Source organism: Myotis daubentonii, chromosome 12, assembly GCF_963259705.1.
Source record: "Myotis daubentonii chromosome 12, mMyoDau2.1, whole genome shotgun sequence".
Classification (NCBI taxonomy): Eukaryota; Metazoa; Chordata; class Mammalia; order Chiroptera; family Vespertilionidae; genus Myotis; species Myotis daubentonii.
Genome location: NC_081851.1, coordinates 20,053,133 through 20,333,081, shown reverse-complemented (window position 1 = coordinate 20,333,081; position 279,949 = coordinate 20,053,133). Strand labels below are relative to the sequence as shown.

The following is a 279,949-nucleotide window of genomic DNA, read 5'->3' as shown; positions in this document are numbered from 1 at the left end:
ATTCAGTGAGATGACACGGGGAGCACAGAGCAAAGAGCTCAGCTGCGAGGACAGAATGAAAACAGCACTTAGCTGCTTCCATGCTCGCCCCCCGGCCCTGCGAAAAGGAAAGGTCAGGCCCTAACCAGTTTAGCACAGTGGAGAGAGCATCGGACTGCAAACTAAAGGTCCCAGGTTCGAATCCGGTCAAGGACACATGCCCAAGTTGTGGGCTGGAACCCCGCGGGGGTGGTGCAGGAGGCAGCGGAACCACGATTCTTTGTCCTCATAGATGTTTCTATCTCTCTCTCCGTCTCCCTTGTTCTCTCAAATCAAGAAAAATAGATTTAAAAAATACAAAAGCAAAGGTTGTTGAGAGGTCTTTTCTAACACATCCCCACCAGCCAAGGTGCTTGTCCCCGTTAAATGCCTCTGGCTTCCTCTCGGCCTCTGGGTGACATTCCCACCTAGTCTTTGGGCACAGATGCCAATGAGGACCCACTGGGACCTGGCTGAGCCCCAGGCTGTCAGCCCCGGGCTCAGGCCCAGTGTCCTGAGGCCCACCAGCCCCCGGCCTCACCTCACACTGCATGCTCAGCTTAGTGAGCAAGATTTCCTTGGGCAGTTGCTCTGCCTTCAGGTCTCGGTACTCGGCCTGCAAGATCCGCCTCTTCCGCTGCACCTCCTCCAGGGAGGCCTGCAGCTCCTGGATGTGGGTGCGTAGCTCCTCCTGCTCCGCCTGAAGCAGCTCAGTCCAGGAAGTGAGCCTGCGGGTGGAGAGCCACACGGCCCAGGCTCAGGAGCACTCCCAGCCTCTGTCCCATGGACACCTCAATCACACCCCCGTCCTCTCTGGGCCTCAGGTTGTCCCCTGGGAAATGAGGGCTGAGCACATTCAGAGGTTCTTAAACTGTGTCCGTTGGGGTTCTATGTGGCCACCCCAGCTGCCACACTCTGGGCTGGGACACAGGACAGGCAGGCTCGGACACAATTCAACAGAGCAGCCTGTGAAAAATCCTTCCCATGGAAGGCTTTGCACGTCTGCCTCCTGGGAAAAAGGGTTCTTCGACTGAAACACTTTTGAAAAACATGGAATCAGAACATCTTTGCTCTGAAACTCTGCCTTTGCCCAGCTCTTCTCCCCAATTCCAAGTCCCTTTCTGATCCCAACTCCTGACACAAATAAGAGATTCTGGAGCATTATGTAAAGCCACTGACATCATCATCATCATTTTCATTGGCATAATTACCCTACTGGCTTTCCAGGGGTAAGGGTTCTACCTGAAATCTCAACGACCAGAGGCTCATGGACTCCATGTGAACACAGATGGGCCCTGTGAGGCCCACACAGTCTCCGTGATTTAATTTAAATTAATTAGTTATTCAATATTTCTAAAAATGTTCCGTTTCACATCAACATTCAGCTACCGAGATTCTGGGAGGGTGGGGAGAAAGCATCAAGCAAAGGCCCTGGCAGGGGCAGCTGAGCAGTGATAGCATCAGCCTATGTCCGGAACGGTCACGGGTTGAATTCCCAGTGGCATGTCCCTGGGCTGTGGGATTGCTCCCCAGCATAGAGGGGTGTGTGCTGTAGGCATCCAATAGATGTGTCTCTCCCATCGCTGTTTCACTCTCTCCCTCCCTCCCTCCCTCGCTCCCTCCCTCCCTCCCTCCCTCCCTCCGTCCCTCCGTCCCTCTCTCTCAGAAGGGCAATGGAAAAAGTATCCTGGGATGAGGATTAAATAATAAGAAGAATAAAAAAGTAGAAACAAAAGGATGGCCTGGCAGCCTGGGTCCGCCCCGCAGCTGACCGCCTTCAGAGGGTGTGTATTCTCCAGGAGGGCCTGCCCTGCCGCGGACACTCTCTCCCCACATCCTGGACCTGCCTGGCCCCGCAGGCACCTGACTTTTAGCTCCAAACATATTAAAACAAGGCTGTGCGAAGGAAGGCTTCACATGGTCAGGCCACTGGGCTGAGACAAGACCTGGATTTGAGTCCTGACTGGGCCACTACACGCAGGACTGGCCTGAACAAGTTATTGAATCTCTCTGAGCCTCTTTCCTCATCTGTTTGAAAAGAAGGATAAAAACGCAGTCAATTCTCAGGATTCGCGGTATACTGTCCTATGGAGCCCCCGCGAGCACTGAGCAGTGTAGACTGCAACTGTCCCCACCAGTTCCTGTGAGTCTCTGACCACATTTCTGTCAACCAATCAAGACATAAGGACGCTTTGTGCCATATGCTCACTGGGACAGCCAACAGCACCAGACCTCGGGCCTGAACGACCCTCATGTGCCACTCGGATATTTTCCCTGAGGCCCAGCGCAGCGTGCACTTGGGACACTAGACAGCACTGCAGCACTCCATCTGGGGGCCGTTCCAAACAGCGAAATCGCCACCAAAAAGCAAGAGAAGAGGACTCCATGGCACTCCATGGACCACAGAAGGGACGCTCGTGTGCAGTGTGAGAGCTGAAACAGGCAGGAGTCAGAGGCCTTGTTCAACCGCAGCTGCAAATGTGCACATCAGGCGATTCCAGGATCTCGCCCGATGGACAGGCCCCTGACAGGCCATGGGGACCAATGGGGGGTAACAAGTGCATCTCAGCGAGGAGGAGAGTTCGCCAACAGGGAACGCGGGAATGACGTGGAGCAAGCATATGTCCTTCTGGAATGGCTGGTGAGAGAGGATGAAGATGCCCGTGCCCAACACAGTCATCACCATCATCCATGTGGGAGGGGCGGTCCCCCACACCTGGACGATGCTCCATCCGAGCCACCAGCTGGAGGCCCTTCCCTCCTGACCATCAGCTGTGACCGTGACAGGGCGGGTGAAAGGGCACCATGACCAGGGGACTCACCTGAGCTGAGCTCAGCGGGAGCTGAGGGAGTTGGTGTGAATGAAAGGGGGCAGATGCCGCTGCAGGGGCGGGGCGGTTACCTTTCATTCTCTTGCCGCAGCCTCTCATTCTCTCTGGCGGCGGCGGCAAGGGCCTTGGCCTCCTGCTCCTGCTTCAGGGCCTCCTGGACTTCGGGCAGCTGCTTCTCCTGCTCCCCCCGCTCCGCCAGCTCCTTCTCCTCGGCCCCCTGTTGGTTCTGGGGGCCCAGACTGGAAGGTTCCTCCTGCCCAGAGGGAAAAGGTGAGGATGCCTCACTGGGTGCAGGCCCCGGGGAGCAACAGACCCCATATCCCTGCACCCCCACACGCAGTGAGGGGCCAAGAGCAGGGCAAGTGCACACCCCAAAAGAGCAGGGACCCTCGGGGCAGGCAGCACCAGCTGTGCTGAGTGGGGTTCTCCCAGCACTGAAGGAACTGCGCTGGCCGGTCCCACATGGTGCTACAAGAGCCCTGTGCCCTCTCCACAGTCGGGACCTTTAGGGGCACAGGATGCCCGCTCTCTGGATCAGCTCCTTGGCTGCCCTCTGTGACCACATGTAAAAGCCTATTTTTTTAAAAGTACATAGAGATCAACCAAAGGACTTCTATGCAAGCTTATAGGCCTAACCAATGGACACGGACAACACGAGGCTGAGAGCATGAGTTCCCTCCCCCCACCAATAGTGGGTAATGTGGGGATATGGACACATATGTAATAACTTAATCGACTGTGGTGGCTGGTAAGCAAGGAGGCATGGAGGAGTGTGCTTGCCTCTGCGGCTTGGGCTCTTCGCGGGGATGTGGGTGTCCTCAGGAGCGCCAGGGCCCGGCTGAGACAGCAAAGGCCGAGGGCAAGCGGTGTCCTCAGAAGCGCGAGCGCCACGCTGAGAAGGCAGCGGCCAAGGGCAAGCTGGCCCAGGCAGAAAAGCACCTTGAGGCGGACACCACAGCGGGGTGCTGGATGGGGAGTGGAAGAATCGCGAGCCCCAGGCCGCCTCCGCACTGCTAGCTGCAGGACCTGCAGGTGGAGATGCTGGTGGTTATCTTCGCCTCGCTCCCCGTCACCGACCTGGCCAGCCTGGCCCAGGTCTGCACCAAATTCTGCCGCATCCTGCACATCGACAATATCTGGAGAAGGCGCTGCCGGGAGGAGGTTGGCATTTGTGAAACTTTGCAGAATCTGGGCAGTAGGTACCTCTTACCGAGAAGTCTATGCGAAGCTGTTCCAGCCATACAGACACATTTTGGGTTTGTGGGGGCGAGATATTGAGCTCTATAAAACACTGCTGTATGTAGCAGTGGACGGCTTAGGCATTACTGGTTGGACGTACAGGCCTTGTCTTAACACCCATGTGGACGGCCCAATGCAATTCAAGCCCGCGTTCCGAATCTGCCTGAAGGAGCGGAAATCAGCCAAGGTGGAGTGCATGGAAGGCCGCCACCGCAGGCCCCACCGCCGCCACCTGCAGATTCGGAAGGATAGGCTCACCAGCCAGTGCAAGAAGAGAGACCACCCAAGGGATTCACCAACGCGGCTTAGGGAGGAATTCCGGACGGCACTCATATGGAATGTTACAGTGAGGCATCACTGCCGGACCTACCTCCGCCTCTACCTCCCGCCCAGCCATCCGGACGACCTCATCAGGCCAGGCCTCTTCTAAGGCAAATGCGATCGCTTGGGCCTCATGATTTTCATGCTCAGCTTCCACGGGAAGCGTGCCAGGCTCACGCACATCACGGGAATCACATTCCACATATTAGAGATCCACCTCACGCGCCGCATCCAGCTGCGAGATGGCGAGATCTTCCGCGACTTCCACGAGCTCTCCAGCGTGGTCCGGGAGATGGAGGAGCAGGTGCTCCTGGAGCAGCAGCAGCAACAGCAAGAAGACGGGACCGAGGAAAGCGAGGGCCATGGCTGGCAGAGCCTTGCCCAGCCCAGCGTCGGGGAGTCCGAGGCTGCAGCTGCAGAGGAGCAGCCTGTCCCGTTTGTTCTGCCTGTGGGCGTGAGCCCAAGGGACCAGAACTACCCCCGGACCTGCAGGATGTGTTTCTATGGCGTGGAAACTGTTCCCGTATGTCCCTCAAACTGGCGCTACCCTGGAGTCGTCATCCTGTTCGATGAGAACCACTTGGGGTTCATGATCTGGAGGAGAAATCCTTCATCCTGTTTGGCAGAGTCCAGAACACCTTCCAGAATGTGGAGGCAGCATCCCCGCAGGCCTTCCTGGAGATGCTCAAGAACATTCACCCCCGACCACGTTTACCACCCGAGAGGATATTTGATGTTTAGAGAGGGTGGGGAAGAGAGGGAAAGAAAGAAAGAATCGATGTGAGAGAACCACATCAGTTGGTTGCCTCCTGCCCAAGCCCGGAACAGGGCCAGGCTAGGTAGGGGCCAGCAATTGAGGTCGAAATAAACCTTAGACCAGTGGTTCTCAACCTTCCTAATGCTGTGACCCTTTAATACAGTGCCTCATGTTGTGGTGACCCCGAATTTCATTGTTACAAATTGAACATAATAAAAGCATAGTGATTAATCACATTAAAAAATAATAACTTAATCAATAAAAATATTTTTAAAATAAAAGAAAAAGAAAAATTACATAGAACATCAGTCAGGATACAGAATATCTGAACAACACTAGCAGCCAACTGACCCTGATATTTACGGAACAACCATCCACTGGGCACAGCCAGCAGCACCGACCTCCTCCTCCCCTCAGTCCTGTCAACCACCACCAAGATGGCCAGTGTCCCTGGGAGGCGACACCTGCCCCCGCGGCCGGCAGCGGCTGAGAATGGCTGGTATGAGCTGCAGCTGAGCGAGGGAACTGGTCACCCAGGAATCACTGATCAATGACCAGGACACGGCTGTGATCCCAGAGGCTCCCTCGGGCAGGCAGGGGCGCCAGGGGACATGCGCTCTGGAGGGCCTACCTGCGTGGCCCTGGAGGGCCTCACGGTGTTGGCGATGTTAGACTGGAGTTCTCCCTCCAGCTCTTCCTTTTGGCTGTTGGCCTCGTCCTGGGTGAGTTGGGTCCCCAACTCTTCCAGCTGCAGAGCCAAAGACCCAGCCCGTGCCACAGTCAGGTCACAGAGTGAACTTGGCTTCAGAGCAAGCCCCAAACCTGTCACCCCACGGGACACCTGGCCACCGGCTTGCCCGTCTATTCCGGACACCGCCCGCTGTTACCTCTTTCCGGAGCTGCTGTTTCTCCTCCTGCAGTGTCTTGACTGTGCCCTGGAGGGCATGGGTATTCTCCTCCAAATCGGTGATCCGCGTGCAGGCTGAAGAGCAAAGTGCAGTCAGAGCCCATCTTCCAGGGCCTCCACTTCCCCTCTCTGACTCTGGCCCCGAGAGGACCATCCCCCCAGGCGACCACCCCCCCCACACCGAGGCCTAGGTGTGAGGGCCGGGGATGGTCAGCTGGGTGTCGTTCACAAGGTGCTGTCGCTGTTGGTTGTGGCCCCTGTGCTGGCTCAGCTGGGGGCCGGTAGGGGAGCCATCCAGAGCTTAAGAAGAAGGCAGGTGACCGTGGAGAGGCCAAAGCAGAAGTTCAAGACGGTGGAACTGCTGGAACCACTTTTTACCGAGTTCTAACCTGACTGTCCAGTCAAGGATTTCCTACACTTACAGAGACGGCAAAGACCTGGCATGGTCCGGGCCAGCCGTCAGAGTGGGGGCGTCTGGGTGGCTCAGCTGGGGAGTGGGAGGCACGGCAATTGACCAGTATGTCTGCGGGGGGTAGTGGATCTGGGGCGCGTGTGTTGAGGACTTGCCACCCGTGGGTGAGGTCCTTCGGGAGGAGAGGTCACTGAGCAGCCCCTGCCCAGGGAGACAGAGAGCAGACTGCACCCATCTGCCCGAGGTGGACATGAACGGAGGAAATCAGCCCAGGCCTCTGTTATAATGCAGGTGAGTGAGCACTGGGGAAGCTCCTGCCATCCAGAGCTTTCAATCCCCCAAGGACAGATCTAAGACAGCCTCTGGGGTCAGCGTGCTCTCATCTGGAAGCTCCCGGGACTGTCCGCACGGGCGCTGAGAAATCTGTCAACACTTACTTGTAGTTCATGTCCTGACTTCGAGGCTGCCAGGCCCCTCATGTTCCCCTTGGGGAGAATGGCGATGAAACGGTCCCAAATGGCCCCTGAATTACACCCTACTGACTTGGGCTGAGGGTGGGCTGACCCAGGAGATTCATAGCCAAGGGCTCAGCTCCCTGGGTGAGGGAGAAGACACAGCCAGGCTGGCTCCCCGGCGCCAGGGGCTGCTGCCTACCTTCTATCAGCAGCTCCGGCTCCCAGCTCTGGTGGGCGGGCTGGTTCCTCCTCTGGACCTGTTCAGCCTCGAGGGCCATGATGTCCCCCAGCAGCTCCTCAAGGAACTGCTGGGGGATGTGTTCACGATCCTAGTGCAGGAAGAGGGGTTGGGTGAGGATGCGCACCATGGAACCCGCTGGCCTGCCCCGCCCCGCCCCAGTACAGCTACCCTCATTCCCCAGGATGAAGGGCCTCCATGCACCTGCTCACTTCCTAGAGCACAGCTGCTCAGAAGGGACTCCAACACAGGGTCCTGCTGGGAGACCTACAGCCACTAAAAACATGCTGACCCAGTGGTAGGTGATGAAGACCCATGAGGCCTCTGTGGTGTCTGAGCAAAGTGATGCACAGCACAGGGCTGTGACGCAGGTGACAGGAGGACGGGCGGCTCTCAGGCCCCTTCGCTGGTGTACCATGTCTTGGAAAGGGCGTAGGGACTCCGAAATCACAGCTCGGCCCACATCCTAGTTGCCAGCAGAGACCCTTATTACCAGTCACCCACCTACATCCATCCTTACAGAAAGCAACATGGCAGTCAGGCCCTATCCGTTTGTTTTTTGTTTTTGTTTTTTTTTTAACATCCTATAGAATAAAAACCTAATATGCTAAGTGTCCGGTCATCCATTCAACCAATGAAAGCATAATACACGAATGATATGCTAAGGCCACTCACCAGCTTGCCATGACGTGCACTGACGACCACTGGGGTCAGACGCTGCAACTGGCAGGTTGGCTTGCTGCTGGGGTCTGGCTGATTGGGGCTGAACTAGACAGGCCTGACATGCCCTGGGGCCCTCCCAGGTTCCCTCCCTACTAGCAAACCTCCTGTGTCCCTCCCCGCCCTCATCATACACCAATGGAGTCCCACTGCCTCGCCTATGCCCTCTCCCAATCCGGGACTCCTCAAGGGCTGTCAGAGAGCGAGTTTCAGCCAAATTCCCACAGGCCAGGCCAAGGGACCCCTATAGGGCACGAATTTGTGTACTGGGCCGCTAATATATATATATATATATATATATATATATATATATATATATATATATAAAATTTCTTTTAAATATACTTTTATTGATCTCAGAGAGGAAAGGAGAGGGAGAGATAGACACATCAATGATGAGAGAGAATCATTGATCGTCTGCTACCCAAAGCCACCCCTGGGCATGGAGCCCACGACCTGGGCATTGGCCCGGCCGGGCAGGCCCTGCCTCTTTTGAGGGCCTTCACTGCTGCCCACTTAAGCCACTGAGCTTAGCATATGACTCTTCGCTGGTAGCAGGTCACTGTGTCGGCAGCAGCCCCCGCCCATTAGCAGAAAATCAGAGAAGGGCATCACATAAACCTAAAGCGGCCCCCATCTGTTGTACACAGGATGCGAGAGTGTCTGACATGTACAGCCTCGTCTGGTTGGACGAGCGCACCTGCTGACAGGTGCGGGACTTCCCTGAGCCCGTTTCCCTAACAAGGAAGGGGTGGGGCTAAGATCTATCCCGGGTGTGAGGGCTGAGCCTCGGCCTCTCAATTCCACGGTCAGTCCGCTGATCGGGGAGCTGGAAATAAATGGCTGTTCTGGTGAGTTTTTGTTCAACACCCAGTTCCTATGTGAACAGGTCACACACAACCTCTTGGAAAACCAACAGCCCTGGGCAGTTTCCCGGAAACGAGGGCTAAGGCACAGCAAACGGTACTATGGGCCCTTGGGTGTCAGGCACATGCTGGGTGTGGGACGCCATGGCTGGTCCCTCGCAGGCCCCCTCAGGGGAGGAGTCCGCGGGGCCTATTCCGGTCCCAGGGCCCAGCACACACCGGGAGCCGGTCAGCTCTTTCCCCTCATCTCTGCTCCCACCCAGGAGCCCTCCCAGAACCACTGGGCTGTGTCTCCGCCAAGCGCCTTCACAGTTTGGGAACACGCATGCACCCGACGTGTCCCTTGCTCTCGGTGGCAGTTTCCCAAAGCTGGCCCCACACACGGTTCTAACAACTGGGAGTGGGCGGTAGCTCCTGCTTTTCCATCTCGTGTTCACTTTCCCGCACCAGCCAGAACCCAAGGTTCTTGGTAGAAGGGAAGCCGTGGACCTGCCGCCAGTGGACACGGTTCTGATCAAAGCCTGGCAGCGGGAAGGGTTTGCTCACAGACTTGGGAGTCACCCGGGCACTGTCTCTCTGCCCATCCCCGGCCCTGCGCCAGGTGCCCTCTGTCTTTGCACATTCACTCCTCACAAGAGCCCTGAGAAGGAGGCAGGGACAGTCCCTTCTCACACAGGAAGAGGCTCTGCACTCACCTACTCTACGACCACCGACTCTTCTTACTCCAACTCTTCACACCGACTCTTCACACACAGACAATTCACACCGACTCCGCACCACCAACTCCGCACCCACCAACTCAGCACCCTCCAACTCCACGCCCACCGACTCCACGCCCACCGACTCCACACCTAACATTCCACTGTCTCCTTGGCCCCCCAACCAAACTGCTCTAGGCCCAGCATTCTAAACGGCTCTGCCAGAGGCTCATGCCCCATGCTAACTGCTTTAGGAATACACAAAAATTAGGACACTCTCCCCATGAAGATTAAGATCTATCTGGCACATAAAATATAAAGAAACATAAAGGTTATGTTTATAGATCCTATATAATTATAAATGGAAATTAACCACTTCATTCTGATATGTCTGTCTATGTTTCAAAAAATTATTTTTTCCCATCTGCCACATTACAGAAATTTGATTTGTTCCTTTCAGGGAACAACACAATCATTTTATTTTGTGAAGTCTTACCTACAGAGCCCAGCTCGGAAATTCTCTCATCGACTGTCAATAGTTCATACATAAGACCCCTCAAGTCCACCAGTCAATTGCCTAAAAAACAATTTGACAGACCACTCACTAATGTGTAGTTTATAAGAAAAATGAACAAAGTAAAGCTATATATTTGAAAAATATTTTATATACATATATATTTTTAAAAATATATATTTTATTGATTTTTTACAGAGAGGAAGGGAGAGGGATAGAGAGTTAGAATCATTGATGAGAGAGAAGCATCGATCAGCTGCCTCCTGCACACTTCCCACTGGGGATGTGCACACAACCAAGGTACATGCTCTTGACCAGAATCAAACCTGGGTCGCTTCAATCCCCAGGTCAGCCCTCTATCCAGTGAGCCAAACTGGCTAGGGCTATACTTTATATATTTTTTTAAAAAAATATATCTTTATTGAGTTCCGAGGGGAAAGGAGAGATAGAGAGAAGGAAACATCAATGATGAGAGAGAAGCATTGATCAATTGCCTCCTGCACGCCCCATAATGGGGATCAAGCCCCCAACCAGGGCATATGCCCTGACTGGGTATCTAATGGTGACCTCCTGGTCATAGTGATACACTCAATCACTGAGCCATGCCGGCCAGACTGGAAAATATTTTAACAAAAGGACTTTGTATATAGCTTTCTGTGCAAGGAGTACTAAATTAGCACATGCAAGAAAGACATTTAGAGAACAAATATACAGGCACCCTCGGAACAGAATTTAAACATTTAGGCTGCCAATCAATTATTTCTAAACTAGTAATGGTTTACTTGGGTTAATTAAAATCTCATTCTTAATTTAAGATGAATTTAAATTGTTTAAAGTAGATGAAATCTTTGGACTTAGATTGGGGGTGAGGGGGAGAGTACTGATTAGCATTTCGATTCATTATCCAGCTCCAATGACTGTTATAAAATTACTGAAAGTGAATCTGGACAAGCAATGGGTCCGGGCTGCTGGTCACTCCTTGAGCCAATGAAGCAGAGACAGGGTTGAGATCATTTATTCCATGAATGCAGCAGAAGGAGAGAGCAGCAGGTCACCCACAAACGTCTGCTCTACCCCCTGTCCCCTACCCCTGATAAGCCAGCTGCTTATCTTGGGTAGAAGGACAAAGATCCCATGGGAAAGCAGACATTTCAGGCCTGGGAAAGTAGGAAGGTATAGTGGTTACAGGTTACAGGCAACTCGGGCTGGGGGTTGGCAGAGGCCGGGTGGCTCCGGGACCAGATTACAGGCAACGAGGTTGCTGATCTAGGCCTTTCTCAGAAAGGAGGGTGGCCTGCATTCCCTTGTTAGCTCCCATGTCCCAGGGCGGACAACTCTCCACCAGATCAGAATGTGATTTCCCTCATTAGAACAGAACAATCATGGTTAACAGAGCACTATTAATATTCCTTGTAATCATAGCGAGTCCCCAACAGTCTAGTCCTGCCCCGAACAAAAGAACAAAACTGAAAAAAATCCCACCTAAAGTGGTTACTTTTTCATAACTATCTCAATCAATTCCTCGTACAGAAGCTATTCCATAAATCTAACCGCCTTCATTTGTCGGCAGCATGATGAAATTTCAATTAATGTCCATTGAAATGTGATGTAACCTGGAAACAAAATTATAGATGCAGTGACCTGAAGTGAGAACACAGCAAATAACATATACTTTAAGGAATCTTGAGATAATGAAAACTATTTATCATTATGCAAATCAAGATTTCAAGAACAGTTGAATTGATGAGCTTATGCCAAAGGGATATAAACTGGATGATAAAATTTCAAACTCTCTGCTCCCATTTTTCAGGGCCAACATTTTAGAGAAACGATGCAAAATTTATGAACCTAGCGCTATTTTTAAGGAAAATACATAAGAATGAGACAGAAAACAGGATGAGGCCTAGTGAAACCACAAAAGAGTGAGCACAAGCCTGGCACAGTGAAGAGCACATTGCACACATTGCATCTCATTCAATCAACTCAAAGTCATCAAGGTGTTCCATGAACTCCCATGGACTGAGCTGTATTTTGGACCACGGATATGCACAAAGGTTAGGAGTCACAGAATGTTTTCTTTTCTAAAAATTGGTCCACGACATGGCTGGTGTGGATCAGTTTGCTGGAGCATCATTCTCTACACGGAAAGGCTGTGGGTTCAATTCCCGGTCAGGGCAAATACCTAGGTTGGGCATTCAGTCTCCAGTGGGAGTGTGTATGAGAGGCAACCGATTGATGCTTTTCTCTCACATCAATGATTCTCTCTCTCAAATCAATAAGCACATCCTTGCCATAGGATTTAAGAAAAAGTGGGTTCCATTAGGTCGAAGAAAGTCATTCTCAAATTTTCAGTTATCAATTCTTAGCAACTTCTCCAATAGTTTCAAAGAATACCTTGAAGCTAACTAAACCAGCAATACCATTCTTTTCTTTATACAAGCAGGTTTACCGGCACCCAAGCCTGGTCGGCCTGGTTCAGTGGTTGAGTGTCAACCTATGAACCAGAACCAGGAAGTTATGGTTGGCTTCCAGGTTGGGGCCCATGTCCCAGTTGTGGCCTCCATCCCCAATGCGGGGTGTCCAGGAGAGAGCCAATCAATGGTTCTCATCATTGGCATTTCTCTTTCACGCTCCGTCTCCAGTTTTCTGTGAAGTCAATAAAAGTATATATAAAATAAGAATTCTCCTCAAAACAATGAACAAAGAAGTAAGGGTAGAGGATGCCCTGACTGGAGAGGGCGGTGGGTCTCTGCTGTGGCCCCACGTAAAAATATCTGGGGTGGTTACATAGACAAGCCCCTCTCCTGCTGGGCTAACGCCTCCGGTCCTGGTGGGCCCTCTTCCAAAGTGATCAGAAGGTCTATGGTGATTCTGCTGCACAGCCGAGTCCAGCACCACTGGCTAAGTGTGGGGGATGCTGATCTCACAGGGACTCACTGCACACGGGCCCCTCACAGGGTCTCACCGCAGAAACACAGCTGCCATTCGATCCCTCGCAACTCTTGCTGACCAGGCCGGGCACCCGACTCGCGGCTCCAACTACCTCCCACCCTTCCACGGTGGGTCCACGTTCACAGGGAACTCACTTCCCCTCTTAGCAATTTCCACAGTTTCTCCACAGGCTCAGGCTCACAGCCCGGAATCCTCCGCATGTCAATGTTCTTCAGAACCAACATCGTGTCCAGCACACAGCGAACCTTAAAAACATAAAGAAAAGAAAGAGAGAGCCATCCATTTCAAATGGCCATCACTTCAACTTGGGAAGAAACAAACCAACTCTGCACGTGGCCACCACTCCTGTTAACCCGATGGTCACAGGCAGACCATCCCCACTCCAGCCTCTGCAGCGTTTTAACCTCACCCGGCACCAGACCCCCGCCAGACCTCCACCGGGGCCTGGACCACTACCCACAGAGCTCCCCTTCCCTCTCCTGCTCCCCTCCACCCTCGTCCTCCCACTGGTTCTCCCCCCTCCCTGCACTCCTCCCTCCTGGCCCTGGGCTCTGAGCCACCCCTCCTCTCCACAACATTGGCCAGTCCTTCTCCACCCCTTGCGTGTACACTCTTTAACTTTTCAAGTGGAAAGAATGTCACACTGAGAGAAAAGTTGCAAGCACAATTCAGAGACCTCCCAGACAAGCCTGTCTGAGATTTCCCCAAGTATTCACTTTTCAGGGAGAGCATTCTCACATCATCACACCCACCATTCACAGTGTCCACTGCGTATGTTAAGGGCTGTGCGTCCTCAGAGGGCTCAGACCACAGCACATCCCAGTGAGCATTTCGGGTTTCAGGATGGTCCCGTCCTCCCTTTTGAGCCTGTGTCTCCTGCATGCACTGCTGTCCACTAAAGGCTCAGCTGAGAACATGGGCTGACCCTACCTTCCCTCCCACCCATTCGCCGCCTGGTCAGTTCCAACTCCCACACCCTCTCCCACACCCACATCCACTACCACAGAGCTAATCCTCCCACCACCGTCTCTGACCCCTGAAGGGGGTCTTCCTGCCTGACCACCTCCGTCTTCTACGTTGTAGCCACGGTGACCGTTAGCACGAACCCTTCCCAGGCCATTTTCCCACTCAGAACCCTCCAGGTGTCTCCAGGATCAACGCCCAAGTCCTTGGAACGGCCTCTGCCCTGCTCCCCTGTGGGCCCCACACGCACCCTCTCCCTACTCCTCACACATCCCTTGGGGCTCCCCTGCCCTCCCCTATCTCTGATCTGCACAAAAGGAAAAGAGGCAGGAGCTCTGCTCAGCCCTGTGTTCTACAAGGGGAAACTGAGGCTTGGAAGACTCAGGTCACATTGCTGTGCACTGCTGAGCCAGAAGTCCAGGTCACTGACACCTGAGCCCCGAGCCACACGGCCTTCCTCAGTGAACATTTGTTGAACAGATGAGTGTGAATTAAAGCGATTCTTAACTCACAAAATATCCGAGTTTTAGTAAAGGAATAATGTTTGCTCACACACTCACGATAAAAACATCTTCATCCCCGGAGCAGACGATAAGAGATGGGCTAGGGCATGGCCCACAGCATTTCCCCACTTATTTCACCTGCTGTTCAGCATCTGCGCACTTAGGCACTTAGGAGGCAGCTCGAGGGACCCACCGTCCCTGGTCTGGTCCCGGAACGTGCTGCCTGCCCCGCTGGCTTTGCCCTGGTCTCTCTGATCATTGCCAGGGACATAGCATCGTGTTTTCTCAACGAAAATCCCCATTTCTCAGCCTGAACAGGATCAGTTCCTTATCTTTCTCTGTGAAAGTTCCAGTCAGTTTTTCCAACATGTAGGAGATGCGGAGAGACTGTACCAGGTGGAAGTCATACAACAGTGCAAGGATGGTGAGCCAGCTGCCACCCTCTGTGCCTGGCTTCCCTTTCTATAGACGTCATCAAACTTCCTCAGCGCGGCCTCCAGAGAGGGAGCTCAGACCTGCAAGAGTGAAACAGACCCAGCGTCATCGCACACACCTGACCATCGTGGCAGCGCGCTCCTCTCAGGGACCCTTCTTGTCATCCAGCTGAGGCGTTTATGCTGAAAGAGTCAGTCCTTTTAAAACCAGCGCATCAACTGGTAGGACACCTGGTAGGACACTCACGGCCACGGGACATACCCTGTAAGACCCGGTCTGAGTGTGCAGGGTTGCACAGGGCCACGTGGACTGCTGGCTGCAGCCCAGAGCAACCCGCCACAGCACTGGGACCTGCCTGTGAGCCACCCTCTCACCTTCTCAGTCCAGTTACCAATGATATCAAAGAAGAAATTAAAAACATCCTGGAAACTAATGACAATGAAAACATAACAATCCAAAACCTATGGGACACAATGAAAGCAGTCCTGAGAGGGAAGTTTATAGCTCTACAGGCCTATCTCAATAAACAAGAAAAAATGGTAGTAAATCATCTAACTCTACAACTCAAAGAATTAGAAAGAGAGCAACAAGAAAACCCCAGAGTGAGCAAAAGGAAGGAGATAATAAAGATTAGAGCAGAAATAAGGACACAGAGACCAAAAAAAACAATACAGAACATCAATGAAACCAAGAGCTGGTTCTTTGAAAGGATAAACAAGATTGACAAACTGCAGGCAAGACTCACCAAGAAGCAAAGGGAGAGGACCCAAATAAACAAAATCAGAAACGATAGAGGTGAAATAACAACAGACCCCACAGAAATACAAATGATTGTTAAAGAATACTATGGGCAGCTCTACTCCAACAAACTACACAACCTGGAGGAAATGGACAAATTCCTAGAAAAATACAACATTCCAAAACTCAATCAGGAAGAATCTAAAAATCTCAATAGGCCTATACTATGGAAGAAATTGCAGCAGTCATCAAAAAGCTTCCATCAAACAAAAGCCCAGGACCAGACGGCTTCACAGGGGAGTTTTACCAAACATTCAAGGAAGAACTAAAACCTATCCTCCTCAGACTACTACAAAAAATTCAAGAGGAAGGAACACTTCCAAGCTCATTCTATGAAGCCAGCATCACCCTAATACCAAAACCAGGTAAAGACAACACAATGAAAGAGAATTACAGGCCAATATACCTCATGAACATAGATGCCAAAATCCTCAACCCAAACTTAGCACATCGGATCCAGCAGTACATCAGAAAGATCATACACCATGACCAAGTAGGATTTATCCCAGGGATGCAAGGATGGTACAATATCCGCAAATCAATTAACGTGATACATCACATAAACAAATTGAAAGAAAAAAACCCATATGGCATATCAATTGATGCAGAAAAAGCATTTGACAAAATCCAACACGCATTTTTGATAAAAACTCTCAGCAAGATGGGAGTAGAAGGATCATACCGCAACATAATAAAAGCCATATATGACAGGCCCACAGCCAACATAATACTCAATGGACAAAAACTAACACCATTTCCCCTATGGACAGGAACAAGACAGGGATGCCAACTCTCACCACTCCTGTTCAACATAGTACTGGAAGTATTAGCCATTGCAATTAGACAAGAAGTAGAAATAAAAGGCATCGAAACTGGAAAAGAGGAAGTAAAACTGGCCTTATTTGCAGACGACATGATATTATACATACAAAACACTAGAGACTCCATCAAAAAACTACTAGACTTAATACACGAATTTGGCAATGTAGCAGGATACAAAATGAACCCCAAGATATCTGAGGCATTTCTATACACCAACAGTGAACTTTCAGAAAGAGAAACTAAAAAAACAATCCCATTTACCATCGCACCAAAAAAATTAAGCTACCTAGGAATAAACTTAACTGAAGAGGTAAAAGACCTCTACTCAGAAAACTACAGGACGTTGAAAAAAGATATAGAGGAAGATAAACAGATGGAAGAACATACCGTGTTCATGGATTGGTAGAATCAACATCATTAAAATGTCCATACTACCCAAAGCAATCTATAAATTCAACGCACTTCCCATTAAAATAACAACGACATACTTCACAGACCTAGAACGAACTCTCCAAAAATTCATCTGGAATAAAAAAAGACCCTGAATAGCAGCAACAATCCTGAGAAAGAACAAAGTAGGTGGGATCTCAATACCAGATATCAAGATGTATTAAAAAAGCCAATGTTCTCAAAACTGCCTGGTACTGGCACAAGAACAGACATATGGATCAATGGAATAGAACAGAGAGCCCAGAAATTGGCCCGTACCAATATGCTCAATTAATATTTGACAAAGGAGGCAAAAACATACAATGGAGTCAAGATAGTCTCTTCAATAAATGGTGTTGGGAAAATTGGACAGATATATGCAAGAAAATGAAACTAGACCACCAACTTACACCATACACAAAAATAAACTCAAAATGGATAAAGGACTTAAATGTACGACAGGAAACCATAAAAATTCTAGAAGAATCCAAAGGCAACAAAATCTCAGACATATGCCAAAGCAATTTCTTCACTGATACAGCTCCTAGGGCACTTGAAACTAAAGAGAAAATGAACAAATGGGACTACATCAAAATAAAAAGCTTCTGCACAGCAAAAGAAACCATCAATAAAACAACAAGAAAACCCACTGTGTGGGAAAACATATTTGCCAATGTCATATCTGATAAGGGCCTAATCTCCAAAATTTATAGGGAACTCATACAACTTAACAAAAGGAAGATAAACAATCCAATCAAAAAATGGGCAAAGGACCTAAATAGACACCTTTCAAAAGAGGACATTCAGAAAGCCAACAGACATATGAAAACATGCTCAAAGTCACTAATCATCGGGGAGATGCAAATCAAAACAACAATGAGGTACCATCTCACACCTGTCAGATTGGCTATCATCAACAATTCAACAAACGACAAGTGCTGGAGAGGATGTGGAGAAAAAGGAACACTTGTGCACTGCTAGTGGGAATGCAGACTGGTGCAGCCACTATAGAAGACAGTATGGAATTTACTCAAAAAACTAAAAATGGAACTTCCATTTGACCCTGTGATCCCACTTCTAGGAATATATCCCAAGAAACCAGAAACACCAATCAGAAAGGATATATGTACCCCTCCGTTCATAGCATCACAATTCACCATAGCTAAGATCTGGAAACAGCCTAAGTGCCCATCAGTAGATGATTGGATTAGAAAACTGTGGTACATCTACACGATGGAATACTATGCTGCTATAAAATAGAAGGAACTCTTACCATTTGCAACGGCATGGATGGAACTGGAGAGCATTATGCTAAGTGAAATAAGCCAGTCGATGAAGGAAAAGTATCACATGATCTCACTGATTCATGGATAATAGAGACCATTATAATCTTTTGAACAATAATAGATACAGAGGCAGAGCAGCCTCAAACAGATTGTCAACTGCAATGGGATGGCCGGGGAGGGTTGGGGGGCAGGAGGGAGTGGGGTAAGAGATCAACCGAAGGACTTGTATGCATGCATATAAGCATAACCAATGGACATAAGACACTGGGGAGTAGGGGAGGCCAGGGGAATATCATGGGCAGGGGGAAAAAAGGGACACATATGTAATACCCTTTGTAATATTGTAAGAAACAAAAAACAAAAACAAAATAAAACCTAAAAATGGAACTCCCATTTGACCCTGTGATCCCTCTTCTAGGAAGATATCCCTAGAATCCAGAAACACCAATCAGAAAGGATATATGCACCCCTCTGTTCATAGCAGCACAATTCACCATAGCTAAGATCTGGAAACAGCCTAAGTGCCCATCAGTAGATGATTGGATTAGAAAACTGTGGTACATCTACACGATGGAATACTATGCTGCTGGAAAAAAGAAGGAACTCTTACCATTTGCAACAGCATGGATGGAACTGGAGAGCATTATGCTAAGTGAAATAAGCCAGTCAATGAAGGAAAAATACCACATGATCGCACTCATTTGTGGATTATAAAGAACAACATAGACTGATGAAAAGGGACAAATCCAAAGACTGAGAAACAGCAATCAGGCTATCAATCCCCAGAAGGAAAGTTGGGGAGTGAGGGGGTAATGGGAAGAGATCAACCAAAGGACTTGTATACACGCATAGAAGCCAAACCAATGGACATGGACAACAGGGGGATGGGAGCATGAGTGTGCGGGGAGTGGGGCGGGGATTCGGAGGCGGAGGTTGGGGGTTAATGGGGGCGATGAGGACACATTTGTAATACCTTCACTAATAATTTTTTTAAAAAATGCAAGGACATTTAGGCAATGCCAAAAAAAAATCAAGTACATATATCACTTTAAAAATGATTAACAAAAACAAATTTTACAGGACTTATTTATAAAACAGAAAAGGAACTAATAAAATGAACCCAGACTCAGATCTTTGCACTAGTAATAAATTACATTAGGTGAGATACATCTGAACTGAACTGGATTCATCAGAAAAGTCAGTGAAATTTCGGGTACCAATGACCTTTTAGGACATGTGACCTTGTCAGAGCATTTCACACGTAGTCCCTCACCTGCCCCTCAGACAGACAACGCAACAACTCAGATACATGCTTCCATCTTCTTCAAGATCTCAAGGCCCATCCTACATAATAAAAGTCTAATATGCAAATTGACCAAACGGTGGAACGACTGGACACTATGATGCACACTGACCACTTGGGGGCAGGAACTTCCCCCTGGTGGTCAGTGTGCTCCCACAGGGGGAGCACCGCTCACCCAGAAACCAGCCTCACAGCTGGTGAGCACAGTGGTGGTGGTGGGAGCCTCTTTGCCTCCGTGGCAGCGCTAAGGATGTCCGACTGCTGACTTCTCCCAAGGGCTCCTGGACTGCAAGAGGGTGCAGGCTGAGCTGAGGGACCACCCCCCCATGCACGATTTTCGTGCACTGGGCCTCTAGTACATTATATTCTTCCTGCAACTTATTTCTTTAAAATGCCACTGTAGAACTTAGCCCCACAATATACATAAAACAATGAAACACAACGAAAATTTATGGTCAAAATTGGCATCTTTCAAAGGAATAATCAATTTTTATTTTCAACAAATGTATTTTAGTATAGCACTTCTAAAACTAAGCTTTAAAAGTAATTAGAAATTACCCCAAACATGTCAGCTTAGGTCAAATTCAATCCACTGCCCTCCAAGCCCCTACTGCTAGGCAGATAGCAGTATTCCACGGGCATCCCAGTGGTTTTCCACATACGAAAGTTCCCTTCTCCCTCAACACCTAATACACATGAATTTATTTAAACTCTCCCTAAAGTAATATGTATTATCAACCTGGACTCTTGGAGTACAAACTCGTTCTGACTATTATCTTGTGTTTAAGGGGAGACTGCATTTTATTTATTCTAAGGTCCCGAGGAGAGTTTGGAGCCAGATGTAATAGAGAAAATAATGGCTGAAAAATCCCAAAATCTGGCAAAAGACATAAGCTACAGATTTAATAAGCTACACAAACCCCAACTAGGATAAACCCAAGAAATCCATGCCAGGATACAACTATTTTACTCCCAGTTCAGATGAAAGAACACCACTTTTCTTGAATCATGAGTTAGATGTCTACCAGGATAAGCTAAGCAAAACCCACCAACCCCTTCAGAGCTTGTCTGCTTTCAGTGTCCTGACCAAAGTGTACATCAGCACCATGGACAGGGCCCATTCTCCTTGACCAGCCACATCTCAAAGGGAGACCTCATCTGCATCTCCTAGGGCTGAAAGGAAGCCTGCCCTTTGTTCCAGAGGCTGACACGCTCTTCCAAAACTGTTCCCTACACACCAAGGAACAAGGGCAGACAGTGCTCTGTGCAAGACAAGCAGAACCATGGGGGAGCCCCAGAGGACTGTCTCCCATCAGGCAACATGTAACTTTCACTTTCAGGAAATTGTGTTATGAATGAGCACCCTCTCCAATAGGAAGGTTCTTCTATACAAGTCAACTGAGGACGGAGAACATGATTTGATAAAGGACATGGCGTATATTCCTTGCTGTTATCACTAACCTAGTACACATTCCTGGCTATCTGACAGCTTCTGCAGTCAGGAGCAGGGCATGGCATAAGCCAGCCGTGGGCAAACTACGGCCTGCAGGGCGGATCTGGCCCGTTTGAAATGAATAAAACTAAAAAAAAAAAAAAAAAGACCGTACCCTTTTATGTAATGATGTTTACTTTGAATTTATATTAGTTCACACAAACACTCCATCCATGCTTTTGTTCCGGCCCTCTGGTCCAGTTTAAGAACCCATTGTGGCCCTCAAGACAAAAAGTTTGCCCACCCCTGGTTAAGCGGTCCCTCTGATTTGGGGCTCACAAGACCAGGGTTTTGGCTGAGACTGTGGTCTCCCCTGAGTGTCCAGGAGGAAAGGAGATGCTTCCAATCTCACCCCAGTTGTGGGCAGAATTCGGTTTCCTGCAGGTGTAGGACTGAGGGGTGGATCTCCTGTGGCTGCGGCTGCAGGCGTCCTCAGCTCTGAGAGGCCACAGGGAGCTTCTTGACCCGTGGGCCACTTGCTGCTGCAGAGCCCACAGAGCAAAGGGCCAGCAACTCCAGCTGAATGGGCGCTGCAGTCTGTGTGAGGAACCCGTCAATGTGTCCTTGCCTCACGGTGGACATGTGCTCTCCTGCTGTCTTCAGATGTGTTCCTGGATGGGGCTGGATGGGATCAGAATCAGTAGGGTGGATGCCAGGGTGTCCTACCAAAAGCCACCATTTGGGGTTGAGTGACAGTGTGCGTGTGAGGAGGGTGTGGGCACGAGGAGCCTTTGGATTTATAAACTTGAGAGAAGTGGCCGCTGAATTGTCATTGAGTGATCTGACTGGGTGTGTCTCTGTCCCACAGCCTGACCATTCACTGAGCCAAGGCCCTGACGGTCAGCAAGTGGAGCAGGGTCCCAGGACAGGAAGCATTAACTGGGCTTTTCCCCAAAGGCCTCGGCTGGAAGCCCAGCGTCACCGCCCATGGAACCACCAGGGAGGAGGCGTGTTCTCCTGAGAGCTGGGGCTGCATCTGTGATTCTTGGGGGCAGGAGTCCTGCAGCTGTGGGTGCCGGGTTTGCATTTCCTCCAGCTCCCACTCTAGCACCCAAACTAGCCGTCCCTGACCAGGCCCTTCAGGGACTTCCACCCTCTGCCCTGTGCACAGGTGCAGGCCCAGGTTCATGCAGCTCAGCCCGGGGCCCTGCGGGCCACCGCAGGGAAGTTCCCGTGCCCTTTGCGGGCAGTGGGTGAGAACCTGTGTGGCAGGTGTGCCCACTCAGTCACACAGGACAATCTCCTTGCACCCGAGAGAGAAGAAATGAGACTTCACTGGGTCCTTCCTGCCTTATTCCTACGGATCAAACTTTGCCCCCTGTATCCTCAGGCCAGGGAAATACGGGGATAGTTTGCTTTTAGGGAAATGACCGTAGAGAACGGCAGGCCACTCTAAATTCTAAGAGTGACTCTGTCTTAGTGTTTGGGCTGCTATGACAAAAATACCATAAACCGCATGGCTTATAAGCAACAATTTATTTCTCATGGTTCTGCAGGCTGGGAAGTCCAAGATCACGGTGCTGGTAGTTTCAGTGTCTGCTGAGGGCCTGCTTTCTGGCTCATTGCCAACCTTCTCTTCACTGGGTCCTCACTTTGTGGAAGGGGCACGAATGCCAGTCAGGAATGCTCCACTCTCATGACCTAAGCACCTCCTCCACACACCATCACATACAGCATATGGTTTCCACATGGGAATTTTGGGGCGGGGGGGGGGGGGGCAAGTATTCAGTCCTCTCAGCACATTCCTTCTTGTATTGAAGTCTTCTGAGAAGAGGCATTTGAGCTAAACCCTGAGGGCTGGCATTCCAAATAAAGAAATGAGGATGTACCCAGATCCCAAGACCACAAAGTGCAAGGTGTGTTTGGGGATGCTCAGGAGATGATCTTAGTGCAGACATAGGTTTCAGCCAATTTTATATTTCTGGATAAAGAATTTGAACTTGATTTCTTAGGCCATAAGTTGTCTATTGAAAAAAAAAATATATATATATATACAGTTTTCACCTGAGGATATATTTATTTATTTATTTATTTATTTATTTATTTATTTAGAGAGAGAGAGAGAGAGAGAGAGAGAGAGAGAGAAAGAGAGACATCTATGTGAGAGAGAAACTTCAATCAATTGCCTCCTGCATGCCCCTCACCCGGGATCAAACTGCAACCTAGGTATGTGCCCTGATTGGAAATCAAACGCTCAACCTTTTTTGGTTACAAGAGGACACTCAACCAATTGAACAACCGGGTCAGAGCTCCATTGATATTTTTTAAAAATATATATTTCTTTATTGATTTCAGAGAGGAAGGGAGGAGAGATAGAAACATCAATGATGTGAGAGAATCATAGATCACCTGCCTTCTGCACACCCCCTACTGGGGATGGAGCCTGCAACCCAGGCATATGCCCTTGGCCTGGATCGAACCTGGGACCCCTCAGTCCACAGGCTGACTCTGTATACACTGAGCCAAGCAGGCTAGGGCTCCATTGACATTTTTAACCTAGACATCCTATGCAGTGGGAGAGCAGAGCTCAGGAAAGTTTTCTAGTTTCCATCAGTGTGAGATTGTACAGCTAAGTCCATGGAGAGGGAGGGCCGGTAAAGCTGGGGTGCTTCATCCAGGTTTGGGGTCACCTGGGGGTGTGTCTGTGAAGCTCAGAAATTGCACGCCATGTTTCTGTGAGGACCTCTGTGTCTCCCCTGCACTTTTCACAGGGTCTGGCCCTACAGGGTGAAGGAGCACCGGCAGAGAGGAAATCAGCGCGCCCCTCACCGCCCCAGTCCCACGGGGGAGGGAGCAGAACTGGCCTGGAAGTGCGGCAGCTCCTGGTGGAGGCAGCTCAGGCTCATAGTGACAGGACCCGGCGCAGATGGAGAGGCCGGGATGGTCCGGTCACAGCTCAGACTCCAGCTGACCGGGTCCTGCTTCCGGGCTCCACGGGGCGCCAGGGATGGAGGCGGTACCGGTGGGCGGACCCAGCATCCTCCCTGAGGCTAGCTGAGCCCAACCGCGGACTGCAGCGCCTCCCACGAGACCCGGTGCTTCAAGGCCCCGCCCCCGGGCCCCGCGCGAAGCAGGACGGGAAATTCAGCTGGGTCCCATCCTTTGGTTTTGGATCGGGAGCTAACGCCCGCGGTCCTCGGCTGCCGCTCACCGGTTCTCGGGAGCGGGGGGCGGAGGGGGAGGAAACGCTGCAGCGGCGGCGGAGTCCCCGTGACCGACTCTGCTGTGGCCCCGGGGGCGCAGCCGGGCTCCCGCGCCTCACGCGTCCCGAGTGACTCAGGCGAGGCCCGGCCGGTGGCGCTGCTGGTCGCCGCGTGTCCCTGACCCCGCACCCGACCGCCCAGGGCGGCGTGGCCTGGGCTCCGCGCCGCCCCCGGCCTCCTTCCCAGCTGAGCGCGGTGTCCCTGCGGATTCAGCTCAGGGCGGGCCCGCCCAGCGGCCAGCACTGCTGAGGCCCCTCTCAGCCCACGGGTCTCGCAGACCCTGAGGCCCTGGACGCGGCCCTTCCTCCCAGACCCGGCGCCGGTGCCTCCTGTGCCTTGGGGTCCCCGCCAGCCGCCTCGCGTGCTCTTGGCAGGTCCGCAGGTCCGTGTTCCCAGGAAGCGAGGCCGCAGTCTCCCTGCCAGCGCATCAGTTCAATGCGGTGCTGTTATAGGGCTCTGGGAAGCGCGCACACAGCTGGGGCTGCAAAGAACTAAATATACTGAAAGGACAGAGCAGGACTGATGGCTATGTCCTTAACCCCTCTTCCAAGAAAAAGCCGCAGGGTGTATCAGTTACTGGGCCTGCCCTTATCTCGACCAATGGGAAAGCAGGGGAAACTAGCCCAAGGCCAAAAGTATGCTGGCCACCCCCCCTGTCTTTGTGTAACCAGACACTAGCTGCACCCTGCCCTTGCTTCACTGGCCCCCCCCCCCCTCACTCAACCAACCAGAATCGGCCAAATCAATGCCCACCCCCTGACCCCAAGCCCTATAAATTCTTTGTTCTCTTGGGATTCCGGGCTCTCTCTTGCACCCAGTAATGGAGGCAAGGGGGGGGACCAAGCGAGCTTGTATAGGAGACCCTCCGCTTTTGCATCGGACTGGCTCCCTGGCGTGGTTTTTTGGGGATCTTGAAATCTGGGCATAACAATACTAATCAGCACAAAGTGGTCATTGTTCTGTGCAGGTGATTCTTTAATTACCGATTCTGTGGCTTCCTCTCAGAGTTAATATGTTGGTTAACCCTTGACTAGAACATAGGAAGGCCAGCTGGATTTTGTGGGTGTTTGGTGTAAGTTTTATAAGGCACTGTGGGGTGCACAGTCCTTCTCTGCCAGGGGCTGTACCCCCCGTGGACGCCGGGTAGTAGACAAAGAAGACATGAGAAGACAGAGGCATATAGGAGAGTCTTTTTAAAAAAATATTTTCATTTTTTTACGTAGAGGAAGGGAGAGGGATAGTTAGAAACATCATGAGAGAGAAACATCGATCAGCTGCCTCCTGCACACCCCCTACTGGGGATGTGCTTGCAACCAAGGTACATGCCCTGGACTGGGACCCTTCAGTCCGCAGGCTGTTCTCTATCCATTGAGCCAAACCGGTTAGGGCAGGAGAGTCTCTTTTGCAGCCCATGTAGCCATTGCTAACAAGGAGCCATCAGACAAAACGGTGCTTCAAAGTAGCTTCACACAGTGGCTGCGCCAAGCAGCCCTTGCTAATACAGTAGCAAACAGGAGCCATACCAAGCAGCCACCCACCGGCTGGTTAGTAACATGTTTATACTAACTTAGACACAAAGGCTTCCTGGTCAATAGTGACATCAGTATTTGGGTTATAGTAAGGTACCCCTGCCCAGTGTGTACAGTACAATCTCTGTGTCCTTGCTTGGATTGGCCTTGAACATCCTGATTAGGATTCTTCTGCTCAGATTGGCCTTGAACATCCGGCGTACTCTGATTAGGCTCCCACAGGCACTATCTCAGTCATGGCCCAAGTTTAAGTGTTCTCAAAACTGACTTATCAGAAGGAGGAAAAAGTGTCATGAATGTGACATAACCGTTATCTCAGGAATAACACTTAATTCACAGAAAACATAACTGCAACCCTAGAGGAGCTGCATGGGAACCACAGGCTCAGATATTTCAGCCAAGAAAGCTGCTGGTGCCAAAAAGACCTCAGAGGAGAAACAAAGTCAAATTAAACTGTTTGTGATGTGAAAGCCATTTCAAACACTGTTTTTAAAGGTTGTCTAGTGCTGACATGAATGTTTGTTTTGATTCCTGAATTTGAGGATTGCAGCTTAACCGCTATGCCACAAAACCGTTTTTCATATAAGAGTTGTCTGAGACAGAACTGTCATCCACCTTATACAGTGGCCACATTTGACTGGCTGTCAGTTACTGTTCGTAGAAATGTTCTGGAAGTAAGGGGTGAGGGCTCTTTCCACCCACAGCTCATCCACTTCTTTGTAGTAATAAGCTGAACTGTAGTAGATTATGTTCTTTCAAAGCTAGAACTGTTAAGTTTGCAAACAAGCATGACTGTTCCATTGCCAGTAATTTTGTTCATGCCTTGGTCTTTTGGGTTTGCACCAGAAATTGGAATTGCTTGCAATTATATGTTTAGGTGGATTGAGGCTCAAAATTAATGATGACATTTAATAGTTTCTTAAAGCACCAAGTGGTTCAACTTTTGATGAATTAGAAATGATATGTTGTTTTTGTTTGTTTCATTTCAATATGCCAATGATCTGTTCGGTGTGCTATTTAAATGTTGTTCCAGCATTTGAACAGAAATGCCCTTAAATGTTGAGAGCCATTTACTATAAAGTAAAACTTGTCTAAATCCTTAAATGTGAAATGTGGAGAAATTAGTGAGTAGTCGTAGGAAATGTAGGATCAATATTTTCAGACATAAGTGCTTATCTCTCAGCCCAGTGATTTCCTACAGTTGATTTTGTCAGCAACTAACATGTAGCTGTAATGTTAATTATGTACTGATAGTGTAAGGTAACTATGACATGGTAACTAATTACCTGAAAGAATCAGATCTGGAATGCCCTTTGATGTTATGATTACTTGTACACCTACAGTGTGATAGGATTGTATGACACTCATCTAAGGATTAATGGCTCTTCTGTAAACTTCTGATAATTTTCTTCTCGTTTTGATTCCAACAGCTGGCCAGAATGTGATTGAATTCATACAGAAATAATATTGATATCTGAAAGCCATGTTGAACTTCTCTGAAGAAAGTGAAACAATGATTGCAGCTGGGAATTTGCAGGAATTTGTTCCTTTTGGTCGAGACGACTGCAGACACCACCCTAATGCTTTGAACCTTCAGCTTCGGCAGCTGCAGCCAGCCTCTGAGTTGTGGTCCTCTGATGGTGCTGCTGGCTTGGTGGGATCCCTGCAGGAGGTTACAATCCACGAAAAACAGAAGGTTTTATCAAGATTCTCAGTTTGATTTTGAAATGTAGAGAGATTCGATCTACTTGTAATTTAAAGCTACCCAGATGCAACTGAGAAATGAGTATGATGCTACTTCTAGGGTATAGGTTAAGATTTGGTAATTTTTATCAAGCTAAAAATAATGACCTTAATTGTATTATAGTGTCATGGCTGTTTAGACATATAACTCAGCATTTATAATGAGAGTCACTATGATTATGGTCCATTTAAATCTCTTTTTCTTCACTTAGTATTGGGACCAGATTTCATGTTATTTGATGGTTAGATAGTCAAGTTAGCAATGGTCCCTGCTGCCAAAAACTTACATGTTTCTAGAGGAGAAAATAAATGCCACATAAGTAGATACAGTACTAGTTTTTAAATAGGGGAATGAGAAGTAAGTGCATGTTAAACAGTCAATCTTTCTCATCTTAATCCCATTTCTGTATCCCTTTTGGGATACCAAAATTTCCAGGAGCGGAAGTCTGTAGTTAGGAATCCAAACCTTTCTCTGCCCTGTTCATTTTGATGGTTGGCACAAGGGCAGGAAGGTGAATGTATATGCAGTTGTGAAGCAGGGAAGTCTGCATGGTGGGTAAGCTCCCCCAGTGTCCCATGTGCACTTCACTGCCCCCTCTGCTTCACCCCCCATAGGCTTAATATGTCTTTAGTCTCCCAAGAATGTTGGTTTAATTTTTGGATATATACGTAAGGTATAGTTTTTGTTTCTTTATGTTTTTGGCAGCATAAAATGGTAATGTAATAATAAAATACTTAATATAGAGAATTCTTGAGGTAAATTCCCATTTTTGAAATCCTGTAAGATACAGTATGATACATGCACCCACACCCCCTCCTCTGTTAATCAGTGGCACCAAACCTAAGAGTTGGGCTTGGACTGAGTCTTACTCCACAGACAGAGCAGAAGACTTGTATCTGGATTGCTGTTCAATTTTAATTAATAAATCTTGCTCCATAATGTTGCAAAAGAAACAAAAACCGCTTAAACATGTCTTACGTATGTAAATTTTTAAGGAAAGCTGGCAGTTAAGTAGAGGCGGAAGTGAAATTGGAGAAGTGGATTATGACGAGGAACTATATGTGGCTGGAAATATGGTGATCTGGAACAAAGGAAGTAAAAGCCAGGCATTGGCTCTTTACAAGGCCTTTACAATTGATAGTCCTGTTCAACAGGTGAGTTGATTTGAATTTTAGCATTTGATTAATTATTGAGTAATTTTTTAAAAAACAAAGCTTTTATCCTAAAATTTAACAGAAATAATAAAAACAATATATAATGATTCCAGTAGCTAGATATATGTTTTAACATGTAGTGAAGATAATGGTAGGGAAATAAACATTTCATTTATTTTCTATATCATCATTTTTTGCACTGTTGTTTGTCAATTTCATGGTAATGTTTAAACACTTGAGTAATTCAATTAGTTATTGCCAAAAAAATTTATAAGACTTAAATTTAAGGGTATAAGAATATATTAGAACATGATTATATTTGGTTGCAAAGTGTTGAATAAATAAAAATCAAGTTCATAGTATAAATACTCAGAGAGTAAGGGAAAGGAAAAAAAAATCTAATTTGCTGTCATTGCACATGCTTGGGTTGCACTCAGGGGGCAGACTCAGTGAGCACCAAAGCCCCATTGAAGCAAGTCTTGCCCCAGAGGGGTGTGTCCAGCACAGAAGTTCTCCCTCTGCAGACACAGCTGATTCTCACAGCCAATTGGCCTGGAGGTCAATTCCTCCCAGTAATAACTACAACAATCAAGGCTTAACTACAACAAGACTGTGCACAAAGACCACAAGGGGGTGCACCAAGAGTGTCCTCAGGTAATTGGGGAGGCTCAACCACTGGGCCCTAGTGGACACTCAGCACAGAAAACCACTTTATCAACATAGGGAAGCATAAAAATGCGGAGACAAAGAAGAAGGACACAAATGATAGAAATGGAGGAATGCAAACTACTGCAATAGAGTTCAAAACCACACTTTTAAGGTTTTTCAAGAATTTTTTAGAAACTGCCGATAAACTTAATGAGATCTACAAGAAATCTAATAAGACCCTCGAGGTTGCGATAAAGGACCAACTAGAAATGAAGCATACACTGACTGAAATAAAGAATATTATACAGACTCCCAACAGCAGACTAGAGGATTGCAAGAATCAAGTCAACGATTTGAAACACGAAGAAGCAAAAAACACCCAACGAGAAAAGCAAAATGAAAAAAGAATCCAAAAATACGAAGATAGTGTAAGGAGCCTCTGGGATAGCTTCAAGCATACCAACATCCAAATTATAGGGGTGCCAGAAAAGAGAGAGAGAAAGATATTGAAAACCTATTTGAAGAAATAATGACAGAAAACTTCCCCTACCTGGTGAAAGAAATAGACTTACAAGTCCAGGAAGCGCAGAGAACCCCAAACAAAAGGAATCCAAAGAGGACCACACCAAGACACATCATAATTAAAATGCCAAGAGCAAAAGACAAAGAGAGAATCTTAAAAGCAGCAAGAGAAAGAAACTCAGTTACCTACAAGGGAGTGCCCATATGACTGTCAGCTGATTTCTCAACAGAAACTTTGCAGTCCAGAAGGGAGTGGCAAGAAATATTCAAAGTGATGAATGTCAAGAACCTACAACCAAGATTACTTTATCCAGCAAAGCTATCATTCAGAATTGAAGATCAGATAAAGAGCTTCACAGATAAGGAAAAGCTAACGGAGTTCATCACCACCAAACCAGTATTATATGAAATGCTGAAAGGTATCCTTCAAGAAGAGGAAGAAGAAGAAAAAGGTAAAGATACAAATTTTGAACACCAAATACACATCTATCAACAAGTGAATCTGAAAATCAAGTGAATAATCTGATGAACAGAATGAACTGGTGATTATAATAGAATCAGGGGCATAGAAAGCGAGCGGACTGGCTATTCTTGGGGGGCAAAGGGGTGAGGGGGATGTGGGAAGAGACTGGACAAAAATCGCGCACCTATGGATGAGGACAGTGGATGGGGAGTGAGGGAGGAGGCTGGGGTGGGAACTGGGTGGAGGGGAGTTCTGGGGGGAAAAAAGAGGAACAAATGTAATAATCTGAACAATAAAGATGTAATTAATAAATAAAAAAGAACAGTAGTAAAAAGCAAAAAAAAAAAAAAAGAGTCATGGAGGGGGAAAAAGGTGGGGCCTATTCTAGGTTAAAAGAGACTAAAGGACATCACCAAATGCAATATTTTTTGCACCATTTTGAATGAACTTTGAGTCCTGGTTCTAGAAAATTATCTTAAAAAAATATTTTGGGGGAAATTTGAAAAAGTTGCAAATGGACTGAATATTAGGTGATGTTAGAAAAATTTTTTCTTAGGCAAGATGATGGTTTTGTCGTGTATAGGAGAGAATATTTATTTTGGGGAAATGCATGATGAAGTCATGATGTGGGGGATTTTCAGGTAGTCAGCACCCCCCACTCAAATCCCTCACATGCACATAAGCAGATATGGCATAATGGTAACCACAGTTAGATTTATTTGTTTATTTTTAAAACATTTTTATTGATTTTAGGGAGGAAGGGAGAGGGAGAGAGAGAGAGAGGAACATCAGTAACATCAATGGTAAGAAGAGAATCATTTGATCGGCTGCCTCCTGCGTGCCCACTACTAGGGATTGAGCCCGCAACCTGGGTATGTGCCCTTGACTGGAATCAAACCCAGGACCAGTCCGCAGGCCGATGCCCTATCCACTGAGCCAAACAGGCTAGGCCTTAACAACTGTTAGATTTAGATGAAACAGGTGTTCACTGTATTATTTCACCTTTTCTTACTGAATATTTTTAGAATAAAACGTTTTGGGGCGGGGGAGAATATATTTATAGCAGTTGAATTAATTATTGGGCTATTGACAAGAGATTTCAAGACTTTTTGACTAATGTTAAATTCCTTAGTGGTAAGCACTGCAATCTTGGTACCTGGACATTGCTTTTTTGTGTTTTCCCCCATTAACTGTTTCCTGATGAATATTGTACCCTTCTAACAATATACTGGGAACGATAAACTGAATTATTCCTAAACTTGAGGGAATGTGTAAAAGTATTTCTGTCCAGGAGTGTTGAAGCCAGTGACCATGTTTTGAAAAATATATTTTTATTGATTTCAGAGAGGAAGGGAGAGGGATAGAAAGATAGAAACATCAATGATGAGAGAGAATCATTGATCGGCTGCCTCCTGCACGCCCCCTACTGGGGATTGAGCCCGCAACCCGGGCATGTGCCCTTGACTGGAATCGAACCTGGGACCCTTCAGTCTACAGGCTAACGCTCTATCCACTGAGCCAAACCAGCTATGGCGCCAGTGACCATTTTGATGATATTTCCGCCCCGCCCTCCCCCCCCCCCATGTAACCATATGGTTAGTGTAGTTGTGAAAGTGACATGACGATATCCAACAAGTGTTTGGTTGGTTTTTTTTAATATGTATTTTTATTTTTCAGAGAGGAAGGGAGAGGGAGAGAGAGATAGAAACATCAATGATGAGAGAGAATCATTGATTGGCTGCCTCCTGCACAACCCACACTGGGGATCGAGGCTGCAACTCAAACATATGCCCTGACATGGAACCAAACTGTGACCTCCTGGTTCATTGGTCAATGCTTAACCACAGAGCCATGCTGGCGGGGCTCAAACTAATTCTTTGCTTCTATGTTTTCATCTTAAATTCTCCAAAGGATGATTGCATGGTTACTAGATTCCATGGATGTGCAGTTAGATGAATTGTCTCTTTTGTCTCCTTTATCTTAAGATTGCTTGTAAATAGAACGATAAGATTTTTAATTTCAGTCCTTTTGGTCTGGAAAACATATTGTTCTTTAGTCTTCTTACTATATGGGGGAAGATATTTTGTATTTGGTTAGGAATCAATACCAGGTGCATGTGATTTAGTTGAACAAATAAACAGATAACTAAAATGCTGTATGCAGATAAATTAAAATGCCATATAATACCTGTGTGTCCACAGTGTGGTGAGAGTCATGGGACTGGCTCTGAAGGAAGGATTTCTCAAAGAAGTTGCTGATTGAACTGGAAGTTGGGAAAAGAAGGGCATTCTAGGCAGAGCGAATCAGCCAAACGATTTATGGAAAAACATGATGTTTTCTAAGTTCAGAATGGATGTGCACAGGGTTTGGGTGTGGAGAGATGCTTGCAGGTGCTGAGTGGATCCAAACTGAAGGGCTTTGTTTGTACCTGGGAACTTGAAATTTAAACTGTACCCAGAAGGAGCCTGTCAAGGCTGTTAAAATGGAAAGTACATCTTCAGTTCTGTATTTTGAGAAGATATGACTTCGGTGGCAGTGTGTAGGATGTGTAGTATTGGCTGGAGAGTAGAGGGACTGTTGTCAAGGATACTGTTCTATGATAGTTCAGGGGGAAAAGATTGGCTCTGAAGAGAGAAGACAGAGATGAGAGACAGAGCTGAGGGAATGTGCAAGTCCTGAGACATCAGGAGTAAGGGAGAGTATGACAATACTATTGGGGTGGGGATGGGAGTGGCCCGGAAGAGATTAATGCGGGGAAAGGAGGACCTATGTAATACTTTCAACAATATAGATTTAAAAAATAAAAATAAAATACTATCTGCTTTTAGAGACTTGGAGGATGGGATTTCATAAAAGGAAGCTGAGTCAATAATAGGTACAGCATAGATTTGGGACATTTCAGGTGGGAGTGCAGCTCTAATGCTGGGTTTTCCTAAATTCAACAACCACAGATCAGACAATTCAATTTAAAACTGGACAGAGGGCTTGAACGGACATTTCTCTAAATGGCCAATGAGCACATGAAACAGTGCTCAGCATGTTTAATCATTAGGCAAATGCAAATCAAAACCACAGTGAGATACCATGTCATACCTACTGAGATGACTGATATATTAAACAATGAAAAAAATAAGTGAGGATGTTGAAACTGGAACCCTGTGATTACTGGTGGAAAAGTAAAAAAATGCCACTACGGGAAACCATTTGCTGTTTCTCAAAATATTAAACCTAGGCAGGGTGGAGGGGATCAATGGGGGATAGAAAGGGACATCTATAATAATTTCAACAATAAATTTCAAGATAAATTAGTGGGGGGGGGTTAGTTAAACCTAGAATTACCATATGATCCAACAATTTCCCTTTTGAGTATATATACACAAAAGACAGAAGCATCAATCAGATGCTCAACCCTCAGAGGGAACATAGGGGAGGGTGCGGGTAAGGGATAGAGGTCAACCAAAGGACTTGTATACATGCATATAAGCATAACCAATGGACACAGACCCAGGGGAGTGAGTTCATGAACGGGAGTGGGGTGGGGGGCAATGGGGGGATAAGGACATATGTAATAGCTTAATAAAAAATGTTGAAATAAAAAGAAAAGATTTGAAAGCGGGGACTCAGTCGAACACCAGTGTTCATAGCAGCATTATTCACAATAGTTGAAATTGGAAACAACCCCAGTGTGTATGGAGAGATGACTGGATATACAATATGTGGTATACGAATACAATGAAATATTTAGCCTTTAAAATGAAGGAAATTCTGAGATGTGCTACAACATGGATGAACCTTGAGGATGTTATACCCAACATAACATAAATACTGTATAATTCCACCTTCATGGGGTACTTTGCTTCGAATAGGTAAATTCATAAGGACAGAAAATATAATAGAAGCTGAGGGAGGGAGAAAGAGGGAGTTGTTGAATTGGCAGTTTCTGTTTGGGATAATGGAAAAGTTCTGGAAATGGATAGCATTGAGGTTACACAACTTTATGAATGAATGTATTTAATGGTACTGAATTTGTACACCACAAAATGGTTAAAATGGTAAATTTTACATTATGTATATTTAACCACAATTAAAAAACCCATAAAATACCATTAAATAATTTCAAGTGATTGTTAGGCATGCTAGTGAAAGTTGAACTGCATTTCCTAGTTTATGTTTTGCAAGATGAAAGGGAAAGTTTAGTTTTTCTAAAGATTTTTTTCTGACTGTCTAAGAATGATAAGATCATTAAGAAACCTGTAGGTTATGAATAGCTCTTCTGGTAATCTCTAGTTTTATAAAGGACATAAGGTCAATACAGGTTGAGCCACGGTTTGAGGTCACTTTTGTGGCAAGGCTTCTATCTAGTAGATTTTTAAATTTTTGTCTACTCTTTTCTTAAAATTTATTTACACACATAGTTTATCTTTTCGTATAATATTTATCATTAATTTGTTTAATTTTATTTTACCTTTTTTAGTTCCCATGGTGCATGTGTTGAACTGGTGAGAAGATAGTATATAGCTATATGTCATAATTATTTATTTATTTTTAAAATCTTTCCTTTTGAAAGTATTATAGATGTCCCCCCTTTTATTATTGTCCCCTTCTAGCTCACCACAATTCTTATTTAGATATTATTTGTTAATAGGCTATTATTTAGATGCAATTCTTAGATAAGCATTTTGTTTTAATTTTAGGCATTTATCATATCACAGGGTAAGTCTGAAAAAGTCTACAATAAGTTTCTTTTTGGAATTTTATTGAACTTTTTGATTCCAAATGTATACCTCTTTTTTTCTTGTTCAAAACAAAATGAATAATTGTGGTTTTCTCTAAGCATTTTTATATTATTCATTAAAAGAAGAGTCCCACATCTCTTTCTGGAGAAGGTGCTGTGGAGACTGTGGAAATGACAACAAAGAGCCTCAAATCTCGTGGAGAAAGTGCTTTGGAGACTGGAAATGACAACAGAGGATTTAGAAGATCACTAAAGTCATTTAGGTGTTTTGATATTCCTTTCATTTTCCAGCATTGTGATTACTTAATTTTTAAAATGTTTTAATTGATTTTAGGGACAGGAAGGGGGAGGGAGAGAGATAGAAATATCCTTGATGAGAGAGAATCATCAGTTGGCTGCCTCCTGCACACTCCCTCCTGGGAATAAAACCAGAAACCTGGGCATGTGCCCTGGTCAGGAATTGAACCATGACCTCTTGGTTCATGGATTGATGCTCAACCACTGATCCACACCTGCTGGGCCAGCATTGGGATTTTTTTTTTCATATTCTTAGATCAACTTAATGTGAAAATGGAACTTGAATTGCTTTAAATGAATTTTTTTTATTGTTTAAAGCAGCGGTTCTCAACCTGTGGGTCGTGAGCCCTTTAGGGGTCGAATGACCCTTTCACAGGGGTCGCCTAATACCATGGGAAAACACATATATAATTACATATTGTTTTTGTGATTAATAACTATGCTTTAATTATGTTTAATTTGTAACAGTGAAATTGGGCGTCAACATAACATGAGGAACTATATTAAAGGGTCGCAGCATTAGGAAGGTTGAGTTTAACACTGGTTTAAAGTATTGCATATGTCTCCTTTTCCCCCCCATCGACCCCTCCTTGATCACTCCCACCCCCCTAATTACAAGGAGGCATGATTTAAAAAATCAATCTGTTTCTTCTCGGGATTGGGAATATTTACTGAATTCAGACCACCACCAGAAGGTTGAGTCTTACCTTTTGAACAGATCTTTATGTCTCAATCCTTTGGAAAGTTTCTCAGATCAAGGATGAAGACTTGTCACAGAATCTCAGTCTGGATTCTTCTACACTTCTCTCACATACCTGCAATCTTTTTCCTACTTCACTGGGTCTCTGAGGAGCCTAAATGGAATACTCTGATGGGAGAAGGAATTCATTCACTTGTTGACCCCCCCCCCTTGTTCAGTTGGCAAGGTAAATACTGAGTGTAGAGTGAAAACTTCCAGGAGTGCTCAGGTGACTCAGAAATTGGCCTTAAGAACCCAGAGCATTTTTTGCAAAACACAGAATTGTTTGAAGATACTGGCTATGTAAGGGCTTGTGAGTCATCTTTGTCCCAAGATCAGCAGGAAGTCAGGAAACATGGTAAACACTGGGGGTGACCCGAAGAGCATTTCATGTTGACAGGCTGACTGCCTGCACTGTGGTGGAAGTTCTATAACAATACTTGCTATGCTGTAACAATACCTACATTCTAGTAGTGCTTACAGTTCAGAGAATTGCAGTTTAGCTACATAAATTGTCAACAAGGCCAGGGAATCATGATCCCCATTAGTGATGAGAAAACCTGTCAGAGTGTGTTTCCAAGGCCATGAGGCTTGGTCAGCTGTGGGCTCTCTGCTGCACTTGTGCTGTCGCCTTCTGTGTCTGCATTTAAATGGTGCTAACACTGCACTTTCACAGCCTTGCCAGCACTCTGTTTAAACACCGAATTCTAAAGGTCACACACTTGGGTATTGTGACCCTTGATAATAAAATTGAATGGAATAAAAATATCAACGTCTGAGTTAATATTACAGAACATTTTCTAATCTTTGTGATCTTCCTTGAGATAAAGAGGTTGTATTCTGAGACATGGCACTTTTAATTTTTTTTATTTCTCTTAGGACAAATCATTACTATGATGAAAACTGTTTTATAATGAAATGATTTCCAACCCTAATAACGGGCTCTGGTATTTTTCACATATTTTATTTAGTTTTAAAACTTCACAGTGAATTAACTGGTATTTCCCCATTTTCTGGAAGAAAATATTGAGGCTCTAGAGATGGTTTGTTGAAGATCAACAACTAATAGGTAATAGAAGAGAACCGAGATCACAGTGTTTTTACAGTAGTTTCACCTACATAAAATTTGTCTAGCAAAAGTAGTTGAGGTTGCACTTACAATACTGGGCACAGGAAAGTCCAGAAATAGAATAAAGGGGCTTTGGATTTGATTATCTTTTTTCTCATGAGTATGTTTTTAAATGGGAAAATTCTACTGATGAATGCTAACTGTTGGGGGTGAATATTGTAATACCTTCCTAGTTATTTGTATTTTATATGTTCTTGTTGTTGTAGGGACTTAAAATTGGAGTTTTACTTAGATCATTACTGCAAGGATTACACAATGCTTTTCAGAACAACTAAAGAAGTATGCACACTTCATCAAGGTAAGCATCTGTGTCATTAAAAGTTTTGTGAACAGTATGGTGACATTTGCTTGTATTTCTGTTATGTTTGGACTCTATGTTATAAACTCGCTTCTAAACAACATAGAGTACAGCCCAGCTGATGGGGTGTCAGGTCCTGTCACTTCTCTGGTACTCTAGTTCTTGAGGTCCCTTCCTTCCTCTCAGCCTCTCTTTCCCTTTCTCTGTCTGTGCCACTGACCTGTTACTCTGTCTGGAAGCTGAATCCACACCCTTTTCCTTACCGCTTTAGCAAATCTTGGTTTTGGTATGTTCTTCACTTTGTTTTAAGAGTGTCTTGGTCTGAGAAAAGATACGGCATATCGTGCTACTTTATTGTAACATCTAGACATAAGCTGTCAAGTCCCATGAGTGGGATCGATTTCCACCTTGACATTCCTGGTACGACGATTCTAGTGTGAAGCCATCAAGGTGAGCAGCAAGAGTACTAAGCCACATTGACTTCAGGGCCTCCTGATCCCATGTGTTCTCTGTGACCTGTCAACCTCTAGTATCGCCAGGTCCCTAAGCATTCTCTACGGGCAGCCTGAAGGATCTTTTGAAAATGTCAATATGATCATGTCTCTTCTGAAAACTGACAGTGGTCTCCTATGGCCTTTAGAAATGAGTCCCAAATCCTTAGCATGTCCGTCCAGGCCCTCCATGGACCGACCTTAGCTTCTTTTGCAGTCTTGTCTCTCCCTCATCCCTTTTCTGTGGTCACACTTTGAGATCCTCATTGGCATCACACTCTGCCAGCCCAGCTTAGAGCTGTGCCATGCCCTGTATCCCGACGTCTCCCTCTGGAGTCCATGGAAGGCTGGTGTTCTTTCTGGCATCTCCCATCTTTCCCCTGTCCTGCTCTCTGCTCCCATCGTTTTTTCTTTGTGTTTTCGTGTTTGTTGTTGTTGTTTTTTTGCAATAACATGAAATGCTACACCCTTGTCCACCCTCAGGAGTTTTAAGGATCTCATTCAGTGTGGAAGCTGAGAATTATAAGCAGCAGAATAGTGATGAAGCTAACAGTAGGGACTCGTCTTTCTCACAAAAGAACAAGTCCACAGGTAGGTGGATCCAATATTGAATTCAGCTGCTCAGTGATGTCAGGATAAGCTCCCAGCATCAAAGAGGGGGGAAAAATCCTCTCCTCGCTATTGTGCTTTATATCAGGGAGGAACTTAGTGTCTCAGAAATCAACTATGAGACTCTTGTGTGAACCCTTGGGCAGAACGGGCCGAATTGCAAGAGACAAGGGGCAGTTTAGTGTCAAACTGCTCCTGAAGGAGGTGCCTCAGCCCAGGAGGAGGTGGTGAGGGGAAGGGCAGTGGGGACATGTGGGATGGTGAGCTTCCTGTTTCTACTGTGATCACTAAGGGCTCCGTACATTTCTTCTGTGTGGACTTGTGGAGGAAAGGTATCCCAAGATTCAGGGATGACTGTTTCACAACGGTTGCCTAGTGTTTTGAAGTACCCTGTCTCATAGGGTCCATATTATCCACATAGAACTGGTTAAACATATATGTTTATATTGATCTCAGAGAGAGGAAGGGAAAGGGAACAGAGAGAGCGGGGGGTGGGGGTAGGGGAGGTGAGGAGGCTGGGGAAGGGGAGAGAGAAACATCAATGATGAGAGAGCATCATAGGTCCCATAGCCCCTAGGGCGCAACCCCGGTACGGGCCCTGACTGGGAATGAAACGGGGATCTCTTGGTTCTGGGGTCCACGCTCAAGCACTGAGCCACGCCAGCCCAGCAGCCGCATATGACTTTAAAATGAAACTTTTTTTTTAATTCTAATTTAGTAAAACTTAAAATTCACTGAGACATTTAGGTTTCTTTTGTTGGATACCTGAGGAGTGTTGGCTTGGTGTATTGACCAGCTAGCTGGTTTGCCTTGAAAGCAAATATGAAATGAAAGAAAGGAAATGTGTCTCCCCTCAGAGCAAGAGTGCTGCTCACATGAGAACGATGAGCTTTGGATGATTGGGCCACAGCACTGAACGGATCCCTCTTGCACAGCGTGCCTCCTTTTGAAATACTCACCAGTGGCATTCCTTTGTCCTTTCTGCTTAGAATTTTCTGACATGGTGGTTTTTGTTTCAATTATAGATTGTTCCAGTGGTGGTGTCAGTGAACTATGGCCCCTCCGGTAGAACCAGGGCTGCGTACCTTGTTTCCCTACCGTCCTGTTCCAGTGGAAGCATTGCCTCTCCCTAAGCTGAGTTTGACTGGTGAGTTAAATTCTGGGCTCATGGAGGAAAGGAAATGATTCAGGAAGTGTTTAGTGGGGGGAGTTGTTTTGAGTTACTCCTGTTGCAACCAAAGCAATGCTCTTGCTATCCCTAGTGATTTTAAGTATGGTTGAGAGCTAGTCTACTGGCTGTTTCTGGCCAAATGGCAAATCCAGCTAAACGGCGAGGGAAGTAGAATGCCCCCCATTAAGTAATTTTTCCTTTCATGAGACCATTTCAAGAGACAAATTGGCACTTGGGAAAGTTTAGAAAGATATGATTGAGTCTGGCCAGTGTGGCACGGTGGTTGAGCGTCCGCCTGTGAAGCAGGCAGGAGTTCACAGTTGGTTTGATTCCGGGTCAGGGCACAGGCCCGGGATGCAGACTGGATCACCAATAGGGGTCATGAAGGAGGAAACCGATCAATGCTTCTCTCTCATGGTTTACGTTTCTGTCTCGCCCTTTCTCCCTCCCTGAAATCAATCAAAGTGTATTTTTTAAAATATATACTGAGTCTAGCCCCGGCTGATGGGGCTCATTGGATGGGCATCTCCCCTTGCACTGAAAGGTTTCCGGATCAGTTCCCAGGGAGGGCACGTGGCAGGGTTTTGCGGTCAATTCCATGGCGGGGGTGGGCAGGAGGGGGCTGGTGCACCTCTCATCTATGTTCTCTGTCTCTCCCTTCCGCTCTCCACTGTCTATCTAGATATTGGAGGTATGATCCTTGTGTCAACCAGAACCTATACATAAAGCAACATGAGAAGAAACTGTCACTTCTAGTAGTTTCACTTCTGACAGTTCACTAGTGTGAACATTTTGGTGTATATATTTCCAGACTTTATTTCCCCATTTTATCAGTGTATATGTAGTTATCAGAAGAAATTAAATGTTTCAAAACTTATTTTAAAACTGTATGATACAGTGAGCACCTTCCATGTCAGCATATATGTGTACATGTGTGTGTGTGTGTGTGTGTGTGTATGTATGGAATTATGTATATGTACATGAGAAGACATGGTCTACACGTGTTTTTAATAAACCTTATTTAATCAAAAGGAGTATTTAACTTAATGGGACATAGTCTACATAAATAGGTAGATACTTTTAGAAATTATCCTTATTTACTATTATAAATGTACAGTTGGGATGTATTCCTCTGAATTATTTAAGATAATCGCCTAGAACTCTTCTGACAGCACGAGAGAAGGCTTCCAGCGCAGCCAGTAGCTGGCTCCATAATGGCTTCAGGTACTGCCTCGGGCCAGGCCTGGCCAGGGCAGGGCCTCTCGTTGGACCAGGCTCTGGCCCGTGAGCAGACCCTTCCTCTGCCTCCGGAGAACTCTGGAGCTCTGAGCGTGGACCTGGAGCAGGAGAAAGAGACAGATTGATTCACACTCCTGGCTTTCCTGTGACTTAGTGCAGACAGGAATGATGCCACCGCCTTTAAGGGAACTCCAGCCCATGAGCCTGCCCTCCCCCGATGATCTGCCCAGATGATCATTCCGCCTCACCTTGTTGAGTATCCTCGGTGGGCTCAAGGTGCTGCAGCGCCAACCATAGATTTTGGGCGTGGCCCACCAGGTGTGAGGCGGGGGAGTTGACGGGCACCAAGGCCTGCTCTACCTCGAAGCAGGCAAAAGGAAGGGGCTGCCCCAAACCCTGGACGTGGTCCAGCCAGGTCCCCACCATCGCAGCAAAGGCCCTGGGGAGAGGCAGGTGGGCAGCAGAGTCTGAGTCCTGGTCTTTCCTTCCACTCTGCCCTCCCATGGCACACTTGTTTAGATCTGAGCCTCTGTGCAGGCCCCCCTTGCCCACCCAGGGGACAGCCCCATGCCACCCCCGGCCCCTGTGTGGCTGTCCTGGTTGTAGCAGTTGTGGGATCCAGCAGGTTCCACACGGAGTCTGTGTCAGACTCTTCTTCCCACTGGCAGCTCTCCTGAAGGTCCAGCGCACTTCCCACCCCCACCCTCCAGGCCCTGGGCATCTGGGCTGAGGACTGAGACAGACTTGTGAGCATCCTGCTCACCACAGTCCTGTTCTGAGCCTGGCCACCGTGGTCAGGGGAGATGGATATGGAGGGGGCAGGCAGAGCAGGGTGGGTCTGTGGGGGGTGGGAGGGGACTGTGAGGGACAACTCCGCACAGCGTCCCCTCTGGGTCTACAAGGCCCGTGACCCCACCCACTGTCATCTTTGACTCCTATCCTCCTGGAATAGAAGACTCCAGAGCCCAGGCCTGTCTTGGGAATCAGATGATGTATAAGATTAGGGTTCTGCCAGGCACTCTGCACCCTCCACCCACCACAGTCCCCACAATGCTGACTCTGGGGGCCCTCCCTCTGGACCCGGAGACCACTCACTTTATGACTTGGTCCTGCGGTGTGTCAGCCCGGGCATTGTAAGCAGGTGTGCCTCCAGATGGAAAAATCACTCTGATCGCATCAGCCCTGATGGATGGTGGACACGACCTGCAAATGATGGACAGCGTGACTGCTGGACCCATTGCCCAGAACTGAGGCCCAGGGATTGTGTCTGTTTCATTCCTGGAGTCAGGCTAAGTGTCTCCAAAAGTGCGTGCACATTTTTGAGTAAAGAAACTCCCACCAGAAGCATGCCATACATCTGAGTGGGCCTGGGCCCCTGTTCTCCCCAGAAATCCCCAGTGTGGTCCACCAAGGACCAGGACCGGCTAGGTGAAATCTCACACTGCTTAACAGGTTGCTTTGCATGTGCTTTTCCAACCTCCGATGCCACAGGCCGCTGATGGGTGTGTCAGAGTTCTTTCCATGGGACAGAGTGAAAGAATTGCCACCAACAACCGCCGCACATCCAGCTACCCTGTCTGCAGAGCCAGGGAGCAGGTGAGACCTGCCATGGCTTGTCCCCACAGCAGTGCTATGAGGTTTCCCCCCCCCCCAGCAGCCCACTTTTCAGAGGAGCACCCTGAGACTCGGGAAGATGTGGTGACGTTTTCATGCCTCACAGCTAGCAGTGGGCAGAGTCACAAGTGTGTGCTCACCTAGTTAGAAGCTCGTCCAGGAACTCTTGGGCTCTGTAGCAGGCCAGCGTGGAGACGTGGGGGACGATTCCCCCCGGGAAAGCTGGTACCATGGCCTTGGCCACCTTCTCCGAGGTGCCTTCCTGGAGGGCCTGCATCCTGCAGGACTCATGCAGGTTACCAGTTCCCTCAGCTGCACACTGGGTGGGAGAAGGAAGGATATCCATGTCAGTGGCATGACCGTGAATCCCACAAGGATGGAGATTTGGAGCTCAGTCGGGAGGTCCCAGCCCCACTGGGACGAGTGCAAGAGGAGGGACAGGAGTGTCCTGGCAGGACAAGGTTCTAGGTCTTCAAAGTGCCACTGAAGTTCCGTACATGTTCATACAATAGCCACCTTCTCGGCATCTTACCCCCCGCCCCCGCCGCCTTCCCTTTAGCTGAGGATCAACCAACCTCCTTTTAGTAATAGTGTATATGAAGAGCCCGGGCCCTGTGAGTCCCGAAGAAAGGTCCTTGTTATAGAGCTGAGAACACAGAGGCTTAGGAAATATCAGATGCCTGCTCAAGGGCATGCAGGTCAGAACTGGGTACTGTCCTGCATGACATTCCTTCTCAGGTACCAGAGACTTACCTGGTACGGACATGGGTGGAAAGGGTGTGGGAACGTTGTCCCTCCCCAACGTGGGAACAGTGTACACGGTAGATATGGCCTGTGAAAGCCTTTGACTTCAAAAGAGCAAGTTATGTTTTATCCTTTTACATTAAAGGGCATTTTAAGACCCTCATTATGGAGATGGCAGATTCCACAAGGTGGCAAATGCCTGGAGACTGCAGATGGGAGAAAGGCGATCACAGGGCAGGAATCTGACCCGAGGACTTGTCGAGGAGGTAATCCATGTGGTGGGTGTAAAGTGACAGGTGCCTCAGTGTCCCCATGAGGCAATTGCCAGGGACGGAACACTGTGTTTGAGTTGGACACCTTGATGTCGGCTAGGTGAAACTTTCAATGAGTGAGATTTCCCGGGCCAGGCTGGGAGCAAGGCAGCAGCCATCATCAGAAACTGCTGCTGGCAACGTCCCTGCCACAGCCCTTTGGGTTTGGAATCTGCCTGCAGCCATTCAAATTTTACACGTGCTCGTCCTTCCCCCAGCAGTGGGCGTCCATCTCCAGCTGGAGACATTACATGTCCTGTGGTCTGAATTGAGTACCCCTAATCCCATGACTTTGCAACCCCTCGAACTTAATTATGTGTCTGCATTTGAGTTTTAGTCTTCAAGCAAGTCATTCAGGTGACGTGAATTCAGTGGTGTGGGTCTTCATCAAATCTGACCAGTGTCCTTAGAAGAGGAGGGGAGGACACGTGGCAGTGCAGAGGGGAGTCCATGTGACACACAGAGAGAAGACAGCCATCTACAAGCTGAGGAGCGACCCCCTCAGGAGATACCAGCCCCGCTGACAGCACCATCTCTCACTTCTAGCCTCTGGCATGGTGAGGAAATGAATGTCTGCTGTTAACACCACCCAGTGTGGCCCTATGTTATGGCAGCGCAAGCAAGCAACCTAACACAGTCCGTTCCGACACACATCAGTGTTCCGGGCAGCACTGCTGACATGGCAGCTGAACTGCATTAGGCCCATGTCCATCAGCACTGAAAGGCCGCATCGCTGGGCAAACGACCTCCCCGACTGGACCAGGTCTGCAAGGACAGTGGAGCTGAGTGCTCCAGAGGATACCTGGCAAGTGTAGTTTAAGCAACACAAACAGCGAAATGCCCAAGTGCTCATGGTCCACTGTGAAGTCACAGGACATTTCTCTCTCTGATATTGCTACAAATATGTGAGGAGCGTCTCTCTACTGTCCCATGTAGCTGGAGGGGGGCGTGGGGGTCCGCATTTTTTTGTCTTGGGGCTGTGGGACACTAGGGAGAGTCCTGGGAGGGTGCCCGGGGAGTCCCCAGATTTGAGTGTGGGTTCTGGGCAGTGCCAGGTTCTGTTGAGGTTGTGGGTGTAGAGACCCTCGAGGCCAGCTCTCACCTCAGACAGGCACTGGTCTGTGTCGTCAGCCTGGTGCACCTGCACCCTGACCCCGTAGGTGGTGTAGTCGGGTCCATGGGCCAGCACCTCAATGATGTCCTCCTTGGAGCTCTGCAAAGACAGAGTGGGTACTGAGCCAGGAGGCATCAGGAACCTTCCACCCAATCTGTGGTCCTGTGTCATGGCAGACCTAGTCTGTGAGGACACAGTGAGGATGTTCCTGGCAGCCCTGCTGAGCTAGCAACAATTGATTTGTGTCAAGGTGGAGCCACAGTGAAAGCCTGAATCACTGAGGAAAACTCTGTCCTTGTTGGGATGATATGGAGTTGGGTCAGGCCACAGCTCCTGAGCTGGCCACGCTGCAATGGTTTGTCTTCCTCTGTGAGGTGATAGGTTGCAGAGAAAAGTATTCAAGAACTTAATCCCTTCCTATGCCCCTAACCCCCCTACCCCTTCTTCCCCCCTCTTTTTTTTTTCTTTTTTAAATACACAGCACTATCAAGTGGGATGATCTGTAAGGCTTGGAGAAGGCTTACAAGGACAGTCAGGCTGGGGCTGGTCCACAGGATACTTGGGGCAGGGAGTTCATCAGTTGAAAGGAGCATGAGGCAAAGACAGCAACAGATGCCTTTTCTCTGATCCCAAGAAGCACAGGAAGAATGACTGCTTTTCTCCCCTACCAGGGAGCTGGTCGGGAGGATTGAAGGTACAGATCACTTTGGGAGTGGACTTGTGAGAACTTTGAGGCCCCAGATTTGAGTCTGACTTCTGGTCCCACCCCAGTCACCTCAGGGTCCTGGGTGTGGGCCAGCTCTCATCTCAGTTTGGCACTGGACAGTTTTCCTGTCCTGACACACTTGTACTTTGTACCCGTTGAGGGCCTAGTGAACCTGTCAGCCAGCTCCTCGATGCTGCCCTTGTTGGAGCTCTGCATAGACAGAGCCTGCTACTGGGCCAGGAGGCATCAGGGGCCCCGGGCATTACCAGTGGGGAAGATGCCCACCACCCATTCTGCTCCCCAGATCAGGCAGAGAGGAGCATCTGCAAAGACCTCCAGGCAGGGAGTGAAGTTGATGACCCCTTGAGCACCCCTGCGATTTAACAAGTGGGTAGCAGAGCTCCGACCCCAGCACTCAGCTTCCCTTCCTGTGAGCCATGACCTGGGCAGTGAACATGACACACCCTCCAACACCCTCCAGACTTCTGACACTTACCAACCTGCTCCTGAGCCCAGGATGAGCATCCCTCATCCCCCGCTTTCTTCCCCTCACCATCCCGGACACACACACACACACACACACACACACACACACACACACATGCACACAGCAGGGATGAGGGGCAAGAGGTGTGGGCTCCCCAGGTGTGACCCCCAGTTGGCGCCCAAGTGTGAGCTGAAAGGGCCTGCCCTTGGTTACCTGTGTGTGCCTCGTGCCAGAGGGCGAGGGCTATTGGTGGTGGTGCTTGCACCTGTTTCCCCAGCAACAGAAACATCTCTTGCCCTGGGCGTTCTTCTGCCCAGAGCGTTGGAAGAACCGGAAGCAACAGAGAGACATCCTGGTCTCCTGACCTTCTCCACTCAAGTGAGCTGGAAAGGCAGTTGTCTCTAGAACAGGGGTGGGCAAACTTTTTGATTTGAGGGCCACAATGGGTTCTTGGCGGGCCGGAAGAAAAGCATGGATGGAGTGTTTGTGTGAACTAATATAAATTCAAAGTAAACATCATTACATGAAATGGTGCGGTCTTTTTTTTTTTGTAGTTTTATTATTTCACACTGGCCAAATCCAGCGTGCGGGCCATAGTTTGCCCATGGCTGTCCCAGGTGCTGGGACTTGGAGTGTCCCACGGGGTAGTGGCTGTTGTGGGCGGGAAGGGCTCATTCCAAGGGTGAACTTGGGCTTGTCAGGTATTTAAAACGCTTGGAGGATTGGGGTTCCCCTGGGCCTTGCTCTGTGGGGGCAGCCAAGGAGTCACTTTCCCGAAGGGTGGGACTTGGCCAGCCCCTGGTTCCTGGGAGAAAGCAGGAGAGTGGAGAGGTTCCATCAAGTTGCAACCTGGGACCAAGAGCCCCAGTGAGAGACCAATAGCCCCAGTGTGGTCTGGTCTCCTGTCATTGTGGGGCAGGTTACATGTGCTCCCTGAACCTGGAGGAGTTGTGGCTGCTGAGCTGACAGGTGGCAGCTGGGGACAGAGTTCCAGCCAGACCCCAGCAGGGCCCCCTGTCTATTAAGCCAGGCAGTGAGGTGTCCTGCTTCTCTGGGGCTTGTGTCTCAAGCCAGGGGACAAGACAGATCTGTAGTCCCTAGAAAGTTAACAACCTGGTCAAATAGGGTGTGTGTGGGGGGGGGCAGGGGTGAGCGGGGGAGGGTGGAGAGTCGAGCTGAGGGAAAAAAATGGGCAGGGGCAGAGCTTATTCCAGGCCTGGGAATATGTGTCTTGGAGGGTAGTCACCACGTGAGCCCATATACAACTTGGTGTTTATTCAGCAGTGGCTTCAGTGCAAGGATGATGATTAAATTGTGGTTGGTTGTGGGTGGTTGGTTGGTTGGGTGGGAGGTTGGTTGGTTGCATGGGAGGTTGGTTGGTTTGGTCTCAGAAGAAATAAGAGGTAGAGACAATCGTCAGTCTTTACTTAGAGCCCAGCAGTGGCCTGACTTGGTCTTGGCTGGTAGGGCCTGTCCTTCTCGGGCAGAGATTGGAAGTGTTCTGAGAGAGATGGCAGCACTTCTCCCACCTGCGAGCTGAGGCTGGCATCCTTGCTGCCTAGCAGCTGGCTGTCCGAGGGGCTTAGTGGTAGGAATGATTCACACACAGCTCCCTTCCTCACTGGAGAGAATAGGTGACATGTGGCTCTCAGTCCTTGCACTAAACTAATGTCAGGATGGGGCAGACCTTACGTGGAAGTATTTCAGCTTCACAAACCATTTGAGTGAGTTAAATAACAACTCTTATGTTTTTTAACTTTTAAGGCAGAAAATACAGCCACATTTTAATTTGATGTTTACAAGAGTTGATTTTTACACCCCAAAAATTGGCTTCAGCTGAAGTTTTCCATACCTGGAAAGTTACTTGTTGAATTTTAATACAAGTGACATATAGTGCTCAACACATCTGTATTTTCTGAGCCTTTTCACACCAATACAAAGAATATGCAATTGATGTTTTAAAAAGATAATGCTAAATTTACTAATTTGGGTTATAGTACAGTTACTAAGAAATGTTTAATAGTATCTACCAAAATGTTATAGGATAAGTTTTATAGAGATTGTATATTTTTGAAATGAGTAGTATTATAAAACTGTGTTTACATTTTTGTGAAGTTTTGTACCACAAAGTTTAAAACAAGGAAAAGTTTTATATTGCTGAGATATTTAGGAACATTGTAGAAATCTGAACCTACAATTATTTTTTGAAGCGTTTGTAGAAACCTTATTTAAGAGGTCTAATTTTACCCTCATCCTATAGATGCAGCTAGGAGACCCAGAAAGGGTAAGTGAAATCCCCAAGACCACAAGCTATTAATAGCAGAGATCAAATGAGAACCCAGGGCAAGTGCTCATTCTATTTTTCCTGTCAGCCTCTATAGACCCAGTTGAGGTTAGAACCATAGAGCTGTGACTTCGGAGATCTGAATCCTTTAAAAATCTTTTCTGTATATATATGTTTCTCTTAGGAGTCTTGATAGTATTATTTAATTACTAGATTCCCAGTGCATGAATTCGTGCACATTGAAAGGAAATTAATTAGAAGAAATACTGTAAGATCACTATTTGCCCTTTCTCAATAATAGAAGTGTATACCAAATTCACGATCAACAATGACAGATGGAAACACATGCAACTGGCGCCAGTGATTTTATATATATATATATATACTCACTTACTTAGACCTGCTTTCTGATTAGGTAAACTTTTTCCAGCCTAGTGAAGTGCCCCAATTTCTTTTTCAGGATATTGCCAGCAAAACAGCATAAATACCAATATGAAAGTAGATTATTATTGTGGATCATGCAGAGATAACAAAGAGAGAAATATTTAACTATAGCCCTGTTTGACTATATTCCGTGCAGTGAGAAAACCTGAAGTCATGTTCAGGTTCTACCATTTCTTGCTTCTTTTCAGTTGGGTCAATTTTTAAAACATTATAAACCTCCATTTTCTGGCTAATGAAATAAAAACAGGATTCTACCAAGTCTCCTCTCTACCTATTCCGGGACTTCAGTGAGGATCAAATGAGATGAGGCACATGAAAACACTTAAAAGACATTTGGTGAAAGTGTAAAATGTTTGCACCTGGCTAAAAAGCAAATGGGTGAAGAAACTCCAAGGAGGCTAGTCGCTAGGGAGAGGAAGCCTGGCATTACTATGTGACATCATTACCTGGTGCCCACAGCCACCATTTCTGTGCTGGGCTGGCCTGTGGGCTTTGTGCCATGGGTTCGTGGCGGGGCCTGTGTCCCACTTGGGAAAAGCGGAGTGTTGCTTGTGGACTCTGGGTGCGCAGTGCCCTTCCTCTGTAAATGGCCAGTTCAGGTCACAGCAGCTCCAGTATTGAACATCTGCCCCTGGTGGTCAGTGCTCTTCATAGCGAGTGGTCAGGTGGTGGAATCCTTAGCACATTAGCCTTTTATATATATAGATTTTGCAATAAGAACGGCAAAAACCATTTTAAAAAAAGTTACTGTGGCTCATGTCCTAAGTTTATCAAATCTGAAACTTTACTGTAGATATCAGCCTTCCAATGAGGAATTCTTCAAATACAGCCTGAGCTGTGGACCCTGAGGCATCCTGCCTAAGAGCCTCTCTTCAGCGTTGCTGACCCGCCCCATCCCCTACCGGGCCTCCAACCCCTGCTCATTATTTTTTCCAAGCAGACCCAGCATCTCCAAAGCCCAGTGTTCTCATTCAGGAGCTGTTGGAGTGCAAGAATGCATTTTAAAGGATATTTCACAACCCAAAGCACTTTTTAAGCTTCTCAAAGATAAGTGGATGGTCACTGAACATGGATGCAAACTGCATTTTACACCAAAAAAATTACTTAAATGTTTTTTAGAAGATTTTTTTCATTATCAAAATAATATAGGATCATTAGAATTTTAAAAAGAATAGTATAAAGGAAATCACTTCTTTCCACTATCCAAGGTTAACCACTGTCAACATTTCAAAGTATTTCCTTTTGTCTTTCGTACATTTATATATCTAGATACCATTTTGAGGTGATACTATTAATTCATTTATATTAATATATGTTGTATTGACTTCAGAGAGGAAAGGAGAGGGAGAGAGAGAGGTAGTAATATGAATGATGAGAACGAATCATTCATCACCTGCATCCTACATGCCCCCTACTAAGGATGGAGACCCATGCACTCTGACAGGGACTCCATGTATGACCTCCTGGTTCATAGATCAAGGCTCAACCAGTGAGCACGCCTCCAGGGCAAGATGATACTATTTCTAATGTGTGTATCCTGATTTGTTTTCTCTTAGTTATGGTGTTTTCATTCCACTGCATCTATAACCACTTTTTTCCTGTTTATTAAGGCACTGTTTATTTTTCCCAGCTTTATTGAGAAATAATCAATATACACCACTGTATAAGTTTAAGGCAGACAAAAGGATGGTTTGATTCACCTACATTGTGAAATGACTACCACAATGGGTTCAGCTAACATGTACTGAAGATGTGACAAACCAAAATTGAAATCTCTAATGTAATTTGGGTTATTTTTTCTTCAAAGTCAAATCTACAATTGTTACCATTGCAAAAAAGAGCTTGTACTTGGAACTAAAGTGCAGGGTGTGGTGGGTCTGCAGGCTGGGGCTCTACTGCCCTGGCCCCTTGCACTTGACCCCTGTGCCTGTTCACATGCAGATCCTTTCTCCTTCCAGACTTCACATGAGGCTGGTGATGGATGTGCTGCCCCTGCTGGACGGGGCTCCACAGTCTGTCTTCCCACCACGGAGTGTCAGAGGTGAGAGCCCCCTGTGTAAGGCTGTGGAGCATATGAAGTTCAGAGTCACTTGTGTCTCAGCAGCTCCGGGGGTGACCTCAGCATCAGCATGCGCAGAGCCTATGCTGGCCTCCAGGGTGTGCTCTGTGCGGGTCCAGCTCACCCACAGCTCCTCTCTCCCTGGATTTCAGCCACCTTACTGGTCCTTCTGCTAGAAGCTCTGGTTCTCTCAGAACCTTACACTCCTCTCCACCCATGAGCTGTGTGGAAGCTTCATATAACAGGATGGTTTTCAAGGAAAACTGGCAAGAGAAAAAGAAGAAAAATAATCAGGGGTCACCACAATACTTTGGAGTCCAGGGCCCGGCCAGGAGAGAAGGGGGAAGGGTCCAGGGCAGCCGCCACTCTGGCTCCAACAGGCCCCTGGTCCAGTCCTCTCTGAGTCATTCCCGTCCTGCGCACAGAGCAGTGCTAAGACTCACTGCCTTCAAGACAAATCAGCTCACCACCGTGCTGGTCACTGGTCAAGTTCTCAATTCTCTCCCCACTCAGCCCACTGCTGCTCTCTCTGGAGTCCACAGATACTATTCTCTCTGAGACCATGGTTGACATCACTGGGTGGACAGCTGGCCATTGATCTGCTCCATCTCGATGGCTCCAGAATGATGTGTTTTCTTCTTTTGAGAAGAAGAAAAAAGAGCAAGAATATGGGTCTGGACAGCAAGTAGCCTTTCTGTAGAAATGCATGGACAGTGAGTTTTTACTCTTAGTACTTGGAAGTGCTATGTGGATTGGCATGAGGTACTTTCATTTTATTATTCTTTCTGGATGTTCTTCCTGAAGGTGACTGAGTTGGCTGGCTGCACAGGTAAAGGAACAAGAGGGTGAGCGTGCTGCCCTGTGTGCCAAGTAGCAAGGAGTTTGTGCTGTTCTGCATTTCTGAGCCTCTCTCACCATGTGAATCAGCTCTGGCCAGAGGCAAGGATAGCCATGAGTGGCTGCTCCCAGGCCATCCTGACACCACTCGTCTGCCCGACCTCTACACCATTGAGCTGTGCTCATTGCCAGCTAAATCCACAAGCCAGGGGAGCCCTAGAGCCCTGAGTCACTGCGTGCAGAGGATGAGCTTTGGTGGCTCCCTGGCCCACATCATGGACCAAAAAGAGCAAGATTTTATGGGGTACAGACACTGAAAAGGCCTTCATGACAGCCCTACATTATTACCCTAATGGTACAGGTTTGGATGGACAATTACAAACTCCCTACTTGACCACAGAGTAAAGTACCAAAACTTTAATGAGTGACACTCTGTCTCTCATCTACGTTTCACCCCTTAAAATAGGGATGTGTTGATTTCATCCACCAGCATTACTTCTTCCATCTCGCATTCAAGTTGACAGGAAAATTGGAGCCATCTGTGGAAGGAGAGAGCATATGAAGACAGGGTATTATTTTTAGTTCATTTTGAGCACCACTCTGTCGAGTACAAAGAGAAAAACTATTTATCTTTCCTGACCTTTAACAGGGCATAGGTATCTTTTCTACAGTTGAGATCTGTAGATGATTAAAAGGCACCTGCTTCCAAGGACAATGCTGCCTTCCTTCATCCTTGTCCTTGGGTTGCGTCACTCCTGGGCCCTGTACCCAGGTCCCAACCAAGGCACGGAGAAGTGAATCTGCTCTGTCGACGAGACCCTGGCCCAGCGTTCCTGGAATGGCACAAAAGGCCCATCCTTGTCACTTGGTGGATGTGGTTTAATGAAGCAGAGGGTCACTGTGGGAGGATTGCACTACCTGTGTTGTGTTTTGTGAGATGGTTAAAAGGTTTGAAGCTCCCTTAAGAAACCAGGTGGCACAGTGAAGGAGCTGTTCCCCCGAGTGATCGCATTAGAGGTGGCTGAGACACAGCAGCTGTATTAAAAGCTGTGGAAGCTTCATGATGGGATGAGAACTTAGCTGTGTAGGTCACTGGTCTGGATGGTGGCCCTCAATCCCACTGACCACCAGTTCCTGTGGGCAATTCCTTATACTCAGCCCTGACCCCAAGTGGACCTGCTGGACCAGATTCCCTGGGGCAAGACAACCAAATCTGGTTGTCACCCCTTTTAGTTTTTAACCTTTTAAAAATATAATTGTAGATTCCATTATTTATAAGAGAGAACGCAGAGGTAGCCCATGGAATCTGACCTGGTTTCTCTCAGTAATATCTTACAAAAATCTCACAGCAGGATATTGACAGTGACCCAACTGCCCATGTAGGGCCGATAGAAAACAGCTCTACCTGATTCTCCCACACCCAGGACAGAGCCTTCTATTTTTTTTTTGGTATATTATTATCACAGTAATATATACACAATGAAATTTACCATTTTAACTATTTTTCAGAGCACAGTCCAGTGGTGTCAATTGGTCCTTAACACAACTTAACAATCATATTGTTGTGCTGCCGTTACCACCATCGGCTCCATCACTGTTCTCATCTTCTCCAACTGAAGCTCTGTCCCCACTAAACAACAACTCTGCATCCACTCCCCCATTACTGGTACCCTCCATCTTACCTCTATGACTCTGATGGCTCTAGGGACCTCATGAGAGTGGGATCACACACTATTTGTCCTTTTGTGACTGGCTTATTTCATTGAGCATCATGTCTTCAGGGTCCATCCAGGTTGTAGCATGTGCCACAATGGCCCATTTTTCTAAATTGAATATATTGGGGTGAGATTGGTAATGAAATCATGTAGCTTTCAGCTATACAGTTCTGTAATACATCACCTGTATGTTGAATTATGTATCTCACCTCCCTCCCCTCTTACCCCAGGTCAGGTCTCCTTCCATCACAATTTATCCTTTCTAAGCCCTCTTCTACACACACCCCTCTCTCTGTGATAATCACCAAACTGCTGTCTGTGTCTGTAAGTCTTTTCTTTGCTTAATCCCTTCACCTTTTCCCCTAGTCCCCCAACCTCCTCCCCTCTGACAGTATTCAGTCAGTTTTCTGCACCTATGAGTCTGTTTCTATTTTGATTGTAGTTTATTTTGTTCATTAGATTCCACATATAAGTGAATCCATAAGGAACTTGTATTTCTCTGACTGGCTTACTTCACTTCACTTAGCATAATACTCACCGGCTCCATCCATGCTGTTGTCAAAGGTAAGATTTCCTTCATTTCCTTTTTGTGTGCGTGGGTGAGTCGTATTCCGTTGTGTTAATGTACCACAGCCTTTTCTCCACTTATCTGCTGCTGGGCACTTGGGCTGCTGTGAAATCTTTGCTATTGTAAGTAATGCTGCAGTGAACATAGCATTGCATATATCCTTTCCGATCAGTGTTTCAGGTTTCTGCAGAGATATTCTCAGAAGTGGAAATGTTAGGTCATAAAGCAGTTCTATTTTTAATTTTTGAGGGAACTTCATACTGCTTACCACAGTGGTTGCACCAATCTGCATTCCCACCAAGAGTACACGAGAGTTCTCTTTTCTCCACATATTCACCAGCACTTGATGTTTATTGATTTATTGATGATAGCCATTCTGACAGATGGGAGGTGATACCTCACTGTGACTTTAATTTCCATTTCTGTAATGACTAGTGATGCTCAGCATCTTTTTGTGTAATAATCATCTGCAGGTCCTCGCTGGAGAGGTGTCTGTTTAGGTTCTTTGCTCATTTTTAAATTGGATTGTTTAATTTTGTTATGATGTTGAGTTTTTTAAGTTCTTCATAAATTTTGGATATTAAACCCTTATCAGATGTATCATTGGCAAATATGTTCTCCCCTTCAGTGGGTTGTCTTTTGATTTTGTTGGTGGTTTCCTTTGCTGTGCAACAACTTTTTAGATTGATGTAGTCCCATTTGTTTAGTTTTTCTTTTGCTTCTGTTGCCCAAATAGATATATCAGAATAAAAAATATTTCTATGAAAATTTATTGCCTTTATTTTCTTCTAGAAGTTTTACGGTTTCAAATGTCACTTTCAAGTTTTTAATCCATTCTGCGTTTATTCTTCAATATGGTGTAAGAAGGTAGTCTGCATTCATTTATTTTTCCACTTATGTGCCCAATTTTCCCAATAGCATTTTTTGAGTGGACTATCTTTACCACATTGTATATTCTTGTGTCTTTTGTCAAATATTAATTGACCATAAATGTATGGGTTTATTTCTGGACTTTTTGTTCTGTTCCACAGATCTTTATGTCTGTTTTATGCCAGTACCATACTATATTTATTACTATGGCCTCGTAGTATAGTTTGTTATCAGGTAGCATGATTCCTCCCACTTTGTTCTTCTTTCTCAAGATTACTCTATTGGTTTGGTTTTATTTTGTTTGTTTTGTTTGTGTGTGTGTGTGTGTGTGTGTGTGTTGGGTTTTTTGGTGTTTTTTGTGTGTTTTTTGTACTTCCATATAAATTTTTGTGATATTTGTTGTAGCTCTCTGAATTGTCATTGGACATTTGAACGTTGTTAATTCTTCCTATCTTTGAACACCGTATGTGCTTTTATTAATTTGTATCTTCTTCAACTTCTTCCTGTCTTTCCTTCCTTTCTTTCACTTTCTTCTTTCTTCCACTTCCTTCTTTCTTTCTTTCTTTCTTTCTTCCACTTCATTCTTTCTTTCTTTCTTTCTCTTTCTTTCTTTCTTTCTTTCTTTCTTTTTCTTTCTTTCTTCTTTCTTCTTTCTTCATGATCTTTATTATGTTCAGGTGAATTCCCTTTATTCACATTTTCACTGAGAGTTGTTATAATGAATAGGTGTTGTGTTTTGGTGAATGCTTTCTGCGTCTATTGTTGTAATCATGTGAATTTGATTCTTTATTTTGTTTACGATGTATCGTGTTTTTTATGTGTAGATACTGTACCAAGCTTGCATCCCTGGAATAAATCCCACTTCATCCTGATGTGTAATCTTTTAAATGTATTACTGGATCCAGTTTGCCAATATTTTGTTGAGGATTTTAGCATCTACATTCATCAGGGATATTAGCCTATAACTTTTTTTCTTTATAAAGTCTTATTCTGGTTTGGGATTAGGAGAATGCTGGACGCATAAAATGAGCTTGGGAGGCTTCCCCTGTCTTGAGTGTTTCGGATGAGTTTGAGGAGAACAGGTGCTAGTTCTTCTCTGACTGTTTGATGAAATGCACTGTGAAGCCATCCAGTCCAGCACCTGCGTTTGTTGAGAAGTTATTTTTTCTTTTAATTCTCACCTAGTATATATTGTCCAATGAATTTTTTTTTAGAGATGTGGGAGGGAGGGAGGGAGGTAAGAAGGGAGAAAGAGAGGGGGGAGAGAGAGAGAGAGAGAGAGAGAGACAGACAGACATCAGTGTGAGACACACACATCAAATGGTTGTCTCACACACATGTACACCTCAACAGGTGGCAGGGGTGAACCTGCAACCCAGGTACATGCCTTTGACTGGGAATCGAACGCATGATCCTTTGTTCCGTGGACCACATCTCTAACCACTGACACACAATGGCCTTAGCTTCATTGATCTCATGTTTGTTTTTTACTGCTTTGTTTATTTCTGCTCTGATCTTTATTATTTTCTTTATTCTTCTCACTTTATGGTGTCTTTGTTTTTCTTTTGCACTAGTTCCTCTAAGTGTCAAGTTAGATGATGTATTTCAGATTTTTCTTGTTTCTTGACGTAGGCCTGTAATGTTAGGAATTTTCCTCTTAGGACTGCTTATCCTGTGCTCCATAGCGTTAGGATTGTTGTGTTCTCATTTCCATGTGTTTCAAGGTATTATTTCATTCTTTCCTTGATCTCATTGTTATCTATTCATTGTTTAGTAACATGTTAATTAGCCTCCAAGACTTTCTGTGTTTTATAGTTTTTCTTTTTCTTTTTTCTTTTTAATCCTATAATTACTAATTTTTATTGTGGTCAAATAAATAGAAGATTTAGAGTTTTAACCACATTTAAGTATACATCAAGTATATTGACATGCAATTCTCACCACCATGTATCCCCAAATTTTTATTTATTTATTCATTTTTGCTTTTCATTGCTTTTATCTCTGTTAATAAATTTATTGGGGCATGGGTGGTTTTAGGTGTGTACAATTCAGTAATAGATCACTTGTAGGTCAGTTTTTTCTAATTGACTTCTAGTTTTATACAGTTATGATCAGAAAAGATTCTTGATATGATTTCAATCTTCTTAAATTTACTGAGACTGTTTTTGTGCCCTAACATGTGGTCTATCTAGATAATGTTGCACGTCCACTTAAAAAGAATGTATATTCTACTGCTTTAGGGTGAAAATGCTCTGAAGATACCAATTAAATCCATTTGATCTATTGTGTTATTTCAGTCCACTCTTTTTTTTTTTTTAAAGACTAGGTGTGAGGCCGCCCTGTGCAAGGGTGAGGCAGCGCCCAAGTCTTCCCCCCCACCTTCTCCCTCCCCCCCCAGCCCCCGCCCATCTCCCTCCCCCCCCCCCCCCAGCCCCTGCCCGTCTCCCTTTGCCCCCACCCACAGGGACCCCAGCCCAGGAAGAGGTCAGGGCCCAAATCTCCCCCCCCCCGCCTTCTCCCTCCCCCCCCAGCCCCCGCCCGTCTCCCTCCCCCCCCAGCCCCCGCCCATCTCCCTCCACCCCCACCCGCAGGGGCCCCAGCCCAGGGGAGCCAGGGGAGCATGTCACACGCTAGGGGGAAGGGAACGCTTCACTGATTTGAGTGTCACCCTTGCGCAGGGGCCACCCTAATCTCCTCTGCATCATTCCAGCTTTACTATATGTGCTGCTGCTGCTGCTGCTGCTGCTGCTGCTGCTGCTGCTGCAGAGTCCAGCACCAGGCCACTCTTTGCTTCTTGATTTTCTGTGCGGAAGATCCAGCCATTGATGCCAGTGGGATTGTTCAAATCCCCTACTACGTCTGTATTATTGTTGAACTCTCCATTTATGTACATCAGGATTTGATTTACACATTTACTTGCTCTTATGTTGAAGAAATACATGTTTGCAAGGATTATATCCTCTTGTTGGATTGCTCTCTTTATCATTCTGTGGTGTCCATTTTTATTGCTCAATATAGCCTTTGTTTTAAAGTCTATTTTGTCAGCTCTAGGTTTACCTCCCCGGCTTATTTTTCATTTGTATTTGCATGAAATACCTTTTGCCATCCCCTTGCTTTTTGTCTGTATATCTTTCATTCTGAGATAGGTCTCTTGTTGACTGCATATATATGGTTCTTGATTTCTTATCGATTCAGCTACCATGTCTTTTAATTGCAGCAGTCAAGCCACTTACATTTAAAGTGATTATTTGTAGATATGTTTTATTCTTTTAGCTCTGTTTCCCTTTTATTCCTTCTTGATAGTTCTTATACTAATGGTTTGGTGGTAACACACTTCTTTTGCTGTTTCTTGTCTGGGAAGCTCTTTATTTCTCCATCAATTTTAAATGACAGCCTTGCTGGGTAAAGTAGTCTTGGTTGAAGGTCCTAGCTTGTCATTATTTTGAATATTTTGTGCCAATCCCTACTGGCCTGGTATGTTTCTGTAGAGAAATAAGCTGACAGTCTTATGGGAGCTCCCTTGTAGGTAACTGACCGTCTTTCTTTTGTTGCTTTTAAGATGTCCTGTCTTTAATCTTTGTCATTGTCATGATGATGTGTCCTGGTGTCAAGCCTTTTTGGGTTCATCTTGTTTGGGACTCTGCTTCCTGGACGTGTGTCTCTTCCTTCACCAGGTTAGGGAAGTGTTCGGTCATTATTTCTTTTAATATGGTGTAGTCCCTTAACCTTTCTTTTGTCCTTGTACTCCTATAATGTGGTTGTTGTTAATGTGTCATGTTGTCCCAAAAGTCCCCTAAACATTCCTCATTTTTAAAAGTTCTTTTTTCTTTTTGCTGCTTTTGTCTTCTGTGACCTTGTCTTCCAAATCACTAATTTGATTCTCTCCTTAATCAAATTATTTATTTTCTCTAGTGTATTCTTCATTTCAAAGATTTTACTCTTTATTTCTGACTGGATCTTTTATATGGCTTAAATGTTCTTTTTCATGCCTACTATCAGTTTTCAAGTTCCCAATGATTTCATCCATTCTTCACCTAACTTAAATTAACTATCTGAAATATTGCTTGCCTCACTTTCTTTAGCATTTTTTCTGGATGTGTCCCCTGTTCTTAAATTTGGGGCATGTTTCTTTGCATTTTGGCTGCCTCTGTGTGTTTCTTTCTCTGTATTAAAATCCAGGTCTTGGTAGTGTGGCTTCGTGTAGTAGGAGTCCTGTGGAACCCAGTGGCAATTTCTTCTTGATCATCTGAGTTGAGTGCTCCAGGGATGTCCCGTGTGTGTTATGTGAACCTTCCTGTGGTAGTTGATTCTTGATGGCTGTTGGCCCATTCATGTAGTGATTCGATGCTCAGGCTAGTTGGCTGTGACCACAGTGTACCCTGCCTACAGTGTAGTGTATGAGCTGCTGACAGGTGTTGACCACGTGGAGCGCAATTCATCTCAGCGGGGTCTGGTGCCTGCCTAGATCTCTCTTTGGATCTGCCGCTTCTGAGGCTAATTGTATCCTTCTCTGATGTGCTCTGAAGCTGGCTATCGGCTTGTTGTTCCTGGGGCTTCCTGGGAGGGACTCTGGTGCTGAACAATGTCAGATGCTTGATGTGACTCTCCCAGGGCAAACTCTTTGCATCTACAAAGCAATTCACAATTTGTGACAGCCTCTGCTGAGGCCCAGTGAGCACAGGAAGGTCCAAGCAGGGCACCAAAGCTGGCTTTGACTAGCATTGAGCCTGGGGGCAGGTCAGCAAAAGCCCCAGAGCACACCATGTTCTGCCTCCCTGTCTGCCTCCATCTGCCGGGTGCCTGTTTGTCTCAGTTAATGAAAGAGTCTCTGGAAGCACTCAAGTTGCATGAGGGAGGTTCTCAGGGAGTGCCCAGGTAGAGGTGAGTGGTGCTCACCAGATGGATGCAGGTTCAAGCTCAGTGTCAGTGTTGGGTCTGAGGCCACTCAGCAAATGTCCCAGGGTATACCACATCCAGCTGCCACCCGCTGGGTCCTCACACATCCTTGAGCAGTGTACAGAAGACACAGACCTGGCATTGTTTGTAGGAGGAGAATGAAAAAGTCAAAAGAGGCTGCTTCCCAGGATTGAAGGTGTCTGGAATCTGTAGTCTGAGATCAGACGTGTGAGCTTAAGGGCTTTGCAGAAGGTCTGTGGATTCTCAAAGGCCAGAGAGCTGCTTCCTGTTGTAGATGACTCATGGATCCCCACAGGGGAGCGAGAGCATGGTGGGATCATGCAGGTGCAATCCAGCCATCACATAGTGAAAAGTAGAATCCCCTCATGGGTGGCTGATTTCAGCAGATTCATCCCTCCATTTCTGTCCTAAGAGAACTGGAGCTCTCTCCAGACTTCCGACCACATGCATGCTCACTGGCTTCCCGGGCAGCACTGTCCCTGCCTTCTTTCCTCAAGGCTGGGTGAGCCAGGCTGGCTGGAGTGTAGGGAAGGGAGGATAGAGGTCCGTTTGGAGGGTTGAAATGCTGTGAGAACTTTTAAGGCTTAAATTTATTTTCTGTGTGTCTGCTCCCACACTATAACTAAGCAGCCAACGTGATGCTTAGCTCACTCTCAAGGAAGCACAGTTCTGCCCTGCACCAGTGCCACACATCACCAGAGCAGTGAAGGGAGCTACTGGAGGAAGAAGACAGGGCATTCCTCTCCCAGCAGTGTAACACCCTCACAGGCATGATTCTGTCTGGAGAGCTGACCCCTTCTGGAGCACTTAAGGCTTTTAGGCACAGAGTGTAATGATCTGATTTATATTTTTTAAAGATCACTCTGATTTGCATTTTCATTTTTATTAAAAATTACTTCTTTAATTTTTTTTCAATTAGGGATAACATTCAATATTAGTTTCAAGTGTACAAAATAGTGGTTAGACATTTATATAACATATAAAAGCATCTCCTGATAAGTCTAGCATGGGATATCTTTGAAAAGGGTATTAATCCTATTCACGAGGGCTCCACCCTCATAACCTAATCAACCTCAAAAGACCCACCTTTTATTTATTTTTAATCAACCTTATTTGGGTGACATTCATTAATAAAATTGCATAGGTCAGGTGTGCAATTCTATAATGCATCATTTGTATATCGCATTGTGTGCTCACTGGCTTCAGGTCAAGTCTCCTTCTATCACCATTTATCCCCCCTATGCCCTCTTCTCCCTCCCCTACCTGTCACCACCAACCTTACCCCCTACTCCCCACACGCCACCCCACCTGCCACCCCACACCCCACACACCCAGCCCCCATCTGCCTCACCACATCCCCAAAGCACAGCCCCCATCTGCCACCCCCAACTACCCTCCCGCCAGCTCTCATCCCCCAACACTACCCCTCACCCCCACCTCCCACTCTTACCCCCAACCCTACCCCCCACCGCCCCCCCATCACGCACCCCACACCCCACACCTCCCATCCTCCACCCCCAACTTCCCAGCCCCCACCCTCCACCCCCCTTCCCCTGCTTGTGATTTGACATTTGAAATGATATTTGAGATGTGTCTTGAGAGCACGGGTAGGATTTAGACAGATGAAGAAGGTGAGAATATGCTTCAGGTACAGAGAGTGGACATTCGGCCTGGAGGCAGGAGAGATGAACACTGGACAGACCAGAGCATATGCCCCTCAGATGCCTGTGAGTGAGGGATCAGGGCAGGGAAACAGAAGACCCTGCATGGAGGGAAAGGGCAGAGGGATAAGGGGACCAACCACAGAGTGGTCAGAGCAGGAGAGACAGCAGCCCCTCCATGGGAAGGCAGGGCAGCAGGGTCAGGGGACCAGGGGAGGGGCCGATGGACAGGTATGAGAGGGAATGCTGCCAAGGGGCAGGGCTGGGTGCAAGGGCTCCACCATGGGGAACAGGGAACTCTCCATGGAGGGGTCTGTTTCTCCTGTTACCTATCTCTACTCCCATGTCCCCCCTTCCCTGGCCCCTTCATGGATGGTGCCCTAACCCCCCCTATCTTGCTCAGACTATGTGGGGTCCTTTGTCCTCCCTGCCCTGCTACCTCCCTGGATGATGCCCTCTCCCCCCTGCCCTGCCATCTATTTCAGGACCTGTGCTAAAATCCTTGCTGTCTCAAAGTAGGCTTCTCTATCCCCCCAGCCTCTCCTCTCCATGGAGGGTTCCCTGTTCCCTCTCATGCATGCCCTGTCCCTTCATGTAGGATTCTGTCTCCTCCCTGCCCTTCTCCCTCAAACTGGGGCTCCCTTTCTCCACTGCTTGCCCCCTCAAAGTGAGGTTCTCTGTCCCCCTGCCGTGCCCCCTCCATGAAGGAAACTTTCCTCCCTGACCCTCCCCCTCAAAGTGGGGTTCTCTACACCCCTGCCATGCCCCATCCATGGAGGGTACCTTCTCCTCCCTGCCCCTCCCCCTAAAGTTGGGATCCCTGTCCCCCTGCCCTGCTCCCTCAATGGATAGTTCTGTCTCCTCTGTGCCCTGCTTTCTCAAAGTGAGGTTCCCTTTCCTCCTGTCCTACCCTCTGCATGGGGATTACCTGTCCAACTGCCCTGCCCCCTCCCCATAGAGGGTTCCTGGTCTCCCCTCTCCTCCCTGCCCTGCCCCCTATAATTGGGGTTCCCTTCCTTCCTGTCCCCCCCACTGCATGGAGGGTTTTCTGTACCCACTATTCCATCCCTGCAAGTGCAGTTCCTGTCCCCCAGCTCTAACTCCTTTCTGAAGGTTTCCCTGTCCCCCTGCCCTGCCCCCTCCATGAAGGTTTCCCTGTCTCCTGCCCTCCACCCTCTATGGAGAGTCCCCTCTCCTACCTGCCCTGTCCCCTCCATGGAGTGTGCCCTCTCCCCCCTGCCCTGTCCCATCCATGGAGGGTTTCCTGTTCCTCTGCTCTGCCCCCTCCAACGAGGGTCCCCTCTACTCCCTGTCTGGCCCATCCCTGTTGGGTTCCCTGGCCAGCCCCCCCCCTCGAGCCCTGCCCCCTCCATGGAGGGTTCCCTGCCCCACCTGTTCTGTAGCCTCCATGGAGGTTTCCCTGTCACCACTGCCCTGCCCCCTCCCTGGAGGGTCCCCTCTCCTCCGTGCCCAGTCCACTCCAAGGAGTATGCCCTCTCCCCCCTGCCCTGTCCCATCCACGGAGGGTTCCCTTTTCCTCTGCTCTGCCCTCTCCATGGAGGGTGCCTTCTCCTCCCTGCCTTGTCCTCTCCAAGGAGAGTCCCCTCTCCTCTCTGCCCAGTCCACTCCATGAAGGTCCCCACTTTCCCTGCCCTCCCTCCTCCATGGAGAGTCCCCGCTCCTCTCTGACCGGCCAATCCTTGGAGGGTCCCATGTTGCCAGTCCCCACTGCCCTGCCCCATCAATGGAGAGTTCCCTGTTCCCCAAACCCCCTGCACTTCCCCCTCCATATAGAGCACCCATTCCCACTATCCTTCCCTTCCTTGGAGGGTCCCTTCTCCTCCCTGCCCTGTTACCTCCACAGAGGGTCCCATCTCCTCTTTAGCTATAACCTCCATGGAGGTTCTCCTCACTCTCTGTCCTCTTCCCTCCATGGAGGGTCCCCTGCTCCACTGCCCTGTCTCCTGCATGAAGGGTCCCCACTTCCCCTGCCCTCCCTTCTTCATGCAGTGTCCCCTCTCCACCCTGCCCAGCCCATCCTTAGAGGGTTCCCTGTATCCCTTCCCCATAGCCCTGCCCCCTCCATTGAGGGTCCCCTATTCTCCCTTCCCTGTCCCCTACCCTCCCCCCTCCATGGAGGGTACCTTCTCCTCCTTGACCCATCTCCTCCATGGAGGTTCCCATCTCCTCCCTGTCCTTCCTCTCCCTGGAAGGATCCTTCTCCTCCCTGATCTGTCCCCTTTATTGAGGGTCCCTTCTCCTCCATGGCATGTCCCCTCCATGGAATGTCCCCTCTCCTCCCTGCCCTGTCCCCTCCATGGAGGGGTCCCCTCTCCTCCCTGTCTGGCCCATCACTGTAGGTTTCCCTTTCCCCGTCTCTGCCGTCTCCTCCCTGCCCTGTACCCTCCATGGAGGGATCCTTCTCCTCCCTGACCCATGCCCTCCGTGGAGGGTCCCTACTCCTCCCTACCTGTCCCCTCCATGGAGGGTTCCCATAACCCTACTGTCCCCCTGCATGGAGAGTACCTTCTCCTCCGTGACCCGTCCCCTCCATGGAGGTTCCCATCTCCTCCCTGTCTTGTCCCCTCCATGGAGGGTCCTCTCTCCTCCCTGCCTGTCCCCTCCATGGAGAGTTCCCATCACCCTACAGTCCCCCCTGCATGGAGGGTCCTAACTCCTCCCTGCCCTTCTCCATCATGGAGGGTCCCCTCTCCTCCCTGCCCTTCCCCTCCATGGAGGTATCCTTCTCCTCCCTGACCCATCCCCTCTATTGAGGGTCCCCGCTCTTCCTTGCCTGTTCCCTCCATGGAGGGACCCCTCTACTGCCTACGTGTCCCGGAAAGGAGGGTCCCCTCTTCTCCTGGCCCATCACCTCCATGGAGTTTCCCCTCACACCCATGCCTGTCCCCTCCATGGAAGGTTCCCTGTCCCCACTGCCCTGCACCCTCCATGGAAGGTCCCTTCTTCTCCCTACCCTTGCCGCCTCCATGGAGGGTCCCATCTCCTCCATGCCCTCACCCCTCCATGGAGGGTCCACTCTCCTCCCTACCTGTCCCTTCCATGGAAGGTTCCCCACTGCCCTGCACCCTCCATGGAGGGTCCCTTCTTTTCCCTACCCTTGCCGCCTCCATGGAGGGTCCCATCTCCTCCCTGCCCTCTCCCCTCCATGGAGGGTCCGCTCTCCTCCCTACCTGTCCCTTCCATGGAAGGTTCCCCACTGCCCTGCACCCTCCATGGAGGGTCCCATTTCGTCCCTGCCCTTTACCCTCCATGGAGGATTCCCCACTCCTCCCTGCCTGACACCTCCATGGAGGGTGCCCTCTCCTCCCTGCCTGTCCCGTCCATGAAGGGTCCCCCTCCTTCATGCCTGTCCCCTCAATGTAGGGTTCCCTTTCCCCATGGCCCTGTACCCTCCATGGAGGGTCGCCTTTCGTCCCTGCCCTGTACCCTCCATGGAGGATTCCCTTTGTCCTGGCCCTGTCTCCTCCATGGAGGGTCCCCTCTCCTCCCTGCCTGTCCCTCCATGGAGGATTCCCTGTCCCCACTGCCCTGCATCCTCCATGGAAGGTCCCTTCTTCTCCCTACCCTGTCCCCTCCATGGAGGGTCCCCTCTCCTCCCTGCCCTCTCCCTTACATGGAGGGTCTTATCTCCTCGCTGCCTGTCCCCTCCATGGAGGATCCCCTCTCCTCCCTTCCTTTCCCCTCAATGGAGGGTTCTCTCTTCCCCCTTCCTGTCCCCTCCATGGAGGGTCCCCTCTCCTCCCTGCCCTCTCCCCTCCATTGAGGGTCTCCTCTCCTCCCTGCCTGTCCCCTCCATGGAGGGTCCCCTTTCCTCCATGCCCTCTTCCCTCCATGGAGGGTCCCTTCTCCTCCCTTCCTTTCCCCTCCATGGAGGGTCCTCTCTCTTCCCTGCCCTGCCCCCTCCATGGAGGTTTCACTGCCTCCGCTACCCTCCCCCCTCCATGGAAGGACCCCTTCCCCCTGCCCTGCCCCATCCATGCAGGGTCTTCTGTTTCCCTGCCTGGTCCCATCACTCACAGGCTCTGCGAGGCATGTGCTCTGGTCCCCAGTGTTCATCTGTCCTGCCTCCAGGCCGTGTCCACTGTCTGCACATGAAGCACATCTCACCGTCTTCATCTGCCCAAATCCTCCCGGGCTCTCAGGATACATGTCAAATATCATTTCAAATGTCAAATCACCGAGTGATCTTTAAAAAATATAAATCAGATCCCCCTATTCTCGTGCCTAAAAGCCTTCCTGCTGTGATAGCAATTTCAACCCACACTAGGGCCCTCTATGTCCCCCCCCCGACCCCCCGCTCTCTGCTGTTCCCATCCAGCCTGGCTGTCCTTGCCCTGGGGCACTGCCTCTCCTTTTGGGGTGGCTTCCCCAGGTCTCCATGGGGCCAGCTCTGTCTCAACAGCCATGTCTCAGTTTAAACATTTTGGGGAGCCCTTTCCTGAGCCTGCTAGGGAGTCACTCTGCTCTGAAGCCCCCATGTAGCCAGCCCTATGGTATATCACCTGGCAGTAGGTCACAATACTAACAGAGGTCAGAATGGTAAGACAGGTCATAGAGGTAACCTAGCCACCATGCCAGGCTAAGTGTCTCCAAAAGTGCGTGCACATTTTCGAGTAAAGAAACTCCAACCAGAAGCATGCCATACATCTGAGTGGGCCTGGGCCCCTGCTCTCCCCAGAAATCCCCAGTGTGGTCCACCAAGGACCAGGACCGGCTAGGTGAAATCTCACACTGCTTAACAGGTTGCTTTGCATGTGCTTTTCCAACCTCCGATGCCACAGGCCGCTGATGGGTGTGTCAGAGTTCTTTCCATGGGACAGAGTGAAAGAATTGCCACCAACAACCGCCGCACATCCAGCTACCCTGTCTGCAGAGCCAGGGAGCAGGTGAGACCTGCCATGGCTTGTCCCCACAGCAGTGCTATGAGGTTTCCCCCCGCCCCCCAGCAGCCCACTTTTCAGAGGAGCATCCTGAGACTCGGGAAGATGTGGTGACGTTTTCATGCCTCACAGCTAGCAGTGGGCAGAGTCACGAGTGTGTGCTCACCTAGTTAGAAGCTCGTCCAGGAACCGTTGGGCTCTGGAGCAGGCCAGCGTGGAGACGTGGGGGACGATTCCCCCCGGGAAAGCTGGTACCATGGCCATGGCCACCTTCTCCGAGGTGCCTTCCTGGAGGGCCTGCATCCTGCAGGACTCATGCAGGTTACCAGTTCCCTCAGCTGCACACTGGGTGGGAGAAGGAAGGATATCCATGTCAGCGGCATGACCGTGAATCCCACAAGGATGGAGGTTTGGAGCTCAGTCCGGAGGTCCCAGCCCCACTGAGACATGTGTGAGAGGAGGGAGAGGAGTGCCCTAGCTGGACAAGGTTCTAGGTCTTCAAAATGCCACTGAAGTTCCGTACATGTTCATACAATTGCCACCTTCTTGGCATCTTCCCCCTCCCCCTTCCCTTTAGCTGAGGATCAACCAACCGCCTTGTAGTAATAGTGTATATGAAGAGCCCAGGCCCTGTCATTCCTCAAGAAACATCCTCGTTATAGAGATGAGAACACAGAGGCTTAGGAAATATCAAATGTCTGCCCAAGGGCATGCAGGTCAGAACTGGGTACTGTCCTGCATGACATTCCTTCTCAGGTACCAGAGACTTCCCTGCTACTGACATTGCTGGAAAGGGTGTGGGAACCTTGTCCCTCTCCAGTGTGGGAAAAGTGTACATGGTAGATTTGGCCTGTGAAATCCTTTGACTTCAAAAGAGCAAGTTATGTTTTATCCTTTTACATTAAAGGGCATTTTAAGACCCTCATTATGGAGATGGCAGATTCTGCAAAGTGGCAAATGCCTGGAGACTGCAGATGGGAGAAAGGCGATCACAGGGCAGGAATCTGACCAGAGGACTCCGGGAGGAGCTAATCCATGTGGTGGGTGTAAAGTGACAGGTGCCTCAGTGTCCCCATGAGGCAATTGCCAGGGACGGAACACTGTGTTTGAGTTGGACACCTTGACATCGGCCAGGTGAAAATTTCAATGAGTGAGATTTCCCGGGCCAGGCTGGGAGCAAGGCAGCAACCATCATCAGAAACTGCTGTTGGCAACGTCCCTGCCACAGCCCTTTGGGTTTGGAATCTGCCTGCAGCCGTTCAAATTTTACACGTGCTCGTCCTTCCCCCAGCAGTGGGCGTCCATCTCCAGCTGGGGACATTACATGTACTGTGTTCTGAATTGTGTACCCCTAATCCCATGACTTTGGAACCCCTAGAACTTTATCTGCATTTGAGTTGTGCCATGCCCTGTCTCCCAGCCTTTCCCTCGTTAGTCGCTGGAAGTCTTGTGTCCTTTCAGGTATCCCTCATCTTTCCCCTGTCCTGCTCTCTGCGCCCATAGTTTTTTGTTTTCATTTTTGTTGTTGTTGTTGTTGTTTTTGCAATACCATGAAATGCTACAACCTTGTCCACCCTCAATTGTTTTAAGTTTCTCATTCAGTGTGGAAGCTAAGAATTATAAGCAGAAGAATAGTGATGAAACTAACAGTAACTTGTTAATTTGTTTTTCTCACAAAATATCAAGTCCACAGTTAGGTGGATCCAGTTTTGAATTCAGCTGCTCAATGATTTCATGCTAATCTCCCAGCATCAAGGAGAGGAAAAACCCTTCTCTTTGCTATTGTGGTTTATATCAGGGAGGAAAATAGTGTCTCAGAAATCAACTATGAGACTCTTGCCTGAACCCTTGTGTAGAACAGGCCGAATTGCAAGGAACATGGGGCAGTTTAGTGTCAAACTGCTCCTGAAGGAGGTGCCTCAGTCCAGGAGGAGGTGGTGAGGGGAAGGGCAGTGGGGACATGTGGGATGGTGAGCTTCCTCTTTCTACTGTGAACACTTATGGCCTGTCCATGTCTTCTTTGCGGACTTGTGGTGGAAAGGTGTCCTGAGATTCGGGGATGACTGTTTCACAGTTGTTTCCTAGTATCTTAATCTACTCTGTCCAATACAGTCAATATTAGCCACATACAAGTTTTTAAAAATATGTTTTTATTTATTTCAGAGAGAGGAATTGAGAGAGATAGAAACCTCAATGATGAGAATCATTGATTGGCTACCCCCTGCCCCGCCTCTATGGTTTATCAAGCCTGCAACCCAGGTATGTTCCCTGACCAGGAGTCCAACTGTGACCTCCTGGATCATGGGTGGATGCTCAACCACTGAGCCACACATAACTTTATAAGATTAAATGTATATTGATTAAAATGAAGTAAAACGTAAAATTCACTTAGACATTGGGTTTCCCTTTTTGGATACCTGGGGAGTGCTGTCTTGGTATATAGACCGGCTGGTTTCCATTCACAGCAAATAGAAATGAAAGGAATGTGTCTCCCCTCAGAGCAAGTGTGTTCACATGAGAATGAGCACCTTTGGGTGATTCGGCCACATGTGTGCATGGGTCCCTCTTACACAGCTTGCCTCCTCTGAGATACTCACCTATAGATGGCATTCTTTATCTTTTTTCTTAAAAAGTTTTGACAATGGTTTTAATTTTAATTATAGGTTGCTCCAGTGGTGTCAGTGAACTATGGCTCTTCCAGTAGAACCAAGGGTGTGTGCCTTGTTTCTGTACCGTCCTGTGCCAGTGGGACCATGGGCTAAGATGAGTTTGACTGGTGAGTTAAATTCTGGGATCATTGAGGAAGGGAAAAGATTAAGGAAGAGTTTAGTGGAGGGAGTTGTTTTGAATTATTCCAGTTGCTACCATGCAATGCTCTTTCTATCTCTAGTGATTTTGAATGTTAACAGCTACACTAGTGGTTGTTGCTGCTCCAATAGCATATCAAGCTACACACTGAGTGAAGCGAAATGTAACTCAATAAGTAATTTTTACTTGTAATGAAACCATTTCAAGATGGGAAACAGTGCTTGGAAATTTAACCGAGATCCAACAGTCCATGGGCTGGCGCTCTAACCACTGAGCCAAGCTAGCTAGGATTTGCCACTCGCTTTTGTATGGCCTGTGAGCTAATAAGTCTTTACATTTTTAAATGATTAAAAACAAATTTTTTTTAAAGAATGACATAAAAAAAAAAACTCTATAAAATTCAAAGGACAATGTCCACCAGTAAAGGGTCATTGGAGCACAGCCTTGACCGTTTATTGACAGATGGCCTAGGATCGCCTCCTGCTCAGCGGCAGCATAGAGTAACTGCACAGAGACTGCATGGGTCAAGCCCTCCATGTTGGCCGTTCTGCCTGCTCCCTGCATGGATGGAGAGAACAGCCTCCCAGGTCTGGGTGGGCTGCCAGCACAGTCACTTTCTGGCTAGTGGTTATGTCCCCCATCCAAGCCAGCTCTGCAGCCAGGTGGCGCCAGCCCCACCCCATCCCTCTCTGTGAAGTTGCTGTCCAGGTCTCTCCTCTGATCCAGGTCCATCTGAGGGGAGAGAGGAAAGAGCGCTCATTTCACTGAGAAATCTGGCAGCACTTCCTTTGCATTTCATGTCCTGACTTCAAGGCTGCCAGGCCCTTCATGTTCTTGGGGAGAATTGCAATGAAACAGTTCCAAATGGCCCTTGAGTAAAACCCTATTTTCTTGGGCTGACACATGAGTTTCAGAGCCAAGGGCTCAGCTTCCTCATGAGGGAGAAGCCAAATGGTCAGCTCCCCCTGGAGAAGGCCCTTAGTGTCCATTAAAGTATAATTGTCTTCAATCAGACTGCATCCACGGCACCAGCGGCTGCTGCCTACCCTCTGACAGCTGCTCCAGCTCCCAGCACAGGTGGGCAGACTCCTCCACATTCTGCCCCTGTGCAGTCTTGAGGGCCAAGTTCTTTTCCTGCAGCTCCTCAAGGTGTTTCTGGTCTATGTCCTGGCCCTGTATGTGCAGGAAGGGGGGGTGTGAGGATGCGGACTGGGGCACGCTCTGGACAGGCCCCAGCCCGCATGCATCTGTCCTCATTCCCCCAGGATGAAGGACCTCCATGCCCCTGCTCACTTCCCAAAACACAGCTGCACAGAAATGACTCCAACAAATAGCCCTGCTGTGAGACTTACAACCACTAGAAGGTATGCTGACCCAGTGACCTAGGGGATGAAGACACCCAAAATCTCTGAGTGGTGTCTGAACAAAGTGACGTACAGCGCAGGGCTCTAGAGCAAGTGCTATGGTGACGGCAGCTCTGTGGCCCCTTAGCAGGCCTAACGCCTTGGAAAGGCCGTAGGGACTCACATCACAGCTCAACCCACATCATAAACGCCAGGGAGACCCTTTTTGCAAAAGAGGCCCAATCCCTCCATCCTCACAGGAAAGCAACACAGCATCAGGCCTCTCTGTGATGGAGCCTTCAGTGGTGCCCACTCAAGCCACTGAGCTTAGCAAGCGACTCTCCGCCATCAGCGAGTCACTGTGCCGGCGGCAGCACCGACCCAGTAGCTGAACATCAGAGAAGGGCACAACATGAACCGAAAACTGCCCCCATCTCTGCTACACTTGGGAACAATAGCCTGCCCTACCAAATGTAGGCGGCGCAGCTTTGATTTCAGTTGCACGTTCTCCTCCTCAAGCTCGTACAGCTTATTGACCTGGGACCAAGCGACCGTCAGCTGCTCCTGGAGAAGGCTCTTGGTGTGAGGTTAAGGCCCCTGGTCATCACGATGGCTCTTCCAGGCACCTGGGACCAAACCAACAACCTAGGGATGACGCTGCTGCAGTGGGAAGTCCTATCTCCGCTTTTGAGCCCCTGCCCTTCTCCATTAGGCCAGGCAGATGGAAAAATCCCCGAAGCAAGACACTATTTAAATTCGGGAAGGCTGTCTGGCACGTACAGCTTCAGGTGGTTGGAAGAGTGCACCTGCTGACAGGTATGAGACTTGCCTGAGCCCCTTTCCTTAATAAGGAAGGGGTGGGGCTGAGAGTCTGTTCTGGGTTTGAGGGCTGAGGCTAGGCCTCTCACAGTCACTCCACTGATCTGGGTTCTGGAACAATATTCAGAGGAGCTCTTGTTCAATACGCAGTTCCTATTTGAACATTTCACACACCTACTCTCAGCAGTTTCCTGGAAATGAGGGGTCTGTAAGACACAACAAGTACTATGGCCTCTGTGTGTCAGGCACATGCTGAGTGTGGAACACAATGGCTGGGCCCTCAAAGCCCCCCACACACACACACACAGGAGGACTCCACTGCACTTATTCCTGTCCCAGTGCCCAGCACGCACAGGGAAGCCATTCAGCTCATTCCCCTCATCCCCTGGTCCTCCCCTCCAGATTCCTCCCAGCGCCACTCATGTCTTAGGGGGCTGAGTCTCCCCTGAATGCCCTCACAGTTTGCGAGCACCGATACACGCTGATGTGTCTGTTTCTCTTGGGGAGCAGTTTTCCAAGGCTTGCCCCACTCATGGGTTCTAACACCTGGGAGATGGGCCAGTAGCTCCTGCTTATGCACATGTTCATTTCCCCGCACGGGCCTGAACCCCAGATTCTCGGTATAGGGGAAACCATGCACCTACCACCAGTGGACACAGTTCTGGTCAAAGCCTGGCAGCGGGAAGGGTTTGGTCAGTGACTCTGGCTTCACCTGGCAGCCCCTTCGCTGCCTGTCCCCAGCCCTGCACTAGGTGCTCTCTGTCTCTGCCACATTCACTCTTCACAACAGCCCCCAGAGGGAGGCAGGGACAGTCCGTTCCTACACACAAAGGGGCTGACTTGGGTCAATTAAGGAATGAGCCCCAAGTCACAAAGCCAGCCAGTGGTGAAGCTGGGCTTGAACTCAGGATGGAGAGCTCCAGACCTGTGTCTCTCCACTGCCCTCAGCAGCCTGCACCCCATCCTTATGGAGCCTGCGTGGGTAAGGAGCCCCGACTAGTATCAACGATGTGAGCTGGAGCACATGGAGGGGCTTCACGCAGGAAGAAGGCCCAGCTCTCCCTCTTTGGCCACTGCCCCCAGCATTCTGAACTAGTGTTCCAGCCGGTCTACCCACCACTGGTGATACTCACCAGTATCACCATAATCCCAGGCCCTGAGCTCCCATTACACAGCCTGCCCCTTCGCCCTTACAACCAACTCCTAACCAGCCTTTAAAACCCAGCCGGAATTGCACCCTCTGAGTAGGACTTCAACTCCACTCTGTCCCACCCACTGAGTCAGATGCTGGGCACCCAGAGTGCGTACTATGAGGCAACACTAAGCTGGCCTGTCCCCCACCCCAAGGCTAGTCCTGCAGGACAGGCCTGTGCACTTCTGTTCTCACGGGGCCCCCAGAAGTGTTCAGAGACACTTGTCAGCTGAACCACACCATGAGGGGGAGTCAGAGGTGCCATGTGAGTTGGGTCCTGACAGGCCTGGGGAAAGGCAGGGATGGACAAGTGTCCAGAAGCAGAGTACAGCATGGAACGAAATGATTTATAGCTACTCTTCCAAGGTGCCTCAGTTTTCTGGGGGTGTCAACCTTCCCCATGTATTAGGCAGCAGAAACATCTAAACCTGCTTTGCACACCCCACCACCGCAGAAGTGAGAGACCAGACCCCGAGAAGCTGTGCCTGCGTCCTAAAGTGGCAAAGGCTCCTCTTGCTCCCCCTTCAGTCCCTCAGACAGGGTGTGCCAGTGGTTCACCTCCAGCTGTGTGTCCTTCAGAGAGGTTTCAACCTCCTTGGTATGGGTCTGCAGCTCCTCCTGCTCACCCTTCAGTCCCTAGTACAGGGCCGGCCAGTGGTTCACCTCTAGCTTAGTGTCATTCAGGGAGGTTAGCACCTCCTTGGTGTGGGTCTGCAGCTCTTCCTGCTCCCTCCTAAGTCCCTAGTACAGGGCCGGCCAGTGGTTCACCTCCATCCAGCTGTGTTTTGTACAGAGAGGTTTGCAGGTTACTGGTGTGGGTCTGCAATTCCTCCTGCTCCCCCTTCAGTCCCATGTACATGGCCTGCCAGCGGTTCACCTCTAGCTTCGTTTCGTTCAGGGAGGTTTGCACCTCCTTAGTATGGATCTGAAGTTCCTACAGCTCCCCCTTCAGTCCCTCGGACAGTGCCTGACAGTGGTTCACCTCCAGCTAGTGTCAGTCAGGGAGGTTACCACCTCCTTGGTATGGGTCTGCAGCTCCTGTTTTGCTGTCCCTCATGCCCTTTGAACTGGGTGTGCCCGCAGTTCACCTCCAGCTATGTTTCGTTCAGAGAGGTTTGCAGCCAATTGCTGTGGGTCTGAAGCTCTTCCTGCTCCCCCCTCTGTCCCTTGTACAGGGCCTGCCAGCGGGGTTCACCTCAAGCTGCCTGTCATATAGGGAGGGTTGCAGCTCCGTGGTGTAGATCTGCAGGTCCTCATGCTTCTCCCTCAGCCAGTTTCATTGGGCCTGCCCGCGGTTCACCTCCAGCTTTGTTTCATACAGGGAGGATAGCACCTCTTTTTCGTGGGTCTGCAGCTCCTGCTGCTGCCTCTTCAGCCCTTTAAACTGGGGCTGCCAGCAGTTCCCCTCCTGCTGCTGTCATTCAGGGAGGTTTGTAGCTCCGTGGTGTAGATCTGCAGCTACTCCTGTTCCTCCTTCGGCCAGTTGCACAGGGCTTGCTAGCAGTTCACCTCTGGCTGTGTGTCCTTCACAGAGGTAAGCATCTTCTTGTGGAGGGTCTGCAGCTCCTCCTGCTGCCCCCTCAGTCCCTTGTACGGGGCCTGCCAGTGGTTTATTTCTAGCTTCCTGCTGTTCAGGGATGGTTGCACCTCCTTGCAGTGGGTGTGCAGCTCCTCCTGCTCCCACTTCAGTCCCTCTTAGAAGGCTTCCAGCGGTTCACGTCTAGCTTCGTGCAGTTCAGGCAGGGTTGCAGCTTCTTGGTGTGGGTCTGCAGCTCCTGCTGTTGCCCCTTCAGCCCTTTAAACTGGGCCTCCCAGCGGTTCACCTCAAGCTGCCTTTCATAGAGGGAGGTTTGCAGCTCCTTGGTGTAGATCTGCAGCTCCTCCTGTTCCTCCCTATGGCAATTGCACTGGGCGTGCCAGCAGTTCACCTCCAGCTGTGTTTCCTTCAGAGAGGTTTGCAGCTTACTGGTGTGGGTCTGCAGCTTTTCCTTCTCCCCCTTCAGTCCCTTGTACAGGGCCTGCCAACAGTTCAGGTCTAGCTGTGTTTCCTTCAGGGAGGTTAGCACCTCCTTGGTGTGGGTCTGCAGCTCCCGTTTTGCTGTCCCTCATGCCCTTTGAACTGGGTGTGCCAGCAGTTCACCTCCAGCTGTGTTTCATTCAGAGAGGTGTGCAGCTTCTTGGTGTGGGTCAGCAGCTATTCCTACTCCGCCCTCAGTCCCTTGTATAGGGCCTGCCAGCGGTTCTCCTCTAGCCTTGTACTGTTCAGGAAGGTTTTCAGCTTCTTGGTGGGGTCTGTAGCTCCTCCTGCTCCCCCTTCTGTCCCTTGTACTGGGCCTGACAATGGTTCACCTCAAGCTTAGTGTCATTCAGGGATGCTAGCACCTCCTTGGTGTGGGTGTGCAGCTCCTGTTGGTGCCCCTTAAGCCCTTTGACCTGGGCCTGCCAGCAGTTCCCCTTCAGCCGCTGTCATTCAGGGAGGTTTGCAGCTCCTTGGTGTAGATCTGCAGCTCCTCCTACTCCCTCAGCCATGTGCTCTGGGCTGGCCAGCAGTTTAGCTCCAGCTGTGTGCCTTCAGGGAGGTCTGTTGCATCTTGGTGTAGGTTTCAGATCCTCCTGCTCCCCGTTCAGTCCCTCATACAGGGCCTGCCAGCGGTTCACCTCTAGCTTCCAGTTGTTCAGGGAGTTTTGCACCTCCTTGGTGTGGGTCTGCAGCTCTTCCTGCTCTCCCTACAGTCCCTCATAAAGGACTTGTCAGAGGTTCACCTTCAGGTGCCTGTCATTCAATGAGGTTTGCAGCTCCTTGGTGTAGATCTGCAGCTCCTCCTGCTCCTCCCTCAGCCAGTTGTACTCTGTGGGCCAGCAGTTCACCTCCAGCTGTGTGCCATTCAGGGAGGTTTGCAGCTTGTTGGTATGTGTCTGTAGCTCCTCCTGCTCCCTCTTCAGTCCCTTGTACAAGGTCTGCCAGCGGTTCTCCTCTAGCTTCCTGTCCTTCAGGGAGGTTTGCACCTCCTTGTTGTGGGTCTGAGACTCCTATTCCTGCCTCAGCCAGTTGCACTGGGCCCGCAAGCAGTTCACCTCTAGCTTCGTGTCGTTCAGGGAGGTTTGCACCTCCTTAGAGTGGGTCTGCAGCTCCTCCTGTTGCCCCTTCAGCCCCTTGAACTGGGCCTGTCAGCAGTTCACCTCCATTTGCCTGTCATTCAATGAGGTTTGCAGTTTCTTGTTATAGATCTGCATCTCCTGCTCTTCTCTCAGCCAATGGCACTGGGCGGGCCAGTGGTTCACCTCTAGTTTCGTGTCGTTCAGAGAGGTTTGCTCCTCCTTGGTGTGGGTCTGAAGCTTTTCCTGCTCTCCCGAAAGTCCCTCGTATAGGGCCTGTCAGAGGTTGACCGTCAGTTGCCTGTCATTCAATGAGGTTTGCAGTACCTCGGTATAGATCTGCAGCTCCTCCTGCTCCTCCCTCAGCCAATTGCACTGGGCAGGCCAGCAGATTACTTCTAGCTGTGTGCCTTTCAGGGAGGATTGCAGCTTTTTCCTGTAGGTCTGTAGCTCCTCCTGCTCCCCCTTCAGTCCCTAGTACAGGGCATGCCAGAGGTTCACCTCTAGATTCTTGGAGTTAAGGGAGGTTTGGACCTCCTTGCTGTGTTTCTGCAGCTCCTCCTGCTGCCCATTAGGCCCTTGAACTGGGCCTGACAGCGGATCGCCTCCATTTGCCTGTCATTCAATGAGGTTTGCAGTTCCTGGGTGTAGATCTGCAGCTACCCCTGCTGCGCATTCAGCCCCTTGAACTGGAACTTCCAGCGGATCACCTCCATTTGCCTGATATTCAGTGAGATTTGATGTCCCTGGGTGTAGATATGAAGGTACTCCTGCTGCACATTCAGCCCCTTGAACTGGGCTTGCCAGCGGATCACCTCCATTTGCCGGTCATTCAATGAGGTTTGCAGTTCCTGGGTGTAGATGTGCAGCTCCTCCTGCTGCCCATTCAGCCCCTTGAACTGGGCCTGACAGCAGATCACCTCCATTTGCCTGTCATTCAATGAGTTTTGCAGTTCCTAGGTTTAATATCTGCAGCTGCTCGTGCTGCCCATTCAGGCCCTTGAACTGGGCCTCCTAGCGGATCACCTCCATTTGCCTGTCATTCAGAGAGTTTTGAAGTTCCTGGGTGTAGATCTGCAGCTCCTTCTGCTGCCCATTCAGCCAATGGAACATGGACTCCCAGGAGATCAACTCCATTTAGCTGTCATTCAGTGAGGTTTGCAGTTCCTGGATGTAGATCTGAAGCTCCCCCTGTTGACCATTCAGCCCCTTGAACTGGGCTTGCCAGTGGATCACCTCCATTTGCCTGTCATTCAATGAGGTTTGCAGTTCCTGGGTGTAGATCTGCAACTCCTCCTGCTGCCCATTCAGACAGTTGCACTAGAATGGAAGCAGTTAACCTCCATTTGCCGGTCATTCAATGAGGTTTGCAGTTCCTGGGTGTAGATCTGCAGCTCCTCCTGCTGCCCATTCACCCCCTTCAACTGGGCCTGCCAGCGGATCACCTCCATTTGCCTGTCATTCCATGAGGTTTGCAGTTCCTGGGTGTAGATCTGCAGCTCCTCCTGCTCCTCGCTCAGCCAATTGCACTGGGCAGACAAACACTTTACCTCCAGCTGTGTACCTATCAGGGCAGTTTGCACCCCCTTGGTGTGGTTCTCCAGCTCCAACTCTTCCTCTCTTAGCCAGCTGCACTAAGAATGCAAGAAGTTTACCTCCTTTTGTCTGTCATTCAATGAGGTTTGCAGTTCCTGGGTGTAGATCTGCAGCTCCTCCTGCTTCTCCCTCAGCCAATTGCACTGGGCAGTCCAGCATTTTACCGCCTGAAGGGCAGTTTGCACCCCCTTGGTGTGGGTCTCCAGTTCCTTCTCTTCATCTCTTAGCCAGTTGCACTAAGAATGTTAGCAGTTAACCTCCTTTTGCCTGTCATTCAGTGAGGTTTGCAGTTCCTGGGTGTAGATCTGCAGCTCCCCCTGTTAACCATTCAGCCTCTTGAACTGGGCCTGCCAGTGGATCACCTCCATTTGCTGGTCATTCAATGAGTTTCGCAGTTCCTGGGTTTATATCTGCAGCTGCTCCTGCTGCCCATTCAGGCCCTTGAACTGGGCGTGCTAGCGGATCACCTCCATTTGCCTGTCATTCAGAGAGTTTTGAAGTTCCTGGGTGTAGATCTGCAGCTCCTTCTGCTGCCCATTCAGCCAATGGAACATGGACTCCCAGGAGATCACCTCCCTTTGCCTGTCATTCAGTGAGGTTTTCAGTTCCTGGGTGTAGATCTGCAGCTCCCCCTGTTGACCATTCAGCCCCTTGAACTGGGCTTGCCAGTGGATCACCTCCATTTGCCTGTCATTCAATGAGGTTTGCAGTTCCTGGGTGTAGATCTGCAGCTCCTCCTGCTGCCCATTCAGACAGTTGCACTAGAATGGAAGCAGTTAACCTCCATTTGCCGGTCATTCAATGAGGTTTGCAGTTCCTGGGTGTAGATCTGCAGCTCCTCCTGCTGCCCATTCACCCCCTTCAACTGGGCCTGCCAGCGGATCACCTCCATTTGCCTGTCATTCCATGAGGTTTGCAGTTCCTGGGTGTAGATCTGCAGCTCCTCCTGCTCCTCGCTCAGCCAATTGCACTGGGCAGACAAACACTTTACCTCCAGCTGTGTACCTATCAGGGCAGTTTGCACCCCCTTGGTGTGGTTCTCCAGCTCCAACTCTTCCTCTCTTAGCCAGCTGCACTAAGAATGCAAGAAGTTTACCTCCTTTTGTCTGTCATTCAATGAGGTTTGCAGTTCCTGGGTGTAGATCTGCAGCTCCTCCTGCTTCTCCCTCAGCCAATTGCACTGGGCAGTCCAGCATTTTACCGCCTGAAGGGCAGTTTGCACCCCCTTGGTGTGGGTCTCCAGTTCCTTCTCTTCATCTCTTAGCCAGTTGCACTAAGAATGTTAGCAGTTAACCTCCTTTTGCCTGTCATTCAGTGAGGTTTGCAGTTCCTGGGTGTAGATCTGCAGCTCCCCCTGTTAACCATTCAGCCTCTTGAACTGGGCCTGCCAGTGGATCACCTCCATTTGCTGGTCATTCAATGAGTTTCGCAGTTCCTGGGTTTATATCTGCAGCTGCTCCTGCTGCCCATTCAGGCCCTTGAACTGGGCGTGCTAGCGGATCACCTCCATTTGCCTGTCATTCAGAGAGTTTTGAAGTTCCTGGGTGTAGATCTGCAGCTCCTTCTGCTGCCCATTCAGCCAATGGAACATGGACTCCCAGGAGATCACCTCCCTTTGCCTGTCATTCAGTGAGGTTTTCAGTTCCTGGGTGTAGATCTGCAGCTCCCCCTGTTGACCATTCAGCCCCTTGAACTGGGCCTGCCAGGGGATCACCTCCATTTGCCTGTCATTCAATGAGTTTTGCAGTTCCTGGGTGTAGCTCTGAAGGTACACCTGCTGCCCATTCAGCCCCTTGAACTGGGCTTGACAGGGGATCACCTCCATTTGCCTGTCATTCAATTAGGTTTGCAGTTCCTGAGTGTAGATCTGCAGCTCATCCTGCTGCCCATTCAGCCAGTTCCACTAAGAATGCAAGCAGTTAACCTCCATTTGCCTGTCATTCAATGAGGTTTGCAGTTCCTGGGTGTAGATCTGCAGGTCCTCCTGCTTCTCCCTTAGCCAATTGCACTGGGCAGGCCAACACTTTACCGCCAGCTATGTGCCTTTTAGGGCAGTTTGCACCCCCTTGGTGTGGGTCTCCAACTCCTACTTTCCTCTCTTAGCCAGTTGCACTAAGAATGTAAGCAGTTAACCTCCATTTGCCTGTCATTCCATGAGGTTTGCAGTTCCTGGATGTAGATCTGCAGCTCCTCCTGCTCCTCGCTTAGCCAGTTGCACTGGGCAGACAAACACTTTACCTCCAGCTGTGTGCCTATCAGGGCAGTTTGCACCCCCTTGATGTGGTTCTCCAGCTCCAACTCTTCCTCTCTTAGCCAGCTGAACTAAGAATGCAAGCAGTTAACCTCCATTTGCCTGTCATTCAATGAGGTTTGCAGTTCCTGGATGTAGATCTGCAGCTCCTCCTGCTCCTCGCTTAGCCAGTTGCACTGGTCAGTCCAGCTCTTTACCGCCAGCTGTGTGCCCTTCAGGGCAGTTTGCACCACCTTGGTGTGGGTCTCGAGCTCCTTCTCTTCCTCTCTTAGCCAGTTGCACTAAGAATGTAAGCAGTTAACCTCCATTTGCCTGTCATTCAATGAGGTTTGCAGTTCCTGGGTGTAGAACTGTAGCTCCTCCTGCTGCTCATTCAGCCCCTTGAACTGGGCCTTCCAGCAGATCACCTCCATTTGCCTGTCATTCAGTGAGGTTTGCAGTTCCTGGGTGTAGATCTGCCGCGCCTCCTGCTTCTCCCTCAGCCAACTGCACTGGGCAGGCCAGCACTTTACTGCCAGGTGTGTGCCCTTCAGGGCAGTTTGCACCCCCTTGGTGTGGGTCTCGAGCTCCTACTCTTCCTCTCTTAGCCAGTTGCACTAAGAATGTAAGGAGTTAACCTCCATTTGCCTGTCATTCAATGAGGTTTGCAGTTCCTGGGTGTAGATCTGCAGCTCCCCCTGTTGACCATTCAGCCCCTTGAACTGGACCTGCCAGGGGATCACCTCCAGTTGCCTGATATTCAATGAGTTTGCAGTTCCTGGGTGTAGCTCTGAAGGTACTCCTGCTGCCCATTCAGCCCCTTGAACTGGGCTTGCCAGCGGATCACCTCCATTTGCTTGTCATTCAATGAGGTTTGCAGTTCCTGAGTGTAGATCTGTAGCTCATCCTGCTGCCCATTCAGCCAGTTCCACTAAGAATGCAAGCAGTTAACCTCCATTTGCCTGTCATTCAATGAAGTTTGCAGTTCCTGGGTGTAGATCTACAGCTCCTCTTGATGCCCATTCAGCCCCTTGAACTGGGCCTTCCAGTGGATCACCTCCATTTGCCTGTCATTCAATGAGGTTTGCAGTTTCTTGGTGTAGATCTGCAGCTCCTCCTGTTTCTCCCTCAGCCAATTGCACTGGGCAGGCCAGCACTCTACCACCAGGTGTGTGCCCTTCAGGGAAGTTTGCACCCCCTTGGTGTGGGTCTCCAGCTCCAACTCTTCCTCTCTTAGCCAGCTGCACTAAGAATGCAAGTAGTCAACCTCCTTTTGCCTGTCATTCCATGAGGTTTGCGGTTCCTGGGTGTAGACCTGCAGCTCCTCCTGCTCCTTGCTCAGCCAATTGCACTGGGCAGACAAACACTTTACCTCCAGCTGTGTGCCTTTCCGGCAATTTGCACCCCCTTGGTGTGGGTCTCCAGCTTAAACTCTTCCTCTATTAGCCAGTTGCACTAAGAATGGAAGCCATTAACCTCCCTTTGTCTGTCATTCAATGAGTTTTGCCGTTCCTGTGTGTAGTTCTGTAGCTCCTCAGGCTGCCCATTGAGCCCCTTTATACTGATAGCAGATACTCATTTGCAATGGCTCATGTACATAATGCTATTTACAAGGTACAGGACTCCACAGAAGCAAGAGGGAACAGGGCCACAGAGGAAGCAGCCTGGGAGGCTGCCCTAAAACCAGTGGGGCCTCTACAGATTCTAGTGACTCTTCCAGACCCTGACCTACCCAATCTAAAAAATGTGAAATCCATAACCAATCTTTATTCGAGTCCTTACAGGCTTTACGTTCCCCCCAGAAAGCAGTCCAGAAGCACGTACAAGATGCTCTGCCTGTATCAACTTCTGATCTGGTCCATTCTTTCAAACCCGGTGACTATGTTTAGATAAAGAAATTTGCCACCCAAGGTTGACTCCTACCTGAAAAGGACCACCCTCATGGCAATCAAGTTCGATGGGATCCCGAAGTGTCTTTACCACAGCCAGCTTAAGAGAACCAGGCAAAGTAGAGAGTCCAGGACTCTTCAGGCCCTCTAGAGCAGTGGATCTCAACCTCATGGCCCTTTAAATACAGTCCCTCATATTGTGACCCAACCATAAAATTATTTTCTTTTCTTTTTTTAAATATATTTTATTGATTTTTTACAGAGAGGAAGGTAGAGGGATAGAGAGTTAGACACATTGATGAGAGAGAAACATCGATCAGCTGCCTCTTGCACATCTCCTACTGGGGATGTGCCCGCAACCCAGGTACATGCCCTTGACCGGAATCGAATCTGGGACCCTTCAGTCCCCAGGCCGACGCTCTATCCACTGAGCCAAACCGGTTTTGGCCATAAAATTATTTTCGTTGCTACTTCATAACTGTAATGTTGCTACTGTTATGAATTGTAATGTAAATGTCTGATATGCAGGATGGTCTTAGGCGACCCCTGTGATAGGGTTGTTCGACCGCTAAAGGGGTCGCGACCCACAGGTTGAGAACCACTGCTGTAGAGATTATTCCTGGCCCTCATTCTGGGCCCTTATCTTATAAACAGGCCCACTGGCTTTATTTGGCAGAGAATTAATTCTATGAAGCTTATAGTTCTCAGGGGTCAATATAACTCCCTCCCCAACAATGACACAAAAGAGTCAATGATTTGACTCATGTACATAAAACCAGTGGGGAATGAAGTATCCATCTTATACAAAAACTGTTTGAAATTTTAACCCTACTATTTGGCTTCTGTAAATGCTTGCTTGGCTAAATAATAAGGAAAATTGCCGGGGTCCAACCCCAGCAGGTCCAGGGGTCCCCAAAGGTGTGGACGGAGTCGGCGAAGAAGGAATGACACAGAGACAGCGTTCAGTTGATCAGCAGCCTAGCCAGGATCTCTAGCCTGGATCTCCAGCCAAGTTCTGGTCTGGATCTCCAGAGAGGTTCTGGTGTTTATTGTCTTGTTACATCCGTATTTATCCCAGTTGATTTTAATCCTGTCAATTTCTATTACAAAGGTTAGGGCGTTTCTTATCTCCATTCCAGGGAGTAAAGATTATGTAGCTTAAGCATGATTGTTTGTAGTGATTAACTACCCGCCTGGCACTTAGTTAAGGAGTTTCATCCCCTCCCTGACTTCAGGGAAAAATTCCTACCTGGGGAAACAACCTTTCTCGGAGAGGTGACCTTGGTTAAAACACACAGCGCTAAGGGGAGCAAACATATTAAGAACAGTATGCTATATACGCCAGGTCCCTTGAAACATATGCTGTGCAGATGTTTCTTTCCTGCAGCGACTGTGTCAAGCAGCAAGGATGGACCGGCTTCCGGCAGAAAATAAGACTACTCCCATTCCAGAGAGGCCATTAAACCTTCCCCGACGAACTTATCAGTTCTGGCACCAGGCCAAGCCTTTGGTTGAGGTCTCAAAGCCCCAGAAAACAGGGGCTCTTTAAGAACTCGCAAAGGTGACCAGAAAACCCCATATTTGGGAGACAAAGAGGGTAAAAAGGTATAAATACAGGAAACTTCCTGTGTGACTTCGCCCAGAATTCTAGAGGCATTTTTCTCTGGGCCCGTGCGTAATAATAAATGTAACTCCATCTCTCTAAGCGTTGCTTGGTTCTTCTCCGGTCTTCTGCAACACCTGCTCCAGGCTGGGAGGTGCTGACAGAAGGTGGCAATCCCCAGAGCAGGGTCAGAACTGGGCCTCCGTGGGCTCTGCCCACCCCCTTGTGGTGGGAAAGGACTGGTTGTATCACCAAAGGGAAGCCCAGCTGGCACGCTGCTCAGTGGGGGGCAGCCTGAAGGGAAAAGTGGTGGGGTGGCCACCCCTGCATAGCCTCAGCCTTGAGTTCCCCTCACCTGCCTCACTCGTTCCTTCCCACCACCCCCTTTCCCAGATCAGGAGAAGGGTCTAGGTGGCTGCAAGGGCTTTGAGTGGGGCTGGTCTTCACTCATTTCTCTTCCTTGTGGCCTAAGATGAAACCCTCGCCAGGCGCCTGAGCTGGTGGACTGAGGACAGAGCACAGTCCCCCCAGTCAGCTCCGCCTCCCCCTCTGCTGGGCGGGAAATGAGGAACGGAAGGAAACAGTGGGCTGTGCTCAGGCTTCCAGGCGTGACCTGCCCTGAGTGGATGAGTTTGTGGAAATCCCTTCCCTCTCTGGGTCTGTTTTCTTGCTGGTGAAGTTAGGGGCTGCCTCGTGCCATCTGGCTTTTCTCCCTGACCCTGTGTTGCACCGGCCCCGCCATCCTCACCAAGGGCCCTGTGTGTGCTCTTGCCTCTCCCTTGCACAGCCCTGCACACTGGTCCCCAGGCCCCCGGGCAGAAGTCAGCCATGGCCCACCAGTCAGCATGGGTGTCAGGTACCCAGGGATCAAGGACAGGCCAGTGCCCCAGGCACCCCCTCCTCCTCCAAACCCCCAGACTAGGGGCATTGGCTGGGAGTCCCTTCCCCTCTGGTGCTTATCTCCAGGAGCTTAGGAGACTGTGGTCCAGGCAGGTGGGCAGTGACCAGAGCTCTCCACCCTGAAGCTCGTCCAGCCTCCAGGGCTCCCACCTCAGCCTGTGAAGTACTCACCCCCAGAAATCAAGGTGCGGGCAGGGTGGGCTCCTTCTGGGCCGCAAGAGAAAATCGGTCGAGGTCCACCCCAGCTGCTGGTGGCGGCCAGCTATCCTTGGTCCATGGCTTGGAGACCCATCCCCCCACCCACCCCTGAGTCCCAGTCACATGGCCTGTGAGTCCAAATTTCCTCTTAGAAGAACACCTGTCATTGCAGGTAAGGCCCACCCAATCCAAGCCCTCCTCTGAACTTGATTACATCTGCAAAGGCCCTATCCCAAATAAGGTCACGGCCACTATTCCCATAGGCATGGGTTGGGGACACTGTAGAACACACCCCAGGAGAGGTATCACAGGTCACAGGAAGGAGACAGAGGCCTGGGGTTGAGTGGAAACACAAGTCTCAGAGCAGCAAGCTGAGTATGAAATACCCCATAACTACTGGTAAACACAAGCAAGAATAACTCAACACATTTTCCTGTGGGTAGATGGGCATCCAGGTAAATGAGCCCAGGTGTGAAAAGGTTCATGCCCTGCTGACGAGCAGGGTTCCTTTGGTGGCAGTTTCTGAAGAGGCCTCTTGTCCATAATTGGTAGGGATCTCCTGTACGAAGTGAGAACATATCCCTGCACTCACCACCACGTCAGGGGACCAAGTGTTCTGAGAGGAGACTCACTGAGGCTGCTGAGCCTTTTCCGGCACTGCCACCCTCCCGCCAACAGGGGGCGCCACCCCACCCCTCGCAGAGCGCTGCTCTCTACCCGGAAGTCCTGCCCCGGCGAGAAGTCCACAGGCGAGGGAGCTTCTGCTGGTGGTTATGCACCACGTGGCCGCTGGAAGCCCAGAGGGGTCAGGGCCCTGAAGCGGCTAAGCCCGCGGTGAGGAGTCCGTGCTGGGGCCTCCGAGGCCAGCCCTGCAGTGGAGCAGCGCCCACTGCAGGTGGCCCATTCCCTTCCCCCAGAAGGTGGCCGGGCCAGGGCAAGGCAGGCCAGGCTCGGGTCCTCCTGTCGGGGCCCCCACTCTGCGGGCACCAGCTGCTTAGGGAGCTGCCTTCGGAGGTCAGGGTTTCCCTTCATCCTCACCACGGCCAGGCCCAATCCTCCCTGCAGAGTGTGACGGAGCCCAGCGCCTTCCTTGTGCCCTGTGCTGCCAGGACTCCGGGCTGTGCCAGGGTTTCCTAGTGCCCGCCCTCCCTCTCCCCCGCAGCCTACACCCTTTCCAATCTGGGACCCCTCGGGGGATATCTGACTGCTGGTTTAGGCCTGATCCTGTAGTCAATCGCTGTGGGATCAGGCCTAAACCAGCAGTTGGACATCCCTCTCGCAATCCAGGACCACTGGCTCCTAACCGCTCACCTGCCTGCCTGCCTGATCGCCCCTAACCACTCTGCATGCCTGCTCACCCCCAAATGCCCCCTCCACTGGCCTTCTTGCCCCCAACCTCCCCTACCCTTGCCAGCCTGCTCACCCCCATTTCTCCCCTGCAGGCCTGTTTTCCCCCAACTGCCCCCACACCAGCCTGCTCACACCCAACTGACCCCTGCCAGCTTGCTCACTCCCAACTGCCCTCCCCTTCTGGCCTGATCGCCACTAACCACCTCTGCCCCGGCTTCGCCACCATGGCTTTGTCTGGAAGGACGTCTGGAAGGTTTCCCGGAAGGTCCTGGTCTAATTAGCATATTACCCTTTAGGTCTGGTGCACAGGTGGGGGCCGGCTGGTCTGCCCTGTAGGGGGTCCCGGATCAGGGTGGGGGTCCCTTTGGGGGGGCGGGACCGGCCTGGGTGAGGGGCTGCCAAGGGTTTGCAGGCTGGTCACACCCTGATGGGGGCAGGGGGGTCCCTGCTGGGGGGCGTGGCCTGCCTGGTTGAGTGGCTGAGGGCTGTTTGCAGGCTGGCCATGCCCCCACTAGGGTGAGAGTACCCGCTCGGGGGCATGGCTGGCCTGGGCGAGGAGCTGAGGGCCATTTGGGGGTGGTTTGCAGGCTGGCCAGAAGGTCTCCGGAAGGTCGCCCAGTCTAATTAGCATATTAATCTTTTATTAGTATAGATGATTAAATACCAGTGAGCTAGATGTCAACTCAAGAGTTTAGAAAAAGAATATGAAAGAAACAAAGAAAGTAAAAGGAATGAAGTAGTAAAGGAACATCATGAAAGAAATAGAAAAAAATGAGAGGCTTGGCAAAGTTATTTATTGAATGAGAATAAGAAAATGGACAAATCTCTAGCAAATTGCTCAATTAGAAAAGAAAAGTTAAAAATCAATAATAGTAATTTAAAAGAAAATATTACTATAATTAAAAGGATAAAAAAATAAGGAAATTCTAACATGGTGCCAGAAAATGTAAAAAGAAAAAATATACCATTTTCTGTAAACATATAACTTACCTAAATCCACTCAAGAAGAAATTGAGCCCTAACCGGTTTGACTCAGTGGATAGAGCATCGGCCTGCGGACAGAAAGGTCCCGGGTTCAATTCCGGTCAAGGGCATGTACCTTGGTTGCGGTCACATCCCCAGTTGGGGGTGTGCAGGAGGCAGCTGATCGATGTTTCTCTCTCATCGATGTTTCTAACTCTCTATCCCTCTCCCTTCCTCTCTGTTAAAACTCAATAAAATATTTAAAAAAAACAAAAGAGGAAGAAATCGAAAACCTACATATAACTAAAAATGTGTGCATGAAAGGGGTCACATGCTAACCTGACAAGCTCAGGGGAGGCCTGCTTGTCGGTCTTGCAAACTCAGACCTAAAGTCACCACAAAGGATGGTCTGAAATTAAACTTTAACTAAAAGCAGTTATGGTGGGTAGTTACACCTAGGCCAGCCGTGGGCAAACTATGGTCCGTTTGAAATGAATAAAACTAAAAAAAAAAAAGACCGTACCCTTTTATGTAATGATGTTTACTTTGAATTTTTATTAGTTCACACGAACACTCCATCCATGCTTTTGTTCCGGCCCTCCGGTCCAGTTTAAGAACCCATTGTGGCCCTCGAGTCACAAAGTTTGCCCACCCCTGACTAGGCCCATATCTTCACTGACAAGGTCAACCTTTACCTTAAGTGAGCCTATGTGCCGTTGTGCATCTATAATAACTTACCCTTGAGATGTCTGGGTAACTTGTAACTTCTCTTTTCTGGACCCCTTCGGGCACAACCTAATGTGCTGGGCACCAGGACAGATACCAAAAATTCCTTCATTGTTATCATGTTAATTGTTCCTGCACCCACCTAAGTGTGTGTCTATCATTTTACTTTTTATTCAATCCCAGGGGTTCCCGCCACCCCACCCCTTTGCTTTCTCCCGCCTCTCTAGTCTAGCACCAATGGATTTCATGTAACCCACCTATGTCCCTTTCCTTTGATTACAATGTATAAATACAGATGTAACCCGCCATTCTCTGGAACATTATCTCAATTCGTTGAAGTTCTGCTTCCCGGCATATGTCGACAGTTTGGCTCAAATAAACTCACAAAAATTCTTTACAAGTTTGAATGCTTTTTTATGTTAACAAATGTTTTTAAAATATTAAATCAGTATTTTAAAAGCCAATCGAACTCACCTAAGAGAGAAAAAAGAAAAGGAAAAAATATATCCTGATAGCATGTAGAGGAATAGGAATAGGATCCCTGTCTTATATAAACTATTCCAAATTCATTTCATATAAAGCCATTACTTACCAACAGTGCTTCTGATTTTTTTCTTTTTCTATACGCATCAATGTAAAAATTCTAAGTGAATCTTTAAATTAGTGGAACTAATATGAAGTCAGCAATATTGCTATGTACAAGATAACATTCCTACGCTTTGTCAAGAAAAACTTAGATATTCTTTTATAAATAGGAACAAAAACTATAACATTAACAGAAATAAATCTAATAATATATGTATGCAGCATTACAAAGAAAATCATAAAAACATTATTGAAGAACATAAAGACAAAAAAATGGGAAGATATAAATGTTCACTTAAGCAAAATCATTGATTGGAGGATTCAATATCCAAAGATGGCAGTTCTCTCCAAATTTACTTATAAATTCCATTCCACACTTCCTGTAGGGAAGCAAATGACTGAGACTAGAGAAGATAGTGAAGGAGGAGGAAGTAGGTCAGGGGAAAGGAGAAGAGAATAGTAGGTGAAGAGTGAAGAGGAAAAAGATCTCACTTCCCAGCTGACATGGCTCAGTGGTTGAGTGTCAATCTATGAACCAGACGATCACAGTTTGATTCCTGGTAAGGTTATAGGTTCAGGTTGTGGGTTCCATCCCTAGTGTGGAGTGTGCAAAAGGCAGCCGATCAATGATTCTCTCTCATCATTGATGTTTCTATCTCTCTTCCTCTCTGAAATGTGTAAAAATATATATTTTTTAAAAAGATCTCAGCTTTCCAGATTTAAGACCTAGTGTAAAATCATGGCCTTTAAGACTTTTGGGTTTGACTTAAGGCGAGGCAAATAGACAAAAGGAATTGAATGAAGAGCCTAGGAATAGATTCACGAGCATGCATAGGAATCTGGCATATGACAGATTGAATTTTAAATCAGTAAGGAAAGGAATAACTGACTATTCAATGAAAGTTGGGTCAACTGGATTATCTATATAAAAAGAAATAAGATCCTCACCATGTTGTTTATAGAATTTCCTTATTTTTAAAATTTTTTACGTTCCTTGTTTAATTGTAGTAAAATTAAATTGTAGTAAAATCAACGTGCTAGAGATTTGTCTATTTTATTATTATCATCCAATAAATAACTTTGTCAAGCCTCTTATTTTTTCTATTTATTTCATGATGTTCCTTTACTACTTCATTTCTTGTTCTGAGATGGGTCTCTTGTACACAGCATATAGTTGGGTCACGTTTTTGTATCCATTCAGCTATCCCACAGAACAAAAGATACAGACAAGATGAGAGTAGTGGAATGATAGTAGAAGTCAATCAGAGTATAAATAGCCAAAAGCAAACACATGGAGATTAAATAGCGTGTTATTAAATAATGAATGGGTTACCAAGGAGATCAAGAAAGAAATCAAAAACATCCTGAAACAAATGAAAATGAACACACAACAACCCAAAAATCTCTGGGACACAGCAAAAGCAGTCCTGAGAGGGAAATTCATAGTACTACAGGCATACCTCAAGAAACAAGAAAAATCAACAATAAACTATTTAACCCTGCAACTTAAAGAACTAGAAAGAGAACAAAAAGAAAAGCCCTGAGTAAGTAGAAGGAATGAAATAATAAAGATTAGAGCAGAAATAAATGACATAGAGACAAAAAAAATCAATGAAACCTAGAGCTGGATTTTTGAAAGGATAAACAAAATTGATGAACCATTAGCCAGACTCATCAAGAAAAAAAAGAGAAAGGACTCAAATAAATAAAATCAGAAACGAAAGCAGAGAAGTAACCACTGACACCACAGAAATACAAAGGATTGTAATAAATACTATGAACAACTATATGCCAACAAGCTGGACAATATGGATGAAATGGACAAATTCATAGGAAAATACAATCTTCCAAAACTGAACCAGGAAGTATCAGAAAATCTGAATAGGCCAATAACAACTGATGAAATAGAAGCAGTAATCAAAAAACTCCCAGCAAACTAAAGCCCAGGTCCAGACGGCTTCACAGGGGAGTTTTACCAAACATTCAAAGAAGAACTAACACCTATACTCCTCAAATTATTCCAAAAAGTCCAAGAGGAAGGAATACTATCAAGCTCTTTTAATGAGGCCAGGATTATCCTAATTCCAAAACCAGATAAAGATACTACAAAGAAAGAGAATTATAGGCCAATATCCCTGATGAACATAGATGCTAAAATCCTCAACAAAATATTAGCAAATCAGATCTAGCAGTATATTAAAAAGATCATACACCATGTCCAAGTGGAGTTTATTCCAGGAATGAAGGCTGGTACAATATTTGCAAATCAATAAACATGACACATCACATAAACAAATTGAAACAAACAAAAATCACATGATATATCAATAGATGCAAAATAAGCATTTGACAAAATCCAACAGCCATGTTTTATAAAAACTCTCAGCAAAGTAGAAAGAGCATATCTCAACATGATAAAGGCTATATATGACAAACCTACAGTGAACATCATACTCAAAGGGCAAAAACTAAAATCATTTCTCCCAAGAACAGGAACAAAACAGGGTTGTCTGCTTTCACCACTCTTATTCAACATAGTACTGGAAGTCCTAGCCACAGTGATCAGACAAGAAGAAATAAAAGGCATCCAAATTGGAAAGGAGGAAGTAAAACTCTCATTATTTGCAGATGACATGATATTATACAAAGAAAACCCTAAAAATGCCACCAAAAAACTACTAGATTTAATAAATGAATTTGGCAATGTAGCAGGATACAAAATCAACACTCAAAAATCGACGGCCTTTTTTATACATCAATAATTAATTCTTAGAAAGAGAAACTAAACAAGCAATCCCATTTACCATTGCAGCCAAAAAATTAAAATATTTAGGGTTAAACTTAACCAAGAAGTAAAAAGACTTGTACTTTGAAAACTATAGGACGTTGAAAAAATGAGATATAAGATATAAACAAGTGGAATAATATGCCGTGTTTATGGATTGGTAGAATAACATCATTGAAATGTCCATACTTCCCAAGGCAATTTACACATTCAATGCAATCCCTATTGAAATACCAATAGCATATTTTCACAGATCTAGAGCAAATGCTCCAAAAATTTATATGGAATAAAAAAAGACGCCAGGAGAAAAAAACAAGATGGCGGCATAGGTAAACACCGGAGATTGCTGCTTAGCACAACCCCTTCAAGAATACAACTAAAAGACCGAACGGACATCATCCAGAACGACAGGAAGGCTGGCTGAGTGGAAATTCTACAACTAGAAGGAAAGAGAAAAGCATACCAAGACTCAGAGGAGATGCGGAAGTAAAGTGCACAAGTACGGAGGCACACACAGAGAGGGCTGGCGGCTGAGGACACGGTTGTCTTTTTCAATCGGTAGGGAGTCTCAAGCTCTGAGCTCCAGTTCCAGGCAAGTCTCTGGGGACCCAGACTCATACGGGAGAAACTGGACTGTCTGGCATCGGTCGGAACTTGAGGGCAGCTTTCTCTCGGAGGTGCTTGCAGTGATTGCCGGGACACTGAGAAGCGGGGCCTCTGAGGGCATCCATAGCTGCTTGCTCCGCCTGGTTGATCCCCTGGGACCCCGCCCTCCCCAAGCTGTGCACCCGCTCTTGCATATGAAAGGCCTGGCCCTTTGCAATCTGAAAATTACCTAACAAACTGCAGCTGGCCCAAGGCCCCAGGGAAACTTGCATTGCTCCACAGCTGGGCTCCTGCTGGGTAGCCTCAGGCAGAGGCTAGATTAGCACCTCCTTAGAGATCCAGGAGCCAGTGTGCTGGGTGGTCAGAGTGGGACCATCCAGATTGCAGCTCCTCGGATCCATAAAGGACACACTCAGGGAGCAGACGCAGTGAGCACCAAAGCCCCACTGAAGCAAGTCTTGCCCGAGAGGGGTGTCTCCAGCATAGAAGTTCTCCCACTGCAGACACAGCTGATTCTCACAGCCAATTGGCCTGGAGGTCAATTCCTCTTAGTGATGCCTACAACAATCAAAGCTTAACTACAACAAGACTGTGCACACAGCCCACAAAGGGGTGCACCAAGAGTGTCCACCTCAGGTAATCGGGGAGGCTGAGCCACTGGGCCCTATAGGACACCTAGCACAGAAAGCCACTCTATCAACACAGGGAAGCAGCAAAAATGTGGAGACAAAGAAACAGGACACACATGACAGAAATGGAGGAAAGCAAACTACTGGATATAGAGTTCAAACCCACACTTTTAAGGTTTTTCAAGAACTTTCTAGAAACTGCCAATAAATTTAGTAAGACCCTCAAAAAGTCTGGTGAGGCCGCCGATAAATGTAGTGAGATCCTCAAGAAATCTAGTGAGCCCCACAAGGTTATGAAAAAGGACCAACTAGAAATTAAGCACACACTGACTAAAATAAAGGATATTATGCAGAGTTCCAACAGCAGACTAGAGGATCACAAGAATCAAGTCAAAGATTTGAAATACAAAGAAGCAAAAAACACCCAACCGGAAAAGCAAAATGAAAAAAAGAATCCAAAAATACGAAGATAGTGTAAGGAGCCTCTGGGACACCTTCAAGCATACCAACATCCGAATTATAGGGGTGCCAGAAGATGAGAGAGAGCAAGATATTGAAAACCTATTTGAAGAAATAATGACAGAAAACTTCCCCTACCTGGTGAGAGAAATAGACTTACAAGTCCAGGAAGCGCAGAGAACCCCAAACAAAAGGAATCCAAAGAGGACCACACCAAGACACACCATAATTAAAATGCCAAGAGCAAAAGACAAAGAGAGATTCTTAAAAGCAGCAAGAGAAAGACAGTCAGTTACCTACAAGGGAGTCCCCATACGACTGTCACCTGATTTCTCAACAGAAACTTTGCAGGCCAGAAGGGAGTGGCAAGAAATATTCAAAGTTGATGAATGCCAAGAACCTACAACCAAGATTACTTTATCCAGCAAAGCTATCATTCAGAATTGAAGGTCAGATAAAGAGCTTTACAGATAAGGAAAAACTAAAGGAGTTCATGACCACCAAACCAGTATTATATGAAATGCTGAAAGGTATCCTTTAAGAAGAGGAAGAAGAAGAAAAAGGTAAAGATACAAATTATGAACAACAAATACACATCTATCAACAAGTGAATCTAAAAATCAAGTGAATAAATAATCTGATGAAAAGAATAAACTGGTGATTATAATAGAATCAGGGGCATAGAAAGGGAGTGAACTGACTATTCTTGGGGGGAAAGGGGTGTGGGGGATGCGGGAAGAGACTGGACAAAAATCGTGCACCTATGGATGAGGACAGTGGGGGCGGGGGGGCTGAGGGCAGAGGGTGGTGGGGGAACCGGGTGGAGGGGAGCTATGGGGGAGGAAAAAGAGGAACAACTGTAATAATCTGAACAATAAAGATTTAATAATAAAAAAAAAGACTCCGGCCAAAACCGGTTTGGCTCAGTGGATAGAGCGTCGGCCTGCGGACTGAAAGGTCCCAGGTTCGATTCCAGTCAAGGGCATGTACCTGGGTTGTGGGCACATCCCCAGTAGGAGATGTGCAGGAGGCAGCTGATCGATGTTTCTCTCTCATCGATGTTTCTAACTCTCTATCTCTCTCCCTTCCTCTCTGTAAAAAATCAATAAAATATATTTTAAAAAAAAAGACTCCGAATAGCTGCAGCAATCTTGAGAAAGAAGAATGAAGTTGGAGGAATCACAATATCAGAAAATCCACCGTAATCAAATCAGCCTGGTACTGGCACTAGAACAGGCAGATAGATCAATGAAATAGAACAGAGACTCCAGAAATCGACCCAAGCCATTATGCTCAATTAATATTTGACAAAGGAGGCAACTACATACAATGGAGTCAAGACAGTCTCTTCAATAAGTGGTGTTGGAAAAATTGGACGGATACATGCCAAAAAATTAAACTAGACCATCAACTGTCACCATACACAAGAATAAACTCAAAATGATAAAAGACTTAAATGTAAGTGGCAAAACCATAAAAATCCTAGAAGAAACCATGGGCAGAAAAATCTCAGACATCTATCGTAGCAATATGTTTATGGATACATCTCCTAGGGCAAATGAAACTAAGGAGAAAATAAACAAATGGGACTACATCAAAATTAAAAGCTTCTGCACAGCAAAAGACACCATCAACAAAATGAGCAAGTGTTTATGCAAGTACAAGGAGTCTCTTGGGCTTGTCATGGCAACCTGTTTTTGAGTGTTTTCTGTGTACTGGGCACTGTTCTGTGTGTTTTGTATATACTAACTTATTTAATTTCTAAGGCCAGCTTTATTGGGAAGATACTGATGCCTGTTTTACAAATGGGTACACAGAGCTACAAGGAGGTTACTTGTTGTGAGGCCCATAGCTAATAATGGTGGTGCTGGGATTTGCACTCTATTGACAAGCCCTTAATAGAAGAAAGGATGCAAAGGTGGTGTTTATTTTTGAGGATGGAGTTATGAGTGTTGGGATTGTGTTTTAGATAATTTTATCTAGGGATGAAGATAGAGAGACCAGTTAGATTCCAAGTGTGCTGTTTGTGTTAGTTTAAGAGGTGCAAAGGGAGACTGACCTAGGGCAGTACATTGGAAAGGAGGGGAGTGACACGAGAGGCCTGGAGAGGCGGGAAGACAGCGTTTGTCAGCTGGTTGGATTTGTGCTGTGCGGGGGACAGGTGCTGGGGAAGAGGCGCCGAGTTCCCTGAGCAACCTGGGTGGATCCCCAGGCGGGCCAGGTTAGGAAGCCTGAGGAAAGCAGGCTGTGAGAGACATCTGAGAATGCAAAAAGGAATAAAGTTTCTTTCTCCTTCACTTCTCAAGAAATACTTCGTATGTGTTGTATCTATGATTTGTTTATATGTTGCTCTGCTATCCCAGTTCCAGAATGAAGGGATTCTTCAAAGCTTCACGATTCTCACTACAATGAGGATTGTACTTTCCACAGCTGGAACTTACATTCATTCTCTGAGAGACCCTCTCCAAAACAGAGTGACTCTAGCAAGTATATGTAGATTAGGTGGCTTTCTGGGAGATATGGCTGCTATTTCAAATTTGTCAGAATGCAGAATTTGTCTAGAAAATGAAAGAAAATATTTCTCATGATGTTTAAAATCTCTTGTAATGTGGACCAACCAAGATAGCAGCATAGGTAAACACCTGAACTTGCTGCCATGCACAACCACATTAAAACTACGACTAAAAGACAAAACGAATATCACCCAGAACCACGGGAAGGCTGGCTGAGTGGAAATCCTACAATTAGAAGGAAAGAGAAAAGCGCATTGAGTCCGGTAGGAGGTGCAGAGGTGTGAAGGTACAGAGGCGCGTGCGAAAGGGGCTGGCAGCTGGGTACGCTGTTGTCTTTTTCGATTGGGAAGGAGATACTAGCTCCCAACTGTTCTGAACTCCAGTTCCGGGCGAGACTTTGGGGACCCAGACTCATAGAGAGAGAAACTGGACTATCTCGCATCAGGCCGGAACGTGAGGGTGACTTTCTCACAGAGGTGCTTGCAGTGGTCATTGTTCCTGCAAGGGGCCATGGGGCACAGACCCTGGGACCTCTCCAAGGCAGAGCAGACTGGCAGCCATTGCGGATTGCTCCACCGCGTGATTCCCTGAGACACCGCCCCACCCAATTTACAACCCCACCCAAGCTGTGTACAGAAGCTTTTGCATATAAATGGCCTGGCCTTTCTCCGCCTAAAAACCTGGGCAGACTCTGTGAGCGCCAAAGCCCCACTGAAGCCAGTCCTGACCCATAAGAGTGTTTCCAGCACAAAAGTTCTCCCACTGTAGACACAACTGATCCTCACAGCCAATTGGCCTGGAGATCAATTCCTCCCAGTGATACCAACAGCAATCAAGGCTTAACTACAACAAGACTGTGCACACAGCCCACAAAGGGATGCACCAAGAGTGTCCACCTCAGGTGATTGGGGAGGCTGAGCCACTGGGCCCTATAGGACACCTAGCACAGAAAGCCACTCTATCGACACAGGGAAGCAGCCAAAATGTGGAGACAAAGAAACAGGTCACAAATGAAAGAAATGGAGGAAAGCAAACTACTGCAATAGAGTTCAAAACCACGGTTATAAGGTTACTCAAGAATCTTCTAGAAACCTCTAAGAAATATAGCGAGATCCTCAAGGATATGAAAAAGGACCAATTAGAAATTAAGCATACACTGACTGAAATAAAGAATATTATACAGACTCCCAACAGCAGACTAGAGGATCCCAAGAATCAAGTCAAAGATTTGAAATACGAAGAAGCAAAAAACACCCAACCAGAAAAGCAAAAGGAAAAAAGAATCCAAAAATATCAAGATAGTGTAAGGAGCCTCTGGGACAACTTCAAGCGTACCAACATCTGAATTATAGGGGTGTCAGAAGAAGAGAGAGAGCAAGATATTGAAAACCTATTTGAAGAAATAATGACAGAAAACTTCCCCTACCTGGTGAAAGAAATAGACTTACAAGTCCAGGAAGTGCAGAGAACCCCAAACAAAAGGAATCCAAAGAGGACCACACCAAGACACACCATAATTAAAATGCCAAGAGCAAAAGACAAAGAGAGAATATTAAAAGCAGCAAGAGAAAAACAGTTAATTACCTACAAGGGAGTACCCATACGACTGTCAGCTGATTTCTCAACAGAAACTTTGCAGGCCAGAAGGGAGTGGCAAGAAATATTCAAAGTGATGAATAGCAAGAACCTACAACCAAGATTACTCTACCCAGCAAAGCTATCATTTTGAATTGAAGGTCAGATAAAGAGCTTCACAGATAAGAAAAAGCTAAAGGAATTCATCACCACCAAACCAGTATTATATGAAATGCTGAAGGGTATTCTCTAAGAAGAGGAAGAAGAAGAAAAAGGTAAAGATAAAAATTATGAACAACAAAGTGACAACAAATACATATCTATCAATAAGTAAATATGATACATATCTAAAAATCAAGTGAATAAAAAATCTGATGAACAGAATAAACTGGTGAATAGACTAGAGTCAGGGGCATAGAAAGGGAGTGGACTGACAATTCTCAGGGGGAAGGGGGTGTGGAGGGTGTGGGAAGAGACTGGGCAAAAATCGTACACCTATGGACGAGGACAGTGGCGGGGGTAAGGGCAGGGGGTGGGGTGGGAACTGGGTGGAGGGGAGCTATGGGTGGGGGAAAGAGGAACAACTGTAATAATCTGAACAATAAAGATTTATTTTTTTAAAAAAAAATCTCTTGTAATGTGTTATTTCTTTGGACTATTTGACTCTGAAGTAAGTCTCCCTCCTTATTAAAAGTTCCTATATTAAAAATTTACTGAGAACAAAGCTTGTTCAATCAGTTGAATTTTATATTGATAAGAATTTTGTCTTTTCCTTAAAAGTCATCGGAGAGAAGAGTCCCCCTCCCTCAGCGTTCTGGTCACCTGCCTGGCTGCCACTGCCGTTGCTATTACTACGGTCACTAGCCTGCTGGGGCCGGGCGGGAAAGATGGAAAGCACACAAATAAGCAGGGGTTTCTGAGCGCTGGCTGTCGGGCTCGTTCCCATTCCTCACACCAGCAAGCGAGGCTTCGCCTGGAGATGTTGGTCCGTCTCCTGTGCAGTTCCCAGGCCCAGGCTGGCCCTGAGCCCAGAGGGAGGAGACTGGGACCTCCACCAGTTTGGTGGTGTTTGAGTCCTGGTTTCCTTCCCAAGACTCCCTGCTCCCATTTATTGCTCCGGGTCCTCAGATGCTGCCCAGGCCTCTGGCTGCCCTCAGAGGGGGGAGGAGGAGGAGGAGGAGGCAGAGCCACCCTGTCTGACCAGAATCGGGCGGCGCCGGCCTGTTGTGATTCTCTGCACAGCACTGTCACCACCCAGTACCCCTGTCTATTGGTTCATCCGCTCTGTGTCCCCATCCCTGCCCCTCCCCAGGATGCTGGCTTCGGGAGAGCAGTCACTTGGTTCACAGTGAATACTGCCGGCACACAGTAGGCACTCAATTCATGCTTCGAATGATTGAATCTACTCTCTCAGGCATAGAGACTTTGGGACAACTGCCTTTATCTTTTATTACTCCTCCTCAAACTCTCTTCCCACCATCATTGCTTTACACACTTTTCAGAAAAGATTTCTCGGTCACCTGACCAGGGGCAGGAGGCCAGGGGGAATTCTGAGGTGCCTGGGGAAGGAAGGGGCAGGTGTAGCCAGTGGGCGGCTTTCATTGAAGGTTAGAAGGACGCGCTTTCTCCGGGGCAGGAGGTTCAGAGGAATGTGGGCTCAGACGAAGCGGACCCAGTGATCACAGCGCCGCCAAGGACGTCCATCCTGTGTCCTCAGCTCTGCTCCTCACTGTCCCTGCAGTTGGCTTCATTCTCACCTCGCCCAGGGCTCCCCCCCACACAGGGCTGCCCAGAGGGTGGACTCGGAGGTCACCCAGAGACGCCGACCTGGGAAGGGCTCACAGAGCTGGGCGCCTGTCCTGCTTCCCCAAGGCGGCCTCTTGGAAAGGACAAAGTTCTGCAAAGTAATCTTTGCTGGCAACGCCAGACACAGGAACAGGTTAAGGTCCAGCCGCCTCCAGAGCCGGAAAACGGCTACAAGACACACGGCCGGATCCTGAGGTTGAGCTGCGTCCGCAGTGACTCCGCCTGGCATTGCCCCCGCAGACCGGGCTCTGGTCCGCCTGAGCCGCCGGGGTCGCAGCTCTGAGCCCTTCCCTCCTGGAGGCACAGCTCTTCCTCAGCCCTCACTCCCGGCTGGAGGGAGTCGCGGGCGGGGAGGGGCCGCGGACGGGGAGGCACCGTGGACAGGAGGACCGTGGACGGGGAGGAATGCCCACTGTCGTGCGTGGCCGCCTACTCTGCGCAGGCCCAGGGCTAGGACATCCCAGGCCATAGCGCTGCTGGGTTTAATGTCACCGCAGCCACGAAAAGGCTGTGACGGGCCCTGCAGTCGGCACCTGCCCTCTGGCTCCTTTCTCCGCAGTTCATCTGTGGGATCCGTCCACCTGGGGCGCTGAGAGGACGGGAGCCTGTCCCCGCCACCCACCCCCTCCCCGCGCCCCTGCCTGGCGCTGTGCCAGGGCATCAGGTGCTCTGGGCACATGCCCAACAGGGGAGCGAGCAGCTCAGACTCCCGGGCGCAGGAAGCTGTGCTGCAGCGGACGCTGTTGTGAGGGAGCAACCCCACCCGCCAGGGCACAGCCGGCTGGACCTCCTCTGGACCCTCGGACATTCACCGCGGAGGAAGCTGAGCCGGCCACGCACAGGGCCTCCAGGGTGGCTGCGGACAGACAGACAGACAGCCTCAGCCGGGACTCCCAGCTCCGCCCCTTTCACGCAGGCCCCAGGGGCTGCAGGTTCAGGCTCAAACCTGCTCCGCTGCCCTCTGTGGTGCGTTCTACACCTCAGCTGGCTCCTGTGAGCTCTGCCCGCATCTCACCTGAGACCATGAAACCATGAGGACAGAGGCTGTACCTGCTCTTTGGCACATGCGTCCCCTCGTCCCGCACCCAGACCCGATGGACAGGGCATGGCCAGGAGGTTGGGGGGAGTGGGCCCCTCCTTACAGTTCAGAACCCCTGCCCGGACAGCTGGGCTGGCTCACTCCCCAATACCTGAACTTTGTTTTTTGAAGGAGCACCTATTAAATGGACATGAAAAGACACAACTAGCTCCTTTCTTACATCTAATTAGGATAAATCACATTCAAATATTAGGCTGAGTGAAGTGGTTAACAACACAACTTTCTCAAATAGGTTGTGCTGATTTCCCCTTCATTTCACAACATCAATTTTATTAGCAATAATCATACATTTCTATATTCTGACTCTTAGAAGACATATGACCTGGACATATCTCCTGCCATCCGCTGGGTTGTACAGTCACTTTCCTGAAATAATCGTAATTCAGCTTTTGTTAAAAATCTTGCTTTTATACACATCTATAAATACAGTCAACTTACATTGTTAGTTGGTTTTTGAAGAAATTTAAAATTAGGTATAACAGTACTCCTTATAAAAACTTATTTATTAAAAGATTCACATGACCAGATGGGTATTTCTTACAGAATGTGGTCCACACAAGGACGAGTAAAGCTAAGTTCGACGGGACGGTTACTTCTGGCTGCACTTTATGGTGGGCAGCACGGTGGGCCCGGAGGGCCGCGGGCCACCAGTCAGGCTGCTTTCTGTCTCATCTCACCCAGGAAGTCGTAGGTCTGCTCTGAAATGTCGAAAGGCTCATGGACACCCTCTGGTGACAGCAGAGCTGGGAGGGCGCCCTGGTTGTCTCGGTTTTGCTTCAGGAAGTCCGCGATGACTTTCCACCGCGCGGCCTCGGCCTCTTCTTCTGCCCACCTGGACGGGGGCAGGAGTGTGGAGTGGAGGAGGGGCACCGCGCAGTCGTGGTAAACTAGGAGAAACGCAGCCTTCAGGAACTCTGTGTCTCTCTGGGAAAACACCACAAGTCACTGTGAGTGGATCCGCATCACTAAGCGTTAGATTCTATGAGCTCTGCTGACTAAAAGCCATTGCAGGCGGGCGGAGGTGCACGGTGCCTGGTGGGTCGGCCAGCGGCTCTGCACCAGGGACGCAGCAGGAAGCAGCCCCTCAGTGGAAAGGAGTCACCGAATCACGTGGAGCAGAGGGGCTGCGGGCGACTCCTCGAGACCGGGGCTCTGCTAAGGCCACTGAGGTCTCACTTCCCACCAAGGAGAATGGGCGCTGAAGTCTAATTCTGGTGACAAGGGTGTGGGTCCAAGTAAATACAACGAAAGCACACCGTGAAGCCAGCTGTGCCCCTTAATCCCATCACAGCACATCCGACGATTACGTGTCCAAGGGAAGGGCCACAAGCATGAAACCCAGAGAAAGGGCCCCAGCAGTAAGGACCCGCTGTCGGACTCTCCCCACCACAAGAGGACTGCAATGTAGACACTGCCATTCGGCCCCACCGGACAGGCTGGGTGGGAATCACAGGGCAGGGCACTCGGAAGGTGGAGGCGTCCGCACACTGCGGAGTCTGCACAGAGATGTGCCCTCCAAGCACACCCTGTGCGCAGGGCAGTTTCACAGGCCAACACCTTGTCCATGGCTACACCAGAATAGCATTAAGCCTCCACTTCTAGCCCTGCCCATGACTCAGGGGTTGAGTGTCAACCCGTGAACCAGGAGGTCACAGTTCGATTCTCAGCCAGGCACATGCCTGGGTTTTGAGCTCATTCCCCAGTGTGGGACATGCAGGAGGCTGCCAATGGATAATTCTCTTATTGTTTCTCTCTCTCTCTCTCCCTTCCTCTCTGAAGTCAATAAAAAAATATATTTTTTAAACTGCCAATTCTGGCAAAGGTCAAATAAGGATACAATATGGATACTTTTTTTAATGTTTAGGGTTTTTAGTTTGTAGATAATTAAGGCTTTAGAAGTCCAAACACTATGGCCCATGGGTCCATGTAGCCCCTGCTACTTTTTATAAACCAAGTTTTATAGAAGCAGCCACACTCAGATGTTACAATGGCAAAGCTGAGTCACTGTGACAGAGAACATAGGGCCCGCAAAGCCAAAAGTACCGACCATGTGGCCCTGTCCAGGACCGTCTACTGGACCCTGGAGTGGAGCAGTCAGGGTGTTGCTCACTGACCGGGATGGTGCTGCTGGTGTGTGATGACCATGCTTCTGTGGCAACGGGCCACACCTGTGTTCTCCAATGTCTGACATGGCTCAGCCGATTTTCCTTTTCCTTCTCCTTACCTGTTATACACTTGGAGCAGGAGGAATTTTTTAAAAATAAGAGAAATTTGGGAGCTTTGATTTAAAATCTCCCCTCAACTAAACGACACTCAGTGACCTGAAATGACTCTCAATCCAGCGTCGGTTCACGTTAGGAATCGGCACCCAGACACTCCTGGAACGTGTCTTTACAAGCATAATGACACCATTTAAGAGAGTGAGAGGAGAATGACTATGGTTATTTTAGCTAAAAAAAGAGCCCATGTTAGAATGTGGGAGCAATGACACTGCAGATATTAAGTGCAAGTGGAAAAGCACATTACCTTCTCCGATCTTTTTAATGTACTTTCTTTCTCAGCCCATGAACTCTGAAAAGGAAACAAATGATATATTAATCTGAGGGTTCACAAGTCTTTGCCACACGCCTGCAAGTTCACTGTAATTAAGCTGGTGGACTGGGTTGGGAACCCTGTCAGGACCGCCACCGTAAGAACTTCTGAGGGCGCCTGCTTCTAACCACGGAGCCAGACCGGCCAGGCGGGGAGGGACGCCCCAGAAGCCCGTGCTTCTTACACGTTAAACTAATTTACGATCAGAATCAGTGAAGCGCGAACACACACATTCAAACTGCACAGACACTGCACCTGAACAATAAAACATGAGCAAGCTTTGCAGGTGAGCCGGTAGAGACATAGAAAACTGCCGATACCACACTTGTCTACAGTCTGCCTGGAAGATGACGATGGTCACGGGACACAAATGCAGGACAGCCTTGCAAGTCAATATTTCCACCTGCCCAGGAGGCTTCACCACGCTCTTTTACAGAAATAAAAACCCAGAGTTCAGGGAGCCCTACAGAGGTCGGGATCGAATCCTCTGGTGCCAGCTCAGCACACTGTACCCGAGGGGGTGCCCAGGCTCTAGCTGCTTGCTCCTGGGCCTCACGTGGTGCCTGTTGGCAGGTACCCTCCCGCTGGCGCCTGAGTTCATGGTTTCCGTGGATGCATTGACCTTCCCCAATGGGGAGGCCCTGGGGTGAACATGACATGTGGCACCAAGAGAAGAGTGTCCATGAAACAAAGAAGCTCCCCACCGAGACCACAGAGGTGCGCGCCCCCCCCCCCTTCCCTCTGCAGGACCCTCGCTGGCAGGAGCCACCCCCAGATGCTCACAGTTCCTCCCAGAACTGCCTTAGGGGCCGTGCTCCTCCACTGCTGGTGGCTGCGCCTGGGGCCAGAGAGTTTGAAGAGGACCCTTGGAGGCCAGAGCGCGTCACTAACCAGACCAGGAGCCACCATCATCATCAAAGCGCCAACAACAAACTGAACCTGGCTCAGTTAACAGTAAGGGGCTCACACGTCACAAACTCTGTAAGGAATCTGACTTAACGGGAACGGCACTCAGCAACTGTAGACTCACGGCCGGAGTATGACCTTTGTAATGTATTGCTGGACCTGGTTTGATAATATTTTGTTGAAGAATCTAGCATCTGTATTCATCAGGCATATTGGCCTATAATTTTATTTCTTTATAGTGTCTTTATCTGGCTTTGGAATTAGGATAATGCTGGCCTCATAAGATGAGCTTGTCTTTTCCCCTTGAATTTTTGGGAATAGTTTGAGAAGGATACGTATTAGTTCTTTGAATGTTTGGTAAAAGTCACCTATGAAGCCATCCTGTCCAGAACTTTTGTTTGCTGAGAGTTTTTTTGTTTGTTTGTTTTACTGCTTCAATTTCATTAGTTGGTATTGGTCTATTCAGGTTTTCTGATTCTTCCTAATTCAGTTTTGGAAGATTGTATGTCTCTAGGAATTTATCCATTTCGCCCAGGTTGACCAATTTGTTGGTATACAGTTGTTCATAGTATTTTCTTACAGTCCTTTGTATTTATGTAATGTCAGTTGTTACTTCTCTTTCATTTGGATTTGGGTCCTCTTTTTTTCTTGATGAATCTGGTTAAAGGTTTGTCAACCTTGTTTATCTTTTCAAAGAATCAGCTCCTGGTTTCATTAATCTTTTGTATTTTTTTTATAGTCTCTATGTGATTTATTTCCACTCTGATCATTATTATTTCCTTCCTTCTACTTACTCTGGGCTTTGTTTGTTGTTCTTTTTATAGCTCTTTTAAATATAGGGTTAAAGGGTTTTCTCGAGAACCAAGATGGCGGCGATATAGGCAGACACGTCCCAGGTCGTGTCCCGGAGCAAATGGAATGAACAGCTGAAACTAGTAACACCCACACCGAATTGGCGAAATTGCTCAGCTGGTGAGAGGGTTTGCAGCCGGGAAGAGCAGAACTCCCCTGGAAAGGTAAAAAAAACCAGGGATTTGGGCAGGAAAGTTTGCCAGACCTCTGAGCCCAGAGAGTCGGAGGGAGACCGCGTGGCAGACAGCCGCGTCCCCTGGGACAGGCACAGCCCCTGACGGAGGAAAGGAGAACCGCGGGATTCCTGGCGCCGCCAGGGAAATTGAGAGCTGGGTTCTGTGACCACGGAGGACTGAGCCTAAAGGGGGCAGCCTGAAGAGCTGACCTGACCATACAGTCCCGGTAAGAGAAGAAGCTTACAGAAACCAAGCCTTCCCCGTTTCCGCGGCCGGCGTTTGTTTGTCTGTTTTCACTGAATCCTGTTCATGGGACATTTCGGATACAGACACTCACCTGTGCTGAAGAGAGGGAGAGTGTGCGGAGGAGTGGAATCTGGGGAGAGACTGGGGAGAGAGGGGGAGCCGGGAGAGGTGGCAGCGAATTGAGTGCTGAGACACCCCTGAGCCCAAGACTGGGGCAGCCACTCTCTCCAGAGAGTGAGGCTCCTCCCCCCGGCCCCCAGGCAAGGAGCACAGCCACACCCAGATTCCACCCTGTAGGAGATCAAGGATTAAAATAACCTTATCAGTCCCTGGGAGTTAACAGGGTCTGGCCTATAGAGGGATTTTCAATCCCAGCAACAACATAGCGCCGGTAACTAACTATTACGCAGTCAGCTCTGGGCAGTGAACTTCCACTGGAAAGAGAGGCCCTATAGCCCCTGAGGCCAACCCCAGAACACTGCCACCCAGAGGCTGACCCACAAACGGACTCTTTGCTAAACACAAAATAAGGCAGTCTGGGAAATAAATGCGACCTGCTTTAAAATAAGGACTGTGGTTCACAACACAGAGGAACAGTATATCGCAGGGAAACTCAACACTCTCCTGAATACCTGGAAGGTCTAAGGCGAGCCACACTGAAGAATAGAAGAACCGAAGGACCTTCACTACTGCATTTTTTTTTTCTTTTTTCACTTTTTAACTAAGAAATCAATTTTTTTTAATTTTTTTTTTCTGTTCTTTTTTTTTTTTCTTTTTCCATCACCTGATTTTACCCTTTTAATTACTACCTTCTTATTTTTTAACCAGTATTATTACTGCTACCATTTTACCATTTTTTAAAGTGCCATTTTATTTTCTCTTTATTTTATTTTGGGATTAGTGTTCTCCATTCTATTTTCATTGTTATATTATTGGTTGTTTCTAGTTTGCATTCATATCCAGGGAGCTGTTGTTGGAATTTGTTGGGATTAATGGCTGTTCTATAGGAGTATTCTCCTCATATAAAAAGTCTCTTCCCCTCTTCCACTTCATTCTCTCTTTTCGCTCTTTTTTTTTTCTTCTTTTCTTTTCTCGCTTTTATTTTCCCCCCTCCTTTTTCCCGATTTCATTTTTGCACTCCTTTTTTTGGTCCCTACTTTTCTTTTCTTTTTTTTCTTTTATCTTTTTCTCTTCCTTCTTCCTTATCCCCTAATTCTCTTAATTCAGGTGGTCACCTTTATTTGGAGTTATTAATATCGTGAATATATTTGTGTATAGTGCCTGGTACGTGGTGCCTTGTTGTGTTGTATTTTGTGCCTTTAAATCAATGCAGCAGATCCAAGCAACAGCAACCTCCTGAGCACCACATCCTCTGCTGAGGAACAGCAGCTGTACGTGAAACCTCGCCCCACCAGCCAGAAGAGCCACCACAGCTGTGAACAGCACCCACCAGAGGAGCTGCTGCCAACCGAAGAGCAGCAGCTACCGCAACCGCCCGAAGAGCAACCACAGACCAAGGAGTCACTGCCACCCAGGGAGCAACCACTGAACGACTCAACATCTAGATATGTCAGTGAGATCAAACATGGGTAGACAAAGAAACCCCCAAAGGAAAGAGAAGGAGGACTCTCCAGAAAAGCAGCTAAGTAATACAGAGGCATGCAACATGACAGATAAAGAATTCAGAATAAGGGTCCTAGAGTGCATAAACCGGATGGAGGAAAAAATCGACAACCTCTGCAAGAAGCAAGAAGAAACAGATGAAAAAATCGATAACATATGGGAGAAGCTAGAAGAAACAGATGAAAAAATCAATAACATATGGAAGAAGCTAGAAGAAACAGATGAAAAAATCAACAACTTAAGTAAGACCCAAGAAGAAATAAAGAGTGATATAGCTGCAATGAAAAACTCCATTGAAAGTATCAACAGTAGACTAGGAGAAGCGGAGGACCGAATTAGTGAATTAGAAGACAAGGAAGCAAAACACACCCAAAATGTACTGCAATTGGAGAAAGAAATTAAAAGACAGGAGGAGAGCCTAAGGGAGCTTTGGGACAACATGAAACGAAACAACATACGAATAATAGGAGTACCAGAACAACAGAAGGATGAACAAGGATTAGAAAACCTACTTGAAGAAATAATATCAGAAAACTTTCCTGAGGTGGGGAAGAAAAAAGTCACACAAGCCCAGAGAGTCCCAAACAAGGTGAACCCGAAAAGACCCACACCAAGACACATCATAATCACCATGGCAAATGTTCAGGACAAAGAGAGAATCTTACAGGCTGCAAGAGAGAGACGGAAAGTTACATACAAGGGATTCCCCATTAGACTGTCAAATGACTTCTCAACAGAAACACATCAGGCCAGAAAAGAATGGACTGAAATTTACAAAGTGATGCAAAGCAAAGGACTGAATCCAAGAATACTCTATCCAGCAAGGCTATCATTCAAACTTGAAGGGGAAATAAGAAGCTTCACAGACAAAAAAAGACTAAGGGAGTTTGTCACCACCAAGCCAGCAATGCAAGGAATGCTAAAGAGACTGGTATAAAAAGAAGAAATAAAAAGCTCAGAAAGAAAACAGCCACACACACACACAAAAAGAAACGGCTACAAACAAGTACCTCTCAATAATAACTTTAAACGTAAACGGACTAAATGCTCCAACCAAAAGACATCGAGTGGCTGAATGGATAAAAAAACATGACCCATACATCTGCTGTCTACAAGAAACCCACCTCATTAGAAGGGACTCACACAGACTGGAAGTGAAAGGATGGAAAAATATCTTTCAGGCAAATGGAAAGGAAAAGAAAGCTGGGGTAGCAATACTTATATCGGACAAAATAGACCTCAAAGTGAAGGCCTTAACAAGAGATAAGGAAGGCCACTTCATAATACTAAAGGGATCAATACAACAAGAAGATATAACCCTGGTAAACATATATGCACCCAATGTAGGAGCACCCAAATTCATAAAAAAACTCCTGGAAGATATCAAAGGAGAGATCGACAACAATACAATCATAGTAGGGGACTTTAATACACCATTGACAGCACTGGATAAATCCTATAGACAAACAATCAGCAAAGATACAGCAATCCTAAATGACTCACTAGATCAGATGGACTTAATAGACATCTTCAGAACACTTCACCCCAAAGCCAGGGAATATACGTTCTTCTCAGGTGCTCATGGTGCATCTTCAAAAATAGACCACATATTGGGTCACAAGCAAAGTATCCCCAAATTCAAGAAGATTGAAATCATAAAAAGCATCTTCGCAGACCACGATGGCATAATACTAGAAATAAACTACAATAAAAACAACCCAAAATTCTCAAACACCTGGAAGCTGAATAGCATGTTATTAAATATTGATTGGGTTACCAATGAGATCAAAGAAGAAATTAAAAACATCCTGGAAACTAATGACAATGAAAACACAACAATCCAAAACCTATGGGACACAATGAAAGCAGTCCTGAGAGGGAAGTTTATAGCTCTACAGGCCTATCTCAAAAAACAAGAAAAAATGGTAGTAAATCATCTAACTCTACAACTCAAAGAATTAGAAAGAGAGCAACAAGAAAACCCCAGAGTGAGCAGAAGGAAGGAGATAATAAAGATTAGAGCAGAAATAAATGACATAGAGACCAAAAAAACAATACAGAAAATCAATGAAACCAAGAGCTGGTTCTTTGAAAGGATCAACAAGATTGACAAACCTCTAGCCAGACTCACCAAGAAGCAAAGAGAGAGGACCCAAATAAACAAAATCAGAAACGATAGAGGCGAAATAACAACAGACCCCACAGAAATTCAAATGATTGTTAAAAAATACTATGGACAGCTCTACTCCAACAAACTAGACAACCTGGAGGAAATGGACAAATTCCCAGAAAAATACAACATTCCAAAACTCAATCAGGAGAATCTAAAAATCTCAATAGGCCAATAACTATGGAAGAAATTGAAGCAGTCATCAAAAACCTTCCATCAAACAAAAGCCCAGGACCAGACGGCTTCACAGGGGAGTTTTACCAAACATTCAAGGAAGAACTAAAACCTATCCTCCTCAGACTACTACAGAAAAATCAAGAGGAAGGAACACTTCCAAGCTCATTATATGAAGCCAGTATCACCCTAATACCAAAACCAGGTAAAGACAACACGATGAAAGAGAATTACAGGCCAATATCCCTCATGAACATAGATGCCAAAATCTTAGCGCATCGGATCCAGCAGTACATCAGAAAGATCATACACCAGGACCAAGTAGGATTTATCCCAGGAAAGCAAGGATGGTACAATAGCCTCAAATTAATAAACACATAAACAAATTGAAAGAAAAAAAACCACATGGTCATATCAATTGATGCAGAAAAAACATTTGACAAAATTCAACACCCATTTTTGATAAAAACTCTCAGTAAAGGCAGGAGTAGAAGGATCATACCTCAACATAATAAAAGCCATATATGACAGGCCCACAGCCAACATCATACTCAATGGACAAAAACTAACACCATTTCCCCTAAGAACAGGAACAAGACAGGGATGCCCCCTCTCTCCACTCCTGCTCAACATAGTACTGGAAGTGTTAGCCATTGTAATTAGGCAAGAAGAAATAAAAGGCAACAAAATTGGTAAAGAGGAAGTAAAACTGTCCTTATTTGCTGACGACATGATATTATACATACAAAACCCTAGAGACTCCATCAAAAAGCTACTAGACTTAATACACGAATTTGGCAATGTAGCAGGATACAAAATTAACCCCAAGAAATCTGAGGCATTTCTATACACCAATAGTGAACTTTCAGAAAGAGAGATTATAAAAACAATCCCGTTTACAATCGCACCAAAAAAATTAAGCTACCTAGGAATAAACTTAACTAAAGAGGTAAAAGACCTCTACTCAGAAAACTACAGGACGTTGAAAAAAGATATAGAGGAAGCCATAAACAGATGGAAGAACATACCGTGTTCATGGATTGGTAGAATCAACATCATTAAAATGTCCATACTACCCAAAGCAATCTATAAATTCAACGCACTTCCCATTAAAATACCAAGGGCATACTTCATAGATCTAGATCGAACTCTCCAAAAATTCACCTGGAACAAAGAAAGACCCTGAATAGCTGCAGCAATCCTGAAAAAGAACAAAGTAGGTGGGATCTCAATACCAGACATCAAGATGTATTACAAAGCCACTGTTCTCAAAACTGCCTGGTACTGGCACAAGAATAGGCATATAGATCAATGGAATAGAATAGAGAGCCCAGAAATTGGCCCGTACCAATATGCTCAATTAATATTTGACAAAGGAGGCAAGAACATACAATGGAGCCAAGATAGTCTCTTCAATAAATGGTGTTGGGAAAATTGGACAGATATATGCAAGAAAATGAAACTAGACCACCAACTTACACCATACACAAAAATAAACTCAAAATGGATAAAGGACTTAAATGTACGACAGGAAACCATACAAATTCTAGAAGAATCCAAAGGCAACAAAATCTCAGACATATGCCGAAGCAATTTCTTCTCTGATACAGCTCCTAAGGCGCTTGAAACTAAAGAGAAAATGAACAAATGTGACTACATCAAAATAAAAAGCTTCTGCACAGAAAAAGAAACCATCAACAAAACAATGAGAAAACCCACTGTGTGGGAAAACATATTTGCCAATGTCATATCTGATAAGGGCCTAATCTCCAAAATTTATAGGGAACTCATACAACTTAACAAAAGGAAGATAAACAATCCAATCAAAAAATAGGCAAAGGACCTAAATAGACACCTTTCAAAAGAGGACATTCAGAAAGCCAAGAGACATATGAAAACATGCTCAAGGTCACTAATCATCCGAGAGATGCAAATCAAAACAACAATGAGGTACCATCTCATACCTGTCAGACTGGCTATCATCAACAAATCAACAAACGACAAGTGCTGGAGAAAATGTGGAGAAAAAGGAACACTTGTGCACTGCTGGTGGGAATGCAGACTGGTGCAGCCACTATGGAAGACAGTATGGAGTTTCCTCAAAACACTGAAAATGGAACTCCCATTTGACCCTGTGATCCCACTTCTAGGAATATATCCCAAGAAACCAGAAACACCAATCAGAAAGGATATATGCACCGCTCTGTTCATAGCAGCACAATTCACCATAGCTAAGATCTGGAAACAGCCTAAGTGCCCATCAGTAGATGAATAGATTAGAAAACTGTGGTACATCTACACGATGGAATACTATGCTGCTGTAAAAAGGAAGGAACTCTTACCATTTGCAACAGCATGGATGGAACTGGAGAGCATTATGCTAAGTGAAATAAGCCAGTCAATAAAGGAAAAATACCACATGATCTCACTCATTCATGGACAATAGAGACCATTATAAACTTTTGAACAATAATAGATACAGAGGCAGAGCTGCCTCAAACAGATTGTCAAACTGCAGCGGGAAGGCCGGGGAGGGTTGGGGGGCAGGAGGTAGGGGGGTAAGAGATCAACTAAAGGACTTGTCTGCATGCATATAAGCATAACCAATGGACATAAGACACTGGGTGATAGGGGAGGCTAGGGGACTGTCTAGGGCGGGGGGATAAAATGGATACATATGTAATACCCTTTGTAATACTTTAAGCAATAAATAAATAAATAAATAAATAAATAAAGTAGGTTTTCTCAACCGTGAAAAAAAAAAAATATATAGGGTTAAATTGTTTGAGATTTTTCTTGTTTCTTGGGGTAGGCCTTAATCCTGAGCTTTCCTCTCAGGACTGCTTTCACTGTGTCCCATTGGTTTTGGGTTGTTGTGTGCTCATTTCCATTTGATTCCACGTAATTTTTTATTTCTTCCCTGATCTCACTGTTAACCCAGTCATTGTTTAATAACATACTATTCAGCCTACATGTGTTTGAATGTTTTTCAGGTTTTTTATTGTAATTAATTTCTAGTTTCATACCATTGTGATCTGAAAAGATGCTTGATATGATTTCAATCTTCTTGAACTTGTAGAGACTTATTTTGTGTCCTAACATGTGATCTTTGAGAATGTTGCATGGGTACTTGAGAAGAAAGTATATTCTGCTTTTGGAATAAAATGTTCAGTAAATATCCATTAAATCAACCTGACCCAGTGTGCTGTTTCCTTGTTGTTATATTTTTGTCTGGAAGATCCATCCATTGATGATAATGGGGGTGTTTAAAATCCCCTACTTTGACTGTATTGCTGTCAATCTTTCCCTTAATGTTCACCAAGATTTTCTTTACATATTTAGGTGCTCCTATTTTAGGTGTACATGTTTACAAGGATTATATCCTCTTGTTGGATCAATCCCTTTAGTATTATGTAGTAATATTCTTTGTCTCTTGTTGTTACCTTGTTTGGAAATATATTTTGTCAAATATAAATATTGCTACACAAGCTTTCTTTTTCCCTTTCCATTTGCATGGAATAATTTTTTCCCATCCTTTCACTTTCAGTTATGTGACTATTTTGTTCTGAGGTGGGTTTCCTATAGACTGCATATACATGGGTCATGTTTTCTTATCCATTTTCAGCTACCCGTGTCTTTTGGAGCATTTAATCTGTTTACATTGAAGGTTATTATTGATAAGCATTTATTTATTACATTTTATACTTTATACATATGTTCCTCTCTATATATATTTTTTCTTCTTACAGTAGGCCCTTTAACATTTCTTGCAATACTGGTTTAATGGTAATGAATTCCTTTAGCATTTTTTTTCTGGGAAGCTCCTTATTTCACCTTCAATTTTAAATGATAGACTTGCTGGATATAATAGTCTTGGTTGCAGGTCCCTGCTTTTCATCACTTTGAATATTTCATGCCAATCTCTCATGGCCTGATGTGTTTCTGTTGAGAAATCAGCTGACAGCCTTATGGGAGCTCACTTGTAGGTAACTGTCTCTTGATGCCTTTTTTTTTTTGTCTTTTCTGTCTCTTGATGCCTTTAAGATTCTCTCTTTGCCTTTAACCTTTGCCACTTTAATTATAATATGTCTTGGTTTGGGTCTCTTAGGGTTTCCTGAATTTGATGGGGACTCTCTTTGTTTCCTGAACTTGTACAATTTTTTCCTCCACCAGGTTAAGAAAGTTTTCAGTCATTATTTCTTCAAACATTATTTCATGTCTATCCCTTGCTCTCTCTCTTCTCCTTCTGGTACCCCTATAATGTGGATGTTGTTATGCTTGATGATATTCCTGAGGTCCCTTAGACTATCCTCATTTTTTTTAATTCTCTCGTTGTTTTTTTTTTCGTTTTTTTTCTTCTTATGCTCTGCTTGGGTGCTTACTGTTATCTTGTCCTCTAAATTGGTGATTTAATCCTCTGCTTTATCTAATATGCTATGGATTCCTTCTAGTGTATTCTTCATTTGAGATATTCTATTCTTCATTTCCAAATGGTTCTTTTTTTATGGTTTCTATGTCCTTTTTATTGCTTATTATCTCTTTAAGTTCTCACTGAGATCATCCATTCTCCCCCTAAAGTCCTTGAGCATCCTTATAACCATTGTTTTAAACTCTGCTTCTGGTATTTTGGTTGCTTCCATTTCATTTAATTATTTTTCTGGGGATTTATCTTATTTTTTCATTTGGGGCCTATTTATTTATCTCTCCATTTTGTCTCTCTGCATTAGGTAGATCTGCTATGATTGCCAAACTTGTTATGATGGCTTTATGATGATGGTGTCTCATTGTGCTTAATGGCACAATCTTCTAGATCATCTGAGCTCCTTGCTCCAAAAATGTTTTGGGGGTTTTTTTGTGGGCTATGTACACCCTCCTGTTGTAGTTGAGTCTTGAGTGCTGTTGACCCTTTTGTAGATAGGGTTAATCTTTCAGCCTGGCTGACTATACAAGATGTTGTGTATGAGACACTGTTCAGAGGCTGCCCCTTGAGGCAGAGTTGTTTCTAGGAGGGTCTGGTGCTTGCTATAATTCCCCTTTGGGTGTGCAGCTTGTGTGGCTACTAGGGTTGAGCTCTGGTCTGATCTGCAGCCCACCACTGGCTGAGTTGGTTCTGGGTCCACTTGGGTGGGGTTTAGGTACAGGTCACTGTCAGATGTTGTGTGTAACTGACTGTAGGCAACCTGTCTGGAGCTACCACTCTGTTCACTATTTGTGGCTGCATCTACTGGATCTGGGTGTGTGGAGAAGGGGTCAATTTCTATATAATGATCGGCTTCCTCCGGGTTTGAGCTGGTGGCAGATCTGTAAAAGGACCAAGGCTCTCTGAGGTCCACCTCCACCTGTCAGCTACTCTGGCTCATCCTAAAGTTGCCTGGTCTTCCTCCAGCACCTGCCAAAAAATGACTGTTGAGTGGGCCCAACAGGGTGGCCACAAACCACATCCCCTTCCACAGGTTGCAAGCTCAGTAGGGTGGGATAACTGGGGTTGGGAGGACAGGGCTAATGGGTCCCTACTTGGATCATGCAGTCAGGCACTCAATGAGGAAAAAGTGGCCCCTACTCCAGAGCCAAACCACTCAGTCTCTGTATGAGTCTCCAACTCTAATTCCCCCTGGAGGAGCTCACTGCAGGTTCAGGTTCAGTGCAGCCAGCCGTCCTCTCTGCAGGAGCAAGCTAAGCTGCCTCAGGTTCAGGCAGACATATCAAAGGAGTCTCCCATGGGGATGATGCCAGCACAACCCACAGGAGGGAGCTAAGCACTTTGCCCCAGCCCCGGACAATAGCCTCCAAGGGGCTTACACTTTTAATGTCCCAGCTCTGAGCTACTCTCCCTTCCCCTTACAGAACTGAGCCCAATGGGATGGGGTATCCAGAACTTGGCAGGGCTGATCCCAACAGTCTCCCAGTGGCGGGTGGGAGGGTGCCCTGAAGTCCATAGGAGAGGGGACAGGCACATCTTCCCCTTCCTGGGTAGCAGAGACTGAAATCACTAGAAAGATAGGAGTAGCCACACAGCCCAGCATCTACCTGTCTGGTTCCTGGACAAAAGTTTCCCCAAGAGACTGGTCTGAAAGTCCCAGCTCTGCATAGCACTCTGGTCCCCCTACACCACTGAACTCAGCAGGCCTGCTCAGTGATTCAACAAGTGGGGAAGGGGCGCTGGCTATGTGCTCAAGGTAGTGAGACCAGCATTCTTCCAAAAGTCACACAGTTTAGTCACTGTCTGAATCTTCACCAAAAGCCTTCCTAGGAAAAGAGGGCCCCAAAAGTTATTGCTGGGTACAGCCAGCAGATCCCTCCATAAGACCCAAGCATGGCAGAGTGGTCTCACTAGCAGTGAGAGACCAGGTGGTGCACTCCCCAGGCTGCTGCTGTTAACAATAGGATTGCTCATCCCTGTGAAGGTGGCATCTGGGTCTTTCAGGTGGACTGAAGACCCACTGATTTTCACCATCAGATGCTATGTGGGTTCCTGTTCCCATCTCTGATGCTCTGTGTTCTCTGTACATGGGGTTGAGACGCCATGATACTGGGGGGAGGAAGTTTTGTAGCCATAATATCCCTCCAGCTTCTCAGCCACTGCCGCACCTGGGTGTGGGGGCCAGCCCTTTCCACGTCTCCATTCTTCTTGCCAGTCTCTAAGTGGCTTCTTCTATAAATCCTTGGTATAATATTTCAGATTAGCTAGCCTTCAGTTGGTTATTCAGGTTGACTGCTCTATAATTTAGCTGTAAACCCAGTTTGGGGTGGGGAGCAGATGAGTGTAGTTTCCATCTATTCTGTAGCCATCTTGGGATCTATTCTGTAATGTCTTTCACTCCCATCTCAGCATGTCAAAACCGGACTTGGCCCCAGCGTGTACTAGGTCCATCTCACCCAGGAGCTCTTTAATGGAACAGTCCTTGGTCCTCCTTTGCTGCCTTATTAAGTCTCCAAGGACCTGGTCATGCTTCCCCTGTGGCACATGCCATGGTATCTGAACATCTGCCTTGTGGGCATACAGGTCTTCTAATGTTTTTGACCCTGTTATGATAAGTTGAACTTTATAAAATTGACATTTTGAAGGTCAAAAATGGCTGAAAATTGAAGAATTCATGTGGTTCAACCAGCTGCTATTTCGTGCAGCAGAAAGTATATGTTGAATTAAATAAAAAATGATATGTGTGCCCTGACTCTCCCCTGAGAACTCAGTTCATATATATAACAAACCATTTTGGATTTTTGCTCTTAGGCCACAATTAGTGGCCATCTTAAGTTAAGGAACAAAAAACAAGAGATTGCAACAGTGTACATAGCATGCCCTTCACCTGCTTATTGGGTGCTGGGAAGCCTGGATAAGTAACACTCATGCTAAGAAAGGAAGGATGAGCCCAAGTCAGCTAAAAAGTGGACACAGATCAGGAGATGTCATCCAAATAGGGGGCAAAAAAAAAAAAAAAGGAATAGGTGTCAGAATGCACTAATGTTGTATTATTTAACTAGGGGCCCAGTGCACGAAATTCGTGCACTGGGTGTGTGGGGGGGGGAGTGTCCCTCAGCCCAGCCTGCCCCCTCTCACATACTGGGAGCCCTCAGGCGTTGACCCCCATCACCCTCCAATCGCAGGATCGGCCCCTTGCCCAGGCCTGACGCCTCTGGCTGAGGCGTCTGGCCTGGGCAGCGGGGACCCGCAGCTGCAGCAGCCCCACGATCGTGGGCTCCGCTTTAGGCCCAGGCAAGGGACCCCTAGCTCCTGGGACTGCCAGCTTCGACCGTGCCCAGCTCCCATCGCTGGCTCCACCCCTACTTCCTGCTATCACTGGCCAGGGTGGAAAAGGCACCTGATTCTCCGATCATGGCTGGGGGGCAGGGCAAAGGCGGCACCAGGGCCGCCTTTGCCCTGCCCCCCAGCTCTTAGCTCCCCCCTGGGTTTCCAATCACTGTCAGTGGCAGGGGCTTCTTCCTGCTTTCCCTTTCGCCTCCCTGCATTGTGCCTACATATGCAAATTAGCCGCCATCTTGTTGGCAGTTAACTGCCAATCTTAGTTGGCAGTTAATTTGCATATAGCCCTGATTAGCCAATGAAAAGGGTAGCTCGTACGCCAATTACCATTTTTCTCTTTTATTAGTGTTGATTGCTTTCAGAACCCACCAGATTCCCATCATGATACTACCCACCCTGAGCGCATCCATCACGTCAGGCTGCTCCAAGAGCTTGGGGAAGGTGGCCAATACAGGATTACTGATTAAATCTGAAATACAAAGACCAAAAAGGATTTACACAAACTTTATCCAATATGTTTTACTGCAACAGACATAACATATATTCAAATTAGAATCACTGTGTCACAAGATTTGTTGACAACACATTCTAACACTTTAACCTCTAGGAGCTCAAAGCTGTCCCCTCAACCTCCATCCCCCCCCTATATCCACAACATAGAGGGTTCTGGAATGAGTCTTGTACCACGTAAACAGAGCTTTTAGGAGGGGAGTGAAGTGGCTCTGAACAGAATAAGACTAGAAACTTGTGTTCACCTTTCTGTGTTTTTTTCCAACCCTACTTTTCTCATGACCGTGGTCTCACCTTTGGACGCAGAAGATACAGGCTGACATAGGTTACATTTACTCAAAGCATGCTGCATTGCTGTACAAAAGGAAATTGCAAAGACCCCCTTACCAGCACTTTGCATGCTCAACCTGTCTTTTAGGAGTACATCTCCAAGAATTTGGCGATAAAATATCAACAAATGAATGTAGGACATGCTTCCAATTAATGTTTCCGGCAGTAAACTATTAAAGAAGAAAAGAAATGTATTCATTAAACAGTATCTTACATTCCAACCTACAATGTTTTTTAAATGTGTGTATTACTTTAATGAACTATTCCAAGTTTTGTTTCATCATTGGGAAAAAAGCAACAATTATATGGGAAATTCCCACCCCAAAGTTGGTCACGTTAAACTTCAGATAATTTACATTTTTATGTGTACACTTTCAAGTCTCCACCCTGTGCTGCCACAGCTATGCTTCTATTTTAGCTATACACCCATGTTAAATGTCAAATTTTTAAAAAGCCATGAGCCCTAGCCAGTTTTGCTCAGTGGATAGAGCGTCGGCCTGCGGACTGAAGGGTCCCAGATTCAATTCCGGTCAAGGGCACATGCCCAGATTTCGGGCTTGATCCCCAGTGGGGGGTGTGCAGGAGACAACCAATCAATGATTCTCTCTCATCATTACTGTTTCTATCTCTCTCTCCTTCTCCCTTCTTCTCTGAAATCAATTTTTTTTAAAAAAAAAGGCATGATTATGTGTTTTGGAAATAAAGAGACTAGTCAGCTACATGTTTTAACAAAGCCATGTGGCCATCCCACCTGATGTGATGAATGCAGAAGAAATGTGAGCTGATTGTTCACAGTACTGGGTGGAACATGGGAGGGTGTAGCAGACCTGGACTGAATTCTGACTTTGCTACTTCCTAGCTATGTAACTTCAGGCTAATTAATTATTCTCCTTGTGTTTTGGTTTTCTCGTTTGTAGAATACAGATAGCAATACCTGAATTTCAGAAGGCTAATAAAAAGATTAAAATGAGGTTAAGTGTAGAGTGTTCAATGCAATGCATTGTACACATTAAGGGTTTAAAAACAAAATAAATTTCAACATTAGCCGAAACAGGTTTGGCTCAGTGGATAGAGCGTCAGCTTGCGGACTGAAAGGTCCCAGGTTCGATTCCGGTCAAGGGCATGTACCTGGGTTGCGGGCACATCCCCAGTAGCAGATGTGCAGGAGGCAGCTGATCGATGTTTCTCTCTCATCGATGTTTCTAACTATCTCTCTCCCTTCCTCTCTGTAAAAAATCAATAAAATATATTTACAAAAAATGTCAACATTAAAGTTAAATTATTATCAGTTTAAAATAGATTCTTATAACTATGTAATCCCCATAGTATCCAAAAAGAAAAAAATCTATAGAATGCACACAAAAAGAAATGAAAAGGAGTTAAGTGTATCACTACCAAAAAAATCAATTAAACACAAGAGAAGGACCCCCTAGCTGGTTTAACTCAGTGGATAGAACACTGGCCTGCGGACTGAAGTGTCCCAGGTTCGATTCCAGTCAAGGGCATATGCCCTGGTTGCGAGCTCAATCCCCAGTAAGGGGCATGTAGGAGGCAGCTAATCAATGATTTTCTCTCATCATTGATATTTCTATCTCTCTCCCTCTCCCTACCTCTCTTTAATCAATAAAAATGTATTAATAAACAAACACAACAGAAGGTAAGAAGGGAGGAAATGAGGGACAAAATAAATCTGAGACATACAGAAAATCAGTAACCAAATGGAAATAGTAAGTCCTCTCCTATCAGTAATTATTATAAATTAGAGGCCTGGTGCACAAAAATTTTTGCACTCTTGGGGGGGAGGGGGGGCCCCTCAGCCCAGCCTACACCTATTTGCAGTCCAGGACCCCTTGGGGGATGTCCACCTGTCAATTTAGGCCCACTCCCCGGGGGATCAAGCCTAAGCTTGCAGTCAGACATCCTTCTGGCAGCCAGGGAGCCCTCGGGGGATGTCTGACTAAAGGCTTAGGCCCCCAAGGGAGCTGTGATGAGGAAGCTGGGTCGGGTCACACACAGGATGCCCGGGCAGGCAGTTAAACTCAGAGCATGATTTAAAATGACAAAAGCGAACCCAACAAACTGCAGATTTCAACTCCTCGCATCCATAAGGGACACACTCAAGAAGCAGAATCAGGTTCGGAGGAAGCCGGAGCCGGACCCGGCTGGGCCAGCAACGTGGAACCGCTGTACCAGCAAACACACAAGCAGGTCCACCAGATCCAGTCTCACATGGGACGCCGGGAGACAGCAGACAAGCAGTCTGTGCACTTAGTAGAAAACAAAATCCAAGCAAGCATACCAGATACTCAGCCAGCTAGAACGCCTGGAGATTCTGTCCAGCAAGGAACCGCCCAACAAAAGACAGAATGCCAAACTTCGTGTTGACCAGTTAAAGTATGATGTCCAGCCAGAACCGGTTTGGCTCAGTGGATAGAGCGTCGGCCTGTGGACTCAGGGTCCCAGGTTTGATTCCAGTCAAGGGCATGTACCTTGACTGCAGGCACATCCCCAGTGTGGGGCGTGCAGGAGGCGGCTGATCAGTGTCTCTCTCTCATCGATGTTTCTAACTCTCTATCCCTCTCCCTTCCTCTCTGTAGAAAATCAATAAAACATATTTTTAAAAAAATAAAAAATAAAGTATGATGTCCAGCACCTGCAGACTGCTCTCAGAAACTTCCAGCATTGGTGATACGCAAGGGAGCAGCAGGGGAGACAGCAAGAGGAGCTTCTGTCTTGCACCTTCACCCCCAACGTGGGATGTGGCACCCCCTGCGAGGCTGAGACGGCCCCTGCGAGGCTGCGCCGGCCCCTGCGAGGCTGTGACGGCCCCTGCGAGGCTGTGACGGCCCCTGCGAGGCTGAGACGGCCCCTGCGAGGCTGTGACGGCCCCTGCGAGGCTGCGCCGGCTCCTGCGAGGCTGTGACGGCCCTGAGAAGCTCCAACGACCCCTGAGAGGCTGCGATGGCCCCTGGGAAGCCAGCGGAACCGCGCGAGCCACCCAGACAGCTTCGTCGACAGCCCGCAAGCCAGCACGCAGCCCCATGCACAACTATCACCCGAAGGGCGAGAGGGGCGAGAGCAGCTGTAATGTTGCTTTCTCCTCACTTTTGATAGCGAAATCTTCATTTTAAACATAAGAGGACACATTATTTTAAAAAGCCGTTATGTGGCTCCGTACTCTTTCTGAGTAGAGCGTGAACAAGTCGTGAGAGACTTTTCCGAACACAGGGACACGTTGCGGGTGGAAACAGCTACATTTTCCATGGGTATGACCTTTGACCCGGCAACAAAAAGCATACACCTATGGATGAGGACAGTGGTGGGGGGGGGTAAGGGCAGAGGGTGGGGTGGGAACTGGGTGGAGGGGAGCTATTGGGGGGGAAAGGGGAACAACTGTAATAATCTGAATAAAGATTTATTTTAAAAAATAAAATAAAATAAAATGACAAAAGCAACCACTCAGAGAGGTAGGCCACATTCATTACACTGCTCCTTGACAATCTGCAACAGCAAAAAGGTCATGCAGGGATAGTCAGGGGGATGCCCTAGTCATGTCCCCATGCCATGCTCCCCCTCCACCCATCCAGCATGCACCTCTGTGGAAAGGCCCTTTCCTGACGTCTTCACAGGGCACATCTCCAATCCTTCAAACCCCATTTCAAATGCCCCCTGGTCTTACCAGCTATCTTACATAGCTTCACTTAGATGAATGTTATGACACACTGTATCAGCTACCTGGCATTACATTTGCATTTATCTATACACTAGAGGTCCGGTGCACAGATTCTTGCACTGGTGGGGTCCCCTGGCCTGGTCTGCGGGGATTGGGCCAAAAACTGGCTCTCAAACATCCCCTGATGGGTCCCGGATTGCAAGAGGGCGGTTCTCAGGTGACGCATCCGGGAATCAGAATTGGGATCCCTCCTCTCTGGTTCCAGGTGTGTCACCCAAGAGCCACAGCTGCCAAGTCACTGCAGCTCAGCAGCTCCTGCGTTAAGCATCTGCCCCCTGGTGGTCAGGGCACATCAAAGCTACTGATCGGACAGTTGGACGATCACTTAGACTTTTATATATATAGATATAATCATAAGATTAGCCAATTATTAGAGCTCACACTGCTTAATTGCATGTACTATAAATACTTGCTAAGTGTTTTATATGTTTTTTCATTAAACTTCATTACAACTTATGGGATTGATATTTCTACTGTGTCCTTTATAAAGATGTAGACATTGAGACCCCAAGAAAGATGATTCTATGACTTTCTAAGAGGTTCCTGAGTTTGAAATTGATAGACCTGGATTCTACTAGTATAAAAGCTCCCTGCAGAAAATGCAAAACAAAAATCATGAGATACCACTGCTTACTTATTAAAATAGCTAAAACAAACAAAAAGGCTGAGAATACCAAGTGTTGTCAAGAATATGGGGCAACTGAGCCCTAGCCGGTTTGGCTCAGTGCATAGAGCCTCAGCCTGTGGACTGAAGGGTCCTGGGGTCAATTCTGGTCGAGGGCACATGCCCGGATTGTGAGCTCAATCCCCAGTAGGAGGCAGGCAAGATGCAGCTGATCAGTGATTCTCTCTCATTAATGATGTTTCTATCTGTCTCTCTCTCTCCCTTCCTCTCTGAAATCAATAAAAATGTATTTTTGCGACAGCATGGATGGAACTGGAGAGCATTATGCTAAGTGAAATAAGCCAGTCAATGAAGGAAAAATACCACATGATCTCACTCATTTCTGGATAATAAAGACCATTATAAACTTATGAACAAAAATAGATACAGAGGCAGAGCTGCCTCGAACAGACTGTCAAACTACAGCAGGAAAGCCAGGGAGGGTGGGAGGGCAGAAGGGGGGTGGGTAAGAGATCAACCGAAGGACTTATATGCATGCATATAAGCATAACCAATGGACATAAGACACTGGGGGGTAGGGGAGGATAAGGGATTGTCAAGGGCGGGGGAAAAAAAGAAGACTTATGTAATACTCTTTGTAATACTTTAAGAAATAAATAAATAAATAAATAAATAAACAAATAAATAAATAAATAAAAATAAGGAATATGGGGCAACTGAAATGCTGATACACTGCTGATGAGAATGTAAAATAGTGTAGTCATTTGGAAAATAGCTTGGCAGCTTCTTATAAAATAAACAAACACCAGATGCCCCAGCAACCCCATTCCTAAGTGTCTGTACCCATCAGAAATAACAGTACATTTACACATAAAAAAAATTCATATACAAATATTTAGAGGAAGTTTTATCCATAATAGGCCAAAATTAGAAACAACCCAGATGTCCAACAACTAACTCATGGGTAAACACACTATGATACATCCAGCCAATGGAATACCGGAACACCTAGCTTTATTGTGCTTTGAAGATATTGTGTTATGTGTATTTTTAATTTTACTGACTTCTTTTAAGAGAGGAGGGGAGAGAAAGAGAGAGATGGACAGATATATCAATGTGAGAGAGAAACATCAATTGATGGCCTCCCATAAGCATCCTAACTGGAGATCAAATCCACAACCTGAATATGTGCCCTGAACTGGAATCACATGCAGCACCTACTGGCGCATGGGATAATGCTCCAACCAAGTCACTCTAGCCAAAGCGATACTGCATTTTTTACAAATTGAAAATGTGGCCCTGGCTGGTGGGGTTCAGTTGGTTAGGTTTCATCCCATGCACTGAAGGGTTGCTAATTTGATTCCAAGTTGGGGTACATGCCCAGGTTGCAGGGTCAATCCCCAGGGGTAGGGAGTATTCAGGAGGCAACCAATCAATGTTCCATTCTCACATCAATGTTTTTCTCTGTCCCTCTCTCTCTCTAAAAATCAGTTAAAAATCTTATATTTAAAAAAAAAAAAAAAAAGCCCTGGCTGGTATAGCTGGTTTGGCTCAGTGGATAGAGCAGCATGTGGACTGAAAGGTCCTGGGTTCAATTCCGGTCAAGGGCACATGCCAGGTTGTGGGCTCGATCCCCAGTGTGGGGGGTACAGGAGGCAGCCAATCAATGATTCTCTCTCATCATTGATGTTTCTATCTTTCCCTTTCCTTTCCTCTTTAAAATCAATTATATATATATATATATATATATATATATATACACACTCATATATATTTAAATCTTTTTTTTAAATATATTTTATTGATTTTTCACAGAGAGGAAGGGAGAGAGATAGAAAGCTAGAAACATCGATGAGAGAGAAACATCAATCAGCTGCCTCCTGCACATCTCCCACCGGGGATGGGCCCGCAACCCAGGCACATGCCCTCGACCGGAATCGAACCCGGGACCCTTCAGTCCGCAGGCCGACGCTCTATCCACTGAGCCAAACCGGTTTCGGCTATATTTAAATCTTATAAAAAGAAAAAAAAAATTGAAAATTTGTGGCACCCCTCAGTTGAGCAAGTCTACTGGCCTTTTTTCCAACAGGCTCAGATAATGGTTAGCATTTTTAAATTGAGGTATATACATTGTTTGTTTGTTTGTTTACACATAATGCTATTGAACACTTGATAACTAAAGTATGGTGTAAACATAACTTTTATATACACTGGGAAGCCAACAATTCATGTAACCTGCTTTGTTGCAATATGTACCTTATTGCAGTGATCTGGAGCTGATCCCACAATATCTCCTGTACTGTTTAAAACAAAAAGAACAAACTACTAACACAGGCATCAGCATGAATGAATCTCAGAAGCACCGTGCTGAGTGAAAACCAGACTCACAAGCCTGCATACTATAGGATCCGATGTACAGTACAGGGAAAGGCAAAGCTGCTGGGAAGGAAAACAGAGGGGTGGCTGCCTGGGGCTGGGGCTGGGGCTGGGCACTGAGGACAAAGACAAAGCCGCAGAGGAGACTCTTTAGAGTGATGGACACATTCTCTACCGTGACTGTACTGATAGTTACATGACTGTATATATTTGTTAAAACTCAAAGAACTGTAAACTAAAAGGAGTAAACTAAATTATACCTCAACAAACTTAACATTTTAAAAAGTTCTCTTTAGATAGACTCATGGGTCAGTAAGTCCACTTAATAGAAGTTCTCTACTCTATTTTTGACCAAATCTGGCCTTTGTGCTAACTAGTAAGTAGAAGAGTCATCTAATCTGAACTTGTTATTCCATTTCCCTGATCTTTGGCAAACAAGTTACTCTATATATATAAAACCCTAATATGAAAATAGACCAAACGGCAGAACAACCAAACAACCGGTCGCTATGATGTGCGCTGACCACTAGGGGGCGCATGCAGAACATGGCGGGCATTGGCAGCAGGCAGCAGAGCATGGAACATGGCGGGCATTGGCCGCAGCAGATGGTGAAGCAGGTGAGCGGGGGCGGCAGACCAAGGCAGGGTGCTGGTTGCTGTCATCGGGGCGAGCCTCTGGTGGTTATTGAAAATTCTTTGCTCCCGCACACTGCAGTTCCAGTGGGCACTTGCACCTGCTACTGGCACCTGAGCCACTACTCACATCCGCTGCAGGAGCCTGGCGCCAGCCCCAATCACTCAGCACTGTCAGCAGGTACGAGCAGTGGCTGCTGGCCCCAATCATCCCTCAGGGCTTCTCCACCTCCCCCTGCTCCTGAGGGGCAATGAGGGCCAGCAGCCACTGCTCGCGCCTGCTGCTGACAACGGCCCACTTGCACTCGCAGCTGGCACCAGAGCCACTGCTCACACCCACTGCTGGTGCCCAGCGCCGGCCCCTATCGCTCTGCGCCATCAGCGAGTGCAAGCCAGGCCGGCGCTGTCAGTGTGTGGGAGCAGCAGCGGCAGGAGCGGAGCTGCTGGCAGACAGGGGACCAGGGGCCACGGAGGGAGGAGCCAGGCAGGGGCGTGGAGGATGGGCCGAGACCCGCCCCTGTGCCCACCACAGCCTCACGGCCCACAGTTCCTTTCAAAGTGCACAAATTCGTGCACTGGGCCCTAGTGAGCTGACATTAACCAACAAAAGATGACCAAGCAGGAGGGAAGCTGAGAGCAGAGAAGGTCTACACATGTTGAGTGACCCAAGCTCCCAAACAGAAACTGCAGAAGGCATACCAACCTTAGTAGGTCTCTTGATCTTCTGTTCAAAGACCTCAGTTTTACTAGAAGCTGTGGCTGCCTCCTCATCATCATCATCTGATGGAAAACACTCCCTTGTGCTTAAAAAATTAATAAATGTTACAACTTTAAGTGCTTGGGACAGTGCGTATAACACAACAAAGTATTTTCATTTTCATTTTCATTTAAAAGCATGGTATTTTGCTATAATACAACAAAGTCTTTTCACCACCAGTGCCTGCCCCTGACAGCGGCATTGTTGTGGCTGAATTACAACGAAAAAAAGAGGAGTTTAAAAAGCATGCCTGGGGAGTGACATTAGAGGAATGGCAGCATGAGGATCCCCTTGGCCTCTCCCCCTGAAACGTGTTAACAAGTTTATCAACTATATAACTCAACAAAGGATTCCATGCTCAATATAGAAGCATGCCTGAGAGACCCATGCATTGAATCATTTAAAGGTGGGCAACCAGGAGCAAACGGGGAGGCAAGAAAGGAGGAGAGCTCACACGGCCACAGATGCAGCCCTGCAGCTGGGAGCTGGCTGCTAGCTCAGCCCCAGAGAGAGGAGGAAGCAGGTATTTCCATGGGCCAGGAACAACAGAGTCTCGGTGGCTCTCCAGCAGGGCAAGTGGCGCGAACAGCAGCTGAGCCAGCTGAGAGGCTGGAGTTAGGACACAGTGCCTGGGTTCTGTCGTAACTATCTGCTGTTGGACAGTTAGTGTTCCAGGCAAAGATGGAGCCACAGAGGCCCATCACCCCCTTGGACTCCCAAAACTCACTTCCCATTGCCCTTGGTGTCAGGTCAAGGAGCACATTATCTGTAAACTGAGAGATATTGCAGCAGAGTCCCTGTTTCCTCCAGTGATTGATCCCTATTTGGAGGGGGGGGCACCATGGAGGTCCGGGGTCACCATTATGGTGAGGGCAAAACAAAGCCCACCCCCAAGCAGCACAGCTGTAATGTCTCATCGGAGCTATGGAGGGCAGCTCTGGGACGTCACAGAGCTAAAAATCTTGTGATTCAGCATCACCTACTAGAAAACAGTAGAAAGACCTGTTCAAAGAAAGATGCTAGAGAAGGGCCCATATAATACATAGATGCCTAGACAAAGGGGACCAGCAAATACCATGAATAACCATGGAAACAAGGAAGCCCAGAAAAAAATGAAAAATCTCCATAAAGCAAGCTGGAACACATGGAAATATATAAATGACAGAGAATTCAAGATTGCAGTTCTGAAATACTCAACAAGATGTGAGAAAATATAGACAGGCAATCTAATACACTCAAAAAACAAATTAATGAACAAAATGAGTACTGTACCAAAGAATCTAAAGCGTTAAAAAAAGAACCAATCAGAAATCCTGGAAATGAAGCATGCAATTAAGGAGATTAGGAGTAAACTACTGAATATAGGAAACAGAACTGACCAGATGGAGAAAAGAATTAGTGATATCAATACAGTGGGGCCTTGATTTACGAGTTTAATTCGTTCCGAGACCGAGCTCATTAAGGAGCTCGTTAAGGAGCTCGTTAACTCAAATTACTCTGTCAACTCAATGCAAAAAATCAGCCGAGAGACAGTTGGTATCTCAAAAAACTCGTTAGTCGGGACACTTGTAAGTCAAGGCCCCACTATATAGGAATCTAGAAATGATGTATAGGGAAGAAGAGAGAGACCCGAGCATTAAAAAAAATGAAAGAGCTCTATAAGAACTGACTCCATCAGAAAAAGCAATCCTACATAATAAAAGCCAAATATGCTAAGTGTCCGGTCGGCCGTTCAACCAATCAAAGCGTACTATGCTAATGATATGCTAAGGCTGCTCAACTGCTCACTATGACATGCACTGACCACCAGAGGGAAAATGCTCCAACCAGTAGGTGAGCTTGCTGCTGGGGTCCAGCCAATCCGGACTGAGCGAGATGGGCCGGACACTCCCTGGAGCCCTCCCTCGGTCCCTCCCTGGCTGTCCAACCTCCCACGTCCCTCCCCAGCCCCAATTGTGCACCAGTGGGGTCCCTCAGCCTGGCCTGCACCCTCTCAAAATCCAGGACCCCTTGGAGGATGTCAGAGAGCCAGTTTCAGCCCAATCCCACAGGCCAGGCTGAGGGACCCCAGTGGTGCACGAATTCATTCACCGGGCCTCTAGTATAAGAATAATAGGCATACCAGAAGAAGAGAGGGATAAGGAAACAGAGAGCCTATTTAAACAAACAATGGATAAGAACTTCCCACACCTATGGAAAGAACTAGATCCTCAAATCTAATAAGCAAACAGAACACCTAGTTACCTCAGTCCAAAGAGGCCCTCTCCAAGTCACATTATATTAAAATTGTAAAAAGTGAATGACAAAAAATAAAAAATTTCTCAAAGCAGCCAGGGAAAAGAAGAAAGTTATCTGCAAAAGAAAACCCTTCAGAATATCATTGGACTTCTCACAAAAACTCTACAGGCAAGAAGAAAGTGGAACCAAATATTCAAATGACTGAAAGAGAGAAATTCTCAGCAAAAGAATAATATATCCAGCAAAGTTATCCTTTAAATATGAAGGAGAAACAAAGATGTCCCCAGATATACAGAAGCTGAGGGAATTTATCACCAGAAAATCACCACTGCAAGAAATACTCAAGGGAATTATTCTACTTAAAACAAAGAGCATAAGGTCACAACACTATGAGTATGATCACCAAACAACTTACAGCATAAATAGGAATAATTTGTTATAACAAAAACATAAAAGAGGAGAGGAGTGAAGGTCTGAACTGGCAAAGGAGGATGGAGATTAGATGCACTCAAAAGAGAAAAAAACTACAGTACATATGCAACTTTATTTTTCATAAACCTGATGGTAACCACACACAAAACCCCCAAAATTAAGACACATAGCTTAAAAAAGAGAAAGCAGAAGAAAGAAGTGTAGAATACCACCAAACAAAACAAGAGACAGAAACACACAAAGGAAAAGAACTACTGAAGGAACAGAGCTACAAGAAAACAAAAGATAAAATGACTATAGGAAATCCTCTTACATCAATAATTATACTAAACTAGAGGCCCAGTACACGAAATTCCTGCACTGGTAGGGTCCCTAGTGGCTGCCGGCTGCCAGCCAGGTACTCCCTCCCTTCCCCCAGCCGCCTGCCACTGCCACCAGCCAGGGCCTCTCTCCCTTCCCCCGGTCGGCCCTGCCCCCCAGTCGAACTCCCGGACAACCTCCTGGTCAAGGGGACAATTTGCATACTATGCTTTTATTATATAGGATGTAAATTATCTGAATTCACCAATAAAGAGGTACAGAGTAGTAGAGTGGATCAAAAAACAAAAACCAACCATATGCTGCCTACAAAAGACACATCTAAGCTGCAAAGACAAAGGTAGATTCAAAGTAAAAGGGTGCAAAATGATTCTCCAAGCAAAAAACACCCACAGAAAAGCAGGTATAGCCATACTTTATCTGACAAAATAGAATTCAAGATAACAAGAGACAAAGATGGACACTTTATAATGATAAAGGGGACACTACATCAAGAGAACATAATACTTCTTAATATATATGCACCTGATCAGGGAGCAATGAAATATATAAAGCAACTATAATTAGAACTAAAGGGAGAAAGAAATCAAAACACAATCATAAGTTGAGGACCTTAATACTCCATTCGCAGCTCTGGATATATCATTCAAATAGAAAATCAATAAAGAAACATGAATCTTTAATGACACACTAGACCAAATAGACATAATTGACATTTATAGAGCTTTTCATCCCAGAACATCAGACTTTACATTCTTCTCCAGTGCACATGGAGCATTCTCAAGGATAGACAGTATGTTGGGTCACAAAACTAGCCTCAACAAATTCAAGATTGAAATTATATTCTCTGACCACAATGCCTTAAAATTAGAAATCAGCTGGAAAAAGTAAGTAAAGAAACTCACAACTATGTGGAGATTAAACAACATACTACTAAAAAATGACCGGGCTAAAGAAGAAATAAATAAAAACATACAAAGAACTCATGAAATTCAACACCAAACAAACAATCCAATTAAAAAATGGGCAGAGGACCTGAACAGACGCCTCTCCCAAGAAGACATACAAATGGCCAACAGCTATATGAAGAGATGTTCAACCTCACTAGCAATTAAGGAAATGCAAATCAAAACCACAATGAGATACCACCTCTCACCTGTCAGAATGGTCATTATCAACAAGACAAGTAATAAGTGTTGGGGAGGTTGAGGAGAAAAGGGAACCCTCATTCACTGTTGATGAGAATGTAGACTGGTAGAACCACTATGAAAAACAGTCTGGCAATTCCTCAAAAACTTAAGAATAGAGCTACCATATGACCCAGCAATACCTCTCCTGGGTCTATATACCTGAAAAACTCAAAAACATATATTCACAAAGATATATGCACTCCTAAGTTCATTGCAGCTGTATTCCCAGTGGCTGAGACATGGAGACAACCCAAGTGTACTGCATAAAGGACTGGATAAAGAAATTGTACACACCCAGTCAGCATGGCTCAGTGGTTGAGCATCGACCTATGAACCTGGAGGTCACGATTCAATTCCCTGTCACAGCACATGCCCAGGTTATGGGCTTGATCCCCAGTTGAGGGCATGCAAGAGACAGCCGATCAATGATTCTCTCTCATCGTTGATGTTTCTATCTCTATCTCTCTCCCTTCCTCTCTGAAATCAATAAAAAAATATATTGGGGAAAAAAAGATGTGGTACAACCCAGCCAGTGTTGCTCAGTGGTTGAGTATCAACCTATGAACCAGGAGGTCACAGTTTGATTCCCGGTCAGGGCAGAAGCCCGGGTTGGGGGCTCCATCCCCATGGGGGGGGCATGCAGGAGGCAGCTGATCAATGATTCTCTCTCATCATTGACGTTTTTATCTCTCCCTCTCCCTTCCTCTCTGAAATCAATAAATATATACAGTGGGGCCTTGACTTATGAGTGTCCCGACTAACGAGTTTTTTGAGATACCAGCTGTCTCTCGGCCGATTTTTTGCATTGAGTTGATAGAGTAATTTGAGTTAACGAGCTCCTTAACAAGCTCAGTCTCAGAACGAATTAAACTCGTAAGTCAAGGCCCCACTGTATTTAAAAAAAAAAAGATATGGTACATATACACAATGGAATACTTACTACTCAGTCATAAGAAAATACAAAATACAGTGGGGCCTTGACTTATGAGTGTCCCGACTAACGAGTTTTTCAAGATACGAGCCGTCTCTCAGCCAATTTTTTGCTTTGAGTTGCGAGCTAAAATTCGGGTTACGAGCCAGCTTCAGATACCCCACTGCTAGTTGGCACAGTGAATGTCACAGTGAACGCCACAACATCAGCCCAGCATCACGTGTCTCACTCGTTCACAACTGATTTGACATACGAGTAATTTGAGTTACGAGCTCCGTCACAGAACGAATTAAACTCGTAAGTCAAGGCCCCACTGTACTGCCATTTGTGATAACATGGATGGACCTTGAGAATACTGTATTATGCTATGTGAAGTAAGTCAGGCAGAAAAAGCTAAGAACTATATGATTTTACTCATATGCAGGATATAAAACTGAAACTCGTGGACACAAATAGCAGTGTGGTGGTTGCCAGAGGGAAGGTGTGGGGGTGAAGGAGGCCTAATACATGGTGATGGAAGATGATTTGACTTTGGGTGGTGAGTACACAGTGCAATGTACAGATCTTGTGCCATAGAAATCTACACGTGAAATCTATGTGATTTATTAACCAATGTCATCCCAATAAATTTAATTTTTAAAATAAAAAGCATGTTGCCCTAGCCAGTTTGGCTCAGTGGAAAGAGCATTGGCCTGCGGACCAAAGGGTCCCAGGTTCGATTCCGGTCAAGGGCATGTACCTTGTTGCAGCCTCCTCCCCAGTCTGGGCCCTAGTCGGGGCTCATGCAGAAGGCAACCAATTGATGTGGCTCTCTCACATCAATGTTTCTTTCTGTCTTTCCCTCTCTCTGCCGCTCTCCCTAAAAATCAATGGAAAAATGTCCTCAGGTGAGAATTAACAACAACAAAAAAGCATATCTAGCCCGGCCAGCATGGCTCAGTGATTGAATTTAGACCTATGAACCAGGAGGTCACGGTTTGATTCCCAGTCAGGGCACATGTCTGGGTTACGGGCTCGACCCCCAGTAGGGGATGTGCAGGAAGCAGCTGATCAATGAATTTCTCTCATCATTGATGTTTCTATCTCTCTCTCCCTCTCTCAAATCAATAAATATATATATATTTTTTTTAAAAAAGCATGTCAACCCACGTGCATCCCAGACCTCAAACACCTTCCCCTTCTAAGAAGAGAGACTGGTACTGCTGGGGCAACAGCAGTGTCCTGAGCTGTGAAACAAGGAGGGGGAGGTCTCAGGAGCCAAGGTGAAGTTCCAACACTGTCAGGCTCAGAGCTGCACGAGGCAAGGATCACCCCTGTCTGACTCTCCATGCCCATTGCCTACTGCATGGCCTGGCCAGGGAACATACTGGAAGGTGCTCAATATTTCTGGAGGGCAATCTGACATATACAACACAACTGCACATGTCTACACCCTTGGACTAGCAATAGACAATCTCTGGATTAGCCTGTTTATGAATTTAGCCGAGTGTTCAATGAGAAGGAGCAAATGCAGGCTCCTCACACTTCCTCATTTCCCAAAGTGGAGTCTCAGGTGTGCTAGCAAGAAAATAAGCACTCAGGAAAGAACCAAGATGGTGGCATAGGTAAACACCTGTACTTGCTGCCTCCCACAACCACATCAAAATTACAGCTAAAATACAGGACAACTATCACCCAGAACCACAGGAAAGCTGGCTGAGTGGAAGTACTACAACTAGCGAGGTAAAGAGACTGGTAGGAGGTGCGGAGGCACAAATCAGGCTGGTCCAGCACCTGGGTGTGCTGCTTTTTTAATCAGGAGGGAGAGCGCCTCTGCAGAGGCCGCCTGGAATAGTGAGGGATTCCAGCCCCACACCAGACCCCCAGCCCAGGGTCCCAGAGCTGGGGAAAGAAGTCCCTACAGGCCGTAAGCACTATGGACTGTAAAAACCAGTGTGGACTGGAGCGGAGTGACACACAGGCTGCTGGAAACCCAGCTGCTCCTCTTAAAAGGCCGGCACCATGAGCCGAATTTACAAGCTCCCACTTCCTCTGAGCTCCAGTGCCAGGTGAGGCTCTGGGGGACCTAGACACAAACAGGGAGAAACTGGACTGTCTGTCATCGGAGCAGGACCTCAGGGCAGCTTTCTTCCAGATGGAGGTGCTCGCAGCAGTCATTGTTCCTATGCTGGGACCTCCTCGGTGCAGGGCTGACTGACAGCCATTTCTGTTTGCTCCACCCTGGTGATTCCCTGAGACCCGACTCCACCCAAGCTGTGATAGCTACTTTTGCATATGAATGGACTGTCCTTTCTTGGGCAAAAACTCTGTTTAACAAGTTACAGCTGGGTCAGGGAGCTGCAAACTTATCAATAAAAGGCCCAAAAAACCAGCACCAGCAGCAGCCTGCCTTGCTTCACAGCTGGGCCTCATCTAGGCACTTCCAAACCTGATAGAAAGAGGAGGAATCTGCCCTAGCCCGTTTGGCTCAGTGGATAAAGCGTCAGCCTGCGGACTGAAGGGTTCTGGGTTTGATTCCCGTCAGGGGCATGTACCTTGGTTGTGGGCACATCCCCAGTAGGGGGTGTGCAGGAGGCAGCTGATCAATGTTTCTCTCTCATTGATGTTTCTCACTCTCTATCCCTCTCCCTTCCTCTCTGCAAAAAGTCAATAAAATATATATATCTTTTTTAAAAAAGGAAAGAAGGCGGAGGAATCTGCAGGTCTCTCTGTAGCTCCTGCTGGTGGCCCCAGGCAGTGGTTGACTTTGCACCTCCCTGGAGACCCAAGAGCCAGTGTACCAGTGGTCAGTGTGAGACCATACCAGATTACAACTCTTCACATTCATAAGCAACACACTCAAGGGGCAGACTCAGTGAGCACCAAAGCCCCACTGAAGTCCTGCTCCATAGGTGTCTCCTGCACAGCAGCTCTCCCACTGTAGTCGCAGCTGGTTCCACAGCCAATTGGCCTGGAGGTCAATTCCTCCCAGTGATACCAACAGCAATCAAGGCTCAACTACAACGAAACTGTGCACACAGCCCACAAAGGGGTGCACCAAGAGTGTCCACCTCAGGTGAATGGGCAGGCTGAGCCACTGGGCTTTATAGGACAACTACCACTCAAGGCCACTCTATCAACTCAAGGAGACTTAGCAGCTACCCAATACATAGAAACAAACATAGGGAAGCAGCCATAATGTGGAGACAAAGAAACATGTCACAAATGAAAGAAATGGAGGAAAGCAAACTACTGGATATCGAGTTCAAAAACCACATTATAAGGTTACTCAAGAATCTTCTAGAAACCTCCGAGGAACTTAGTAAGACTTTAAAAGGTCTTAGAATGCCAAAAAAAAATGGAAAAGGACAAGTCAGAAATTAAGCATACACTGACTGAAATAAAGAATAATATACAGGGATTCAACAGTAGACTAGAGCAGTGGTTGGCAAACTGCGGCTCAGCAAACCACGGCTCACGAGCCACATGCGGCTCTTTGGCCCCTTGAGTGTGGCTCTTCCACAAAATACCAGCTCTTCCACAAAATACCGACTTCTGCGCATGGGCCACGAAGTTTCAATCGCATTGTACGCGTGCCCCTGCACATGGTATTTTGTGGAAGAGCCACACTCAAGGGGCCAAAGAGCCGCATGTAGCTCGCAAGCTGCGGTTTGCCGACCACGAGACTAGAGGATCCCAAGAATCAAATCAATGTTTTGATATATGAGGAAGCAAAAAACACCAATCAGAAGAGCAAAAAGAGAAAAGAATCCAAAAATATGAAGATAGTGTAAGGAGCCTCTGGGACAACTTCAAGTGTACCAACATCCGAATTATGCGGGTGCCAGAAGAAGAGAGAGAGCAAGATATTGAAAACCTATTTGAAAAAGTAATGACAGAAAACTTCCCCTACCTGGTGAAAGAAATAGACTTACAAGTCCAGGAAGTGCAGAGAACCCCAAACAAAAGGAATCCAAAGAGGACCACACCAAGACACATCATAATTAAAATGCCAGGAGCAAAAGACAAAGAGAGAATATTAAAAGCAGCAAGAGAAAAACAGTTAATTACCTACAAGGGAGTACCCATACGACTGTCAGCTGATTTCTCAACAGAAACTTTGCAGGCCAGAAGGGAGTGGCAAGAAATATTCAAAGTGATGAATAGCAAGAACCTACAACCAAGATTACTCTACCCAGCAAAGCTCTCATTTAGAATTGAAGGTCAGATAAAGAGCTTCACAGACAAGAAAAAGCTAAAGGAGTTCATCACCACCAAACCAGTATTAAATGAAATACTGAAGGCTGAAGGGTATTCTCTAAGAAAAGGAAGAAGAAAAAGGTAAAGATAAAAAATTATGAACAACAAAGTGACAACAAATATATCTATCAACAAGTGAACCTAAAAATCAAATGAATAAAAAACCTGATGAACACAACAGACTGGTGAATGTAACAGAATCAGGGGCATGGAAAGGGAGCAGACTGACAATTCTCGGGGGGAAGAGGTTGTGGGGGGTGCAGGAAGAGATTGGACTAAGCTCTTTGACGAGGTCAGTGGGGGGCGGTGGGGGGGGGGGACGGAAGGCCTGGAGTAGGGTGGGAACTGGGTAGAGGGGAGCTATGGGGAACATCTGTAATAATCTGAAGAATAAAGATTTTTTTAAAAAAAACACGTGAATTTCCTGTTTGTGTTAGAACATAGCTATCTTCTCAGATGCCTCCTGTTTGCTTGATCTCTAAGGCAGGAAAGGGAGGTGCCCCGTGAGAGCTGTACCTCTTCTGGAGACGGAAGGGTCCACTTCCACACCTTTTTCATAAGGGGTGCCACCGTTCAGGAGGAGCTCATAAGTCCTACAAAAAGAAGGGTGTGCTGTGACCGAGACCTGCGGTGGACACCTGAGTCAATCCCTTTTCAGTACAGATACCTTTGCAGACATTTCTGTGTCACTGATGACTGATGACTGAGAATGGAAGCTGATCCTTCTGTGGGGCATCAGCTCAGTAAATAAGTTTCTTTCTTACCTATGAACCGTAGAAATACCATTTTCCACATTAACATGAAAAAGATTATTAATGTCGTTAAAATGTTTTGGATCATCATTTAAAATAAAGCCACTATGGCCTGGGGGAGGGGATGCAAGGGAATGGGTGTGGTGGAGGGGTCAATGGGGGGAAGGAACATCTGTAATACTTTCAACAATGAAGATAAATTTTTTAAATAGCCAATATGAGTTTATATGGTTTTTAAAATATAAAAGTAATAAATAAATAAAATATAAAAGTAACATGCAGATTGTAGTAAAAAGTTTCAATGGCCTAGAAATAATAAGGAAAAAATGACAGCCACCTCCCTCCCCTCTAGTTTGGTAGTCCCTCGCCCTATCTTGTTCTATGCAAATGTGAACAAATACATTCCACAGTGAATCTCAAACTGAAGACCTTTCTTTGAAAGTTGCAAACTGCCGAGGTGTAGAAGCAGGAGGTAGAAGGCCTCTCTAATCCTGCTGCCAGTCCCCACTCCCGCTCCTCGGGGCAGCCTTGGGAACAGTTCACATAAAGCCACTCATGAAGGTGCACAAACGCAGCTCTTCATGGGCCAAAGTGGAGTCACAGTACGCATCCTATCCTGCCACTTGCTTTTTCATGTAAAAATATACATTGGAAATGTTTCTGTATTAATTCAGAGGCCTCTGGCCTCCACCTCATTTAAAAAAATAAATAGCTGGGACTTTAGGAAAGATTGAATAGACACACCATTCCTTCCTACCAAGTACAACTAAAACCCTGAACATTAATACAAACAAAACCCCCAAAATCATAAGAAGCCTGGGCTTCTGCATCTACCGGGGGTAGGAGGGCCAGGGTAATAAAGTGCCCCGTCTCCTTCTGCCTGGTGACATCAGAGGACTAGCAGAGTCAGGACTTCCACCTCTGTCCTGCAGTAAGGAGGTTCCATCCACCCTGAGGTGTTAGCAGAGGTGGAGGGGGGAGCATTACCTGAATTAAACATTTGAGGTTAGAAACTATGATAATTCCCCATTCTAAAATTGGGGGAAACTGTGGCTTGGAGACTTACAGTTACAAGGCACAGCAGGACTAGAGCCCTGAATTTTATGGGATCTTCATCATCCTCTTCCTGACTGCCCACCTGTATCTCTCTGTGAATTTCCTGTCTATATCCTAGACTTAGATTTACGGTATGTGTGTGTGTGCCCATTTTAAGGTTAGATTTCTATGTGTGTGCCCATTTTAAAATGTAATTGTCTTTGCCCTGTCAGTGTGTTCAGAGGTTAGAGCGTCAGCCCCACACCAAAGGGTCACAGTTTCCCACTCAAGGGCATGTACCTGGGTTGCAGGTTCATCCCCCAGCCCCAACTGGGGCACGTGCAGAAGTCAACCAACCGATGTATCTCTCTCACATCAATGCTTCTCTCTCTCTCTCTCTCTCTCTCTCTCTCTCTCTCTCTCTCTCTCTCTCTCTCTCTCTCTCTCTCTCTCCTCTCTCCCCTCCCTCCCTTCCACTTTCTCTAAAAATCAATGGGGAAAAAAATATTCTCAGGTGAGGATTAAGAAAAGAAAAAGAAAAAGAAAATAATACAATAATGAATAAATAATGCAAGAATAAATTGTTTTGCATATGCAACACTATAAACCTACTTTTCCCCATCCTGTATTATAAATATTTGCTACCAGTTTGCCATTTGGTCTCTTTTTTTTTGCCATTTAATCACTTTTATTATTCAATTACAGCTGACATACAATATTATATTAGTTTCAGATGCACACACACCCCCACCCCAGTGATTAGACATTATACAACTTCCTAATTGATCATCCCAATATATCTCATACCCATCTGACTACATACATAGTTATTAGAATTTTATTGACTACATTTCCTATGCTGTACTTTACATCCCCATGACTATTCTGTAACAACCAATTTGTACTCCTTAATCCCTTCATCTTTTTCACCCATCCCTTGATCTCTCCTCCCATCTGGCAACCATGAGTGTTCCCTGCAACTATGAGTTTCTTTCTGTTCCACTTGTTCATTGATTTTGTTTTTTAGATTCAATTGTTGATAAGTATGTATTTATTGCCATTTTATTATTCATATTTTTTATTTTTTTTCTTCTTCTTTTCTTAAAGAAAACCCTTTAATATTTCATACAATACTGGTTTGGTGGTGTTAACTCCAACCTTTAGCTTTCTCTTGTCTGTGACGCTTTTTATATGACTTTCGATTCTAAATAATAGCTTTGCTGGGTAATCTTGTTGTAGGAACTTGATTTTCATCACTTTGAATATTTCTTGCCACTCCCTTCTGGCCTGCAAAGTTTCTGTTGGGAAATCAGCCGACAGTGGTATGGGTTCTCCTTTGTAGGTAACAAACTATTTTTCTCTTGCTGCTTTTAAGATTCTCTCTTTGTCTGTAACCTTTGGCATTTTAATTATGATGTATCTTGGTGTGGGGCTCTCTGGGTTAATCTTGTTTGGGACACTGTGCTTCTTGGGCTTGTATGTCTATTTCTTTCACCAGGTAAGGGAAGTTTTCTGTCATTATTTTTCCAAATAGGTTTTCAACTTCTCTTCTCCTTACAGCACCCCATGATGCAAATGTTGGTACACTTGAAATTGTCCCAGGGGCTCCTTACACTCTTCATATTTTTTTATTCTTTTTTCTTTTTGCTGTTCTGATTGGCTATGTTTTGCTTCCTTATACTATTCCAAATCACTGACTTGATTCTCGGCTTCCTCTACTCTATTGTTGAGTCCCTGTAAATTATTCTTCATTTCAGTTAGTATATACTTCATTACTGACTGGTCCTATTTTATGGCTTCTAAGTCCTTTTTCATGCTGTTTAAGTTCCCACTAAGTTTTTGGAGCATCCTTGTAACCATTATTTTCTGTTAGTTTGTTTGCTTGCCTCCATTTCATTTCATTCTTTTTCTGGAGATACCATCTGTTCTTTCATATGGGGCCTATTTCTTTGTCTCCACATCTTGGCTGCTTCCCTGTGTTTGTTTCTGTGTATTAGGTAGAGCTGCTATGTCTCATGGCATTGGTAAAGTGGCTTTGTGTAGTAGGTGTCCTGTAGGGCCCAGGTGCACAGCCTCCCCGGTCACCCGAGCTGGAAGCTCCAGGTGCACCTCTGTGTATACTGTATGCACTGTCCTGCTGTAGTTAAGCCTCGATTGCTGTTGGCATCACTAGGAGGGATTGATCCTCAGGCCAACGGACTGCAAAGACTGGTGGCGACTACAATAGAGGAGTTGCTATGCAGGAGCTAACACAATAAAGCAGGAGTTGCTTAAGTGAGGTTTGGTGCTCACTGAGTCCACCCCTTGAGTGTGTCACTCATGGAGGTGGTAGGGTTATAATTGACATGGTCTGAAGCTGTCTGCTGGGTGCACTGGCTCTGGGGCCTCCCAGGAGGTGCAAGGTCAGCCACCACTTGTGCTCTGCCTGGCACCACCCAGCACAAGCTATGGATCTGCAGATGGCTGCTACTTGTGTTGGGCTTAAAAGTCCCCAGGAGAGCCCTGACTGGTCTGTCTCAGTGAATAGAGCATTGGCCTGCAGACTGAAGGGTCCCAGGTTCAATTCCAGTCAAGGACATGTACCTTGGTTGCGGGCACATTCCCAGTGGAAGCAGCTGATTGATGTTTCTCTCTCATTGATGTTTCTAACTCTATCCCTCGCCCTTCCTCTCTGTATAAAATCAATAAAATATATATATTTTTTAAAAGTCCCCAGGAGAGGCCAAGCTGCAAACCAAGACCAGCTGCCACTAGTGCCAGGCTTGGGGCCACTTAGCAAGAGGTATGGGACACACCAAGGCCAGATGCTGCCTGTCTGCAATTTGTGAACCATTGAGAGACTTTAGGAAAATCTACAGCAGGAGCCAAGAAGGCAGTTTGTGTAAAAAAAAAAAAAAAAAAACACTGGAAATGGCTTGGGTGGGCCCACAAGTTGGGTGTGGGGTAGTCTCAGGGAATCACCAGGGTGATGTGAACAGTGTTAACCAGGTTGATGGAGACTCAGGTATGGCACCTGCCTGACAGCTCCTTGGGGGTCGGGGGTTTTGGAAAAGGAACAATGGCCTCTGCCAGCACTTTTGTCTGGCAGAAAGCTGCCCCTCTATTTCTTGCCCTGATGATAAACAATTCAGTTCCATCCCATACATCTATGATGGTTTTCTAGCTGCTGCCCCAGTGTTAGAACTCACAGAGAGCAAATCTAAGTAAGTCCATGCACAGACTCTTTAAGAGGAACTGCCTGGACCCTAACTGGTTTGGCTCAGTAGATAGAGTGATAGCCTGTGGACTGAAGGGTCCAGGGTTCAATTCTAGTCAGGGGCATATGCCCAGGTTGCGGGCTCGATCCCCAGTAGGGGGCATGCAGGAGGCAGCCGATCAATGATTCTCTCTCATCATTGATGTTTCCATCTCTCTCTCCCTCTCCCTTCCTCTCTGAAATCAATAAAAATATTATATATAATATATATATATATATATATATATATATATATATATATATATATTATATATAATACATATGTGTGTGTATATATATGTAAAAGAGGAACTGCCTGGGACTCCAGCAGCCTATGTCTCACTCAGCCACACTCTCCACTAGTTTTTACAGCCAGAAGTAATGGGGACTTCTCTTCTGGCACTGGAATCTGGGCTTTGGGGCCTGGTGTGGAGCTGGGACCTCCTCTCCTCAGGGGGGACCTCAGCAACCAACATAACCCTCCCAAATTATATCCAGCACACATAGGGTGTGGGACCAGCCTATTCTGCATCTCCATCCCTCCTACAAGTCTCAATACGGTTTCTTCCTTAAGTCCCTGGTTGTAGGACTTCCATTAAGCCAGATGTTAAGTGGTTCTGAATGATGGTTGTTCTGTAGTTTAGTTATAATTTTGATGTGGTTGTGGGAAGAGGAGCGTGCCATGTTTACCTACACCACCATCTTGACCAGAAACCCACCTTTTGGTCTTAAGTATTAAATTTGCTTACTGTGGCTGCCATAACAAGTTCAATGTCCCACCTACAGAAGAAATGCAGAATCACAGAGGCCCTGGGGACCCTGGACTTATCTCTCCCTCGTTTTGGGGGGAACTGAGCTGTTTCAGCACTGTGAAAAGTACTAATCCCACACAAAATTACTGAAGAACATTCTCAGCAGACAGTTTGTACATCTTTTAAAATCCCTTCTCTATATGTCACTTCCCCTCCCTAGCATGAGACTTACATGCTGTTTTCATACCCTACCTGAAGGAACATAAAAGCAATATTCAAAGCCTTCTCCCCATAAGCTATTGAAATGCTAACAGAGCATACATTTGGCAAATCTGAGGTATCTAGATTCTAAAAACTGATCTACAAAGTTACCTGTTTAGAAGGAACTTACTTTGCTGGAATAGGAATTCCATTGGCATCAAAAAGTTTAAGAAACACCCAGCCACAGCTTAGTTCTCCTCTTTCACCAGTTGACTAGGAAATAAAAACATAGATGAAACAATGTCTGAAACAGTCAAATCTATTCATTTATTTATTTATTATTTTTTAAAATATATTTTTATTGATTTCAGAGAGGAAGAGAGAGTGAGAATGAGAGATAGAAACATCAATGATAAGACAGAATCACTGACTAGCTGCCTTGAGCCCGAAACCCAGGCATGTGCCCTTCACAGGAATCAAACCCTGGACCCTCCAGTCCGCAGACCAATGCTCTATCCACTGAACCAAACCAGCTAGGGCTGAAGCACAAAACAGGTCCTTTTAAAGGTACAAAATTAGTATTCACTTTAGAGTAAAAACTCTTCACAAGAAAATAAAGTGAAGCACAGAAGAGTCCCTTTGTACTTGCAGAGCTCATGGTGATATGCAAACCCCTCTGAAAATCTCTACACCTGAGAGGCCCTAGCCAAGTAGCTCCATTGGTTTGAGCATTGTCCCAATACACCAATATTGTAGGTTTGATCCCCAGTCAAGGCACATACAAGAATCAACCAATGAATGGATAAATAAGTAGAAGAAATCAATGTTTCTTTCTCTCTCTCGTTCTCTCTCGTTCTCTCTCTCTCTCTCCCCACTCACACACACACCTGACTGATGAGGTGGCAGCTAGTCCTCGAGTCCCCTGAGTGACAGGTGATGGGATGAGCTCAAATCACATTGACAGCACCTGAGGTCAGGAAGCCTTGTCTCCCTTGCAGATAAATGAACAAGTTAAATCGTTCAAGGGTCTTTCCTGCTCAGAACATTGCCCAACTGTTAACTGTCAGAGGCCACTGGGGGACACTGGGGCCCACTCGGGGACCTGCTCCACTCCTGTCCTATCAACACTACACAGATGGGTGGATTTGCCTTAAGAAATTAAAGGACGGTGTAAGACCCCCGGTGTAAGAACAGTGGGCTCTCTGGGTTATCATGATGCCCAGAATATATACTACACCTTTCAAGCTATTAGACTATGGAGACATAAAACTACTATCACAGACCCACACCCACTGGTTCAATAGTTTAAATGATGTTAAACTAATCCAAGTTCCTGGTATTCCCTTTAAAAAGGTCCCTTAATTTGAACCCACATTCACGAGGCTAAGTGCCCTCTGCCTCTAGGACAGAGGGAAACTGCTGGGCTGGAGCGCCACCAACATCTACCACTTTCTGCCAAGTCCCATCCTTTCCACATCTGCATTCTTCAAAAGCACTGGAGTTCACTCAAGCTATAACTGTAAACAAATACACTCTTATCTATTTGTTTATTTTTAATTTTTTTTCCTGCCCAATATTTTTCCCTTTTCTTCGCTACTATGATAACCTCACTTTTTTTTTCAAGGAGGGAAGGGCAATATGCCCAGCTAAAATATACTTTCTTTTCAGCGAGGCGTGGCCATATGTCCCTCCTAGCTATTGAGATACAGATGAAAATTTTGAGCAGAGCCTCAGGAAATTATTTTATGGGAATAGATTGCTTTGTTGTTGCTGTTTTTCACCTTCTAACCTCATAGTAATATTTAGGACTATAGGTAATAGCTGTGGAATTGTGGCATTCTTCATTTATATTATCTGCCAGATAACCCTTAGAACTTGAGATATGACTGTTCCCACTGTTTAGTTTCAACATATATGCAGCATATACCCTATTTGAGGTTGTTTTGCTTCTTTGAAAGAGGGTTGTTTTTTTCTTTCTGTCACAAATCACTACACAGTAGTAAGGTTTTCTGGTGTTGCACAGAATACACCACATTTTTTTTTTCTTTTCATCTTCCCACCTGCCACCCCTGGCAACCACCAATCTGTTCTCTGTATCTATGAGCCTCTTTGTATATTTTTAGATTCCATGTATAAGCGAAATCATATGGTATCTGCCTTTCTCTGGCTTATTTCACTTAGCACAATGCCCTCAAGGATCATCTATGTTGTTGCAAATGTCAAGGTTTCATTCTTTTTTATGGCTGAGTAATATTCTGTTGTATATATGTATCAAATCTTCTTTATCCAATAGTCTATTTATGAGCACTTAGGTTGCTTCCATATCTTGGCTATTGTAAATAATGTTGGAATAAATACAGGGATACATACATCTTTTCGAAATAGTGTTTTGGATTTCTTTAGATTAAATACCCAGAAGTGAAACTGCTGGGTTATATGGTAATTCTATTTTTAATTTTTTGAGGACCCTTCATAATGTTTTACATAGTGGCTACACTAATTTACATTACCACAAACAGTGCATGAGAGTTCCCTTTTCTCCACATCCTCACCAACATTTTTTGATAGTACCATTATCAATTATCTTTTTGATAATACCATTCTAAAAGTGGGAGATGATATCTCACTATGGTTCTGATTTGCATTTCCCCAGTGATTTGTGATGTTGAGCATCTTTTACACTTTAATTTTAAGTGCTACTGAATAAGCAGCTCTATATATAAAATTAAAATCACTGCCATTCCCATTCCTCAAGGATTAAAATTCTATAACAAATATCTCAATTATTTTACTTGTAAATACAAGCTTTTAAAAATCTTCCCTTTCAACTGATACATGAGAAAGCCTTATTTGTTAACTGACATACATTACGAATATAAGAAATTCCAAGTTCAAATAATATTCCAAGATCGGGAGATGCAGAATTGGACCTGATAAAACAATCACCATCAAGCAAGCACGGCAAGGTCCCAGTAACCTAAAACAATAAGAAAACTAAAGTCACCAATAGAAATTCAAACTGGGGGGAGTGTTCAGCTCCATTCACCTGTAAATGCTTCATGGCCTTGTAGCACAGTAAAGGTCTCTTACAGGAAACAAAAAGCAGATGGACTGGACTCATCTGAACCAATGATTTGAAATGTAAAACTTTAACTTTGTGTTAAAGGGAAATAACTTTATGTTCACTTACCCTTTCCTTAGAGAGGCTAAGTAAAACAAGTACTACACCTACACGCCCAGAGGTGTGATGGATGTCATTTGCACATATAAGATCTTTATACTGGCCACAGTTCCTTGTGAACAGAGCTAAAATTAAAGACTTCATACTCACATTGGTATGTGAGCCCTGTGAATTTTCCTTTGCTCATTCTCCTCCCTCTCCTGGGACAACAACATACCTCTTTCCTGCCAATAAAACCCCACCATCCTTCAAGGTCTAGTTCTCCCTCCTCTGTGCTTCCACAGCACAGGAGGCCCATAACTGCTACATTCTGCCATTGAGACAGTTCTAACAGTACCCACCCCGTAGTGTGCTCTAAGGATTCCATGAGATAATGCACATGGTTAGAGCTCCATAAACACAGGTGTTTAGTTATGTGTGCATAGGTTTTTTCCCTAACACCATGTAAGTTCCCTCAATACCTAGGAAGAGTGCCTTGTACCTCACAGATGCTTAATTTCATTCAACATACTTATCCTTCCAAACAGTTCACCTCTATGTCTGAGAAAATATTAGAAAACTCTACTCCAAACTCTTCACATACACAGACATGCCACAGCAGGACTATGAAGTGCTGTGCCAAAATACCAGCAGGAGGGAGCTTAGGAGATCGCAGGGCCTTTCAGGAGTTGTACTCCAGACATGTGTGCACACACAGCACACAGCGTGCGGGTGCCTCTGTCCTGCTTTAAGGTCTTTTGATGCCATAAGAGGAAGTTAATGAAGGTTCTTAGGGTGCAGGGATACACGGGAACTAGTGTGGCAGGGAAGTAAATACTAAAGCAATGAAAACGTGAGGGAAGAAAAAAAATTAAGTGAAATAAACTACATGATCCTAAATATGGTTACATATTCATGTACATATATTTAAAGAGAGAGAACGAAGAAAGGAGCCCTGACAGCTGTCAGCTGGGAGCTGGGTTGGCCCCACAGCTAGGCCATGGCTTCTCCTACTGAATGTAAGCCATTCCACAGAACACCAGCTTTAGAACAGACTTCTCTGTGACTAGGATGGAGCAAGACAGAGACAGGACCACTTTATAATCATGTCTCAACACAGACTAAAAAAAAACATTAAAAAAAATGATCAAACATGGCACTCTCCCAGCTAACGTCAGTGACCGCGTTCCCTACCAAATAGTTTTATTTTTTTTCCTTTATTGAATAAGATATTACAAATGTGTCCTTATCCCCCCCAATGTCCCCTCATCCCCCCAATCCTGCCCTCACCTTCACCCCCTGTTGTCCACATCCATCACTTATGCTTATATGCATGCATACAAGTCCTTTGGTTGATCTTTCTCCCTCACCCCTCCCCTCCCCTGCTTTCCCTCCGAGTTTTGAGCATCTGATCAATGCTTCTCTGTCTCTACATCTGGTTTTGTTCATCGGTTTACATTGTTCATTATAATCCACAAATGAGTGAGAGCATGTGGTAGTTATCTTTCTCTGCCTGACTTATTTCACTTAGCATAATGCTCTCCAGGTCCATCCATGCTGTTGCAAATGGTAGGAATTCCTTCCTTTTTACAGCAGCATAGTATTCCATCGTGTAGATGTACCACAGTTTTCTAATCCATTCATCTGCTGATGGGCACTTAGGCTGATTCCAAATCTTAGCTATTGTAAATTGTGCTGCTATGAACATAGGGATGCATATATCCTTTCTGATTGGTGTTTCTGGTTTCTTGGGATATATTCCTAGAAGTGGGATCACTGGGTCAAAAAGTTCCATTTTTAGTTTTTTGAGGAAACTCCATACTGTTCTCCACAGTGGCTGCACCAGTTTGCATTCCCACCAGCAGTGAATGAGGGTTCCTCTTTCTCCACATCCTCGCCAGCATTTGTCATTTGTTCATTTGTTGATGATAGCCATTCTGACAGGTGTGAGATGGTACCTCATTGTCGTTTTGATTTGCATCTCTCGGATGATTAGTGATTTTGAGCATGTTCTCATATGTTTCTCAGCCTTATGTATGTCCTCTTTCAAAAAGTGTCTATTTAGGTCGGTTGCCCATTTTTTGATTGGGTTGTTTATCTTCCTTTTGTTAAGTTGTATGAGTTCCCTATAAACGTTGGAGATTAAACCTTTATCGGATATATCATTGGCAAATATGTTCTCCCATGCAGTGGGTTTTCTTGTTGTCTTGTTGATGGTTTCTTTTGCTGTGCAGAAGCTTTTTATTTTGATATAGTCCCATTTGTTTATTTTCCCTTTAGTTTCCATTGCCCTAGGAGCTGTGTCAGTGAAGAAATTCCTTCGGCATATATCTGAGATTTTGCTACCTGTGGATTCCTCTAATAATCTTATGGTTTCCTGTCTTACGTTTAAGTCCTTTATCCATTTTGAGTTTATTTTTGTGTATGGTGTAAGTTGGTGGTCTACTTTCATTTTTTTGCATGTGTCTGACCACATTTCCCAGCACCATTTATTTTTTTATTTTTTTTTCATTTTTTTTTTATTGCTTAAAGTATTACAAAGGGTATTACATATGTATCCATTTTATCCCCCCGCCCTAGACAGTCCCCTAGCCTCCCCTATCACCCAGTGTCTTATGTCCATTGGTTATGCTTATATGCATGCATACAAGTCCTTTAGTTGATCTCTTACCCCCCTACCTCCTGCCCCCCAACCCTCCCCAGCCTTCCCGCTGCAGTTTGACAATCTGTTTGAGGCAGCTCTGCCTCTGTATCTATTATTGTTCAAAAGTTTATAATGGTCTCTATTGTCCATGAATGAGTGAGATCATGTGGTATTTTTCCTTCATTGACTGGCTTATTTCACTTAGCATAATGCTCTCCAGTTCCATCCATGACGTTGCAAATGGTAAGAGTTCCTTCCTTTTTACAGCAGCATAGTATTCCATCGTGTAGATGTACCACAGTTTTCTAATCCATTCATCTACTGATGGGCACTTAGGCTGTTTCCAGATCTTAGCTATGGTGAATTGCCCAGCACCATTTATTGAAGAGACTGTCTTGACTCCATTGTATGTTCTTGCCTCCTTTATCAAATATTAATTGAGCATAGTGGATTGGGTCGATTTCCGGGTTCTCTATTCTGTTCCATTGGTCTATATGTCTGTTCTTGTGCCAGTACCAGGAAGTTTTGAGAACAGTGGCTTTGTAATACAGCTTGATATCTGGTATTGAGATCCCTCCTACTTTGTTCTTCTTTCTCAGGATCGCAGCACCTATTCGGGGTTTTTGTTTTTTTTTTTAATTCCAGATGAATTTTTGGAGAGTTCGTTCTAGGTCTGTGAAATATGCTGTTGGTATTTTAATGGGGAGTGCATTGAATCTATAGATTGCTTTGGGTAGTATGGACATTTTGATGATGTTGATTCTACCAATCCATGAACACGGTATGTACTTCCATCTGTTTATGTCTTCCTCTATCTCTTTTTTCAATGTCCTGTAGTTTTCTGGGTAGAGGTCTTTTATTCCTTGGTTAAGTTTAACCCTAAATATTTTAATTTTTTGGTGCAATGGTAAATGGGATAGTTTTTTTAATTTCTCTTTCTATAAGTTCACTGTTGGCATATAAAAATGCCATAGATTTCTTGGCATTAATTTTGTATCCTGCTACATTGCCAAATTCATTTATTACGTCTAATAATTTTTTGATGGAGTCTTTAGGGTTTTCTAAGTACAGTATCATGTCATCTGCAAATAATGCCAATTTTACTTCTTCTTTTCCAATCTTGATGCCTTTTATTTCTTCTTCTTATCACTTTGGCTAGCACTTCCAGTACTATGTTGAACAGGAGTGGTGAAAGTGGGCATCCCTGTCTTGTTCCTGTTCTTAAGGGAAATGGTTTTAGTTTTTGCCCATTGAGTATGATGTTGGCTGTAGGTTTTTCATATAAGGCTTTTATTATGTTGAGGTATGATCCCTCTATTCCCACTTTGCTGAGCGTTTTTATCAGAAAAGGGTGTTGGACTTTGTCAAATGCCTTTTCTGCATCAATCGATATGATTATGTGATTTTTGTCTCTCAACTTGTTTATGTGATGTTATCACGTTTATTGATTTGCAGATATTGTACCAGCCTTGCATTCATTCCTGGAATAAATCCCACCTGGTCATGGTGTATGATCTTTCTAATGTAATGCTGAATCCAGTTTGCTAGAATTTTGTTGAGGATTTTAGCATCTATGTTCATCAGGGATATTGGCCTGTAATTCTCTTTCTTTGTGGTGTCTTTATCTGGTTTTGGGGTTAGGGTAATGCTGGCTTCGCTTCATAGAAAGAGCTTGGAAGTGTGCCTCCCTCTTGAATTTTTTGGAATAGTCTGAGAAGGGTTGGCTTTAGTTCTTCTTTGAATGTTGGGTAAAACTCCCCTGTGAAGCCATCTGGTCCAGGGCTTTTGTTTGCTGGAAGCTTTTTGATTACTGTTTCAATTTCATCAGTAGTTACTGGCCTATTCAGGTTTTTTTATTCTTCCTAGTTGAGTTTTGGAAGCTTGTATTTTTCTAGGAATGTGTCCATTTCATTGGGGTTGTCCAGTTTGTTGGAGTAGAGTTGTTCGTAGGATTTTTTGACAATCCTTTGTATATCAGTAGGGTCAGTTGTTACTTCACCTCTTTCATTTCTGATTTTGTTTATTTGGGTCCTCTCTCTTTTTGTTTCTTGGTGAGCCTGGCTACAGGTTCATCAATCTTGTTAATCCTTTCAAAGAACCAGCTTTTGGTTTCATTGATCTTTTGTATTGTTTTTTGTGGGTTTTTTTGGTCTCTATGTTGTTTATTTCTGCTCTGATCTTTATTATTTCCTTCCTTCTGGATACTGTGGGCTTTTCTTGTTGTTTTGTTTCTAACTCTTTGAGTTGTAGGGTTAGATTATTTTTTTCCAGTTTTTCTTGTTTTTTGAGGTAGGCCTGTAGAGCTATGAACTTCCCTCTCAGGGCTGCTTTCATTGTGTCCCATAGATTTTGGATTGTTGTGTTTTCATTGTCAATTTTTTCCAGGATGCTTTTTATTTCTTCTTTGATCTCTCTGGTAACCCAGTCATTGCTTAATAGCATGCTATTTAGCCTCCAAGTGTTTTATTTCTTTTCAATGCTTTTATTGTAGTTGATTTCTGATTTTATGCCATTGTGATCTGAGAAGATGCTTGTTACGATTTCTATTCTCTTGAATTTGAAGAGACTTTGCCTGTGTCCTAATATATAGTCTACCTTTGAAAATGTCCCATGTGCACTGGAGAAGAATGTATATTCTGTATCTTTGGGGTGAAATATTCTGAAGATGTCAATTAAGTCCATCTGATCAAGTGAGTCATTTAGGATTGCTGCTTCTTTGGTGATTTTTTGTTTAGAGGATTTATCCAGTGGTGTCAGTGGGGTATTAAAGTCTCCTACTATGACTGTATTGCTATCGATCTCTCCCTTGAAATCTCCCAGAAGCTGTTTTATGTATTTGGGTGCTCTTGTATTGGGTGCATGTATGTTTACCAGAGTTATATCCTCCTGTTGAATTGCTCCCTTTAGTATTATGTAGTGGCCTTCCTTATCTCTTGTTATGGCCTTTACTTGGAGGTCTATTTGGTCAGATATAAGTATCGCAACCCCAGCTTTTTTCTCATTTCCATTTGCCTCAAAAATTTTTTTCCATCCCTTCATTCTCAGTCTGTGTGAATCCTTTGTTCTGAGGTGGGTCTCTTGCAGACAGCAAATATATGGATCATGTTTTCTTATCCATTCAGCTACCCTGTGTCTTTTGATTGGAGCATTTAATCCATTTACATTTAATGTTATTATTTAAAAGTATTTGTTTGTGGTCATTTTTATTCTTAATGTTTGTGTTTCTTCTTGTCTTTCTGTTTCTTCTTTTTACAGCAGTCCCTTTAGCATTTCTTGCATTGCTGGTTTGGTGGTAATAAACTCTCTTAGCCCTTTTTTGTCTGTGAAGCTCCTAATTTCCACCTTCAATTTTGGATGACAGCCTTGCTGGGTATAGTATTCTTGGATAGTGATGCTTTGCATCACTTTGTATATTTCATTCCATTCCCTTCTTGCCTGGTATGTTTCTGTTGAGAAGTCAGCTGATATTCTAATAGGAGATCCCTTGTAGATAACTTTCTGTCTCTCTCTGGCAGCCTTTAAGATTCTTACTTTGTCGTTGGTGTTTGCCAATTTAATTATGATGTATCTTGGTGTTGGTCTTTTGGGGTTCATCTTGTTTGGCACTCTATGTGCTTCTTGGACTTGTGTAGTTTTTTTCTTGCCAGTATCAGGGAAGTTTTCTGTCATTTTCTTCAAACAGGTTTTCTAATCCTTGTTTCTCCTCCTCTCCTTCTGGTATCCCTATTAAGGGAATGTTGTTTCATTCTGCATTGTCCCAAAGCTCCCTTAGGCTCTCCTCTTGCTTTTTAAGTTTTTTTTCCAGTTGCTCCTGTGTTTGTGTGTTTTTTCCTACCTTGTCTTCTAATTCACTGATGCGGTCCTCAGCCTCTTCTAGTCTGCTGTTTAAGCCTTCCATTGTGTTTTTTATTGCAGCTATGTCGTTCTTCATTTCCTCTTGGTTCCTTTTCATGTTGGTGACATTCTCATTCAGCTCCTTATAATTCTCATTGAGTTGTGTGCATTTGTCATCAGCCATTTGAGCATCCTTATAACCATTACTCTGAATTCTTTCTCTGATAAGTTAGTAGCCTCAATTTCATTTAACTCCCTTTCTGATGACTCCTCTTTTTCTTTCCTTTGTGGGTTGCTTTTTTGTCTTCCCATGTTTTGCTGTAATGTTTTAATTGTAGTTCCGATTGCTTTGCTACAAAGTTTCTTTAGGGTGTGGTGCTACTGGTGTGACCTCTCAGGTCTCCTGGGTTTGGTAGTCTAGTGTAGCTCCCTACTTGGGCTATTTGAGTTCTCTTGATGTAGGCCTGTGAGCTAGAAAGGCGCAACTGAGGTGTCTAGAAGTCAGCAGCTGTGGAGGGGGTGTTCCAATTTTTGCTGTCTTATGCCCTTGATTAAAATCACGTGTGCCCCGCAGGGACTCACAGTGGCACCCAGGAACCATCTACTGGGGTGGTGGGGCTCAGAAAGCCTGTGTTCTAGCAAAGTGTGACTGCGGTGTCCAGAGTTCTGTCGTTGTGGGGTGGGGAGACTCAGCTTTTGCTGCTGCCTCCGTGGTTGGATACACGCGATTCCAGCAGCAGCTCACAGAGGCACCTGTGGTGTGTTTGCCAGCAGGGTGTACTGACACACTCTGAAGGGCCCTGGCACTGAAGCCACTGGATTGCAGTGTCTGTGGGCAGGTATCCCAGAAGAGGGAATTCAGCGTTTCTACAGCCCAGCAGTGCACCCCTGTTTGTTTAAGTGCACAACCAGCAGGGCTCACAGCGGGGGCCCCAGGGCTGCCTGTGGAGCGGTGGTCTTGGGAGACCTACATGCTGGAAAAGCATGCACCTGTAGTGTTCAGAGTTCTGTAGCTGTGGGGTGGGGAAACTCAGATTTTGCTGGTGCACTTGTGGTGGATAGGCTTGCGTTCCCCATAGCAGCACACAGGAGCACCCACAGTGAGTTTGCTAGGGCAGGCGCACTGAAGCACTCTGAAGGGCCCTGGCACACTTTGGGCAGGTATCCAGGATGGGTGAATTCCGAATTTCTACTGACCAGGGGAGTGCGTCCCTATTAATCCAAGATCGGACCCAGCATAGGATTACCACGGCTTCCCCAACGTGCCCTGTGGATAGATGGGCTGAGGGGGAGTGAGCAACTGTGGCGGTGCAGTTCGCAGGCGCAGTTCCCCGGCGCTGAGCTCTGACGCACGCTGTGCCCTGGCGCTTAAGTTGCGCAGCTGGGTGTGTGTGAGCAGTTATTCAGGCAGAGGGAATTCAGAATTTCTACTGGGTGGCAGTGTGCCTGTGTCTGTACAAAATCACACCCAGTTTAGTCTCCCAGTGACTCCTAAGAGGAGTCTATGGAGTGGTGTGCCTCAGAGACCTGCGCGCAGGCAATGTCAGAGGTCTGCCGCTGGGGAGGGGGAGACTGCACTTACTGCTGTCGGGGTGCATTGCTCCTTTGGCGCAGAGTCCCAGAGTCTGCAGGTGTGGCTGCAGGATTTTTGCCGGAGTGGCTGCCGGGTCACGGGCAGTGTCCAAGGCCTGTCTGGGTGGTGGTGCTGCTGAGTTCCTAGAAGAGGCCGCTCTCCCCTTTAAGATGGTGTGGGTTCCGTGCCCGGGTCCCGCAGTCCGGGGAGTGCCACAGCAGTGATAGTCTCTCCGTGTCCCAGAGAGCCTGGTCTGTCAGTCTCTGCTGCTCCTGCTGGATTTAACTGTCCCTCACTCACTCACACACCACACACCATACACATCCACACACTCTCCATTCATCCCCTCACTCACTCACTTCCTATCCCTCACCTCCATCCTGCCAGCCACCATCTTACGCTGGAATCTAATCCCAAATAGAGTTGTAGCCTCTTTGTTTCTCCTGCTTCCCAGATTAAATTTATGAAGATACCAAATTATTGCTCCAGTTTCTGAGAGCACCCAATTCAAAATTTCTCTAGATGCTCAAAATCATAACACAAGGTCTAATCCCATAACAAGCCCTTCCTAACATCCCTTTACTGGTTCTCCATATTGGATGGTCTCTCCTCTTGCAAGTAGCACCAATAAATACAACTTTAAAGAAAAGAGAACATAGACATCTTTGTCTTCACTGCCCCCTATGCAGTACTGACTCAGTGGTGTGAAATCACTGGGCTAAATGGCCAGTCCTTTTTGTTCCAGTCTTGACGGTCCTCGATTTTATCTGAAGAAAGTACAGCCCTCACTAACACATTTCATTTTTGAAAAACATTTCCTAAATGTTACCTTTATGTTTTCATTTTACATCAGAGGGCATTTTTTTTTAAACCTCACCTGAGGATATTTTTTCCCATTGCTTTTCAGAGAAAGTGTAAGGGGAGAGAGAGAGAGAGGGAGAGAGGGAGGGAGGGAGAGGGAGAGGGAAGAAAAGAGGGAGGGAGGGAGGGAAAGCAAGAGAGAGAGAGAGAGATGTAAGAGAGACATATCGACTGAATGCCTCCTACATGCACCCTGACCAGGGACGGGAGCACACCCCGCAACCCACGACCCTCTGATGTACAGGCCAATGCTCTAACCACTGAGAAACACTAGCCAGGGTCATCTCTTCACTTTCATCTTGTATGAATCTTTTGTTCTGAAGTGTGTGGGAAACTGTTTATTGCCTTCACTATCTGATAAGCATAGACAGAGAACTCCCCGAAACCCCCCTCGAAGGCTGGGTGCCTTTGAAGCCCTAGCAAAGCTCAGAGCTAGGCGCCACCTCTGTTTGTCCAGACAGTGGTAGCTGAAACTACTCCCCCATTTATTATTATGTAAATCCTTGCTGATGGGCTAGTCTGCTTGTTACTAGGGAGTCACCTCCCTAAGGGCTATGCTATGGGTGCATCCGAGATCAATAAAAGCTTGGTGAGGCCTGAGCACAGAGGAAGTCCTTCGGGACTTGCCGCCTGGTCCCCCAATATTGCAAAATTATCTCGTGTCTTTTTCTCTCATTTGCTGTGCGGCTCCTCTTTCAGATACCGAACCCTACTCCACGCAGAACGTGGAGGGAGTCTTACACGACAGAAGTGTGTCTCTTGTAGACAGCATATATATGGGCCATGTTTTCTTATCCATTCAGCTAACCTATGTTTTCTTATTAGAGCATTTAAGCCATTTACATTTATAGTTATATTGATAGGTACTTATTTAAAGCCATTTTTATTCTTTATGGCAGTGCTCCTCTCTCTATTTCTTCTTTTTCTTGCAGCAGCCCCTTTAACGTTTCTTGCAATGCTGGTTTGGGGTTAATATGCTCCCTTAGACTTCTTTTGTCTGGGAATCCGCTTCACCTTCAATTTTGAAGGATGGCCTTGCTGGAGAGAGTAATCTTGGTTTCAGAGCCTTGCTTTACATTACTTTGAATACTTCATGCCATTCCCTTCTGGCCTGTAGTGTTTCTGTTGAGAAATCAGTTGACAGCCTTATGCAAACTCCCTTGTAAGTAACTTACTGTCACTCTTGCTGCCCTTAAGATTATCTGTTTTTTTTTTGCTGAACCGGTTTGGCTCAGTGGATAGAGCGTCAGCCTGCGGACTCAGGGGTCCCGGGTTCGATTCCGGTCAAGGGCATGTACGTTGGTCTGGGGATGTGCAGGAGGCAGCTGATCGATCTCTCTCATCGATGTTTCTGACTTTCTATCCCTCTCCCTTCTTCTCTGTAAAAAATCAATAAAATATATTTTTAAAAAAAAGATTATCTGTTTTTAACATTTGCCATTTTAATTATGATGTGGATCTTTGTGTTCTTCTTTACTGGGACTCTGTACTTCCTGAACTTGAGTGACTCTTTCCTTTACCAGGTTAGGAAAGTTTTCTGTCATTATTTCTTCAAACAGGTTCTAGCCCTTGCTCACTTTCTTCTCCCTCTCATACCAGTATAATATGGATGTTGTTCTGTTTCATGTTGTCCCCAAAATCCCATAAACCATCCCAATGTTTCTTAACTATTTTTCTTTTTACTTCTCTGATTGTTTTTTTCTACCTTGTTTTCTAATTTGCTGATTCAATCCTCTGCTTCCTCTAACCACTCTTTTTTTTTTTTATTAAATCTTTATTGTTCAGATTATTACATTTGTTCCTCTTTTTTCCCCCCCATAACTCCCCTCCTCCCAGTTCCCGCCCCACCCTTCGCCCTCACTCCCCACCCACTGTCCTCATCCATAGGTGCACGATTTTTGTCCAGTCTCTTCCCACATCTCCCACACCCCTTTCCCCCCCAAGAATAGTCAGTCCATTCCCTTTCTATGTCCCTGATTCTATTATAATCAACAGTTCATTCTGTTCATCAGATTATTTATTCACTTGATTCTTAGATTCACTTGTTGATAGATGCATATTTGTTGTTCATAATTTGTATCTTTACCTTTTTCTTCCTCTTCCTCTTCTTAAAGGATACCTTTCAGCATTTCATATAATACTGGTTTGGTGGTGATGAACTCCTTTAGCTTTTCCTTATCTGTGAAGCTCTTTATCTGACCTTCAATTCTGAATGATAGCTTTGCTGGATAAAGTAATCTTGGTTGTAGGTTCTTAGTATTCATCACTTTGAATATTTCTTGCCACTCCCTTCTGGCCTGCAAAGTTTCTGTTGAGAAATCAGCTGACAGTCGTATGGGTATTCCCTTGTAGGTGACTGAGTTTCTTTCTCTTGCTGTTTTTAAGATTCTCTCTTTATCTTTTGCTCTTGGCATTTTAATTATGATGTGTCTTGGTGTGGTCCTCTTTGGATTCCTTTTGTTTGGGGTTCTCCGCGCTTCTTGGACCTGTAAGTCCATTTCTTTCACCAGGTGGGGAAAGTTTTCTCATTATTTCTTCAAATAGGTTTTCAATATATTGCTCTCTCTCATCTTCTGGCACCCCTATAATTCGGATGTTGGTACGCTTGAAGCTGTCCCAGAGGCTCCTTACACTATCCTCGCATTTTTGGATTCTTTTTTCATTTTGCTTTTCCGGTTGGATGTTTTTTGCTTCCTCGCATTTCAAATCATTGACTTGATTCTTGCGCTCCTCTGGTCTGCTGTCGGGCGTCTGTATAATATTCGTTATTTCAGTCCGTGTGTGCTTAATTTCTCGTTGGTTCCCCAATATAAGATCGAGGGTCTTATTAGTTTTCGTGTAGATCTCATTAAGTTTATCGGCAGCTTCTAAACAGTTCTTGAGAGACCTTAAAAGTGTGGTTCTGAACTCTATTTCTTCCATTGACAATTTTGTCCTGTTTCTTTGTCTCCGCATTTTGTTATGCTTCCTTGGTGCACCCCCTAGTGGTCTTTGTTTGCAGTCTTATAGATAAAATCTTGATTGTTGTAGCTAATTCCAGGGAGGGTTTGACCTCCAGGCCAAGTGGCTATGAGAATCAGCTGTGTCAGCGGTGAGAGAACTTCTGTCCTCTAGGGAGGTGCTAATCTAGCCTTTGCCTGAGGCTATCTGGCAAATGCCTCTGTGCAGGGCTTGGGCAGGGCGGGTCCCACAGGATCAACAGGGTGGGCCAGAGAGAGCAGTTATGGCGGCTCTCAGTCCTGTCCCCAGGGGCTCTGCCTCTCTGAGTCCCAGCACCCGCTGCAAAGCTCGGAGAGAAAGCTGCACTCGCTCTGACCAAAGCCAGACAGTCCGCTTCTCCCGTTTGAGCCTGGGTCCCTAAAGACTCGCCTGTATCTGGAGCTCAGAGTCTGCGACTCCCTCCCGATTGAAAACAACAACCGCGCCCTCCGCCGCCAGCCCGCTCCGCGCACTCCGCACCTCAGAACTGGACCCCAGCACCGCGCCTCCTCCGAGTGTCCGAATGCGCTTCTCCTTCCTCCCAGTTGTAGGACTTCCACTCAGCCAGCGTTCCTGTGGTTCTGGGTGATGTCCGCTCCGTGTTCTAGTTTCACTTTTGAAGTAGTTGTTCAAAGCAGCAAACTCCGGCACTAAGCTATGCCGCCATCTTGGTTCTCCCTCTAACCACTCTTAATGGGTATTCTTTATTTCAGCTACTAGAGGCCCGGTGCATGGATTCATGCACCAGTGGGGTCCCTCGGCCTGGCCTGCACCCTCTTGCAATCCAGGGTCCCTCGGGGGATATTGGATAGCCAGTTTTGGCCTGATCGCTGCAGACCTGATCCAGACAGGAGGGAACCTGATCCCCACAGGCCCGATCCAGACAGGAGAGAGCCCAATCCTGTGCATTAAGCATCTGTCCCCTGGTGGTCAGTGTGCATCATAGCGACTGGTTGTTCGGTCATTCAGTCACTTTGGCTTTTATATATATAGATGTTAGTCTTCATTTCCGATTTGTTGTTTTTCATTATTTCTATATCTTTTTCATGCTGTTGAGCATTCTAAAAACTATTACTTGATACTCTGTTTCCAATAAATTGCTTTTCCTCCATTTCATTTAGCTCTTTTTCTGAAGATTCCTCCTGTTCTTTCATTTGGGCCTATTTCTTTGTTTTCCCATTTGTGCTGTTTCTTTGTGTTTATTTCTGTGTATTGGATAAGGCTGCTATCCTCCCAGTCTTGGGGCAGTGGCCTTCTTGTGGGATCCAGTAGTGCAATCTCCTTGATCTTCTGAGCTGGGTGCTCTAGGAATGTCCCTTGTGTGGGTTATGTGGGCCCTACTGTTGTATTTGGGTCTTCATTGCTATTTTCCCATTCATGGGAGGGTTCAGCACTCAGGCTTGCTGACTGGGAGGCTCAACCCCAACCATGTCATGCCACCCAGGACTGACACATCATAGGGGCAGATTCAACAGCATTGGAGCAAAATCCAACAAGCTCCACAAGTAACAGATCCAAAGATTTTTTTTCCTTTTGTTCTTAACTTTTTTCTTTCATATCTTTTATTTATTTATTTCCTTTCATTCTGTTTTTTTCTATTTCTTTCCTTTTTTTAGTTTTTATTTTTTATTTATTTTTTCTTTTCTCTTTTCTTTTCCTGTTTTTCTTTTCCTATTCTAGATTTATTTTATTCATTATTATTACTGCTTAAAAATTATATTATTTCATTAATTTTTTTCTTTTTTTATTCTTATTCTATTTCTTTTCCATCTTTCATATTCTCTTTTTTCAGTTCTTTTTTTGTTTGTTTGTTTCTTCTAATTCTTTTGGTCTTGTGTCTTTTAGTATGGTTTTTTTAGTCTTTTGTTGTTGAGTTTCATGTTGTTTCAGGTTTGGTCTTATTTTGTTCTGTCAAAACCATTGTGACGCCCTGGCCAGTTTGGCTCACTGGATGGAGCGTCGGCCTGTGGACTCAAGGGTCCCGGGTTTGATTCCAGTTGGGGGCGTGTGCCTTGGTTGCGGGCACATGCCCACTGGGGAGTGTGCAGGAGGCAGCTGATTGATGTTTCTCTCTCATCGATGTTTCTGGCTCTCTGTCCTTCTCCCTTCCTCTCTGTAGAAAATCAATAAAATATATTTTTAAAAAACACCATTGTGAGTCACTGTTCCTGCCTGGCCCTGAGCAACCTGACTGAACCATGCCAGGGCAGAGCCACAAGTAGTCCACGGGGTAGGGCCTCCATAGGACAGAGGCTGGGTCTGACTCAGGTCTTGTACCTTGAATATGTCTATTGTGAGCTGCTCTCACTTCCCCCACAGAACTGGGCTCTGTAGGGGTATCTAGGTTCTGGTCAGGACGGTTTAAACAGATTTGTGTTGGGGGTGGTACCTATACCTTGTAAGAGGCGGTGGCAGGCACTTCCTCTCCTTCAAATGCTTCAGCTCTGCCTGGTTCACTGGCATCCCCTTTCTGCCACCCCAAGCAAAAGGCATTTAAAAAAAAATAAAAATCATCCACACTACACACGCCAATCTTTCAGCAGGGCCTCCGCCCAGGCTCAGACCTGGCCAAATATCCAAGTCCCTTATGCTGCCAGACCCAGTCACATGGACACAGATATCCAGCCCAGAGCCATTCCCTCTGGTCTCAGGTTATAGCAGGGTGGGGCAGAACCAGCCGTTGCCCTGGTGGGAGAAGGGGCACCTGTCCTACACTCGAGGTAGACAGGACTGATCCTCTTCCATGGGATCACAGAAAAGGAAAAATAAAATAAATAAAAACTAAAAAAAAAGGAAAGAAAAATATAGAATGAAAGAGAAGAAAGAAACAAACGTTATGATAGAAAAAAATAAGAAAGAAAGAAAAGAAACTTTGGATCTGCTACTTGTGGAGCTCGTTGGATTTTGTTCCAATGCTGTCCAGCTCCCCACCTGAACTCCACAAAAAGTTCTTCCGCAGAATGCAGGGTCCCTCAGATTCACTTCTGGGTGTACCAGTCAGACCCTTCTGCCAGCCCCAAATTCCAATGCACGGCTCCTCCCATAGACACAGACAGAGGTGAACTTCCCAGGCTGGTGTTGTGACAAAGCAATCACTCTTTGCATGTGGTGGTGTGGTCTGAGACTCTCAAGTGGACCGATACACCACTGCCCAATGATACCAGAGGACGGGGGCTGGACTGCCACACCTTCCCTCTGGCTTCCCAGCCACGCAGCTCACCCTCTCCTCATCTCTTCCTGTCCCCTCTCCACACTCCCCACTCACAATAATTCAGATCAGCTACATTTCAACTGGCTTTTCAAGTTGAATGCTCTGCAATTTAGCCACAAGCCCAATCTGGTGCTGGAAGCAAGTGGACAGAACTTCCTGCTAGTCTGCAGCCATCTTGGAATCTTCCTCCAGCGAGCATTTTTCAGAATTGAACCCTAAAATCCACTGAATGAGATGATTCAAGGAATTATAACTTTGCTGAGTCAGAAACATGAGTAATTTTTGTCGAAGTCCTCAAAGAACATTAAATAATCTAAAGATTTAAATATTATCCCATATAGTCTGTGCTAAACATTATAGTATATCATTTCAGAAATACACTTTGACAGCCTCACCTTAGAAATTAATTGCATGACACTTAACAGGTAAAAGAAATTCATCTTTCATTCCGTTCACTCAGCAGATGACTCACCTGGGGAGAAAAGGTCCATGTTTTGGGCTTTTTAGGCTGCCATGTGGCTCTGACTGTATGAATGTTGCTCAGAACCTGAAATAAGATTTTCCCATTAGAAATAATGTAGAAAGCTCTCTGAAACACCACTACTTCCACACCCTAAACAGTTAACAGTATCTAAATTGCGTGGAGCAGAGGGAGAAGGGACCTTTCACTTTTTACGTTGTGCAATTCTGTCATTTCTGATTTTTCAACATCAAGTACATATATAATTTTTTAAATGATTAACAAAAAACAAGTGTTAAAGTGCTTTATAAAACAGAGAAGGACTAGTAAAATGAATTCAGACTCATATCTTTCCATTGGTGATAAATTATATTAAGTGAAATACTTAATATCTGAGATAGAAAAGTAAGTTTCAGGTACAAAATGACCTTTTAAGAAACGTGACCCATAAGAGCATTTCATGTGTAGTCTTGTCATCCTGCCCCTGAGACAGACAAGGCTAACAGCTCAGATATATGGTTCCATCTTCTTCAAGATCTCAAGGCCCATAAATTATATTCTTTCTGCAATTTAATCTCATAAAATGCTACTGAAGAAGTCAGTCACACAATATACATAAAACAACGAAACATAAAAGGAGCCAAAACTATAAAGAAAAGTTCAAATTCTGTAAAGTTACAGTCAAAATTGACATCTTCCAAAGAACAGGTAACAATTTTTATCTTCAATAAAAAATAATTAGGGGACTGTCTAGGGCGGGGGGATAAAATGGATACATATGTAATACCCTTTGTAATACTTTAAGCAATAAAATAAAAAATTAAAAAAATATATATTTTAGTATAGCACTTCTAAAACTAATCTTTAAAAGTAATTATAAATTATCCCAAACATGTCATCTGAGGTCAAATTCAATTCACTGCCCTCTAAGTCCCCACTGTAGGCAGTTAGCAGTATTTTACAGACGTGCAGGAGGCAGCCAATCAATGATTTTCTCTCATCACTGATGTTTCTATCTCTCTCTCCCTTTTCCTCTCCCTCTCTAAAATCAATAAAAATATTTTTTTTTAATTCCTGGAAACAGATGAAAATAAACACATGACAACCCAAAATCTATGGGACACAGCAAAAACAATCTTGAAAGTTTATAGCACCTCAGGCCTATCTCAAAAAAACAAGAAAAATTAATAATAAACTATTTAACCCTACAACTTAAAGAATTACAAAGAGAACAATGAGAAAAGCCCAGAGTAAGCAGAAGGAAGGAAATAATAAAGATTAGAGCATAAATAAATGGCATAGAGACTAAAAAAGAAAATACAAAATACCAATGAAACCAAGAGGTGGTTCTTTGAAAAGATAAACAAGATTGATGAACCTTTAGCCAGATGCATCAAGAAATAAAGAGAGAGAGAAAAGGAGAAAGAAAGAAAGAAAGAAAGAAAGAAAGAAAGAAAGAAAGAAAGAAAGAAAGAAAGAAAGCCCAAAGAAATAAAATCAGAACCAAATTAGGTGAAGGAACAACTTACACCACAGAAAGACAAAGGACTGTAAAAAAAAAACAACAACAAAAAAAACCTATGAACACCTATATGCCAACAAGCTGGACAATGTGGATGAAATGGACACATTACTAGAAATATACAATCTTCCAAAACTGAATCAGGAAGAATCAGAAAACCTAAATGGGCCAATAACAACTGATAAAACTGAAGTAGTAATCAAAACACTCCCAGCAAACAAAAGCCCTGGTCTGGATGGCTTCACAAGGGAGTTTAACCAAACATTCAAAGAATAAGTAATACCTAGCCTCCTCAAACTACCCCAAAAAATCCAAGAGGAAGGAACACTTCCAAAATCTTTTTAAGAGGCTAGCATTATCCTATTCCAAACCAGATAAAGACACTACAAAGAGAAATAACAATGTTGGGGAACCAAGATGGGGACATAGGTTAACGCCGGAGTGTGCTGCCTCATACAACCACTTCAAAAATACAACTAAAAGACAGAACGGGCGTCATCCAGAACCACAGGAAGGCTGGCTGAGTGGAAGTTCTACAACTAGGAGGAAAGAGAATAACATACCGAGACTCAGAGGAGGCGCAGTGCTGAAGTCAAATACTAAGATGCGGAGGTGCGCAGAGCGGGCTGGTGGCTGAGGACGTGGTTGTCTTTTCCAATCGGGAGGGAGTCTCAGATTCTGTGCTCCAGATCCGGGCGAGTCTCTAGGGACCCAGACTCAAACGGGAGAAACGGGACTGCCTGGCTTCGGTCGGAACTCAAAGGCAGCTTTCTCTCCAAGGTTTGCAGCGGTTGCTGGGACTCGGAGAGGCAGAGCCCCCAGGACAGGACTGAGAGCAGCCATAACTGCTCGCTCAGCCAGCCCTGTTGATGCCCTGGGACCCGCCCCGCTCAAGCCCTGCACAGAGCCATTTGCCGGATAGCCTCAGGCAAAGGCTAGATTAGCACCTCCCGAGAGGACAGAAGTTCTCTCACTGCAGACACAGCTAATTCTCACAGCCACTTGGCCTACAGCTCAAATCCCCTCTAGTATTACCTACAACAATCAAGGCTTAACTACAACAAGACTGCGCACAAAGACCACTAGGGGGTGCACCAAGAAAACATAAAAAAAATGCGGAGACTAAGAAACAGGACGCAAATGTCAGAAATGGAAGATATAGACCTCAAAACCACACTTTTAAGGTCTTTCAATAATTTTCTAAAAACTGCCGATAAATGTAGTGAGATCCTTAAGAAATCTAATGAGACCCTGGATGTTGTGCTAAAGAACCAACTAGAAATTAAGCATACACTGACTGAAATAAAGAATATTATACAGACTCCCAACAGCAGACCAGAGGAGCGCAAGAATCAAGTCAAAGATTTGAAATGCGAAGAAGCAAAAAACATCCAACCAGAAAAGCAAAATGAAAAAAGAATACGAAAATACGAAGATAGTGTAAGGAGCCTCTGGGACAGCTTCAAGCATACCAACATCAGAATTATAGGGGTGCCAGAAGATGAGAGAGAGCAAGTCATTGAAAACCTATTTGAAGAAATAATGAGAAAACTTCCCCCACCTGGTGAAAGAAATAGACTTACAGGTCCAAGAAGCGCAGAGAACCCCAAACAAAAGGAATCCAAAGAGGACCACACCAAGACACATCATAATTAAAATGCCAAGAGCAAAAGACAAAGAGAGAATCTTAAAAGCAGCAAGAGAAAGAAACTCAGTTACCTACAAGGGAATACCCATATGACTGTCAGCTGATTTCTCAACAGAAACTTTGCAGGCCAGAAGGGAGTGGCAAGAAATATTCAAAGTGATGAATGTCAAGAACCTACCACCAAGATTACTTTTTCCAGCAAAGCTATCATTCAGAATTGAAGGTCAGATAAAGAGCTTCACAGATAAGGAAAAGCTAAAGGAGTTCATCACCACCAAACCAGTATTATATGAAATGCTGAAAGGTATCCTTTAAGAAGAGGAAGAAGAAGAGAAAGGTAAAGATACAAATTATGAACAACAAATATGCTCTATCAACAAGTGAATAAATAATCTGATGAACAGAATAAACTGGTGATTATAGTAGAATCAGGGACATAGAAAGGGAATGGACTGACTATTCTTGCGGGGGAAAGGGGTGTGGGAGACGCGGGAAGAGACTGGACAAAACTCGTGCACCTATGGATGAGGACAGTGGGTGGGGAGTGAGGGCGGAGGGTGGGGCGGGAACTGGAAGGAGGGGAGTTATGGGGGGGAAAAAAGAGGAACAAATGTAATAATCTGAACAATAAAGATTTAATTTAAAAAAATAAAATAAAATAAATTTTAAAAACAAAGACACTACAGAGAGAAATACGGGCCAATATCCCTGATGGACATGGATGCTAAAATCCTCAAAAAAGTATTAGCAAATCAGCCCTAGCTGGTTTGGCTCAGTCAGCCTTCGGACTGAAGGGTCCCAGGTTGATTCCAGTCAAGGGCATATGCCTAGGTTGCAGGCTCAATCCCGAGTAGGCAGCAGTGCAGGAGGCAGCCAATCAACGATTCTCCCTCATTATTGATGTTTCTATCCCTCTCTCCCTCTCATTCCTCTCTGAAAATCAATAAATGTATATTATTTTAAAAATTATTAGCAAGTCAGATCCAGTAATACATTAAAAAGATCATACTCGAGAGAAAACCAAGATGGCGGCATAGGTAAACACCAGAAATTGCTGCCTCCCACAACAACTTCAAAAATACAACTAAAAGACGGAACGGACATCATCCAGAATGACAGGAAGGCTGGCTGAGTGGAAATTCTACAACTAGAAGAAAAGAGAAAAGCATACCAAGACTCAGAGGAGATGTGGTGCAGAAGTAAAGTACAGAGGTATGGAGGCGCACGCGGAGAGCGCTGGTGGCTGAGGACACGGTTGTCTTTTTCAATCGGTAGGGAGTCTCAAGCTCTGAGCTCCAGTTCCGGGAGAGTCTCTGGGGACCCAGTCTCATATGGGAGAAACTGGACTGTCGGGCATCGGTCGGAACTCGAGGGCAGCTTTCTCTCGGAGGTGCTTGCAGCGATTGCAGGGACACTGAGAAGCGGGGCTTCTGAGTGCAGCCATAGCTGCTTGCTCTGCCCTGTTGATCCCCTGGGACCCCCGCCCCACCCAAGCTGTGCGCCGGCTTTTGCATATGAAAGGCCTGGCCCTTTGCAATCTGAAAATTACCTAACAAACTGCAGCTGGCCTAAGGCCCCACGGCAACTTGCATTGCTTTACAGCTGAGCTCCTGCTGGGTAGCCTCAGGAAGAGGCTAGATTAGCACCTCCTTAGAGATCCAGGAGCCAGTGTGCCTGGTGGTCAGAGTGGGACCATCCAGATTGCAGCTCCTCCGATCCATAAAGGACACACTCAGGGAGCAGACGCAGTGAGCACCAAAGCCCCACTGAAGCAAGTCTTGCCCGAGAGGGGTGTCTCCGGCATAGAAGTTCTCCCGCTGCAGACACAGCTGATTCTCACAGCCAATTGGCCTGGAGGTCAATTCCTCTTAGTGATGCCTACGACAATCAAAGCTTAACTACAACAAGACTGTGCACACAGCCCACAACGGGGTGCACCAAGAGTGTCCACCTCAGGTAATTGGGGAGGCTGAACCACTGGGCCCTATAGGACACCTAGTACACAAAGCCACTCTATCAACACAGGGAAGCATAAAAAATGCGGAGACAAAGAAACCGGTCACAAATGACAGAAATGGAGGAAAGCAAACTACTGGATATAGAGTTCAAAACCACACTTTTAAGGTTTTTCAAAAACTTTCTAGAAACTGCCAATAAATTTAGTAAGACTCCTCAAAAAGTCTGGTGAGACCGCCGATAAATGTAGTGAAACCCTCGAGGATATGAAAAAGGACCAACTAGAAATTAAGCATACACTGACTGAAATAAAGCATATTATGCAGAGTTCCAACAGCAGACTAGAGGATCGCAAGAATCAAGTCAAAGATTTGAAATATGAAGAAGCAAAAATCACCCAACCGGAAAAGCAAAATGAAAAAAAGAATCCGAAAATATGAAGATAGTGTAAAGAGCCTCTGGGACAGCTTTAAGCGTACCAACATCTGAAATATAGGGGTGCCAGAACGAGAGAGAGCAAGATATTGAAAACCTATTTGAAGAAATAATGACAGAAAACTTCCCCTACCTGGTGAAAGAAAGAGACTTACAAGTCCAGGAAGCGCAGAGAACCCCAAATAAAAGGACTCCAAAGAGGACCACACCAAGACACATCATAATTAAAATGCCAAGAGCAAAAGACAAAGAGAGAATCTTAAAAGTAGCAAGAGAAAGACAGTCAGTTACCTACAAGGGAGTACCCATATGACTGTCAGCTGATTTCTCAACAGAAACTTTGCAGGCCAGAAGGGAGTGGCAAGAAATATTCAAAGTGATGAATAGCAAGAACCTATAACCAAGATTACTTTATCCAGCAAAGCTATCATTCAGAATTGAAGGTCAGATAAAGAGCTTCACAGATAAGGAAAAGCTAAAGGAGTTCATCACCACCAAACCAGTATTATATGAAATGCTGAAAGGTATCCTTTAAGAAGAGGAAGAAGAAGAAAAAGGTAAAGATACAAATTTTGAACAACAAATACACATCTATCAACAAGTGAATCTAAAAATCAAGTGAATAAACAATCTGATGAACAGAATAAACTGGTGATTATAATAGAATCAGGGGCATAAAAAGGGTGTGGACTGACTATTCTTGGGGGAACGGGGTGTGGGAGATGCGGGAAGAGACTGGACAAAATTTGTGCACCTATGGATGAGGACAGTGCGGGGGGGAGGTGAGGTTGGAGGGTGGGGGGAGAACCGGGTGGAGGGGAGCTATGGGGGGGAAAAAGAGGAACAACTGTAATAATCTGAACAATAAAGATTTAATTTTAAAAAAAATTTTCAAAAAATAATAAACTCAAAATGTATAAAAGACATAAATGTAAGTTGTGAAACATAAAAATCCTAGAAGAAACCATAGGCAGCAAAGTCTCAGACATCTCTTGAAGCAATTATGTTTACGGATACATCTTCTAGGACAAAGAAAACTAAGGAGAAAATAAACAAATGGGACTACATCAAAATAAAAAGCTTCTGCACAGCAAAAGAAACCACTAACAAAATGAAAAGGGAGCCCACTGAGACACTGCTTGAGAACATATTTGGCAATGACACATCTGATGAAGGTTAATATCCAACATATATAAGGAACTCATACAACTTAACAGAAGGAAAACAAAAAATCCAATTAAAAAATGGACAAAGGACCTAAATAGACACTTCTCCAAAGTAGACATACAGATGGGCAAGAGACATATGAAAAAATGTTCAAAGTCACTGATCATCAGAGATGCAAATTAAAACAACAATGAGGTATCACCTCACACCTGTCAAAATGGCTATCATCAACAAATCAACAAATGACAATTGCTGGCAAGAATGTAGAGAAAAGGGAACCCTCATGCACTGCTGGTAGGAATGCAGACTGGTGCAGTCATTATAGAAAACAGTATGGAGTTTCCTCCAAAAATTAAATATGGAACTGCCATTTGACCCAGTGATCCCACTTCTAGGGATATATGCTAAGAATCTTGAAACACCAGTCAGAAAGAATACATGCACTCCTATGTTCATAACAGTGTTATTTACAATAGCTATGATCTAGAACAGGGGTGGGCAAACTTTTTGACTCGAGGGCCACAATGGGTTCTTAAACTGGACTGGAGGGCCGGAACAAAAGCATGGATGGAGTGTTTGTGTGAACTAATATAAATTCAAAGTAAACATCATTATATAAATGGGTACGGTCTTTTTTTTTTTTTTAGTTTTATTCATTTCAAACGGGCCGGGTCCAGCCCGCGGGCCGTAGTTTGCCCACAGCTGATCTAGAAACAGCCCAAGTGGCCATCAGTAAATGAGTGGATAAAAAAGTTGTGGTACATTTATACCATGGAATACCATGCAGCAGTAAAAAAGAAGGATCTGCCGAAACCGGTTTGGCTCAGTGGATAGAGCGTCAGCCTGCGGACTGAAAGGTCCCAGGTTCAATTCCGGTCAAGGGCATGTACCTGGGTTGCGGGCACGTCCCCAGTAGGGGATGTGCAGGAGGCAGCTGATCGATGTTTCTAACTCTCAATCTCTCTCCCTTCCTCTCTGTGGAAAATCAATAAAATATAAAAAAAAAAAAAAAAAAGGATCTATTACCCTTTGAGACATCATGGAGGGACCTGGAGATGATTATGTTAAGCAAAATAAGCCAGTCAGAGAAAGACAAATATCACGTGATCTCACTTAAGTGTGGAATCTAATGAACACAATAAACTCATTAGTAAAATAGAACAGAGGCATGGAAACTGATTCTCAGATGAATCTCAGAGGAAGGGGCCTGGGGAGGAAAAGCTTAACCAAAGAACATATATGTGTATATACATTGCCCATGAACACAGACAATCAGGTGGTGAAGGCCTGGGGCGGGGCGGGAACTGGGTGATGGTGGGCAAGGAGGTTAAAAACGGGGAGGGACATTTGTAATACTCTCAAGAATAAAGATTTTTTTAAAGAAAAAAATAGATATCACAGAGGCCAGAAGAAAGGACACAATATTTGTCAAATGCCAAGGAAAAGAATCACCAACTCAGAATTCCATCTCCACTGAAAATATCCTTCAGGAATGAGGGGGAAATGGAGACATTCTCAGATAAAGAAAAACTAAGAGTCATCGTCCTATCTGAAAAGATGGGTTTAAAGGAATTTCTCTAAACAGGGAGGATTGAATAAAAGAAGGAAATTTATGAACATCAGGAAGGAAGGAAGAACAATGGGAAGAGTAAAAAGGTGAGTACAACAGATATTCTCTTGAGGTTTCTAAATTATGCTTGATCTTTGAAGCAAAAATTATAATACTGTGCAATGTGGTTCTCAGTGTATGTATGGAAGGGGAATATTTAAGATGATTATATTATAAAGGAAAGAGGGTAATAACAATCAAAGGGAGGTGAGGTTTCTACCCATGACTCAAACTGGAGTGATGACATTAGCAGACTATGATGAGTTATGTGCCTATAACGAACACCCAAAGCAAGAAGTAAAACACTGTACAGAGATCTTCTCCATAGCACTGCAGGTGATTCAGAGGGTCTGTGAGAGTAGTATGTTCAAATAACACACTAAGGTCATAAAGAAACACAGATGAACGAAAAAGAGAGGAAATAAAGAGAAAACCCCCAGCAGACTACGATTTCCGACTCCTCTCCAGTATCTGCCTGCTTTCAGATGCTTTTCAGTACCTTCAGACAGTTGCTTTTTGTACATTGCCCAGAATTTACAGTTGTCACCACTGGGCAAGCTGTTCCGAGAGGAGCTTACTCAACCAGTATTAGAAGCAAGCAGTGTCTCAATCAGTTTCATTAGCTGAAGTAGTACTACAAAATAGAAGAGGGTTAGATTTGCTCACAGCAGAACAGGGAGGAATATGCTTAGTCCTACAGGAACGCTGCTGCTTTTATCCAACAAATCCGGGATCGCCCGAGACAAGATAAAGAAGTTACAAGAAGATCTAGTGAAGAGATGGAGAGAATTATTCGAAAACCCCCTTTGGATCGGCTTAAATGGACTCCTGCCCTACCTGCTTCCTGTTCTCGGCCCCCTTATAAGCCTTCTCCTAATCCTAGCTTTCGGCCCCTGGGCTTTTAGAAAATTAACAGACTTTGTAAAACAACAGGTTGATAGCGTCCTGGCCAAACCCATTCAGGTACACTACCATCGTCTAGCCATGTTAGACCGTGAATGTGATTATAATGACTGCTAAAACTCCCTCCCTGAGGGGACAGCATGATGCCAGAGGGATGCTTGCCTACTCCCCATAGAAGGAGAAAGGCATGGGCACCGACCTGGGTGCACGGCAAAGCACTGCAAGGGAAGGTCACAAAAATTTTCGACCGCCTCTGGATTTCCCTGTGAGCACACTTGGTTTGCATAGAGGTTGGTATCCATACATAACTATCGGCTCTGCCTCGCCTCCCCAAAAGATACCAAGAGCCACTGACGGTGGGATCCCACCATCCCACGGGAGGAACCAGGTCCCTACTCCCCCAGTCGGTTAAAGCCCACCCTTAATAAAGAAAAAGGGAGGAATTGTTGGGAGCCATTAGAGATATTGGCTTAGACAAAGCCATCTTAAGAACTATAAGTTTCTGGAAACTCCTAATTACCAGAAACCACCTGTGTCTTGCAAATTGGCCAGCAGTTAAAGATAAACTACCCTCACACAGCCGCTAAATCACACATCTCCACTGATAAACACACAGCCATCCCGGAGCCTGCTAAAGCACGCATCTCCGCTGATAAGCACAGCCATCAGGAGCCTAATAAATCTCTAGTAATAGGTTACTGCCCATAGACCCCTTTACCCAGCCCCCTTCCCTAAAACAGTATATATTCTGCCACGGTGAGAATAAAGTTTGAGGCTTGATCAGGACTTGTCTTGCCTCCATTCTTTCATGTCCCTTGTTTGTTTCATTCTCCTAGGGTGTCTCTTCGTTCCCCCGTTGTTGTCCCGCGGGTCGGGGAAGTCCCATGTGTTTATGCTAACTCATTAAATAACCCTCACACTGACCCTAATAGGTATGAACCAGATGAGAGGGAGAACAAGGTCAAGTTCTCTGGTCAGAGTTCCATACTCAGCAGCTGGTGGAGCCAGGGTTGATCCTGGCAGGCTGCCTCCAGTTTTGTTTTCCTGAAAGCCATACTTGCTGCCCACTCACCACCACTGTCTCACAATCCCCAAACAGTCTACTCATGTCCCTTCTGTTCCCTCTAATCCATCTTCAGAGAGGCGCCAGACATCTGCCCAAAACATATATCAAAATCGTGTCACTTCCCCCAGTAATTCCCCTGCTTTTAGCATAAAGACAAAAATCTTACACCATAGCCTACAATGTCCTGACATCTCCCATTTTAAACCAATCTGTACTTCCCCTCGCTCTCTTCACTCAGCCACACAGACCCACTTCCCAAGTCCTTTCCCACATAACCTTTGCTTGCACTGCTCACCTGCACTGCTCCTTCAAACAGATAGACAGTTCTCTTTTTGCACCTTGTTATGGCCTGTTCACCAGACAGATCTCAACTCAAGCATCATGTCCTCAGGAGAGTCAGACTACCCATCTCTAACGTAAGCATGCAGTGCTATCAACTTCCCTGAAAGCACAGCTTTAGCCAGCATCCCACTCTTTATATGAGGCATTTTCATGTTTTGTTCAGTTCAAAATATTTTCTAATTTCCCTTGAAATTTCCTTTTAACCCTTTGATTATTTAGAAATCCATTTCCAAATATGTAGGATTTTCCATTTATCTTTCTGTTACTGATTTCTAATTCAATTACATGGGATCAAAAACCACACCATCGGCCCAGCAGGTATGGTTCAATGGTTGAACATCAACCCATGAATACCAGGAGGTCATGGTTTGATTCCCAGGCTGCAGACTCAATCCCCAATAGGAGGCATGCAGGAGGCAGCCAATCAATAATTCTCTCTCATCATTGATGTCTCTATCCCTTTCTCTCCCTTCCTCTCTCTGAAATAAGAACATATTAAAAAATACACTGTATTATTTCAATCCTTTTATTTTGTTCAGAAGCATCACCTTGCTGAACGTTCCATATGCACCTAAGAGAATGTCTATTTTGGAGTGAAGTGTGCAAATGTCAGTTAGATCCAGTTTGTCGGCGGTGTTATTGGGTTCTTTTCTATCCCTACTAATTTTCTATCTGCCTGTTGCATAGATTTCATATATATATGTTTATTGATTTCAGAGAGGAAGGGAGCGAGAGATAGAAACATCAATGACCTCCCTCCTGTACACCCCACACTGGGGATCGAGCCCACAAACGGAGCATGTGCCCTTGACCAGAATCAAACCTGGGGCCCTTCAGTCCACAGGCTGACCACAGGGCCAAACCAGCTTGGGCTGTATAGATTTCTGAGAGAAGAAGTGGTAGAGTTTCCAACTGTAAGTGTGGCTTTGCCTGTTTCTCCTTTAGCTCTATCAGTTTTCACTTTGTGCATTGTGACGCTCTGATGCTAGATGAACACTTTGGGGACTGTTACATCTTCTTGGTGAACTGTCCCTATCATGCAGTGTGCCTCTCTATTCCTGGTAACTGTCTTGTTCTAAAGTCCACTTTATCTGATATTAATATATTTTAAGTGCTACATGTTTTTCCACCCTTATTACATTTAAGGTAGGTTTCTTATACGTAGGCTATGGCTAGATCGCTCTCATTGTGGTTTTAACTTGCATTTCCCCAATGATTTATTATATGTTGACTCTATCTTTATATGCCTCTTAGTTTTTCATATATTTTCTTTTTTTAAGTGGTTTTTTTCCATTTAGAAAACTGAGTTATATTTTTGTTTCTTGGACATCCTTGACTTGTTCATGATCTTAGGGGACAAGTGTTCAACATTCCATCATTAAGGATGATGATGCTAGCTTTAGTTTTCTAGTTGCCCTTTACCAATTTGAAGGCATTCTCTTTTGTTCCTAGTGTGTTGGGATTTTTTTTAAAATCATGAATGGGTTTTGAAATTGGTCAAATACTTTTTCTAATCTATAGTTCTTCTTTAGTTCTTTAGTTCTGTTAATATGGAAAATTACAATGATCTGAATTTAAATGTCAAATGTTGGTTACACAGGTGCATAATTTGAATTCCTGAAATTCAAGTTCAATATTCCCCAATGTGCTAATATTTTGTTTAGGATTTTAGATTTTATATTCATGAGGGACACTGCTCTTATCATTTTTTTCTTGTAATGTCCTATAGTATTTTGGCATCACATTTTTCCTGGCCCTACAAAATGAGTGGGGAGATTTCCTTTTCATCTTTGGAAGAATTTGTCTACTATTGGAATTATTTCTTCCTCAAACGTTTGGAGGAATTCACCAGTGAAGCCATCTAAGACTAGGGTTTTCTTTGTTGGAAGATTTTTAATTACAGTTTCAATTTTTTTAACAAAGGTTATTTAAATGTTCTATTTTTTTCTTATGTCAGTTTCAGTATATTGTGGTTTTTCAGGGAATTGATGTATATAAATTATCAAATTTATTGGCATAAAAATGTTTATAATATCCCCTTACTATCCTTTTAATGTCTGGGGGATCTGTGATGAGGTGCCATTTTCATGTCAAATATTGATCATTTGTTTTCTTTCTCCCTTTTTAAACTTTCTTAATCAGTCTTACTAGTTAGGCATCTCTCAATTTTACTAATCTTTTCAAAGAATAAACTTTTGCCTTTTCTGATTTTCTCTTTTATTCATCTGTTTTCGGTTTCATTAATTACTATTCCTACCTTTATTATTTCCTCCATTCTGCTTTCTTCTGGTTTAACTCACTCTTCCTTTTCTAGCCTCTTGAGTTAGTTTAGAGCACCAATTTTAAATCTTTCTTCTTGTCTAGTAGTATATCAATCAAAGCTATACATTTCCAGCCCAGCCGGTGTGGCTCAGTGGTTGAGCGTCAACCTCTGAACCAATTCACGGTTGGATTCCTGGTCAGGGCACATGCCCAGTTGCAGGCTCAATCCCCAGTAGGGGGCATGCAGGAAGCAGCTGATCAATGATTCTCTCATCATTGATGTTTCTATCTCTTTCTACTTCTTTGCTTCCTCTCTAAAACCAATAAAAAATATATATATATTTTTAAAAGCTATACACATCCACCTGAGCATCATTTAAAGATATTGTCTCACAAACAAATCAATTGTTTTAATCCTCACCCGAGAATATGTTTTTATTAATTTTAGAGAGAGGAAGGGAGAGATAGAGAAACTTCGATGTGGGAGAGAAACATCAACCAGTTACCTCCCATACACAGCCCAACCAGGGATCGAACCCACAACCTAGGTATGTGTCTTGACCAGGAATCAAACCTGCAACCTTTTGGCGTATGGGACAGCGCTCCAACCAACTGAGCCACCTAGCCAGGGCCAAATCAATTACTTTTTTAGGAGTCATTCAAATTCTTTGTTTGGTACTGGATAAAAAATATTCTCCTAGGAATCAGGGAGGAGTCAAGTGGAAAAGAACACAAGGAAGCTCCATGAGGGGAGGTAATGCTCCACTTCCTGATGGGGGTGAGGGTTACACAGGAATGTGCGTTTGACAGAAATGCAACTCTGTGCGCCTAAGTATTGAGTTATACAATACTAGAAGGCAAGCATCAGTACCTTTTTGTAGGTGAAAAATCTATGGCTGAAAGGCTTTAACTATGATGATTAGCCAACATCACACATCTGGCCACTGAAAGAGCCAGAGTGAAGCCCATGCCATCAAAACCCATGTAGTTGCACTCTACCACATATTACTTTATATGTATGTACACATGCCTATACATACACATACGCATGCACATATAAAGAAACAGAGACACAGGGACAGACAGACCCCCGCCAGGACGTGTTTAACGTGTTGACTAACAGAATGTTTCCCATCCTGACGTGAAGCCCTGTGCTCTGCAGTAAGCTCACCTTACTGCCGTCAAACAGACAGAGGCACACGTGTCTGCTGAGGAGCTGGATGCTCACTCCCGGCACAGGAATCATTTTACAGCTCCAGAGCGTCAGGATCAAGGAAACACGACTTGCCCTTGACCTAATCTAAAAGAAAAATTAGTTATGAAAAAGGTTTACTTTTGTGACTAATAAGACAAAGTAATTTTCAAAGCATCTTTTATAAATATGTAAGAATATATACATAAGAATAATGTACAAATAACAAAAGGAAGACTTTTACAAACAAATATGCACCCACAAGAAAACTGTCAATAGTATGATTAATTTAAGTCAAAATTTCAGGTACATTTCTTATGACGATTTATATTTTAAATACTTGCACTCTGGTGGAAATGTACAAAGCTGTGATGGGAGGAGCTGCCATACAATCAGGTAAGATGTATGAGCTTATTCACACAGCCGCTCCTCCACAATGGGGTGAGGGCAGACGGTCACGGCATGTGCGGCTTCCAGCCAGCTCCTCTCGGTTTAATTCTAAGCACTTAGCTACATTGTTCCTTGGCTTCTTAAACAGACGTTTTGACAGAGAGAAGTCACTGACCATGGGATATGACTGCTTGGTTCACCTTCACAGGTACAGTTCAGAATGTCCATAAACAAATTTCATCTGGTTTCTAATTTAAGAACATCTTCCATTCTTAACTTTCTGCCTTATGATCATGGTCCTTCCATTTAAAATACTTATATCATTGATAAAAATAAGGCAACATCTAAAAGCCTCACCTTTTCATTTTAAGAAATGAGAGCGGGGTGTAAAATTCATAAAATGAAATGCCATTTATCCCAGTATTCCAGTACTAGTACACTAAACACACCAAATACGACATCTTTGTTGACTTGCAATAAGAGATATTTAATACAAAGAAGATTCCAGGCAATACTCTGGTTGAGAGGAAAAGCAGCACTAAAATTCTGCACTACTCCTCTCCACAACATCTGACCACAGTAGGTCTGTTCACTCCTTGAGGCCCTGGGGCAGGAAGTGGAAAAGGTGGAAGTTAAACAGGAAGGGGAGTGATGCACTCCAACATGGTGTAGATCTGCTAAAGAGTTGGAGAGTACAATGAAATGAAGAGTGTTTCCTACTTCAACTGGGGATACAGGAATCCTTCACTCTAAGGAATCCCAAAAAAAAGTATAATCAGAAAGTACTCATTCTTACTTAATTAACATAATATTAATAATAATAATTGCTGAGGCTGACCAGCAGACCCTGAGCAACGGATGAATGATTACTCTGACACACGTTTCTGTGAAAGAGAGGGCTAAGGGATTGCTTGGCTATAGGAACCCAACAGCCCCATTCACCTGCCTCCTTAGGCTTTTATTGTAGCAACAGCTTGACCTAAAATTAACTTCTAGATACTATTAGTAGGGTAAGTAGCCTTGAGAAGATACATGCATCTGCAGTGTCCTTTAAGCAAGGACATCTGAAGACTAAACATAAAGATTTCAGTAAACACTGGGGTCTCAGACTTGTTTGCAAAAGTCAAGGCAGGGGCTGCCACCTTCAGCAAGGTCCCTTAGAGGCCCCCGACCTTTCAGAGAGTCCTCCTTACAGACTTTCCAACCAAGTCCAGTGCTTCCCCACAAATGATGATGATGATGATGATGGTGATACTGCCTAACATGTCCTGAGTTATCATCATGAGCCAGGCACTATCCTCTGCCCTTCACACACATAATTCTCGCAATAACCCTATGTGGCAAGTATTGCTATTATTCCCTTTTTATAAATGAGAAATTGAGGCAGAGAATATGACTGAGATAGGTACTGTTTCCTTTGTAACAATGGGAGAAGAGAGCTGTGGAGAAGAGAAACAAAATAAATCACAAACCCAAGTTTTGTCTTAGTTATGAAACTCATTGAGTATTTCAAAATCACAGAACAGAAACAATTTCTTTGTTTTCCATAATGCATTAATCAATTTACATGTTGTTGGTATACTTGCAACCAGGACACAATCTGGAAAGGTTGTAACTTAGTAGCTACACTTACAGTGCCTGTCTTAGCATCCCACAGGAGATCCCTGAAGGCCAGCTGTGAAGGAGTGAGCTCTGGCTGTAAGAAGTAACTTGCTCGAAATTGATTCCCTGAAAAAATAATGTTTTATTTATTGCCTTACAAATAAAGGAACTAAATTCAAAGCCAAAAGTCCATTACTCTTATGCTATAAACTTAAGAAACAGACATCCAAAAGGCCAGCTGCTTCCTGGGAATGGCTTCCTAAGAGAGAGGCACCAACCGGGATTTACAGACAAACAATAGAGGAAACATAAAAATAGAAACACATAAGAGCTGATCACCAAGCAGCTTCAAGAAATATCTGAAAGCCTCTTAGGCCAATAACATGGCCCGTGATGAAAATGATCCATTCAAATATTTTTGTAAGATTCAAGAAATCTGTAAATATTTTTTTGGAAATTTAGAAAAATATATAATCATTACTGTTACTTCTTAACACAAAACCATTTTGATACTATTCTCCCAAATTTTAGTCATGAAGAACACTTATTACAAAATCATGTATTCATTGGAGAAATCATCTTTGACTTCCTACTCTGTGCCAGGTGCTATGCTAGGACCTGGAAATCCAAATGAGAACAGAGAAATGTGGCCCTGCCCTCATGCATTTACAGTTGAGTGGGGAAAACCATTTAAAAATTAAGTAGATTCCCAGCCAGTGTGACTCAGTGGTTGAGTGTTGACCTATGAACCCGAAGGTCGTGTTTTGATTCCTGGTCAGGGCACATGCCCAGGTTGTGGGCTCAATCCCCAGTAGAGGGTGTGCAGGAGGCAGCCGATCAATGATTCTCTCTCATCATTGATGTTCCTATCTTTCTCTCCCTTTCCTTCCCCTCTGAAACCAATAAAAATATTTTTTAAAAAATAAAATAAAATGTTCTTATGGACAAATGTTGCCAAGTACAGGGAAATCCAAGCATAAGTAAGACAACAGAAAAGACGAATGAAGGAAACCCTTTGGAAAAGTTTTGCTGTGAAGAAAAGCAGAGAAAGGGAGGCTTGGCCTGGAAAGGGACAAGACTGGAGAGGCTGGTTCTCAGAGGCGGGAGGCACTAGGCTCGCCAGTGTTACTGATGAGGGAAGGAGTGGTGGGCCCAGCTGAAGATACAGGGAGGGGCTGACAATTAGGAGCCATGTTTCTGGAGCCCAGAGTATAGGAAGACAGGCTGGCCTCTGATTGCATAAGGGATCCTTCCTCCACTGTCACGGGAAAGATGAGGAAAAGATGAGCGAGCACCAATGAGATGTGAGGTTCACCATCTTTTTAAGCAACTTGTTTGGGCTAAAACAAGAAGTCAGACATAAAGCTTAACTAAGGTCTGTGGCACTGAGAGACCCCGGACTGTTACCTTCCTCCAGCAGCTGGAAGAGCGTGGATGGCCTGAACCCAGCAGGAATGGCTCCCATCGTGGTCAGCACATCAACAGTGTTTATCTGCTGAAGATGCTAAAAACAATTGGTTCACTGTTTTCATTCACGTTTCCCTCACCTCTACAGTATTGTCGTTATCATTATAGCAACTGCAGCCCAGAAAGGAAAGCTCAGGGTACAGATGTTAGAGAACAAACACAGCAATTTACCCCAAATTCCTGTGAGGAGCCTTTACTGAATCCTGGCATCTCTCAAGGACCTAAGCCTCAGGTTGTGCCCAGTGGGCTGAGCCCTGTGCTCCTGCACATACATCCCTCATCAAAACATCCCCCTCCTATCCCGCCCCACAGTGTACTGCCATGTAACAGATGAGCTAATATCATTAACTCATATACACTGACAATGGCTTTATATATATACACACACACACACTCACAAGCAGGTCCATGTAAGACCCAGGGTAAAAAGTCAGAAAGAATAATTCCTAAACTGTTAATGGTGGTTATTTATGGGGGAGTGAATTTTCATTTTGCTATGTAATTTTTTTTTAATATATTTTATTGCTTTTTTACAGAGAGGAAGGGAGAGAGATAGAGAGTTAGAAACATCAACGACAGAGAAACATTGATCAGCTGCCTCCTGCACATCTCCTACTGGGGATGTGCCTGCAACCCAGGTACATGCCCTTGACCGGAATCGAACCCGGGACCTTTCAGTCCGCAGGCCGACGCTCTATCCACTGAGCCAAACCGGTTTCGGCTGCTATGTAATTTTTTAAGTGATAAGATTATGAATAATTTCTTACTTTTGGAGGTTTCTGGAATTTTTCCTATTAACTAAAATTTAACAGCAGTCTTTACCTAAATGATAGAAAATGCAGGCAGAAACCCTAACCGGTTTGGCTCAGCGGATAGAGCATCAGCCTGCGGACTCAAGGGTCCCAGGTTTGATTCCAGTCAAGGGCATGTACCTTGGTTGCGGGCACATCCCCAGTAGGGGGCGTGCAAGAGGCAGCTGATCAATGTTTCTCTCTCATCGAAGTTTCTAACTCTCTATCCCTCTCCCCTCCTCTCTGTAAAAAATCAATAAAATGTATTTTTTTAAAAAAAGAAAAGAAAATGCAGGCAGAAGCAGTGAGAGAGGTTACTCTTCCTACAGAAGAGACCTGATGGGAAATGCTGCTTGGCGCGCAGGCTCGTTAACCAGAAGCGCATGTTTCTGCTCCGCCCAGGCCTGCACCCTGACTCACATCCAGCGCTCTCTTCCAAAGCCCCATTCTGTTATGCATCTGAACTCTAGCAGGACTGGTAGGTAACAGAGTGAGACATCATTGACAAGACAGTCGGTACCAACCTCTGAGAGAGCTTTTTGGACAGCACTCCAGTGAGAGTCAGTTCTGGAAGACAAATAGCACCATGAACGCACAGACAGGTCACGCTTATTCACTTGGTTAGGAAACTTCATTAATCAAAGAACAAAGTACATAACTATCAGTAAGTCCTTTTTTTCCTTTTCCAAAACTGTGAGAGAAAAGGTTTGGGGGTGTGTTTGTTTGTTTTTTAGGGAGAGGAAAGAGAGAGGGAGAAAGGGAGAGAGAAATATCAATTTGTTGTTCCACTTATTTATGCATTCATTGGTTGCTTCTTGTATGTGCCCCTACCAGGGACTGAACCCACAACCTTGGCCTATCAGACGACGCTGTAACCAACTGAGCTACCCAGCCAGGGCTGTCAGTAAGTTCTGAAAACCTAACAGTATCCAGATGAAACCAAGAAAGAATAATCACAAAATTAAAATAGCAATGATCTTTAAGCAAACAGTAATATGAAAAGCACTGTTCACAAACTGCAAGTTGTCTCTCACCAAAAAAATCCTGAATTATTTACAATGATAAAAATAAACAAAGCTTCCCAAACCTTTCATGGATTTTACTTTGCTATCCCCTCGGGCCTTGGTACCTATGCTCAACCTGCGCTCCCTCCGCTCGCTCTTCCGCCACCTCCACATCGCCTTCACTGCCTTCTTCACATGACTCGTGGCCCTCTTCTGGATGATGGGGCTGAAAAACGAGGGAAGCATAAGGCACTTTTCTTACCTAGTGCAAAATCAACCAATAAGATGACTTTCAAAGAGACTTGAGTGTAGATGCGAATTTACATGAGGGGCATATAAAAAAGTCAGTGGTAAGAAGATTTCAATATGTAGTTGATCATTTTACTATTTGGAAAATTACAAGGATAGAGGTAGAGAGAACGTTTAATCAAAATACATTCCAGATAGAATTTATTCAAATTAAAAAAAAAGGAATTAAAGGTACAAACAAAAGAACTCGAACAGCATGAGAAGAAAATAATCCTGAGATGGGAAGCCATTTCCAATTATGACGCCCAAACCAGAAATCATACATGAAAAGAAACACTGACAGACTTAGCTACATAAAAAATAAACGTAGGTGAAAGTCAACAAAGAAAACATCTGTCACAAATTTTCAAGAGTTAATATCCTTATTATTAAAATATTACAAAAATGCCAATAAATCAATAAGAGTTTTAAAAACCCCTTATGCCGAAACTGGTTTGGCTCAGTGGATAGAGCGTCGGCCTGCGGACTGAAGGGTCCCGGGTTCGATTCCGGTCAAGGGCATGTACCTGGGTTGCGGGCACATCCCCAGTAGGAGATGTGCAGAAGGCAGCTGATCAATGTTTCTCTCTCATCGATGTTTCTAACTCTCTATCTCTCTCCCTTCCTCTCTGTAAAAAATCAGTAAAATATATTTAAAAAAATAATAATAATAAAAAAATAAAAACCCCTTATAAAAATGGTCAAAAGAACTGAAAAGGCAATTTACAAAGAAGAAACAGAAATGGTCATAAAGCATGTGACATGAAGCTCAGGCCCATGAATGCAAATGAAAACAACCACAAGCCCTGCTGGTGTGGCTCAGTGGTTGAGCATCTACCTATGAACCAGGAAGTCACAATTCGATTACCAGTCAGGGCACATGCCCAGGTTGCAGGCAATACCCAGTAGGGGGCATGCAGGAGGCAGCTGATCAGTGATTCTCTCTTATCACTGATGTTTCTGTCTCTCCCTCCCTCTTCTTTCCTCTCTGAAATCAATAAAAATATATTTTAAAAAACAATCACAAGCCTTTTTTGCCATCACATTGGCAGGAAGACTGATGATGGCTATGACTGAAAATGTGTGGGGAAGCGTGTTTTCTTGACACTGGGGTGGGGAACAAGTAGGCCTAACTTTCTGAAAGACAAAACGGCAAATTCAGTCCGAATGTAAAGGTGCAAGCCCTCTGACCCCGCACTGAGCATCGGGCTCCACCAGGGGGCAAGGAGGGAGTCTACAAACTCGCCTGACAGACGGAGCGTCACAGGCTGTGGGGGTCTGCCGCTGAGCCTCTACCTCCTCCTTTCTGACAGGATCCCTCCCTTCAGCAAGAGCCGGCAAAGAGACTACGTTTCCAAGCCCTTCTTGCCATTCGATGTTGAAAAGAACTAATATAATTGGAAGTTTTTTTGAGTAACATCCAGGAAACCGTCTTAAAAAGATGGAAGTTTGGGTGTTTTGACATCTTGTTCCCTTTCCTTCTCTTTTGCTGTTAGGAACTGTTAAAAGATCTAGCAGCCAACTTAAGCTACAGAGATACCCCTGAGAGAGCTGCCCCCACCTGCCCAGAGGGAAACATTCGATGGGCCTCAGCACCCTTTGATTGCTACCTCCACCTTCTGCCAAGCACGAGAGAAATCTGCTGCTACCTAATTTAAGCCACTATTTGGGGATCTCTTGTAACTCATAATGGAAGCTAACCATAGGTTCTTCACCACAAAACTGATGGCTGTGATAGGCAGAAACAACCTGAATGTCCACCTGTGGAGCTGGAAGACTGTGCTGCCACCGAAAAGATGAGCCAGACCCATTGTGGGATAGGACAGCCACTCGCCCCCTGTGGCTGCTGCGACTCCTCCAACATGAGATGCGCTATTTAAGTGTAAAATACACACAGGAATTCGAACTTAGCATAAAAAATAATTGTTTACTATTGATCAGATGTTGAAATGGTAATATTTTTGATATGTTGAATAATATAAAATATATTATTAAAAATCAGGTCACCTGTTTCTTTTTTACTTTTTAAAATATGTGGTATAATGAAAAACATATATTTGGTCTTTATTCCCAGTTCTTGGCAAGAGTTCCTAAAACCCTTGGAATGTCTTGACTGACAGAAGTGTCCTGTTCTTCATAATTGTACTTGAGTCTGTGCTAATGCGGTGATGGGAGGGGGTGCTGTTTGCCAGAGAAACCAACCCTGTGATTAAAGGACTGGAACTTTCACCGCACCCTCCCCCATTCAGGAAGGGGAAAGGAGCTGGAGAGGGAATTCGGTCCCCAACGGCCAAGGCTTTAATCTCATGTCCACATAATGAAACCTCTATAAACCCCGAAAGGACAGGGCTTAGGGAGCTTCCAGGCTGGTGACCACGTCCAAGTGCTGGGGGGAGTGGCACACAGAGCGGGCATGGAAGTCTAAGGTCCTACTGCCTCTGCCTCCCACACCCTGGGCACCTCTTCCTGAGTCAGGTCCTTCATAATAGCCTGCTGAACACAAGTAAGGTGTTTTCCTGAGGTCTGCGAGTCCCTCTAGCAAATTCTCAAACCTGAGAAGGGCTGTGGGAACCCCTGAGTTTATAGCTGTCACTCAAATACAGGAGGCTCCCAGGACTTGAGACTGGCATCTGAAATCGGGCAATTTGCGGGCCGAACCCTTAACTTGTGGGGTCTGCTAACTCCAGGAGTTAGTGTCAGAACTGAATTGAACTGCTGGACACCTGGTTGGTTTCAGATAATTGGTGTGGAAAACAACACATATTTGGTGTCAGAGAAAACCACACAGTTGGTTAGAAGTGGTGTCAGGGGGGAAAAAGACATCTCAGTGTGGTTACTAGAAAAATTTTAATTATATTTATAGTTTATATTAGGTTTCTATTAAACAGCACTGATCCCAACAGATTATCTATATGTATTGTCACAGAAAATGACCATGCTATTTCATGAAATATGGAAAACAATAGGTCACAAACATGAATGTAGAGTATGTTCATATCCTAGTTGGGATCATATATGCGTGGAAGTAAACACAAAGTTAACTGTGGTTTTGCTTTACAACAAATAATAAACACCTATTAATTTTTATGATCAGCACGAACCCATACAGCATCTTTATTATGAGGTGACATTGTAGGGCTCACCTGCATGAGAACACTCACAGATCCCAGGACTGTTAACACACAGTATTTCTCCATGCTTTGTCCCTCAGAATTAAAGCAAATTCTATACCTCAAGTCATTTAATAGTCAGGTGATCCAAGAATACAGCTTAACTTTTATGAAAAGTGAAAAGGTGTTGAAGGAGGAAAAGGAAAGAAGAAGCAACAAATACTAACCTCCAGGTAGGTTCTGGGAACGAGACCTTTGTTTCCGTTGGCATTTTTAGCCATCCACCAACCATCAGGGTGTTTTTCAATTATAAGGAGAATTTCCCCTTTCTTAAAGAAAAACGAAGTAAAATTTTTAAATTAAATTTTGCTCTTAAAATAAGAATTACTAACATTAAAACAATTTTTTTAAATATAATGAAGGATAAAAATCATATGGTCATATCAATAGATGCAGGAAAAGCATGTGACAAAATCCAGCTCCCATTTATGATAAAAACTCTCAGCAAAGTGGGACTAGAGGGAGCATATCTCAACATAAGATCAGACACGGCAAACTCACAGCCAACATCATACTCAATGGGAAAAACTAAAAGCATTTCCCTTAAGATCAGGAACAAGACAGGGATGTGCACTTTTACCACTCTTATTCAACATAGTACTGGAAGTCCTAGCCACAGCAATCGGACCAGAAGAAATAAAAGGCAACCAAATTGTAAAGGAAAAAGGAAAACTGGCATTATTTGCAGATGACATGATATTGTATACAGAGAACCCTAAGATTCTATAATAAAACTACTAGAACTGATAAATTAATTCAGTAAAGTAGCAGGACACAAAATATTCAGAAATCAGTTGTATTTTTATACACCAACTAGAGGCCCAGTGTACAAAAATCATGCACTGCGGGGGTCCCTCAGCCTGGCCTGTGCCCTCTTGCAGTCTGGGACCCCTCCCAGATGTCTGCCTGCTGGCTTAAGCCTGCTTCCTGCGGGAATCGGGCCTAAGCCAGCAGTCGGACATCCCTCTCGCAGTCCGGGATCCCTCGCTCCTTATCACCCGCCTGCTCGCTGCTCCTTACTGCTCGCTCGCTGCTCCTTCCTTAGTGCTACCATGGAGGTGGGAGAGGCTCCTGCCACCACTGCTGCACTCGCCTGCCTGAGCCCGGCTTCTGGCTAAGCAGCGCTGTGGGAGTGCACTGACCACCAGGGGGCAGCTCCTGCACTGAGCATCTGCCCCCTGGTGGTCAGTGTGCATCATAGTGACTGGTCATTGCACCGTTCAGTCGATTTGCATATTACCCTTTTATTATATAGGACTAGAGATCCCGCTGGGCTTTTATATATATATAGATAAGATAATGAACTATCAGAAAGGGCAACTAAGAAAATAATCCCATTTACAATTGCATCCAAAAAAAATAACTAGAAATAGCCCTAGCTGGTTTGGCTCAGTGGGTAAAGGGTCGACCTGCAGACTGAAGGGTGCCAGGTTTGATTCCGATCAAGGGCACATGCCTGGGTTGTAGGCTTGATCCCCAGTGTGGGGCGTGCAGAAGGCAGCCAATTAATGATTCTCTCTCATCATTGATGTTTCTATCTCTCTCTCGCCCTCTTCCTTCCTCTCTGAAATCAATAAGAATATGTAAAAAAAAAATTAAAATAACTAGAAATAAACTTAACAAAGGAGGTAAAAGACCTGTACTCAGGAAATTATTAGAAACTGAAGAAGATACAAATAAATGGAAGCATATATTGTGCTCATGGATAGGAAGAATTAATATTGTTAAAATGTCCATACTACCCAAAGCAATCTGTAGATTCAATGCAATCCCCATCAAAATACCAATGGTGCCGAAACCGGTTTGGTTCAGTGGATGGAGTGTCGGCCTGCGGACTGAAAGGTCCCGGGTTTGATTCCGGTCAAGGGCATGTACCTGGGTTGCGGGCACATCCCCAGTGGGAGATGTGCAGGAGGCAGCTGATCAATGTTTCTCTCTCATCGATGTTTCTAACTCTCTATCTCTCTCCCTACCTCTCTGTAAAAAATCAATAAAATATATTTTAAAAAAAATACCAATGGTGTTTTCCATAGAACCAGAACAAATAATCCCAAAATTTATTTGGAACCACAAAAGACCCCAAATACCCACAGCAATCTCAAGGAAGGGGGCGGAAACAAAGTCAGAGATACCTGATATCAAACTATAATACAAGAAAGAACAAATTTTTTAAAAAAGAAAACACATTAAAAGAAACTATCCTACAAGGCTATATTAATAAAAATAACATGGGCCCAGCTGGCATGGCTCAGTGGTTGAGCATCAACCTAGGAACCAGGAGGTCACGGTTCAATTCCAGTCAGGGCACATGCCTGGGTTCCAGCTTGATCCCCAGTGTAGGGCCTGCAGGAGGCAGTCAATCAATGATTCTCTCTCATCATTGATGCATCTATCTCTCTCGTCCTCTCCCTTCCTCTCTGAAATCAATAAAAATATATTTTTTAAATAATAATAATAAATACAAGAGAATATTTTCTTTTTAAAAGACTTAAATGTTAGACTCAAAACCATAAAAATTCTAGAAGAAAACATAGGCAGTAAAATCTTGGACATTTCTCAGAGCGGTACTTTTTCTGATATATTGCCTCAAGCAATGAAAAAATAAATCAATAAACAAACAAACAAACAAATGGGACTACATCAAATTAAGAAGGTTTTATACAGAAAACCATGAATAAAATGAAAAGACAACCCACTGGCCCTAACCCGTTTGGCTCAGTGCATAGAGCGTCGGCCTGCAGACTGAAGGGTCCCAGGTTTGATTCCGGTTAAGGGCATGTACCTTGGTTGTGGACACATCCCCAGTAGGGGGTGTGCAAGAGGCAGCTGATAGATGTTTCTCTCTCATCGATGTTTCTAACTCTCTAACCCTCTCCCTTCCTCTCTGTAAAAGATTAATAAAATATTTTTTTTTTTAAAAAAGACAACCCACTGAAGGAGAACATATTTGCCCATACATCTGATAAGGGATTAATATCCAAAATTTATAAAGAACTTATGAAAATCAATACCAAAAAACAATCCAATTAAGAAATGGGCCCTAGCCGACTTGGCTCAGTGGATAGAGCGTCAGCCTGCGGACTGGGGGGTCCCGGGTTCGATTCCGGCCAAGGGCACATGCCTGGGTTGCGGGCTTGGTCCCCAGTAAAGGGCGTGCAGGAGGCAGCCGATCAATGATTCTCTCTCATCATTGATGTTTCCATCTCTCCTTCTCCCTTTCTCTCTGAAATCAATAAAGAAATATATATAAAAAATAAAAAAATAAAAAGAAATGGGCAAAGGTCCTGAATAGACAATTCTCCAAAAAGGACATACAGATGGCCAATAGACATATGCAAAGATGCTCAATGTCACTAATCATCAAAGAGATGCAAATTAAAACCACAATGCAAATTAAAACCTCACACTTAACTGAATGGCTAACATCAATAAATCAACAAACAAGAGTTGGTGAGGATGTGGAGAAAAGGGAACCCTTGTGTACTGTTGGTGGGAATGCAGAATGGAAAACAGTATGGAGTTTCCTCAAAAAATTAAAAATGGAACTACCTTATGACCCAGCAATTCCCCTTCTGGGTATATAGCCCAAGAAACCCAGAGCACTAATTTAAAAGAATACATGAACACCTATTTCACTGTAGCATTATTTACAATAGCCAAAACATGGAAGCACCCCAAGTACCCATCAATAGATGAGTGGATAAAAAAGCTATAGTACATATATACAATGGAATATTACTCAGCCATAAAAAAGAACAAAATCTTACCATTTGCAACAGCATGGATAGACATAGAGGGCACTGTACTAAGTAAAATAAATCAGTCAGAGAAAGAGAAATACTTTATAGATTCCACATAGATTCCATATAGATTCCACATATATACTTCCATATATATGGAATCTAAAGAACAAAATAAATAAACAAAACTGAAACAGACTCATAGACACAGAGAACAGACTGATGGTTGCCAGAGGGGAGAGGATTCAGGGTACTGGGTGAAAAGAGTGAAACAGGATTAAGAAGTGCAAAGTCATCATTACAAATAGTCATGGGATGTAAAGCACAGCATAGGGAACACAGGCAACAATATTTTAATAACTACGTACGGTGCCAGGTAGGTACCTGAAATATCAGGTTGGCCACTTTGTAAAGGCTACGACTGTCTGACCACTATGCTGTACATCTGAAACTAATATAAAAGAACACTGCATGTAAACTGCAATCGAAAAATTAAATTAACAAAAAGTCTTAAAAGGATAATAAATAAATAAAATAAAAAGTAGAAGAGTAATATTGCTCTTTTACCATTTTACTACCATGTAACTTTGATAACAATTTCACATGACTACTTATTAAATCATAACTATTACTTATTTTATTTAAAAGGGCTGAGCAGTCAAAAACTTAGTATCAGGAATATGTAACACAGGTACCCAGGTAGAATCTCCTTATCCTGTTAGGTATGCAAATTGGTCCTGAGCTTAGGTTCCAGTCTTGTTTCTACCTGCCTTAAATGTAAGGTCCCCAGCCTGCTGAGCAATAAAATCTCCAACAGCAATGCATTCTTCATCTGTTGCCTGCCGCTGAGATTCATTTTCCTGTTCCTCTTCCTCTTCCTCTTCCTCTTCTGTTTCTTCTTCCTCCCCACTACTTTCTTCACTTTCTTCTTTGTCATCATCGTTGTCGTCTTCATCTTCTTCAGCAAAATCATTATCTTCCTCTCTTTCGGTAAGTGCCTCAATTCTGCAAAAAAATAATTCTATGACAAGGATCACTTGAAATAGTACTTAAGAGCAGATGAAGTATGAGTGTAACTTCTCTACATAGAAGAACTGGCCATATTTGAAAATAGCAAATAAAGAAAATAAGGAAAAAGCACGGCTGATGGTTTCTACCATCCAGCTAAGAATATGGGACTTGAGGGACTGCGTGGTGAAGGAGTTATATAGCAGGAAGGTAATGACAGGGAGAGCATGCACGGGACTAGAGGCCAAGAGACGTGCACTCAGGTCCTGGACTCATCTACCCAGCAAACTGCTTGAGCATTAATCAGCGCACAGTGCTTAGAGCACGGGCTGAGTTTAAATTCTGGCTCTATTCCTGCTTGTTGAGGAATAACTGTGATTTACAGGCAGTAAATCATAAGCTCCTCATTCTTCATTGATAAAGTGGAGATAATAACAGCACTTGCTTCATGAGGAGTATATGAGTTACCGACTCGCAGTGTTTGGAACAGCGTCTGCCCCACAGCACGCTTGTAATAAAGGTCAGCGCTGACGACGCTGGTCCGTGTCAGACACAGTGGCTACACAGGTGAGCCAGACTCAATTCCCCGTTCCCAAGGAGAATCTAAAAAATGGATAATTACTCCAGAGCTCCATAGGTACTAGCCTGGAGACACACAGGATGCTAAGGAAACACAAGGGGGACACCTAACCTAGGCCGCATGGCTGCGGATCAGGAAAGACTCAGAAATAGGTCTTGAGAGATGAGTTGGAGTTAATCAAGTAAAAGGAAGTAGCAAGGAGGAGGAGGAAGGGAGAAAGGAGGCTCAAGATCAGGGAACCTCAAGTAGGTCACTAATGGCAGGACAGGCTTGGAGACACGGGAGAGGTGAGGCTGCGAAGAGGTGAGCAGAATGCAGCCAGGTGAGCATCATGCAAAGATGTAAAGTCCCTAAGATGAAGTAGGAGAAGGGCAGGATCTGCTCCGCACTTTAGAAAGATGGCTACACATGGGGAACAGACTGGAGGAAGGGCTGAAGGAAAGATGGCTGTTCTGAGTGACACAGGGCCACAGTATGGACTAAGAAAACAGGATTAAGGAGGAAGAGAAAGACTTTGGAAAGATATGAAGGAGATAAAATGGAAGGTGAGGGAAGGGAGAGAAGTTCAAATAATACTGGCTGGGATAAGTCACTAAAACTCTGAGTGTTACTTATTCATTCAACATTCAGCAAAGTCACCAAATGTTTACAGGACACCTACTGCGTGACAGACACTGTGTGCTTGGAAGACTCCTACAGCTTACGTTATAGAAGCTTACCTTTAAAGTGGTCGTGTTTAGGATTTCATTTTATTGTTTACGTTGGTTTTCTTAGCTACTTCTTTCCCTTATTTAGTAGTGATTGCTCTAGGTTTTACAATATGCATCCCTAACTTATCATAGTCTAACCTGAATCTTACATTTCACCCAAAATGAAAGACCTTTAAGATGATATCATCCCATGTACCCTGCCGGCCCTTTAAGCTACTCCTGTGCCTCTGTTGTCACATATTGATTTCTGCATAGAGTTGATCCTTACTACTTGCAGATTCCATATTTGTAAATTCACCTACTTGCTAAAATGTATCTGGTAACCCCAATCAACACTTGCAGTGCTTCTGTGTTCTTGCACAGATGAGTGCAAAGCAGCAAAAAATTCAAGTTGCCCGATGCACACGCTCACAGCAGAGGCTGAACAAGGCGACACTCTGCCTTCTCTTTTCGGCTCTTGGACTGAAAACAAGTGTCCTTTTTACAATCTATTTAGTACCAGGAATTTCACATTTTTGTGCTTTTTGTTGGCAATTCTGTCATTTAAAGTGGCCCCAAACATACTGCTGAAGTGCTGTATAGTATTCATACGAAGACTGCAGCAGAAAGTGTCAGGTCCCATGGGAGGGGGAAAGAAGGGAAGTCACAATTTTGCCCTCAGGTAATGTATCATCTAGTTGGAGAACAAAGTCGAGATCTGAAAAGCTAAATAAACAGATGTATGAAAATAAAGATGCTGCCTTTAATGTCAATGTTCGCATGTAAAAAAAAAATTTATTTGGATCATCTGCTTGCATACACTCTCCTTTCATAACTATTCTTTGAAAGCTGGAGGCAGGAACATGCCCTGCTTCCTGCTGGAGGGCGGGTAACAGCCTTTGCAAAGTGGAAGGAACCTGATGATCTAAACAAGCCCAATTTGTGGGAAGCAGAAAGGAACACATTAACTATTCCGAGTCCTCAAATGCTGTTCCCTTATCTTTATGCTGTATCCTGGGAAAATGCTAAGGATGGAGGTGCAAAACTCTAGAACTCCCACTGAATTCCAGTACTGAGAAGGATAAAGTAGCTGGAATTGAACTTAACCCTCAAACCAGAAACAGCTCTAAAATCTGGACAAATACACAGCACGGCTGTTTGACGTCCCTGAACATCAACCAAGCAGGACTGCGGTCTTCTGCATGACTCCTGGGCTCTCACACTGTCTACTGTGCCCTGTGACCAGTGTCCACTGACTATCCTGCTACGGCCACTCGTTTATAGCTGTACTGTTGTGTCTGTATCCTGAGTGAAACATTAAAACTGGTGGCCTCACATCTGAAAGAAGGAAGGGAAGCGGCATACTCAGTTCTACTTTCTCTACTTATGGACACGGCAAGTTCCTGCAGTTGGTGGGTCAGGTTGTCCAAGAGACTGAGCTCCTCCTCCTTTTTCTGATGATAGTTTCCAACAGGTGCGGGTTCATCAGCCTGGAGAGAACATGAGTCCATTTCACTGAAAAATGTATTTGTTTTCTATTGTATTTACTTTAAAAGAAAAGACAACTCCTCTATGTGCTAGAAGACAAAGTAAACAGCAGTATGAGACTAGGCCTCCGTTAGGCAAATAAGATGAAAAGAAATGTAGATGGTTAGAATGTAAACCAAACGAAAAATTAAATGACTTGCTTCTTGTTGTGTTCCCTTCTAGGTCCTGCAGACGCTCTGCAGTGGGAAGGGCTACCTCCCAGGCAGATGGCTCTGTCATAAAGGCGGGCCCCTCCCAAGCGCCCCCTCCCGGGCAGTGAGCCAGGAAAGCTGCTCCACCTCTGGAACCTGTTTCCACATCTGGGAAACGCGTCCGTCCGCAGGTTCCCAAATGGAGAGTCAGTCTGCATGGAAACATCTGTGAGACAGATGTTCTGGGATATGAGTGTCTGTAATACTTACTTTGCTTAATTTTTGAAGAGCATTTTTATTTTCGTCGATTGCCTGTTTTAATTGGATACACCTAAATTTTTAAAAAGAGAGAAAAATATGTTGATTTTTCTATTGTCAAAACCAAAAAGTTAGTCTATAAAGTCATGCATAAGACTTTAAGCAGGCAAGGCAGTTAGTGATTATATGGCTTATGTTTAAAAATACACATGTAGCCCGCTGTTGTGGCTCAGTGGTTGAATGTTGATCCATCAACCAGGAGATCCCGTTTCAGGCTCAATCCCCGGGGGGAGCGGAGAGGGAGGCAAGCAGGAGGCAGCCAATTGATGATCCTCTCTCATCATTGATGTTTCTATCTCTCCCTCTCTCTGAAATCATTAATAACATTTTTTAAACTGTAGAAAACCTTATGTGAATAAGCAAACATATCATAAATATTTTAAATAAATAAAAATACACATGTAAATAAAATGCACATGCAAATGCTTTTCCACCCATTAGCCTGGCATCCTCACAGCCCAGCTCTGCGGCACGCAGATGTGAAAACCAAAGCTCAGAAAGCTAAGCGGCCCCGGGCTTCAGGGTCCTGCCTCTAAAATAAGGACAGCACCGACCGGACTTGAAAATGCTCCTCCACCCACACTAAAGTCCACAGGCCTAGGACCCGGCCAAGAGGACACCAAGAATGAGGATACGGCTAACAGGTGGTGTGCACCAAGCGGGAAGCTAACAGTTCACAGGCATCGCCTCATGCGACCCTTAGGGCCACCCTCCCTCCAGATGGAGAACGTGAGGTTCTGAAAGGTGAGCACAGCCTGTCAATGGGAGAGTAACCACGTGGAGGCAGAGCTGAGGACCCCACAGCGGTCTCTTCCCATCACAGTGCTCGTCCCCTTGACCTCGGCCTGTCCATTCACCCAGGGTTTAGTTATTCCACAGACAGCTCATAGCATTTAGCTTAAGTCTGAGACATCCAAGTGAGAACTATAAATACAACCAAAAGTGGCTACAGCTGGGCTTGCTATATATATTGGGGTGTTATTTGCATTATCGCGTATTATATAAATTAAATCATGTCCATATCATCTAAGCTATGAAGAGGAAAATCAGTCTTAGGGCAAGCCAAGGTCTTTCTATTATGCAGGGAGAGAGTAAAGATGCTGATTAAGTTCAGATTTAGTTAAGGCCCTTGTATAAGTCTTTGACTATTAAATAAGCCTGTTTATGTACAGAAAGCCTGACAGTTAGCTCCCCTTTCTCTTACCTCCCCACTCCCTGCTCTCCCTCCTTACCAGGGCACTCTTCTCTAAAAAAAAAAAATAATGAATGACCTGGGGAGACTTCTAGGTGCTAAAGAACTTCCCTGTACACCAGGGTACAGCCCACCTACTCTACCACTGCGGGCTCCTCAGGCTAAAGGCTCACTCCCAGCCCCTGCAAATCCCTGCCCACACACAGAGAACTTCATTCTCATAAGGGAGTACCAGTAGGAAGGAAACTGGATACACAACAGTAGAAAATCCTATAAGGCTCTCTAGACTAATCAGCCTAGTCCCTCATCTATAACAATAAAAGCATAATATACTAATTAGCCCGGATGTCCTTCTGGACAACCTTCTGGATGAAGCCAAGGCTGCAAGAAAAGCCCGGGTCCTGGGTGCCTGCCAGCAGCCGGAGGGAAGCCCAGGTCCCAGGTGCCAGAGGGAAGCCAGTGCCGGCAGCCGGGGGAAGGAAGGCCTATCTATTCTTGCACGAATTTCATGCATCAGGCCTCTAGTTCTTAAATAAAAATGGATAACCCAAGGACCACCAGATGTAATAAAGAAAACCAGCAACATGGAAGATAAAATTTAAGACTCACCAACATTAAATAAAGACAACTCAGAGAACAGAAGAAAACTTTTAAAAAATCTCCTAATCATGAAAGTAGTAAGGAGATCATCTGAAAACAGGAGAATGATGTTATGAAAAAGAGCAAGAAAAAACACTTCCAAGTTGCCAATGTGTCTGTTAAAATCAAACATTCCATAGGAAGTTGAAGAAAAATCAAGAGCATCTCCCAGGCAAAAACAAAAAGACACAGAAACAAAAACTATATATTAATGGGGAGATAAGAGACCAAGAAAATAGTCCAGGAGGCTCCCTGACTCAAAGCTGTTTCAGGAAGAAAAAGACACACAAAAGTAAAAAAACTTATCTACACTAATAAAAGAGAAAGATGCAAATTAACCATCACTCTGTCACTCCGCTACACCCACAAGCCATGCCCACCAGCCAATCAGGAGCGAGTATGCAAATTAACCCAACTAAGATGGCAGCGGCCATGGAGCTGGAGAGAGCAGAAGGCTTGGGTTGCCCCCAGCAATGGTGGAAGCCAAGCTTCCCTCCTGCCCTGGCCGGCCCTCAGCTCTGCTCAAGGCTACAAAGTTTCAATTATAGAAGATAAATAAATCCCAGATACCTGCTTCCAGCCCGCCCACTGAAAAAAAAGAAAAAGAAAAAAAGGAGAGAGAGGCTGGGAGCTTGAGTCACCGGGGGGCATGGCCAGCCTGAAAATGGCCATCAGCCCCTCACCCAGGCTGGCCAGGCACCCCAGCGGGACCCCCCCGCCCTGAAGGGGGTGTGGCCAGCCTGAAAACAGCCCTCAGCCCCTCACCCAGGCTGACCAGGCACCTCAGCGGGACCTGATCTGGGACACCCTTCAGAGAAAGCCAGCTGGCCCCAACCCGTGCACCAGGCCTCTATCCTATATAATAAAATGGTAATATGCAAATTGACTCTAACAGCAGAACGACTGGGAATGACTGGTCACTATGACACACACTGACCACCAGGGGGCAGATGCTCAATGCAGGAGCTGCCCCCTGGTGGTCAGTGTGCTCCCACAGGGGGAGCTCTGCTCAGGCACAAGCCAGGCTGATGGCTGCCAGTACACTGGTGGTGGCAGGAGCCTCTCCCGCCTCCTCAGCAGCACTAAGGATGTCCGACTGTAGCTTAGGTCTGCTCCCCGCTGGCAAGTGGACATCCCCCAAGGGCTCCCAGGCTGCCAGAGGGATGTCTGACTCCCCCCCAGGGAGCAGGCCTAAGCCAGCAGGTGGACATCCCCCAAGGGGTCCCAGACTGCGAGAGGGCACAGGCGGGGCTGAGGGACCCCCCCCGCCCCGAGTGCACAAATTTTTGTACACCGGGCTTCTAGTCTTCTAATAACAGAAAATCCCCTAGAGCTCATGAGAGACATGAGTTGTCAAACTGAAAAGATGCACTGGGCCCTGGCCAGGTGGCTCAGTAGGCTGAAGCACTGTCCCATGCACCAAAAGGCTGCCGGTTCAATTCCTGGTCAGGGCACATAACTAGGTTGGGGGTTCGATCCCTGGTCAGGGCACATATGGGAGGCAACCAATCAATGTTTCTCTCTCTTTCTCTCAAATCAGTTTTTAAAAAACATATTGTCATGTGAGGATTTAAAAAAAAGTAAGACACAATGAATGTTGAGCAAGATAAAAACCACAAAGATATCATGATAACATTTCAAAACACCCAAGCTGAAGAGAGAAGCCCAACAGGTCAGTTAGAAAGGAATGGTCATCAAACTTAGCATCACTGGGTGTGAAGAAACCTGACAATGTCTTCAAATGTTTAAGTAGAAATTATTTTTACTTTATCTCCCTCCAGCCAATAATTAATCAAACATACAGGCTAAAACACACTTTCAGACATGCAAATCTCAATGTGAATCTTTAAAATGACTGTGAGGAGGTCTTTTTATACACAGAGAAGACTAGTTTATGGTTATTTGGGTTTAAAAATAATTAGTTTATTAAAATAAAAATTTTTAAAAAATATATTTTATTGACTTTTTACAGAGAGGAAGGGAGAGGGATAGAGAGTTAGAAACATCGATGAGAGAGAAACATCGATCAGCTGCCTCCTGCACGCCCCCCACTGGGGATGTGCTCGCAACCAAGGTACATGCCCTTGACCGGAATCGAACCTGGGACCTTTCAGTTCGCAGGCTGATGCTCTATCCACTGAGCCAAACAGGCTAGGGCTATTAAAATAAAATTTTAAAACCCAGTTTTTCCTGGAGCTTCAAATTCAGCCTATAAATCTTATTCTATTTTTAAGCCTAGTAAAGCAAGTACAATCACCTTCACTTTTTCTTTCACTATTGTTTAAAACTTGACCTAAATTCCTTAATCAATCAATCCTACTAATAAATGTAGTTAATTAAATCCCCTTAGACACTTTAAAATTCATATAAACTTAATTTTGCTTTTAAGCACTTTGAATGCCTGACTTCAGTAAGTTTTTCCAATGATTCTAATAAATCATTTAAACTAGTAGAATGAATCTCTAATGTTCTTCTGAATGTTATAAACTCTTTAAAAACCCCAAACACACAGATTATCTTAATGATGTCCTAAACAATACAAAAGTATTAATAATCTAATTCAATTTAGTTCATTATGACTATATAATTTTAAACTCTATTTTATTTTAAACTTTTCCAGGGATTAAAAAAAAAAAAAATGTCAAAACAAAACAGAAACACTTATCCACCAAGAGAACCGTTTTCCCACCTTAAGGAAGCTGGAACTGTTAATAGAGATGTCTGACCACGTCACAGGACCTGGGCCTACACAGGCCAAGGACCTCCCACAATCCTGCTTCAGCCACCACGTTCACTCCGCAGTTTCTATAGTTGCTGTCACAACAGCAAATCCACCACCTTCAGGTTTAGGGTGGTTTCTCCTAGATCCAAGTGAGGCCACCATGTAATTCCTCCACTGGATTCAAATGGGCCAAAGCAGGCACCTCCATGGCAACTTCAGCAATGCTCTTCCTCTTGCTTTACTGAACCCTGCGTTTCTCAGCAAACGTAAGGTATTTTTATTGCCCCTTCACTCTAATGTCTCAGTGCAAAGTAATGCTAGAGAAGTTAACGAACCACTGTGAACCTCAATTTTCTTCTGGTGTATTGTGAGAATTAATCAGGAATAGTTTTCAGAGTGTAGACCACACTGCTTGGTACATGCAGAATATAAAATAAATTAAGTTACCTCTTTTTAAGATTTGTAATTCTCAATTTAATCTTATCATTCCAATATTTAGACCTGATAGAACTAGATAATTGCAAGAAATCTTTTTAAATACATTTTGAAAAATTTCATTGTTACCTCAATATTTCTCATTATCAGTTCTTTTAATTGTACTAATAAAAACAGAAAGAAATAATGCCGTAAACAGTTTCAATTCTATAAACACAGCTCATTGCAATGCAAGTACAGTTCTTGGAAAGCTTATAACATTGAGTATGCTTTACCTTTGGTAAATATCTCGCCTTTTACTGGTTTCTAGAGTTCCTTTCAATTGACTCTCAGAAAGCAAACTATCAACCTATAACAAAAAGAAATTTTAAAATATCATATTCTTAAATACCATGTAGCCTTAGGAAATAAAAGTTTAATCTTTTCACCAATATTTTAGGATGAACACACACAACAAAGTGGAAAGCACTGTACAGTGAACCCCCACCAGCTGGATTCCACCACTGACATTTCACTGTACTTATTCTTATTTGACCCATCTATTCACCAGTCTCATTTATGAATTTTGAAGTAAACTGCAATCACCAATACATTTCCCCTTAAATAATGCACCATGGTATCACTAACTAGAGTTCAATAATTGGTGTAAAATGTACATACAATGAAATGCACGAATCTTACACATTTGTATATACCTGTGTAACCCAAACCCCATCAACGTACAGAAAAGCACCCTCACCCCAGGACGTGCCCAGGAAGTATGTGCTCTTTTGTGTAATCCTTTTACACAGCGTGTTTCTGGGATGCTGCCATGTTGTTTGTGGTGTGTATCATTAGTTTGTTCCTTCTTATTGCTGAGTAGTATGCACTGTCTGGATATATCACATGTTTGTTTATCCTCATTCTTTTTTTTTTTTTTAAATATATTTTATTGATTTTTCACAGAGAGGAAGGGAGAGGGATAGAGAGCCAGCAACATCGATGAGAGAGAAACATCGATCAGCCGCCTCCTGCACACTCCCCACTGGGGATGTGCCTGCAACCAAGGTACATGCCCTTGACCGAAATCGAACCTGGGACTCTTGGGTCCACAGGCTGACGCTCTAGCCACTGAGCCAAAACGGTTAGGGCTATCCTCATTCTTATAGCTTACACCATGACTTAGTATTTTCCAAACACATGTAACTTTGCCAAAGTACCCACAAAAGAGCCACCTACTTCTGTTGGGTTCTTTTCTCTAAATGATGCGAAGACAAAGTGGGTGGAGAAAGAGAGAAGTTCACTAGCTTCTTCTCTACTCGTGCTATTTTGCATCTTGTCTGAGGCATGAATGAGCTGCGCTCTTATTCCCTAGACACCACGTGGGAAATCTGTTCCATTTTTTGCTTTAGGCGTCCTCTATAGAGACAGGGAAGAGGAGCTCACACTATCCAAGAACCTTTCCCATTCAGGATACCAAAGGCTCCTGAGCTAATTCTTCTCCAGGTTGGACAATCCTTGTTAATAGTTTGTTTTGTTTTAATAACAATTTTTGTTATTCTCCCAAAATTGCACTAAATTGTAATTAGAAACAGAATCATATTACATATCTAGACAAAGCTTAGCTTAAGTTCATGCCTCAAGTTTTATTTTAATTTCTACCAGAAGAGTATTTTGTTTGTTGTACCACTACAATTCCAATAGGGTCACTTAAGAAATATTTATCCACCCCAGCTGGTTTGGCTCACTGGAAAGAGCATCAGCCTGAGGACTGAAAGGTCCCAGTCCGATTCCAATCAAGGGCACTTGCCCAGGTAGCGGCTCAATCCCCAGTAGGGGGCCTGCAGGAGGCAGCTGATCAATGATTCTCTCTCATCATTGATGTTTCTATCTCTACCTCTCCCTTCCTCTCTGAAATCAATAAAATATATATATATTTTTTTTTAAATGTTCAAGAGGCCCCGCTGGTGTGGCTCAGTGACTGAGTGTGGAGCTATGAACCAGGTTGTCATGATTGGATTCCAGGTCAGGATTACCAGCTTGATCCTCAGTGCAAGAGGCAGCCAATCAATGACTCTTTCTCATTATTGATGTTTCTATCTCTCTCTCCTTCTCCATTCCTCTATGAAATAAATAAACAAATATTTTTTAAAAATAATGTTCAAGAGCCCTGACCAGTGTGGCTGTTATTTGAACTTCCTGTGGACCAAAAGGTCGCAGGTTCAATTCTTGGTCAGGGCACATACTTAGGTTGTAGATGTGATCCTCGGTCAGGGTGTGCACTGGAGGCAACCAATCAATGATGGTTTTTTTCTTTCTTTTTTCCTTCTCTCTCTCTCCCTTTCTGTCTAAAATCAATAAAAACACTTAAAAAATAAATAAGTGTTCGAGATATCTTTCCCTTGCAACTACTTATCTCTGAAGTTAACTTTTCTCATGTATATTAGTTACTTGTATTTCTTCTTTATTTTAAGTCTTTGCTCACTGACTAGTCCTATTTTGCTTAAGTTCACGGGAAGCAATAGCGGCTTCCATGGAGGAAGGGGGGGGGGGGTGGAGGCCGGAGGGGGAGGCCGGGGGGGGGAGGCCGGGGGGGGGCAGGGGGAGTAGTGGCTGGAGGGGGGAGAATGGTGCTGGGCCCAGATGCGGTTGGTTGGCCATGGTCCCTGTTAAAAGGTTAGATCGGAGGTGAGGGGGTTAAGGGAGGTGTTAGGTTCGGGGACTGAAATGTTAGGGTGAGACCGCGCAGTGAAAGGTCAACATTTCGGGAGCCCCCGGGGTCTGGTGGGGAGGATGAGGGTCAGACCCGGCTCCCAGGATTCGCCCGCTAGAGCCCGGGCCGCCCCACGACGCGGCCCCGTGACAGCCAGATGTACCTGCAGCTTCAGCTCGCGGCCCCGACGCCGCAGGGACTGCAGAGGGTCTCGCGGCCGCCGTGGCAGCATCTCTTCAGCTCCGCGCCGGGCGCGCACCGGTCGCCAGGGAAACCGCCTGAGCGGCCCCGGCAGGTGACGTCACCGGATGACGCCATCACCGCGCGTCCACCTCGCAGCCCGCAGCTGCAGGGGCTGGCGAAGACTGTAAAGGCAAAGGTCATCTATCGCATACCCCCCGCAGCTGCCCCGCAGGCCGGAGCCCCCAGCCCCCAAGCACGTGATCGTCTGCAACCGGCACCCAGAGGCGGGCGGGGGGGGGGGGGGGGGCCGGGGCTCCCCACGGCGTCGGAAACTGCCTGTCGCATGACCGCGGTGTTGCCACGTGGCTGCGACACCTCGGTGTTATGCCCCTAGTTTTCTGATGCCAGTTTTGCTGAGCCATTCCTTTTTTTTCCTTTATTGATTAAGGTATTACATATGTGTCCTTAAGCCATCCTTAAGATACCATTCAAGTATCTTAAACCGCAAGGACAGCGTCCCTCTACGCCCTCATGGGATACACAGTTCTGTTGCATACTCTTCTTTCAAAAGGCAGCTTTTAGTTCTTTGCTATCTGGTGTATTGCTGAAGTTTCATTTCATTCCAGTTTCAGTTTGTGAGGATGGTGATTCTGTCTGTTCTACAGCAAGCCTGTAAGCAAATAATTATCATCCCCATTTTGTAACCATGAACATATACCTCATTTTTTAATGTACTTTAACTCATACAGGACTAATACTAAACTTGGTCAGAATATAGAGTTAAAAAGAATACTAATATGAATTAAGTGATAGCAAAAAAAAAAATATTTTAACCCACATAAAACTATATTAACTTTAGGGAAAACTGTAACATTAACTTGAGCTAATGTAGGTTCCTACAATAAAAATATGAAAACTTAATATCAAACCAACTGACTATAAAATAAAAATGAAAATCAAATACACTAACAACAAAACTCATAAAAATGAAGTTATATACTAACAGTTTCTTTATGAGTACCGAGTACCCAGCAGGACTCAGCTGTCCCTGTCCCATGTGAACAAGAAATGCCCTGACCCCAAATCACCCAACCACAGGAATTTGGCTGATACTGACCAATTCCAGAAGGCTGACAGTAAAGATCTATATTGGGACCCTCAAGAAGGCAGCCTGCCTATCGGCAGTTTCTCTGCACGTCCACTCGCCCCCTTCCTTCCACCCTGTAAGAATTGCTGGCTTCACCAAGATGAGAAGATGGCTTTTAGGACCAAAGTCCACCATCTTCTCAGGTCGCCCACACTTGAATAAACCACTTTCCTTCTCACAAATACCTGTCTCAGGAGTTTGGCTTTTGTTGAGGCAGGCAGTTGAACCTGTGTTCAGTTTTAATTTTATATCTGTCCTCTGAGATTGTAATAACATTTCCCCAAGTGGGACTGGATCCTATAAATCCAGTTCCCAAACTCCACTACAGTGCATAAGAAAAATGATGTGAGCTTACTTTTCAAATGATGAATCACACTAATATAAATGTTCTTCAGTACGACACACAATTTGATTCCACAGGCCCAATTGCCATGCTATATATGTATGGTTTTTATCTTCAAGTATAATATAAAGAAAAGTGACAAGTGTCCACCTCACTGAATTTTCACACTGAAACACCCCCACGTAACATCACCTAGATTAGGATACAGAAATTACTAGTACCCTAGTAGTCTTCTCCTCCTAGGCCCCACCCACTTCCACTCCTTCAATATCAAAAGTAAATACTAGTTACAAAGAGCAAAAACTTGTTTTGCCTTTTTGAACTCTGTGTCCTGGCAGCTTGGTCTGGCTTTTATTCAACATGTTTGTGAACACTTGTATGACTGTGTTGTTGTAGTTTGTTCATCCTGATATTTCGTGTGTGATGTACTCAAGTCATTTCTTCTGCTATTGTAGACATGTGAAAAGTTTCCAGTTTATGGCTATTATAACTGGCTACTATTTACACATGTACACAGTGGGAACATAGGTGTACAATGCTGGGCCACAGGCCATATTTTATGTTCAGATTTAGTAGATAATGCCTATTTTCTCAAAGTTGTACTGATAAATCAGTACTTCTAAGTGATCTTGTAAGTGTTAAGGGGAAAGAATGCACTAAAGACAATCTATCATTTATGAAATCCTTATTTATATTAAATATGTCTATAAATAAACTAGGCACCCTAGCTGGTTTGACTCAGTGGATAAAGTGTCGGCCTGAAGGGTCCCGGGTTCAATTCCAGTCAAGGGCACATGCCTGGGTTTCGGGCTCAATCCCCAGAAGGGGGCGTGCAGGAGGCAGTCAATCAATGATTCTCTCTCATCATTGATGTTTCTATCTCTCTCTCTCCCTCTCCCGTCCTCTCTGAAATCAATAAAAATAAAAATATTTTTTTAAATTTTCGGAAAAAAATCCTATATCTGATTTAAAGAAATTTCCATATTTTAAATGAAAAAGTCATGGATATAGTTTAGTTTAACTCTATGTTGGGAAAAAATAAACAAACTCCCAACATATGTGTATACATATGAGCAATGAGAAGAATGAAAACAGTTTCATTCTTGTTCACCTCAGGTGACTTTGCTTTTATACATTTTTGTACCATATTCAGAGTTACAAGCATTTATTCCTTGTGAGTCCTGGAACATCATCACCACCAAAATGGTGGGGTTGGGGGCAGGGGAGAGAAGCTATATTTTGATGAGTGAACAATGTCATTTCCAGGGCACATGACTGGCATCAGAACCCATCTCCCAAGGATACTTCAACAAACTGCCGCCCAGATGGGATGTGTAAGGACAAAAAAAAAGGCCTTTCTTTTTGTTTGCTGTAGCCTTCCACAATTTATGAGAAGCACCTGGTAATTAAACCCCAAGATTGTTAGCTCCTCTGATTCAAACAGGCTCTCTGTTCAAACTACAGGGCAAGATAAGTTACTTTCAAGGCTACATTCTTTTTTTTTTTAATATATTTTATTGATTTTTTACAGAGAGGAAGGGAGAGAGATAGTCAGAAACATCGATGAGAGAGAAACATCGGTCAGCCGCCTCCTGCACATCCCCCACCAGGGATGTGCCCGCAACCCAGGTACATGCCCTTGACTGGAATTGAACCTGGGACCTTTCAGTCCGCAGGCCGACGCTCTAGCCACTGAGCCAAACCGGTTTCGGCAAGGCTACATTCTTGCATTCCCCTCCTCCCTGCTATGTTTTCAACTCAGGGATAATTTGCACCAGAAAGTCTCTAGTTAATAGGAAAGTTCCCATCCCCCTCTTCCAACAAGCCTCCTTTAAACTCTTCATAACTTTTACTCTAAGCATGTTGTGCAGGCTTGGGAAAAATACTAAGACACTTCCCTAGGACATCTGCAGCCCTTACCCTTTAAAAGAGCAGGCTGCTGTTTATCACCTGCCCTTGTATTGATTAGGAATGCACCGGCCTTTTCCCTTCGGGGAAAGTAAAAATAAACTTTCTCTCTGCATCTATCTCTTCTTTTAGTTGTGAATTCTTTCACAGCCCGAGTCACCAGCCAAAAAACCCTAACAGGATGGAACTCTTAGAACCAGCATTTCAGTCCTCAAATACTGCATTCACAGAATGAACACAAGGTTGGCAGTAAGGCATAATGACCCCAGTAAAATGAGGAGGAGAAAGCTTTCTGTGGAAACAATTTTCTTAATTTTTTTGTTAACATGGAGATGTCATTAAATTTGTTAAGACAAAAAAAAAATTAATCTTTACAGGAACTGAGCTAAATGTTCTAAAAAACACCTCTTGCAAATCCACAATAACCAGGGACTTGGTCTCTCGCTCTTGATTTTTAGATATAGTGGAGATTCATCACTAAGCTCTATTCAAGAGGGTTTCTCCTTTGCATGCATATTCCATAATACTCCCGGGAGCACAAACATCTAATTGTTTTTCAGGCCTGAACTGTTGTCCCTGCTAATAAGGAGATACTTGAGGTAAATTCTTCAAGCAGCATTGAGATTACTGGCTCCAGGAGCTGCTAGAGATTAAACAGCTGCATCAGGATGTGTCCACATAGAAGAGGAGGCAAGGGGAACCTGTGAAAGGGCGAGGGCTACACCCTCCATCTTACCCCGGATCCTCCATTTTTGGGCAGCAGCCTTAGCCATGTGCCCGGCAAGGAGCTTCTTCCTGGAAGCCCAGGCCTCTGCTAGCCACACCCAGGATCTCTTTAAACTAACCAATGACAATCAAGGGAAGTGCGCGCCATAGATATGACCACATCCTGTGTAACAAGACCCCGACTTGCGCCTGGCCAATCGGCAGGGCCCACAGTCCTCTCTCCTCCCCTTACTCCAACCCCCCTATAAAACCCCTCTCCCCACAGAGCTGTCTCTCTCTCTGCTGCTTGCCGCTGCGTCAGTGAGTGTGGTCGGGGAGCCGAGCTAGCTCGAATAAAGACTTTTTGCTTTTGCATTGGGCTTGGCTGGCTCCCTGGTGGTCTTTTGGGGATCCTGAAATCTGGGCATAACACCTGGTAGTTTCAAGTTGGCCCTTCTGCCTTACTCCCTCCTGTATTCAAGCCCCTGAGAGTCTGGTTTCCAGGGGGTCATTGATCATTTATTGAGTCATTTTCAGTTCACTTCTCACAGTGATATGAAGTTATCTGTTGCCATTTAGACTGATTAGGCAGTCCCTGAGCAACAAACCTACCGGTAATTAGAGCCTTAGGCCTTGGATCTCTTAGCTGTTTGTCACCTATAAACTACTGCTCTGGGATTTCCAAGGAGCCCTCAGTGTAAGAAGTTTTCAATAGTGCCACACCCCTCCTGAGCAGGGATTTTCATGTCAATATGCCCATGGAAACCCCTTAGTGAGTGTTGAAAATAAGACCCAGCCCAGCCATTGAGGCTCAGTGGTTGAGCATCCTCTTGACCTATGAACCAGGAGGTCATGGTTCAATTCCCGGTCAGGGCTCATGCCCAGATTGCAGCTCAGTCCTCAGTATGGGGTGTATAGAAAGCAGTTAATCAATGATTCTCATCACTGATATTTCTATCGCTCTCTCTCCCTTTCCCTTTCTCTTTGAAATCAATAAAAGTATATATTAACATTTAAAAAAAAGAGTCCTAACTGGTTTGGCTCAGGGGATAGAGCATCAGCCTGTGGACTGACAGGTCCCGGGCTCAATTCTGATCAAGGACACATGCCTGGGTTGCAGGCTTGATCCCCAGTGGGGGGTGTGCAGGAGGTAGCTGATCAATGATTCGCTCTCATTAATGTTTCTATTTCTCCCCTTCTCTTCCTCTCTGAAATCAATAAAAAAAAATTTTTAAAAAGAAAAAGAAAAGAAGATCCATCTTCTCTTCATGGAAATGAGCTAGAGTCAGGGTAAGAGATGCTAATTAAGATCATTCCCAAATATGGTAAAACATAGACCTCATTCTCCTCTTCTTTAGTGTCAACTTGATAGGTATCATTGCCCTATTCCTCAAAAGATTTATTTTTGAAGGTATTCCTTGAGCTTCTAGAAAATCAGATACACTTTATCAGAGAATTTGTAATATGCCCTCACTTACCCCTCACTTCAGCTTTCTTGGTCTTCCTTACCCTATTCTGCTCTATTTCATCCCATAATGCCAGGGTCCAGCCCCAGCGGTCCAGGGGTTCCCAAAGGTGTGGACGGAGTCGGCGAAGAATGTTTTACACAGAGACAGCGTTCAGAACTCTCTAGCTCTCTTTAGTCTCCGTGGATCTTCCTGTGCCTGGCTGAGGCCACAGAGAAAGATCCCTAGGCAAGCTGAGCCTTTATTTTTATAGTCAGAGGTAAACAAGGTAGTGGTTACCAAAGTTACACTGTTCTTGTTTCACTTGTTTTTGTTCTTGTTGCACTTCCCTCAGCCCATCAGGTAAGATCTAGGGAGCGTCACAAGGTCAAGCCTAATTATGCTAAGAGGACTGTGCCCTCTAAGCTGGGACTTGTTTGTGACTTTGCCAACAGGTCAGTCCGAGGCTTAACCCTATAGCCGCTCCCCACACCATAACACTGATCACCTTCTGAACTATAATTTACTTATCTTTATTATCAAACTCCCTCCACTGGAATGTAAACTGCATGAGGATAGGGATTTTAGTCTTTTGTGTCAACTGCTGTAGTAGATACTCAGTAAATATTATTTGGATAAATTTAAGATCCTAAAAGGCAATCTATAATAATAAAAGGGTAATATGCTAATTAGACCAGATGTCATTCCAGACGTCCTTCCTGACGAAACTGGGGCCAGGGTGGGGAAAGCCAGCTTGGGTCCTGGGTGCCTGTGGGCGGCCCAGGGGAAGCCAGCCCGGTTCCCGGGTACCAGAGGGAAGCTGGTGCCGGCAGACAGGGGAAGGAAGGCCTACTCTTGCATGAATTTTCATGCATCGGGCCTCTAGTAATAATAATAACCTCAGTTATTTTTTAAAATACATTTTTAATGATTTCAGAGAGGAACGAAGAGGGAGATATATAAACATCAATGATGAGAGAGAATCATTGATCAGCTGCTTCCTGTACACCCCACACTGGGGATCAAGCCCACAACTGGGCATGTGCCCTGAATAGAAATTAAACCATGACCTCCTGGTTCATAGGTGGACACTAACTACTGAACCACACTGGCTGGGCTAACCTCAGTTATTTTTATACAGCCTCTTCTTTCCTGATCAGGTCTAGTAGACAACTGACCAAAAGGACTCACAACGGTGCCCAGGCCAATTCTGCTTTGCAGTTGTACCAAGGAACTAGCATAGATTCCTTAAGAAACAAGGTAGCCGCTCTAAGACACTCACATATCGTTTGAAAACCCAGGTCTCTTGATGCAGTGAACCGCATGGCCAATAAGATACTTCTACTTTTCATAAAAAGTTCAAAGGTGTTTGACATTTTATTTTAAAAATAAAATTGGTGCATAAGTGCAAGGAGAAGTAATTTCTGTCCAGTGCTCTATATCCATCTTCAACAAGCTATTGGAAACAGAAAAGAGGGGAAAAATTGAGAAATACATAATCATTAACTTCAACTTATCCTATTGTAGAGCTAAACCATGAACTACAAAATCTGGTGTTACAGGTAAGAAAACAGACCCTGGGCGCCTGCACAGCTCGGGTGAAAAAGCCAGGACTAGATGCAAGGCTCCGGACTTGAGGCAAAGCCTTTCCCTTTCCATGTTGCCAGGCTGCCAATAACCAGGGACTCAGACTGGAGAGTACAAAACACGAATGCAAGGACTACGGTGCTACGTGGCCAGTAATTCCCAGTAAACACAGGCAATGAACTGGGACACCAGGGCAAGTTACTGGGGAAAACAGAACTACCTCCTCTCGTTGGTGTCTGTGGGAGCAAGCCACCTGCTGTGAGCTGCGGCTCCCCTTAGACCTAGACCTACAGCCACTGCAAGCACTGCTCACCGACACTGCAGAGGAGCCTGCCTGGCTCAGGCGGGCCTCCCACCCCTCACCCCACGGGCCTGGGCAAGGCGAGGGGGCGCGCGGGGGCGGCGGGGCCCAGGTCCGCGCTCAGGCCAGGTCCAGTTTCTTCTGCGCCGCCGCCAGCTGGTCCTGCAGCCTCCGCTTCCTCCAGTCCAGGTAGCGCCTCCGCAGCCGGTTCGCCTGCCAGCCCACGAGCACCCCGGAGGCGAAGGCCAGCAGCACCGCCAGCTGCAGCTTCCTCTCGGACACGTCCGCCATCCGGCCGCCGGCGCGCGTTCAAGGAGCGGAGGAGGCGAGCCCGGCGCCGCCTGCTGTGCGGTGGCCGACCTGCAGCGCCTGCACCGGGAGCGGGAGCGGGGGACGGCTCTGACTTGCTGGGATGTCATTCCTAGGGTCACTTTTACATAAAACTCCTTACCCGACTGCAGACTCTCCTGTGGGCGGGATGAACTAAGCAGGCATGTTGGAGAAGCTCCAATAGCAAAGCACTGATGTGGCCTCCAGGAACAGTGGCCACCCCAGCCAGCAGCCAGCCAAAAGCTAGAGCCTCCATCCTGCAACTGTCATGAGAACGGAGCCCGCCTGAGCCATCCGCCTCCCATGGCCTGGAGTGAGGTGTAGGTTCTTGACTTTGCTGGGAAGATTGTACAATACGCGTCCAGGTGATTTTGAGAGAACGTTTTCTAAAGCTGGGACAGTGAAATAAAGGAAGGGCTTAGCATAGAAGCAGCAGCAGGAGAGCCGAGGAGGGGCTGCTTTGGCCCGGTAGAAATTTTATAGGAAAGAAGTGAGCCACGCTGGGTTGCCAGGACTCACTGCGAAGTAAAAGTCACATTGACAGAAGGGAGCCAAGGTGAGGCTGCTGTTAGCTCACTGAAAAGTGAGAGAAAGGGCGGCCTTGGAGGCAGGTTCCGGTGCTAGCCCCGGAGGAGCTACTGCTGCCCACTGCTCCCCTGGTTGCAAGTCTAGTGGGGACCTTCAGAGTTTAGGAGAAAGAGAGCAAAAGTACATGCCCCAGAAAAGGAGGGGTGTGGGCGTGATCCAAGGAGAGCACACGCTGGGTCCTTTGCTTTGAGGGTTCTTATCTGTTTCCTAAAGGTGGGAATCCTAGGGGAGGGCCTCAGCAACATAGTCATCAGCTTCCTAGGTGTGTTCTTTAATACGGTGATGTGTCAAACTGAGCAAATAGAGCAGTGGTTCTCAACCTTCCTAACGCCGCGACCCTTTAATACAGCTCCTCATGTGGTGGTGACCCCCAACCATAAAATTATTTTCGTTGCTACTTCATAACTGTGATTTTGCTACTGTTATGAATCGTAATGTAAATATCTGATATGCAGGGTATATTTTCATTGTTACAAATTGAACATAATTAAAGCATAGTGATTCATCACAAAAACAATATGTAATTATATATGTGTTTTCCGATGGTCTTAGGCGACCCCTGTGAAAGGATCGTTCGACCCACAAAGGGTCGCGACCCACAGGTTGAGAACCGCTGAAATAGAGGGACCAGCGTCATTTTCTGGTGAGCTTTACCTCTATCTTGGGTTTGCTTGATTCTAATTTGGGTTTTTTTGTTATTTGTTCCCCTGACTTGATTTGTGCTGGGGTTTGGCTGGCATTAATGACACTAGCTGGGTCTCTGTTATCTCCCTGACCAGGGTGATTTAAGCTATTTACTTTTAGGAAGGAGAATTGACCATTTGCTCTCAAGTGTCCTTGGTTAGGAAAGATAGATCTTGCAATTTATTAGCAGGCTGTAAATTGTTCTAATTGACCCCATTTGTCTAACCATCTGTCTCAGTTTCCCTTTTCCCACTTGTCAAAAAATTCTCCTAACATCTAACTCTCCTAATTCACAACCACAGATCACCCAAACCACAATTCAGCGGCCACTTCTCTCAAGTTTCTAAGTCCACAGGCACCTGGTGCCCACACCCTCCTCACACACACACTGTCACTCAACCCCAAATGGTGGCTTCTGGTAAGACACCCTGGCACCCACCTCGCTTATCCTGACCCCATCAAACCCCCACCCCCTAACCCCCTTCCAGGAACACATCTGAACACAGCAGGAGAGCACATGTCCACCATGGTGGCACCGACACATTGACGGGTTCCTCACACAGACTGCAGTGGCCATTCAGCTGGAGTTGCTGGCCCTCTGCTCTGTGGGCTGTGCAGCAGCAAGTGGCCCACGGGTCAAGAAGCTCCCTGTGGCCCCTCGGAGCTGAGGACGCCTGCAGCCACAGCCACAGGAGATCCACCCTCAGTTCTAAACCTGCAGGAAACTGAGTTCTGCCCACAACCAGGGTGAGATTGGAAGCATCTCCTTTCCTTGTAGACCCTCAGAAGAGACCACAGTCTCAGCCAAAACCCTGGTCTCATGAGCCCTGAATCAAAGGCACCACTTAAGCCATGCTCTGCAGAGCTGTCAGACAGTCACGAATGTGTAGTGTCACTAAGCTAGTGGGGATCTTGCTCCACAGGAAGGAATGACTACACCATGTCCTTTATCAAATCAGGTTCTCTGTCCTTAGTTGACTTGTATAGAAGAACCTTCCTATTGGAGAGAGTGTCGTTCATAACACAATTTCCTGAAAGTGAGTTACATGTTGCCTTGATGGGAGACAGTTCTCTGGGGTACCTCATGGTTCTGCTTGTCTTGCACGGGGCACTGTCTGCCCTTGTTCCTTGGTGTGTAGAGAACAGTTTTGGAAGAGTGTGTCAGCCTCTGGAACGAAGGGCAGGCTTGCTTTCAGCCCCAGGAGATGCAGATGAGGTCTCCCTTTGAGCCAACTGCAGATGTTCTTACTGCCCATTATTAAAAGATGTGGGTTTTTTGCCCAGCCAGAGTGGCTCAGTGGTTGAGTGTTGAACCATGAACCAGTAGGTCACCAGTTCGATTCCAGGTCAGGGCACATTCCCAAGTTGCAGGCTCAGTCCCCAATAGGGCTGTGCAGGAGGCAGTCAATCAATAATTTGCTCTCATCATTGATGTCTCTCTCTCTCTCTCTCTCTGAAATCAATGAAATATGTTTTTAAAAGACATGTGTTCCTAAGCTGTTTCTTTTCTGTGATGCCACCCACTGTGCATGCAGACGTCACCTGGCCATCTTCACATCACCCTGTGGGAACGGGGACTCAGATCTGGCACAGAAATGGTGATACTTCATTGCTATGTCATAAGTAATAGAGTCTCCTTTCTCTCTGACTGGAATGGGGCAGGAAGAAAGGGGCAAGCGAAGGAGGGAAGGAAAAGGCATGATCTGGAGCCCAGGGCAGGTGTAATCAAGGCCCAGGTTGCCTGCTGACAGTGGGCAAACCTGACTTCAAGGCCCAGCCCTGGTCAAAGATAGGACACACAGAACTTCTACAAGAGCAGAGCTGGCCAGTGCCCACAAGCCCTGTCATCACAGGAAGGAGGGAGGGACTAGAGGTGGCTCACCTGTTTCATAGGCTCATGCCAGCGAAGATCTCTAACTGGGGTAGCTTCACCCTTGGGCTCAGGCATCCCAACCGCCATTAGTGGCGCCATCTCTGAATCCAGTACGGCGATGTAACCATCCTCATCCTGGGCCACAAGGGGAAGCTCCAGGTCCTTGGCCACTGTTCAGGGAAAGGGGCCTGGGCTCAGTTGGGCAAAAGCACTCGTCCAGCCCTTAAACAAGATGGGGCTGCTGCTGACCGTCTTCACCACCTGTGGGGAGAAACTCCTGAGCCCATGAGCGAGCAGAGAGAAATCACGTCTTCACGTCATTGTTCGAGTCCCTGGATCCAGCCTTTTCAGCTATGGGAATCAATAAACTCCACTTAATTAAGGTATTTCTGTGCTAACAGTTCTGTATCTTGCAGCTGTATGTGTTCTGGCAATAACCTTGGTGTTCCAGGCCCTCCCAGGCTGGGTCCATCCATGTCGTCACTCCTCTTCAGTGGCTGTCACCACTGCTCAAACACCAGCTCAGCGGTCCCCAAGCCTGTCGCTGTCTGCCTGTTTTCTCACCCCTGATTACATCACTCTCACGAAAGGCTACCCGTTCTTCAAGGCCAGCATGACATCTCTCCCCCTTCATGAAGTTGTCCTAGACCGTCAGTCTCAAGGGGCAACAAGTGCGTGCCAGATGTCAAGTTTCTGCCTCATCAGGTTTCCTGCCCTGACAGCCAGACTGGAAGGCCCTACAGGGCAAGGCATGTGTGCTAATAGCTACCTCCTTTTGATAGGTGAACATTGCAAAAGAAAGCATGAAAGGCAGGTGACAGAAATTGTGTGTGAGTGCAAGTGCACACACATGCAGATTTCCCTCACCACTCTTTTAATATATTTTATTGATTTTTTAGAGAGAGGAAGGAAGAGGGATAGAGAGTCAGGAACATCGATGAGAGAGAAACATCGACCAGCTGCCTCCTGCACAACCCCGACTGGGGATGTGCCCGCAACCAAGGCACATGCCCTTTACTGGAATTGAAACCGGGACCCTTCAGTCCGCAGGCCAACGCTCTATCCACTGAGCCAAACCGGATAGGGCTCCCTCACCACTCTTATTGAATACAGGGAGGAAACAGGTGGGAAAGAAAGAATATGGAACATCCTCTCCCTTATTAAAACAAAGCTCCCCTCCCCCAGGTCATTCCAGAAGGAAACTCTCCAACAGCAGTGGCCCTAGAAATCTAGGTGAGAATCCCCGAGAGTAAGGTCAAACCGAGGGGGGCAGGGACTGGGCCAGGGTGAGCTCGCAGCATCAGGAAGTGCTCCTTAACAGGGCTGGCTGCGGTTCCGGTTCCGATAGAGCCAGGGCAGGAAGCTTCCAAACAGGGCCGCCTGCACCCTGCCCCTTCAGGCCCCATCCTCATAGAGCCCTGCAGCCCGTAAACAAGATGGAACAGATGTCTGTTTGAAAGTTCTTCCATTACCAAACTCTAAGACAGAGTTGGGCTCCAGGGCCTCCATCTTTCCTGCTGCCCTTCACATCCTGCATCTTCTCATGCTGAGTCCTTCGCAGCCTGCAGCACTGGCTCCACTTGCCAGCTCATGACAGGTCGGCAGGGACTGGGGCTCCTGGGTTCCCCACCCCAACACCTGCTGAGACAACAGACTGGGGGCCAACTCTGACTGCCCTCCTCCTCCCCTTGGGCCAGGTTCCAGGACTCCACACCATTTCCCATCCGTGCCTTCCCTCCCAGGTCCTCAGACTCTTCACTAACACAAGGCTCCCTCCTCACACTGTCACCAGTCATTAAGAAAAACCTGGTAAAAATACATAAATAAAAAGTTGATCCTTTCTTGGCCTGGCCAGTGTGGTTCAGTGGCTGGAGCATTGGTCACAGGTTTGATTTCTGGTCAAGGGCATGTACCTGGGTGGCAGGTTTGATCCTGAGCCCTGGTTGGAGGCATATGTGAGAGGCAACCAATCGATGTGTCTCTCTCACATTGATATTTCTCTCTCTCTCTCCCTCCCCCCCTTCCACTCTCTCTAAAATCAATGGAAAAAAATATCCCCAGGTAAGGATTAACAAAAAAAGAAAAAGAAAAACCTGATCCTTCCTTTTTTTCTCAGAACCCTTCTAGGGCTCCCCACTGCTTTTAGTGCCTTCAAAGGGCCCCCTCACCTTGCTAACCTCTACTCTTGCCACATCTTGGCCACCAGTTGCGCCTCACTCTTGCTAGCCCCTCCTCAGGAGTTGCCTCCATCCCACCTCCGAATACTCTCACATTGAACCTGGCTCCAGCTGTCATCAGGAAACCTTTGGTACTCAGGTCAGAGCCTCAGGCACAGCCCGCTTGGCACAGCCCCTTGCCCAGCTGTCCACTGGACCACTCACTGCCTTTCCACGGACAAGTCCATCTCCAGAACTGAGAATATAAAGCCCTTGGAGACAGGGTCCTGGGGGTCCCACTATTTCCCTCATGGAATCTCGCATGCTTTGGACAAAGCACAGGTCACAGCAACAAACATTTATCAACAATCATTGGTAAATTCCTGAAATGAAATGGGAGGACACATTCCTAGCCCCCGAGACAGATGTGTGCTCTTCCCAGGAATAAAAATAAAAATGTTTAAAACCACCAAAACAGACTGTTCCTCAAAGGGGGCCCTGAGACCTTTTACTGTGATGCACATTTGGGGGCCCAGCATGTCAGCTGACTGTAGAAATGGATGAATGGAATGTGGGTAGCCCTGCAAGGAACCGACACTGAGGCTCTCCTGCAGGTCACATCCTGGACTGTTGGCACTCACACGCCTCTCCCAGTCAGGAAGTAACCACCCCCTGTGGTTTCAAAAGAAAGTAGTGTCTTTGGCAGTCCTTGCCCTGGGGTCTATTTCTCCCCATACAGGACAAGAATTATCTCCCGCAGCTCACCCACTTGGGCTTGACGGGGCCTGGCTATGGGAGGGTCAACTAGATGAGCTTCCAGATAGAAGCGCCTGGCACAGAGTGGGCACATGCACTCCCTCTGACGTTGTTTATACAGATGTATTTTTATTAATCTCAGAGAGGAAGTGAGAGAAACATCAATAAGAATCACTGATTGGCTACCTCGTGCATGCTCCCTTACTGGGGAATCAAGTCCTCAACCCAGGTACGTGCCCTATCAGGAATCGAACCCGGACCTCCTGGTTCATAGGTCGACGCGGTCATGGAGACACACTGGCCTGGCCCTCTGACATTTTAAATTACACACTTCATCAATTTCTCCTCTTCTCCAAGAGGATGGGAGCAAGCCAACTCAGGGAAATTGTGACAGAAAAACGACAGGGAGCCACTGGCATTTACATTCTTACTTGTGGTTTCGGTTCATTTGTTTTGTTTTTGCTTTTTATTTTATTTTTTTCCTAGAAAAAAAGAAAAAACACAGCCAGGGGGATTTATATGATACTGTCAGGATAGCAGGGGGAAGAGAAAGGCCGGAAGTGTGGACAGTTAATAAAAAGTGGGTTCTGAATTACATGGAACAGTCCACAGGATCATGTCTGAGGCCTCACGAGATGACTGGTCATTTTGGCATGCATGTCCGGTGCCGGGTCTCCTGCTCTGCCCCTCAGATACCCAAGCACCCAAGGTCAGCAAGAGCTGGCCACACCCTAGATATCTGCCAGACAAACTCGGACTTGACAGAAAGACAAGACAATGAAGCTCCTTGGCTTTGTGCGCAGTATCACACGCAGTCTTTCTTGCTCACGGTGGAGTCTGGGGTGAAAGTCACTATGGGACACACTTTGGCATCACAGTGAGCTCCAGGCAGCCACCCATTCATGTGCAGACATGGTCTTCACCACCCACACCGGTGTCTGTCCAGACATCCCCAGGCGGTCTGGCCCAAGGATGAGGCACAGAACGTTCCTTCCCACTCAACAGCGGTGTCCACCCTCTGGCCTTGCTCGGTCACCTGCAGGAGGGGAGTGGGACCCATCTGCTTTTCAGCTCCGCAATGAACACTGATTCCAAAGACGCTTGGCCATCTGGATCCATACGGAAGGTTTCTCGAATTTCTCCCACTTTTATGCTGATCTCAGGGTAGAAAATTCAGCCAGACCCAGGGCCATACGTGGCAAACAGGAAAGCCAGAATGATGGCTGGGCAAGAAAGAGCCCGCAAGTAACACAACGCAAGGCCAGAGGACATTCAAGAAGGGGAGAGGGCATGCAGCAAGCTGTTGCCCCAAGTCACAGCTTAGGGGAGGCACTAAGCCTGAAGGACACAGCCAGGTCTGCCACCTACACCTCCCGCAGCGGGGCCACTGGTTGTGATTCCTATGTGGAGAGTGCCCTGCTGTGACCTCTGTTCCTGCACGGAGGCCAGGTTACATCTCAGTCCACAGTCCTGAGGAGCACCACGCTGGCCAGCCAGCCAGGCCATAGTCCTCAGCCCCTCTGCTGATGGGGCTCTGGGTTCCACAGGAAGGCCCTGGGAGTGAGGGAGCAAGGGAAGAGGGACGCATTCTGCTGGGAGAAGTTCAGGGAGAAACTACTGTGGGCTGGAAGGAGCTGTGGCTCAAAACACTGCAGAGCCCAAAGGAATAGGATAAACATCGATAAAATGACAAGTCTTGTCGCTAGTTTAAAAACAGATGATTGTTGCTGTTGCTTGGTTTTGTTTTTTCCTTTTAAAACCACTCAATTTTAAAAGGTGAAGGGGTTGGAGAGGTTCAGCCCCTTCACTCTGATCCTTTCTGGGCACCAGGAGGCCTCAGGCCCATACCCGTTGCTCTCCTTGCCTGGGCTCCAGCCACCTAAGCCAGGGCAGGGTGGGGATGACTTGCTCTGCTTCCCAACAGCAATTCCGTCTCACTGTCAAACCAGAACACGGAGGGTGGGAAGTCCAAAGACTAAAGTGCAGAGATTTCCAGAGCGGGCGGCCTGCCACTGGGCACTCTGAGAAGGAATGGGGTGGGGTCACCCCACAGCTGCAGCTGTGGAACCCGCTGACCATTATGAAGGAAGCCTGCAGGGCACAGTCCCCTTTCCCTTGGGCCCTGTTGACACCTCTCTCTGAGACAGTCCACTGTCAGTAGCTCCCCAAGGAAAGAAAGTTCTGGTCTGAAAGATATGGCCCATGAAGGGAGAAAACTTGTATGACCATCCCTGGTTGGTAATGACTAGTGACCTCAGGGACAGGAAGGTGGCAGGAGGGGAAACAGTGCATGATATAAAATCCATGAACCCCAGGTTTCAAGAGCGAGGATACATGAACAACCCAAAAGGCAGTCTCTCTCCTGGGAAAGGTGTGGTGAAGATGCTCAGGATCCTACCAGTGAGGCCTGCTGGGGGAAGGCGCTCCTTGGGTGGGAGGAGCCGCCAAGTGGGAGCAGGGAGGAAGAAGGCCTAGGCTGGCATTAGGGTGTGTAGGCCGGGGGCGGCTGGAATTGGTTGATGACCTCATATTCCGAGGGGTAGGGCTCGGTCTCCTCCATCTCAGACAGCAGCTCCAGCGCCTGCTCCTCCTCCTCTGTCGGGTAGTGGCGTAGGAGGTTGGCTGCTGTGGCCAGGATTGAGGCTCCACCAGCTCCTGCCACCAGGTAGAAACTAACAGCAAAGGTGACATACACCTGGGAACCATGGTACTTCTTATGTTGCTGCTGCTGGGCCAGGATGAGTTCGGAAGCCCAGTAGGAAAAGCCGATGACGGTCGCACACTGCAGGACTGGGCGACAGAGGGACAGCACAGAAAAGGGTTAGCAGGCATCCTGCAGCTGAGATGATTAAGGAACCAACTGCAGCCTCTCCACCCAAACCCCAGTGTCAGAGAACCTGCGTGGCCCTGGATCCTGCAAGGGGGAGCTCTCTAGGCCAGTGGTTCTCAACCGTCCTAATGCCGCGACCCTTTAATACAGTTCCTCATGTTGTGGTGACCCCCAACCATAAAATTATTTTCGTTGCTACTTCATAACTGTAATTTTGCTACTGTTATGAATCGTAATGTAAATATCTGATATGCAGGATGTGTTTTCATTGTTACAAATTGAACATAATTAAAGCATAGTGATTCATCACAAAAACAATATGTAATTATATATGTGTTTTCCGATGGTCTCAGGCGACCCCTGTGAAAGGGTTGTTCGACCCCAAAAGGGGTCGCAACCCACAGGTTGAGAACCGCTGCTCTAGGCCATGGGTTCTTGGACGAAGGCTGGGACAGATGCACGACCCTGTCTGGGCCAGTCAAATCTCTTCATCTTAAGAATCTGGAGGGGGAACCTGAGGGCTGCTAGAAGTCACTGAGTGCTTGAAAGACACAGACAAGGCCATGCAGTTTGGGACTGGCGTCTGCACCACCACAAATCAAATCAACACCCAGCCCAGCCATGGCAGAGGCTAGTCTGTGAGGAAGTGAAAGGGGAGGAAAGAATCCAATGAGACCAGGAACTCGAGGGGAGACACAGTGAGACACTCTGCTCATTCCAGGCCCCAGGAGCCCGGCTGAGCTTCAAACGCAGTTCTTGGAGAGCTGGGAGATTTCTTGGGGAATTCTAACAATACTCCTTCCTGACAGCTGGGCCAGGTGCACGTGCAAATGACGAAGGCAAGCTGCTATCCCGCCAGTGCTCCAGGAAAGGCTAGAGTTGAAATGAGCATCTGGACCAAAGCCTGCTCAGAGAACGCCCGTCATCCCCACCTCCAACTCTAGGCAGCGCTCCCATCCTGTGGCAGTTCCTCCCCCATGGGAGCAGTCCTGGACTTACCTGTGAGGATGTGGGCAAAGGCATAGCGACGGGTGATCTTCAGGGCTGGATGTTTGGGCCCGAAGACATCTAGGAGGAATGCGGACAGGCTACACAGGATGCCCAGGAAGCAGAAGGTGGCAATGACCCGCAGGAGCAGCACCGTCTGGGGATTCATGCAGAAGTCTGTGGGGGGAGAACCAGATCTTCAGGACCCCAAACAGCACCTTGGAGTCCCCACCGGGGAGGAGTTCGCCCCCTTAGCCACAGTCCTGGAGTGCCAGGGGAGTCCTAGAGAAATCGGTCATAACTCTTGCTCCCAGCTGGCTCAGGAGGTGGAACAGCACCCGAACTGGCAGACAGGAACCCTGGTCACTGCTCCATGCACTCAACTCCTTCCCTTCCAAAAAAACCAGTCTAGCCCCGTCAGTGTGGCTCGGTGGCTGAGCATCGACCTATGATCCAGGAGGTCACGGTTCGGTTCCTGATTAGGGCACATGCCTGAGTTGCAGGATCGTTCATCATTGATATTTCTATCTCACTCTCCTTTCCTCTTTGAAATAAATAAAAAAATATTAAATTTAAAAAAAACACTAATCTAAGTGCAGGCCTCCACTTTGTCGTACTGGCCATGATCTTCTAAGCATTTCTAAAGACGCTGACAATTAATCTGACACGTCAACCCATTCTCCTGGGCTTCAGGAGGAGCCCTCTAACTGCTGCGCTGAGATGGACAGAGAGGCAAGGCCAGAGGCCGATCATGTCGCTTCTCCATTCAGCCACTCATTCATCCCCGTTTGTGTTCAAAAAGAATCTGAAGCCATTTAGAAAAATGCATCCTTAAAAGTGTACTAAATAAGTTAGGAACAGTGTAGGCTGGACCTTCACATTTATTTTTGTTCACTCCCTGAACCCTACTAAGACAAAACAAAACAAAACATTTTAAAGACATAAACCCACACCACAGGGAGAGGGACAAAACAAAATTCTGGAAACTGGAATATAAAGGGGCTTAGAACTGCCTTAGCAGACTGAGTGTGCTGAAGTGTCAGCCAGAAGTGGGAAAGCTAAGACACAACTAGCTTATACCACGAATGCCTGAAGAGCTCCAAGAAACTGAGCACCAAACGCCTTCTAAAATGAGTGCAAAGCCAGTCAGGGTGCACATTCCACCAAAGCGAGGGAGCAAACCAAGGCCAAGGAAGATGCTGAAAAAGGAGACCCCACATTCAGAGTCCCCTAGGGTCACGGTGAAGGGAGAACCCAGGACAACTGTACACCAGACACACAGAGCAACCTAGATTCCCTCTAGGCCGTCATACCATTCTTATTCTTAGAAATTTCGCCTAAACAGTGTCAGACCCCTGTGATATCTGTGCAAAATGCCACAGCTCCCAGAAACAGACAGAATAAAGGCTGATCTGAAAAGAAGCTGTTTTAAGCTTCAATAAAAAGTAGGAAATGTGCCTTCCCCTCTCTCCTCTGTTCCAGCCACCGGCGAGCTCTTCTTTCATTTAGGTCATGGGTCATCAAGTGATTTAGGAAAATCTGGAAAGCTTAGACTACAAGCTCCTTTCCTGAGTCTTGACCGCAGGCTGAGGCTGGGAGATGGTGGTCATCACTCTCCAGTGTGCATGTCAGTCACCGGGTGCTGGCTGAAAGCATGTGCCCAGGCCCCAGAAATTCGAAGCTCTCAGTCTGGAGCAGGCCTAGGGATCTGGATTTTAACTAGCAGCCCAGGTAATTCCCGTGCAAGGTGGCCCAAGCCTTACACTCCAAGAAACACAAATCCTGGGCCTGGAGGACAGGGGACTGAGAAGAAAAGGCCAAAACCTAGGGTGTAGACCGAAACCCGACAAAGCAGACTCAGACCAAGTCAGCGGCATCATGGGTGCTTGGCAGAGGGCCCGGCATCCAGCCCACAGACCAGAGCAGATACCAGGAGACCCCGGGCCTTTGTGACAGCACGCACTCCCCGCCTCAGGCTTGGAATTCACAGGCAGATGGTGGCTGAGCCCACTCCAGACTCAGGCTGTGATCTGGCTTTAGGTCATCCACTAAGCTGTCCTCAGAGCTATCTGTCACTCTCTTGTCAGCTGACCATCTGTATGGGCGCAATCATCCAACCTGGTGTTCACTTACTACCAGGAGGCTTGTCTGTGTGATGGCTCTGCCAGCGGCCAGGCCCAGGCTTCGTTTCGTCCAGCCCTACGCAGCCTGAGACTGCGCTGTGGGCCTGCAGGAGGTTTCGCTGAAGGAAGAGCTCTGGAGACGGGGACTGTCTCCTGGCTTTACTCTGAATATTGTTAAAAGCTCTCTGAGGTAGTTCTTCTGGATCCACGTGGCATGAGCAGGGATGGGGCAGGATGAAAGTGTTCTTTCCAGTGCTTCCAAGAATAACCCGGAGCAGCAGGGTGCAAGGCTTGCAGCACACTCCACTCTGCAGCAGGCTGTGCTCAGATTACTTAACACTTTGCGGACCAGTAGTTTCATTGCTAGCCTTACCCAGTGGCCAGGTAAGTTTCTATTGAACGAGTACAAAAAACGTTTTACATAAATGTTACCGGCACGCTTTAAAATTAAATACCCATTGCATTGTGAAGTTATTTATTACATGTTCTTACAAGCTAGTATCTTTTTAAAGAATTTTTGAGCCGAAACCGGTTTGGCTCAGTGGATAGAGCGTTGGCCTGCGGACTGAAAGGTCCCGGGTTCGGTTCCGGTCAAGGGCGTGTACCTGGGTTGCGGGCATATCCCCAGTGGGAGATGTGCAGGAGGCAGCTGATCGATGTTTCTCTCTCATCGATGTTTCTAACTCTCTATCTCTCTCCCTTCCTCTCTGTAAAAAATCAATAAAATATATTTAAAAAAAAAAAAAGAATTTTTGAGATTGGCCACAAGCCTTAGAACTGAAAACACGAGAATTCTCGTGATCCATCCACAAATATGGCCAGACACTTGGGCTTTAATTGAGGTTCTTAAAAATCCACTAAGTTTTGACCAGCCAGTGTGGCTCAGTGGTTGAGCATCGACCCAGGCACCAAGAGGTCACTGGGCTGATCCCCAGCAGGGGGCCTACAGGAGGCAGCAGATCAATGTTGATGTTTCTTTCTCATCAATGTTTCTCTCTCGCTCTCTCTCTCTCTAAGAATCAATAAAAATATATTTTAAAAAAACACTAAGTTTTAATTTAACAACTAGTCTTAACTGCAAAAAAAGTAACACTCAGTGGCTTCAAAGCTACTTTCCTAGGCTGCATAATGAGTACAGGATGTCCATTTTATTATCATCCTTAAAAATGTACATCTATTATATACACTCCCACATGTCTCATGTTCCATAATCCACTTATCCTATATAATCTATAATAATAAAAGCGTAATATGCTAATTAGACTGGACATGCTTCTGGATGACCTTCCGGACGAAGCTGGGCCTGCGAGGGAAGCCCGGGCCCCGGGTGCCTGCTGGCAGCTAGAGGGGAGCCTGGGTCCTGGGTGCCAGAGGGAAGCCGCTGTTGGCAGCCAGGGGAAGGAAGGCCTACTCTTTTTTTTTTTTTTTAATATATTTTATTGATTTTTTTTACAGAGAGGAAGGGAGAGGGATAGAGAGCTAGAAACATCGATGAGAGAGAAACATCGATCAGCCGCCTCCTGCACACCCCCCACCGGGGTTGTGCTTGCAACCAAGGTACATGACCTTGACCGGAATTGAACCTGGGACCCTTCAGTCCGCAGGCCGACGCTCTATCCACTGAGCCAAACCGGTTAGAGCGGAAGGCCTACTCTTGCATGAATTTCATGCATCGGGCCTCTAGTAATATAATAAAAAGGTAATATGCAAATCATCCAAAGGGTGGAACAACTGGTCGCTATGACGTGCACTGACTACCAGGGGGCAGACGCTCAATCCAGGAGCTGCTCCCAGCCCGCAGGCCCCAATTGCCCAGTCGGGGCCTGCTGGCCAACCTCTTGGTCCCTTCCCCCGGCCGCAGGCTCTGATTGCCTGATGGGGAACGGAGAATCAGGGGTGGGTGGTGGCGGACATGGGCGGCCCCCAGTCGCCCCACACACAGAGGGTGACCGGCGGTGGGAGGTGGGGCCGGTGAGCAGCAGGAACAGCCAACCTCTTGGTCCTTCCCCGCTCCGGCTGGCATTCTTTCCCACAGCCAAGACTCAGGCCTGCCCACAGCTGCAGACAGTTGCTCCTCACTCCTCCCCACCTGCTCCCTGAGGGAGAGGGAGAAGTTATCAGCAAGATAGCAGGCATTGGTTAGGTGGGTTGTTGGAGAAACCTGAATCCTAATGCTACTGAATTCTAACCCTGTTCAGAATTCCGTGTTCTCTGCTTAAAGCACCTGATCTTACCCTCCTCAGTGGTGATGCAACCTGAAATCTAATGGGACCTTTTTGTAGGATGGGTTGTCGTGCCCCAGGACCCTGCAAGTAGAATCCTCCAGCGAATAAATGCAGTGAACATTCAGGCATGACCAGAATGACCCTGATAGTGTCACTGGCCCCCTGGAACTCTCTCGGGCATTGGGCCCACACCCCATCCCTTATCTGAAAGAAATTCCACACAAAAGCACCGCCTGCAAACAGGCCTCCACTGGGGCGGGGGTGGGGGGGGGAGATCACGGGCTCGAAGTATATCCTGGGCCGGGCCCACCTCGGGTGCAAGATGGCAAACAGGGAACCGGGGGTGGGTGGCAGTGGGAGGCGGGGAAGATGTCCCTGATCGCAGGCCAGGCCTAGGGACCGTACCCTGCATGAATTTTGTGCACCAGGCCTCTAGTTTTCATAATAAGGAAGCGTTTCAAATGATACAAAACTTCAGAGAGAACATCCCTCCTGAGAGACAAACATTGTTGGCAGTTCCTGTCCCCCCCAGGAATAGCCTGTGCACACTGACAGGTCAAACATTATCTTCGTTAAGCCTCACTCTGGGGATCCATCATGCAGCTCAGATGAGGGACTGGAGGTTCCAGGACATTAAGCGACTTCCTTCAGGTCCCACAACGCAGGACCAGACTCCAAACCAAAGCCTAGGACAGGCACCCTTGCATTGTGGTGCCCAGAATCACCCATGGAGACAATGCATCAAATGCGAACACGGGGCACGTGAGTGGTTAGTATAAATGCTCTCAGAGCCAGTAGCTGCTGAACGCAGAACAGCTGAAAGCACAAAATCCCTTCTAGGCAAAATATGTTTGGGCCATTAGGCCAAGAGAAGTGCTCATACCGGGAATTATTAGGCAAAAACTGGTTGATATGGTCTAAGCTTCTGCAGCCATCACAAGCAGTAGGGAAATCAGGAAGGCACTGGACTTGGCACCAAATCCGAGACCTACCATAGCCTATGTGTTACCTTAAGCAAGTCACGTAACTGCCCTTGGTCTCTGCTCTCGTCTGTGAAATGAAGGCAGTGCCGCCTGCCCCATCTACAGGGGCGCACTGAGAGGGAATGCTCAGCAGCCTATGTGGTTACTGCCCCGCTCCCTCCGCGCGGGGCCACAGCAGTGTCAGCCCTGGTGTGCCCTTCCCGCTGATAGTGTGGGCCAGAGAAAGCGCCCGCTAAAGCCAGACTAAGGATGTGCCCCGGCAGAAGAATGATGAGTACGGGCAAGAGTTTTTGACCCGCCAAAGCCGGTTTGGCTCAGTGGATAGAGCGTCGGCCTGCGGACTGAAGGGTCCCAGGTTCGATTCCGGTCAAGGGCATGTGCCTGGGTTGCGGGCACATCCCCAGTGGGAGATGTGCAGGAGGCAGCTGATCGATGTTTCTCTCTCATCGATGTTTCTGGCTCTCTATCTCTCTCCCTTCCTCTCTGTAAAAAATCAATAAAATATATTTAAAAAAAAAAAAAAAGAGTTTTTGACCCAAATTCAAACAAGTTTAGTTTCGATGTGACTGCCTTTCTCCACTCCAAAGCCGTGAGCAAACCCTCGGGCTGAGTGGAAAGCCAAATGTGAACGTCCCTGGGAGAGATGCTAACAGACAGCCCAGGATCTGCCCCACGGCCCAGGCGGTCTCTCAGCGGGTCTCAGCGCACAGAGAAGACAGGCAGAGCACCCCGGACCCCTCAGGCCAAACTCAGGCTCCCCTGGGTCAGGATCTCAGTGCTCGCTCCTTCCCTGCAGACGTCAGAGTGGAGGGGAGGACCACAAATATCTGCTCCCTTGAGAGGGCTGCTAAAGGGAAACAGAATTCCCAAATGCGTGCAGGCATTATTTTATTTGTGAGGAAAAAGGATTCATGGGGCAAGGTCCTCATTTTAAATTCAAACCAGTGGTGCACTCACCACACTCTGGTCAGACAGAACACATCCTCACTTCCAGTGGTGCTGTGGCCTGTTTATTTTGGTAACTACTGCTCGACTGGCCCCTCCAGTCACCAGAGAAGAGGAAGCTGCTGTGTAATAGGATCCCAAAGCACTGACTGTAGCACAAGGTCACTCACTGGTGAGTCATGGGGCAGGATCTGTTTTGAAGGCCTGGCTCTTCCTGTCTACCTGCCCCCTGCTCCAGCCCCTCCAAACCCAAACAGGCTGGAGGCAGGAAGACTGAAGTGGCCTCTGGCCAGTTCCCTGTTTCTGTCCCACTACCCTTCACTTCCCCTCACTGGAGTCCCTGTGAGTTAGAGACACTGCCCCACCACCCTGGCCCCAGCCCCGTCCTTCCCAGCACTCATCCGCCCCACCTGCATAGCCTCTCCCCACTGAGACTTGAGCTTCCAGACAGACTTCCAACACAAGATTCCAACAGGGCCCCCTGGAGTGCCTGGCTGGCCCATCACCAGAGATACCAATGGTCCTAGCCAAGCTGCCTCAGAGGACAGGCCCAGCAGGACCTCGAAGTGCCAATTGCATCAGTCACCACCCCTCCGACAGACTGGCCCTCTGGTTGGCCCTTGAACTTCCAGTGGCAATCATGATTCACGTGATTTCAAACCCCAGACTTCCTCATTCTTCAAAGGTACTTCCCAAGGCTGCTGTCAGTGCTGCCCTTCGCTGCCACACTTGAGAGGCAGAGGGGTTAGTGTGCAGAGGGAATGACTATCGGGGGGGCCCCCCTGCTTGTGGCCACTAGAGGTCTGAGCATATCTCTGGACCTGAGCCCAGGCTGAAGAGCACTGTGAGCAGCTGGCACCCTGGGAAGTAGAAAAACTCAGGATGGAATCATTCGAGGCAGCCTGCATTTGCTAAAGCCTCCGGGGCTCTGCGAGTGACAGATCTTGCCTCAAGATCACCAACTTAAGCCGGAACACACCGAGATGATGAGGAATAAAAAGCACAGCTTGGGCTGGGCTTGTGAGAAAAACTCAACTAGAATGGCGAAGTAAAAAGCCGTGGACAGCTTTGACAAAAGGGAAAGAAGCTGGAGGGCACTAAGGTGCAAGGTCAGAGTGGAGGTCATGCCACGGAGATTAGCTGTGTGGCCTCGGGCAAGTCACTTGACCTCCCTGAGCCTAAGACCACTGTGAGGTGGTGGTGATGACAGTACCAAATGAAGGTGCTCTTTAGGAGAAACTAAAGGCAGGCATGAAGTGTGCTGAGCACAATGCCTGGCACTCAGGGGGCTGAGAAACAGGAAGGTACAGCTCCAAAGCCTGCTGGCCCAGCTCACTCCCTGTCACCTGCAGAGACTTGGCAGTCTGTTCTCCCTTCGGAAGTATCTACAGGCACCAGACTGACTTCCATGCTAGGACATCTGTTAAGTCCTGAGGATCAGCACAATCACACAGGACAGCATGTCTAAAGGCCCACTGAGTACCAAAAACCAACCACTACAGAGAAAGGGGAGAAGCAGAGCCATCAGAAGCAAACTATCAACTCTCTTATGAATGGACAGCAAGTATTCCTAGCTTGCAATGGCCAAGGAGATGGCTACAGGTCGAAACTGTCCATGGGTTAAGATCCCTAAACACATGAGCAAATGTAAAGATTAAGGCAGTGGTTCTCAACCTTGCCTGCACATTAGAATCACCTGGGAATCTTTTTAAAATCCTGATTTCTGGGCCTCATCCTCCAGAAATTCTGTTTCTTTGTTATGGGGTGGGGCCACAACATTAGTAACAAAGAAACAGAATTTCCTGAGGATGAGGCCCAGAAATCAGGATTTTAAAAAGATTCCCCCCCCCCCCCAAAAAAAAAGATTCCCAGGTGATTCTAATGTGCAAGGTTGAGAACCACTGGGTTAAGGCAATGTGCTTTTTTTTTTTTTTTAAATTGACTTCAGAGAGGAAGGGAGAGGGAGAGAGAGATAGAAACATTGATGAGAGAGAATCATTGATCAGCTGCCTCCTGCATGCCCCCGCACTGGGAATCGAGCCCGAAACCTGGGCATGTGCCCTTGACCGGAATCAAACCCAGGACCCTTTAGTCCACAGGCCAACACTCTACCCACTGAGCCAAACCAGCTAGGGGGGCAATGTGTTTTCATATACATAAAAATATATATGTGAACAAAGAAGAACCTGCACCAAGAATTTATTTTTGTTTTTTACATGTTTTGACAAAGATGTACACCAGTGATGGTGAACCTTTTGAGCTCGGCGTGTCAGCATTTTGAAAAACCCTAACTTAATTCTGGTGCCGTGCCACATATAGAAATTTTTTGATATCTGCAACCATAGTAAAACAAAGATTTATATTTTTGATACTTATTTTATATATTTAAATGCCATTTAACAAAGAAAAATCAACCAAAAAATGAGTTCGCGTGTCATAGGTTCACCATCACTAATGTACACCAAAGCAGAATAACCCTGAGATCATTCCTATGACAGCTAAAATAAAGGATAAGAAAGATAAATGAGACAGTGTCACTTTATACTGAGTCAATAGATGAGGCAGGCGCAGCTATGTCACTCCCAGCTGTGTGGCCCTGAAGAAATGTGACGTCACTTCTCTGAGACACAGCTTCCTGGACCTCTGAAATAAGGACCTCGGATCCCACTGCCTCTCCCTCTCACACGAACTTCATGAGCCTCCCTAGGAATGAGCTGAAAGGGAGAAGCACTGGGAACTCTCCCCCAGTTGGTAGGTGACACCAAACTCTTAAAACACGGAAACACCAGGGGGTCAAGTGCAAAGGTCTGGATGAAGTGGTGGAAGGTGGCAGCTGAGCTTCAAAGAAGGCGTGCGAGGGAAACGTGCGAGGGAAACGCATCCCCATTCAACTCCAGCTTGATGGTCTTTCTCCATCAGCTCCACGCCAGAGAAAAGCTGCGCGTCAAAGGCCTCCTTCGTGTGTATAACTTCCGTCTTAATGAGCCAACCCGGCGAAGACTATCATCAGGAAAGAACCTGGAAACAAACTAGAAGCCCCATCCTGGTCTCTGAATCATTCTAAAACCTCAAATACCCTTGCGGGGGGGGGGGGGGTGAGAGAGAAAACAGAACTCTCAGAGAAAGACATTAGGCCACAACGACACAGCTTTTCAGCCTAGATCTGCAAAAAGTGGTATGAGATCCAAGGCACAGAGAACTTGACCGTTTCACCAAACCCCAGTGTCTGAGTCCTTAAAGAGACGACGTGAAGATATCTCCAGGAAGGGCCCTGAGACATGGCACAGAAGACAGCTGGAACACATCACAGCCAGAGAGTGGCACAGGGAGAAAATAGAAAGACCTTCAAGAATGGTTCAAAGTGCCCTGACCGGTTTGGTTCAGTGGATAGAGCGCCGGCCTGCGGACTGGGGGGAGGGGGGAGAGGGGGTCCCAGGTTCAATTCTGGTCAAGGGCATGTACCTTGGTTGCGGGCACATCCCTGATAGGGGATATGCAGGAGGCAGCTGATCGATGTTTCTCTCTCATCCATGTTTCTAACTCTCTATCCCTCTCCCTTCCTCTCTGTAAAAAAAATCAATAAAATATATTTAATAAAAAAAAAAAAGAAATGGTTCAAAAGACCGTGGGGATGATGAACTGTGCTGGGACCACGGGCAGAGTGGGGTCCACTGACTGTTTTCCGGTAAAAGCCAAGCAGTGCAATCCTGCGCTCACACTACACAGCCTGTACCCTCCCTGCTGGACACAGAGCTGGGCAGGAGCAGCACTGGGCTCCCTGGGACAGCAGCCACCCCACCATCCCCCACCCCGGCAGGCTGTGGCCTCCCTGTGTCCACAGTAAGGAGACCAGTCCCTGTCTCTTTCCCCTTTCCTTTTCCTCTGCACACCAGGCTGAGCAAAGAAACCTCACCTGGCCAGGCGCATGGTTCTGAGAGCCAAGTTCCAACTGTTACTGAGGCTGGAACTGACGCCTGGTTATCTAAAATGCCACAGGCTCCCTTTTTCTAGAATAAAAAACCAACTACCGTAGAATTTGAAAATATACTTTAAAATCTAAGCAGATTGAAAGTTTTTTTCTCCATCAATCAGCTGACACGAAGAAACCTCCCGGCATCCCAGAGACTGCTTAGCTAGCTGTAATGCCCTGCATCCTTATCTTTTCTCCGTATACCGCGCCCTTCCTCGGGCAGAATCCTCAAGAGCAGCAGTCTATGAGCATGGCCTGAAAAGGAGGTGCTTGGCTGAACATCTAATTAACGAGGGGTCGGACCACCAGGCAGCCAAGGCGCTGTTTCCTTCCACCAAATCCTGCCCTGGCTGTGAGCTCTCCAGCCACACCCCATTCTGCTCCCCGCCGAGGAGCCCCGGTCGCTCGGGAAGAAGAGGCCCCGGCGCGGCGGCCTTACCTTTCAGCAGGTCCGGATGCACATAGCCCAGTACGTCGGAGACCCCCAGCTCCTGGCGGGAACAGGTGCCACCGTGGATGTGCAACCAGGCAGGCTCGGCGAGGGCAGTGCACAGCGCCGTGATGGACAAGGCGCCCGGCAGGGCCGAGGCCAGGCTACGCTCCGGCTGCTTGGGCAGAGCACTGCCTCCCGGGCTCCTCCGCCGGCGCCCGCCGGGCAGCCCTGCGCCTCCCGGGGCATACATGCCCGGGGCCGCCCGCCGTCGCTCCGCGGTCGCTGCTGCTCGCCGCCGACTTCCGGGGGGCGCAGAGTCTGCCTGTTCCAGGGAGGACGCAGGTGAGGAACCGTAGGGCTGCCAGGGCGGACACCGGAGGCTGGGGGAGTGGGACCTGGGGCCGAGCGGAGACCCGAGGGCTGCAGGATTCAGGGGCGGAGACGGCGACTGGGTGCCTGGAATGGAGGCGCGGAATGACGACCCGGAGAGGATTGGGCTGGAGGGCGAGGATATGGGCTACTGATGGGAGAGAGACCGGACCCAAATCTCAGCCAGAGGGTGCCAAGGGGGGAGGACCAGGCTGAGCCGCAGGGATCGGAGACCCTGGATCCGGGAACAGTGCTCTAGGGTGCGACCTCTGCCCAGAAAAGACCCTTCCCACGCCGATCGCTGCTCCTCACCGGTCAGCAGGCCTCAAGGGTGGCGCCGCTCGTCCCGTCCTCAGCTTGCCCGGGCCAAGCGATCCAGGCCCTAGCCTAGACCCACTACTCCCGGACCAACCCGGGTCCGACCCACTTCCGCTTCCTCCGCCTCGGCCTCCGCCTCCTCCGGCTCCCCGCCCTGTCCCCGCTCACGTCATAGTCCAGCGCACCACAGCCTCGCTACGGCCTCACGGGACTGGTAGTTCGAAACGGTACCGCGACGCTTTATGCCGGGGTTGGAGGTCGACTACAACTCCCAGGGGGCAGCGCGGCCACATTAGCGGGCACTTCAGTTCCTAGGTCGACCGGGATTCTCGGGCGGAAGTGGCCGACCGGCGGTCCTAGGAGGCAGAGTCTGGTCCCGGAATCTGCACAGTGGAGCCTGCCGTGGGGACGCGCCCAACTCCTCCTCGTACTGCGTCGGGTCGCCATGAAGGACTCGCTGGTGCTGCTGTGCCGTGTCCCGGCGCACCCGGACTCGCGCTGCTGGTTCCTGGCCTGGAACCCCACGGGAACCCTGCTAGCCTCGTGCGGGGGCGACCGTAGAGTCCGCATCTGGGGCACCGAGGGTAAGGCTCGGCCTGGGCGCGCGACCCCGCCGCCGGGCGTTCCGCGTGCGTGCTGTGCGGGTGCTGTGCTGAGGGTGAGTGCAGGGAGAGGGGGGGAGAAGCCACCTCGAGATGGACTTTAGTCATTCCTAGAAAGACTTTTCAGGCAAGTACTAGAAGCCAAAACGTCAGCGGACAGTCTGGAATTGTGGAGGAAATTGTGATAGTTGCTGGGGCAGGAGACCGATTAGAAAAGGGCTGTGAAAAGTAGCCTGCAGAGTAATTTGCGACGACGGTAAAGTTTAAATTTTATTCGACAGCCTTTGACTAATTAATTGTGTGTGTGTGTGACCATTGATCAGTTGCCTTCTGCACGCCCCAAACTAGGAATCGAGCCTGCAACCCAGGCATATGCCCCAGCCATGGTATTGATCCGTGACCTCCTGGTTCATAGGTGCACTCTCAATCACGGAGCCACGCTGGCTGGGCAGCCTTTGATCATTTTAAATTAGGAGGTGATGCCTCCAGAGGAAGTAGGTCAGTTACGTCTTCCTAAAAGCATATTGTTAAATGTGCCCATTGAGCTTGGCTCCAGTGTCAGATGACAGTGATAGTGTTTCGCTGTCTTCTTGTGCGCTCAGCCCCAGTGCCTGGCCTGGCCTCTACTTTTAGGTGACAACTGGATCTGCAAATCTGTCCTTTCTGAAGGCCACCAGCGCACTGTGCGGAAGGTGGCCTGGTCTCCCTGCGGCAATTACCTGGCCTCTGCCAGTTTTGATGCCACCACTTGTATTTGGAAGAAGAATCAGGATGACTTTGAGGTAACCAGACTGGATGGGACCAGGATCGTTGCAATTTGCTCCCCAGAACTGGTTCAGGAACTTGAACCAACCTGGGCCAATGGTCTCTCCAAGGGTCTTAAATGCTATTGATTCTTGTCCCTCTTCCCTTCTCACAGTGTGTGACCACTCTGGAAGGCCATGAAAACGAGGTCAAGTCAGTGGCCTGGGCCCCATCTGGCAACCTCCTTGCTACCTGCAGCCGAGATAAGAGTGTGTGGGTCTGGGAAGGTGAGTCTAGGTCCCTCCAGGTGCAGTTGGGAGCCAGCAGACAGATAATCTGCTACGTGACCCTCACAAGGTCAGCTTGTGGGCTCCTGTTTGTTTTCTTCCCACAGTTGACGAAGAAGATGAGTATGAATGTGTCAGTGTCCTCAATTCCCATACGCAGGATGTCAAGCATGTGGTCTGGCACCCAAGCCAGGAGGTAACAGTCTGGCAAAGTATCTCGGTGGGAAGGAATTCTGGTATGGAGGGGGTGCCCAGCCCCCCTCTGTTTGTCAGCCTCAGCTGGCTTTCAAAGAGATCACTACCTGTGGCCAAAAGACATTTGTCCCCATCATAAAGAAGCTCCCTGGGACTGTCCTGTCCTAGCAGGGGGAGGTATTGGAGCCACAGGCACTTCCTGGGCCATAAGTGCTGTGTTTTCCCCATGTCCCCAGCTGTTAGCCTCTGCCAGCTATGATGACACGGTGAAGCTATACCGGGAGGAAGAGGACGACTGGGTGTGCTGTGCCACCCTTGAGGGTCATGAATCCACCGTGTGGAGCTTGGCCTTTGACCCCAGTGGCCAGCGTCTGGCGTCTTGCAGTGATGACCGTACCGTGCGCATCTGGCGCCAGTACCTGCCAGGCAATGAGCAAGGTGAGGGGCCAGGCGCAGAGCTAAGAAGACTCCTCTCTAAGAGGTTGACAGTCTGGCTGAGACCCAGATGAAGCACAGCAAACGGGTAGAAGGGGAGACATGCCGTGAGGGAGCGCCGGAGACATGGAAGAAGCAGGGAAGGCTACGTAGAAGGGCTGTTTCATCGGAACTTGAAAGGATGTGTAGGATTTTACAAGAAGAGAACTCTGGGTGAGAACAGAACAGCATGAGCAAAGGCATTAAAGATGGAAAAGCCTAGATTTCACAGGAGCAGTGCTTCCTGTAGGTGAAGCATGAGGTATATAAAGAGTTTGGGGGGAAATAAGGTGGGTTGGCCTGGCTGGTGGGTGGCCTTCAAAGGCAGGCTAACCAGTCTGCAGCAAAAGTTTTTTTAAAGAACAGCACATTTCCTTCTCAGAATTCTGAAAAAAATACCAGTCTGGCCATAGTATGTGAGGCAGAGCCATGAGAGTGGGGACAGAGAAATGAAGATGAGGACTCATGATTGAGGGTGAGGGTAAGCAAGGGCAAATTAGAATCTCTGCAGTGAGGCATTTAGACCCCCGAGGTGCCTGGGACACAGATGTGCTTGGACTCAAGAGAAGTCTGTCGTGCAGGGGTGGCGTGCAGCGGCTCTGACCCCAGCTGGAAATGTATCTGCACTCTGTCAGGCTTCCACTCCAGGACCATCTACGACGTTGCTTGGTAATGCCTCCATCTCCTTTCCCCATCTCCACTCCTCTCCCCAGTTTGGAGACATTTTAGAGAAGTCAGACCATGTGCTGCTCTCCGCCCCCTTTGGTAGTTCTAGCCCTAAGAATCCGTCCCTAGATAATGAAATCTAATCCTAAATAATGAAGAGTTGACGTGCCTCTAAGCTTTATTTACATTAACAAACACTTGGGAGTAACAAAAACAGGCTTAAGTGTGGTAAAATTCAATGGCCTGATATACTACTTTTAAAAAATGATTAAGCAAAGTTCATGATGACAAAGGAAATTGCTTATGCAAAGTGACCAAAGTGTAATTCAGTATCTTACTTAGTTTTTTAGGTTAATTATATTGGGGGAGACCTGGATGGCAGCACTTGAATACTTAGGGTGTGATGTCTGTGGCTAAATTAGGGGAACTCTTCAATAAGACACGGTAGCTGAAGCCAGAAGTTTGGGAAGAAAGCCAGCCAAGGCCTATAAAGTCAGCATCCTCTACTAACTTGCTGGGCTGGGGAGGGAGGAGCCACCAGCATAGTCACTGATGCATGTGTTCCTCCCAGGTGTTCGCTGACGGGGGCCCTGGCCACAGCTTGTGGGGACGACGCCATCCGCGTGTTTGAGGAGGACCCCGGCTCAGATCCGCAGCAGCCCACCTTCTCCCTGACAGCGCACTTGCCTCAGGCCCACTCCCAGGATGTCAACTGTGTAGCCTGGAACCCCAAGGAGCGGGGGCTTCTGGCCTCCTGCAGCGATGATGGGGAGATGGCCTTCTGGAAGTATCAGCGGCTTGAAGGCCTCTGAGCCACCTTGACTTTGGACAGAATTATGGTTCCCCCCAAAATGTCATTAAGACTTTTCTAGCCCAAGAAGACCTGGAAGAGCAGCCTGGCCTTCCTTTAACTTGGCTCTCCCGTTCAGATCTGGGTAGACGTGCGGAGCCATGTGACTACTCACTCCTTCCCACGTTGACATGGGCGCTTGGTGAAGAACGGGGAAGAACAGTACCTTGTAGTGATGCCACAGGTTTTGCTTCCCTTCAGGACACAGTGCTCAAGTTTGCGGGGTGAATGTACTACTCATAATCACCATGTTTATATGTCAGAGGCATCCATCGCAGACCTTTCTGAAACTGTAAGCCTTATAGAAATAATCCATCTGAGTCCCAAGTCCTATTTATATTAGGACATTCATAATTTAAAACATGTCCATGATGAGCCCCTTTCTGAAATAGGTCCTGCCTTCCTGATTTCTGACGAAGTCCTTGCATTTAAGACATTCACTCAGTACTGAAGATTTTCTGATGTAGGCTAGTGTAGAGTAAGACATCTCTGCTTTCCCTTAGGAACCTTTGTGTATCTTCTATGCCTCCCGGGGAATGCCAAAAACATAGGGAAGGGTGTGACATCTAAAAGGGAGAATTATTATTGGCCATAGGCCATGCATTCTCAATGGGGCTGAAAATTGGCTCTTTGATGAAGGACAGAAAAACCTTAGAGACAATGATTTGTGGCCTCCTAAGGGACTGTAGTACACAACATGCAGTGTATCTATGGTATTAAATTTTCATGGTGAACGCCAGTAGGCAAAAGATGTCTGATATAGCCCTGCTGGTTGCTCAGTGGTTAGAGCAGCCGTGGGCAGGCCCGTTTGAAATGAATAAAACTAAAAAAAAAAAAAAGACCGTACCCTTTCATGTAATGATGTTTACTTTGAATTTATGTTAGTTCACACAAACACTCCATGCTTTTGTTCCGGCCCTCCGGTCCAGTTTAAGAACCCATTGTGGCCCTCGAGTCAAAAAGTTTGCCCACCCCTGATATGTACCCTGACCAGGAATCAAACCAGTGACACACATGCACGGGATGATGCTCAACCTCGAACAGCCACACTGGCCAGGGCCGTTTTTATTTTTAATATAGTAAATATCAGTGGATAATAACCTCTGGGGTTCTTAATCTTTATAGTGTAAAGGGTTCCTAAGATCTAAGGAAAATATCCTTGAGAATCATCTAATGTTACGCAGTTATTCCTCAAGAGCAGAAGGCAAGAATTTGGAGTAGAAAGCTTGTAGATCTGGATCACAGTATCAGTGTACCCAGTTGGTACATTTCAATCCCTCCTGTGCTGCCTCCTTTGGGGGGTGGGGGGGAGAGGGTCTACAGATCTTGAGAAATTTCTAACCTTGGATCTGCCCCTGCAGCTGTGTTAGTTCCTGCAGTGGTGGTGATATCCGGGTAGCAAGAGATGGGGGCAGGTATACTGACTAAAGAGAAGTTACCTAACCCCTCCTCCTCCACACTGGCTGAGAAGGCTGCCTGTGACAGCCCAACAAACAGCCTTGTCCTCCAGAAGTATTCCTTCTAAGCAAGTTCAGTGGTTAAAAAAAATAAATATTTTTGGCCATGGGGCCTTAGGTTAGCAAAAGGAAATTTAATTTGGAATCACTGGAACAACAAATGGTTTCTTCAATTTGTTTTATTAGAATGTCTGATTGTGTAATCAAAGAACTACCAAGAACATGCATAAAAATGCTGTACAGTTTATGCTTAACAGCTACACGACACCTGCAGACACTGGATCCAAAGCTTGGATGGCAAGGTAGCAAGCCGAAAACTGGAGGTGGGCTGGGACGGCACCTGCATTGACTATCAGTTCTCCCAGCCAACAGACCTGGCCTCCATAGCTGTGATCCCATTCAACTGTACAAGTTTCAACTCTATGCAAAGGCAAAGGCCTCTGCACTCAATCCGAGTCGCTGTCTGTCTCAGCTTCTTTCACATCCACACTGAATTTGTATTCCTGGTCACATCCCATGTAAGCATCACTCATGAAGTACAGAGTGTAGTTGTGGGCACCAGTGGCCGGGGCCACGAAGTCAAGCTTCACCTAGAGAGAGCAGGCAGGAATCAGGGTGAGCAGGCCACAGGGAGAGTGCTCCCGCCTGCCTGTCTATCTCAGAACCATTGCTGGGCCAGTGGACACTCACCTTGGCCTTCTGCTGCAGGGTCAGCCTCTTGATGGAGATGAGGCTATTGGACTTGGCATCTCCGATCACCACCCACCAGCCCTCTTCACGTTTCTGCAGTGACGAAAAGCCAAGAATTTCAGCACATAAAAGTTGACAGCTATGCAATACTTTGAACAATAAAGACTTTAAAAAATAAAAGTGAAACTTGACAGCCAAGAGACCATGAGAATGGTTACAAAAGCAGGAAAACAAAAACCAGATAGACACTTTCTAAAATTTCCTAATGAAATAAAATTTGATAAAACAGTTCATTTGCCCTAGCCGGCTTGGCTCAGTGGATAGAGCGTCAGCCTGCGGACTGAAGGGTCCCAGGTTCGATTCCAGCCAAGGGCACATGCCTGGGTTGTGGGCTCGTTCCCTAGTGGGGGGTGTGCAGGAGGCAGCCAATCAATGATTCTCTCTCATCACTGATGTTTCTATCTCTCCTTCTCCCTTCTTCTCTGAAATCAATAAAGAAATATATTAAACACACACACACACACACACACACACACACACACACACACACACAAAACTGAGTTCATTTGAGATACCTTGTAACCGTTTCAAAATCTAAGTAGCAAATGGACTCATTTTTTTGGTTCTGGCCCTTCTCCATTTAGTACTTGCCCCTGCATTCAAGATTCAAGCGTCAGAGATCGAGACTCTCTGGCCTGGCAGCTTTGAGCCCTTTAGAAACCCCTTTAAGGCACATGTGCCAGACTGACTGACACATACATGGGGAGAGGAGCCTGCTGCAGAGAGCATCTATCAAGACAACTGCTGCCACTCCACTGTGAGAAAGCACAAGGATTCCAGATCCCAGCTTCCTTCCTCAGAGCGTATTAAACCAGTTTGTAAAATTGAACTTAGTATATCTGGTTTCTGCTTTTAATTTTTAAAAGCATATCCTGCCCTGACCAGTTTGGCTCAGTGGATTAGAGCGTCGGCCTGCGAACTGAAGGGTCCCAGGTTCGATTCTGGTCAAGGGCATGTACCTTGGTTACGGGCACATCCCCAGTAGGGGGTGTGCAGGAGGCAGCTGATCGATGTTTTTCTCTCACCGATGTTTCTAACTATCTCTCTCCCTTCCTCTCTATAAAAAATCAATAAAATATATTAAAAAACAAAACAAAAACACATCCTAGCCCTAGCTGGTTTTTTGTTCAGTGGTGTCGCCTGCAAACTAGGGTCCTGGGTTCAATTCTGGTCAAGGGCACATGCCCAGGTTGTGGGCTCGATCCCTCCTAGTAGGGGGCGTGTGGGAGGCAGCCAATCAATGATTCTTTCTCATCATTGATGTTTCTGTCTCTCCCTCTCCCTTCCTCTCTGAAATCAATTAAAACAAAAACAAACACACATCCTGGAACCATTTAATTTAAGGTTAAAGACAAATATGTTTTAACAATCACAGATTGGCAAGACTGTTCAACATGGTTGGGGCGTGTGCAGGAAACAACCAATCAATATGTCCCTCTCACATCGATCTTTCTGTCTCTCCCCCTCCCTTAAAAAAAAAAAAAAAAAAGCAATGTCCCCATTAATTCTCAGTATATGCTTCATGACTTCATTATTACTCTAAACGTCTCTCCCCAGTGACAGTGCACCCTTGTACTCTGACTCTACCAGTGGACAAACAGCCTCTAGCAGACATCTGGAAAAGCCAGCTACCAGGACATACCTGTGGGAAGAGAGGTGCAATCACGGGACCTGTGACTTCCTCCTCTCGCTCCAGCTGTACCAGCACCACAACTGGCCCACCACTGGTGGGGAGAAAAGCAGGGTAGCACATCAGCACCAGGACAGTGGAATCACAGCACATCAGTAGGAACCCCAGGGCAGGGCACCTGGCCCTCTGACTCACCTGCGGATGCCGTCCTTATCCACCACCTCGTAAGAGAGCTCAATATTAGGGTAGCGGTTGCAGAAGCGGGCCACGTCTGCCATCTGGCCGTCAGACAGCTGAAGCAGAGCGTTTCGCTCTTCATCCTCCATCTCCATGATGTCGAAAACACTCTCCACTCCCTGCAGTGGGTATCCAGAGGTCGGGAAGAGAGAACACTTGCTAACAACAAATGAAACGGCTCCAAGTGGCTGCTAATTCCCATCCTACCCTATCAGACACCTACAGACACGGCTTCACCCAGAGCACAGCCGCATGCGTCAGGCTCTCTAGCATCTCAGTGCATAGCACCTTCAGAGAAACCAGACAGAACTAGAAGTCTCCCCTCCTGTGACTCACCGCCTCACCCCAAGTCCAGGACACTCAGCTCTCAGCCTCACCTTGTCTGTGCAGCGTTTGATGTGCTCTGAGGTGAAGTGTGGCAACTGCTTCAGGTATGAGTCCTTGGACCACATGGCTTGGGTGACCATCTGGGCCAGTTCCATGGCTGCCAGAGCAGGACTGAGCCACCCATTGCTGGAGAGGACATCTACACAGGCCTGGATGAGCCGGATCGCCTGCATGGGGGAGGAGCACGACAGCAGGTAGGGTTGAAACTGCTACTTCACAGGCCCCTACGGGCCCTCCCGACCACGCCCACACGGCACTGACTCTACCTTGCTAAGGATCTCCTCGGTATCTGACTGCAGCTCAGCACTCAGCTGCATGCGGGACAGGTGAGCCTGCAGGAGCAGGTTGGTCTTGACATGTGGGTCATTAAACTTAGGGTTGTTCAGCTTGTGCGGGACCTTCTGAGCCAACTGGAAAGCACAAGAAAAATAGTTGGTGATGAACAAGCGACCCAGCCTGAGACCAGCTCTCAGGCCCAAGGCACCATCCATCCCAGGCTCACAACCCCTCAAAACTCAGAGGGTGGCGGTGGAGGTGGGTGACGGGGGTGTGGTGGGATTTTCCTGTGTTGACAGATCTGTGTGCTCTGGGCACATGGGCCCTTCTCCTGAAGCCAAGGTGTCCTCACCTGCCGCAGGAGGTTGTCCTCATGGTGCCGGATGGGAATGTTCTCGTACTCAGCCGCATTGGAGATGATCTCGATGAGCCCCCGCACCTTGGTCTTGGCATTCAGGGACATGCTGAAGAGCTCTGACAGACACAGATTTGGGAGGAGTCAGAAGCAGCAGAAAGGAGCAGGGAAGAGAGTTCACTGCCTGGGCACTTCTGCCCTGGCCTGCAGTACGTCCCTCTAACAGACTCTGGCACTAGAAGCCTGTTATCTCCTCCCGGGTAGCTGCACCCCTTTGGAGCGGGGCTCCCCACAGACAGACAGCAGCTTTCCCGGCCCCTCACCTATGGTTGTGTAGTTGATGTAATAGTAGGCGGCGATCATGCCCAGGTTCAAAGGTGCCACATCCATCTCGTCCTCTATGCTGATGCACTTGGACTGCTCCAGGTCACTCAGGGTCTGCTCCACCAGCTCTGACAAGTGGTCAGACAGGTGGCGGTGGGAGATGCCTGTGAAGGAGAGTGGTTGGTGAGGAGTTGCAGGGAGACGGCCAGCGAGGGCTGAGAAAACCACAGAAGGACAGTGTGCTCCAAGGTGTGCTGACCCTGCAGGTTGTAGTAGTTGGGGTTCTGTGTCATGCGGCGGTACAGAAAGGTCCAGGTGAGGTAGTCCACGGCGTCCTGCTTGTTCTCAATGGTCTTGGTGACAATCTCAGCGTTGAAGTGGTCATGCATGCAGTGGTCCAGGTGAGACTCCACTGGCAAGGGCTCGTATAAGAACTTCTTGAAGAAATCCTGTGGGTTGGGAGGGGAGATAATACTAGTCAATGACACCCTGGTCACAAAGAAGAGATGGACCTTGTGTGACAGACACAGCCAACAACAAAATGGAGGAAAGCAGCTGCAAACTAAGTGAACTAAGTCTGCACAGGAATGTTTGCCTGTTCCCACTGGCATCAGCGGTTACTCTCACAACGGGACAGGGATACACAGAGTTGTGCAAGCGGAGCAGCACAGGAGGAAGAGGAAGGTGGAACCAGCCAGACGAAGACCAAGGACACAAGAGCTCCAAAAACAAAAGGCTACAAAATTCCTTGGGGCTGAAAGGCTTATAACAAAGCAAGGTGGGCAATAACAGAAGCAGCTGACAGAAAGAATGGAGCAACTAAAACCTCCATGAGAACAGGAAAGCCTGTGTTCAGAGGACAGGACTGACCTTTTTGGAGCCCTGGCACATGATGACACAGCGCCCCTCGTCATCCTGCAGAGGTCGGTTGGCATGCCCCACCATCTGAAGCACGTCATAGATGGGGTAGTCCACGTACCTGGTGAGAGAGGGGCAGAGGCAGAGTGCATCAACACAGGGACCTCACAGGAGGCTGTCCCTCCCCGACGTCAGAATAAAATGCAAACATGGGGAGACCTGGGCACATCACAGCAAACACTGGGTCTATGACTTTCTGTGCTAAGGCACCAGTTTCACTTGCAGTTTTCGAGTTGTGACTTTTTTGCTCAGGGTTCTTGATTCAAAGCTACAAACCCACCTAATGGCAAAAGCAAAATAACTTTCTAATGAAAAGATCACATGTATAAGTCAGCTGCCCAAACTTAACAGCTGTGTATTTCATAAGTTATCAAGTCACCTGACTTAAGTCCAAGCCTACAAGTAAAAGTAAAACTCATTTCAAAAGCAATCTGCATTTCGGGAAATATTATTACCGAGTTAAATTATTTGAGCTTTTCTGAGAAAAAGCAAATCTTCTACTTCTTGTCACCCCAAGAGTATGTGATCTGGACCAAGTCACTTTCCCAACCTACAGAACAACAGGTTTAACTACATAATCCCTAAGGTTCCTTCTGGCTAAAACTCTCTGGTTCTCCTCTTTTTCTTTTTTAAGAAAGATATAACAAACTGTTTAATACACTAATGACTACAATCATGTTTCAAATAGATGCTATAAAGCTGTGTTGTATCATGGTCCCTGGCTCTCCTCTTACTGCAACCCGGGAGGATGGCTGTAAGAGCCAGCGTGAGCCCACGTTCTGAGCCTGAAAACTCTCCCCAAAACCGGGCTGAACTGGAATTCAGCTGGCTGCCAATGGCCCCAACACCTTTCCTCCATCACAGTTAGTTCCTGGATTTGCAGGTGCCCTGTCCATGTTGCGAAAGGCTCCCCTAGCGCCGAGCACAGTGGGACTCACGCGTGAATCTTGCCATTGTAGTACTGGGTGTCCATGATGATCACCAGGTGGGCGGCCACGCTCATGCCCCAGCAGAGACTCCGAGAAGCGACCACCACCTGGATGGCCCCTGCGCAGAGGGGAGGAGAAGCCTGAGTGCAGGGCTCCCCAGCTGAGGCAGGGGTTTACCTGGTTTCAGAAACCAGAGCAAAGCTTGCTGGGAACAAGGTCTGACATGACTAAGAAGGCACATGCAGTACTACAGGAGGTGGCTCCTGACAGTGTCACCTGCTTGGGGGACTATCCTAGAGGCAAGGAAGAACCCTGAAACAAAACTCCCAGCCCAGGGAAAGCTAGGCTTAGACACCTGCTTAACTGGCCCTGCTCACTGGGCAGTGCCAACTCAACCATGAGCTGGCTCAGTCTATGGCAGCAAAACTTGAGTGTGCCCCAAACCAGACAGACTCAAGGCTTCAATCTGATAAGAAGCGATTCTGGCAGGACCATCTCCCTGAAGTTCCACCACTGCCAAAATGGTAGTATCATTTACCCATCTCTGAGGTCTAACGACCTTGGTAAGTCTGATGTCCATGGAAAACCAGGTCTAGAACACCAGGTTCTGAAATGATATAGCCTTGTGTCTCCTTGTTGTCTCTCTAGTAAGTAGGGATAGGATCTGTCCCACCGATATGACAAGATTATTGGGGGAATTGAATGCGATATCAGGTTCAATAAACAGTGTAGTACTTTGAAAATGACTAGTGTGCTGCAGGGAACTAGCACCCACACCCTGGAGTTGAAAGCAGACCAGCGTGGCCTGATTGGCTCAGTGGTTGACCATTGACCTATGAAACAGGAAGTCACAGTTCGATTCCCGGTCAGGGCACATGCCCGGGTTGTAGGCTTGATCCCCAGTGGCAGGTGGAGGAGGGCATGCAGGAGGCAGCTGATCAATGATTCTCTCATCATTGATGCTTCTCTCTCCTCCTCCTCCTCTCTCTCTGAAATGATTAAAAAAAAAATAAAAAAAGAAAAGAAAGCAGACCACCTACACATCCTGGCAACAATACTCTCACTCTGAGCCACCAGGCTTCTCACCTGAGCTGAAGAGCTGCTCCACCAGGCGCCGCTCCATGGGGCTGAGCCCCTCGTGTAGGTAACCCACACCGTTCAACAGCGTCTCCCTGAGCGTGTTGTTGCTCAGCTTCTCCAGGTACGGGATCAGGTCCTTCTCTGTGCAGTGCAAGAACCTAGGCGGCATCAACACTGGCTCAGTTCGAGAGGTTCCAGCCCCACGGACACCCTCCACTGTGCAGTCACCCGGCCCCTAGCCAGAGGGGGGCTAATCCCACCCTCATAAACAGACTGCCCCTTCAGGGTGGGCCAACCTCCCATGACCCAACTTCCCTGGCCCCACCCACAGAAGCCAGGCCAGACAAGAGGAAGTGGACAGAGCCCAGTCCTGCCCACCTCTGCCGCTGGATGTCCGCTGCACATGTGCTGAGGATGTCGATTGCAGTGAGGCGGGTCTGCTTGCGGGACGGCACAAAAACGATGACAGGCTTCTTGGGCGAGTGCTTGGTGATTGCATGGTACACGGGCTTGGCCATGGACAGCAGGCGAGTCTGTGTGTGGCTGATGTTAAAGCCCTGGGGACCAAGGAAAAGAGACAGAGGTTACAAGACCTGGTACTCTGCACAGGAGGCCACGAGGAACAGGAAGAGCGGGTCCTACCTGGATGTGCAGCTCCAAGGGCACAGGGCGCACATTCGGGTGGAAGTTGAAAGTGGACGTGGCACTGCACCCCAGCCAGTGGGCCACATCCTTAGCATTTGAGAGCGAGGAGCTAAGTGCCACAATGCGAATGGGCCGCTCAATCTGGGAGGAGATATAGCGCATCCGGGAGCAGATCACTTCCAAAACAGGCTGGGAGAGAGGACAGAGGGAGGAGTCGCCACAGGCCCAGGTGCCACCCTCAGCCCTGAGTTACCCTTAATGCACAGCCCACTGCCCTCAAAATGATGTCTTAGTTCAGTGATGGCGAACCTATGACACGTGTCAGAGGTGACATGCGAACTCATTTTTTTGGTTGATTTTTCTGTGTTAAATGGCATTTAAATATACAAAATACATATCAAAAATATAAATCTTTGTTTTACTATGGTTGCAAATATCAAAAAATTTCTATATGTGACACGGCACCAGAGTTAAGTTAGGGTTTTTCAAAATGCTGACACGCCGAGCTCAAAGGTTCGTCATCACTGGCCTAGTTCCTCCTCTGGTTAGGGCTCCCACCTCTTCCACAGCAGCTAATCTCCACTAAGATTGCCACAAGAAGTTCACACCATTCCTTTGAAATAAGGTGACAAGAAGAGTCCTTCTGGGAAAAGTCCTAGTCCCTGACCTCAGATTCAAACATGAGGCCCAATGCCAAGGCCATTTGGCCAGTGGCAGCCCCCTCTGTGCTGCAAGGTCAGGCCATACCCCATTCTCGCCCCCGATGAGGTGGACCTCGTCCACCACGAAGAGGTTGATGTTCTGGACGTTCTTGCGCTGCTTCCAGCGCCGAGAGAGGATGTCCCACTTCTCAGGGGTACTGATGATGATGTTGCCTTTGCCCAGAAGCTTGAGGTCTGTGCTGGTCTCGCCCGTCAGAAGCACCACCTTCTTGCTGAGCCGGTCCTGGAACTTCTCGTACCAGTCCATGTACACCTGGCAGGCAGGAAGAGGGGGCCAGAGAGTGTGAGGCCCGGCCGGGCAACAGTTCCTTTATTATGAGAAAAAACTGAGGAGCCAAAGGGAGAGACGTGTTGCTCTGTAGCTCCTAAGCTACTTTACAACCCACACCAACTTTTAAGCAATGGGACGCTGCTCTTCAGTTCAGACTGAAAGAAATGACCAACAAAAAGCAAATGGTCCTGCCCCAAATAACCCTACAGATTTCAGGCCTTAAAGAAGCTTGACCTGTCACAGATGGAGACAGCCTCTGGGAAAGCATGGAGGTGGCGGCCCATTGCTTACCTGCTCTGCCAGCGCCTCCATGGGGGTGATGTAGACACAGCGCCCCTCCGAGCTCTGCAGCAGCATGCGCAGGATGGCGAACTCCGCACAGATGGTCTTCCCGCTGCCAGTGGGTGCTCCCACAAACACGTTGTCATCACTGTTGTACACTGTGTTAAACACTGCAAACCAACAGAGCAGCACTGTGAAACCCAGGAGATGCAGAGCACTCATCATAGAGTCGGCAGGAGCACTGAGGGGCGACAGGATGCAGCCCCTCCCCACAGTCGGGCTGCCTGTCAGTCCCCTCATGGGTCTCCCTCCCACACAGAAGGAAGGGGCGGGGGTCAAGATCAAGAGTTCCAGTCCCATGCCCAGCCAGTGTGGCTCAGTGGTTGAGCATCGACCCATGAATCAGGAAGTCTCCATTCGATTCCCGGTCAGGACACATGCCCGAGTAGCAGGCTCCATCCGTGAGTGGGGCATGCAGGAGGCAGCTGATCAATGATTCTCTCTCATTATTGATGTTTCTATCTCTCTCTCCCTCTCCCTTCCTCTCTGAAATCAGTAAAAATTTAAAAAGTAAAAAGAGTTCTGGTCCCAGGGAGACTTGCAGGACAAAAGCAGAAGCAAAGCAGGCAGAGTCTCTGCCTTAAAGTCTCTGGTCTTCTCAGAGCCCAGACGCAGAGCAAAAGGGCCCTGGCTACCTTTCTCTACCTCTGGTGCTCCACGTCTCCTAAAAACAGTCTAACGTGGAAAGAAGGAAACAGCCAAACCCTAGCATCGAGACTGGGTGGGCATCCAAGTCCTGTTTATTAGCTCATTCAACTGGGCAGCTCTCTGCCTCAGAATAGGACACTGACAGTAATATCTCACATAGCAAATCCCTCATAGTGTTAGTGGGAGGAATAAAAATGTTCTGTAGATGCCTGGTGCACAAAATGATAAGGGGGAGGCCTCAGTCAACACTGGACAACGGCCAATACTTGAGTGTCAGGGGCAGGCAGTCCCCTGAGCTTAAGAAATGACAATGCACCATGACTAATGAGACCCTGCCCCACCACCCTCCTCAGTGAGACGCGCAAAGCAGCAAAGCAAACCTAACCATCAAGGATTCGGGGGGGGGGGGGGGGGGGTGGAGACAAGCGTGCTCCTTCAGCCGGCACTGATGGGCTGCCACGCCAGCCAAGACCTGAGCACACTGCCCTTCTGGCCCAGGTAACATCTCTCTCGGTGGCCTTGATAGGCCTCTAGGGGAACCAACACACCTACCTTGGGTCTGGATGGGGTTGAAGAAAGGAAATTTATCTTGGTAAAGGCTCTCGAAGGCGCTATTTCTCAAGGCAGACACGGGCAAGGGCTGCAGGTCCAGAAGTTCAGTGGGAGGTGGGTATTTCTCTGGCAGGATCAGGTGTCGGAAGGAGACCGGAAGCTGGGTCTCACAAGCTGCCAGGAGAAAAAGCAGGCAGTCCTCTTCACCTAACGGCTCCAGATCCCCTCTGGGCACCCTGGAACCCCAGGCAGCATGTGCTCTCCCCCAACCAGCTCATTCCTACAATCGCCTGGAAGGGCCTGTCCCTAGGGGGCTGTGCAGAGGAGACACTCACAGAGCCAGCGGTCAGACACCACGCGGATGAAGTACTGAGGGGGCAGTGGTTCAAAGACAGGCACAAAGAACGTAATGAGGTGCTCATCCTGGGCATACTTGGCCTTGAGTAGAAAATACTCATGGTGCAGTATCACCTCACTGTCCACATCCTCCACCAGAATCCAGAATGCCTCGGACGAACCATGGACCTGAAGACATGCACAAGCAGATGGAGCGTGAGCAGCACCTCCAAGCCAGCTCTCCTCAGATCACGCTGAAGCCAGTCCCTCCGCCAAGCGAGAGCTTACCTTTTCATCCCACTGGAAGTCCGGCGTGATGGTCAGCTCCACCTTCAGGGTGGAGCGCGTGATGGGCTGCAGGTGCACCGACAGCTCCAACTTGGGGAACAGGTGGACGTACTTGTGGATGGTCTTGCCCATCTTCGGCATGCGGATGAGCTCCCCTGTGAGGACACAGAGGGCACAGGGGCTACAGCCCGGCCCACCAAACATGGGCCACCAGGAAGGAGCAGATTCTCCTCCAGTGTGGCAGGCTGTTCCCTTCACTCTCAGTGGAGCCCAAAGGAGTCAAAGGCCAAGACCAGGGGCGGGCCCAGTGCTTGAATGGGCCACGAGAGGTGACCGGGACATTAGGCACAAGGCCCAGGACCTGGAAAGCATGAAGGCTTAGAAAGACATCTGGGCTGTAAACCAGGCAGGTGACAGTTTCCCACACACCTATCTCATTATGATTCAGGTCATACAGACGCTCAAAGGGGAAGTTTTTCTTCTCAATCTTCTTCACTACTTCCTCAGGGAGTTTGCGGAACTGACGCAGCGGACACATGGACTGCCACCTACCCAGGAAGGAAACAAACTATTTAACCCCTTGTGCAGGGCCTGTAACAAACTGCCCTCATCGTGGCTCCCGATAGTTTAGCTGTGACCACACAAGACACAGCTGTTAAACACATTAGAAACCGTGCCAGTTGTGGGACCGGAGAGCCAACCCTCACCACCACCCTGTGCCCACTCCCAGGCTCCACCCCTCAAGGTCTTCTCTCTTCTCAACTTCCCCAGGGGAATGTCCCATTTCGTGCTTCAGGACCAGAGGTCATGTGAACTCCCACCACTCTCAGCCTGGGGAGCCCAACATGGGACCAGCTGCGAGCACCCCGAGTCCTTACATGCGTTTATCGATCATCTTGCAGAGATTCAGGGTCTTGTCTGTAAGCTGTGCCCAACCGCGGTTCAGGACAATTTCAAAGATGGCCCGCATCAACCGGCCCGCCGACTGGAGAAAGACGAAGCATTCCCTCTGTCCCTACTCTGCAGTTTAACTGCCTCACTCTGATGCAATCAGCCCCACCAACTCAAAAACAAAGTCCCTCACCCTGACTGGTGTGGCCCATTGGCTGGGTGTCACCAGGTGTACTGAAGGTTATTGGTTCAATTCCTGTTCGCGGCACATGGCTCTATCCCCAGTAGGGGTAGTACAAGAGACAGCCTATTGATGTTTCATTCTACTATCTATGTTTTTCTCTTCCCTTTCTAAAAATCAATAAAAAATCCAAAACCAACAAAGTCCCTCTGTAACTACTCTTTTCCCCTCTATACAGTAGGTGCTTGCTAAACACAGACTAATTAGAAAAGGCAGCGTGAGCTCACCACACATTTTGACCTAAAGCTCACAGTGATTTTAAAGCTTTGAGCCCATTTAGCATTTAGGGCTCCAGCAAGAGTAAGATGCTAGTGACTTGCTCTCAGAAGTAACATTTAACAAAGAGTAGTTACTAAAGCTTTTCATCAATTCTGGGCAGTGGCCACAGAGGGAAGTCCTCTCTAGGGAAGCCGCTGCCGTGTGTGGCTCTCTATGGAGGCCTCACCACTCTCTCTCGAGGCCTTACCTTCCTGCACGCCCAAGAGCAGAGAGACAGAGCAGCTGTATCACACACGCGTGAACCAATGAGCCAGCCAGGGCAACCCCAGCAATCCCTCCCTCATGTGTTTAGCCCACGTTCTCCACAACGCACACAGCACATGGGAGCGAACTGTTCAGCCCCCTCTCCCAGCGGTACAAGTCCGCCCTCACCTGTGTGACATACACCATGTCAGCCATCAGTGCAAAGCCCTCCAGTTTCAGCTGTGAGATGAAGGCTTGGAGAAGCACGTTGATCTGAAAAAGCAAGGTCAGCCAGAAGGCAGCCAATTATTGGATAGTCCAAGGAAACAGATCACATTCTGCTCTGGGCATCCATGCCAGGTAAGATGTTCTACAGCTCTTGGCTTAGACATTAAGTAACTTGCTCCATATGAAAAGAGCACGTGGGAAGTCTGCTGGGAGAACCAAGCAGGCTAGCCAAGCACAACCCCCATCTTTCAGGAAATTCTGAAACCACCTGAAACCCTCACCTAAGAAAGGTGCTGGGCTTACCTTTGCGCTGGGTTCCTCAATGCTCTCCTTTACGGGAATGGGCACCCTCTCCAGCAGCTTCTGCAGTTCCAGCTTCTCCTCCTGCCACGGGAAGGAAGCAGGTCAAGGGAAAGCCAGGTGGCAGAGGAGAGAACCCACGCAGTGATCTGGCGGTGAGTACCAGGTACCCGTCCCACCGTGCCGTGGCCGCACCTCTCTCACAGTGATGTTCTTGAACTCTGAGGATAACGAGAAGACTCGGAAGAGCTCAATCTCGCTCAGAGTGGGCTTCAGCAGCTGGTTGTAGGTCTGCACTGTGTCGTTGGTGATGTAGTAGTGGCTGGCTATACGGCCCAGTTCTGTCACCTATGAAGGAGGAAGACTCAATCCAATGCTGAGCTGCAACCTCTCATTGCAAACAACAGGTGCCCACTGGGTGAACACATCACAATACAAGTCCCTGGCCCAAGCACATGAAGAAAGATGGCACAAAAATCTGCCCTATAGTGAACTGATACCCACACAGAAAAGACAGATAAATTAGCCACCGCCACGCAAGTTACAGAAAAGAGGCGCTGACAGGCTTGACTGTACCATTTTAGGAGTTCCTAGGCTCAATCAGCACAGTGCATAGTGCAACCTCACCTGCTTTCTACTGTTCCGAGCAATGAGCATGAGCCAGTGCTCAAATTAAGAGTGGCCTGAACAGGTGTCCTGGGATGATGACTTTTGCCGAGCCTCCACCTCCACCCCTCAGCCCTCACCTGGAAGTTGCCTGTCTTCTTATCATACTTGACCAGGTTGTTCTTATCCAGCATCAAGGCAGCAGTATGCACCAGGTCCAGCCGGCGCTGGTCCAGCAGGGGGTCTCCCTTGAGGTCGTCATGAGAGATGCCATAGAGGGTTGGGGACCGGAGCATTCGGATATACAGGTAGGCATAGCCCAGCCAGTTCACTGCATCCTATGAGAGACAGCCGTGGGTCTCAGCATGGAGGACTGGTATCCAAATAAAAAGCTCCCATGGATTGTTAGAAACTAACTCCCAACTACAAGAATGTTTATCTTATTACATGTCTTCTGAGGGTTCATAATATTTCATCATGAAAAGGAGGGTCCTTTCTAGTATCTTTTTTTTTCTCTAATATCTTAAAACAAGTGAAAATGTCAGCCCGCAGCACCACAGAGACCATCCACTCCTGGTGCCCTGGCCTCTCTGGAAAAGGCAAGAGGCGCCAAGGGCAGCGCCCTCCCTACCTTTGCATTCTGGACATTTCCCAGCACGATTTCCGCGTTGAGCATGTCAGGCAGCTTTGACACCATCTGGCTCTCAATAGGAAGCTGCTGGTTGAGGAGGGACAGGTAGTACTGAAGCTCCCCATGCGATGTGATGAGGATGCCTTCGCCCTTGGTGTCATACTGGGGTCTTCCGGCTCGTCCCAGCATCTAGGGCAGAGACAGCAAACCAAGAGGGCTGTGGCCACAGGGATGCTGGAAGGGATTCCAGGCTTCTCCTCACCTCCCATCTGCCATATTTTCAGCATACTTACATTCTATCTACAAGGTTCCCCTTCCAACCCAGAATACACACAAAGGACCTGTACCTGCAGAATGTCCAGTGCTCCCAGCTCTGTCCAGCGCCCCTTCTCTGGACTATACACCTGGGTACCTTTGATGATGACTGTATGTGCGGGGAGATTCACACCCCAAGCCAGAGTTGCTGTGGAAACTAAAACCTATAGATAAAGCAAGGTAATAAGGAAAACAGAGGTCAATATTGCCAACTTCTCTAGGCAACCAGCCCCAGAGCTTCTAGCAGGACTGAGGAGGGTCCCATCCTTGTCAGTGTGTGGCCGGAATAAAGAGGAAGGAGTCCTTGGCACCTCATCTAGTCAATACCCAACCTCTCAAGTTTCTAAAAAAACCTAAGAGGCAGAAGTATAGACCTACAGTAATCAACTTAGGGTTACTAGACAATTAAATACTCAGGCTCCAAGACAGGGAGTGAACAAGGAAGGCCCTGCCAGAAACAACGAAAAACAGGTGCAAGTGTATGGCACAAACTTTGACATTTTGGGTCTCTGAAGTCTGTGCTTCAGCCACCCTCACCTGAATGTGTTTATCAGCAAAAAGGTCCTCTACGAGTGTCCTGTCCACTCTGGTCATGCCCGCATGATGAATAGCAAAGCCATAGGGCAGCAGATCCTTCAGCTCCAGGTTCTGAGGAACAGAGGAAAACAGGCGGTGAGAAGAGCCTCGCTGGGGGCTCTCCCAAGGAGGAATAAATCTCCTCCCACGATCCCCTTGCCTAACCTATACCACACAACCACACGCAGACAAGCAACCCAACACAGCAGCACCCGGGTGCAGCCCGGAGGGACTGTCTGGACACCTCGACTGAGCCAGTTCCAGGGAGGGAGGGGAAACCGGCCTGTCTCTCCTCACCTTGCACTGCTCTGCCTCCGTCCGAAGAACTTCTGTGGAGGCGGAGCCCTCTCTCAGAAACAGACCCAGAGTGTCCTTCTCTAGGCACATGTCCCGAATGGCCCTGGCCGTCTTCCCAGTCTCCTTCCGGGAGTGGACAAACACCAGCACCTAAGCAGAAACCAGGTTTGTCACAGTCAAGACACAGCACACAGCACCAGCAGCAAGACGCAGAGGCTGCAGTGGCCTAAGCGAAGCCGCGGGCCTGAGGAGGAGCCACGGCAGGAATGTGCTGGCTCAGAAGCCTCATCATGGCTGTAAGACCCTAAGAGAATGAACCACCCCGTCCAGTGGGAGTCCTGCGCTAGGAAACCTAACTAACTGCAAGCAACATCGTTAACAGCAAGTTTACACACAGTGAGAACACACACTCAGGAATCTCAAGTAAGAATTTGTGTGCAGGCACATGGTAAGATTCAAAGCCACTTGAAGCATGTGTCTGCAAAGTAACAGCTAAACTATTCATGACATGACAGGCACTACCCTTTATACAAACACATTACAAATTCAATTTCTTTAACGGTCAGGATGACACAAGCACCATTTTGTAGGAAATACAGTCCTCCAAGTATTTAGTGCCAAGAAAAGATTTGCCTCTTCACTAAATTCATCTCCTCGCCTAAATGCAATGCTTTTTATCAAAGACAAATACATAACCTGTTACTTTTCCTTAGTTTTTAGTCTTCGTTAACATGCCTAAAGTCAGTTTGCAATTAAAAAATTACATCCTGCCGAAACCGGTTTGGCTCAGTGGATAGAGCGTCGGCCTGCGGACTGAAAGGTCCCAGGTTCGATTCCGGTCAAGGGCATGTGCCTGGGTTGCGGGCATATCCCCAGTGAGAGATGTGCAGGAGGCAGCTGATCGATGTTTCTCTCTCATCGATGTTTCTAACTTTCTATCTCTCTCCCTTCCTCTCTGTGAAAAATCAATAAAATATATTAAAAAAAAAAAATTACATCCTACTTTCTAGTAAAATGCTCCCTCCACTACTGACTTTCACCTTCATTTTTACTGTTACACTTTTAGTATAAGCCGCCCAGATCTGTTTCGGAAGGACCCTGGGTCATGCAGAGAGACAGACTGATTATCTACACGTGGGGACTTCTTTTCTGGGAGATTTTAAACTACTAATTCAATTTCGTTAATGGCTCATAGTACGAGTCATATTACCTGTGTCATCTAAGTTATATCATCTTGGCACCAAACTGTCTGAAAAGTTTGAGCACAGGTATTGGCAGTTGGTAGTTTTGGAAAAAATTGAGCATTTCTTCCAGGTTGTCAAATTTATGTGCAAATGTGCTCAGAGTATTCCTTTATTTGCTTTCAATGGCAACAGCTTGTGTAATATCCCATTTCATTTCTGATATTGGTGATTTGTGTTATGTCTTCTCTCTTTATCTTTGTCAACCTTGTCTAATTATCAGTAAATCCAGAATTTGAAAGAACAGAATTCAAAAAATGATAAGAAACCACACACAGACCTGATTTTTCCCCGCATGTTCCATGATCTTCTCATAGACTATTTCATTCATGATCTGGAAACGCTTGATAGCCTTTTTCTCTGTGATGCCTACGTAGGTCTGTTCCAGAGGCACCGGGCGGAAGCTACAAGTTCAACAGTTAGACAAATGAGGCTTTGGGCACAAAATATTGAGAAAATAAATGGTCCTCTTGACTGCCCAGGAGCACCAGTCCTCTTTTTCAGGCTACACCACATCAAAATCCAAAGGCCCTTCCTAAACCTAATCCAACAGAGCTCCTTGGCAAAGGGAACATACAACAGGAATGTCACCTGGCTAAACTTCCCCCACCTCTTCTCATACCTATTGTCAAAGTAGAAGAGGCCCTTGGCAGGATCAACACGCAGAAATGTGGCCACGTCTTCGTAGTTGGGGAGGGTGGCGCTCAGCCCAATGAGTCTGACTTCCTCTTGGGTCATCTCAATGTTTCGGATGGCCCTGGCCACCAAAGCTTCCAAGACAGGACCTCTGTCATCATGGAGGAGGTGGATCTCATCCTGAGAAAGGAGAGAGAAATCGCCTCTAGGACTAGAGAAATGGAGCCCTTTCCTGAGAGCAGTCGCATTTTGTAGGCACACACCTAGTATGCCAAATACAGACAAGAAAGGGGATCTCAAGCTGGATAAACCAGTGATGAGACAAAATCCACCATGAAACACCCCCAGAAATAACACACTCTCCCATGAGCTACTTTGCTACCGTTCAGTGAAACGACGCTTTACCGCAAGGAAATCTGATACTTCAGGTAAAGTTCATAACTTCACTCAAAGGTGTATTTCTTTACTGCAAATGAAGCTTCTGATCAAACCACATTTATATCAAGTAAGACTTCACCTCTGGTGAGATTTCACCCTCACCAAGAACAAAAGATATTGTGCATCAAATGGTGGATCACAGGGCAGAGCTTCTTAAATTTCGGGTTGGACACAAACCAGCAGGGGACCTTATTAAAATCGTACTGCATTTCAGTAACTGTGGGATAGGGCAGTTTTTTTTTTTGTTTGTTTGTTTTTTGTTTGTTTGTTTGTTTTTTTTTTATTGCTTAAAGTATTACAAAGGGTATTACATATGTATCCATTTTATCCCCCCGCCCTAGACAGTCCCCTAGCCTCCCCTATCACCCAGTGTCTTATGTCCATTGGTTATGCTTATATGCATGCATACAAGTCCTTTAGTTGATCTCTTACCCCCCTACCAGGGCAGTTTTTTTTTTTTTTTTTTAATTTTTTTTATTTACTTCAGAGAGAAAGGGAGAGGGAAAGAGAGACAGAAACATCAATGACTAGCTGCCTCCTGAACACTCCCCACTGGGGATTGAGTCAGCAACCCAGGCACATAGCCTTGACTGGAATCGAACACAGGACCCTTCAGTCCACAGGCCGATGCTCTATCCACTGAGCCAAACCAGCTAGGGTGGGACTGTATTTCTATTAAGACTGAACAGCTGTCCTGACCGGTTTGGCTCAGTGGATAGAGCGTCGGCCTGTGGACTGAAGGGTCCCAAGTTCAATTCCGGTCAAGGGCATGTAAATTGGTTGCGGGCACATCCCCAGTAGGGGGTGTGCAGGAGGCAGCTGATCAATGTTTCTCTCTCATCGATGTCTCTAACCCTCTATCCCTCTCCCTTCCTCTCTGTAAGAAATCAATAAAAATATATTTAAAAAAAAAAAAAAAAAGATTGAACAGCAAGGCTCCAAAGCAGGAGTCGGCAAACTTTTCCTTAAAGGGCCAGATAGTCAATACTTTGGCTTATGGGCCACAATCCATTACAAATATTCAATTCAATCATGGCAGCACAAAAGCAGCTTTAAACAGTAGCTAAACAATAGGTAAGGCTGTGTTCCAACAGACAAAACCCAGCAGCCAAAGCTTGCCAGCCCTCCTCTGGATCACTGAACATCACATGAGCTCTCCTTTCTGCTTTCCCAGACAACATAAACTACACTCACACTCAAGCATTGGTCCTGGGTGCTTCGGCTTCTATGGAACATAACATCCTGACTCCCCACTCATTCCCTCTGGAAATGGGCTATTTGTTTATAAAGTTCTTGGATGTTCTGGGAGGAAACAATTAGTTTTTCGTTTGCCTGTTTACATCTCTCTCAGAATATTTCAGACATAAAAAAGATATAAAGAATAATATGGCAATCTCTGTGCACCTACTGGGAAATTCTCACTGAAGTGCAGACTGTCATTTAATGGTAAAAGCAATGCTGACAACAGGGGTCATTACAGAGGCCAGTGACTGGAGACAAGTTCCTGGACCAGACTAGTCTCTGCGCCCCAACAAGTGCCCCCTGCTTACCAGAATGATGAGCCGCACAAGCTGGGTGTAGGTACGCTCCCCACCCTTGCGGGTAATGATGTCCCACTTCTCAGGGGTGCAGACAATGATCTGAGTGGCACTGATCTCCTCCTTGCACAGCTGGTGGTCGCCAGTCAGTTCTGCAACAGTAATGCCATATGTGGCCAGGCGCTGGTGGAGGAAAAGCAGGTCAGGCAAGAATGCTTTCGGGGGGCCTTGGCACCAAACTGTCTAAGAAGTCTGAGCACAGGGCATTGGCAGGAGGTTCAACCCAACAGGGAAACAGCAGGTGAATTAGATCGACCTAAGAACAAATCCAAGTTTACACTTGGGCAAACGAAGCCAAGGCTCTCTGGGAGCTCCGCACACAAGGGGGAAATGGAAACGTGCAGATCACAGGACCTGGTCTAGCAGCAGCAGGTCTTTATCAACCCCAGCCACATGAGGGCCACAGAGCTACTCCAACAGCGCCCAGGAGACCTGGAGAAAACTGCTATGCAGAGGGTGACAGAAAGACAACACACCCTTGTAAAGGCCAGAATAGGTCAAGGACATTCTTGGTTCAGAAACACTCTGTACTTGGGTCAAGTACCACCTTTGAAGTGGAAACGCCATCTGAGGCACTGCAGAGACGCCCTGATACAGGAAGTAGTGACGCACCAGGCCCCCTGCCCTGGGACGCTGCAGACAGAATCTTCTGGAGGAGCCCCACTCTTACCTTCCCAAAGCTGCCCACCATCTCCTGCACCAGGGAGCGCATCGGGGCGATGTAGATGATCTTGAAGTTGTCCACGTTGATAGTGCCGTCCGGGTTAATGTGCTTCCCGATCTCGCGGAGCATGCACATCAGGGCCACGTTGGTCTTCCCGGCGCCCTGAGACAGAGGCCAGGGATGAGGAGGCCCGTTTACTAACTCCTGTGGACTTACCACCAAAACAGACTAGAGCACGTCCAAAAATTTTATTCAACCGTTTCACATCTCTCCAATCCAAGAATGAAGAGGTGGGGGTATAGGTGGAGATGAACCCTCTTGCCACCAAAAATAGACACCACATTCCACAAGAAAGCGGCAGCAGGCAGTACTTACAGTGGGGGCGCATAGTAGCAGGTTCTCGTCTGTCTCCAGGGCGGCCCGGTAGAGCTTACTCTGGATCCGGTTCAGCGTCTTGAAGCCCTCGAATCCAGCCTGGGCGTACTTGGGCAGCTTCTCCACCGGAAGCAGTTGCTGAAAGAAGGAAGATATTCTTACTGAACCGGCAGCACCTGAGCAGGCCGTGTTCTCGCGGGGTCTCCAGGACTACATCTCCGGGCGAGCTCCCTATGCACTCCCCACTGAAGGATAGACCAGAGGGGTCAGTATTGTCCCCTGGGCTCAAAATCAAAATGGAAAAGCTTCCACTTCCGGAATAAACTGTCTACGAGACAAGGCCACATGGGGTCAATGGGCTGAAATCCAAATGGGAAGGGAGGTGAGCTGAGGAGAAAACCGAGAGAAGCAAGGAGCTCACTTCCTCGGAGCCGAAGGGCTTGGGCTTCAGAGCAGGCACGTGCACCTCTTCGTAGCCTTTGCGCTGGCGCCGGAAGGACCCATCCGGAAGCTGACAGCGTTTGTTGGCCATGAAGTGGCTCCCTTGGGTAAAAACCAGGTCCTCCAAGTCCAGAACCTGCCTCGGAGCCAATGCCTGACAGCAGGAAAAGCAGAAATACAAAGTGAGGAGGCCGAGCAAATGAGCTTCCACCCACCACAGACTTGGAAAGGGCTGAACACCGACCTCCCCGCCCTGGTCCAGATCCATGGTTTCCAGATCAGTGTCCATGCGGGACTGCCGCACGCGCTCCCTCCGGGACCGCTCCTCCTGCAGTGAGGAAAGAGAAAAAGGTCAGTGATTCATGACCACTCCAGATTCGTGTCCTTCTCAGTTCCTCCTTAGCTGAGCTTGACTCACGGGTGCAGACCAGCAAATCCCAAAAGAGAAAGACAGCCCTTTATGTTCAGATACCTGCCCCCGGGGCCACCAGATGATGAAAGCAAGAAACGGCTTTAAAGCAGCAATGCATAATGCACAAACAGGAAAGGGCCTGCAGTGCTGGTCTCCCAACCACACCAACGTGAATTTGTCGGTTCTAATCTGTACCACTGACAAACCTCAAAACGTTTAGATAAATACTTTACTTCTTCATCTCCCAGTTAGTGCGCATTTAGCTTTATGCTGTAATCTTCTAACTGATGTCTCTTTTCCAAAGCAAACACTTTAGCCCCGGACTCAGACAGAAAAGCCAGCCCAGCCCTTACCCGGATCAGATCCTCCTTCTCGGTCTCGTGAAGTTGGTAGAGGAACTTAGATAACTCTGGATCAGCTTCCATCTTTCCCATGATCCTTTCCTTTTCAGCTTCACTCTGTGCACTGGCCAGCAAGGTGCAATATAAAACTGTCAACAGCAAAAGCAGAAGAGAAGGTGAGAGGCAGTGAATAAAATCAACCTTCAACCTTGGGGTAGAAGGGAAAATGAACGAAACACATGCTGAAGCTATGAAAACAATAGCCTCATGACACACGTGCACACACGCTACAGAAGGGCCACTGTGACTCACTCATCATCCTGTGCTGCCGCAGCACTTTAATAAAATCGAAAGTATTGAAACCGAGCAGGAGCACCAGCTGGTTCTCACACTCCCGGTCATCACTGGCCGTCTGCAGAGAAGGAAACACCAGGATTAAAGGCGCAGACATCTGCTCCATACACTGTCCATCCCCTAAGATACACTAAATGCAAAAATATGACCTTGGCCATACCTTTAAGATTTCCAACACTTCGTCTGCCTTCTTCTGCGATACAATGGCATCATCATAGAAGCGACTGAGCTGCCGCTGCAGCCAAAACGCATCAATGTCCCGAGGGTGCAAATCCTTCTTCTTAGAACTCATCAGTTCACCAGAGGCTACAAGCTGCACAAGTAACAGGCACTGAGCTCCCACGACTGTCTGCCCCAACTACTTCCTCATCATCCTGCAAAGCAGCTCTACTAGCCACCCACAGCCCACCTCTGGAAAGAGAGCTTTCCAGTAGAAAGAAAAGTCTGCTATCCTGAATTTGGGAACACACCAAACTCATCAACATATCTCATCCATACATGCCCTTGGGAGGGAGGACAACTGACTAAAATCAAATAAGGAAACAAAGACACTAAATGTTTATTACGGCCCACACTATAAAAAAGGAGCTCAAGCCCTAACTGGTTTGGCTCAGTGGATAGAGCGTCGGCCTGCGGACTGAGGGGTCCCAGGTTCGATTCCGGTCAAGGGCATGTACCTTGGTTGCGAGCACATCCCCAGTGGGGGGCGTGCAGGAGGCAGCTGATCGATCTCTCTCATCGATGTTTCTAACTCTCTATCCCTCTCCCTTCTCTGTAAAAAATCAATAAAATATATTTAAAAAAAAAGGAGCTCAAGCCCGGCTGGTGTGGCCCAGTGGTTGAGCATCGACCAGGAACCAAGAGGTCGCCTTCGATTCCTGCTCGGGGCACATGTCCAGGTTGCAGGCTCAATCCCTAGTAGGGGGAGTGTCGGAGGCAGCTGATCGATGTTTCTCTCTCATCAATGTTTCTATCTCTCTATCCCTCTCCCTTCCTCTCTCTAAAAAAACAAATCAATTAAATAAAAAGGGAGCTCAGTAACTGATGTAACAGGACCTTGGTACGGGAAAGGACTGGCCTGCAGCAGTGGGCAAGGAGAGACTGTACTCACATTAGCTGAGAGGGTGCAGCGCACCACAGCCTCATCCCCTTCCATGTCATCATCGGACGCCTCTTCTCGAACCTCCCCGTACACATCTTCATCGCCTTCCTGTCGAAAGAGTGGAAACCCAACCCATGATTTGGAGCTGATTTTGACATCACCACAGAACCTCTCCTGAGTCACTTAAGATTGGTTAGCACAACTGGGACCAGGTCCAGCCTTATCCAGAGTACATTTAATGGAGTAACCTCAGTACACAAGTACCCTAAGTCCTTGTGGCATGGCTTCGTAAGGTGAGTCTACTCTCTTTTCTGCTTTGTCCACAAAGGCAACCAACTGGACCCCAATCTCTCATAAACACACAATCAGTATATGTAAAAAAGAGCTAGCAGCTAGCAGGACGAGCTCTGCAGAAGCATGCTGGGACCCAGAAGTGCAGACCACACTTGGCTTGCTCATCAATCTTTACTCACACACTAGCTCACACTACACTCTGGACTCAGCACAGTATTATGTTTAAAGCAGGCACTTAATAATAAGTATATGTTAGGTGAGTGAGTTCTACAAGCAAAGCATTCTTTCAGGTCCTTGCTACTTAAACTCTGAAATTCTATTACTTGTACTGCAGGAAGAGGCTTAGCAGTCAACTATTTCACTCCATCACGTCGATAGGTAGTGAAACTGAAGCAAAATGACCTGCCCAAGATATAGGACCAAAATTCAGACCTCCTGACTCCCAGCTTGGTGCTCTGACTCTTCTGTGCTGCCCCTTCTTCCCGTCCTAGGATATGATATTCCAAGGCAAGCATTTTCCCTTCATGAGCCAAATTCAACCACTGAGAATTTTAGGGCAACTTTGCAAAGATTTTGAAGAGCCCCCTTGTTTCTGTTTAATTACAGTCAAGCAATTATGATTAGGTCATAAACCTCAGTGGCTGCTGCAACCGTTACTTAAAACAACCATACAAAACATGCCCATGCTCTTGGGCAAATGTACATCTTTTGAAACTGGCAGTAGGACACAGCACTGACCAGTGGGACATTATCACAATAAGATTAAAATGTGGCAGCATACTCCTTCAGTATATCTTTCCTTTTGCTGATGCACTTAGGTTATTTTACATTACTGCATTGATTTATAAGTTTAATTTGCTTTATAAAACCTGAAGAGGATAATTTCAAAAAAGAAGAAGAAACTAGGTCCATTTGTTTCATGCTCACCTCCTCATCAGACTCAAACTGTACATTCACACCATAGGTCTCATCAATGTTGTCATCTGAAACAAGGAGGGATTAGAGAAACAGGTAATGAAATGAGGCACTACAGAGCACATTTTCTCCCCAAATACCTGACTTGCCTCTCCTCAGGACAGATCTCAGGTCTAAGGACTCACAGACACTTAAGGATCAACATAAGAGAGCCATCTGTACTGCCACCAATGAGGCCTCCTCTGACCAGCCAACCTTGGATGTGACCCTGCTCTGCTTGCTCAACCACTTGAGTTCCCCAGGCTCTGCCCAATTTCCCCCCATCCTATATAATAAAACCCTAATATGCAAATCAACCAAACGGCAGAACGACCAGTCACTATGATGTGCACTGACCACCAGGGAGCAGACACTCAACGCAGGAGCTGCCCCCTGGTGGTCAGTGCGCCCCCACAGGGGAAGTGCCACTCAGCCAGAAGCCAAGCTCCTGGTGAGCCCAGCTGCAGTACTGGGAGCCTCTCCCTCCTCCACGGCAGGTGGACATCCTCCAAGGGGTCCCTGAATGTGAGAGTTCATCCCCCGCCCCGCCATCTCCCAGTGCACAAATGTCGTGCACCAGACCTCTAGTGTTCTATACAATAAAAGGGTCCAGAGTAAGAAATGGGTTCTGTTGTAGGGATTCTGGTATCCATCAATCATAAATCCTCAAAAACACCAAACAGATTATGGGAACTGACACATCCAGGTGTTTTAATGACTGGAGCTAGGTCACATTTAGGGGTCATCAAGCAATCAGTTAATATGAGCAGGACATAAAAAGCTCGGTTACCCATATTCTGGATTTCCTTGTCTCCGCCATAGTCTGTGATCTTCTTGCCCAAGTTCACCAGCACATGGTATCTGGTATCATCTGTCTGCCCCAGCAACAGGTCAATCTCCTTTCTCCTTTCCTTGTCACGAAGCTTTTCATTTTTTAGGACAGCTAGAACTTCATCAGCTGCCCCACAAAGAATATCACGTGGCTGGTTGTAAAAAAAACAATAAGAACATTTAGAACAATGAGATGCTGCACACCACAGTCCAGCTTTATGTGATAACCAGATGTGAAGAGTCACACCCCTTTAAAACCTGTATAGGAGATTCTGATCAGTTTCATTACCATTAATAAAAAATGCCACCGGTGCCCGCCAGTGTGGCTCAGTGGTTGAGCGTCAAACCATAAACAAAGAGGTCATGGTTCAATTCCCAGTCAGGGCACAGGCTCGGGTTGTGGGCTTGATCCCCAGTAGAGGGCGTGCAAGAGGCAGCCGATCTATCATTATCTCTCATCATTGACATTTAAATCTTTCTCCACCTTTCCCTTCCTCTCTGAAATCAATAAAAATATATTTAAATAAAAAATGCTAGTCACACAATTGAAGGAAACATAACCTTTTAAAAAGATTAGGTAGGTGGTCTTAGGAAGCAGGACACGACTTCCACTAGTGCCACATTTCTCCAGGCGGGCAGAGGCACTCTAGTCTTCCTCTAGCCCACCAAACTTTGGGTAATTCTGTCACCTCCTCTAGCACCCGCCTCACCAGAGCCTCTCTGAGACTCATGAAGGTCCTGAATCTCACCACACATACAGAGGGGTTAAGAGCAGATTCTGGACACTGACTACCTGGCTCTCCTTGTGGCTCTGCAAATACAACCTTTGTGACCTGGGAAAATTATGTAACTATTCTTTGCCTCACAGCTCTCCTCTATAAAACTGAAAACGAGTGTCAGCAGCACCTAATCATAGAGCTAACATGAGGACTGTAAGACAGAAGACATGCAAAGTGCTATCCCATATAAAGTCTCAACAAACTGGCACGGCCCACAGAAGGACACCCACAGACAAGGTTCTGCAGACAAGGCTCTTCTGGCTCCTTCCAGCTGTGACTCCCTCCCTCTCCAAAACCATGACTTCACCCTCTGGCTGCCTCACCTGGTCCCCAAGGGCAGCCTGGATGAAGCTGAGCAGCACTTCGTAAGTCTCCCGAGTTTCTTTGGTTTTGGGCTTATAGATGATGCCCACCATCTCATCGATGCCCTCCGAGAGCAGAGTGTACCCCTTCATCTTGTTGATGTCGTGCCGGTCCTCGTCACGCTTTCTTCGCCTAACGGACACACAGTGTGATGGTGAACAGGCAGAACCTTCCCTCCCAAAGGCAAGACTAAATCAGGCCCCACTCCTCTCCCTCAGCTCCATGGAACACAGGTAATATCTTAGAGCATGAATCTGTACCTCAGTAAGTCATCCCCACTTGGCCTTAGTCACTTGCAGGAGTTACTTCTTTATAGGAACACAGTAACTAACACAAAGAGAGTCCACTATCATTCTCTCTCTAGAAGCATTGAATGTTACAATGAGACATCCTCTCATTCATTTAAAAAACACAACTCTTTTCATTTTGTATGACATTATACAATTAGCAGAGCAACGGTAGCTCCAAAGGAATCTACTGCCACTGAGTCCCAACAAATTAGAATGGGTAAAGAAGTCATATTTTGCAAAGTGGAAGACCAATAACACATTAACTTATTTCAAACGTAACTACTTTAATCAAAACTGAGCCTACAAATTTTTGAGACTTCATGGGAGGAGAAAAAACAGATGATCAGGGGTGAGATGGAGATGAATGAGTTTTTAAGTTTAAAACATTTCCTCCAAAAAGTAAAAAATAACAAAAAACCTGTCATTTATACCATGGATGCTTGAATATTAGTTTATAAACTTTACAACAAAAGTAGGAAATGGGCAACAGCAGAAGGAAGTAGGGGTGGGAAGTTAGTAATGGAAGAAAAAATGTTACTGAGACAAGGGAACAGCAAGGGTCTTGAAAATATCAGAAAGAAAATTAAAATCTCTCAATGGACCAAAAAAGCATACGTTAGAAAAAGGTCAAGTTGAACTCCACCCCACCCATACGGAGGTCAGTGTCCTGTCAGCACCAGCAAAGGCCATGGCCTCAGCCCTTGGATTGTAAATTGGTGACTAAAGCTCCAAGCAGCCCTGTTCCTGACGGTGGCAGTGATGGTGGGCCTAGTGCCAGCCGATCCCCCTCCCACAATGGCACAGGCGCAGGAGCCAGACAGCCCACCACCCACCAAGACTTCTACTGGCTGTGCTCCTTCTTGGCCTGAGGTACCTCGGGATGCTGTGCTAAAGGTTACTCCTTTGGGTGGAATAAAGGTTTTATTACAAGCTCACATTCACCATTACAAACACTTAGGAATATTTTCTATATTGCGTGCCGTTCCCAAAAGAAGGGATACCTTGGATTGTATAAATTTTAAGAAGCCCTGTCCAGCATTGATCAATGGTTAGAGCCTGGGCCTGCACACTGGAGGGTTGCGGGTTTGATTCCATCAAGGGCACATACCTGAGTTGCAGGTTTGATTCTTGCGCCTCCCCCTCCCTCCCCCGCAACCCCAGTCAGGGTGCATGTGGGAGGCAACCAATCCATGTGTCTCTCTCACATTGTTTTCTCTCTCTCTCTTCTCTCTCTCTCTCTCTCTCTCTCTCTCTCTCTCTCTCTCTCTCTCTCCTCCCCACTCCTTTCCACTCTCTCTAAAAATCAATGAAAAAATAGCCTTACTCCTTTGGTGAGGATAAATAAGAATTTTAGGAAATGGTACGATGATAATTCGAATCTTTCCCTATGGTGCAATCCAGTTTATGGCATTTGAGCATTATAAACATTAATTACTACAAATCTGGGAATTTCTGGTTATGTGTACAGATCAATGGCTGGATCCATGGCAGGTATGACAGCATACCTTCTTGACATGGTTAGAGTCACCCAGAATTCCAGGTGAAAGAGAAATACACACAGCATATGCATGCACTCAAAACAATGTATGCAAGGGAAGGCAGTTTCCTTGGATTTTAGAGGCCTGAGGCCTACTATATTAGGATTGGCTCCATATGCAGTTGTTTCACTTTTTACTTTTGATACCTTAAAGAGTGTTGGGCTTTCCCATGCACATACCCTTCTTGGCAGACCTTCATCAGACAATCCTAATGTCTGTTTTAAAAACTCACATAAACTTTCCTTGTGGTGGCGCTGCTGGAGCAATAGCACAGACAATATCCTACTCGTTTGATGTCGCTCATAGGCGAGTGCCATTAGGAACTATTCTTCCAGAATTTGAAAAGTACCTTACCATGCCGGAGACTATGAAATACGCCTATGGACACCATAGAACTGGAAAAGGATTATATCATGGTTTATCTCTGAACTATATTCACTAAATTCCCTCTCAAGCAGGGGCTTTTACAACAACATATGAACTTATGAAGCAACTTTTTCACTTCAGCTGAAAAAAATTTTCTTTCCTTAATAAACTCTTAGAGGGAGAAATAAAATGTTACTTTATTTTGGGGCAAACAACTTGAAAGGGGATATTTATCCTGTCACAGGAATCACTGATATTTCAGCACTTGAATTTTTATTAATCACAAATCAAAGTGGTTACTATACCTTCTGATACCAAAAGTTACACCATAGAACATTGGAAAAAAATCCTAAACTGATGCTACCTAATCAATTAGGTCAGTGGTCGGCAAACTCATTAGTCAACAGAGCCAAATATCAACAGTACAACGACTGAAATTTCTTTTGAGAGCCAAATTTTTTAAACTTAAACTATATAGGTAGGTACATTGTTAATAACTTAATTAGGGTACTCCTAAGGCTTAGGAAGAGCCACACTCAAGGGGCCAAAGAGCCACATGTGGCTCGCGAGCCACAGTTTGCCGACAACAGAATTAGGTTATTTAAAACCATTCAAAAGTGTTATTTGCACATAGAAGTAACTTAAAATGGGATTCAAGAAGTTGCCATTAGCTTTATCATGCTGTCCCAAGCTTTTCATTGTAATAATGACTTTCAAAGACTCTAATATTGATCATTATTATTGTAACAAACTTTGCAGCAGCATGACGAGAACTGAACTTTTAAGTTATATAAGCCATAGCTTAGAAGCCAGGATTGAAATAGTATTCTTACTATTTCTCTTCTTAAAATTCTGCTCCACTGCCCTCTGGTGTGGCTCAGTGGTCGAGCATCAAACTATGAACCAGGAGGTCACAGTTCGATTCCTGGTCAGGGCATATGCCCGGGTTAGGGGCTTCATCCCCAGTAGGGGGTGTGCAGGAGGCAGCTGATGGATGATTCTCTCTCGTCACTGATGTTTCTATCTCTCTCTTTCTTCCTCTCTCTGAAATCAATTTAAAAGGAATTCTGCTCCACTGAATAAAAGGACAAACACTTTTTCTCTTTTCAAAAAAATAAATGCTGTATTTAAAAAGTAGTCAAATAGAGGCTTATCAATAAATGAAGAATTTTCAGGTATTGGTCAAGTGTTATTCCCATATACACACACAAAAAAGTTATTCCTAGTAAATAGTAAATACTGACTATCTGCTCTCAAAATAGATTAGCATTGTAGATTTGTTTTGTTAGATAATTTGGTGCATACTAGAAAATGTATTTAATTATACCGTGAAACATCCATTAATAAAGATGGAAAGGTCAAAGACTGTTTCTAAAGTATTGTCATGATACATCAACCAGCACTTCCATGTAAAATAATTTTAGTGCAATATAAACTTAAGTAGAAATGTAAAAATGGTTTGAGTCGGCCAGGCCAGAGTGGCTCAGTTGGATGATCATCATCCTATGCACTGAGAAGTTGCCAGTTCGATTCCTGGTCAGGGCACATACCTAGGTTGCAGATTCGATCCGCAGATAGGGCATGTACAGAAGGCAACAGATCGGTGTTTCTCTCTCACATGGAGCCTGTCTGTCTATCTAAGCATGTACTCAAGTGAAGATTAAAAATAAGTAATGATTTGAATTGTTATCCTTAAAATTAAAGTGGTTTAAAATGTAAGAATTTCATGTATTGTTTTTAGAGTACTTTTATGTTTTAGTATAAGCAGGATAGAAATGGGAGAGGAACAGTTATGGTTTTATCCTCAGACATAGTGATTTGTATGAGCATAACCAATGGACACAGACAGTAGGGGGGTGAGGGCATGTGCTGAGGGGTGGGAGCAGCCAGGGAGAGGTAAATGGGGGAAAAGGGAGACTCATGTAATACTTTAAACAATAAACAATTTAAATTTTAAAAATAAATAAAATGTGTAAAATGAAAAAAAAATAGTAATTTGTAGAACTAATGTAATTTTTAAGACATTAGAAAACTAAGTTCAAAGTGTTATTTCTGCTTGGATTTTTATTTTTGCATAAAAGATTTCTTGTCACACCTTGGTAAAAATTAGATGAACTGGTTTCATTTTCAAAGTATTTATTTTAGAATAAATATGCATCTTTGTATGATTTGTAAGTGTACATGCAGGCAGAAATACATACGTTTCTAAAACTTTTTGTATATTTTCACTTCTGGATTGCTCTGTAGCAAATATTGTTATCAGATGTCTAAAATAAGTATCTCAGTTATGTTATCAATAAAAAGGACAGCAAGCCCGGCCAGTGAGGCTCAGTGGTTGATCAATGAACCATGAACCAGGAGGTCACTGGTTTGATTCCTGGTCAGGGCACATGCCTGGGTTTCCAGCTCCATCCTTGATGGGGGACATGCTGGAGGCAGCCAACGATGTTTCTCTCTCATCAATGCTTCTATCTCTCCATACCTTCTCTAAAATAAAAACCTGTGTTTTTTTAAAAGGATGGCAAACTGGTACTGGCAGAATTACAGGCATATAGATCAATGGAATAGGACAGAGACCCCAGAAATCGACCCAACCATTACGCTCAATTAATATTTGACAAAGGAGGCAAAAACATACAATGGAGTCAACAATCTCTTCAATTAGTATTGGGAAAATTGGACAGGTACATGAAAAAAAATGAAACTAGACCATCAATTTACACCATACAAAAGAATAAACTCAAAATGGATAAAAGGCTTAAATATAAGTCGGGAAACCATAAAAATTCTAGAAGAAACCACAGGCAGCAAAATCTCAGACATCTCTCGTAGCAATATGTTTACAGATACACCTCTTAGGGCAGTGGTCGGCAAACCGCGGCTCGCGAGCCACATGCAGCTCTTTGGCCCCTTGAGTGTGGTTCTTCCACAAAATACCACGTGCAGGCGCGCACGTAAAATGCGAAGTTGACTTAAAACTTTAAGTAAAGTTTATTAAGTTAATTTTAGGGAACATTGTGGAGTGAAAGAAGATATAGTGTCGAGGATTGATAAAGGTATGTTGAGATGGTTTGGACATACAGAGAGGATGAACGAAAGGAGATAGATGAAACAAGTATACAAGACGAGTGTGGATGGGAGAGTTGGAAGGGGTCGACCTCAGTGAACGTACCTCAATCAGACTGAGGATGTTTTTAGCAAAGGCCAGCTTAGGAGCACCCTGATTAAGTTAATAACAATGTACCTACCTATATAGTTTAAGTTTAAAAAATTTGGCTCTCAAAAGAAATTTCAATCGCTGTACTGTTGATATTTGGCTCTGTTGACTAATGAGTTTGCCGACCACTGTCCTAAGGCAAAGGAATCTTAGGAGAAAATAAATGAGACTATATCAAAACAAAAAGCTTCTGCACAGCAAAAGAAACCATCAACAAAATGAAAAGGGAACCCACTGTATGGGAGAACATATTTAGCAATGATACATCTGATAAAGGGTTCATACCCAAAATATATAAGGAACTCATACAACTTAACAAAAGGAAGATAAACAATCCAATTTAAAAAATGGGCAAAGGACCTACTAAATAGACACTTCTTCAAAGTGGACACACAAACGGCCAAGACACACATGAAAAAATGGTCAAAGTCATTGATCATCAGAGAGATGCAAATTAAAATGACAATGAGGTATCACCTCACACCTGTCAGAATGGCTACCATCAACAAATCAACAAATGACAGGTGCTGGCGAGCATGTGGAGAAAAGGGAGCTCTAATCCACTGCTGGTGGGAATGCAGGCTGGTGCAGCCATTATGGAACACAGTATGGAGTTTCCTCAAAAACTTAAATATGGCCCTGACCGGTTTGGCTCAGTGGATAGAGCCTCAGCCTACAGACTGAGGGGTCCCGGGTTCAATTCCGGTCAAGGGCATGTACCTTGGTTGCGGGCACATCCCCAGTGGGAGGTGTGCAGGAGGCAGCTGATTGATGTTTCTCTCTCATCGATGTTTCAAACTCTCTATCCCTCTCCCTTCCTCTCTGTAAAAAAATCAATAAAATATATTTTAAAAAAATTAAATATGGAACTGCCATTTGACCCAGTGATCCCACTTCTAGGAATATATCCTAAGAAAACTGAAACACCAATCAGAAAGAATGTATGCATTCCTATGTTCACAGCAGCACAATTTACTATAGCTAAGATCTGGAAACAGCCCAATTGCCCATCAGTAGATGAGTGGATAAAAAAGCTGTGGTACATGGAATAATATGGAATACTATGCAGCAGTAAAAAAAAAAAAAAAAGAAAAAAAGAAAAAATCTCTTACCCTTTGAGACAGCATGGAGGGACCATGAGAGTATCATGCTAAGTGAAATCAGTCAGAGAAAGGCAAGTACTACATGATCGCACACACATATGTGGAATCTAATTAACAGAATAAACTGATGAATGGAGTGGATCCAGAGACATGGAAGAATGACACAGAGTGCAGAATCTCAGAGGGAAGGCAGGGGCAAGTGGGTGGGGGGGGGGGGGGGGCAATCAACCAAAGACCTTGTATGCACAGATACATAACCCATGGACACAGGCAATAGGGTGGTGAAGGCTTGGGGCAGGCTGGAGGGGGTCAATGAGGGAAAATAAGGGACATATGTAATACTTTCAATAATGAAGATAAGCCCTGACCGGTTTGGCTCAGTGGATAGAACATCGGCCTGCGGACTGAAGGGTCCCAGGTTCGATTCCGGTCAAGGGCATGTACCTTGGTTGCGGGCACCTCCCCAGTGGGGGGGTGTGCAGGAGGCAGCTGATCGATGTTTCTAACTCTCTATCCTTCTCCCTTCCTCTCTGTACAAAACCAATAAAAAATATAAAAAAAATAAAATAAAATAATGAAGATAATAAACAAACAAATAAATAAAATTAGCAATGAACTGGGGTTGGTTATGTGGAGTTTAAAATTTCAAATGTGATAACTTCTCTATTTACTACCCCCCTGGGGGGGGCATTTTATGGCACAATTATTTTAATTGATCTTTTCACTAAAAAAATGACCTTTATATCCTCTTATTGTGCTGAAACCTTTTATATAACTCAGAATGACTTAAAATATTGAAATATTTATACAGCATAGTAAAGCAGACTCTAGAAAAGTGATATGTTTCGATAGCTCCTATGTATGCACATTTACCTACATGTCTATATCTACATCTGAGTCCGTATCCATATATTTATATGTAACCTTCCATCATTTAGAAGAGGGGTGGGGAACCTTTCCTCTGCCAAGGGCCATTTGGATACTTATAACATCATTCTCAGGACATACAAAATTATCAACTTAAGCATTAGCTTGCTATGTTTGGTAAAAACATTTAATTAACTCACCCCTACTGCCCTGGCAGAGCCAGACCAAATGATTTTGCGGGCCTTATATAGCCCCAGGGCCAGATGGTCCCCACCTCTGATTTAGAGAATCATGGGGAGAAGAAACAGATCAAAGGTAAAAGTGTCCTATGAATTTCTTCGGCACTAAACAAATTAATTCTTTTCCTTTCTTAATGCATTTTGGATTCAGTACTGATGTGTTCAGACTTCAACACTACAATCAAGGGTGCATTTGAAAAGTAATTTGTCCATATGTTCAAGAACTCTTGTTTGTAGGCTGCTGAAGACAACAGGGTTTTATTTTATTTTTTTATATATCCAAAGACCATAGAGTTTACTTGATGCATTAACTGATTTTAGAGATTTTTCTCATATATATACCTGATAAAAAAAATGTATAGAGTGAGATGAACTGTACTATACCAAATATAAACTAACTTTTTGAGCAGTTTTGGTAGCAAACCAAAGCTCAAGGATCACTCAGGGTTTTAGCTGGCTGGTGTTTGCATAGGGTGATTTACATCTGATAAGGTGCAAACACCTTTTTCCACTTAAATCACTTTTTAAAAATTACTTAAAAGGGCATAAGAAGGTGAATTCTGCCATCTTCCTTAAACTTCCTAAAAAAAGAAGAAGGACAGCAAATACTTTTTCAAATGTAATGGGATAAAAGGCTAAAAGTTGTTTTCCACTTCAGGGACACCTGTTATGGCCAAAGAACCTTCTAAATTCATGTTGTTTTTACCTTCACTATGTTGTTTTAATGCCACTGATGTCTCATCCCATACACAGCATTTCAGCAAAAATGCTGCTCAATTGCTCAAAGGAAGATGGTCTTTGCATCTGAAGAAAAATCATTCTCCCCCGGGTACTCACTTGGCTCTTCTTTCCTCCTGCATTTGTGGTTTGGTCCGTTGAGCCTTATCTCCCATCCGGGTGCCCTCCAGCTTCCCAACCAGGGATAGCACCTCTCCGGTGGGTTCATCCCGACGGGTCCGGTCAATGAGAGAACGGTCAGCTTGGAGGACAAGATTTGAGTTCTGAAACAGATCACAATATTATCAAAGCTCTGATATGAGCAGGACCAATTCCTACATCACAAGGATAATAACAAAGAAAGTAAAAATCAGAGCGACTAAGCACTGATGATCACTAGTCGGAATAAAAATATGTTTTCCTAGAGGAGAGCATCGTATAATGAATGGCACGTGAGCAAAGGGCGAGCTAATCAGTAGACCGATGCGGCTCCTACCGCGGCCCCCACCCCACCCCTAGGAAAGTGCTGGGCATGCGGGGGTGACATCTGGGAGGGGGCGGGTACCGCGCTCAGAGATCGGATCCGCCCCCAACCCCCCAAACTCCCCCTGCACCCGCCCCCCCCCCCACCCCCCGCCTTCGGTGCTCCCAGGCCAGTGGTTCTCAACCTTCCTAATGCCACGACCCTTTAATTCAGTTCCTCATGGGGTGGTGACCCCAACCATAAAATTATTTTCGTTGCTACTTCATAAGTGTAATTTTGCTACTGTTATGAATCGTAAATAACTGATATGCAGGATGTATTGTCATTGTTACAAACTGAAGATAAAGCATAGTGATTAATCACAAAAACAATATGTAATTATGTATGTGTTTCCGATGGTCTTAGGCGACCCCTGTGAAAGGATCGTTCGGACCCCCCCACCCCCGCAAAGGGGTCGCGACCCACAGGTTGAGAACCGCTGTTAGGCCTTCAGGCCGAAACCGCCTTCCCCGGCCCCCGCCTCCCCACTGGGCTCGGAGCCGAGTCCTCCCGAGCCCTCACGCACCGCTTTGTACTCGTACTGCAGGCTGCGGGCGGTCACATCCGCCATGGCGGCGGCTGCTCTGGGGCTCGGCGACCCGCTCCCCTAAACCGCACGCTCCGGAGGCCAGGCGCTCAGGGCTCTCCTCCCGCCAGACCAACGCAGGGAAGACGCTCCGGAGGCAAAGAGAACTGAGTTCCCTTCCGCTTCCGGGTCGCGCGCCGGAAGGGCGGAAGGGCGTGTCTTTGGCGGTGCCTGGCGTTGTGGGGGGCGTATTCCCGGTTCGGGTAGCCTAACCCGAACTCTAAGTCCGACCGTCTCCTGCCACTTCGGACGCAGGACCAATTCCCTCCCCACCTCGAGCTCCGGCCTTCGACCCCCAGGACTCTTCACGTCAGGACAGACGCGGGCCTGCTTACCCGTCTGGCCCAAGCACTTGCTTTCCGGCCGCTGACTGCGATTATGCCGGCAGGGAAGGGTCCTTAGCCCCACTTCCGGCTGCAAGCTAAGAAGCCATCGAATGAATGAAGTGTGAGTGTGTGTAACCGCTGTCTTCCTTTGGGCTTCTCTTCCAAATGTAAGAACTGGGAGAAAGCTCTGCCCCTCCCCCCCACCCCCACCCCCACCTGCCCTACCTAAAGCCCTCGGCCAGCTGGGCCCTCAGTTTGCTCCCAAACGCTTGTCACATTCCACGGCAGGGCTCTGCACGACCCTCGGGGCATCAACTCCTTAAAGACAATTAACTTAATTTCTTACCCAGTGGTTCTCAACCTTGGCTGCACATAAGAATCACCTGGGAATCTTTTTAAAATCCTGATTTCTGGGCCCCATCCTCCGGAAATTCTCTTTCTTTGTTACTAATGTGGTGGCCCCACCCCATAACAGAGAAACAGAATTTCCGGAGGGTGAGGCCCAGAAATCAGGATTTTAAAAAGATTCCCAGGTGATTTTCATGTGCAGCCAAGGTTGAGAACCACTGGCCTAGGACAAAGCCCCTGCCCTCCCACCCCCAACCAACAGCTCTCACCTGTGGAATGGCAACTAACAGCTGAATGGGTACCGCACTTAGAGCCTGTTTGCTTTTGAAAAGTAAATGAATCCATCCTCAATAGCAGTCTCCTGAGCCCAAATTGACCTGTGGGGGTATTTTGGTTGGCTCACTATTGGCTCCTTATTTTAAAATTCCAGTAACTCACTACCACCATGACAACCAAGAAGGGGGGGGGGGGGGGGGAATGGGATACTTCACACAAAATCTGGATTTCCTGCATCTAGGGAGAAATCAACACTGGCCACATGAGACCCACCTTCCTACCTGGCATTCCTTCCAGGGCTGATGAGCATTTGCCATTGCTCCTGTTTTCTCAGACCTGGCCCCTCGCTCCTTGGTGTTACCTGCCTGGGCCCTGTAGCATCCAGTTTGCAGTCCTGACCAGATTTTTCCATCTCTAACTGGGCCTTCCAAAGGACAGTCATCCTTGTGGCAGCTCTGCCCCCAGTGGCTGTGTGACCTTGAGGTAGCTACCTGGTCTCTGGATGAGCTTCATTTTGTTACCCTTAAAATTGAGGCAATAGCCCTCATCGGTTTGGCTCAGTGGATAGGGCATCGGCCTGCGGACTGAAGGGTCCCAGGTTCGATTCCAGTCAAGGGCATGTACCTTGGTTGCAGGCACATCCCCAGTGGGAGGTGTGTAGGATGTGGCTGATCATGTTTCTCTCTCATCAATGTTTCTAACTATCTCTCTCCTTTCCTCTCTTTAAAAATTAATAAAATATATTTTTTAAAAATAATTGAGGCAATAGCCCTAGCCGGTTTGGCTCAGTGGATAGAGCATCTGCCTGCAGACTAAAGGGTCCCAGGTTCAATTCCAGTCAAGGGCACATGCCTGAGTTGCGGGCTCCATCCCCAGTAGAAGGCGTGCAGGAGGCAGCCGATCAATGATTCTCTCACCATTGATGTTTCTATCTCCTCCCTTCCCCTGTGAAATCAATATATTTTTTAAAATTTCGAGGCGCCGAAACCGGTTTGGCTCAGTGGATAGAGCATCGGCCTGCAGACTGAAAGGTCCGGGGTTCGATTCCGGTTGGGGGCATGTACCTGGGTTGCAGGCATATCCCCAGTAGGAGGTGTGCAGGAGGCAGCTGATCGATGTTTCTCATCGATGTTTCTAACTCTCTATCTCTCTCCCTTCCTCTCTGTAAAAAATCAATAAAATATATTTTTTTAAAAATAAATAAAATTTCGAGGCAATAAAACTCTCCTCACAGGACTGTTGTGATTACATGAGGTGGTACTGTACTTAAAAGCACTAATGAAGTGCCTGACTCACGGTGCGAGTTCACTGAAGGCTATAGAAATCTGAGTCCTCAAGACTGACTTTTACTCCATGGTCATGCTGTGGCTCACCCACCTGACACAAACGGGTCTGAAAACTATTTCTGGGATCCTGCTCTGCATTTCTGTGAGTGGTGCTCATGTTCACAATCCAGCCTGGGCCACAGGGAAAGCTGAAGCAAGGGAAAAAGGAAAATTCCCCATCTTTCCTTTTCCTCTCTAAGCAGTTTCTACCAAGTTTAATCCTCCATTTAGTAATTTAGATAGATTTGGCAATTTCCATAGGACATGAGTACTGGAAAGAGCTTTAGAGATAGAGTAGTTCAGGTTCTCACTTGAGGAGGCTGCAGACAAGAGAGAATTATCCCACAGAAATATATGTACAGGAAGAAAAAAATGATAGCTATGCTTCCTCACTCTAGGGAAAGGGCAGTGTTTATGTCAGAAATGGCAGCTCTGTTGGGGGAACCAGTTCAAGGAAATTTCATGGGCTTTTTTAAAATATATTTTTTATTGATTTCAGAGAAGGAGGGAGAGATAGAAACATCAATGTTGAGAGAGAATCTTTGATTGGCTGCTTTCTGCATGCCCCTACTAGGGATTGAGCCCACAACCCAGGGATGTGCCCTTGACTGGGATCGAACCCGGACCCTTTAGTCCGTAGGCCGACGCTCTATCCACTGAGCCAAACCAGCTAGGGTTTCATGGGCCTTCTTTTTTTTTTTTTTTTTTTTTTTAAATATATTTTATTGATTTTTTACAGAGAGGGAGGGAGAGAGATAGAGAGTGGGAAACATCGATGAGAGAGAAACATCGATCAGCTGCCTCCTGCACATCTCCTACTGGGGATGTGCCCGCAATATATTTTATTGATTTTTTACAGAGAGGAAGGGAGAGAGATAGAGAGTTAGAAACATCGATGAGAAAAAGGTATCCAGATTAAAAGAGATAAACAGCCCTCACCAGTGTGGCTCAGTGGATAGAGAATTGGCCTGTGAGCAGAAGGGTCCCAGGTTCAATTCTGGTCAAGGGCACATACCTCGGTTGCAGGCTCAATCCCTGGCACGTGCAGGAGGTAACCCACTGATGTGTCTCTCTCACATTGATGTTTCTCTCTCTGTCCCTCTCCCTTCCACTCTCTCTGAAAATCAATGGAAAAATATACTAGGTGAGGATTAATAACAACAAGAGATAAGTCAATGGAATAGAATTGAGAGTCCATGCCCTTGACCGGAATCGAACCTGGGACCTTTCAGTCCGCAGGCCGACGCTCTGTCCACTGAGCCAAACCGGTTTCGGCTCATGGGCCTTCTTAATGAAAAGGGTCAGACTGGGAATCTTAGTGAAGGCAAGTCAAGGAAAGAACTCAATAAGAAAAGGAAGACGAGTGGCGGTTGGAGGTTGGCATGTAGAGAAGAGAGGAAAAAGGTATCCAGGAGGCAAGAGTGCCCAGAAGGTGACCATCAGCCAGGACCTAAAGAAGACATAAACGAAAAGTTCCCATCGTAGAGACTGGCTGATGCACTTTTAGGCCATGATCAAATTGTTTTTTAGTTGCTATCCATATGAACTTCGCAGTATTCTCCATTCATTTACTCGAATCCTGAGTGAGCGTTTGACACACGTTGTGTTCCTGGTACTCTAGGGAATGAAGGAATGAAGGTGGTGTTTAGGGAAAGTTAAAATGAAGAGAGAAAGTCTAGGTCATAGAAGACAAGACCCAGAGCTGAGAATTAAGTGAAAGCAAGAATTTGATACAAGAAGTAATGGAGGGAAAACACAGGGGTGGGCAAAAGTAGGTTAAATTACCAGTCATTACCTAAACGATAAATCACAAGTAAGGACACAAAACAATAACAACAATAAGAAGACAAATAATACAATAATTAATAAATACATAATAATACAAGAATAAGCTCTGTGTTTCACATACCCACCCCTGTATGTCCCGGAGAATTCCCAGACTTCTGACAGTGGAGAGATGTTGTTGTCCTCATAACATGGAGAATGAAGCTTGAGCCAATTTATTGTAAGATTAAAAGAGATAAACAGCCCTCACCAGTGTGGCTCAGTGGATAGAGAATTGGCCTGTGAGCAGAAGGGTCCCAGGTTCAATTCTGGTCAAGGGCACATACCTCGGTTGCAGGCTCAATCCCTGGCACGTGCAGGAGGTAACCCACTGATGTGTCTCTCTCACATTGATGTTTCTCTCTCTGTCCCTCTCCCTTCCACTCTCTCTGAAAATCAATGGAAAAATATACTAGGTGAGGATTAATAACAACAAGAGATAAGTCAATGGAATAGAATTGAGAGTCCAGAAATCATTTATGAGGAAATGATTTTTTAAATTGACTTGTAGAGAGAAATTAAGGGAGAGAGAAACATCAATGTGAGAGGGAAACATCAACTGGTTACCAGGGACTCGAACCCACAACCTACGTATGTACCCTGACTGGGAATTGAACCCAAAACCTTTTGGTGTACTGGACAATGCTCCAACCAACTGAACCACCCAGCCAGGGGTGGGCAAATGATTTTTGACAAGGATACCAAGACAATGCAATGGGTAAAGAAGAGGGTTTTGTTTTTGTCTTTTTGTTAATTCTTACATGAGGATATTTTTTCCATTGCTTTTCAGAGAGTGCAAAAGAGGGAGGGAGGGAGGGAGAGAGAGAAACATTGTTGTGAGAGAGACACATCGATTGGTTGCCTCCCTCATCCATCTTTCAGGGTGGAGAATGAACCCGAAACTCAGGTACATGCCCCGACTGAGAACAGAACCCTCAACCCTTTGGTGCAAGGGCCAATGCTCTAACCACTTAGCAACACTGGCCAGGGCAAGAAGAGGTTTTTGTTTTGTATTTACCAAAAGGTTTGGGGACAACTGGATATTCACATGCAAAAGGATAAATTTACACCCCTACCACATACCATTCACAAAAATTAACTCAAAATGGATAATAAGCTTAATGTAAGAGCTAAAATTGTAGAATTCTTACGAGAAGATGGAGGGGTTTAATCTTCACGACCTTGGGTTAGGCAATGGTTTCTTAGATATGAAACCAAAAGCACAAACAAAAGAAAAAATAGATAAATTAGGCTTCATCAAAATTTAAAATAGTTGTGTTTTAAAAAGCACCATCAGGAAAGTGAAAAGATTGATAAGAGACTAGTATCCAAAATATATAAAGAACTCTTACAGCTTAATAATAAGACATATAACCCAATTCTAAAATGGGCAAAGGATTTTAATAGTCTGCCAAAGAAAATACACAAATGGTCAATAAGCACATGAAAAGATGCTCAACATCATTAGTCATTGGGGAAATGCAAATCAAAACCACAATGAAACTCTACTTCACACCCACTAAGATTGCTACAATAAATATGGACAGTAACAGTGTTGGCAGGGATATGGAGAAACTGGAACTCTCATACATTGCTCATGGGAATATAAATGGTACAGCCACCTTGGAAAATAATTTGGTAGCTCCTTCAAAAAGTTAAATACAGAGTTATCTGACCCAACAATTCCACTCCTAAGTGTTAGGTCTGATCCAATAATTGAATCAATACTCCCTCCCCTGGGAATGGACCTTTAGGCCACTTAACAATGGACATTCCACTTGCTAAGACCATTATCTCTCCCCTCCAGAGTTTCCCAGAATCCTGACCCACCCAGAAAAAGCCTGCTTGAAGTCCTTTAAAAACCTCTGACTTCCCGTCTTTGGGGGCTGGTGCCATTTTGAGGCTTAGCCCATCTGGGTTTCCAGATGACCTAGTAAATTCATACTTCTATACCCCCTTTGGCCTCATGCATTCCTCCTTCGGCGACCCTAACACTAAATATCATATAGAATTGAATATATGTGTAACCATAAACTTGCACACCAATGTCCATTGAAACACTATTCATTTTTTAAAAATATTTTTATATTGATTTCAGAGAGGAAGGGAGGGAAAGATAGAAATATCAATAATGAGAGAATCATTGATTGGCTGCCTCCTGCACACAGCCTACTGGAGATTGAGCCCACAACCCAGGCATGTGCCCTTGACCAGAATCGAACACAGGACCTTTCAGTCCCCGGTCCTCTAGCCACTGAGCCAAACTGGCTAGGGCACTATTCATTTTTAAAAATATATATTGTTGATTTCAAAAAGGAAGGGAGAGGGAGAGAGAGATAGAAACATCAATGATGACAGAGAATAATAGATTGACTGCCTCCTGCACCCCCCACACTGGGGATAAAGCCCTCAACCCAGGCATATACCTTGACTGGAAATCGAAACATGACCTCCTGATACATAGGTCGATGCTTAATCACTGAGCCACACCTGCTGGACTGAAGCACTATTCATAATAGCCAAAAGTGGAAACTACCCAAATTTCCATGAACTGATGAATGGATCACAAATTGTGGCACTTTAGATTTATATAATGGAACCAGGGTCCCAGTGCACAAATTCGTGCACCTTGAAAGTAACTGTGGGCCGTGAGACTGCAGTGGGCACAGGGGTGGGTCTCGGCCCATCCTCCGCACCCCTGCCCGGCCCCTCCTGCTATGGCCCCTGATCCCCTGTCTACCGGGAGCCCTGCTCCCACCGCCACACTGCTCCCACATGCTGACGGCTCGGCCCTGCTTGCACCTGCTGACAGCATAGAGTGATTGGCAGAACAACCCGCCATTCAGTTGTGCCCCGGTCGCCCCTCAGAAGCAGGGGGTGGTGGAGAAGCCCACAGGGGCAATCGGGGCTAGCACCTTCGCAGGCAGTGTTGTGGGTGCAAGTGGCGGCTCCAGCACTAGCAGCAAGTGCGAGAAGGGCCATCACCGGCTGTGGATGGGGGGAGGCAGCTGCTGGCCCCGATAGCTCCTCGCTCCTCGGGAGCAGGGGAGGTGAAGAAGCCCTGAGGGGCAATTGGGGCTGCTTGCACCCGCTGACAGCGCTGAGCGATCGGGACCAGCGCCAGGCGCTGGCAGCGGGTGCAAGTAGGGCCAACACCAGCTGCAGGTGCGAGCGCCTGGCGGGACCATGGTGCACAGGAGGAAAGAATTTTCAGTAACCACCAGAGGCTCGCCTGGATGACAGTGACCAGGGCCCCACCTTGGTCGGGCATCCCCACTCACCTGCTCCACCATCCTGACGCAGCCAATGCCCTCCATGTTCCTCGCTCTGCTGCCTGCTGCCAATGCCTGCCATGTTCCCCACATGCCCCCTGGTGGCCAACACACGTCATAGTGACCAGTTGTTCCGTTGTTCAGCTGTTCAGTCTATTTGCATATTAGGGTTTTATAGAGAGAGATATTATTCAGCCTCCAAAACCAGTGAAGTACTGATACATGCTACAACATAGATGAATCTCAAAAATACATTGTGTTAAAAGATAAAATGAGGCATATTGCATTTTATATAAGTGTATTTGAGTAAAAGCAGATTCAAATTGGGCAGAACCAAACCATAAGTGGTTAGGAGTGCTTCACCTACAGGAGCTAGGAGAAAGACTTTTGTAGAGAAGATGAGGAAGCAAAGCAAGGAAATTATTATCTGTAACTTACACTTTTACCTTACTTGGAAAAGCTGTTTGATTGGCTCTTTAATTGGTTGTTGTTAGGTTTTGATTTTTTAATGTGCTTGAGGCATTTCAGGATTAGGTTTGGTTTGCTTACATCAGCTGCTGAGCCATTAGAACCACCTCAGTTTAGGCCTCCTTGTCTGATTAATTTAACAAGTGAAAGAAGTCAGTCACAAAAGACCATATATTTCATTATTTCAATCATATGAAATGTCGCCGAAACTGGTTTGGCTCAGTGGATAGAGCGTCGGCCTGCGGACTGAAAGGTCCCAGGTTCGATTCCGGTCAAGGGCATGTACCTGGGCTGCGGGCACATCCCCAGTGGGAGATGTGCAGGAGGTGGCTGATCGATGTTTCTCTCCCATCGATGTTTCTAACTCTCTATCTCTCTCCCTTCCTCTCTGTAAAAAATCAATAAAATATATTTTTTAAAAAAATGTCAAAAATAGGCAAATCTATAGAGACAGAAAGTAGATTAGCAGTTAAAGGGGTGGTGTGGGGAGAGGAGAGATGGGGAGTGACTACAAATGGGAACAAGCTTTCTTGTTGGGGTGATGAAAATGTTCTAAAATTATACTCTGGCGATTGGTGCACAATTATGAACGCAGATTAAAAATAATTGAACTGTAGATTTTAAATGGAAGAATCATATGATAGCCGAGGCCGCGTGGCTTAGTGGTTGAGCGTCGACTTATGAATCAAGAGGTCACGGTTCGATTCCCGGTCAGGCATATGCCTGGGTTGCCGGCTTGGTCCCCAGTTTGGGGTGTGCAGGAGGCAGCCGATCAATGATCTCTCTCATCATTGATGTTTCTCTCTCCCTCTCCCTTCCTCTCTGAAATCATAAAAATAAAAAAATGTTTAAAGAATCATATGGTATAAAAATTATATATTAAAAAAATAAACCAACAGGATCATCCCCAAGAAGCTGAAGAACCTGGGAGCACCCCAACAGAGGGAATATTAGTTACCAAGTTGGGCTCAGATTTAGCTGTGTTCCAGTGTGCCCCATTGCGCTGTCTCTCTGCAAAGATGACCTTCAGAATTCACTACTCCCTAGCCCAGTGATGGCAAACCTATGACACGCGTGTCAGAGGTGACACGCGAACTCATTTTTTTGGTTGATTTTTCTTTGTTAAATGGCATTTAAATATCCTATATAATAAAAGGCTAATATGCAAATAGACCAAATGACGGAACAACCGGAACAACTGAAACAACTGGACAACCAGTCACTATTACATGCGCTGACCACCAGGGGGGTGTGCACGGAACATGGTGGGTGTTGGCTGCAGTGGGATGGTGGAGCAGGTGAGTGGAGGCGCCAGACCAAGGCGGGGCACCAGTCACTGTCATCGGGGCAAGCCTCTGGTGGTTATTGAAAGTTCTTTGCTCCCGCATGCCACAATCCCACCTGGTGCTCACACCTGCTGCTGGTGCTGGCCCCGCTCACAGCCGCAGCCAGCACTGGGCACCGGTCGGTGGAGAAGCCCTGAGGGGTGATTGGGGCCAGCAGCCACCGCTTGCACCCACTGATGGCACCAAGCAATTGGGACTGGTGCCGGGTGCCAGCAGTGGGTGTGAGCGGGGCTGGCACCATCAGCATGTGGGAACAGCAGCAGTGGGAGCAGGGCTGGTGGCAGAGAGGGGACCGGGAGTCACGGTGGGAGGGGCCGGGCGGAGGGCCGAGGATGGGCCGAGACCCACCCCTGTGCCCACTGCAGCTTCACGGCCCATGGTTCCTTTCCAGCTGCACGAATTCGTGCACTGGGCCCCTAGTATAAAATAAATATCAAAAATATAAGTCTTTGTTTTACTATGGTTGCAAATATCAAAAAATTTCTATATGTGACACGGCACCAGAGTTAAGTTAGGGTTTTTCAAAATGCTGACACGCCAAGCTCAAAGGTTCGGCATCACTGCCCTAGCCCCAAACTGACACAGGTTGCCCAGAGTCCGGCCTTGCATTTCTGTACCTGAAGACTTATGACTTCATTTAGTTACCTCTCAAATATTTATCTGTGCACTAAACTCCATGAGCACTTTTAGGGACTCAGAGAAACAAGGTGCAGTTAGAACCCTTGAGAAGTTTCAGTCTTGTAGAAGAAATTAAAACATACAAATAACTACAGTTAAAAAGCAGGATGCAGCCAGTGCCACAAGGAGGGCATTGTGTGGAGATCAGAGAAGTCACTTCGGATTTAGGAACCAGAGCGAAACTTTACAGATGTGTTATAAAGGCTGGCTAAGATTTTAGTAGAGGTGAAGATTTCAGGGGGATACAGAAAAACAAAAGTGTGAAGTTGGAAGACAGACATATCCCAAGAACTGTTAAGAGCTCAATTCAGCTGAGTGTGGGCAATGAGAAGAAAGGAATCATGGATATAATTTAGAATCTCTCTCTTTCTGTTTTTTAAATCCTCACCTGTGGATATTTTTAGAGAGAGGGAAAGACAGAGAAAAACATCGATGTGTGAGAAACACGTCGATTGGTTGCCTCCTGTACCCGACCTGACCAGGGCCCGGGCAGGGAGGAGCCTGCAACCGCAGTATGTGCCCTTGACTAAAATCGAACCCAGGATCCTTTGGGCCACATGCCAACACTCTACCCACTGAGCCAAACCAGCTAGGGCATTTAAGATCTGTTGAAAAAATGGCCCTAACCGATTTGGCTCAGTGGATAGAGTGTAACCTGCAGACTGAAGGGTCCCAGGTTCAATTCCAGTCAAGGGCATGTACCTTGGTTGCGGGCACATCTCCAGTAGGGGGTGTGCTGGAGGCAGCTGATTGATGTTTCTCTCTCATCGATGTTTCTAACTCTCTATCCCTCTCCCTTCATCTCTGTAAAAAAATCAATAAAATATATTTAAAAAAATTAAATATGGAACTGCCATTTGACCAAGTATTCCTACTTCTAGGAATATATCCTAAGAAACCCGAAACACCAATCAGCCGAACCGGTTTGGCTCAGTGATGGAGTGTCGGCCTGTGGACTGAGGGTCCCGGGTGCGATTCCGGTCAAGGGCATGTGCCTGGGTTGCGGGCACATCCCCAGTGGGAGATGTGCAGGAGGCAGCTGATCGATGTTTCTCTCTCATCGATGTTTCTAACACTCTATCTCTCTCCCTTCCTCTCTGTAAAAAATCAATAAAATATATTTTTTAAAAAAAGAAACCCGAAACACCAATCAGAAAGGATATATGCACCTCTATGTTCATAGCAGCACAATTTCCCTATGTTCATAACAGCACAATTTACAATAGCTAAGATCTGGAAACAGCCCAAGTGTCCATCAGTAGAGGAGTGGATAAACAAGCTGTGGTACATTTATACCATGAATACTATGCAGCAGTAAAAAAGAAGAATCTCTTACCCTTTGAGACAGCGTGGAGAGACCTGGAGAGTATTATACTATGTGAAATAAGTCCGTCAGAAAAAGGCAAGTGTTACATGAACTCACTCATATGTGGAATCTAAGAAACAAACTGATGAAAGGAGTAGATCCAGAGACATGGGAGCATGGAACAGAGTGTGGAATCTGGGAGGGAAGGCAGGAGAGGGTGGGTGGGTGGGAGGTAATAAACCAAAGACCTTGTATGCATATATGCATAACCCATGGACACAGACAGTAGGGTGGTGTGGGTGGGGGTGGCGGGCGGCAGGGGGCAGGCTGTAGGGCAGGGGTGGGCAAACTTTTTGACTCGAGGGCCACAATGGGTTCTTAAACTGCACTCAGAAGAAGGAGCTGCGGCTGTGTTTCCCGATGTTGCCATGTTAACACTGCTGCTGGTGAAGGAGCGGAGGGGAGAGCAAGAGAACCCTCTGCTCTTTCCGCTCCGCGGGCCGGATCTGGCCCACAGGCCGTAGTTTGCCCACAGCTGCTGTAGGGGGGTAAACGGGGGGTGGAAATGGGACAATATGTAATACTTTAAACAATAAAGAGTTATTAAATAAATAAAAATATTTATTTAATAAGGCAAAAAAGAATATTTGTTTACAGTTCTGTTTGTCCTCCCCCCTATTTAACATGTTTTTGTTTTATTCATTTTTTTTTAAATATATTTTATTGATTTTTTACAGAGAGGAAGGGAGAGAGATAGAAAGTCAGAAAACATCCATGAGAGAGAAACATCGATCAGCCGCCTCTTGCACATCCCCCACTGGGGATGTGCCCGCACCCAGGTACATGCCCTTGACCGGAATCGAACCTGGGACCTTTCAGTCCGCAGGCCAACGCTCTATCCACTGAGCCAAACCGGTTTCGGCATTTTATTCATTTTTTAAAAAATTACTGAAGTAGAAATGAACATTATAGCCAGTGAAGCACGACAGAATATAAAAAGAAAAAAAAACATTTCTTCCTTCTCCCCATCTGGCCTCCATTGCACCCTTTCACACCTTCCACTTTTCCAAGTCAGCTGAGATTGTGTGACCTTGGGCACAACATTTGTCGGGCTGGATCAACCATTTGTCCTTTTGAAATAAAATTTACATATAATGAACACAGGAACCTTGAGTGTAAAATTCTCAGAGCTTTGATGAACTCATATATTTGTGTAAACTCAACACCTACTGCCGCAGAACATTATAGTTACCCCAGAAGTTTCCCTCCAGGCCCTTCTTAATCTCTGTACCTAGGGCTAATCACTGTTCTGATGTTTTTCTACCATAGATTAGTTTTTCCTATTACAATATTTCAATTTTTTTTTAAATAAGAGAAAAAATGTAATGTGCATATTGCCAGGCATTGTTCTAGGTGCTTTATAAATATTAACCTCCTCACTCTTCATGTCAACCTTTCAGCATGGTAGTATCTTTCCTCCATTTTGCAGATGGAGAAATGAGACAGAAAGTGGCCAAACAGCCTGCCAAGGCCTCACAACTGAAGAGAGTGGGGCTGGGCTGCACAGCCCACTGTTACCCACTCTTCGGCATCTTTCTGACCTAAGTACACTCCAAAATGCCAGCAGCAGTTATCTTTGGGTGGCGGGGGCTGTGATGATTTTTGTTTTCTTCCTTTATCTGTATTCATACAATCGGTCACTTCAGCAAAGAGCATGAAAGCATCCAGTGTCACACGGGAATCATGTCTGTTAGTTGACAGATCTCAACGTAGGCAGATGAAAGGCAGGAAGTGACTACTTCTCCATGGGTTTCTGAATGTTTACTCCTCTTGAAATCACCATAGACTTTGTCTAAAGCG

General features: G+C 46.4%; 5 protein-coding genes, 2 non-coding genes and 1 pseudogene across 11 annotated transcripts; 2 read left to right on the top strand and 6 right to left on the bottom strand.

The window, feature by feature from the left end:
* Positions 1–57,316: 57,316 nt before the first annotated feature.
* On the bottom strand, positions 57,317–57,420 carry LOC132214018 (U6 spliceosomal RNA). Its single transcript, XR_009448123.1, has one exon. It is a non-coding gene; the product is annotated as a U6 spliceosomal RNA (small nuclear RNA).
* Positions 57,421–60,200: 2,780 nt separating this feature from the next.
* Positions 60,201–60,403, bottom strand: LOC132214062 (small nucleolar RNA SNORA74). Its single transcript, XR_009448160.1, has one exon. It is a non-coding gene; the product is annotated as a small nucleolar RNA SNORA74 (small nucleolar RNA).
* Positions 60,404–99,417: 39,014 nt separating this feature from the next.
* Positions 99,418–197,320, bottom strand: NPHP1 (nephrocystin 1). Of its 3 annotated transcripts, none has more exons than XM_059659102.1 (20): positions 197,114–197,320; positions 194,534–194,607; positions 189,223–189,283; positions 188,639–188,763; positions 185,763–186,001; positions 181,424–181,521; positions 177,924–178,024; positions 177,319–177,361; positions 175,944–176,031; positions 174,568–174,662; positions 172,524–172,652; positions 158,455–158,529; positions 142,587–142,697; positions 139,911–139,993; positions 134,262–134,338; positions 124,344–124,443; positions 116,331–116,443; positions 115,829–115,902; positions 101,459–101,503; positions 99,418–99,856 (listed from the first exon to the last, which is right to left on the bottom strand). In XM_059659102.1, the coding sequence occupies exons 1-20, from the start codon at positions 197,180–197,182 to the stop codon at positions 99,584–99,586; spliced, it is 2,073 nt and encodes a 690-aa protein (XP_059515085.1). In that variant the 5' UTR covers positions 197,183–197,320; the 3' UTR covers positions 99,418–99,583. The 3 variants fall into 3 exon arrangements, with proteins under 3 accessions (XP_059515085.1, XP_059515086.1, XP_059515084.1); XM_059659103.1 differs by having other exon boundaries at positions 175,944–176,028; XM_059659101.1 differs by having other exon boundaries at positions 175,944–176,040; positions 197,114–197,319.
* A 6,725-nt stretch (positions 197,321–204,045) lies between these two features.
* Positions 204,046–205,914, bottom strand: LOC132213065 (mitoregulin-like). The gene is made up of 2 exons (XM_059659100.1): positions 204,582–205,914; positions 204,046–204,137 (listed from the first exon to the last, which is right to left on the bottom strand). Exon 1 carries the CDS (start codon positions 204,858–204,860, stop codon positions 204,690–204,692), a length of 171 nt encoding a protein of 56 aa, XP_059515083.1. The 5' UTR covers positions 204,861–205,914; the 3' UTR covers positions 204,046–204,137; positions 204,582–204,689.
* Positions 205,915–211,374: 5,460 nt separating this feature from the next.
* TMEM127 (transmembrane protein 127) lies at positions 211,375–226,285 on the bottom strand. Of its 3 annotated transcripts, none has more exons than XM_059659097.1 (4): positions 226,134–226,285; positions 225,459–225,908; positions 214,786–214,950; positions 211,375–213,746 (listed from the first exon to the last, which is right to left on the bottom strand). In XM_059659097.1, the coding sequence occupies exons 2-4, from the start codon at positions 225,700–225,702 to the stop codon at positions 213,439–213,441; spliced, it is 717 nt and encodes a 238-aa protein (XP_059515080.1). In that variant the 5' UTR covers positions 225,703–225,908; positions 226,134–226,285; the 3' UTR covers positions 211,375–213,438. The 3 variants fall into 3 exon arrangements, with proteins under 3 accessions (XP_059515080.1, XP_059515081.1, XP_059515082.1); XM_059659098.1 differs by having other exon boundaries at positions 225,459–225,774; positions 226,134–226,278; XM_059659099.1 differs by lacking the exon at positions 225,459–225,908 and having other exon boundaries at positions 226,134–226,266.
* A 129-nt stretch (positions 226,286–226,414) lies between these two features.
* Positions 226,415–230,691, top strand: CIAO1 (cytosolic iron-sulfur assembly component 1). The gene is made up of 7 exons (XM_059659096.1): positions 226,415–226,723; positions 227,375–227,523; positions 227,661–227,772; positions 227,880–227,968; positions 228,204–228,405; positions 229,023–229,110; positions 229,679–230,691. Exons 1-7 carry the CDS (start codon positions 226,585–226,587, stop codon positions 229,917–229,919), a joined length of 1,020 nt encoding a protein of 339 aa, XP_059515079.1. The 5' UTR covers positions 226,415–226,584; the 3' UTR covers positions 229,920–230,691.
* Positions 230,692–231,575: 884 nt separating this feature from the next.
* Positions 231,576–267,028, bottom strand: SNRNP200 (small nuclear ribonucleoprotein U5 subunit 200). The gene is made up of 45 exons (XM_059659095.1): positions 266,861–267,028; positions 265,932–266,095; positions 257,435–257,606; positions 256,292–256,484; positions 255,475–255,530; positions 254,263–254,361; positions 253,312–253,464; positions 253,110–253,209; positions 252,810–252,946; positions 252,289–252,372; positions 252,025–252,198; positions 251,604–251,741; positions 251,235–251,390; positions 250,517–250,687; positions 248,515–248,708; positions 248,173–248,296; positions 246,652–246,801; positions 246,316–246,426; positions 245,811–245,942; positions 245,464–245,652; positions 244,973–245,170; positions 244,422–244,574; positions 244,230–244,310; positions 243,888–243,971; positions 242,983–243,089; positions 242,534–242,652; positions 242,105–242,259; positions 241,816–242,005; positions 241,481–241,654; positions 240,230–240,390; positions 239,693–239,920; positions 238,943–239,134; positions 238,679–238,857; positions 238,307–238,458; positions 237,230–237,338; positions 236,244–236,352; positions 235,633–235,822; positions 235,373–235,537; positions 235,047–235,168; positions 234,685–234,828; positions 234,409–234,585; positions 233,990–234,150; positions 233,807–233,888; positions 232,105–232,197; positions 231,576–232,004 (listed from the first exon to the last, which is right to left on the bottom strand). Exons 1-45 carry the CDS (start codon positions 266,903–266,905, stop codon positions 231,861–231,863), a joined length of 6,411 nt encoding a protein of 2,136 aa, XP_059515078.1. The 5' UTR covers positions 266,906–267,028; the 3' UTR covers positions 231,576–231,860.
* On the top strand, positions 259,052–259,847 carry LOC132213062 (solute carrier family 25 member 16-like; annotated as a pseudogene).
* Positions 267,029–279,949: the final 12,921 nt, after the last annotated feature.

Bases quoted from the DNA above. Each gene is read 5' to 3' on its own strand.
- NPHP1 (XM_059659101.1), bottom strand. From the start codon at position 197,182: ATGCTGCCACGGCGGCCGCGAGACCCTCTGCAGTCCCTGCGGCGTCGG. The intron at 177,362-177,923 runs GTACCAAGGCCC...TTTGTCTTCCAG, and splicing joins GGAGCGCAGGTTGAGCATAG to AACTGACTCTCACTGGAGTG. The intron at 139,994-142,586 runs GTATGTCAGTTA...TTTATTTCCTAG, and splicing joins GAATTTCTTATATTCGTAAT to TCAACTGGTGAAAGAGGAGA.
- LOC132213065 (XM_059659100.1), bottom strand. From the start codon at position 204,860: ATGGCGGACGTGTCCGAGAGGAAGCTGCAGCTGGCGGTGCTGCTGGCC.
- TMEM127 (XM_059659097.1), bottom strand. From the start codon at position 225,702: ATGTATGCCCCGGGAGGCGCAGGGCTGCCCGGCGGGCGCCGGCGGAGG. The intron at 214,951-225,458 runs GTAAGGCCGCCG...CTCCCCCCACAG, and splicing joins GCATCCGGACCTGCTGAAAG to ACTTCTGCATGAATCCCCAG. The intron at 213,747-214,785 runs GTAAGTCCAGGA...TCTGTCGCCCAG, and splicing joins CTTTGCCCACATCCTCACAG to TCCTGCAGTGTGCGACCGTC.
- CIAO1 (XM_059659096.1), top strand. From the start codon at position 226,585: ATGAAGGACTCGCTGGTGCTGCTGTGCCGTGTCCCGGCGCACCCGGAC. The intron at 227,524-227,660 runs GTAACCAGACTG...CCCTTCTCACAG, and splicing joins AGAATCAGGATGACTTTGAG to TGTGTGACCACTCTGGAAGG. The intron at 229,111-229,678 runs GTAATGCCTCCA...TGTTCCTCCCAG, and splicing joins ACCATCTACGACGTTGCTTG to GTGTTCGCTGACGGGGGCCC.
- SNRNP200 (XM_059659095.1), bottom strand. From the start codon at position 266,905: ATGGCGGATGTGACCGCCCGCAGCCTGCAGTACGAGTACAAAGCG. The intron at 244,311-244,421 runs GTGCGGCCACGG...TTCCCGTGGCAG, and splicing joins AGAACATCACTGTGAGAGAG to GAGGAGAAGCTGGAACTGCA. The intron at 242,006-242,104 runs GTAAGCTCTCGC...GCATGTCTTCAG, and splicing joins ACTTCCAGTGGGATGAAAAG to GTCCATGGTTCGTCCGAGGC.